Source organism: Carassius carassius, chromosome 31, assembly GCF_963082965.1.
Source record: "Carassius carassius chromosome 31, fCarCar2.1, whole genome shotgun sequence".
Taxonomy (NCBI): domain Eukaryota; kingdom Metazoa; phylum Chordata; class Actinopteri; order Cypriniformes; family Cyprinidae; genus Carassius; species Carassius carassius.
The window spans coordinates 10,341,819-10,590,224 of NC_081785.1; the positions used below are offsets into that span (position 1 = coordinate 10,341,819).

At 37.7% G+C, this 248,406-nt stretch overlaps 2 protein-coding genes, 1 long non-coding RNA gene and 1 pseudogene across 3 annotated transcripts; 2 read left to right on the top strand and 2 right to left on the bottom strand.

Moving 5' to 3' along the window:
- The first annotated feature begins 34,204 nt into the window (after positions 1 to 34,204).
- LOC132111516 (EH domain-binding protein 1-like) lies at positions 34,205 to 160,391 on the top strand. Its single transcript, XM_059518889.1, has 26 exons — positions 34,205 to 34,612; positions 35,926 to 36,390; positions 59,485 to 59,542; positions 60,616 to 60,711; positions 62,728 to 62,781; positions 76,603 to 76,784; positions 78,438 to 78,577; positions 79,757 to 79,855; positions 80,555 to 80,680; positions 81,587 to 81,869; positions 83,791 to 84,037; positions 98,109 to 98,287; positions 99,330 to 99,378; positions 103,973 to 104,851; positions 106,482 to 106,523; positions 106,617 to 106,745; positions 117,278 to 117,440; positions 121,009 to 121,185; positions 124,023 to 124,174; positions 127,812 to 127,950; positions 128,332 to 128,432; positions 130,491 to 130,617; positions 152,168 to 152,267; positions 153,222 to 153,295; positions 158,818 to 158,932; positions 159,280 to 160,391. Exons 2-26 carry the CDS (start codon positions 36,287 to 36,289, stop codon positions 159,368 to 159,370), a joined length of 3,906 nt encoding a protein of 1,301 aa, XP_059374872.1. The 5' UTR covers positions 34,205 to 34,612; positions 35,926 to 36,286; the 3' UTR covers positions 159,371 to 160,391.
- LOC132111518 (uncharacterized) lies at positions 156,251 to 163,262 on the bottom strand. The gene is made up of 2 exons (XR_009424815.1): positions 161,735 to 163,262; positions 156,251 to 157,144 (listed from the first exon to the last, which is right to left on the bottom strand). It is a non-coding gene; the product is annotated as an uncharacterized LOC132111518 (long non-coding RNA).
- A 665-nt stretch (positions 163,263 to 163,927) lies between these two features.
- LOC132111515 (homeobox protein OTX1 B-like) lies at positions 163,928 to 169,615 on the top strand. Its single transcript, XM_059518888.1, has 4 exons — positions 163,928 to 164,274; positions 165,921 to 166,111; positions 166,558 to 166,709; positions 167,798 to 169,615. Exons 2-4 carry the CDS (start codon positions 166,015 to 166,017, stop codon positions 168,518 to 168,520), a joined length of 972 nt encoding a protein of 323 aa, XP_059374871.1. The 5' UTR covers positions 163,928 to 164,274; positions 165,921 to 166,014; the 3' UTR covers positions 168,521 to 169,615.
- A 5,449-nt stretch (positions 169,616 to 175,064) lies between these two features.
- Positions 175,065 to 211,405, bottom strand: LOC132111870 (WD repeat-containing and planar cell polarity effector protein fritz homolog; annotated as a pseudogene).
- Between the last annotated feature and the right edge of the window lie 37,001 nt (positions 211,406 to 248,406).

Here is a 248,406-nt window from a genome sequence, read left to right on the forward strand (position 1 = left end):
GTAGCCAATTTCCAAGATCCAAATTTAGGCTGTCTCTGTCAATATCATGCTGTCCTTGCTTTTTATCTCCTATAAAGAGGCCAGGAAACAGGGCCAGAGCTGGATGACTTAACTAAATTTGACAAAACGGCCCATGTTACATTGTTACAGTGACCCCTTCTGGTCTGCATGTTTTTTTCTTTTTCTTTTTTTAAATAAACACTGGACCTTTATTCATAATCTGCATACAGCTTGATGGAATATTTAAATAATGCCTATGGCCTGCCAGTCAACTAGTAATGCAAATATATTTTTCTGTTTTGGTTTTGGTTATGACCGTTTATCATCAGCTGTGTCTCCCATTTATAAAAAGAAAAAAAAAAAAGCTATATCCGCTCTATCCATTAGTTTTTCCTCCGCCTCATTGGTTGTTTGCTGAAGAGCTAAATCAAGCCTGCATCATGTAGTGTTTATGTAATGTCACAATTTGTAGTGTTTAATATTAAGTTGTCCAAAAGCTATGAGGAATGAGGCGGTTTTATATTGACTCTGCTAATAACAGACAAACAGTTTAACAGCCTAATGTTGCGTTTGGTTAGGGAAACGAAGTGTTTACATGAGTTCATGAACAGTGCAGAATGCTTGTATTTATAAACTACAATTTTATTCATGACAAAGGTGGATTATGCAAGCTTTATTACACTGGTATTTAATGCACTCCTGTGAGTTTCAAACTATTTAGGCCATTGTTGTTCATGCATCTATGCAGAAAATTGCAGAAAATGAACTCCTGTTGTTGCTTTGTTGTCCACAACTGTGATGTTTATGTATCAGAAATTATTTTAAAAAGCAATTTAGTTTAAAACTTTCTGTCATAAGATATTCAAATTTATTTGATGCCTTAATGTGGCTTTAGTTGTGCGTGTATGTGTATTTATGGTGATGCATGTGTGTATATGCTGGTGAGTAGGATCATGAAAATCCAGTTCTACAAATGAAATCAATGCTGTCTTTTTAAATGAATCTATTTGTATTTTTGAATTATTACTCAGTCATGTGTCTATATGGAATTTCTAAAACCATAATAGCTTTCAGGTATTTAACTTTTTTTCTCCACAAAAATAATTTTATAGCAGTCAAATTACTTTTTCACATATTTATATGCCTGCCTATAAATTTCTGGCGACGCCTCTTTCCAAATACAGTCAACTACAAAAACATCATTACCAAAATGTGCCTGTTAATAATTCTGACTGTTAATCATTGTCTGTCTGTCTTTTGTTGTTGAATATGCACATTTATGTTTGTCACGTTTATGCCTTTTTAAAATTCAGTTCTTATAATAAATGGAATAAACTGTTTTTTACCTCTGTCATTCCTGTCTTGAGTGCTATTATTAATTTTCTGTTCAGTTCAGCAATAAAATTTGGTCATATTAAAATTTTATAAATGAGGAATACATTTTACCTCTGCCCTACTTTTGTGATGATGGTTTGGTGTGTGTGTGTGTTGTTGTGTAATTTTGATCTGACTAAGGAAATATACATACAATCTCTAAGTACGTCTTTGTTTCCCACCATCAAAGGCAACATAAACCATTGTTCTTACCTTTGATGTCTTCTCTGTGGCAGTAGAGATTTCTGCACTTCCTCCCACCAGAGTCCAGATCTTTGCCTCTGCAGAGCTTCGTAATAGAGGATCAGGAACAAACTAAAATAATAACTTTACTCATAATAAATTACTCAGAGACTTGTTTAAAAGATTTAAACGCATCACCATTGTACATGGTTTCACTTTATTTTAAACAATAACTCATAAGCAAATAATAACAAAAAGTAAAAGTGTAAGTCTTCACCCCGAGATGCGGCAGGGGATGTGTCCAGACCATAACATTATATAGTCTCAAAAACAATACGTTCTTTCTTCCGGATGCCTTTTTCTGTGAAAAACACTAACACATCCGCATGCAGGCACTCACAATCAGGTTGCTATGGATACAGGAAATCATATCACAATACAACTTTTTAGAAAGAAAGTCCATCTTGCACCGTCGTTGCAAGATGCACTTCCTTGCACAATCATCATTGTATTAGCAAAAAGCCAGTTTACGTGACAGTTTCAGCTGGCATACGTGTCAGTTTCAACTTTTGAGCAAATTTTAACATCATGCATTCCTCAATGCTGCCTTTTAAGGTTTCTATCTAACAAATTGTATATCTCACTGTTACCTTTTAAGGCTTTTCTGGTTTTGTAACAGAGGTTTGCAATTTTCTGTTTTTCTCGACGTTTGTCTTTCTTTACCTGGTTGATTATTACAGTTACCCAGTGAGACACGATTGGGAATATTGTGATTGGGGGACCCCATTCCTAAATTGGGAATCTTCCAAACAGTGTGTGTGTGGCTGGCTTTCTTTAACCAGCAGAGGGCATCTTTGTCCTTTGGGTGTGGTACAGAATCAGTGTGCCTGAGCTCTCCCACAGATCATCTTTGTCACTCCATTTTGTCTGACACAGACATTATCAGTAATTCCTTAAAGCTGGATGTCACTCTCTCTTTGATTTACTAAGGTACTTTGTCGTGATCAGTTCTGTGACACTTGTTCCAACATGCGGTGTAATTGTTCCTCTGACATTTAATTATAACAGTGCTCACAAATCATTTATGGCTCCATAGAGGTCTAGAGCTCAGCTTAACTCAGAATGTTCATACCTAACTATACATAACACGTTCCCCGTACTGCAAAAAGCACTCAATCTTCTTCACAGTGCTTACTTTTCTCTCAGAACTTGATTTGTGTCATTTACTACCAGCTGAGATGATAATGCAGTGCATGCACTTTCTTGTTGGTTGCTTGGAAAGAAAGGTGTCTGCCGAAAAAAAAAAAAAAGACTGGAATCCATCCCAGCTTCAGAAATTAATGCAAAAAGGAAACAAAAATTAAGTGCTGGGCAACAATTAATCATGACAGAACACACATTACGTACATTACGTATATGATGTGAAATGTTATTGCTATTTAAAATACCTGTTTTCAATTTATATATACTTACATTTTTTAAATATTTTTTCCTGTGATGGCAAAACTGAATTTTCAGCAGACATTCCCACAGTCTTCAGTGTTGCATTATCATTCAGAAATTATTCTAATGTTATTCGATGATATAATCAGCATCAATACATTAATTTGGATGAAAGTATATTGTATTAAATAGTCATATAATGTGACATACATTTTAAAACTAGAATCTTGCTGCATTTTAATGATACATTTGAAATTGATAATGAAAGAGACATTTGCATTATCATATTTCCCCATTGTCTTTGAAATATCGGTTTGGGAGGCAGGAAGGAATTGCATATCCTCGTGGTGGGTGGGATGTTCTTAAGCAGACAATCTCAAAGTGTGTTTTGTTAATGAAAAATTGCACTGTCACACCCTTTCCTGACATCTTTTCCCTAAAGACATGGAGCAAGAGGATGGATGAGGAGTTGCTATAGAGACTTCCTCCCTGCGGATGGAGGGCTGATCTTCTGTAAAGTTAGAATCATGAAAGGATGAGTGTGAATTTGTGACTGAGAGATTTTGGACAGTTTCAGGGTGTCTCAGAGACCAGATGACAGTCTAATCAATCAGACATGTGTGTTTGTGTGAAACACTGTCATATTTGAACTTTGCTGTACTGTGGTGATCATGGTAGTGGAGTAACACTATTTAAAATCATATTTCTCATAGCCTCAGGGAATGAGTGAAACTAGTGTATGTGTGCAATAGGATACATGTGTTTGTGTAACTGAAAACAATATCAGATTAAGAATGATCTGAACGTGTAGGGAGTATAACATCATTACCTCTTATTTTCCCTCTCCTCCGCACACACAGAACAAGCATTCGCGGCCATGTATGGATATGAGAAAGCAGAAATCAAACATAAAAGAAACCTAGTTGATAGAGAAGCATGTGCTTATTTCTGTTCAGCTCGGCTGTGGTGAATCCAGCTCTGCTAAGTCACTCTTTTTTTCCTTTTTTTTCTAATTTTCCTTTTGCTCCCTTTTTCCAAATTGTCCTATTTGGAAGGATGTCTCTGGATGGAGATTCACACTGTAGTGGACTGTAAAAGAAGACCCAGGTCTGTATTTAATCTTTGTGACGTGATGCTTTGCAGGAAAAATCCTTTCATTCACATTTGTTTCTATGCTTCAGAGTGTTCTCCAGAAGTGCCCCCACCCCCATCCATTTTTCTTGGCATGCATTGTGACAGCTAATTTCTTTGGCACTCATTGGACAAGTTGGAACTTAGGAGGTGTTTTTTTTTCTTCTGCTCATGTTTGCAATAGATTGCAAATTCATAGAAAGAAATGTATATCTACTGTATTCACTGGATCTAGATCAGGTCTTAAGGACCATTTATACAGAACAAGTTTTTGCATTTGAAAGGCATTTGAGAAAACAGTCTAGAAAAGCATCTTTTTAAAAGTTGAGCTTCTTTTAACTTGAGCATTGTGTTTTTAGAATGCCGTTGTCATGCGTGAGATGCTGCAAAAGATGCAAGTGCAACGTTGCAATACATGCATCCATATATGAGAAAACAATGGAATAGCAGTGCAATGGAATGCAAAAAACATGTTCTGTGTGAATGGCCCCTTAGTATATAGGCCTTATATATAGCCTACTCTCTGACACATGCAAAGACATCTACTTCTGGTACTTATACTAGAAATACAGGGATGCAAATAAGCTACATATTTCACTTTGGTGCATAACTGGTGCATCAGTTTGTGCTACGAGAGGTATAATGTAACATTCTAAGCGATCAGTGAATGGCAACACATGCTAAAATCCCCACAAGATATTTTGAAGAAAGTTGGTAAGAAAACGGTAGCCATTCACTTCCATAGTATTTTTTTCCCCATACTATGGCAGTCAATGGCTACCACCAACTTTTTGGTCATCGACATTTTTAAAAATATTTTATTTTGTATTCAACTGAATAAAGAAACTCGTGTGGAACAACCTGAGGGTGAGTGAATGGTGACAGAATTTAAAATTTTTGTGTGCCTAACACAAAAGCCTAACACCCACACAGAAACATGGTAGGGGTCAGTTCACACAGAACATTTTTTGTGTTCTACTAAGCTGCTTTAATTGGTGTTACATGAATTGGACTGAGGACTCTTGAGTCGCCTCTATCTGATTCTCAGCATTTAGAAAGAGCATCATGTTTTTAAAGTTCAACTTTAAAAAATTTAAAAAATCTTTTATAAGTTTGTTATAAAGTGATCAAGATATCACTTATCTGAAGTAACTGCTGCAGAGGGACATGCAGTATTTCTACATAAAAAAAAAAAAAAAAACATTGGATGACCTATGAATTCTGATTTTCGTCGTAAGCCCTCAAGCCCTCAAGGCCTGCATTTGTTGGAGGGAAGTGGATCTCTGCCAAAAAGAGACCACCACAGGGAGATATTACACCCTGATACTTCATCTTTCTGAGAACACAAATGTAGTTTTTTTTATGATGGAGATTTTTCATTGACTTCTATTGCTAGTATTTGCACACATATATATTTATGCCTTCTTCTGCTGTGCCTCAGATAGTGGTCCTCGTAGGAAGAAGAAAGATATCTGCAGCTAGTAAATGGTCAAACATGCGAAGAATAATGCAATCATGGACAATACTCATATCTGTATGTGACCGATCAAGTGTTTCAACTTCCTTTGAACAGATCTGATGCCTCTCTGCACTTCTCTGTGTTTAGACAGCAGCTGGAGATCTAAAGGAGCAGATACAGCTAGCGAAGGTGGAAAAGAGGACAATGTGTCAGCCTCAGGACCTGGATTAACATGAGTTTGACAGCTGCATTCATCCTTATCTATTTCAGGTTCAAATAGAGTCAATGCACAACAAAAACATGGTAAAATGTCCATCTGAATGTACCTGACATGATGTTTCTCACATGTATAATGAAGCGTGTGACATAATTATCTGACATTTCCAATGGGTTTGTGATCTGATTTCATTTGAGTGATTCAGGTGCCCATATCAAATCAGCTTTACAGATATTATAAATGGATATTATACACGGTATACTCTTTATGTCCACCCCTGCCCCTCTTTATGATCATTTTTTAACATTAAAATGATAAATATATTTCTGTATATTTAGAGTTTCTCCTAGAGCATTATTTCCTAGAGATACAGATGGATTTTCTGTGTGAATGGAGATGGGACACAGAGACTAAAGAGATGACAATAAATGGAAAGAGCTAGAGAGAGGACTTTACATTCATCAAAGTTATGAAATCTTCCAGAGTGACTTTTGTTTGTTCAGTGTAATAAAATAATCAGTCCATACTTCCTCTGACGCAGCAGTCCAGTGGAAAAAGAGGAAGGCTCAAACTTAAGCCAATGCAAAGTCACAAAAGCCTGAGCGACAGACTCAGTCTTGTTTAGGGCCACAAATCCAAAGCATTCATTATTGACTGTATGAATATTTTGTCTAGAAGATTGAGGTTCTATAACAGCTTCTGTAACCTGTATTTGCAAACACACTCTCTCTATATGCGGTAATGGCAGTATTCACTCTAACGGCAGGAGTCACTCAGTATTTCCATGTTGCTATACTGGAAACTCAACAGGACTGGAAAGTCTCTGTCCTTGGCAATCCCCGTGATGAATTGATTTACAGGGTGTTAATGTTCAGCCAATACTCCTTCAATGAAATACAACCACTTTCATAGGGAATGGTTTTATAGCTTGTTTGAGATGTTGACTCTATAGATGGTCCATCTTTCATGGTTTAGCAGGACACAGTAGTAAATATTCAAAAATATATATATATATATATATATATATATATATGTATGCATGTATTACTATCAACTGATTGTGCTTTCTGCAAAAATGAATTAAACAAAAATGCTTTTTTACAGACCTTAACTGACATGAATTAAGACATTTATGTAAGTGTATACATAGTTCAGTTACTTTAAGAGGAGAGCAATCACAAACACACACACACACACACACACACACACACACACACTTCTTCTTGTTGTTCGTCCATCACAGTTGATGATGACCATGGCACGTTTTGTCATTTTTTTGGGTTTTGATGAATGCGCAGATGGCATGAAGAGGCCAATCCGAGCCCGGAATTCCCTCTGGCACACTGGACAGATCAGGGAGGATGTAGAGCTCTGAGGTACAGCCACATGTCCTTCCTTGGTAGATTTGCGCTGCTGCCTCTTCAAGATAGCACAGGAGCTTCTCCTGCTCTCACAGAGGACTGCACCGTCCTGGACTTTTCTTCTCCAGGCAGGTCGGTCCTGTGCTAGGGATTCCCAGCTTTTCAGGTCGAGTCCAAAGCTCTTCAAGGAAGCTTTAAGGGTGTCCTTGTAGTGCTTTTTGGGGCCCCCTTTTGCTCGCTTGCCATTTTTCAGCTCGCCAAAAAAGACTTGATTTGGAAGTCTCACGTAGGGCATTCTGGTCATGTGGCCAGTCCATCTAAGCTGTTCGCAAGCATGGTGTAGATCACCAACTGAGTGACACACACACACACACACACGCACACACACACACACACACACACACACACACACACACACACACACACACACATGTTGGTATATATGATTTACAGGGATTCTTCATACTGTAGGTGTAATAGTTTTAATGGTTTCTAATGGTTTCTAACTCTAACCCTAACCTACTGTATACTATACAAACTGTAGATTAGATTTTCAAAAAGCACAATTTAGTATGTTTTTATAGGACACAGGAAGTGAAATTACATTTAATTACACATTGTAATTTCTATGTTATTATACACATTTGTGTCCTCATAAATCAAGCCTGTATACACACACACACACACACACACACACACTGGTTTCCATCTTTTATGGAGACATTCCATAGGAGAAAGGATCTTTATACTGTACAGACTCTATTTTCTATTCCCTTACTCTAAACCTCAAAGAAATCTTTCTGCATTTTTAGATTTTCAGAAAAAGATGTCAAAAAGTACTGACGTTGCTATCTTTGTGGGGACATTTGGTCTTCATAATGTAGGCAATACCAGTTACACACACAGATATTTGATGCAGTGAATCCCGGTGCTTTTGTTTGAAATCAATATGTGGTTCAGTTTTAATGCGGCCAATACAATAATGAATTGATTTAGCAGTTGGGACTTGAATTTAACATTAAAACCCTAATTGCAAAGTAGGAAGTGTGGAGGAAAAAAAGAGATTGATGAGAAGTTTTTCAGTTTCTGTGGATTTGCTTCAGGTGGTGAACTTTCTTCATGAGATAGAATGAATGTGTGGGTAGACATGTAGCTGTTTCTCCCCATTTACATGTTCTTCATACTTTAGTGTTAGTTCCTCATACACACACATTCTTTGTGTCAGACGCTTGTCCCAGTTCACACATTACTCCGATATGAGTGAATAAGCTGACACTGCATTTGTCCTGCTGTAGGGAGTTCATTTTATCCCCATAAACTAACCATCTCCAAAGTTCTCCCTTCGGCCCTCCAGCAGCTCCACAAACACCTTTATTATTTTACCTGCATGCAATGAGAGCCTAACTACACACAGTATCAGCAGGAAAATAATATTGCCATCGCCCCTTTGTTTTTCCTGTCATATCACATGCTGTCTTAAAGTCAGTTGCCTAGAAATGAATAAAAAAAATCCTTGTTTTCTCTTTTTCTTTGTTGCTTCATTTTTATTTAACACCTTCTTTGTCCTCCTTTTTTACTTATTCAAGTTTTTCAGTACATTGGTACTTAGGTGGGGCAACTGGAACTGGACCATCCAATCACAAATGGAGACCTTCCTTAAGATGTGAAGCTGTGCTCTTGCTAAAGAGAAAGGAAAAACTTTTTTTATTCTCGCTAATAATTTTCATTTTGTCTACTAGCCCATCCCATACTAGAGCCAAATCCTGCATACATCAATGCACTCCAGAGTAAAAACTATCATTATAAACGCTACAGTATGTAACGGGTTATTACTTATAAATTTGGACTTCACTTTATGAACCAATTAGGAGATCAGAAGATTGTTATGTTCGACTACGGAGATGGAGAGTTATTGCTGAGGGATGACAGGACACCACTGTTAAGGTAAGTATATAACTTTTATAAATGTTTGTTTGAACACACAGGCCTTTCCCCTTTTAAAGTAAACACAATAAAATAAAATAAATAAACAATTAGAAGTGAATCACTTAAATTCAATGAAAAGAAATAGAATAAGTCACTGAACAAATCACTGTCAGTTTTACACTAGAAATACATTAATAATGTACCCAACAGCAAATTGACAAAACCTGTTCAGACTCAACCACAATTTTGCAATATCACGCTCACGTCGACGATAGGTTCAATTTCCAAATACTCAATCACTGATATCAGTCTTTTCTATTAGATATCTCAGTTCTCAGTCCCGTATGGAGAAGGAAAAAACAGTCTCTGTGCAGGAAAAGTTTTACCTTGAGCAGGGAAAAACAAAATATGAAATCAAGATACTCTCTTGGTCCTTTAAGATGAATTTTCTTCTTTTTTCCGTCCAGTATCCGATTAGGTTGGCTCGCCATCCATGAGAATCAACTCCACTCAGAAAAAAAACCTGACCTGTTCAAAAGGCCAGAAATGCACCACCGCATTTAGTCAACAATGGCATCACATAAGGTAAGTATCTCATCATCAGAGTAAATTAACATTTAACCATACAAATAAAAGTAATCAGTGTTTTACAATATTGTACCTTTTACAATATTACATTGCTAATAAACATTTCTCTTTTCAGGCACGCGCACGAGACATGCACGTGAAGCAATTTGACTCCAAGTGAAAATGACTGAACTCACTCAGCACAATGAAATTGTACAATAAATAAAAATACTCCAAAAATACAACATAAATCTTATGAACATAACAAATGAAATAAACTTCTGTTTTTCTCACAAAAGTAGTGTTGTGTTTCTTATTTAAACATTAAATTCAGCATACACACATAAATGAACTCACCACATCCAGATATTCACTTTCCAGCAATACGACGATGTAATTAACCCATCGATCGTCACAGGAGTAAAACAACTACAGAATCCACTCAATATCGTCCTCTTTTAACAATCCTGAAGAGATGTAAAGACTATTTTTATAGTTTTACTCAATTATTTCTCAATTTTCTTTATGACTAAACTAGACGAATTTCTCTCAGACTTCTCCACTCTCCGGTCTCGCGCATCTGCTCTGTGGGCGGATCACATCAACAGTATTCTGATTGGCTGAACCAATAACCCTAAATATTACAAATTATTTTTCCCACATAATTTATTCAACGAAAAAGGTTTGTTGACATCACCAATCTTTAATTATTTACGTTTTTGTGAACCCATTCATTTACAAAAATATATTTTATAATACTGAATTAGTCTGGGTTACATCCTCCCCTCCTAACTGTGCACGTCCCGTGACACAATAAAGAGTGACTCACATTTTATACATCCTGTATTGAGGATATCTCAGCTAAACTATTCAGACTTTCAGTGCCGCTCAATGCATTAGCGAAAGCAGTGTTTAACCCTTGAAACAAGGACTGCACTACATGTATCAAGGGGTTTCCAAGCTGTGGATAGGTAAGTATTTTAGGCCTCTCTCTTCGTCGAACCGATCGTCTGGGTAAGTCTCCTGAATGCTCATTTTTCTCCACATCGGAACTCTGGTTGTGTCCACTACATTCATCTTCAGCATTTACTTGGTCATTAACTGGTGTTACATCAGGTAAATGACTTGCCTCTACATATTCCGCAACATCAGGTAAGTATTCCACTGGAACTTCAACAGGTAAGTGTTCCCCTACAGCTCCAGTAGGTGAAGCTTGCTCTTGAACATCTACAGGTGAGTCACTACTCTGAACCTTCATAGCTGCATCATCTGCTGAGGATGAATGGACAACCTCAAGATTAGGAGAATCTTCCTTCAGATTGTTCGGCTTAAGAACTTTATGAACAGTAGTAAACCTTGTTTCATTGACTGGATATATACTTTGTACAGGATCAGGAATTTCATCATCTGTCTCGAGAGCAGAATCCAGACCATCAGGGCCTTGTGAATCAGGATTCAGCCGAGTCCTGCGCCTTGTGGTAGGTTTACTCACAGCTGGTTCTAAGGTTTCAGAAACAGGTAGGAACCCGCAAGGAAGCAAAAGATCTCTATGAAGAGTGCGAAGCGGACCATCCTTTGTCTCTGGACGAACCGTGTAAACTGGTAAGTCAGAAACGCGTTTCACAACGACGTAGACTTCAGATTCCCATCTGTCTGCTAACTTGTGCTTCCCGCGGATACGGACATTCCTGACTAACACACGATCTCCAACTTCCAAAGAAGAATTGGTCACATTTTTGTCAAATCGAATTTTGTTCTTTTCAGCAATTTTCTGTGCATTTCGTGAAGCAACCTCATAACTCTCTTTTAAGTGAGACTTAAGATGTTGAACATACTGTGAATGAGATACTTGTGAACTGTCTTTACCAGGTAATCCCAAAGCAATATCAAGTGGCAACCGAGGTTGACGGCCAAACATCAGTTCATACGGGGAAAATCCTGTGGCTTCATGCTTGGTGCAATTATATGCATGGACCAAAGGTTTAACAAAATCCTTCCAATGGCTTTTATCCTTTTCTTCCAATGTTCCGAGCATGTTTAACAAAGTCCGGTTAAATCGTTCCACAGGATTCCCCCTAGGATGATATGGTGTTGTTCTGATTTTTTGGATCCCAGCAATTGCACAAAGTTCCTTGATGGTATGTGACTCAAAGTCTCGTCCTTGGTCACTATGTAACCTCTCAGGGAAACCGTAATGCACAATGAATTGATCCCATAGGCACTTTGCAACGGTTCTTGCTCTTTGATTTGGTGTTGGTACAGCCACAGCATACTTGGTAAAAAAATCAGTAATCACCAAGATATCACGAGTGTTGCTCTTGTCTGGTTCAAGAGAAAGAAAATCCATACAGACAAGCTGTAAGGGTCTTGTGGCTTGGATGTTTACCAAAGGTGCACTTTTTTGTGGCAAAGTTTTCCTGCGGACACAACGATTGCAGGTCTTAACTTTTTGCTCTACTTCAGCTCCCATCCTTGGCCAATAGAATCTGGAGCGGACCAGATCCAGCGTCCTTTCCATTCCCATATGACCCATTTGATCATGCAAACTGCTCATAGCAAAACTTCTGAGATCTTCTGGCAAAACCAATTGATGACTGACAGAGTCCCCATCTCGTCGCCGCCTATACAGAACTCCGTCCATCAACTCAAGACGGTCCCATTCTCGTAAGTAAAAGGGAAAATCTGGATATTCCTTCCTTAATGCAGGTGGAGGTTTTTCACCTGATTCCAGACACATTATCACCTCATGAATGATTGGATCAGATCTCTGCTTTTCTATTAATTCTCCCTTCGTCAAATCAGGTAAAGCAGGTAACCCACTTAAGTTATTTTCTTGCTCAAAACACTCAGGCACTGCTTCAGGATGAAACGCAAGGGACTCAACCAAGGTAACACCAGAATCATCAGCCTGTTGGATAAAATGTTTATCGCAGATGGCTCTGATTGCATCATTATCAGTACTCTGTAAGGTTTCAGCACCCGTTGTATGGTACTGCACAAACTTCTGGATCCTCTCATACTCTTTTGACGACAATTGATCCTCTGACTGCTCTTTGTGTGGTCGCCTTGACAAGCTGTCTGCATCAATGTTTTGTTTACCAGCCCGGTACTGCAGCTTAAATGAGAATGTGGAAAGTGCAGCGAGCCACCGGTAGCTAGTAGCATCAAGCTTAGCGGTTGTCAGAAGATAAGTCAATGGGTTACTATCTGTTACGGCAGTAAATGTGCTGCCATAAAGATAGTCATGAAACTTCTCCGTTACAGCCCATTTAAGGGCAAGAAACTCAAGTTTATGAGCTGGGTAACGGGACTCGCTTCGCGATAAACCTCTGCTGGCAAATGAAATCACACGTTGTTTCCCATCCTGCTCTTGGTACAGTGCAGCCCCCAGTCCTGTGGTGCTGGCATCTGTATGAACAACATAAGGAAGTTTGGGGTCCGCAAAACCCAAGACAGGAGCGGTGGAAAGCTTTTCAATGAGGGTCTTGAATGCTTCTTGGCAAGCAGTCGTCCAACGACCACCAAAAGGCTCTTTGGGATCGTAATACTGACGTTCTTTATCAGCCTTCTTACAACTTTTCCTCAGTGGTGGATAACCAGAAGTCAGGTCATTCAGGGGTTTTACTATTTGTGAGTAGGCTTTAATAAACCTACGATAGTAGCCTGAAAAACCAAGAAACGACCTTAACTCCTTAAGGTTTCTTGGACATGGCCAGGTTTTTATAGCCTCAATCTTTTCAGGATCCGTTTCCACCCCACGCTCGGATACCACATGCCCTAAGTATCTGACAGAAGTCTGGAAAAAACGGCACTTCTCTGGCGAAAGTTTGAGCCCGTATTCCTTCAGGCGAGCTAAGACTTGCAGCAGCCGCCTCTCTTGTTCCTCTAGGGTTTTGGAGAACACAATCAAGTCATCCAAAAACACAAGCACTTCTTTTAGATTGATGTCTCCCATACACTTTTCCATCAGCCTTTGGAAAGTGCTTGGTGCATTGGTTACCCCCTGTGGCATCCGATTAAATTCCCAAAACCCCAACGGACACACAAAAGCAGTTTTGGGCTTGTCCACTTCTGCAACTTCAATCTGGTAATACCCAGATTTCAAGTCTAAAACAGTAAACCACTTCGAACCATTTAAAGCTGAAAATGTTTCTTCAAGGTTCGGTAAGGCATAAGCGTCCTTGACTGTTTGAAGATTTAACTTCCGATAATCTATACAGAGTCGTACATCGCCATTTTTCTTCCTGACCACCACTATTGGCGATGAGAAAGGGGATTCCGACTCACGTATGACTCCGCTTGACAAAAGCTCCTGAAGGTGTTTTCTTACTGCTCCAAGGTCTCGTGGATGGATTGGTCTAGCGCGATGTTTAAACGGGGTCTCATCATGTAATTTGATGGAATGTTTCACTTTCTGTGTATGTCCAAAGTCCAGATTGTGTTGAGCAAAGACTTCTGGCATCTCACATAGCTTTTTGGTGATTCGGTCCTTCCACTCCTGTGATAGTGGAGAATCACCAAAATTCAAAGTGAACATTTCCTCTTTGACCGCCGTGTGCTCATTACTTTGAGAAGCTAACTTAGACACAGCACTGTCAGAAGAAAGTACCGACTCCAACGCATGGATTTCTGCAATAACACACCTCTGCGGGATAGTGATGTCATGATCGGTTTCATTTGTAAGAACTACAGGAAGATGGCAGGATTTCTTAGAAGGAAGGGTAAGTAAGCAGTTTTTTACAACAACTCCTCCAGGTAGGGAAGATATGGAGGGGTGTTCCACTACAACCCACTTATCAGTTGAAACTCCACTCACATGGGCAATCCCTTCTAAAATGACAGTTTGGCCAGCAGCCATGACTTCAGGCACCCTACCCCTCAACCCAACATGACCGAGAACACCAGTTGTGCCATATTCATGCCGCAATCTGAGGGTATTCAGCACAGACCTGTAGCCAAACAATGAAGGTTGGAATGTGGTAGAACTCACTTTCAAGTGTTCCTCATAAAGGGTGTCCAAAGTATTTGTCCCAATCAGGACTAAAGGCATGGTGTGGGACTTTGGATCTGGAACCACCAAAGCAACGGTGGGTACATCAACACTTGTACCAATGAAGTCTGCCGGGAAGGTCACAATCAATTCTATGTACCCAATGTAGGGTACAGAAAGACCATTCGCACCTTCAACCTCCAACAAATCAGAGAGGGAATTGATAGGATATTCTGAAAGACATTGCTCATAAAAAGACAAAGGAATAGTGGTAACTTGTGAGCCAGTGTCTATCAAACAATTGCATTCCTGCCCTGAAATAGTAACTTGTGCTATACATTTTTCGCCAATCAAACCCTTGGGCAATCTGGAAATGTTCATCTTGGAGCAATGGTTTTGTGTGGAGACTTTGGTTTGAAGGGGACAGTTCAATATTTCAGTCCCTGGTTGTCCCACAACAGGAACTGATTCTAGTTTAAAGTGCCTTTTGTGATGTTGTTTTGAATTTCCCACTGGGATTGTTTCTCCCTCAAAAGTTTCCGCTTTTCAGCCACCAGGGTTGGGTTGGACTCTGACTCACAGGAGGAGGCAATGTGGCCATCCTCCCCACATTTAAAGCAATACCACGGCCTGGGTTTGTCAGTTTGTTTATGATTCACAGGTATTGTGGCTACAGCACTCTGTTTGCTTGATCTTTTCTCTGTGGAAAAAGTTTTCCGATCCACTGCTTGCGATGAAGATTTCTTTGGGGCATCAGCTTTAGAGGTAAGTTTTGCTAGTTGGCTCTGGAGAGTCGCTATCTGTTTTCTTAGCTCTTTAGCTTCTGTAGCCAACGACAGCACATTGGTGGATGAAGTTGGGTCAGTTTCATCAGACACCCAGGTTCTTTGGGTATGCATCAGTGCGCGCTGCTTAGTACCACCTAGATGTTGTTTCATACGCATGGTTTTTGCAGCATGTTTATCTTCCTCAGTCCGTAGCATCAACAACAACTGTGCAAAGGGTGGAGGATCATCACGTTTTTGTGCCAGTCGCAGATCAGTAATCAAGCCATCATCCCAGCAGCCCCGGCAGAACTGCTTCAAGAGATGCCGGTCTGCTTCACTGGGTGAAACACCACCACGCTTAATTGTTACACCCAAGGCTGCCTGAAGCCTAGACAGGTAAGCTGAAGGTCTCTCCCCTGCATCCTGCAAGGTATTCATAAATCTAGCAAAGAGCTCGTCACCGTCTTCTACTGTGCCGAAAGCAGAATCCAGTAACTGCAGGTAAGCTGCTGGAGAAGAATCAGGGCTCAAGTGTTTAATAACATCAGCAGCTGGAGACAAAAGACTGTCCAGGATCTTTCTTGACGTATGAAGATCAGATATTGCAGGATCTTTCAGAACAAGATCAACACTAGAACGCCATGAGTCATAATCCGTTTCATTGGCAGGTCTAGGTTTTCTCCCAGAAAATAATCTGAGTCGCATAGGCGCGTGCACCTGAGTAATAGCTTCTCCATTCCTCACCACGTGTTCAACAACCAACCTCTGGACTTCAGGTGGGTTAAGTATTGTGGGAGAGGTAAGAACTGAGGTGTCAGCCACGTAAGAAGCAGCAGGTTGGGTCTGCTGGGTTCCTCCTTTGTAAGGCTGAGCGGTGAATGGAGTTGCTTTGCCTTCAAGCGGTTCTTGACCAGATAGTCTAATCGGGTCTTTGTCAGCAGCTTCAGATGTAGTGCTTGCTGGGAGAACCACAGAACTCATTTCTGTCAGCATTTCACTTAGCATCACTTCAAAATTTGCCCCACTGAGTTTTGCAATTTCTTTTAACCCTTTGAGGTAAGATCTAGTAGCACTACCCCCCAATTGTCGGGTGTAAACACTAGATAATGATCTGACTATGTAAGTGACATTTGGATCACTGGTTAGCTGGTAAGTAAATGGCAGCGTGGGCTCTAACGACTGTAAAGCACTGCCACTGTCAAACTCAATAATTAAGTCATGATAAAACTCAGATTCAGGGTCCTGAATTTTCACTGACCTATCAATAGAACCATGTTCTTGCAGAAGTTTTATCAGTTCGTCATCCTCTGTTGTTCCAGTTACCCCACTAACTATTACAGCATTTGGGATTTTGATACCTTCTTGATCAATTACATCCATTTTGACAGTGAACTGGTTGATTTGTCTGAGCACTAAAATGGGTTTAAATTTCAGCTGCCTGTCCTCAGCAACACATCGCCATCTCCTGGCTGGCTCGCCAATGTTATGTAACGGGTTATTACTTATAAATTTGGACTTCACTTTATGAACCAATTAGGAGATCAGAAGATTGTTATGTTCGACTACGGAGATGGAGAGTTATTGCTGAGGGATGACAGGACACCACTGTTAAGGTAAGTATATAACTTTTATAAATGTTTGTTTGAACACACAGGCCTTTCCCCTTTTAAAGTAAACACAATAAAATAAAATAAATAAACAATTAGAAGTGAATCACTTAAATTCAATGAAAAGAAATAGAATAAGTCACTGAACAAATCACTGTCAGTTTTACACTAGAAATACATTAATAATGTACCCAACAGCAAATTGACAAAACCTGTTCAGACTCAACCACAATTTTGCAATATCACGCTCACGTCGACGATAGGTTCAATTTCCAAATACTCAATCACTGATATCAGTCTTTTCTATTAGATATCTCAGTTCTCAGTCCCGTATGGAGAAGGAAAAAACAGTCTCTGTGCAGGAAAAGTTTTACCTTGAGCAGGGAAAAACAAAATATGAAATCAAGATACTCTCTTGGTCCTTTAAGATGAATTTTCTTCTTTTTTCCGTCCAGTATCCGATTAGGTTGGCTCGCCATCCATGAGAATCAACTCCACTCAGAAAAAAAACCTGACCTGTTCAAAAGGCCAGAAATGCACCACCGCATTTAGTCAACAATGGCATCACATAAGGTAAGTATCTCATCATCAGAGTAAATTAACATTTAACCATACAAATAAAAGTAATCAGTGTTTTACAATATTGTACCTTTTACAATATTACATTGCTAATAAACATTTCTCTTTTCAGGCACGCGCACGAGACATGCACGTGAAGCAATTTGACTCCAAGTGAAAATGACTGAACTCACTCAGCACAATGAAATTGTACAATAAATAAAAATACTCCAAAAATACAACATAAATCTTATGAACATAACAAATGAAATAAACTTCTGTTTTTCTCACAAAAGTAGTGTTGTGTTTCTTATTTAAACATTAAATTCAGCATACACACATAAATGAACTCACCACATCCAGATATTCACTTTCCAGCAATACGACGATGTAATTAACCCATCGATCGTCACAGGAGTAAAACAACTACAGAATCCACTCAATATCGTCCTCTTTTAACAATCCTGAAGAGATGTAAAGACTATTTTTATAGTTTTACTCAATTATTTCTCAATTTTCTTTATGACTAAACTAGACGAATTTCTCTCAGACTTCTCCACTCTCCGGTCTCGCGCATCTGCTCTGTGGGCGGATCACATCAACAGTATTCTGATTGGCTGAACCAATAACCCTAAATATTACAAATTATTTTTCCCACATAATTTATTCAACGAAAAAGGTTTGTTGACATCACCAATCTTTAATTATTTACGTTTTTGTGAACCCATTCATTTACAAAAATATATTTTATAATACTGAATTAGTCTGGGTTACAAGTACATCACAATCTCTGTACACTCCTCTTCAAATTTTCTCCCCAGAATTCGATTCTCCTGCACTTTTGCATTGTTGGCAGAGAAAATCGCCAAAACTCATTGTGTGGCTGTCAACAATTATTAGAACATACGTGTATGTGCGTGTGTGTGGATTGCTCATGGCAGATAACAGCCTGCTCTCCCATCCTGATATACTGCCCACAGATTGAATGCACCAATGCGGAAGATATCAGACAGGCAGCATAATGATTACAAGGTGACCTTTAGATGAAGGTTGTTTTATATGGGTCATGCATTGACTCCACATATGTTTTATAAGGCATGAATGATGCCATACAACCCATAAAGACGTTTTATTGCCGGCATGTTGCCAGGTCTTTTCAGAAGTTGTTGTTTCTGCACATTTTTTTTTCAGATTAGTGTATGTTGCACATTCCAGAAATTATGCAAACTCAGTTATAATGTGATGTTTATGATTTCACACACAAAGCAGAGTCTGACTCAGCATCAGCTGTATGTGTATACACATTTTTGCTCAGTATCATTTGTTGTTGTTGTTGTTGTCTCTCAAGACACTGGTTATTTTAAGGAGATAGATCACTCAAAAATGAGCATTCTGTCATTTTTAATCACCCTCCTCATTATGCCTCCTATGCTGCAGCTCTCATATCTCATTTGCATTTCTCCATAATCAGAATTCTTGTGTTGTGAATGTGATTTGACATATCACGTTATTGTCAAACTTGACATGTTCCATAAATTCATGACATTTTAATGGATGCGTGCAGTGGAATGAAAGATTTTAAATGATTTAGATTGAGATGATTATGATTTTATGAAATGATAAAGATTTTATACAATAAATTATTTGTACAATTGGTACAAACCCCTTTGGAGCTTGACGGCTCTGATTCTCATTTACTTCTATTTAATGGAAAATGCTGGTCAGTCCATTTTTCAAAATATATCATTTTTTCTGTTCCACAGGAGAAAAATAAAATTATGTAAGGTTGGAACAGAATTTTCATTTTCTGTGAGCCATCATTTGTCTCAGTCTCTCTTGATTCAAAAAACGTAATTTTGCATTTTGGTTTATAAAACTAAATTGATCTATAAGCCAGATCTTGACTTCTTTTTGTCTTTATTGCTAAAATTGGTAGTCACAACCAATTTTAGATTTTGTTAAGCATGCACTCATGCAGCTTAGTATTGTGTGTTGCTTTCTCATCAGAGAGCACAGAAAAGATAAAGCTGCTATGTCTGCTTTGAATTAACAACTCCCATCCGTTCTCCATTAACCAGTGCTGGAGCACAAGGTTGAAAATATACCACTGAATCAGATGATCTACAAGGAATCCCAAGCATATTCGACTGTAATCGGCATGAAGAACTAACTCACATGTTTGTATGTCCTCCTCCAGAGGTGACCCAACAGTGTAAAATCTCAGAGGTGTGGTGATGGATTGACCCTTTCAGGCCTTGCTAACCCCTGGGAAGCGCTGGAAACCCTTTGTCGGTCTCAAGAGGTCACTGTGTGATCTGAAGTGCAGCAGGAGGCGGTGCCATACTTACAGATAGCAAAACATTTCAAATCAAATTAATCTTTAGCCAGTATAGATCCATCTATGGCTAACTTGTGTTTCAGATCAAAGATTTTTTATTACCTAAAAAAAACCCACACGTTTTTAGGTAATATTAATAAAACGATTAATAAAAGGACAAATAAAAACTAAATATTATTTTATGACATTTATTACTACTACTACTACTACTACTACTACTACTAATAGAAAATTCAATATAATAAAAACATGTCAGTAATTTTTTTTAGACGTTTGCTTATGCTGGCAAAGCCTTGCATGCATAATCATTATAGCGATTCTCCGGAGAGTAAAATATCACAATATTTAGCATCAGTTTTATACTTACAAAGTTCACATCTTTGTTAATGTTTATGATTTTTCAAAGATTTGTTTGTATATGGTCTTCTGTAAATATTGTTGAATAAACTATAATTTTTATGTTGAGGTTGCTCTCTGTGCTTCCTTGTGTTTATTTGAAGAGGACATTCATCTGGAGTTATTTACAGAATCTTCTATCCAACAACTCTGTCTTCAACACAGAGATTAGATTTTAGTGTATACACACACACACACACACACACACACACACACACACACACACACACACACACACACACACACACACACACACACATTTATCAAGAACACTTCAAAATATTTCATTAAGGACTCTGAATCTCATTGTTGAACATTGATTTCCTCATACTGATGCATAAAGGGTTCAGAAGAAACTGTATAGAGCATTTAATTAGCCATAATGAGGAGCATTACATTTCTATAGTTTCTTCTGTGATGTCATTGTCTCTCTCTGCAGACTGAGGCTCAAAAGCTTCCATTGTGGGTGACATCACTGTTCTCTCCTTTCTTTGTCTTCACCCACAGCTGTGCCCATGTGTCCGTGCCAGAGCATGAGGGAGTGATTAACTTACAGTATGCTTGCTTATCTCACTGCCAGTGAACACACTCACATTACTGCTGGGACACACACAGGAAGAGAGAGAAAGTAAAGTCAATGCACAGACAAACTGCATGCAGATGGGAGTTTTACTTACTCAAACATGTTCTGAGGGCAGAAAGGAAAGTGATTAGTTTTACAGATTCAACCAATGAGTTTGAAGCGGAGGCGGAGTCAGGAAATTTGAACGTGTGGAAGGAATACTTCAGACAGATATGTTACTGACGCTTAGTTGTCACGCTGTTTAGTCTCTGTTTCCCTGGGTGTCCACTAGTGGGCTCACTTCCCCTTAGGCACTTCACCATATAGGTACTAGTATTCCACTAGTCTTGTCCTGTCATCACAGTAATTGCACTCCTGCTAATTGCACCAGGTGCATTCACTTAATTGTCATTAGCTTCCCTATAAATACCTGTCTTTCCATGTTGTCTGTATGGAGTCCTTACATTTCGTGTGTCCAGTCTTCTCGTCCTCCGAGATTCCTCATTGTCTTCTCGCCCTCCGAGACCCCTCGTTTTCCGAGTTCCCTTTCCTGTCCCTTTCCTTTGTTTATTTGTTTTGTACTGCCTTTTTGGTTTTGACCTTGGCTGTGTTTGACAACGATTTGGATTACCCTACATTAATAAATACCTGCTATTGGATCTCTCTCTCTCCCTGTGTTTCACTGGTCGCGATCGTCACAGAAGGACTCTATCAATGAGATCCAGCGGTATGTCTGTTCATGTTTCCTCCCCAGCCACCGAGCGGGACTAGGGGAGGTCGCAAGGGAGTTAGTGGTAGAGAGGAGGTTCGGCATCGCTCTCCACCATGGCCCCCCGTCGACCCTGGGCTTGTGTCGAATGGATCGGAGCCGCTATCTCACCATGGCGGAAGGAAAGGAGACAAGAAGCGTACGTCCGCCGATCCAACGCCACGGCACGAGATGGCCGCCAGCCCAGCGCCGTTGCACAGGATGACCGCCAGCCCAGCGCTGCGCAGAATGGCCGCCGGCTCAGCACCGCTGCCCAGAATGGCCGCCAGCCCAGCGCCACTTCCCAGGATGGCCGCAAGTCCAGCGCCACGGCACAAGATGGCCGCCAGCCCAGCACCTCAGCACAAGGTGGTCACAAGCCTTGCGCCACAATGCAAGATGGCCGCCAGCCCAGCTCCACAGCACAAGTTGGCCGCCAACTCAGCGTCACGAGGTAAGATGGACGCCACCCCAGCGCCGCAGCAAGGAGTGGTCACCAGGCCCGTGCCACGATGCAAGACGGCCGCCAGTCCAGCGCCAATGCCCAGAATGGCCGCTGAGACATTTTTGGATTATTTCTCCATGCTGTCCAAAATCCTAGAGATTCCCAGGAGTGTTCACGTCACGTCTGCCGATCCAGAGACTGTTCACGTCACGTCTGCTGAGCCAGTGCCACAGTACAAGATGGCCACCAACCCAGCGCCACTGCACAAGGCGGCCGCCAGCCCGAAGTCACTGCAGAGGATGGCAGCAACTGTAGGCTTTCCTGAGTTGAGTCAGGTTCCCGTTGACCCTCCAGAGTCGAGTCATGTTCCCGTTGACCCTCCAGAGTTGAGTCAGGTTCCCGTTGACCCTCCAGAGTGGAGTCAGGTCCCGGTTGACCTTCCAGAGTCGAGTCATGTTCCCGTTGACCCTCCAGAGTTGAGTCAGGTTTCCTTTGACCCTCCAGAGTTAAGTCAGATTCCGGTTGACCCTCCAGATTCGAGTCATGTTCTCGTTGGTCCTCCAGAGTCGAGTCAGGTTCCAGTTGACCTTCCTGAGTCAAGTCAGGTTCCAGTTGACCCTCCAGAGTCGAGTCAAGTTCCAGTTAAACCTCCAGAGTCAAGTCAGGTGCTCATGGACCCTCCAGAGTCAGGGTTAGTCACCGTTGACCTTCCAGAGTCAGGGTTAGTCACCGTCGACCTTCCAGAGTCACGGTCAGTCATCATTGACCTTCCAGAGTCAGGTCTAGTTCCTGTTGACCTTCCAGAGTCGAGTCAGGTGCCAGTTGACTTTCCAGAGTTGAGTCAGGTTCCGGTTGACCCTCCAGAGTCAGGACTAGTTACTGCGCTGCTCTCAGGGCAGGAGTACTCAATATTCATATTACTATTATTTTACTAAACTATGTGCTGCTCTCAGGGCACGAGTAATCAATATTCATATTACTGTTATTTTTAGTGTATTATGTGCTGCTCTCAGGGCAGAAGTACTCAATATTCATATTACTGTTATTTTACTAAACTATGTGCTGCTCTCAGGGCAGAAGTACTCAATATTCATATTACTATTATTTTACTAAAATATGTGCTGCTCTCAAGGCACGAGTACTCAATATTCATATTACTGTTATGTTTAGTGTAACGTATTGCTCTCAGGGTAGGAGTACTCAATATTCATATTACTGTTATTTTTACTGATCTATGTGCTGCTCTCAGGGCAGGAATACTCAGTATTCATATTACTGTTATGTTTAGTGTAACGTATTGCTCTCAGGGTAGGAGTACTCAATATTCATATTACTGTTATTTTTACTGATCTATGTGCTGCTCTCAGGGCAGGAATACTCAGTATTCATATTACTGTTATTTTTACTGATCTCAGGGCAGAAGTAATCAATATTCATATTACTGTTATTTTTACTGAACTATAAGCTGCTCTCAGGGCAGGAGTAATCAATATTCAAATTACTGTTATTTTTAGTGTATTATGCGCTGCTCTCAGGGCAGGAGTACTCAATATTCATATTACTATTATTTTACGAAACTATGTGCTGCTCTCAGGGCAGAAGTACTCAATATTCATATTACTGTTATTTTACTAAACTATGTGCTGCTCTCAGGGCAGAAGTACTCAATATTCATATTACTATTATTTTACTAAACTATGTGCTGCTTTCAGGGCAGGAGTAAGCAATATTCATATTACTGTTATTTTACTAAACTATGTGCTGCTCTCAGGACACGAGTAATCAATATTCATATTACTATTATTTTACTAAAATATGTGCTGCTCTCAGGGCACGAGTACTCAATATCCATATTACTGTTATTTTTAGTGTATTATGTGCTGCTCTCAGGGCAGAAGTACTCAATATTCATATTACTATTATTTTACTAAAATATGTGCTGCTCTCAGGGCACGAGTAATCAATATTCATATTACTCTTATTTTTAGTGTATTATGTGCTGCTCTCAGGGCAGAAGTACTCAATATTCAGGGAAGTCGTGGCCTAATGGTTAGAGAGTCGGACTCCCAATCGAAAGGTTGTGAGTTCGAGTCCCGGGCCGGCAGGAATTGTGGGTGGGGGGAGTGCATGTACAGTTCTCCCTCCACCTTCAATACCATGACTTAGGTGCCCTTGAGCAAGGCATTGAACCCCCAACTGCTCCCCGGGCGCCGCAGCATAAATGGCTGCCCACTGCTCCGGGTGTGTGTGTGTGTGTGTGTGTGTGTTCACTGCTCTGTGTGTGTGCATTTAGGATGGGTTAAATGCAGAGCACAAATTCTGAGTATGGGTCACCATACTTGGCTGAATGTCACTTCACTCACTCAATATTCATATTACTATTATTTTAATAAAATATGTGGTGCTCTCAGGGCACGAGTACTCAGTATTCATATTACTGTTATGTTTAGTGTAACGTGCTGCTCTTAGGGTAGGAGTACTCAATATTCATATTACTGTTATTTTTACTGATCTATGTGCTGCTCTCAGGGCAGGTTTACTCAATATTAATATGCCTGTTATTTTTACTGATCTATGTGCTGCTCTCAGGGTAGGATTACTTAGTATTCATATTACTGTTATTTTACTAAACTATTTGCTGCTCTCAGGGCAGAAGTACTCAATATTCATATTACAAATATTTTACTAAAATATGTGCTGCTCTCAGGGCACAAGTAATCAATATTCATATTACAGTTATGTTTAGTGTAACGTTCTGCTCTCAGGGTAGGAGTACTCAATATTCATATTACTGTTATTTTTACTGATCTATGTGCTGCTCTCAGGGCAGGATTACTCAGTATTCATATTACTGTTATTTTAATAAACGATGCACTGCTCTCAGGGCAGGAATACTCAATATTCATATTACAATTATTTTTACTGATCTCAGGGCAGGAGTACTCAATATTCATATTACAGTTATTTTTACTGTTCTATGAGCTGCTCTCAGCGTAGGAGTACTCTATATTCATACCACTGTATTTTTAGTGTATTATATGCTGCTATGGGGCAGAAGTACGTGATATTCATATTTTTAAGAGTAATCAGTTTTTTTTCATCATTACATTTATAAATCAATAGACAATTTCTTCATTATTGAATGATCTTTTATTTTGTTTTCCAGTTACCTGGAGGAGCTGGCAGAAACAGGACAAATTAAAGGAGCTAACACTGAAGAGGCATCTGATGCTGCTGAGTGCAAAATGGTGCAAAAATGGAGATGAATGAAAAATGGTGTGTGTTATTCTCATGGGGACGTTAGCGATTATCAACATTTACAGGGGTTAGTCTGTGATTTTATTGCCATCTGAATCCAGAATGTCATAATTTTTTCTTCCACAATCCCCAAGAAAATCTCAAGGTCATGTGGTAATTTAATTGCTGTCCAAATACACATCTCTGAGATTAAATCATTTCAAAACTAACCATTTAAACCCATTTTCACCACTGTTTAACACCATATACGAACTGTTGCATGCATATTACAAAGAAAAAAAAAAAAAAAAAATATATATATATATATATATATATATATATATATATATATATATATATATATATATATATATATATATATATATATATATATTAGTATGTTGAAATACTAAAATGTTTACAAGAATACTATTTCAGAAATGCTCCATCACAGTGATTGGATGCTTATTAGGAACAAAAAGACCAGAAAAGCATGTAAACATTTGAAATGGGTCATTATTATGGCAGTAACAGGTATGCAACACAGTTTTTAAACATTTACAGGCCTACAATTACATACTTAAAAATGCAAACCAAGTAGCTTTGTTTGCCTCGTGTAAATAAGAGATTGCATTTACTTATTAATGTTAATCTCCACATTTTTAATAACACCCATCATTTTGAGAGATAAAATGAAAGAAAACCATTTCAGCTATATTGGGTCTATTTTCCTTTTAAACCAGATAATTAAATAAATTATAAATATTATATTATTACATTTAAATCTATTATTCCAAGAGTATGACATTTTATTTAGAGCAGAAAACCATGCAACTGGCCATGTTTGCAGTGCGTTCCTAGGTTCACACATCTATCTTCTCCACTGTGAATAAATCTTCAAATCCATGAGTTATCAATGAGGTGTTATGTAAATAATTCTTTACATATGTTCATATGAATAACAATTGCCATCTGAATTGTGAGAGAAGTCCTAAGTTGACTTGGTGATACATAAATGTGATTTCAAAAGTTCCGGGTGTCAATCTATGTGCAACCACTTAATGTTCTCATAGGCTGTTGCAGAGAAATTAAGCCCTGTAATTCTAAAAATAGCCAAAATTTATATATATATATATATATATATATATATAAACATTTTGGCTATTTTTAGAATATATATATATATATATATATATATATATATATATATATATATATATATATATATTAGGGGTGTAACGGTACGTGTATTCGTACCTGACCGTTTCGGTACAGGGCTTTCGGTACGGTGCACGTGTGTACCGAATGACCGAATGCAATATTTTGTTTGCGGAACATATACATTTTTGTGTTTCCAAACGAACATATTAAGTGGCGGAAGTCTTCGCGTTCAGCGCAAATCCCGCCCTGCAGCTGATTCTAAGGCCGGTGACACACTGGCTGCGTGGCGAGAGCGTGGCGTTTCTGCTGTTTGTCAGTTGCGTGACACCTGCTTCGCGTTCTCTTGGTCTTTACACACCAGAATCGTGCCTGACGCAGTGCTGGCGCGCTGCTGCTACTGTAGGTGACATAGAGGGAGACCGCCGACAGACCAGGATCTTGTCTTCACGACAACAATATCTATACTTCATGTTGAGCATAAATATAAAGCCTACTGATAAAGGACACCGTCAACAGTATTGACGGCAAAATAGACTATGTTTGACAGGTGCAATATGCCAGTGTGTTACCGGCCTAAGGTTTTCAAAAAGGCATCACGAGAGTGTGAACATCACTACAACTAGGAAAAAACGATTGTAATTCAAAGGCAGCTCCCATCGGTATTTAAACTGACCTTTGCTCTTAATTCCGATCGGTCCAACACAATAACGAAATCTGAGCAGGTCTAAAAACTTAAACTGTTGATGCTGCACTTCACACTTTGGAAAAGTTATATATATATTTTTTTTTAAATATGAGCAGGCCTACAAGCTGGAATTGGTAATGCTGCACTGTAATCATAGTTATTTAATTATATTTTTCATTGTATTTTATTATATGATATTGGTTTGAGACTGAGAGTATTTTATTTAGTGGAGAACTTTGCAGCAGTATTTTATTTCTTATTCTTTTTTTATTTATATATATTTTATTAAAAAGTATTTTAAAAAAATACAAATTGTAAACAAATTGTTAAAAAAAAGTTTATAGTAATAACCTGCAGTTTAATGTTTGCATTTCTTTCCCTTACTGTACCGAAAATGAACCGAACCGTGACTTTAAAACCGAGGTACGTACCAAACCGTGATTTTTGCGTATATATATATATATATTGTGCTGTAAATGTTGTTTCATTCAATGTCTGTTGTACAGATTATTTGTGTAAGAACAAAATGAAATGTTGATTGAAAATAATCAGTTTACAGGTCCAATATTACAATAAAATAATCAAGCAAAATTATGACTTCTTTCCTTTTTAAACAATTACAATTACAAACAAACCCAGTGAATTAAATGCATGTACAATACACAGGAAGATTTCGCTGCAAAAGGTAGGTGCAGGGCATAGATTATTCAAATAACAGTAATGTGAATATTGAGTACTCTTGCCCTGAGAGCAGTGCATAGATAATTAAAATAACAGTAATATGAATATTGAGTATTCCTGCCCTGAGAGCAGCACATAGTTTAGTAAAATAAAAGTAATATGAATATTGAGTACTTCTGCCCTGAGAGCAGCGCATAGATTATTAAAATAATAGAAATATAAATACTGAGTATTCCTGCCCTGAGAGCAGCTCATAGTTTAGTAAAATAATAGTAATATGAATATGGAGTACTCCTGCCCTAAAGGGGAGCACATAGTTTAGTAAAGTAACAGTAATATGAATATGGAGTACTCCTGCCCTGAGAGAAACACATAATACAATAATAATAACAGTAATGTGAATATGGAGTACTCCTGCCCTGAGAGCAGCACATAATACAATAATAATAACAGTAATATGAATATTGAGTACTCCTGCCCTGAGAGCAGCTCATAGAACAGTAAACATATCAGTAAATGAATACTGAGTACTCCTGCCCTGAGAGCAGCACATAGTTTATTAAAATAACAGTAATATGAATATCGAGTAGTCCAACCCTGAGAGCAGCGCATGGATTATTAAAGTAATTGTAATATGAATACTGAGTACTCCTGCCCTGAGAGCAGCTCATAGAACAGTAAAAATAACAGTAATATGAATATTGAGTACTCCTGCCCTGAGAGCAGCTCATAGTTTAGTAAAATAATATTAATAAGAATATTGAGTACATCTGCCCTTAGAGCAGCACATAGTTAAGTAAAATAATAGTAATATGAAGATTGAGTACTTCTGCCCTGAGGGCAGCACATAGTTTAGTAAAATAACAGTAATATGAATATAGAGTACTTCTGCCCCGAGAGCAGCACATCGTTTAGTAAAATAACAGTAATATGAATATGGAGTACTTCTGCCCTGAGAGCAGCACACAGTTCATTAAAAATAGCATAAATTAAAATTTTGAGTACTCATGCCCTGTAAGCAGCACACAATTAAATAAAAATAACAGTAATATCAATATTGAGTACTCCTGCCCTGAGAGCAGTGCTTATGCTAATGCTAACGCTAACTGACTGATGTAATGTCAAGGAGAGTTCATTTTTCGCTCATATCCATTTCACAGACAGCATGGAAGCATTGGAAAAGCATGTTTTACTCCAGTTATGTCATAACCAGCTTTTGTGTAATCAACTGATGAAGCAGTCAAGTGAAAATGCATGCTATATAATATTTAGTCCATGATTACTTGTTCTGTGCATTTTTGTTTGCTAATTATCTTATTAAATGTTAGAGATGTTCATTTCTTTTCATGAAAATTCAAGGTAAATGAACTTACCTTGCAATAAATGCCTCCCACGAAGCGTCACGTGACAGCCCCATACGCTTACCCAATGCAGTCTGAGCCGGAAAGAGAATTGATTAGTTCATAGTTCGGGTCTATCGGGTTTTTGACTCATTCCTTAATCACGTGACAGCCACATAAGCTAAAACCAATGCAATATGAGCCGGAAAGAGAATTGATTAGTTCATAGTTCGGGTCTATCGGGTTTTTGACTCGTTCCTTAATCACGTGACAGCCACATACGCTAAAACCAATGCAATATGAGCCGGAAAGAGAATTGATTAGTTCATCTCATGAGTCTTCGGGTCGGGTCGAGTCATTCCTTAATCACGTGACAGCCCCATACGCTAAAACCATAGACAGTAAAAGAATGCAGTATTGAGCCGGAGAGAGAATTGATTAGTTCATCTTTCGGTTCTTCGGGTTGTTCGTTCTTTTGTCCCGTGATGTGACAACATTGGCTAGAGTAATTATTAAATCAGATTGTCTGTATAAACCATACTTTTGTAACATATGACACTTTCTAAACATTAAAAAACACTGTGTACATACTTTTGAATTGTTGTTTATTGTTTATTTTTGTGCCATTAAAGCTTTGTAACAAAGAGGACAACTATTCCGAAATAAATCAAAATAATAAAAAAGTAAATAATTAAAAATTAAATTAAAATTAAAAGATAATAAAGCCACAGGGTCTAATAACCTTAACAAATGAACTTTAAAAGTACAATATAAAAAAAAAAAAAAAAGAAAAACTAAATATTGCACAACAAGCTTTGCTTTTTTTTATATAATAATTTAAAATGAATACATTTTAAAATAAATAACACTTTTGTGCCAAAATAAAAACTTTATATCAAAGAGGATAACTATTCCCCAAATAATTTTAAACCATTTAAATAAAAATAAATGAAAATGAAGAGATACTAAAGCTACGGAGCCTTATAACAATAACAAATTACCTTTAAAATCACAACAACAACAAAAATATTGCACAACAAGCTAGTCTTTTTCTAAATAAATAAAAATAAATAAGCTTTAAAATAAATAAAACACTGTGGCTATATTTTTAGGACTTGCTTTAAGGCATGTTTGCATTAAAAAAAAACAAGCTCCCTGACCTTGGATGGGCTGAGTCTGTTTCTTCTATCTGAGATAATCTGCCCAGTTTTAGAAAAAATTATTTCAGATGGCACAGATGTGGCCACAATGCAAAGTCTTGTCTTTGTGACTTCAGAAAGGCTTTTGTATACTGGTGAACATCTCCTCCACCAGGCCAGAGGGTCTGATGTGCGGGGTAAGAGTGGCTCTGCAAGGTAGGCCCGCATCTTTATAGCATCTGAGGTCTTAGAAGAGGTAGCAGAAGGCCTCAAGCTTGCTACCCTCTCGTCAAAGTCTTCCTAAAACATGGCCCCTGCACTGGCAGTAGCACCAGGATCTGAAGTATCCTCCTCACTCTGAGCTGGGTTAAAACTGTTAAAGCTTAAGTTATCATAACCTTAACGTTTTAAACTAACATTAATAATTCAAATTCAAAATTTTATTTGCTTTTAATGTATATGTCATTATGTCCTTTTTTGAGCAATCTTCTTATACATATATTACACCAATATGTCAAGTCTGCCTAGGAAAAGCAATTATTATACCAGCAAACTCAAAATTGGAGTAAAAATGAACAAACTAGTATAAATACTTTTTATTGTAAGCTTGAATTATTATATTATTATATAGCCTAGTGTTTATTTACCGATAGATAGTCAAAAAGACAAATTAATCAATATTTTATTTATAACAGGGTTTTATTTATTTATAAAATAATAACAAACCACAGATCCTCAACAAACAGTAACAAAAACACAGTGACAGAAAATGTCAGAAATAGCGTATGGGTCTGTCACGTGATTAAGGAACGAGTCAAACTCGACCCGAGACCCGATAGACTCATGAGATGAACTAATCAATTCTCTTTCCGGCTCAAGACTGCGTTAGTTTTGCGTATGGGTCTGTCACTTGATTAAGGAACGAGTCAAACTCGACCTGAGACCCGAAAGACTCATGAGATGAACTAATCAATTCTCTTTCCGGCTCAAGACTGCGTTAGTTTTGCGTATGGGTCTGTCACGTGATTAAGGAATGAGTCAAACTCGACCCGAGACCCGAAAGACTCATGAAATGAACTAATCAATTCTCTTTCCGGCTCAAGATTGCAGGTGTGTTCGACATCGGCTGCGGCTGGATGCAACCGATCGGCGAGAGTAGCCGCGTGCAGGTGGGGAGGAGCTGCAAACGGAGATATGAAGCCGGACACGTTGTGGCTCCCGTAGTTTGCTGCAATTACGTCAGTCATGGCAGATCACATGGCATTTGCTTACGTGATCGCGTTTAAGATGTGTGTATAAGTGGTTTTGGAAGGGTGTCTTCCAAGACAAGATAACATATTGGATATATAGGCTACTTTAGCAGTATGACATGGGTGTTTCTGCTAATACAAAATGATAAAAGTAACCTAAAAAAAAATTAAGATGAAGATATATATAAGATGAAGACGACATAAAAACGTATTGAACTGTTTTAAAAGTCCATATGAGAATTTCTGAAACTAAAGTCAACTCGCAATAAACTTGAAACGCACGTCATCGGTGTCATCAGTGAATCCAGCCAATCGTGGATCAGTTGTGTCGTCATCAGAACCTGTGCAGCCGCTCTTCAGAAGCTGCGCTGGATGAGTTCTCCGGCTACTCTCGAATTACTCTCGCGGTACTTTGATGGCACACGTCACAGTCACGTGGCGTCAGCGCTGTATCAAGTCGGACAAAATTTCTAACCGGCATGCACTGCTTCAAGTCAGCCGACGATCGGTTTGCGCAGAGCTGCATGAAGTCGAACAAGCCTTGCGTTAGTTTTGCGTATGGGGCTGTCACGTGATTAAGGAATGACTTAAACCCGAGGACTTCTTGTCAGATAAGAGGTGAGGCGAGCTAATCACAGACTGAAGACCCAGGTAAAGAAGGATTTTTTTTCTGTATCTTATAGCATTTTAGTTTTGTATTGTTTTTAGTGTGATCAACGTTTGCGTAAGTACTAGATGTGTTGGGGAAGTAACACATAACATTTTCATTACATTTTGCTCAAATGAACGAAATGAACGAAATGACTCGAAAAAAGATTTGTTCATTTTGCTGAACGAGACTCAAAAGTCCGAGTCGGTAAAATGATCCGAACTTCCCATCACTACCACACATTCAAATTTCCAGAATCCGCCTCTACTTCAATTTCATTGGTTGAATCTGTAAACCAATCATTTTCCTTTCTGCCCTCAGAACATGTTTGAGTAAGTAAAACTCCCATCTGCAAACTGCATACTCATGCCATGCCAAGTCTGGCTTTGTGAAGATTTCATTGATTAAAATGTGGGAATATAATTTTTTTTTAGTATTGTTTTTTTTTTTTTGTTAAAGTCATGGGGAATTCGTGGCCTAGTGGTTAGAGAGTTTGACTCCTAACCCTAGGGTTGTAGGTTTGAATCTTGGGCTGGCAATTATACCATGACTGAGGTGTCCTTGAGCAAGGCACTGAACCCCCGACTGCTCCCCAGGTGCCGCAGCATAAATGGCTGCCCTCTGCTCCGGGTGTGTGTGTGTGTGTGTGTGTGTGTTCACTGCTGTGTGTGTGTGCACTTTGGATGGGTTAAATGCAGAGCACGAATTCTGAGTATGTGTCACCATACTTGGCTGAATGTCATGTCAAGTCACTTAAAATGCCTGTTTTATCAAAGGAAAAAATTATAAATTTTCCTACATCACAGAGGAGCTTCTTTAAAATCTAATTTTTTCCAAAATGGTGTTGGCAGCTCCTGAGCTTATAAAGCAGAAGCCTGACAGGTTTAATGTTGCCTAGCACATGTCCTGAAGTGTTGGCAGCCTGTAAAAAGAAGGATCTGATCTATAGACTTCTTGAGTCTCTGTCTGACACATGGCAAAGGTGTTTGATTGGGTGTCTTTCTAAGAGCTTTTGGCACTGTGACACTGCAGACATGATGTTATAACTCTCTGTAGACACTGTGACTGCTTTTGAGTAGAGATCACAACCTCCTCTACCCTGCACGCCCACATCTTCACATCTTCAGATACACATACACACACCCGCTCATCAGGGAGGAAACCCGTCGCAGGCACTCGATAAGGATCTGGAGAACTGGCAGAAAGAATCCGTGTGAGCCCTTCCCTCCACTCACAGACATATGTGTCTTTCCAAGAATGTTGGCTGCTTCAAAGCATTTTTTGACACATGGTGTGTCTCTCTGTAACAATAAGGACTGATGTGCTGGCATCAAAAAGCTTCTGATGAACAAATACATTCAAAGAATATAATGAATGTAAAAACACAGAACGTTACTTTAAAATTTAAAATAAAAAAATAAAAACTTAAAGTTCTAATCTGGTTCCTCTTCAGACAGAAAAATAAGTACTTTAACTTTTTGCCATTTGGCAGTGGAATCAGACTGTCTCTTGCACAAATTTCTCCATGTTTCTCTCACTTAATTTTTCCAGTTTTTTTCTGGAATTTTTTTTTTCTGGATTACTGATCTGATTGTTTTAAAATAACACTAAATATTACATTACATTAAGTAACAAATATATTGTTTAAAAATATCTCTTTCACAAACAGTTTTTTGTTTTGTTCCAGCATTTTTATTTATTCACAGAGTCACAAACCCTACAATGATAATAAATATTCCAGATAACTGAATTGCCTCATATTTTCATTACACTCATATTTAATACACTTTATACCTTTTAACACATAGAAGAGGTTTACATTACTTGTGTTCCTACTCAACTCAGTTTGCTTGCTCACACAGGCGGGTTAAAGAGCTCTGATAGATGTCTCTCTTGACCAATAGGAGCGCTTACTGGCAACAAAAGCGTTAAGAAATGTCATGAATATGTAAATATTTACGGCCCCCAGCCAATGAGAGACGCGTGGGGGCGTTTCTCGGAGACTCGGCACAGATGTTTGACTGAATGTGGGATTGGTGAGGAAAATGATGGAGTCTTGATTCGTTGAGTTTGTGTGTGTATACGAAAACAGCGCTGGAATTTCCTCCTTTCGACTGGGAAAACCACCACTGCTTCTCGGCTTCAAGCTCCTTTGTTTGGCTGTTACCGGTATACGTCCAAGTATCCAAGGGATTTCTGTTTCGCTGCCGCTCTTTTCCCTGAGATAGCCTGCCTGGCTAAGGTTAGCCTAGGCTGCTAGCGGAGCTCTATGGGAATATCCACCCAGAGCGGCTCTTTAGCTCGCTAGAGGGCTGAATGCAGCCACGCGCCTCCCGCCGCAACGGGCGCGTTCAACCGGTACTGCTGCTGCTGCTGCTGCTGCTGCATTATTCACGCGGTGAGTGCGGGAATGCGACCAGGATTTTAATGTAATGTAGTGATGTTTGTGAAATGGTCTCTGCAATTGCAGGGGTTTCATTATCGATTGTTGTAATGGTCTCTAAAGCTACGTATTTATAAAAACACTGTGACTTTAAAGAAGATCTTTTACTAGTAACATGAGAACATCTATCTTGAGTCTCTGTAGTCAGTTTGACAGCACTGACAGTTCATCAGTTTGTTGTGTGTGCATGAGGATATGAGTTGTTTTTACAAGCCTGCATGAATATAAAACTATCATCTCGTGAATGTTTGAACAGCAACAGTTGTGAGCTAAATTAAAAGAAATGGATGAGTTATTTGTAGACAGTCCAGGACAACTTTTGTACTTTTAACGTCAGCTGTGTAAAGTCTGACAGAATGGAAAAAAGAAAGACTGGAAACAAACTGATTGTCAGTCTGCTTGATATTTACTGAATAAGAATAACACGAGAGAAAGTGCTGTTGTACTAAATATTTGCACAACTGTCAAAATAATGAAGGGTAATAGGTGTCTTGCTTAGCCCTGACTGCAATGTAATTCCTGATTGGACTCTCTTTTTAGCGTTTTGTTTTTATTAAACACACACAATGCAATTGACAATTTTTTTTTATAAAAACATTGTTATTAGGCAAAATTATATCATCCTTTCACTAGAATGCCCACTTTCCTTGGTTCTCACAATAATTGTTCCCATAGGGATCAAAAAAGTTTCATTAAAAAGCAGTAACAAATCCAGCTACCTACTAGATGAATGAGAACATAAAAAAGGTACAAAACTGTGTACTTAAAGGCTTTAATAAGGAAATAATTACAATCCAATGAAGCATTGTGAGTGGCATAATCGAATCAAAAATGGGTAAATATAAAACTTTTGATTTAAATAAGTTATGTATATAGAAACTGCATTCTACCATGTGCAAAATAAAATGCACCAATAATTTTTGATATACAGTATCAAAGTTTCCAGGTCTTCAGAATATTTGTAACTGGTCTACAAGATCTAATCTGGCTGACTATGAAATTTGGTTGCACAAATAAACAAAGTCAGCCAAATCTCTGTTTCCTGATACCATCACTTTCCATTGCCTTGCACAGATTACTGATAGGAATTTTTTGATACTGGTATGAATTAGTGCTTTAATTAAGAATGGGGTTTGGTAAAATTAGTTGAAACTGACAGACACTAAATGCAGAAATCTGAAAATTAAAAATAAATGAGTTAATGGAAATCTTTTGGTGCAACAACCTTTATCACCAAGGTCTAACCGCCTCTCTCTTTGTCTCTGTAGGTTTAATGACACATGGAAATGAGGAATATTGGATTACCATGCGCTGCTTATGTGTATTTTAAGGGATTTACTGTACAGAATGAGCTCTGTGAGAGCTGTCAATCACCCCGTTGGATTTAACATTTCATGCCATCATGCAGATCTGCGATCATCCACACTAATGTTTTGATGGCAAGGGATCTACGTGTTTTTTCCGTTCCTCTACCTGATTTTAAACCCCTTAAACATCAATGAATGCACAAAAGCCGATTTTGGAAAGATACCTTTGAGAACTTTTCCAAGGAAAGGATTTGTGAGGGGGTGGCATCAGAACACGACAGTATTTTAAACAAACTGTCAATTCTTTAAAGAGGAAAAAACCATGGCTTCGGTGTGGAAGAGACTGCAGCGTGTTGGGAAACATGCTTCCAAATTCCAGTTCGTCGCCTCCTACCAGGAACTCATGGTGGAATGCACAAAGAAATGGTGAGTTGTCACTGCTTGCATGTCTTGCGCGTGCCGCTACTCATTTCCAGCCCAGCTTGTGTGTCTGTGTGTGTGTTTGTGTGTGTGTGTGTGTGTGTGAGCGAGCGCGAGCACCGGCTTCTGGAATGCTGTGTTGGCCCGTGATGTATCTAACGGCGATGATTTATCCATTCCCCTGGGCGTCCCTGTGTGTAGGGAGAGGCTGGCAATTTGCAACATTACTTTTCCATCTTGTTTATTTTCTCTTCTCTCTGTTTAGGAATCATGCACCATGAGTTGTATGAGATTTGCTGCAATGAATCCTGAAGTCTCCTTCCCATGTTTCAGCAGATAGGAAGTAACTCCAATTTGATGTAGTGCAATGTTAAACATACATATATCTTATTATTTACAATTAACTAGATACAAGGCAGAGTTCTGTTTCTTTGTATTTTACATACACACTTCGTTGTCCATAAATTTAAAGCATAATCATCAACATTTATCATGTTTACGTGTACATTTTTTTTTCTTCTTAAGGTCCATATTTTTTCCAATTACATTTTGTGCAGTAATTTAATAAACCTGTTGTTCTAGAATCTAGACTACAGCACATAATATAATGTGGGTCATGAGGTGCTTTCACCTTTTATGCTCACATCTTTTAATGTTTGGGGTAAAAAATTAATCCTTCTGTGGATACCTTTTATAGTTGCTGTGGATCTGTGGGTGCCTTCTAAAAATCTAAATGTCATAATTCATTCTTCCAGAGAAAGAACAGACTTTTCTCTGGTGATTTGCTCCAATAATGTTGTCCACATAAAACCACACTTTTTGTATAATTGACTGCAAGCTTGCATTTAGGTCTGCCTCCATCCAATCAACAACCGATGGAAAGAACAGCTACTTTCTTTTTTTTTTTTCATTTTTAATAGTCTGTTAAATTGGGATGTACATCACAATTCCAAAGAATATATCTGTGGCTACTTCCTTTTCATCACAAGTTTAACATTTTACATTCGGTCCCAGTCTTGAATATTTGGTTGCATCCTTGCTGCAAAGTATGTTCACAGTGGAATGTTCCTCAGAGGTTAAGGTCAGGTTGTGGATTATGCTGTATTTGGGGTCAAGTACCCAGCAATTTCTCAAGTTTTCTTTGACAATGTTGCCTTAGGAGTGTGGGATTTTTCTGAGTTTCTTGTAGATTTCCGAAAAGAGTGTAGTTCTGCAGTCATGGTGATTGGCAACACATTTAGTTCTCCAAACGGGAAACATAACTCATATTTACCCAGCTCAAGTGTGGATTGTTTCTGGGCCCTGGAGGCATGCGTCTAATTGAGTGTTTTACTCACGGGTTTGACAAACACACTCCTGAGGTGTTTCAGATGTGAATGTTTCAGATAATGGTATGGTAGAAATGCACTAATGTGGGTTGCTAAGGGCACTGCTGTGAACTAAATGCCTTTCTGTGGAAAAACAATATTTCTTAATCAGGTTTTAAGACCAGAAAGCATTCTATCTCTCCCTATCTATGTGTGTTTTGGATGCACAGACTGTTGTCTACATGGTGATGTGTGGACCAATGCAGAGTCAGAGCGGAGCTGGCATTGATGAAAGAGCATTATTCACTTACTGACAAGAAGCTCTAAGGCGTTTGTGCCAGGGAGACATTAGTGCCTCAGCTACTTGCGTGTGTGTGTCGGCTACGTGATCTCTGTGCTTTGTCGTTCGTCTGTCCAGTGTGCCATTGTTCTGATGGAAAGTTTACCACATTTGGTTTCAAGTGGAAACAGCTCCCTAAGCTTGAGTAAAACTCAATTTCTCCACTTTTTATGCAGAAAAACCACAAGCATTTGTTCTGAAATGTAGGGCAGAAGGAAAATGTGTTCATGGGAGGAATGAAAGGAGGCGTGAGTCAGCAAATGAATGAAGAAATTTGAAGATAAAATCATTTTAGAAGATTAAACATAGCATAACGCCTCCACTGGTTCTGATCCTATATGGATACTATGATTATAGTGAGTTGAAAATATAGTGGATGGAGTTGGTTCATGTAGGAGATTTGGCTCTGATTCATCAGGCTGAAAGATGGGTTCTAGTATTTCAATCTTTAACTTCCCCAGAGTTGTGTATGTGTGTGCATATGTTATTAGATTGTTGATATCCTGAGAATGTCCAGTGGTATTATTTATCTGTAGCCAGATAAGCTGAGCACAACAGCTCTGCCAGACACATACTGCAGGGTCAGCGTCCAGTCAGGCCCCAGCCAACACCTTGGGCAGTGTCTTGGAAGCATGCTGCTAGGATACGGGACACACTACGGCCTCCTTAGGTATCCCCGGCTGTTGATTCAGTGCCTTCTAGAATGTTGGCCTTTGCGGTTCTCTTGTCCCTCGGCAACATCAAATGTTTATTAGATGAATCTTTCAGTGTCTCTGGTGTAAAGTGCTGTTGTGTAATCCTGCCGATTCCCACGCATCTATAGACGGTTTCATCGGGCGCACACGCCTGGACCTAAGGTAACTTCCGGTCTGTGTTGTGTATATCGGTCTGCCTAGCGGTGCCGTCTACAAACGCAGTTAAAGTCAAGGTGATGAGTAGACTGAAGTTGGGCTCAGGTGGTTGTGCTGTGGGATGTGTTTCCCATACATTTATTTATTTTTGGAGACTCGCCACAATTTTAAAACTGATCGATTTTCAAAAAGGCTTCGTTGAATAAACATAACGTTACGTACTGCACGTTTAATAATAATAATTCCGTACATTTATATGTTTAGATATATAAACGAGGCACAGGTGTTTATATATCGCTGTATTTCTGAAGGAAGACTTGCATGTTAAATGCTTGATAAAGCAGCGTGTGAGCGTACCAGCTCTGCTTTGTTTACAGCTGTTACTGGGGAAACCTCTATTTCTCGCGATTTATGTCTGTGCTTTAAAACATCTCCTGCTGGCAAATAATGAATTTGCATTTTCATTAAGTCCTCCTGATCCACGCAGCAAACATATTTTGTTTGTTATCAAAAAATATCTACTCCAGAGGGATTTGGCTGTTGTTATTGATTCTATTTGAAAGTCTACTGGAAGTTAAGTTAGGTCCGCAAAAGCGCGCATGCGCAGTAACATTTGTTTATGTTGTTACCGTTGAAACCGTCTATAGCATGGCCACGGTGGTGTTTAATTACAGTGGAGAATTGCTGCAGTAAGATGCAGAATATGTATAGAAGAATAGAATTTTAATTTAACAGTATTGTTTACTTTCTCAGGAGAATTGCTGTAGAAATTCAAAAATTGCAAGGGGAAAAACATTGTACAAAATACACACTACTGTTAAAAAGTTTAGAGTCATAAAAAATACTTTAATAAAATACTTTTATTAAAATGACAGTAAACACATTTATAATGATATCTATATCATCACAATAGATATCTATATCAAACAAATGATATTCTGTGTATTTTAAAGAATATTTATACTATCCACAAAAAAATGTTTTCAGCAATGATGATAATAATAAGAAATGTTTTTTGAGCACCATATCAGCCTCTTACAAATGATTGACTGGAGGAATGGCTCCTGAAAATTCAGCTTTGCTGTCCCAGGCTAGGACTTAATTACATTTAATATAAGAAATGTTAAATTATAATGATATTTTACAGTTTTACTGTACTGTTTTTGCTGTATTTTTATTTATCAAAAATAAGTTGTTGAGCATAAGAGACCTCTTTTATAAATATCTTTTTTTAGTTCACCTCCACTTCCCTGCAGTATACATAGATTTACACCCAATTTTCATTTGTTTTATGTGAGTTTCTCCTTTATGTTTCTTTAGGATTGTAAAGTCAATGTTTCCTATGTAAAGCTTTGAAATAATGATTTGAACCTTTGGTTTGTTTTGTAAATGATTGTGAAAGTATTTATATAAATAAGACTTTAAAAGTGTGTAGACAAGGTACTATTTTATAATTTGCAATAATATTTGAATACTTTTGGAAACACTTTTATATCAAGTATAAATGGGTCTTTATATATGAAAAACATGGGGTTCCTTTGGAAGGGGTCCTTGGTATCAAAAGAAACCCCTGCTGTCTATTATTGCAGCAGTAATGTGTAGCTGCTTTAGGCGATTGGCGGAGGCAATCAGCTGCTTATGCTTTCAGGCCTGGTGCCACGGGTCAGTCCGACTGGAATGAGGAAGGGAAATCCTTCAAAGTGCTACAGCAACCAGAACTAAACTCAGACCTTTAAAATCCCAGCATGCTTCATGTGGTATTTCTCTTAGCATTAAGCCTAGCATTATATATTTCAGTACTGTCAAGAATCTCATCTTTATTGGTGTTATATTTGACCAAGAGACATATTGACACTGAGTCTGGTATGATGACTACAAGAATTACACAGTAACTTACAGCGGACTCCATATTTTCAATTTCAACTTAAAAATATTAATTGAAAGATAGGTAGATAAACATCAAACTCAAGACCTTTAGACATCCACACCTTTTTCATTCCCATCTTTTTTCTGGAGAGGTTGAGAAAGGAGGAAATGATTGAAGAGAGGGAATGCAGTTTAGAGTGTGAAATAGTTTTAAAACCTGTCAGCAGAGGAACGAGACTAGAGGTGCATGTTTAAGTAGATCCGTTGCACCCTTTTGCACTTTCCGACCTGACCTGATGTAGGGATTGGTTGAAAATGAATAAAGGTTGAAATATTATATTAGAAGTTGTACTTATATTTTTTTGTAAAGTTATCCAAAGGATTCATTAGCTAATCAAAAAAATGAACATTAGATTAATTATTTATTGTAATAGAAATAATCGTTAGATTAGTCGACAGAAAAAATAATCGTTAGTTGCAGCTCTATTATACAGTAAATGAAAAGATGTCATTTTATTAGGCTATTGCTGCAAGTTTGTTTGTGAAATTGAAATATAACAAAACTAAGTTACACAAGTAAAAGAAATCTCTTTGTATGAACAAACTAAGGCTTTGTCTGTGCTCATTCCATGTAAAACTAGAGACAGCCACTGGATTTGATCCAAACGAAAATGCAGCATACATGCAGCATGATGAATAGTTTTTAATCTAAATTAGACAATAATTTGTATATGTATATAACAGAGATACATTCAAATAAACTCCTACTCCATTTGTATCGCGATTTGTTTGTCATCTTAACCAATTTGAATTGTCACATATTTGAATCGATGTAACGGTTATTGTTACGTCCCTAGCCTGATGTGATTCTTTTGATTCCTCTTAACAGACCTGTACAGCTCACATGTGATCCAGAGTGCTAAACTGAGCTTAGATTATGTCTTACTTTATTAGAGCGAATACAAAACAATACTGAGCATTAGGGGTGTAACGATACGATGTATCGATGCTACACGTAAAATGATGATATCTGTAGTATAAATAGGCACCTTATTTTAACACTGTCCACATTTTCACTAATGTCCGTCTATGTATTACCGGCAATTAGGGCTGTAGGTATCGAATATTTTAGTAATCGAGTATTCTCCCAAAAATTCCATCGATTAATCGAGTAATCGGATAAAATGTGTTTTTGCTTAATTATATTGACGCGATATTGATGTGCGCATGCGCAGTAAACCCGGGTAGGAAAATCTGACGGGTAGGATAAAATGTCAGGACACCGGACTTTTATTTTGACGGGTTGACGTACCTTTACAGTTCTGTGTATGTGATGTGACGCTAGTTTTACTTAAATCAAATGGTCAAATGCTCATGAAGTGACTGTCAGAGCAGTTCTGGAGATGTTGTTCATGTGTTCACGTCCTTATTTAGTGAGATGACAGATGCTGAATTCACCGCGAGCGTCACGCGCGCTTCAGTGTGTGTGATAAAGGAAGTCGCGCTTCTGCTCCATTCATTAACAGAGACACACAGAACATGCAGGATTTATATTTAAATAGACTGTCCGGCTTAATATTTACAGATATTAGTCCATATCGTGATTTGATGTAAGTGCAATGACCTATTTTTGATTAATTCATTCAAAATTTGGCAAATTCTGGCTTCGAGGCAGAGGAGTTTGCCTCGATCATTTTTTGTAATCGAGTTACTCGAGTTACTCGAGGAATCGTTTCAGCCCTACCAATGCATGCATTCTCATTCAAATTCACGTGTTGGGATAATAAGAAGCTTTGGATAGTTGAGGGAATTGTCGAGAGCTTGTGAGATGTTTTCAGCGCACAGTGGCATGCGCAGACATCAAGAGCGTATGCAGACAGCCACATCGACAGCGTCCTAATACCTTATTGAGCTTTCTTCTGCTTTTTTGTGCATTGATGGACAAATACAGACCATATTACATCAATGTGCGGCTTGGCGAATATCCTAGTAAACACTGTCAATTAGTTCTGTGTCTTAACGTAAACAGTTAAGAAAGAAAATGTGTATTAGTATATTGGATCTGTGCTTGCATTCTTAAAGTAAAAGCAGACTAACAGAAAACTTCTGTCAAAGAAAAATATCTTTCAATGATTTTGACTGAACAACTTTTATAAGAATTAATTTATATTTAATTTATACACTGAAGACTATGCAGTGTTATTTTGATTATTACATGAAAATTATTACTGAAAATGTATTTGAGATCTACCTAAAAAAACTGAAAAGCACAGTTTATTTAATTTGTGTCTTTGTTATATAATATTTATTTTCTACTATTGCTTGTAATTTGGTTATCTGCAGAAAAGGCTTTTAGTGCTGTGCCCATAGGAGCTCAAAAATTCTCAAATAAAGTTTTAACAGCTTTATTTTTGGAATTGTTTTTTTTTTTTTTACATTATATTTTTCCTACAAATGGAGTACCTCGTTTGTGTTGTTTGATAATCTAATAAACTGATTAAGAAATTGTTGCATGTTTAAACGTGAAGCACTGTATAATTTTGTTCCCATTATTTAGGCCTAATTTGCCTGAAACAAGAAACGAATAAAATTAAACTTGCACGATTAAATCTTTGAAACTCTAAAGAATGGACGGATTAATAAAACGTCCTCATGATTGAACTCAAGTTCTCTAATTATAATCAACAAAATTCACACGATGTAAGAGCTTTAGTAATTGACAACTTAAGTGATTTTAAAGTAGGGCAATAGCATATGGCCTAAAATAAAAATCCCAGATTTTTTTTTATTTTAGAAAAAAAATCTGATTTATGATTTAAACTGATTTTTAAATCAATATTCAAATGACGAAGAAATTTTACAAAACAAGTTTTAATATAGTTCTTTATCATTCATTTAGCAGTTAAATTTATAACTGCAAGATGATAAAAAAAAAACAGTAATGTTATTACCTTAATGCTGGAAAAACCTTTATTTTTATTTATTTATTTATTTAATACTAGCCCATTAAAACTGGCAGCTCAGCTGTGAGTCAGTGTCATGGACGGAGGACCTGTTAATATATTTTCTAGTTTATATTCCCATCTCGTTATGCCGCTGGGTTAGTTTTTAGTCTTTTTTTTTTTTTTTTCTTATAGACTGTTTCATCGGGCGCACGCGCCTGGACCTAAGTTAACTTCCGGTCTGTGTTGTGTATATCGGTCTGGGTGCAGTGCCTTCTACAAACGCAGTTAAAGTCAAGGTGATGAGTAGACTGAAGTTGGGCTCAGGTGGTTGTGCTGCGGGATGTGTTTCCCATACATTTATTTATTTTTGGAGACTCGCCACAATTTTAAAACTGATCGATTTTCAAAAAGGCTTCGTTGAATAAATATGAGTAATGTTAAGTACTGCACGTTTAATAATAATAATTCCTTACATTTATATGTTTAAATATCAAAACGAGGCAGAGGTGTTTTTATATCGCTGTATTTCTGAAGGAAGACTTGCATGTTATATGCCTGATAAAACAGCGTGTGAGCGTACCAGCTCTGCTTTGTTTACAGCTGTTACTGGGGAAACCTCTATTTCTCGCGATTTATGTCTGTGCTTTAAAACATCTCCTGCTGGCAAATAATGAATTTACATTTTCATTAAGGCAAACATATTTTGTTTGTTATCAAAAAAATATCTACTCTAGAGGGACTTGGCTGTTGTTATTGATTCTATTTGGAAGTCTACCCGGAAGTTAAGTTAGGTCCACAAAAGCGCGCATGTGCAGTAACGTTTGTTTATGTTGTTGCTGTTGAAACCGTCTGTAGAACTTATTTGTAAATAGAGCAGTCACTGTCTGTGTCTACACCGGACGCGAGAGTTGTCATCTGTGCCCAACAGTGAAAAGTGTTCTAAACTTGATGACATCACACTATAGTGTCAAATCATCTGAACACAGTGTCAGAACATTTTGTCATAAACAGAACGAGCATCAGTTCACTGATGGGGATCATTTTTAGGCCTAAAAAAAAAAAAGTTTGGTTCCGGTTGGTTGTCAGTTGAGGTCATTGGTCGGTAGGGATTTATTTTTTTATTTATTTATTTATTTTTTCTCCAGTGGCAGTTTTACACACACACACACAAACACACACACGCGCTGATTTTAAATGTGTGTACCGGTACTTTTACGACAGTGATTCTGTATTCCCGTTTAAAGTCTGTTGTTGCCATAGACACGCAAAACGCACACACACACACAAAAAGCCTTCGCGGGAGTTTGACAGGCGATCTCATAGTAGATTAACATGGAGGATTTGAACTTGAAAAACGGAGTGTACAGACATCTTTTTGTAGTCAAACATTCTTTGTTATGTTCATTTATGTGGTTTATTTGATTTTGATGCTATAAATTAACTAGAAGCAAGAGACGATCAGTTAGTTTTAACTGATGATCTAACTTACAGCGATCTGTTCGACACATTCAAGAGCCACAAAACGGTATTTATTGTTTACATTTCTTTAAAAAATGACCACATTTGAAAGGTGAAATAACCAAATGAGACTTTGTTTCATATTAAAAGTAAGCTGGTAATGTTAATGTCCTGTCTGTCAGCATGTTGTCAGTGCCCTCTCTGTTCCGCGATATATTGTTTACTCCCCCCTCCCCCCGTGTTTCTCTTAATGTTACGATTTCCAAACCTTAAGTTATAGCTCACTTTAGGAATTGACAGTTAAAGGGTTTTGATGCAATACTTAATGGTTTTTAACGGATTACTTAAGTGTAAAACAGCATTTAAAGGAAACTGTAATTTAATTAACGATGTGTGAAAGACCGTTCTTCCCCAGTCTCATAAAATAAATTTGGGTCGCACATAAATTGACAGGGTCGGTCGGAAACCGGAACCAAACAAATTTTTTTTTTTAGGCCTTAGTGTATCCATCACTGTGTTCTGTTGTCTTCTGTTGGATCGCTCCACTTGTGTCTGATGTAGACCTGGCGTGCGTTTTTTATTGTTTTATTTTACAGCCCTGCTTGTTTTAATGTTTTTATTAAATATCTGTATTGACTGCATGATCATATTATGCCATGCGACCTACAAAAGTAAAGCTTGGCGAGTCGATCAACGAGCATTGCTGCAGGTTGATTTTTGGCGGATGTGCTGTGCTTGTGTTCCTGCGGTCGTCTTCATTTCGTCGGGTGAAACATCTCTCTCACTCGCAGCAGAGTCTGTGAGCAGCAACAACTTCCCCTCCGCGCGCACTGATACCAGAAACACGCTCCGCCTTCACTCCGTGAATAAAGTATTTCAGTATGTTTGAAATGTTATGTTCATAACTTAGCATATAAAATAATAATAATAATAAAACAAAAATTACAGGAGTGTTTCAAAGTGGCTTAAGCTATTTGGTTTAAACTTTTTTCCCTATATCACATGCCAAACTAATAACATTGTAAGCATTACATCTTTAATTGCTGCTTTCTGCTGTGAAAATTTTGTTTGTGATGAAAATAACAGTACATCTTTGTCAGTTATTTTATCTAAACAGATCGATTAACTTCTTCAAGATTTCAAAATCAGATAGCATGCTGATAATGTAGTAGCACTGTAAGATTACATTTGTTTGAACGCATTATTGCGAAAGCGATTGCGTGTGAATCTGTTTAAATCATGCTTTAACCCGAAAATAATCAGTAAAATAAACAGACAAACTCTTAACATCCCGCTCGACTCTTGGAGTCATTGTAACCTTATGATCAAGCTATAACTAAATATGTTTAACATGAATTCTTGCTGAATATGCAGTTATATTATGGGCTGTTGGCATGAATTGTACTCGTGATGGAGCGCTCTTGAAGCGAGTGAAAACCACGACGCTCATATTCAAGTGTTTGTGCAAAATATATTAATGTGCATTAATGACAGGGAGGCGCCGTCTCATCACTTAAATTTTTTCCTGATAATGAATTTATAATTTTTTAATTAACATAATATCGTGGTGTCTCACATACATTAAAAATATATCTACAGAAAGCGTGAAATATTTTTTAAACGAAAACTAATTGTGTAATCTGTGAATGTTGCATTTCTCTCGTCGGAGAGAGCCAGCACTGTGAATGTCATCCTGCATCCGACAAGAAAACATTTGTTTATTAATAAATAATTAAAATGTCTCATTTTCCACAATTATTAGGCTACTTCTGCTTGTGCTTTGTTGCAAACTTAATGCATGTGCTTGAGCGCTGAATATATTAAGGTTTGATTATGTATATTTAATATAAACCTCTGATTAGTTGAATATAACAAACAAACGACTAGAACTAGAAAAATCTTACGTGGGAGCAGACCATTTTTTAGTCTATAACCAAAACAACAGTCCTATATAAACCAGCTCAGCAAGTGAAAGCCTCATAAGACACTGTCCATATGAAAGAGCAATTCACACCTTTATCTCGACCCCCACAAGTCACACATAACTACCCCCCAAAACCCAGCCCCCTCCAGCTGAACTGAATTTTTGGCTCTGAGGAACTGTGTGTTACTGGGCTGAAACATGCCTGCACTCAGCAGCACTACTCTTTGTATTCATAATTTTCTCGCAGCCCATATTATTATTTTCACAATACCATAATGATAATAACAAATCATCAATTAATAATTAATCATTCTTTTACGAAAATCATTGTTATTTGTGATCGTGGGTGTTTGGGGAAGGCTTTAAGACCAAGCGGAATACTCTGTTCCCGCCTCACAGCGTGCGGGACTCGCGCTCAGTGATGCCGCTTCACTGTCTGCGGTTTGACTTTACTAAATCAGATTGAGGCGAATACAACTTATTGATCATGAGCCCAACATTTAGCAAGGCAGGAAAACATTCATTCTAATGGAAGGAAGAAGTATTTCATTGAGCTAATGCTGAGAGAGAGAGAGAGAGAGAGAGAGAGGGGAAGAAAAAATATTGATGGAAGAAAATCATAATTAACAATATGTGGAGTAAGTTGACCGCTGCTAACGCTGAATGTCTGGTAAACGACTGCTGTTTCCAGTGAATATGTGCACGAGGCACCAGCGCGATCAAACAGCTGAAACAAATAATACTTAATTTTTGGTCACACATAAGGTATAATTCAAAAATGCAAAGTGTTGGTAGTTTGAAAAATATTAGTTAATACTAATTATTGCTAAATGCTGGACCGTTCCCATTTCACTCTGCATATGGAACCTGAAGATATTTTTTAAACCAAGAATGAACTGAAATGAAAATGAAATTAAAACATTTAGCTTATATATATTAGAGCCCGACCGATATGGATTTTTGGGGGCCGATGCCGATATTAACTCGAAAAGAGCCGATTTATAAGCCGATATTTTGATTTTAAAAATAATCTGGATATTAGACCCATTTCCTATAAACTGCATTTACACAACATTCAATAGCAAAATATCTGCCTGTTCTATGTATGTGGGCTGTATAAACCATTTTCCAGAATGGACTATGTTAAAAAAAAAGCCTTAGATTACAGTCTCAATGACTAAACAATTGCACATCAAAAGTATATATTTTTTAATGATCAAAAAACAGTCTGGTTTTAAACATTTAACACTTTTACTTTCTTCCAGTTGAAGCTGGTTTTAACAGTCTGTGTGTTTACTGTAAATAAATTATAATACTAAAGTTAAAGTATTTGCAGAAGTAGTCCCACACTTTGCTGCTACAGCATTCACCTTTTTCAGCCATCTGTAGGCAGAAAGAGAGACGGAGAAAGAATAAGCATGTGTATTAATAATATCACCATGTATCATTACTCATGTCATCATTAGAATTATAATAATAATAAACTGGGATCTCCTACATAGGCAAAAATGAAAAATATATATATATTTTTTTATTTGTCAAGCAATAGGTATTACCTACTTATATTTAACAATATTATTTCAACATTTTCCTGTTATGTCTGTAAAGCTGCTTTGAAACAATATGTAAAAAAAAAAAAAAAGCGCTTGTTCAGCTCACATTTATTTACATGTCCCCTCTGGTTTAATCATTTCTGACGCACCTACTGTAGTTACTGTAACTACACTATATTTGCTCTCACAGACACATTCACAACAGACCCGTATATCTTCTCCTCTTCTCTTTGTGCAGTCTGAATCAAAACATCGTCTTGCCTACTATTACCGGAAGATTACGGAATCAATTCGAAGTTGAATGGTTAACGTTAGTGTCATGAACACACCGCTGTCAATTTTGAGAAGAACCACCTTCAAACAAGTTAATAGCAAGCATTTAAGGGGCCTGCTAAAAAGGAAGCTATTAGCGTTAGAGTAACGTAACCAGCCTGAATTCACCAAATTGTTCTCTGGACCTGAGGGTAGCCTCTTCTTCCTTGCTTCTCTCTTAATTCTCATCAGCAGGACTAGCGCTATCGCTCGCTTCTTACAACGGGACAGATACACGTTTGCTGCTGACCGAAAGGAGGAGGAACAGACTATGAAAGAGCTCCCGCTAAACGTTTTTAAAACCCCGCCTACGCCATAGCACAGCGCAAATCGCGTTGTATCTGAAGGGCAACGCTGAACCGGCAAGCGCCGTGCATACCGCGTACTGTGTGAAAGGCCCAATTACGCGGTAATTATGTGGGAAACACACCGCAATAAAATAAGAATAAGTTAAACGCTAACGTTATAGTTTGACCTCCTATTAACGTTCGCGCTCTTCCACTGATAAACATGGTATTAGCTTTGTGGCTAATCTAATATAGCAATGCATTAGCAGCTGTAAGTGATGTTACAGAATATTTAGAGCTGCAGAGCTCCCTCTGGTGGGCACACTATGCAACACTCATAACATGAGTGAAGCATGAGAATCTATGGCATAGGCGGAGTTTTAAAAACGTTTAGCGGGAGCTCTTTCATAGTCTGTTCCTCCTCCTTTCGGTCAGCAGCAAACATGTATCTGTCCCGTTGTAAGAAGCGAGCGATAGCGCTAGTCCTGCTGATGAGAATTAAGAGAGAAGCAAGGAAGAAGAGGCTACCCTCGGGTCCAGAGAACAATTTGGTGAATTCAGGCTGGTTACGTTACTCTAACGCTAATAGCTTCCTTTTTAGCAGGCCCCTTAAATGCTTGCTATTAACTTGTTTGAAGGTGGTTCTTCTCAAAATTGACAGCGGTGTGTTCATGACACTAACTTTAACCATTCAACTTCGAATTGATTCCGTAATCTTCCGGTAATAGTAGGCAAGACGATGTTTTGATTCAGACTGCACAAAGAGAAGAGGAGAAGATATACGGGTCTGTTGTGAATGTGTCTGTGAGAGCAAATATAGTGTAGTTACAGTAACTACAGTAGGTGCGTCAGAAATGATTAAACCAGAGGGGACATGTAAATAAATGTGAGCTGAACAAGCGCTTTTTTTTTTTTTTTTACATATTGTTTCAAAGCAGCTTTACAGACATAACAGGAAAATGTTTAAATAATATTGTTAAATATAAGTAGGTAATACCTATTGCTTGACAAATAAAAAAAAATATATATATTTCTCATTTTTGCCTATGTAGGAGATCCCAGTTTATTATTATTATAATTCTAATGATGACATGAGTAATGATACATGGTGATATTATTAATACACATGCTTATTCTTTCTCCGTCTCTCTTTCTGCCTACAGATGGCTGAAAAAGGTGAATGCTGTAGCAGCAAAGTGTGGGACTACTTCTGCAAATACTTTAACTTTAGTATTATAATTTATTTACAGTAAACACACAGACTGTTAAAACCAGCTTCAACTGGAAGAAAGTAAAAGTGTTAAATGTTTAAAACCAGACTGTTTTTTGATCATTAAAAAATATATACTTTTGATGTGCAATTGTTTAGTCATTGAGACTGTAGTCTAAGGCTTTTTTTTTTTAACATAGTCCATTCTGGAAAATGGTTTATACAGCCCACATACATAGAACAGGCAGATATTTTGCTATTGAATGTTGTGTAAGTGCAGTTTATAAGAAATGGGTCTAATATCCAGATTAATTTTAAAATCAAAATATCGGCTTATAAATCGGCTCTTTTCGAGTTAATATCGGCATCGGCATCGGCCCCCAAAAATCCATATCGGTCGGGCTCTAATTCCAATATTTAATAACACATTGTTAAAATTGAAAGTTGCAACTGTGTTATTTAATTAGCTAACATGAACTAAGACTTTTAAGATTTTTTAACAAAGATTAATAACATCTATATCAAATGTAGCTATTGTTCATTGTTTAGCTGTGCATTTATTGAATGAGCACTATGCGATGTCCGAACTGATTACACTATATTTTATGTATTGCAGTGTATTTTATGTAAAATAATTTTCTATTTTTAAACTGTCTTAAGTTCATTTTAAGTCAATTTTTAAATCATTTTCATTTTCAAGTTCTTAAATTGCTTGTTTTATTTTTGTGATTATTTTTCGTCATGACTTTTTTTTTTTTTTTACTTTTTGAATTACCATTGTGTACGAAATGTGCTATAAATAAACTTGCCTTGCCTTGAATGTTAATGCATTAACTAAGGTTAACTAATGAGGTCTTACTGTAAAGTGATACCTATTGGTTTTTATAGTTCTTTTGAACATTAATGTGTAAAACATTTAACTTTTATATATTTTTCTGTATTGCTTTATTGTTTTAAATGCTTAGTTATTTTTGTTATAAGAAAAAAAAAGTTATTTAACCTGTTATACTGTATTATGACCACTTTTTAAAACAAAATTTCAATACCGTGATAATACCGTATACCGTGATAAAAGCATTATCAATTAACCGCAACAGGAAAATTTGATACCGGCATATCCCTAAGTGTGACTAATAAACACGCGACTATGGTAATATATGGTTTATCTGAGTCCTTATTATTATTATTTTTTATTATCGGTTTTAGGGTCACGGTTCGGTATGTGCTATGTCCAGGGAAAAAAAAGACTATGGTTAAATAAAAAAAAATAAAAAAAAATAACAAATAATCAAACTAAATGCAACAGCACAAATAAATACAATAGAGCAAAGATAAAAAATAAACTGTTTTTTTTACAGGTGTTTCAGGTACAGAAACTTAAAAGTAAACAAATGTAAAATAACTGCATATTTCACTGTATAAATTAAAGACCAATCCTTGTTGAAGTTACAAAAATCTATTCAGTCAAGAGAAGTGAGTGATTTCCTTGTCTTTTGTCGTTTAATATTAAAAACACAGACAGCAGGAATAGACTGCTGCTGAATAGATGTTTGCAAGGATAGTCACAAAGACATGTTGAAATTTTATTTTGTGTTATTTTGTCAGTTCAAACGCAAGTCTAGAAAGAGAAATCAATACTTGTGTGGCACGCAAATTCAACATTATTGAATCATCTTCAGCGGCATTACAAAAATAAAGGCCCAAAAGTAAAGGAACAATCGGGTCACCAGAATTGTTTAGAAATGTACATTTTTAAGGGGGCTTTCGCAATTTTGGTGCGCACATGGATTCGTTTGACATCAGAGTTTGGTTCGTTTCGGTTATATTCATTTTGCTGTTTTCTGCATGCTCCATTAACTTGGATATACAGCTTTCACTCTGATGATGCAAACGTACCCTGGTTCAGAGCAAAAAACATGAACACAAACCAGCAGGGACAGTGCGGGGGGGAGCAATTGAACTCTAGTTCAGAACAGGTAATTTAACCAAGTGTGAAAGCAAACTTAATATAAAAAGCATCTAGTAATGATAATAATCAATCTGTTTATAGAATATTTCTTATACTAGTTTATTGAGTGTAGGCACATTTTAGGTTTATTTCCTTATAAGGGTACCAATCGACCTTCTCTGTTTTTCTCTTTTTCTCTCTGTTTGTGTGTTCATGCTCATTGGATGACTGCATCACTGATTGCCGTTTTTCATAATGACTTCAATAAAACATGTTTTATAACTGACTCGTAAACTTGAAGGAATATTTCCATTACGATATAGTGGTGAAGGAAGTGAGTGAGTGTGTGTGTGTGTGTGTGTGTGTGTCTGTATCTGTGTCAACGATCTGACAAATAGCCTAAATCGGAGGTAAAATGTTTCTGAAATAAAAAAAACTAAAAAAAAACTAGAAGGCAGCAGATGGACCTGCAAAATAATTTGTTGCAAGTTGGGAAAGATATGAATAAATATCTGTTGGGCTGAAACAAAGAATTTTAATAATAGATTATTATTTTATTGTTTTAAAGTCATGATGAAACGGAAGTTGTGATTAGGGCTGTAACTTTTGAGAAAAATCTAATTTGAACAGATATCGAATATCATGCAAGGTATTGATGATTTTTTTAAGGCCCCCCCCCCCCCCCCCCCCCCCGGGACCTTAAAAAAAATAAAAATAAAATGAAAACACCGTATCCTAATGGGGATTCAATCACAAATGTATTAACAGTGAGTCATAAACAGGACTATCTGGATTATAATTTTTATTACTTAGTGTTTGAAACAGCAAGTTATCAACTTAGAATATCTACTTATATGAAGTGGCACTATGCATATCCCACAACATTAGGCTATATGAAAAAAGAAAAAAAAAAACGATTCAGAACAGGCACAAATAATAACGTGACAACTTAAACATAGAACACACGTTCGGAGCGCACAGACGTGTCTGGCTACTAGCTATTATTCGCTTGATTTGGTCATGGGCCTACGCTACAATACGTCTAGAGTGCCCTCTACTGGATAAGATGGTAAAGAATTAAAAAAAAAAAACGGTCTAATCATAGACTGTAAAAAATGGGCTACACATGGCATTTTAAAAACCGGATATTTTATTTATAGTTCGATTATGGATATTTCACGTCATGTTCGAATGCATATTTGAATATCGAATAAAAAGTGACAGCCCTAGTTGTGATGTACATCTGTATTGTGATGTACGTCCAAATGAAAATGTAGGGTGGGAACTCAATCCATTGGTTGTTGAATTGGATTTAGAGGTGTGGGAGGCAGATCTGAATATAAACTTGCAGTCGATTGTAAGAAAACGGCGGAATTACCGTTAAAAAAGTAAAAATAAAAAAAATCTGAATTACATGATGAATAGTTCACAATAAGATAAATATGATGCATTAAGAAAATAGGTTGATTTTTCATTTCATGCCGACTTTAAAGGTACAGGTTGTAGGACCTGCCACTAGAGGGCGCACTACCTAAACAATAACAATCGCGTGGTTTGATGACGCTAAGAAGGAGCATGGAATGATGGGATTTGTTGTCGCCTAGGGATGGCGAAAACTAAAAAATTTCTTGACCGACCACCGAGCCTCATTAGCCGGTTGAAACCGGTTAACCGATTAGTTTAAAATATGGTACGCTATTTGAAATAACAGCCATTTCGAGCCGCGCCTGCAATTTCGCAACTCTGTCGCATCTCTCTGCCGCTCTGCCTCCCGCACACACACACACACACACTGCCACTCACGTCACTTTTTTAAAATCCCCTACAGCGCGAAACATGAGTCCCGCAAACGCGGCGCCGAAGAGCTTGTTGTATGTAATCGTAGGACAAATAGCTCCTTAGTTTTAAATGGTTTGGGTACAAGGTGATCGCTTTGAAAATAAAGGCGTTTGTCTAAGCTCTAGAAAGCCCTCACCGCTTACAAAGTCAAGGGGCAGCATGTCTTTTTCAACCATTCCGCATATCTTTTGGGTAATAGTCTCTGAGCGCTGTTTGTCACATTTCCTACCTGCTAGCATAGATGACTCGGTAGGTTGGCTTTGGCTACCTTTCTCACCCAAAGAGGCTTGCGGGTGTCGTGTTTTCAGGTGATACATCATAGATGATGTGCTGCTACTATATTTAAGCACTGTATCACACAAGTTGCAACTTACATCTGTCTCATTCTTTTTGGTGAAATGGTCCCACACACTACTTTTCTTTGCACGCTTCATCCTGTCGTCTGCCCTGGCTCTAACTTCGAGTGTTTTAGCCTGTTGCCTTTACTTTTCGCAAACCTTGTGAGCGCGCGAACCCAAACGCTGTGACCTCGCGCCAAATGTTTTTATTGGTTTATTAAGTACAAACAGGCGAGTTATGAAAAATTGAGTGTGAGGGATAATTTGTTCACTTAACACAAAAAGATGAGGAATGAGATGGCTAACTGTAGTAGCGTATAGTCCACTGTCTATAATAGCCTAATTTAGATATCACTTTTTTTTTTAAACCGACTACCGACAACTTTGACCGGTTAACGTTGATACAGTCAACCACCGGTTAAACTGTCATCGGTTAACATCCCTACTTCTACCCAACCACTGACAGCCATCAATCAGACGGAAAGATAAATCATGGATTTAACATGAGTTCAACGATTTGCGCGAGCAGATTACATACAAAGTCAATGCAAAGACGTGATCAGACTATGGATCAGATGCATCCTTGTGTGGGTCTAGAGACGCGATCCCCTGCGTTTGCCGTGTTTTCCCCATAATACTTATCTTGTTGATCGTTATAATAGCATACGTTTTCTGTAAAGATCAAAACAACTCACCGGTCGAGTAAAACACAAGCAAGATCGGCATCTCTTTCTAGTTAAAGTTTGTCGTGAAGCTACTTCCGCATTTGTTCACGTCACTGTTGTCATGTGGTTTCTATGTCAGTAAAGGCGGTAACAAAGGCTAACTAACGTCATTGACAGGCGACTGCACTGCCTCATGTCACTGTTTAGAATGTGAATTTTCTCATGATTTACAAGTAGTTGAAAACATTAGAGACATTGTTAGTAATCAGCTGGACAAAATATATAACACTAGCCTAGTGGTTTCTGGATATTTTACTGCAAATATCTTACAAATTGTACCTTTAAGTAAAAAAAAAATTTATCTGAAATTACCTTGAAGAAATGAAGTTGACTTTGAAAATGCTTGGACATCCTGCAATGAAGTCAATAAGCCATAGTTACAATTCTCTGTTTTGAAGGGCATTTCTTGTTTGAACTGTTTCTTATAGGAGTACAGTGAATTTCATGATAATCAGTCAGACATTGCAAAAGCTTTCAATTTAGTATTAGATTTTTTTACTTGTGTACTAAAGACAATTTAAGACATGTTTACTCTCTCTTTATTCTAAAAAATAATCAATACGAATCAATAACCTTCTCATCTGCCATCTCTCTCTCTTAGCCGTATGTGTGTTCCTGATCTCCCGTTACAGGCTTTTTAGTGTGTTCATCTTCATATCACTCTGTTCCATTAGCTGCACTCTCTTTGTCTTGCTCTCTTTGATTCAGATGTCAGAGATCAAATCAGAGGGGGATTTTGTGATTGACAGCATCACTGTGTGCATTCGTCACAAGTCTTCTTTCCTTTGTATTGATGGAGCTGTTCATAGCCTTGAGATGGTTGTGAAAATCTGAATTGTAATAATATTTTTGTCCATCCGTTCTAAGTCAGGATGTGGTTCAGTCTGTCCACTCCACTTCTCCTCTTGTGGCGTATCATCACTTCCTCACCCTCCCTTTCCCTGTGGACAGAGGAACAGAGGCAGTAAGGTCACAGACTGTAGGAGCTGGCCTTAAATGAAAAGATTAAATGTAACCATGTGAAATTAAAGGCAATAACTGCATAGTTCTACAATCCAGTTTTTAAATTTGGTTTTAAATAAAAAAGGTCTTTACCAGTGAGACTAAATAAAAGTATGCTATATAAATAAATTATTCCAAAATTTTAAAATCAAATAATGTTGGTGCGAATAAAACAAAGATGCAAATTGTTTCATTTGTCCAATAAAAAAAAAAAGGGTAATGATTCACATCTATATTTTTTTTCTTGAGCCAATGAAAAATAACTCAAGATAAAAAAAATATAGATGTGATTTATTACCCTTTTTTTTTTTTTTTTTTTACCCAAATTTTTTTTATTGGATGAATGAAACACTTTTTTCCAGTGTGCTACAGCAGGTGATTTTTAAATCAAATTAAGTCGATGTAATTTTAAGGTAAAATAAAAATAATCATCCTATACAGAACTGACGTTTACTTCTGACTTTTCAAACGTGTATGTAGGTTCTACTTTCAGTTTTGTCACAGTTTAGTCTGTTTCGTTTCTCATCCAACACGTGAGAAGTTGAGCCGAACATCCCTTCACTGTCTCCGATTGTGCAGGGCGCAAACAGGTACAGTACGCTTGCGCAGCATCAGTGAGCGCAGGAAAGGGGCTCTTATTTGTGCCTCAGACGTGTAGCCCTGCACTTCCAGTGCTGATCGGTTGCCCGTGTCCTGCGCACAGATTTCGAAATGCGTCCACACAAATGACATGATAGCGAATGATTACAATGTAGTCTGTGCACGCGGGTGCATTTCCGGAAAAACCTACCGAAAAAAGACCAAAAACCGTCCGATCGCGTATTTTAAGCAAAAAACGTCCGGTTCCGATTTATGGCCGGTCAACCGGTGCATCCCTACTTAATTTAGCCAGAAACACAAGGCCTTAGTAAAGATTTGATTGATTTGTTCATCGGGCCGCTTAAATTCACTCAATCATTATAAGTAATAAACATTCTTAGTCAAACATTTAGACCTCTACAGTTGTGCAATCTGTAAATTAGGACTAACGAGTGCTGCTAAACACTTGATACATTCAGTTCACTGTTGACTCATTTCTTTTAAGAGCATTGCATGCTATGTTTGGAAGTCTTATACGGTTCTTGTTGTAATAAAAGTTGTGAACAAATATGAAGACTTAAATTCTCAGAGCAGGGTTTGACAGTCTCGGCCTCATTGCTCACACTTCAGATGTTAACAGGATTATAAAATCAAACACCTGCCATCATGAAAAAATTAATAGTAGGGTCTTTGTAGAGAACGGTAGTTAAGATGGACCTTGAAAGTGCAGTCAAAAGACTCTCTGGCTTTAGCAAGCAAAGTAAATCGTAATGTATCTACAGCTGCATGACCTGTAGCCACACATTCAAGCTAAAACAACTGACCGACTTTAAGGATCTGTGTGGTAATGGGTCTGAAAAATTAACTGTACCCTAGGGAGCCCAGAGTCTACATATGAAATATAAGAAATGAACCACGAAATGAGTTCCTAGGTGTTGTTCTTTCTGTTTCTGGCTGAATGTTGGTGGGAGTGCAGCAGGAAACAGATTGAAACAATAACGATACTCTGATGTAGTTCTGTTGTACATGTACTGCTTGTGTTTAGGTGTTCAGATAGGATTCAGTGATTGTGTGTCTGCGCTGGCATTGGCTTAGAAACAGAGCAAGTCTCTGGTTCTTTGACATATGCTGACTACCTGCATATTTTAGATATTGTTTTGTTCAATAAGTTAAGAGTGTGTATATCTAGGGAGTTCTGTGCTTACAGTTGTTCTTCTCTCTGTTTTTTTTTTTGTCAAGTCAAAAATGTAGCAGCGTCTTCTGATCAATGACAGAAATTAATTTTCTCATTACAAGAATTGATTTCCTGTGGCTTTTAAAAACTTTTTATACCTTATTAGTGTCATGTTTTATGTCAAATTATTATGTTTTTAATTTTTTACTTGTGTATTATTCTAATAAATTCATTTTAATTCATTAATACATAATGATACATTGATACATATTATGTAACCGTACATGTTTTTCATGACTCTTTGGTGTATAGGAAGTATTCAAAAGAACAGCAATTATTTGAAATGGAAATATTTTATTTATGCATCCTTGCCGAATAAGTTCTTTCAAAAATCACTGTGACCCATCCATGAGGAAACATAAAGCCATTTTGTAAAACTTCGATAAGATCATGTGAAAAGAGATTGCAGCAGTGCATGTCAACTAGCCTAGAGGAAACACACACGTCCAAGTAGGAATGGAAATAGAGAGGATAAAGAGAAAGAGTTTTGCTATTTCAGAGTGAGAGATGCCTGAAAACAGATTGTTTTCAATGCTCCATGTCAAACACAGCTTGATGCTGTAGGGCAGGAGGGAATGTGTTCTAGAAATATAGAGACACAATGGAGCATCTGTGCATGGTTTCTGTGATGCTCACTTTTTAAGTCTAGACATGGTTTGAAATGCTTGATGATTCCCCACAGAAAATCCTTTTGGGGGAGCGCTGACGTTTCGCTGTTCCTGGGAAACTGATCCATAGAGTTATCTTTAATCCAGACACTCGGCAGGAGATGCCTTAGATGGCCATAGTTCAGCCTTCTGTCTGCTCTATCAAGTTTGGAATGGTTTAGACGAGGACAGTAATGTTTTTGAAAATGAGAGACCGACAGCACACATGCATAAACGCACACCTGTCAGATTGCGGTCAAGCCTCTTACTGCTGCTAATCCAATTCAAGATTGTGAGTCCTGGTTCCTGTGTGTGTGTGTTCTCTCTCTCAGCCGTGCTCCGATGTGCTGAAACCTTTTTCTTTTTCTATTCTAACAGTTTGTTTATCTTTAAACCTGTTGATTGTCCGTGAGTGTGTATTGTGAATGTTGAACTGTACCTCTGAAAAGCAGTGAGTTTGTTTGCTGCTGGGTTAGGCTGTGAGATGGGTATGAATTGATTGACTTTGAGCTCTTTCTTGAGAAGGCTTGTCAGCATCTTTCTCTCGCCTTTCTCATCTGATCTTGTTCTCTGTTGGGCCACAAGTGATTTAGACTCAAATTTACTGTAGCTTGTTCACAGCAGAACTGAAATCTGAAGCTCTGGTAGTGTTTCTTTTAGATTATGTGCTTGTTAAATACTTAATTAACGCTGATTGTTGGATTTTTTTTTTCTCTTGTGTTCTTTTTTTTTTAGGCAACCGGACAAGCTAGTTGTTGTCTGGACACGCAGGAGCAGAAGGAAATCCTCCAAGGTGTGTAATATTACTTCTTTTTTTAATGCAGTTAAAAAAAACAATGCCTTTAGTATGTTTACATGTTCATTTATTCACTTAGCTGACGCTTTTATCCAAAGCGACTTACAATTGCCACATATGTCAGAGGTCGCACACCTCTGGAGCAACTAGGGGTTAAGTGTCTTGCTCAGGGACACATTGGTGTCTCACAGTGGATTCGAACCCGGGTCTCTCACACCAAAGACATGTGTCTTATCCACTGCGCTAGCACCACCCCATGTTCAGTAACTAGTGGGTTTTTGCATAGTTAAGCTACATTCTTAATATAAAATTTGATGGATTAAATACACATCAGAGATCAGCTTTTGGAGCAGACACACAAAGCGGAAGACAATTGTAGCCCAGTTAGCTTTTATACATGCTGCACAATGTTGAGCTACAATTATATTATCTAGCTCTGTAAGTCTGACTTAACAAAACCAGACTAGTACTTTAAGAGTAGTCTGACTGAACTGTTTATATGACATTTTTAGTTTTAGTCCAACTGAAAGCAAACTTTTAATGTGCATATAAATGCACTTAACGATTGAGCTAATGATGTGAGTTTGGGATGGCACAGTTTCTTCTTGTGCTGATATTGGCTTAAAAATGATGCACATCAACTTTAATGAATCATTAAAGCTTTATGTAACAACGCATCACTCCAAATTCATGCAAAAAAAAAAAGTCATGTTTTTGTCATTTTGCAGTTAACATGTCTAATTTAATTGTAGCGAAATGACTTACTGATAAGTCTTGAAAAATTCCTCCAGTGGGATGGATTTAATTCCTACTGGACAACAAGACCAGTTCTTAAAAAAAAAAAATAAATAAAAAAAAAAAAAAAAAATATATATATATATATATATATATATATATATATATATATTTATTTATTTTTTTATTTTTTCGTTGAAAACAGAAATATATTTTTTGCAGTGTATAGATTGTGCCCTTTTTTGGTTTTTGTATTGTATGAGTAAAGCTGTTTGTTTTCATGTGTCTGTTATAATGATTTTATGTATCATCTAATGTATGTTTTTTGTTTACAGTCTCACAGCTGGCAGCCTGGCATCAAGAACCCCTATAGAGGAGTGGTGGTGTGGCCTGTTCCAGAGAACATAGAGATCACTGTCACACTATTTAAGGTAAGCACATGCACTTTTACACACACACACACACACACCCACACACACACACACACACACACACGTTTGTTTTTGTGAAAAGTGGGGACATCCCATAGGCGTAATGGTTTTTATACTGAACAAACTGTATATCCTATGGCCCTACACCAACCCTAAACCTAACCCTAACCCTCACAGGAAACTTTGTGCATTTTTACTTTCTCAAAAAAACTAATTCTGTATGATTTATAAGCGTTTTGAAAAATGGGGACATGGGTTATGTCATTATACAAAGTTGTGTCCTGATATGTCACAAAAACATGCACACACACACACACACACACACACATTAAAAACACTGTTTCAGCTGGGGCCAAGTAGGCCTAGATGTTATTGAGGCCAGTTGTAGTAGTTGGCTTTTTCCCAGAAGCTGATTGGTTGGGATCTGCAGGTCTGCTGGTGTCTAGCGAAGTGAAGTGAAGTGAAGTGAAGTGAAGTGACATTCGGCCAAGTATGGTGACCCATACTCAGAATTTGTGCTCTGCATTTAACCCATCCGAAGTGCACACACACAGAGCAGTGAACACACACACACACTGTGAACACACACCCGGAGCAGTGGGCAGCCATTTTTTTTTATGCTGCGGCGGGGGTTGGGGGTTCGATACCTTGCTCAAGGGCACCTCAGTCGTGGTATTGAGGGTGGTGAGAGAACTGTACATGCACTCCCCCCACCCACAATTCCTGCCGGCCTGGGACTCGAACCCACAACCCTTCGATTGGGAGTCCGATTCTCTAACCACCAGGCCACGACTTCCCCCTCGTGGACGTCCTGATTCCCTAGATGTCCTGATTCCACTCTAATTTAACTGCCACAGTCCAAATTTTAACCCCCTTCTCAAGTGTGTGTACAGCAAACTGACACGGCAGCAGGAAGTCTGTGCCCGGTATTTTAGTCTTTTTGAGATGCCAGTCAGCAGATTTTTACAACAGGCACGAGAGAAGTGAGACCTTACATCCTCAATTGTCAGACCCAGGTGCAGCCATAGAGGAAGTACATCTATTAGACACAAAGAGAGAGAGAAGTTTGTAGATCGGAGGCTCCACCTTGTGTTCGGAATTTTAAATATATTGTTATATAACTTATATTAAGCATACATATGTATCGTGGTATGTACAATTTATTAATATACTTAAGTATGCATAAACAAATGTATGTGTACACACACACACACACACACACACACACACACTTTATATAAATATTTTCACATACACACACATGACATTATGCAAGTTACGAGCTAGCGCTGACAGACTGACCTGCTGTTGAATATCCGCTAACAGTCTCCACATTGTGTTTACATAGGTCACACACACAAAGTGCTTGTCCAAGCTTTTTCCTTATCAGCCCTGTCCTCTCAAACCACACTAACACACACTGATCAGTGTTATGTACAACTACATCTCCCAGAGTTCATTGCAGTAGGTCAATTTGGCATTCAGGAGTTCATGATTCATGAATGTTTTATTTGTGCACTGCCAACCTTGCGGTCATCTTACCATGATAGATCCAGAACAGCACGTCAGGTGAACTGTATGTATTTGCATCCTCGTATACACATTTACCTGACTAATAAACCTGATTCAACTTTGAAATAGGCTCACAACATAGATCAGTATAACAAGAATGTATGACTTGTATGAGACAGACAGATTGCTTTCTCTGTGACCTATTGCACTGCAATTGGTCATTATATTACTGATGTAGCCAGATGAAGCTTTGGGAAAGTCATTTATGGAAATATCTCTACATCCGTTGTATGTTTTGCATTTTACTTTCCTCAAGAAATGCAGATCTTGCTTTGATCTCTATTGTTGATCAGTAAATGGAGATTGATTTGATCTGTTGAGTTGCTTTCTCCCAGTATCTCTGCTACAAAAGACACTAAAAAAAGGCTTCATTCTGAGACTTCTTTAATGAGCCTCTTCTCAGGTCATATGCTATCTAATTCGTTTACACATTCTGTTTTTCAGGATCCCCACGCAGAGGAGTTTGAAGACAAAGAGTGGACCTTTGTCATTGAAAATGTGAGTGCTTTTCTTACACTCTTGTGGTTCTGGTGAGTTCTGCTATGTACTGTATGTGCAGCCTGACACCTAGTGCTCAAATAGAAAAATCACACTAATGTATAGATTCAGAGAGCCAGGATGAAGAATAACGGTGTGGCACTTCATGTATGTTTTTCACTCATAGTTGTTGTCGTGTCTTAAATTAAAAGCAGGTTATTTGTCTAGCTGTTTTTTTTTTTCAGAACCAGAACTAGCCTATTCTGAGCAAAACAGAATTTTAATACAAATACGAATGCTTCAACGTGCCAACTAGCTTTTGGCTTCTAGAAGATTGCCAGCTGTTTTGCTCTTGTAATGCATTGATTATTGGAAATGTTTTTCATGATGCTGATTTGTGTCTTGGATGCTTTTAGATGTTCCTCTGATGTTTCACAAGATAGCTGTTGTAGATCTTTGAAGTGCGATTGGCTAGCTGGAGGACAGGGCTGTTCATAAACATGGCCGTGCTTGGCATCTGGTTGGTTAATTATCTTGTGCCTTGTTGGAGCAAACTTTCACGACAGGAAAAAACAAAAATTAGACTTTCAGGGGTTCGAAGACTGCTTTTGACTGCTGTTTTCTCTTTTATACTGAAGGAGGAGATACTTTGCAGTGATTAGAATCTCTCTGCAAGTGTTTTATATCCTCAGACACACACACACACACGCACACAGTTTGAGACTTAAAGCTCACAGCTGTAATAAATGCTGAGAGAATCTGGGAACACATGCTGAGCAAAACACATAAATTTGGGATGTTACATTTGTATAATATTGCTACTCTCTCTCTCTTGTAGCAGGCCTCTGATTAGGGATGCGTAAACATCACCGGCACACACAGTTAGTTCAGTAGACTGTGAGCTGTGTTTTGGGGTTTCCTTTGCTGTAGAAGAATGTTGTAATCTAAAAATACACTGGTGACTGATGTTTTTGTTTTTATGTTCATCCATCGTCACTTCCCTCCAGTTTCAATATAGCTTTGTTTAAATTACCCACTGTTACATGTTCAGAATGGCATAATAATTAGTTACACCACCCCTCAAAATTTTGGGATCGGTGACTGTTTTCTTTAATAATTCTTTTATACAAGAATGATTTCTTAAGTATCATGTGACATTGAAGCCTGGAGTAATGATAGCTGAAAATTCAGCTTTGTCATCACAGGAATACATTTCATTTAAAAATATTTTAATATAATATTGCTGTCTCACAATGTTACTGTTTTGCAGTATCTTTGAGACTTTGAAAAACCAAAAATTAGAAGTCTTATACAGACTTTTGAATTTTTGTCTAACAATAATCCACCATACTACTATTTGAAGCATTTTTACATATTGCAGACTGATCATTTTATTATCATTGTTTTTTTTAAATAGTTATGCAGTATATACTTTGCACTACACTAGTTTTGGATCCTGAACATGATATCTGTCTGTGTCTCTGGAAAGAGGCTGTTTGGATCCACAAACATGAGCATCAGCTAAGACAAGGCTGTCCTATCCATCTGTCTGCTCCGCACACATGCACAAAAACATCAACGGACAATAATATACTCCCATCACATGACCATTGTCAATGACATTGTCTGCTGGCAAGCACTAATACTTGTCTTAATGAGAGAATGATCAACTTTTATAATCATTCACATCTAGTTCTGTGTGTGTGATGACTATATTTGTTATGTGAGTTTAATAGGTGAATGGTATTCCTTTGTGTTTGGGTTCCATCTATGCAGATGGAGAGTGGTTGAGGGAAGAATGAGAACACGGACCATAAGATCTGAATTCCTCTTGTCCATACACACCTCACTAATAACAGACTGATCAAAGACACGCCTGTCATCTGACACCAGCAATGAGATGAGAAGAGATCCACACACACCAGGTTCCCACAAACTCACTGAATTCCTCCTTACACAAACACACACTCCCACAGACACACACTAACTTTTTTCACACACTAGTTTTTTTTCCAGTTGATACATTTTCAGCATATTCATTCATTTTAGTCAGGGGTGTAACGGTACGCAAACATGATGCTTCGGTACATACCTCGGTTTTGATGTCACGGTTCAGTATGCTTTTGGTACAGCTGTGTGTGGGGGGGGGGGCGGGACTTTTTTTTAAACTTAAACAGTAATTTACTAAACAAACTGCTCTTTCTTAAAAAAAATTCACTTAAATCTTTAAAATCGATTAAAATCGACCTCAGCTTATGCGCTTAACTAAAGTACTTTTACATTACTATAAGGTTAACTATAGAGGCCAAACTTAAATTTAATTGCTATTTATTTTTAAATATAATAATCAACACTCAACTTAAAAAACTGTAGTGTCATTTGAACTGAGGTGTTTGTACAGCCGCAATCTGTTGCACCAAAACTGCAGTTATTGTGTGAATTTTACTCCTGGACATTATTTGAAAGATGAGACTTTGTTTCGTATCAAAAGTAACACTATATAAAACTGGAAGTTTCCGATAAATTTCCACTCGTGTGTACAGTCCCGAACCGAAACATCTGTAGGCTACCAAAACATTTTGAACATTGACAATCAGAAAAAAAAAAAAAAAATTCTCTACACACTGGATGATTCTGCCCTGTGCTCCTGCCTGCTGGGAGAAACTGTGAGGAAAACTGAAGAAAGAATGAGAGGGGGATAGAAAGAGGAGTATAAAGGCAGGAGAGGAGAAGAAAGCATTCCAAGAGAGACAGACATCAAAGCTCCTTGAGCTGCTCTATTTGGCACCACAATTCTTTGTGTGTATTTGTGTGTGTCTTAGAGAGAACAGGGGCAGTCTTTCCAGCCATTTTCAGGCTTTATTCCTCATATCAGAGTTTTGTGCTCTGTTTCACTCTGGGTTTAAACCTGCAGAGTTGTGTCTGTAGTTTGTTTCTGTAGTTCTGCATTTGTGGAAATTGTTGTTTTCCATTTGTTTTCATGCTACTTACCAAAACTTCAGAGTAGCGAAGAATGTAGTCTTATCCTGATTCCTGGACTAGTCTGTGATGTTTCCTTTAAGGTGCACAAGCTGAAAAATGTCTAATGGAAAAGCAGAGTTGTACAAGGAATGTTCCAAAATTCTGTAATAATTTACTGTGAACTGTTGCTGTATGGAAAATGTTGAAGATTCCTCCAATTTTCATTTTGGAATAGAAAAAATGTAAAAATATCGGAACCATAAATTTAGTTGAACAGTTTTTTTTTTGCTCATTTCCTCCTCCAGCCACTAGAGAGCAGCATGTGACTGACCACAAATAGATTATGTTCACAGGTCCTGGATTAGATACAAGTAAAGGAATAAAAGGAAATATGAAACAATATGAAGAAAACTTACATTCTAAGATAAAAGAGGAAAACGTGTTTGTTGAAGCAGAATTATTCACTTCCTGTTGATTTAACAGTGATAAGCTTCTTTTACCCTTGTCTGCAGTTTCCTTTTAACCTTCAAGTCAGATCCTTCAGGGTTGTGCCACTACAAAACAAGGACACAATTTTGCATGTTTTGTGTTAAGAGTAAGCGAAATTAGCCAAATTCCAGACCAATTTTTGCTTCTGCTCTGTCATTCCATCATTATTTGTTTATTCTTTTCTTTCTCTCTCACTCCTTTTATGTTGAACTGCTGCCTTTTGTGGACTTCGTCCAAAACATTTAAAGTCATTTCCACCTCAGTTCTCTGCTGCCCAGGGGTCCTGCTTCAGGAGCACATTACGTGGGCTACTGGTCCACAAGCTGCCCCCTGGTCCCGCACTTCTCTGGAGACCACACAGAATAATTCAGCCACCCAGCCAGGCATGCTGAGCAAAGCTGGTGTGGAGAATGAAATGGAAAAGTTTATGTGTCTCTCTCTTGGGATTAATCTGAACTGAATATAACTGGCTCTCGACTTTTATTGCTGCTTTGCTATGTGTAATTTTGTCAGATCAGAGCCTCAGACACACATGGATTTCACTTTAAATGGGATATTAACCTGTGCGCTCTTATAAAGGATTTAAAAATATAAATAGTGATGTTAAAGTTTTTGTAATTGTTAAATGGTTCTGTTAATTTTTTTATTTTCTATTTTTATAATTTATGATGGTTTTTGGAAATGTTTTCAGTGTATCTAAGTAAAAACTAATTTAGGTTACTGTGTCTTCAGCTAACAATAACAAGTTTGCTAATCAACTTCACAACTTACAGAAAAGTAAGATTTTAACAGTTTTCCAGGATTAAGTGGCCGTTACTCAATACCAACGTTCTTCTGGAACTTTAAAGAAAGTCTGCTGGTTTCTTGTTGATGCTGAGTAAAACAAAATGTGTTTATGCAACATGAACAACCTACAGTGACACTAAGAGCATTAGGTACAGATATTGATCTACCATTTCATGGTATGTGTGTATATGTACAGAATACTGTGTGTGTGTGTGTATGCTCCGAGTGCTCTAAAAGTTTAAGAGGGGATAAGCAAGTCGTATTTTCAGTGTTTTATATTTTATACTCTGTTCAAAAGTGGGGTTGGTAAGGTTTAATGTTTTTGAAAGGAGTCTCACGAAGATGGCATTTATTTGATCAAAAGTACAGTAAAAGTAATGTTGTTAACTATTATTACAATTCTAATATTTTGAAATGTCTTCAGTGTCACATGATCCTTCAGAAATTATTCAGCTGATTTGGTGCTTAATAAATGTTTTTATATTAAATAAAATCATACTGCCCTGAAACTGAACGATAGTGTATATAATAATGCAAGTGACATGAATGCTATAATTTTTACAAATAATTAAAAAATTAATAAAATTTAAATAATTTTTAAATGTTTATGGCTGGTAAATGTTTTCAGTTCACTGGGCATCGGCAGTTGTGGGAGTTCATTTTGTAGTCTGTGTGTGTGTTTGACAGCCAGATTAACAGGATTCCTGACAGGGTTGGAGATCAGATGTAAGGCAAGGTCACAGTCGACTCTTAAGCCCACCTCACACATATACACAAGCAAAGATATTCAAAACAGAAACACTCTTTGTTTTCCCCTCTACAGTGAGATGGAAGCAGGAATAAACTTGCACATGTGTGTTAATCTGTTTCTCAATTCTGAGGTCACACGGCTGCACACAGATTCTCTCAGGACACTGTGTGTGTGTGTGTGTGTGTGGTCTGCTGCATTTCTGTACTGCTTTATTATTTGGGCTGAGAGGTGTAACATCAGATCAGCGCACACACACACACACACACTTCTCTTCAGCGTTCATGTTATATCACACGTTTATGTTCTTTGTCCATTTTTCCTTTAATTTTTTAAAGATTGTTGTCCATCCTTCCTCACCTGCCTGCCTTCACATTTATTTATTTTATCTCCCTCCATTCTGCATCTGTCCCTCCCTCTCTATCTCTTTCACCGCATCTCGGCCATATTTATTTTTATTTTTCTTCTTAAGATGGTGCCTGCTGATGGAGACAGATCTTTGTGGCTCTGAAAAATATTCCTCAAAGCCAAATATTTATCCACAAGCTTGACCCAGGTGTTCCCCCTCTCTTTTTCTCCAGATTGCGATCTCAGATTGCACTCACAATACCATCCACGAAGTTACATATTAATTGTGTAGTTCATGTCAGATATCAGTCCTATTATTAGATTTAATGATCTGGACACTGTAAACTCGATCTCCCGATCTCTTTTTGCATACTTTCAAAATGTAATCTGCTGTTTTAGGGATAAAGCACTGGAGGGTTCCCAAAATCTGCAACTCATGGCCATTGAATGTTTCCATTGATGCAGTTTGAAAAAAAAGTGTGATTTTTAAAGCTTTTGCTGTTAACGGGACTCATGCACGCACACAGTTCTGACCCCTCTTTTTTTATTAGTGTTTTAGCATTACTTCATCTGTCTGTTTTGTTGTGTTTTGCTTTGCTGGTTTTGGTTTATGGAAAACGAACGACAAGCATGATAGAGCGAATTAGAGCTGTGGAACAATCTCACTGTTGTTCACTTTCAGAAATACCTACCTGAAATACAAACATACAGCGCTCATCCAGAATCTTGTTTGGACATCTGAAAATGGAAAAATAGGATTAGTGAAAGAAAAAACAGAAGAAGAGAAAACCTGTAATCATTCACATGAATCATTCACATGGGGAATTTGTAACGTATTCTGAAATGGTGTAAAATGAAAATACGCATGTCACATTAATAGCTTTTTTTTTGTCTACACACTATGGATTTTGGTATTTGTTGAATACACACCATTTAAAAGTTTTGGAATCTCTAAGATTTTTTTTTTTAAAGAAATGAATGCTTTTATTCAGTAAAGATGAATTAAATTCATCAAAATGGCCAGTAAAGACTTGCATTGTTACAAAAATTATTTCGGTTTCAAAAAATGCTGTTCTGTAGTTCAAGGAATCCTGAAAAAGAAACATCGCAGTTTCCACAAAAAAATTAAAAGTTTACAGCAGTTAATAATAAGAAATATTTCTGGCACCAAATCAGCATCAGAATGATTTCTGAAGGATCATGTAACACTGAAGACTGGAGGAATGGCTGCAGAAAATTCAGCTTTGCTACCAAATTTATAAATTCAAATATAAAACAAATATAAAATAGATATTTCGATAAAAGTACTTGGATAAAAAACTGTGAGAAAATCTTACTGACCACAAAGTTTTGAACAGTAGTGTAATATCTAAGGAAAGAAAGGAGGGATGACGTCTGTTTAATTAACTGTCTGTTTGAGCATAATTTGATCCAGGCAGGTACTCAGTAAAGTGTCTTCTGTTTAACTCTTTTTAAAACCATAGACTCTGCGTGATGGATTAAACCTATTATGTCAGTCTTAAATGGCTTAAAACCCGAGCCAACACACATGCATCCCTCAAAGCCTGTGAGACGACACTGTCATAGAACAGCATGACAGAAGCTCTTACAGCATTATTAAAGAGCCTGAATGTTGTGTGATGAACAAAACCAAAGGCCCTTTATGTCAATTCACTCAGCAGTCCATATTGTGATTTTCTCCCATCCATTTTTCATCTCCTAAATTATCAGTGAGATATCCAAAAAGAACTTAGCTGGTCATGATGAAGCAGTAACAGTCACTGGCTTTAGTGTTGTGGCAGTTGGCTCTCTGGCATTTACACACATCTCTATAATTCCCCTTATCGGCTCTAAAATATTGTTATCCAGTGGCTAGTTCATGGACCAAAGTCTGCAAGTGCTGCACCTAAAATAACCGATTATGATGGGTTTCTTCTGTCAAACAGGGTTACTGTCCGCTGTCTCAGAAGACACACTCACACACACACTCAGCGTTTTTCCACCCAGCACTGATAACTGTCTCCTTTATACCAGTGATGGACTCACTGAGCATTAATTTAGGTTAGTGCTGTCAATATAATTACAGCTGTGTGTGTGTGTGTGTGTGTGTGTGTGTGTGGTGGAAACTGATGAGCTGGCACCTTTAAAAATGGCATGTTGAGTGTTAATCCAATAAATCTGTCTCTCTGGTGTGTGTATGTGTGCTTACCTGTCTCTGATGTACATTGTGTGTGTGTGCTGGAGTGCTGCAGTGTTGAAGGTGTTTATGGAGCAGTATTTTTTTGGCAGACAGTTAATAACTGAGAGGGTGGAAGAGGGATGGACAGGGCAAAAGAAAAAAAAACATATTTTCCTTGGTTTTTGGAACAAGCTGTGTGACTTTATAATGTTATAATGTTTAATGAGTATACATTTATTGTGAAATTACTGCATTTCCGTGTCAATCCATGTTCATTTTTACTGCGAACAATGCGCTGTCATTTTAATTCAGTGCGTGCAGCACTGCAAAAATAGACTCGGTACGTAAACAATCACTGCACTGCTGCAGACGCATTGCTCCTGGAACGCACTGACGGACTGCAACCGCGTGCAGTGTGAACGCTGGAATTCGTTAACATGGGTGCGTAAAAAAATACGCAACGCATACGCACTGCAGACGGAGTATGTGTGAAACAGTGTTAAAGTGCTGCGCATCCTGCCCCTGACAAGCATCAAAAGTCCAGTCATCACCGGATGACAGGTTTTGACCCAGCTAAACTGTGGAAGGGAATTCTCAACCATGAACAGGGTAATACAAATTTTTCACAATAGGATTTGCTGCTTTTAGCTATATGTTAAGCTATCACATTTAACAGTTAATGCATTTGCAGGTCAAGACAAACATCCGCAATAGGCTGCAAGAAGACAATCTTGCAGCATACATGTGGATCTCAATAAATGGGCCAGACGTTTCTGACTTTCCATATCAAGAGGCTCTGGAAATGTTCTTCCAGAAGCCCAGAAAGATACACTGCAGTGACAAAAGTGGCACACTTTGTGGATAAATTACATTTTTAGTTTAATGTACAGTTCAAATAATTGTTCAGTTAATATATTCACTGCTGCCATTAAAAGAAACAAATGAACACCATGACTCCTTGAAGTGTTTGTGTCTGTGTCAATTTTCCCCAACCAACCAAACCCCCCCCCCATACTACATTAGACAATTTATAGCTCACTTTAAGCAACCATCGAGTGTTTGTGTTAACTTCCTAATTGCGATCTAATGTGTGTTTTGGCCATAGAATGTTGCTGAAATGTGCTATTTGTAGACTTTTATATCTAGCTAATCGTTACACCTGCTAAGGATTTCTCATGTAAACACCATACAAATCATATACTGTCATAATTGTATGTTTATTAGCTTTATGTATCATCCGTAGCAATGTTTTCCTGGGTTTCTTCTGTACAGAACCAAACACGAAAGTATAATGGACATTCGTCATTGGAGACAGGGCCAGTTCTGAACAAATAATTGACATGAGAAGCGAATGAGTCCGAGTCTGAACAGTGATCGCGGAAGAGAAAACAGGCAATCAATAAAGTGGAAATTGAATAGAAATAATGATTCTGTCTAAGCTTTGCATTTTAAGATGAAAGCACACTCTATGTAGCCTAAAAGATGTGGAAACTGAAAACTATTTGAATTTGATGAAAACCGTTTGCTCTGATTTATTGTTTGTTATATTTTGTTCCTTTGTGTAGTGGCTCAGGAAAAGAGTCTTTGGGTCTGTAAAGACCTCAACAAGCTGAAAAATATATATTTTTTTGGTGATGTGTAATGTAATCTTGTTAAAACGTATTTAAAAAAATGTATATTGAAAAAAGTGTAATTCAGGAACCGACATCAAAACATTGATTCTGTATTGATGTTGAACATTTTTGAACGATACCCAGCCCTAATCATGACAATAAAGCACAGAGAGAGATAAAGAAATAGGCAGGCAGGTCAAGTCTTTTTTTTTTCTATATATGAAAACTTCATACAATCTTTTTGAACCTCTTAAGATGAATTTACTGATCTTTCACAGGCCTGATGTCTTTGTGATGTCTGTGTTTAAGAGTCATTTTGGTAGCAGATGCTTGTCCTTCATCCGAGAGCCTGAAAGAGACTGTAGGTCACAGGGTTTGGTGGGTTGAAGAGGGAGATTTATTTTCTGTTGTCTATTGTTATTGTTTTGTGTGTTCATAGGCACCAGGCGGTGTCCCAGTGTGGGTATGCTGCGGAAACAACATCTCCAGTATTTGAGCACAGCTTTTTGTGATTTCTCTCTGTCTCTCTCTGAAGGTATTAAGCTGGCATCTTCTCTTCCTCTCTTTTATAATAGGCTGGTATTGTTTTGGGCTCTTTTATTATTTTGGAGGCTGGTATTATTTTTGATTTCCATAAGTCTTGGTCTGTTGGCTTTGCTCGTCTTTTATGTTCAGCTGGAACAATGGCAATCCCCCAGTCACCGGCCCTACCCTCAATAACAATTCCCACAAATAATGACACTACCCCTAATCTGTGTGTGTGTGAGCGCCACTCAATGACAGTTTGGGGAAATCACATTTGAATCACAACAGATGAGTGATGACAGACAGAAATAGGCCCTGGGTGATGCCAACTGAAAATGTGTCATCCGTCCTCTCCCTGTTTTTCTCTCTTTGTCTCTTCCTTTATATATTTATATTCGGCTCCGCGTTCATGCAGAAACTCGCAACTGGCATTTATTGATGGAAAAGCCTATTGTGGCCCATTTCTTTGACAAACACTACATTTCTGATCCCCTCAGGGATCATCTCGGGCTGGGAACCGAGAACCGGTTTTGTGAGCCAGTATTTAGGGATGAAACAGTCAAAAGTTATACTACTAAAAAAATGGAGTTGGAATAAGAAGTCGTCCTTTGTTTTTTTTTTTTTTTTTTTTAACCCTTCATAACTCTTTCTGTTTGTCTTGTTCTTCTGCGCTGTGTGTGTGTGTGTGTGTGTGTGTGTGTTGGGAAGGAAACCTCACAGCCCTGACCATCACCCCCCATACTGGCACCAGCTGTGGATCGATACTGGGACAGCTGGGGCTGCCACCCGCCTAAACACTACGCACATACACACCCTAAAGTGGATGAAGCTCCTGGTCGCACCCCTTTCTTCCCCACGCTTCCTGGAAATGTCAGTCAAAGGAAGTTTGAGGTTCATTTTAGGTGTGAGAGCCTGCAGGGGTTTTGTGGTGTTCTCCTCTAACTGGGACACACAAATACACTACACATACTCATACTCTCAGAAGGGAAATATTGAATATTGTCATCATTTGAAGTATTATTTGGTATTTGGCATTTATTCATTTAGCTGACACTTTTATCCAAAGTGACTTACAATTGCTATATATGTCAGAGGTCGCACGCCTCTGGAGCAACTAGGGGTTAAGTGTCTTGCTCAGGGACACATTGGTGTCTCACAGTGGATTCGAACCCGGGAATTCACACCAATGGCATGTGTCTTATCCACTGCGCCAACACCACCCAATTATGTATGCTGTCTTCTCAGTCTTGGTGTTAGATTATCATTTTGTTAACAAAACAAACATTTAAGCACAGGTCACAGGCAAACGTGTCTTTGATGCACTGTAAAAATTGTAGACAACCCAAACATGGCATGACACCATGGATGTCATACAGAGCAATGTTTCTAATCACTTATTTACTGCAGAATATCTTGTTTTACAGTTAATGGGGTCTCATAAAATGGCAAACACATCAACTGTAGTTGGGCAAAAACATTTTCACTATAAAAAGTTGCATTCTATAGGCTTGCCATTTTTAATTGTATGTGTTTATTAATATTTTGAATTTGCTTTTTTATTTTTATTTTAATGTTTAATTTTTAGTAATATTATACAATTTGTCAATTTTATTAATTTAAAAAAAAATATATATTTTTTTCTGTTTAACTTTATTTTAAAAAAAGTTTATATTAATTGTAGTACTTTTTAATTTTACTTATTTATTTTAGTTACTGCCAAAGCAAATTTCTTATTTTTTAACTAAACTAGTGTTGAATCTTATTTAGATTTCAATTGCCGAGAATGATTAATACTAGTTTAATTTAAGCTTAACAATAACTAATACAGTTACCTAACTTTAATTAACTAATACAGCTTTTTTTCTTTAACTTAATATAATCACACAATGCTATTTAATCAGCTAAATGCTTTCTGACACTTTACTTTGATTGTCTCTGCTTTGGGATTAAATTTTGCAGGATATACACAATACTTTAAAACGTATACAAAGTAAACATCTTCCACAATATGTAGTCAAAATCTGCGTGCTGATATATATATATATATATATATATATATATATATATATATATATATATATATATATATATATATATATATATATATATATATATATATATTTTTTTTTTAGATTGTTTTTAAACACTACAGTTTGACATTCTTCTCTCAGTAGAAGCGTCTATGTATGTATGTGTGTGTGTGTATGTGTGTATGATGATATGCTCAGCAGGGGGCAGCAGTCAGCCAGCCTGGCACCTTCATCTCCCCTCTCCGCCAGGTATTAAGCAAATTTGTGGGTACAATAGCTGCGTATTGATAGTCATATCCCTGTGATAAATTAAAAGTGTCTTATTGTCTCTTTTCATTTTGCACATTGTCATAACCCTGGACGGTAATCTGGGGTTCTGATTGACACCAGCAGCCAGGGAAAAGAACATCCTCATTGTTTGTCCTCATCAAATCTGTTAAACCTAATTCTTCCCCGCATATTTGCATATTCTTAAGTATTTTTTGGGGAGAAGGACTAAATCCTTCTTAAGTGTTTGATGCATTTTGAAATTCATTCATAAAGGACCTACATGCACTATTAGCTCGGTATAATGCCAGTGCATAATCTCAGCGATAAGACACGCTTTGGAGCGCTGGATTCTTCAGGGATGACATGCTGTATTTCCAACCGATTCAACAGGGGCTCAAATGTCAACACAAATGTCAAGTGGTTTCGTCGGCGAGTGGTTTTGAATCTTAGACGCAGGTTTTTTTCCTCCCTTTTATCGTTTTCATTTACTGAAGGAGTCACAGAGGACCTTCTCCCGTCCCAGCTGGAGTGGGGGATTGTGGGTAATTTATCTGGGTGTGAGATTTGCAGGCGGCACTGTTGTTTTGATCAGGTCGGTGCTCCATCGCTTTACGTCTCTGTCTGTGTTTCAGCCACCAGCACGTGGTGTGTTCTTGGATCAGTCAGATTAATCACCTTCAGCAAGCCAGAAGAAGGAAGATGTGTTAGTGTGTACTGCCCTTGTGAGTCGGCAGGTTTTTATGTGTGTATGGAACTGTATCGAGGCATTTCTGAGATGAAAATAGTCACTCTTCAGCTCTCTGCATCTCAATCTTCCTGAGACTGCTCTGATAAGGGCTCGTGTTTACCTGCGGGACCACTGATACATACAAACACACACTCATGTGCATGGGACTGAGATTTCTATCTGGAGATCTATAGGTAGTTGCTCCACATATGCATACAGGCAGGTGTATGAATGCAGGCTCTTTGACAGGTTGTACACAAGGCCTTAATTTCTCTCTCTGCTCATTTTGTTTTGGATTGCTCTACACAACATGCCTGATGAGATAAAAGTGACAAGAGCATAAATGACAGAAAAACTGGCCTGTCTGGCCTATATCTCACCCAAAGAGAAAACATGAACGGAGGTGTTTGTTTAAAAGGCGGCCAGATATTTTCTGTAGTTTTCTCTCTCTAATTTATGTATGTAATAGATGTTAACGTACAGTAAATGTATTAGTATAAAATTCCAGTCCTTTTACCTACAGGGGGCGCCATTGACCATGATGAGCGGGCATGTTTGCTCTGCTGGTGTCAGAGGTGATGAACTAATGCTGAGTTTGGTTATTTAAATTGTTTAGGAAAATGAACACCTTTTAGTTCCAACATGACCTTTTCTTTGTCTGAAAAGTCGTTTGAAGTTTGATATGATGTGTGCCTGTAAATGGCTTCAAAATTAAGCTTTATCTCTCCATAGAAAATTCGTTTTATTATGTTTGCTAGACTTTTTAACATTCTGTTTTGAGTATATACTACAAAAAGACGGTCTACATAAACTTGTATGCACGTGTTCCAGGAGTGCTGGTTTCCCCAGGACTGTGTGTGTGGGCTTTGTACATGTTTAAACAGGTGGTGATTTTACCCGTAAGTGTGAGGATTAGCAACTTTCATTCATTCTTTTTGATTTCTTTTTTCTTAGTAAAGCACCACAGGGTTTTGTTTTTGTCATATGTAATGTTTTAGGATTTGAAACTTTTAAAAACATATCTAATATGTCAGTTTATTTGATATTTTTTGTTGTTCAGTGAAGTGTTGGTAGCAAGTGTAATAAGTGAGTTAAATCTTTAGTTTTTTTTCAGCTTAAGAAGAGTTTTAACTATCTCTCTTTTTTTGTGTGTGTGTTTTTTTTAGGAATCTCCGTCAGGTCGTCGGAAAGCGCTGGCCACCAGCTGCATTAACATGAAGCAGTACGCCAGTGCCATGCCCACACAGACAGACGTCAAGCTCAAGTTCAAGCCGCTGTCCAAGAAAGTGGTTTCAGCAACACTGCAGTTCTCCCTGTCCTGCATCTTTCTGCGAGAGGGCAAAGCCACGTAAGAGCAGCCCACTACACCACACACACCTCCAAAACCAGCTGACTGCACCCACCCTGAAGGAATGCTGCCACTTCAAATTACACTCTTATTCCTTTTCTCTCTGTGCATTTCTTTCTTTTTTTGCCTCAGTGAAAGGGAGTGACGATACCCAACATTCCCAACATTCCTTTTCCTGGATCTCTCCCCTCTCATCCCTCTCTCCAGCCCTTCCTCTTTGAAAGTGACTGTGTGAGCATACATCGCTACACTATTGACAACAGACAGTGGACCTTTTTGACCGTGAAATTTTGGTGAAATTATCTAAACTGTACTTTAATTCTTCACACAATAATTTTTTTTGATGCGGCCCAAAATATAATATGATTCTGCGATTTAACACTGCATGATCTTCTATTAGTTTGTCATTAAAATATAGTTCATCGGTCAGAAGTAATTGTGACAATCAAATTTCTGTTATTATTAATTAATGTTTATTTCTATTATTATAGAAAAATAGAATACAATATATCAACAGAATTATTTCTATTTGAATGTTATTCTATTAATTTTATGCTACTTGCGTGCCAAAATGCTAATTTTGTTCCCTTGTTGCCGTTGTTCAGAAAATATCAGGAAACACAGACTTAAGACTGTACCTCACGTTCCCCTGGCATGCACTAAAAGAAATCAAATCCTGTTGGAGAACTTCGCCCCAGACTTAAGCTGTTGATTTTTTCACATGCGCGTCACAACAAACAGAAGTCAGATGGAATGTTTCCAGCCACTGGCCTTGAGAGCTGAAATATCTTTCCTTTACTCGTCTCGCAATATCCACGTTTTCCTCTTTTTTTCCTTTCTGATCTCTGCCTTCCTCTAAATAAAGGAAGCAAGAAGCGTGCGTGAGTGTATGTGATTTAACCCTTACGTTATATGAGATACTTGTATCTTTGTGTGGCTTTTGTGGCGTATGTGTGACAGAGGTTATGTGACGGAAGTGTAACCACTCTTAACCTATGGGAATGATGTCAACAGCACACAAAAATAAACCCTATTACATAAGTTCAAATGAGCTCCATGCCTGCCAAAGAAAGACTGGACCACATTCATAAAGAAGTGTGAGATAGACAGAGAGAACACGAAGACAGGGACATTGGGAGGGAGAGAGGGAGTTAATCCTGGAGCGTTATCTTGCCGTGCTTGTGAATGCCCTGGCTGGAATGCATGTCCGTATTGCACTGCCTCTTATGAGCAGGACCATGAAGGGCATTCTGTTTACACATTCATCCTTCGCTCACTCTCTCTGTTAACCTGGCTTTCTTCTCTTCTTCTGTCCATCTCTTTCTTTTTACACAAAAGCACAGTGAATTGAAGGCCAAATTCACTCTTTACCAACAGTTGTCAGTGATGTATTCAAGTCCTAGGGAAGGTGTTATCAAAAAAAATAAAACTGTAAAAAATTCTCATTTTTTCTGTATGTATTTACATCCATTTCAAATTCAGTTCGCTTCAAAATAAGTGCAGAAAAATTTTACAAATAAATAATAAAATCCTAAAATTCTGTCTGGGACTGCTGAGTACTGTGTATCTCATCTCTGGTAAATTAATCTCATATATGGATTGATTTCATCAGATTTATATTGTGCTTTTGTCTCTTTCACCTTTTGTGTGTAGTGATGAAGATATGCAGAGTCTGGCCAGTCTGATGAGCATGAAGCAGGCTGATATTGGTAATCTGGATGATTTTGAGGAAGAGAATGAGGAAGATGAGGAGAACAGAGTGAACCAAGAGGAAAAGACTGCCAAGATCACAGGTGAGATCTGCTGAATTTCCTCTGAAGACTCTTTGCAGGTGAATCTGATAATTCTTTCTGTTCAAAGGCAGTGATCTGTTCTGTTGTTTCTCGATCTGTTTTTTTTTTTAAATTATTATTCTATTCTATTCTTTTCTTTTGTATGCAGTATTCTGTTCTATTTCTTGATTGGTTCTATATATTGGTTCTGGATATTTGTTTTGTTTCTTATTTTATTGTTTTTTTACTGTTTCATAATCTATTCTTTTTTTGTTTCTTTCATTTCTATTTTCTTCAGTTTTTTTCTTATTCTGTTCTTTTTGTAGTTCTTTTTTTCTGTTCTGGTCTATTTTATTCTTTTTATTCTAGAATTTACTTTCTGATGGCTGCATGGTGCATTTGTATGTAGTGTATAAGCTAAATATTTATGTCTAGATTTGTTGTAAAAGAACAATAATAAATATGTGCAGAATTTTGGTCCCTTATAAATTTCAGCATGTCATTGTTTGGTGTTCTCTTCAGGATTTCTGTCCAGTCTCACTTCAGTTTCATTTAAGTGACACTTACTTTTTTTTCTTCCCCCTAGTGGTTTAATTTCTGTGTGTTTGTGCACATGTGTGCATTAACTTATGCCTATTGAGGCTTATGGCTCTGCTTGTTTACGTTTGTTATGATTTTGGTCATAGTTTATTAGCTGCTTTTTTAGGCTTTCATACACATCCCACTGCTTGATCTCCCAATGGAAGGTCCACCCAATACATGTCCTGTGAATGTATGCTCATGTTTGCATGTGCATATGTCTATGTATGCGTGATTGTGTGAGTGCGTGCCTGTGGGACTCGGTGATATAATCCAGCCTCCCTTCACCCCCCAGAAGCTGGAGTCTTAACATTAAGCCCATGTGCTTTTATCCCTTTATACAGTACGTGTATGTATGGAGCTCCTATGGAAATGCTTGAGTTGTTTATTCATCGTATGGATTAGGAATCTCTTTGTTACCATAGAGATGACGTCCGATATATTTTTCACAGTTTGTTAGAGCTAAGACGCAGTTCGGTCTCTTTTCAGAGAGACATACCTCAACACACACACACACACAGATATTTTATGAATGTATTACATACCTCTCTTTTCATCATACAGGTTTGTGTGTGTGTGTGTGTGTGTGTGTGTATTGATTGTATGTTGTGCTGTTTGCAGAGATTGTGAGGCAGCTGAATGCTCTCAGCTCCATAGATGGAGATCCAGATGACTGCCTAAAGCAACCAAATAAACCTCCTCCTGCCTCCTCTTCTGAAGGTCTTTCCACTTTCACCTTCTTTCATTCTTTTATTCACACTCTCTCACTGTTCTCACTCTCACTTTTATTCACTATCTCTGTCTTTTTCCTTCTCTCCTCTTTTTTCCCATCCCTGTGGTTGTGAGTTGTTATAAATAATCTGTTTATCAATAATTTTTTTTATGTTATATTTTTTCTTATTTAGCATTCTTCATTTGTGATCTTGTACCCTTGTTCCACCTTCTGCAGTTTGTAGTGAACACAACTACCCTCTGAAAAGCTTTGTTTCCGTATTCATGGAGCTGATGATCCTGAAACGCATGTCCTTAAAAACACAGCTGGTCATGTGATAGAGTGCTCTGATGGCCTAATATGGGTGGCGTGGTGGAGTGAACAGAGACGACACATCTTTATCACCTCAGAGAGCACTTCACTCTGTCACCCTACACACACACTTTTATTTTTTTTGGCCCACTGGCTCATGATGTGAGTAAAAGTTCAGAATGAAACCCTGCATCAGCTCTTCTGGAACATGCGCCTCTTTGGACCTGAAGGATCTTGGTGTGGTTCACTTCAAAATGCAGATGTCAACAATTTATTTATTTTCACCTGATAATTCAGCAGTTGTCCTCGCAGATTGATTTGGACTGATGAGTGATGTTCTCTTTTTTTCTTCCTTCCTGTTCTGTTATCATTGTGGATGGATGTTGATGGTTTAGAGCTGATCAGTAAGTTGAACTTCCTGGATCAGGAGGACCAAGAGCAGAGCAACATGAGCTCTAACCCCTTCGATGAACCTAATGACCCGATTGACCTTAACCCCTTCGGTGACCCGGATGAAGATGGTAAGAAGTGACTCTTTGTATGACCCCTTTGCCCATTTATCAACAGGGCAGGTTGTACTCATTAACAATCTGAGACATGTGATGATGAATTAAAGGCACAATATGTATGATTTTCGTAATAAAATATCCCAAAACCACTTGCAGCTGTGCACTTATCCCAAAAATTCCCAAGGATTTGTTATTCCAGAGAAATTCCAATTAAAAAAAATTCCTGCTCGTCCTGGATCATTGTCACCTATCAATTATATAATATCCACGCTATTGGTTTCTGCTTGTAGAAACTATGGCAACATGTGGACAAAAATGCAGTTGCAGTTCAACTAAATCAATTACGGCAGTCGCGAATAAAATGAAAATGAAATAAAGTGTTGTACCATGAATCTTTTTCCGGCGTTTTTACAGTGTTTCGCGTTTTAACCAATCACAAACGAGTTTATGAACGCAGCGGCCAATCAGAGGTGCTTAGATGAGTCATTGCTGAAACACCAGAGTTTTGTTCAGTGTGCGTGCTCGCTGAGTGTATTTTCCCATCATAAACCACAAAGTGCATATGTACGTATGATGTAAGTAGTAGATTCATTCATCAAACAGTGTATAGACAGCTTTTCTGATTATAAAGGGAGTTTTTTGAGAGTACTTAAACTCACACTAGACTGAAGTCAGGCATACTGTTCTTTGACAATTTAACGTTAAAAGTTTTTTGCTCACTTTCTCTATATAATTTATTCGCTGTTTGAATAGACATCTCCCATCATTCGACTCTCCCTCATAGCATCCTCAAGCTTCGCCTCTGTTATTGTTGTTATTATTGTATTGTGGTTTATTTTCATGATTATAAATTTAATAGTACTGTTATGGTGGGCGTAATTTATATAATGCATGTTGTGCATTTTTGTGTATTTCTAGAACCTCCCCCCAAGCCACATGTGCTGTCTGCTATCAGAGATCAAGAGCCTGTATTTGATCAGAACACCTCTTATCCCTCAAACCCATTTGATGAGGTTGACACAGATATGGATTCTTCTCAACACGGGAACCCGTTTGACGAACCTGAACCCGAACCCGAACCCGAACCCCAACCTGAAGTATCTCCACCCAAAAGCAGCAAGAGAAAGAACATCCATCCGGTGGACATGAGCAAATACCTGTACGCCAACACAACCAGGACAGAGGAGGAGGAACTAGATGCGTGAGTCAAGGAATTCTGGGGTATTCTGTGGGAGGGGTTGTGGGTTACAGCAGAACAATTTAAGTGATTATTTTTGAGTTGTCAACACAGTTCTGTTTGTTCTACTACTGTTCATTTGTAGTGAGTGAGTATGTGTGTGCTTGTTTGAGTGAAGGAGAAAAGCACTTGTCGGAGGAGAAGAAAGTGGTGAGCAAGTTCTTTCAGCAGGAACAAGGCTTCCGTTGTTCCCCACATTCTTTGGCCTTGTCTGTATATCTCTGCATTTCTCTCGTCCCTCACTCACTCTCAGTGCTCCAGCAGGGACACACATTTCCAAACCTTGTCATTATATAAAGAACATGAGAGCAGAGGAGGATACATTTTTAAAGATTAAGTGTTTCTGAAGGGTTTCGTTTTTCCAATGTTAAAGTGCTGTCACTTTTCTACTGCAGTCCAGTAATGCCAAATTTTCACTGGCACCACCACAAAATAACTATTTATTTTTATTTTTAGCAGTGCATAAAGAAAAAAAACGAATATATATACACAAACACACGCACACTATGTTCAAAAGTTTGGTGTCTGTAAGATTTTTTTTATAGTTATAGTTATTATATAGTTTTATAGTTATTCATAGTTTCTTATGCTCACACAGGCTGCTTTTTTTATCAGAATTAAAAACCGTAATATTGTTAAATAATACAATTTGAAATAATTTTTCTATTTTAACATATTTAAAAAAACATTATGATTTGCGATTCGAAAACTGCATGTTCAGTGTCACATGATCCTTCAGAAACTGCTGCTCAAGAAATATTTCTTATTATTATTGATGTTAAAAACTGTTGTGTTGTGACTTAATATTTTTGTGGAAACTGATACATTTTCAGAATTCTTTGATGAATAGAAAGTTCAAAACAGCATTTGTTTAAAATCTTTTGTAACATAAATGTCTTTACTGTTTTGTTCAATTTAACACATCCTTTTCTTTAAAAAGTATGTTTCTTTAAAAACTAAGCTTAGCTTACTGCACTTAAACTTTTGAATTATTTACTGTATATTAAATAATTTAAACCGTATATTTATATTTAACAAAAGTTATTGATCTGTAAAACAATTTTAAGGATCAATATGTTTAATGTATCAGTTTATCTTCACAAAAATAATCTAGAAATTACCCTTTGGAAATTATCGTTATTTTACATGAGACATATAAAAAAAAATTGCCTACTGTTCTCAGATCTCTCTAAAAAAAAAATTTCCTGCTTTCTTTTCACTCTCCTTCTCTCTGTCTCTTGTCCTCTTTTATCTCCATTTGTTTTGACTGCACTTTCCACTTCTTTCTTTTCTTGTTTGCATTGGCATCAGCTCTTTCCTACCTCTTTTCTCACCTTTTTTCTTACCTCTTTTGTCTGTAAGCTTGGGCTACTGTCTCTTTAACCTTGTCTTTCAGCTGAATACCTGCTCAGACTTTTCTCAACTCTGTCTCCTCATTATGCGTGTGTATTTATGTACATGTGTGTGTGTGTGCCTGTGATGAGTGATGAGCCTTTACACAGAAGTGTATTGATGTGAGCAGATGTCTGTGTCCGCTTGTCAGTTAGCTCTCAGACGAGGCTACAGGTTAAAGTTCATGAGGTGTGACCTCTGGAGCACCTGGTCCTTCTCGAAGTCAGCAGAGCATTTTATTGGCTAATAATGTTCGTTAATGCCTTCTCTACCTGAAGACAACAACACACTCACTCACACATTTGTCAGGGTAAAATTACAGAAAGGGAAAGGGGTAGAAAATCTACACGTGTTAAACTAACTAAATATGCTAAACTGACAATTACCTGTAGAGTGAACGAAAACACAGATGTCCCATTTCTACATCTGTGATTCACCAGTTTGCTTGTTTACGCTTTTATTTTTACATGGCAGTTTGTTGTTCTACTCTCAGATCAAACCCGTTCTATGAGCCCAGATCCTCCAGTGCAGCCTCATCTACCGCAGACAGTGGCACCTCGGAGAAGAGCGCCAAACGCCGGGCCCCTCCGCCTCCCAGTGCTGGACCCAACACTGCTGTGGCCCCTGGAGGCCCTGCATCAAAGACTTCAGCTCCTGGAGGAACATCTACTCCGCCTTCTCTGGCACCCTGTGCTGTCACAGCTGTGATAGGAAGAGAGTTAGCCTCGTCCTCACCTAAGGTAAATCATCCTCACCACATCATGACTCTTTCATTTAAAATAGAGTTGTACTGTTGTGCTAAAAACATGCTCTAGTAAGTATGAAAACAGATTGGGGTGAAATCAGTTTTTACATCTGGTATTGGTATTAAATAAAATATAATTATTTTTTTCACCTTATCAGCCATCTTTGTTGAGTTTAACTGAGCTTATCCTAATGCATTCTGGGATTGTGATGCAATGCAGGCTTCGATTGTTGTCAAAAGATGGAAGAAAATCTCTCCCAAACAGTGCAGTCCCAAACCTTCTCATGTGGTGCATTACTATAATATTAGAGGCTATAATTAGACCCTAAACTACTATAATAATCACATTCAAAACTGAAATATTTGTATACAACTGAATTATACATAAAACAAAAAACGCAAAGTAGTTTATTACAAAGAGATTTCTTATTATTGTCGATGTGAAAACATTTGTGCTGTTTAATATTTTTATGGAAACCATGACATTTTTTTGTGATCTTTTGATGAATAGAAAGTTCAAAAGAACATGATTTTGACAGAAACCTTTTATAACATTATAGTCTTTACTGTCTCTTTTGATCAATTTAATGTAATTGTAATTAATAGAATTATCAATTATGGGTATTTACCATTGTAGGATCTTTATTTTGGCTCTCGTTTTTCCAACAGTGACACATTTCTTGGTTTCTCCTTTCACTTCTCTTTTTGACATCTAGGACCTCTCACTCCATCCCTCTCATCTTCTTTCTGTCCTCTTCCTGCACGCTTCACTCCGAGCATTTGAATACAGGAATGTATTAGCTGCTCTGTAGGATCGTTATATATGCATTATGATTCTCTTCACTCAATGCTTTAGTGAGTCTAATTAACTAGCTCTGCGGTCCCTCACTGGCTGAGGGTGTGGGGAATAGGGTGCAGGGGGCGAAGGGAAGCCCACCAAGTGTGAATGAGAGTGAGGTGTCTGCCTGCTGCATAGGGGCTTATACATGGCCAGAATAAATCCCAGCAGGCCGAGTGTTTTTATTTACGGCTGTGAGTGTGTGCGTTATAATGTAGTCCATATTTAATTATAGCGAGGGTTTTATCACAGTGCAGCACTTGTGTGTGTGTCCATGCCTGAGAAGTCCTGCCCAACTTAAACATTTAATTACCTAAATTCAGTGGCCTGTGAGGACACACACACACACACACACACACACACACACACACACACACACAGAGACATCAGGAAAATAAGCAAATTTCCTGAGAAACAGAAAGTGGTATCCAAGCTTCAGCTCATGGATACATGGATTTGTGCTCTGAATTGCCCAGTGAATATGCTGTTGGACTCACACAAGATCAGTCCAAATAAACACAGAGTAATTGGTCCATCAGAAATATTTCAGTTTTCGGTATTTGATCTGAGATGTCATGTTTCTAGCAGAACCCTATTTATTCTGATCATGTGCTCCCTCGATCTCTATCCCTTACGTACCCGGTAGGGATTATGATTCCATTCTTCTGCTGTATGCGGAGGCTTTTTCGTCTGAGTCTGGTGTATAAGATGACCTTAGCATGAATAAAGTCAAATGGGATTAGCTGAAGACACACATGCACTATGGCTTCATATTCAGAGTAAAGATATGGGGAGGCCCAAAGGCCTTGTTTATGACTTTTCTATGTGTATTTATGTTGTTGCTAGAGGAACTCCCTCACATGCTCGCAGACCTGAGGTGAGGCAATAAGGTGCTGGTTGAAAAACAAATGAATAGGACACTGCGATAATCTCCGAACACATAAAAGAAATGGAAAAATGTTGAAATTGCCGTAGTTCATGGATTATAGGAGCCCTGAAGACACACGCATTCACAGAGTCAATCTGGGGGGCGAAGGGTAATGTCATCATGGTCTTGTAAACACAATCTGGGATAGTTTTGTCTAAAGTGCACTCTCTTTGATTTATCATCATTCTGCTAACACAGCCTGATCTTTGAGTAGGTCACTATGATTTCCACAATGTGGAAAATGCGGACGGAATCACAGAATCCAGTCTTAAAAATGGAAGTTAATGTATAACACGTAACAGAATGACAAAATTTTAATGAATAAATCAAAAGTACAGTACACATAAATCGCAATGTGATATGGACTAGTGTCTGTGAGTACTAAACTATTTAAATATGAATCCTGCATGTTGTGTTTCAATAGCCAATGGCATTCAAGCGTGATAATGGGGGAGCTGCAACGCCCCCTATAAAATCTCTTGGTGCCAGTTCCTCAGAATCTTTTGAATGAATATCTTGATGTTGCGTTCCCCCGTTTTAGGCAACAGAGGTAACATCAGTAACCGGATATGCTCCCCGCCAATATTGGTCTATCGATGTTGCGTCAGATGCTGACGCATTGGTGAATGTATTAAATCACACCCGTGTTACTGCAAAGGTGGCTCAGCATAAGGGGAGTGGATAGCCCTAATGCGCATGCACATTACCATGTCATATGTCAGATCCATGGTGGTAAGTTGCATAAGCATATATTTGATGCAATGTGTGAAAACCCATTGGATGTCGAGCTGGGATGTTTTCACGAAATTCAAAAAATCGGTCGTATGTAAATTGTTTGTCAAAATTAGGGTTTCATTCAATTATTTTTCTATAACATCTTATCTATCATCCCTGAAAATATCTTGGCAAAATTCACTTGTTTAGTACAGAAAAATAGCGATTTATTGCAGCAAGCAGAAAAGGCTTTCTCTCATGTTAAGAGCGCTGTGGAGGTGCTTTCTCTTAGCACCACAAAAACAGTTAACCTATCAAAATAAATGAAGTAACATATAATCAATGCACATTTCCCACCAGTCCTGTGTAAATTACGGCACGCAAAGTGGCGGAGCGCAAGAAAAAAACAGTCTGAAGCTGCTCACTCTTCAGAAAACTGTCCTCTTCAGGGTAATGTTAGTCTGTTTGTGTAATTATACAGTATAACGATATTAAATTATAGAAATATAATTTAAGTGGACTGACCTGCCTTAACGGTGATTGCAAAAATGAAGCAGCTAGTCCCGGTTCATTAATACAACATTAGGGATGATAAGCTATACCTGAAGCACTGGGATGGCTCAACATAATACTTTCGATCCACTGCAACAGGATGGGTTGGACGGTGGCAGGGGCTGGGTCTACTAGCCACTGCGGCCATGAATTGTAAGTGAAGCAGCATAATGATTGATTTGTATAGCAATGCCAATGCCTATGATGAAGCGTTTCCCCTTGTAGAGTGGGCCCAGAGACCTATAGGACACTCCACATTCTGTGAACTGTAAGCCAGAGCTATTGTGTCCACAATCCAATGGGAGCCTCTGCTTTGAGACATGCAGGCCTTTAATCTGGCCAAAACAGTTGCTGATAAAGTGTTAGCTGTCTAGTGCGTTAAATATAAAAGCGCAGAGCGCATACGGGACAGAGTGGTTATGGAGAGGGGGGGATCCCTGGTCGCAAGATCACTCGAGGCGAACGGTGTCAGAGAATAACCTGGGCTCTGAAATGTGTTAAGAGCACTTTAGGGACATAACCCTCCCTAGGTTTGAGAACAACCTTGCCGTCACTGGGGCCAAAATCCATGCAGGAGTTGTTGACTGAGAGCATATATGTCACAGATGCGCTTCATAGCGAATGATAGCAAAAGTGCCGTTTTAAAAGAGCTTTATTAATTAAATCAACTACAGCAGCTCAAACGGTGGATACAACAATGCTTTTATTACCAAAGTTAGAACCTAAGTGGGGATAATGGGTGGGTGAGAAGGGTTCATCTGCCTCGCTCCCCATAGAGATTAGACAGCCAACTGACAGACTGTCAATCTCCTTTGGAATGCTGATATAGCGCCGGTGACATATACCTTGAGAGTGGAAGGCGTGTGACCACTGTCTAAGCACTCTTGGAAAAAGGATAGAATAACTACAACTGAATGCCATTTGACTATTGCAGTGCAAAAACATTATTCAATCTGGCTTCAGCATTTCTAGGAGAAGGGTGTTTCCCTAATGCGTCACCATCCTACACGACATCAAGAGACCAATATTGACAGGGAATTATCTTAAAGGTCTTCATAACAACCCGTCAAAATAAAAGTTAAACTTAAAAACATTGTGACAGAGGAATATTGTTAAAGGAATATTTACCAATAAAAATAATTTATTAGAATTTATTTAGCAGGAAAACATATTGTGTTAAATTGCTGTTAAACATTGTACTCTAAAATCAAGCCACATTCTTTTTTTCTTGTTCAGTATTTTATTTTACTCTAAATACATCACAATAATGAAGTACACTCGGTCGCACCATCTGCTTCACACAAACTTCAAGTAACTATATATCGTCATAGTTCAGCGTGATTGTCTTATTTTTATGTAAATTACACTTATATTGGTGAGTTTTAGAGTGCGGACTACAACAATAATTAATTGCCTTACCTTTTCAACAAATAAGAAGCAAATTGCGCATTGCTACTTCATCTTATTTTCTCTGTCGTCACCAGATTCATGTAGCTGACCACCAGGTTTCTTTTATGTACTGTAGCTGCCTGTTTACATGTAAGAGTCAGTTAGTTTTAGTAATTTTTACATCTTATTTTTTAGGATGGAAGAATGAATGTACTTGGCTCTAAAAAAACTTTGACATATTAGCATTTGAGGATGCTGTTATTGAAATGGGTGAAGAATTAATCTGGACGAATCAAGGAAGAGTGGAATAGGATGTCTTGGGCTGCGAAAGGAAAGGGATGTTCTGATTCACTAGTATATCTTTTTCTCCTACTATTTTTTTTATCTCCCTCGTTCCTCTGTCGTCGTTTGTCTTTTCCAGTGAAGCGATTTAACACTTCCCTGCTCAAGCCCTTGCTCCTCTCTGTCGGTTAACAGCAGTCTTCCACACAGGGACGCACTGATCTGAGGATTTTCATCAGTTCACGCTTCATAAATTATGGTCTGTATTTTAATATAAAGAAACGTCAAACGCAGTCACCGCAAAGTTCTTTAGATTTGCATAAAGCCCTACCGGAGTGAGGCGGTGTCATCTTTAGGGCTAGTTCTCTCACAACCCAGGCTAAAAACTCAAAAAAGTTTTGAGAAAGATGTTAGTAACTTTGTGCGATTATGTTCACTTTCACTGTGGCTTTACTTTATCTCTCTTCCCCACACCAAAGAACACGTGACTAAATTTAGTAACCTTCCATTTTTTTCAGTTTTTATAAGTTTATGAAAAGGTTCTGAGTTAGTAGAACTAATCACAAGACCAAATTAAATGATGGTGTTCATGACCTGAGAGCCCACAGTGGGAGGGCCAGGGCCAGGTCACAGTCTTTCATTACACTTCTGTTTTCCACTCTCTCCGTCTGATTCAGACTGCAACATAGATAAATTGAAATTAAAGTAAATTAACATTATTTAATTGAGTTCGCAGATGGCAGTGGCATTTTTTAATTAGTTTGTGTGAACACTGGTGGGTTTTGACTCCACATGGTCATTTCAGCATGAGACGTGTAACAATAAGGAATTAAAGAGCAGTTTAAAAATATATAATCATATTGCCTTGAATTATATATTTTGCTTATTATTATGCCAAATAATTATTAAAATCTATATAAAATATATTTTTACAATATAGTTTCACAAATATATATTTAATTGTATATAAAAATATAATCTATCATATATAAGTATGTGTGTGTGTGTGTGTGTACATTTTAATTGAGCAAAATTCATATTATGATTAATCTTTTTTCCATGTGAATTAACTAATTTTACAATACGTTTTCCTCTGCCTGTATTGTAAATGCAACCGCTTTTCTTACAAAAAAAAACCTTTCAAGCTTGTTTTTTTTTTTTCTGATCCTTATTTCACCCCAGTGAAGTTACCCCTCTGAACCCTGGGCCAAGGCCGGGGGAGCAAAGTTAAGTCCAGCTTGAGCCCCGGTTCTGCTCCTGCGCATAGACTGGCCATCCTCTCGGAGGGCCGAGGAGAGACCACGAAACCCCATGCTGACAGAGGGGCAGTAAGACCCCAATACTACCCTCATAATCTGTGAAACTCTACCAGAATAATCTCCCTCAGCCGGCCCTCTACCGCTGAGTGATGCAGGACAGAACCTGAGATGCTTTAAGACCTTAAGGCTTCAGGACCGAGAGAGAGAATGTCTTAGAGCTTTTATCGGTGAAATCTCTCCATTCAATGAAAATATGAATAAAGTGAGAGCTATTTGGTCAGAGAAGGAGAGAGAAGAGAGTTCATCTTCCTCCTCAAAGCATCTGTGAAGGATGTTTGTGCTCTAAGAATGTCACAAGCATCAGAGTACTGGCTTTAATTCAAGAAAACTTTTTTCCAGGTGTGTGTTTTGGCTCAATGTGCCTATCGTGAGCAGATTCTGGGCAAACGTAGAACTTGTTTCCAATCCAGAAGGTTTTGGACGGACCTCATTTACCTCTTAAACAGCCTTTGCGTCACATTCATTGGATCTGTAGCAGTTCACAGCATGGCAGTTAGCATTTCACTGCTTAGAGAGTCCTCAAGCCATCAGGCCAGGTGTGTGTGAGTGTTTTTAGCCTGTTACTGTAATACCACTATCATTATCCTCCTCTCCTGCGTGTATGTGTATGGGTGTAAGCTCAGTTCATGAGTTAAGCACTTGAAGAGCTCTCCAATACCCACGTTGACTTGCTACACACAGGCTACAAAGCTCTCGGTAATCTTCCTGTTGTAAGTCCTTAGTTTTATCTGCCAGGGATTACACTTCTGGCTTCAGAGAAGTAGAGAGGGAGCACGAGAGGGAGAGAATGAGAAAAAAGGCTGCGGAGAAATGAAAACAAATCTTTAGTATAATCTCTAGAAAGAATACCTATTTGAGTGGAGAAGTTGGCTGGCTACAGATTGGCCAAATCACCTTATTCTGTGTGTTTGATGTGAACGAGGCAGATGTGTGCACGTTTGATAATTGTAAGTGTATGTAAGTGAGTTTGTGTGTGTTCGCTTGTGTACACGAGGGTCAGGAGAGTGTGTGTGTGTGAGCTGATGAGGCCTGTGTTTGTGAGTGAGAGGTTTTAAGGCCGAGGGCAGTTTGAATGACATGGTGGAGATGGAGAGTGTAACTTTAGATTAATCTTCTCCTGGTCTCTCCTCTCCTAAAGGTGTGTGGCATTAAACCCGTTTCAACTGGGAGAACCTTTTACCCACAGTCCTCTGCATACCACCCATCACTGTTCAATAACAGCCACTGATTCCTAGCCCCCACTACCCCTCAACCTCTGCCTTTCAACTCCTAAAACCTCTGCGATCACACACGCACACACACATTATAACCCTTATTTTAATGTAGATGGAATGTAGAACCCTTAAAGGGGCCAGACTTGACATTGAGTCTAATCATAATGTCATGGTTAGTTTAGCATCATTATTTAGTTTTAAATGACTATTTTCCATCTTTTCTCTAAACTGTAGGATTAAACTTTTACTGTACCTTTACTACTTTCACATGTAAAAGACATCTGTTGTATTTGGCTTAACCCCAGGATACTGGAGTGAAGTTCACACTTGCATGTGATATATTTACAAATACTCTATATATATATATATATATATATATATATATATATATATATATATATATATATATATATATACATACACACACACACACACACACACACACACACGTATAAATGGACAGTCATACACTACCGTTCAAAGTGTGGGGTCAGTAAGTTTTTTTTTAAGAAATAAATATTTTTGTATTTTATTCAGCAAAGATGCATTAAATGGATCACAAGTAACCGTAAAAGATGTTGTTAGAAATGGTTTGTATTTCAAATAAATTATGATATTTTTTACTTTCTATTCATCAAAGGAAATGCATCACTATTTCCACAAAAATATCAAGCAGCACAGCTATTTTTGACATTGATAATAATAATAAATGTTTCTTGAGCATATTAGAATAATGTGAACTGAAGACAGCTCTCACATTAATAAATTGAATAAATAAATAAAATTTATTAAAATATAAAAGTTTTTTTTTTTATTGTAATTTTTTAATTGATCACTTAATTGCAGCCTTGAAAAAAAAGGAAATTTACAGAGGTGTGAAACAACATGAACTTGAATAAATCATGACAGAATTGTCTTTTTTTAACAATCTTAGCAATGTTATACACTCCTTTTTCTTTCCTCATGAGCAAGCCAATAAAAAAGTGAAGGCATTAATAATCACTATTTATTATTTTAATTAGTTTTTCTGTTGTATGGGTTCAAAATCTTGCTAAGTACCGCCTAGAGTACCTGTGGTTGTGAATCACTGCATTTAATGTGAAGAAAACCTGCCATTTGTTAGCAAGTTTGGCGTTTTGTTTTTGTGTCTTTCATTAGCTTAAGAGTGTGCCTCGTCTCATCTCTCATGTGTGATGCTGTTTGATGGTGTGAAACATGCCACAGTAAAAGCCTTCCTTCCTGACTCCATTGATCCCTCTTCACACTCCGGCCGACGTATTGACTGGTGTGTTTTGATCAAGGCCTCGTTCAGATAGGGGTGACTTTGTAATTATATACTTTTTAATTGCTTTCACTTATCAGGGCTCTCATCTGCCGACGAGACCGTACCGCCGTGGACAGCAATCTGACGGCGGAGCAGAGCACACCTGATGTTTCCCTCTCTCCCTCCTTCTACTTCCCGCAGTATTACTGCTGCTCTTAATGAGTTTCCGTGTGCATTGCGGATTCATTGATAAACGACAGCTTTATCAGAGCAGATCACTGAACTTTGCCTCCTGTAATTTATTTGTTGAGGAGTGTTGTCTAAAGCAGATTAAAGCTGTATAGATTTAGATTTTGCTGCTTTACACACCCTCTCATGCCTGTTTTAACTGACAACAGCGCTTTAACACAAAAAAAAAATCTTTTGTATGTTTGTTCGCCTTTTTTGCTCATGTCTACATTCGCCTCAGTAAATCGCATGTTTTTTTAGGGTTTGTTTAGCGTGGCGGTAATTTGAAGGTTGTTGTTTAAGTTCGGTGTGTTTTGCCAGAAATGTTCGCATGTTGATGATGTTTAGCGTTAAAGTGATTTGAGTCATTCGGTATGTTTCGTGAATGCATGACTCCCTCCATCAGAGCTAAGAGCGTGCCAGTCGCCTTTTTTTGCTTTTAAATGTTGTTTTTTTGTGTGCGCTCGTGTGCAGGCCTCACTAGATAAAGCTCATTTACACAGTTCAGAGTTTTGGGCTATGCCTCTTAGGCAGTGTTTTTACCGCCTCTAACGTTAGATTACACTACACATGTATAGTACACAAGCACGTGCGGGAGATTTGCTCTTGCTCGTATCCTCCCAAATTTCCTTATGTTTTACCGAGTGCTGTTGTGTTTAAATTTTTAAAGACGTGTAGCTTAGCATGGGAAACAGGCCCCGGAAATGTGATTTAGTCATTCTCGCATTTTTTGTGTTTTTGTTCAAGGCCCAAAAAACTCCCCCTCAGCCTCAAGCTTAGGCAAATGAACTTCGCTCGTTGGTAAGTTTGAAATGTGAAATGATGAAACTCATATGAAAGTGTGGTCGTTCTGAGTAGAGGTGAAAACATATTTTTTGTCTTTAAGGAAGCAAAAGATATAAATACTTTTAAAGTTACAATCTTTTTTTTGCAAATTTCGTACATATGGAATGTGCAATAATTGACAGTTGATTAATAGTTTTTTTTTGCTGGATCACACTCTGGGATCAACCGTTTTAAGCATATGACCTCTCCTAGTTCCTCTGCCAAACTCTCTCTTCATCCTCTCTCTCACCCTTCATTTTTCCTATTCTCATTCAACACAGATTAAGTTTTCCCCCTCCTCATCTCTTTTTACCTTCTCCTCCCTCCTTGCCCCTGTCCTCCACCATGTGTCAGATGTGTGTGTACGTTTGCTGCCATCTTGAATAATGAATATCTTTTCTGTCACCACCTTATTTTTGGCAGATTTTTAAATGTGCTGCATGATTTTTTTTTTAGCTGTTTTGTTTTTTCCTTCATTTTTTGTGTGTGTGTGTTGGATAGTGATGAATGCAGCTTCATTTTAATATGTTCTGTTTGTGTGAAGAAGCGGCACTGTAATCCTGTCCTCCAGCACAGAAACACGCCAATCGTTTTTTTTTCTCCTCCTATCCCTACACCCCCCTCCCCCCCACGACCACTGCTCAGGGCAAGACAGCGCAGTGTTTGATAAGTACACGCGCTCTATATGACACCAGAAATCCCCGTCAGTGTTGTTTCAGTAGATACATGTTCAGTAAGAACGTGCACTCGGTACACAGAACTTTTACACAGTTTCCACAAAACAATTTTTTGTTCAGTTCGAACAATGAAGTACTGCTTCATCATCTAATCCACTGAGCTACAATGTTTCAATATTAATTTTATTTATTGCCTTGGAATTAACCATTAATATTTAAAAAAAAAAAAAAAATGGAATGATCATTTTGTAATTTGAGAGCATTTCTGATGTTTTGATGTGGAAAAGTTCAGTGACTGACAGAAGTGTTCAGTAGTTTACATCTGAACCCTATATTTTACAGTGAAACAGTGCAGCAGTTTATTTGAAGAATATTGTTTACATTGGAACAGTTTACCAGTTTACATTCGAGAGAATTAATCATTTTACACTGGTACTTTTCAGCAGTTTATGTTTAAATGGAACAATTCAGTAGTTTATATTTGAGCAGTAATTTACAACAGAACAGTTAGCAGTTTGTTTTTTTAAAAATCAAGCCATTTTTGAAAGTTTACAATAGTACAGTTCAGCAGTTTTTGTTCTGTTCAGCACCTTTGTGGGGAAGTCGTGGCCTAGTGGTTAGGGAGTTTGATTCCTAACCCTAAGGTCGTGGGTTCGAGTCTCGTGCTGGCAATACCGCGACTGAGGTGCACTTGAGCAAGGCACCGAACCCCCAACTTCTCCCCGGGCGCTGGATCTATAGCTGCTCCGGGTGTGTGTTCATGGTTTGTGTGTGTGTTCAATGCTGTGTGTGTGTACTTTAGATGGGTTAAATGCAGAGCACAAATTCTGAGTATGGGTCACCATACTTGGCTGTATGTCATGTCACTTTGTCAGTTTAATTCAGTAATTAATAAATTAACACTATAGTTTACGATCAAACAGTTTAGCAGTTTACATTTGAACAATTAAGCAGTTTTTGAAACAGTTTACAGTAGTGCAGTTCAGCAGTTGATTTAAAAAAAGAACAGTTCAGTTTAGATATTAAGCAGTTTATATTTGAACAGTATTGTTAAACCGAGAACAGCTTAGAAGTTTATATTTACAACATTTTTTTTAAACATTTCAGGTATCTGAGACATTCAGTTTTCAGTTTAATAAGTGAGTTAGTCATTTATATTTTTATCAGTTTGCAATGCAACAGTTCAGTTAATCTGATAAAAACAGTTCAGCAGTTTATATTTGTACATCACAACAGTTCAGTATTATACAGAGTAACAATTCAGTAATTTACAGGGGAACTGTTCAAAGTGAATACTTTAGCAAGTGTGGCAAGTTTAGCAAATTGAACAATGAGGCTTAAGTGTTTTTTTTTATATGTTATTTCAGTAATTGACGGTAAAACAGATCCTCACAGAGGTGGAGGATGAATTAAATAACAGCCATGGTTCCTGGGAATTTAAACGTGTCTTGGTGTGTTAGTGTTACTGTTTTCCTCCCGCCGTAAATGTGCCACAGGGTACTGTTAGCCTAAAGAGCCGAGTCCTCCTAAACGGCTGTTGTCTTCTAATTGCTTTAATAGCACCTGGCCGGTAATCCCAGGTAATTATCAAACTGAAATTAGACAGCTACTTCAAACATCTCTTAAAAGGAGCAAAGACTGCCTCAGGAACTTACAGCTCTCTTAACATGCATGCCGGAAAAGTGACATGGAAAAGTGGTTGCGGGTTTTGCATTTGTGTGGAGCTTAACATGTTCTTCCCCACCCCCATGTAGCATATGAGTGTATGCTGGGAATCCTTGTTTAGTCCATTCAGTTAATCAGACTTAGTTTCTGCTCTGTATAAATCACTGTTGTTGATCTCTGATTGAATATGAGACCCTTTAATAAGGGAAATATGCTTTTCATAATTAAATGGTTGAAGTGAGACACCTGAATCCTAGTTTGGTGTCACTCAACAGATTGTGCCAGTCACAGAAGGTACAACAGTAATATAAAAGGAAGAATAAAACAAAATGAGCTTTGCTTCTCAGTTATGTTCTACATTAAATGAGGTTCAGACTATGTAAATGTACATGACAGTAAATTATGTAAAAACATTCCTAATGTTCATTGTTGGGAGTTTATTAGTATTGATCTGTGTTTACTGTTGTGGCGGAATCCTGAGCATTGTTGTTAGTCTATTTGTGTGTGTGTGTGTGTGTGTGTGTGTGTGCATGTCTCTCTTAATAGTAGAAAGGCTCTCGGAGCCCCAAGGGCCCCTCACTTGACTTTTCCCTCCTGCTCTTTCAAGACAACCTTAACCTTTCAGATTGTGCAGACAGACTTATAAACGCACAAATAACACACTTGCCCTCAGTGGCATTCGTTCGGATCTTAGCATTTAATTATGATAATGTCAGAAGCAAGCATTCGAAGAATTTAAAGGAAGTTACAGCTTCAGCGTCTAGCCAATCTACTTAAACCACACCTTTAGGATGTCACGGTTCCCTTTTATAATATTATTGTTGTTTTTGTAGTTTTTGAATTTGTGTCTGTGATTTACATAAGTCTGCTTTGGGTCCCTCACAAGCATTTTTTTAAGTTTGTATCCTTGAATCCTCCTGTAGTAGCAGATTCTGTCCAAAAGGGAGCGTTGTTAAACTGCCGTACATGCGTGAAATGTTGACCAGCTGATGTATAGCGCTCTTATCTGGGGAATGGCAGCGTCTCTCTTCCTTTGCACACACAGATCCATACAGATACCTGTCCTATGATAATGTATTTCTGCAGGATGAGCACTCTTTTATAACATGTTAGATTTGTATTTAGATGTGGAATCCATCAGGAATGCATTCATCAGATAGCTGCAAGTTTTGTCTCAGGCTATTTGATTGTCATTATTAAAAAGTTATTGTGAGGAGAAAAATGCGAGCCCTTGCACCACAAAATATGAATTTTGAGCGATAACATATCCGTAACGCGACGGCTCCATTTTTAACAGGATTATGTCCGAAAGTGGCCAGACTCCCGGTGCGAAGGGGTTCTGCTGCTTTGTGTTTCTGGATTTGCGGGATTAGAATTCTCGTTCCTCCGTTTAGTTGGACTCTTAATCCAGACTGATACAGCTTCAAAGGCTGGTCTTTATTAATCATGTGTATTCATTATCCATGGTCATACACTCCTTACAGACCAAAGCTCTCATTAGAATGAGCATGTAAGTCTTTTGTATGCATTTTTCTCTGTGTGTGTGTGTGTGTGTGTGTGTGTGTGTGTGTGTGTGTGTGTGTGTGTGTGTGTGTGTGTGTGTGTGTGTGTGAGTGTGTGTGTTTGTTCAAATTAGACAGAGGGTTCAACAGAAGCGACTTTTTAACAAAGTTTAGTTTACAAAGCTAATTGGCGAGAGATGGCTTGGATCTGATGTTCTTGATTGGAATTTAAGGACTTTTGAAGAAAAGAGGGATAATAAGAGTGTTGTATGTGTGTGGGATAGAGAAAATAAGTCTGTATTTGAAAAATGGTCAAAGCTTGGGCTAAATGAGTTGTGTGTAATTTAGTGTACATTTCATGTTTCCGTATAATTACAAGTTGTGTTTCTCTAATTCGTTTCCTTTGTTCTGCATACGTTATGCAACACATTCCCACTGTGTACAATGAAACTGAAAAGACGTTTTTCTTTTTTTGTCTTGTAATTTAATATATTTTAGAACATTTATATTAGTGTTTTGTTAAGTTAATAGTCTGTGAGATTCTGAGTATGTTCATTTCCATGTCAAAGCTGACGTCATTCATTTTTAAAAATAATTTTAATGTCAATAGCACATATTAATCTCTCTTTTTTTAACTACATCCTTCCCTCTCTTTCTCCTTCTCTACAGCCCAGTCCAATTCCTAGTCCTGTTCTTGGTGGGAGGCCGAATGCAAGTCAGTCCCTGTTGGCCTGGTGCCGTGAGGTCACGAAAAACTATAGAGGCGTCAAAATCACCAACTTCACCACTTCCTGGAGGAACGGACTGGCATTCTGTGCCCTGTTACACCACTTCAGACCAGACTTAATGTAAGCCATGCACATTCATGACAGTACACACTTTTATACAAGTGTCATTACACACAGGAAATGTTTCTTTAGGTGGTTCAGTCAGCAGTACCCAAGTTTAGAGCACGGGGTGCTGACTCAACTTACCCCACGTTAAAGGTATACCTCCCCCGAAAATTGAAATTTGTAATATTGTCTTTTGTGTTTCACATAAGAAAGAAGGTCATAGAGGTTTGGAAGGTGGGTGTATGATTTTCAGTTGTTGCCTTTTGATCAAAATAATCATCAGATTACTCTATAACATCTGTATAATTAATAGCGACAGCCCTAAACTGTATACACACACACCTCTTTTAATTCAACTCTATCTCTCTCACTTTGTGTGGGGGGTCTTATATGGTTTATTTTAGAGAGTTTTTATTCCCCCTTGTCTTATTTCTGAACATTTCTGTGTCTGGTCTCATCAGGAATGACTCAAATCCTCCTTAATTACTACACTTACAGCAGATTCATCACAGTGCTGACAGCCCCACGGCCAACCACCCTCTGCGTTTATCATACGCTAAAGTACCAGGAATCTGTCCTACATCTATTTATGCAGTTTAACTAAAAATATGGCTTGTTACAGAAGTGAAGCGTTTATAAATGCTTTTTCATGTGGAGAAAGTCCTGAGAGGGCTTTTAAAGCACATTGTGCCCCAGGGAACAGTACACAGCCCACATCAAGGTTTGAATGAAATGTAGTGAATGCTGAGGCTTATGATATAAGCAAAATGAAGGATATTGTCCATTTTTAGAGTAACCCACTATTGTTTTCCCTGCTGAAGAGGAAAGACCCCAGGCACACAGTGGGTAGTGTGATGGAGAAGGAGAGATGAAACGTTTAATGTGTTGAGTGGTCGCGTAAAGGTTGTGTGTGTGTGACTAATTTTGCTTGCACTCACACACACTCTATTAGTTGTGTTGATTGCAGAGCTGTGAAATTGCATGTTACAGCCATTACATGAGACGCATTTTTAAAGCTAACTCTCTCTCTCTCTTGCTGTTCTTTCCTCCCTCCTAGTGACTACAAGGCTCTCAATCCTCAAGATATTAAAGAAAACAACAAAAAGGTAAATGCTACACACTCTCTTCCTCTCTTCGTTTGTTTGTGCATCAGTAATCCTCCTCAGTGATTTATTTTGTTATAACTCTGATTCACTCCCACCCAGCGTTCTCTAATTGCCACTTTCAGAATGCTGGCTCCCCTGCCGACACTAAAGGAAAGAGTGTGTGTGTTTGTGTGGATGGAGTGAGTCACCTGGGAGTCATAAGATAGCATCATAATTCATAAACATGCTATAAATGAACTTTACAGGCTTCTCCACAGAGGGAGAAGGAAAGAGAGGGAGGAAAGGAAGAGAAATAAAGGGATGTTAATCACACACTTAGAGGAAAATGCAGGACCAAGGAGCTCCCAACAGCAGACACACACACATATACTTGTAAATATACTTGTGCAGACTTCCTATTAACTTCAGTTTTTTATTTTATTTTTTAAATTAAGCAGTATAATAGAGTATAATTGCTACACCAAACCCAAGCCCTTATAGACTTTAGAAATATTATTATTTATTTTTCTTTTTTAACAATAGTTTTATATGAACACAGTTAATGCACTTTGATCCACACCAAATCTGCATATTAGAATGATTTCTGAACGATCATGTGACACTGGATGGAATCTTTATAAAAATATTTTTAAAAAGACAGAATCTGCTGCATTGCAACCCCCCCTCCCCATTCCTCCTTTTTTCTTTCACTTTCTTTTAGTAACTTTCTTCCTCTTTCTCTCATTATTGTTTTACATTATACCTGGTTCCATCCATTCAGGAATATTCAGTGGGATGTGCATGACGAATGAGCTTTGAATTGAGAGAGAGCAAAGAAGGTGTGAATATTGCGGTCAGCTCTCAAATGCCTGTTTAAATAAACCGCCAAGTGGCTCTGCCAAGAAGGATTACTCCAAGCATCTCTCTTCCTCTCTCTCAAAACACACACACACACAATGCACAGCAGCACACGATACAGAGCAAATGTATATTTGCTGAAGAGTTGCTTCCTGGATTTATTTGGAATCTATTTGGATTTGTGGGTGTATAAAACTTAATTCCTCTGTAATTCCGCTCCATTGAACGATAGCTGTATTCTGGAGCGCTGCAGATTAACTTTTATTTCAGCCCTCAGATCAACTCCATTTAGACTTTATTAGGTGTATTTAATGTGCTCCTCACTCTCTCCTTTCCCTATGTTCCTTTCATCTGTCATCACTTTACCCTACACTCAATACCTGCAGACACTACCTGAGTTCATTTCCTGCTCTCTCTTGTTCTGGGACTATTATATACACAGTTTTCACTCTCCAACACAGCGAAGAGTGCATCCTCTCGCTGTCATTCAACATAAATTACTATCCCAAGATGAGGAGGTTAAGAGCCCTCTCTATACAGCCACAAACACACTCATTTATATAAACTGCATTCATTTCCATGTGATCGAATCAGTGCAACCCTCTCTGGCCCAGCCGTGATTGCAATAATCTCTATTGAAATATGACAGATAAGAGCAATCAATAGCAGAGGGGAGAGGAGAGGATGGTTTGGTCATACAGGCCGTGAAAATAATTATTTTCCCTGTGTGTGTGTCTAGAGCGAGACCAGCAGTAATTTCCCATGATATCTGCTCTGTGTGCACGTGCGTGTATGTGTTTCTCGATAAATGTGCGAACGGGGGGAAAGCCCTTCTCGTTATGTGTGTGTGACTGACAGCGATGGATACCTGTCAATCATTCAGCGATGTCATTCACAAAACAAAACGCTTTTCATTGTCCGTTTAGCGTGGGGGAGGGGCTGACAGTCCGGAGCAGGAAGGGAACGTCTTAAACACACAATTGCACAGTTCACACGGGTTATTAGTGCCGCTGCATCATTTACACACAGATAGAGAGCAAACAGCATTTCTGTCAGTTGAATAAATGGCTTTTGTAGTTATTGCAGTACATCAGAAGCATGTTTTTGGCCTTAATTCTTCTGGATGTGTTTGGTCACACGCACTTGCACACAAACTGCTGTTTACATGGTGCAATTATTTTAATCAAACATGATTTGTTGTTTTGAAGTCTAAAGCAATGAGACAGAGACACCCTTTTTGTTTTCCTTTTTTCCTTCTCCCAGGCAGCTTGATGCTCTCTGTAAATAAATACATACACTCTTTGTAATCTATGTAAAAATGAATCAATGATTTGATTCACTATTTTTCCTTATCCTTTATTTTTAATATATGTTTTATACACTACCGTTAAAAAGTCTGGGGTCACTGTTCTTTTTTTTAAATAAATGAATGCTATTATTAAAAAAAAGACATTTTAAATTGATTAAAGTTGACAGTAAAGACATTTATAATTATTTATAATACCTCGGTTTCAAATAAATGGTGTTCTTTTGAACTTGGTATTCATCAAAATATCCTGGAAAAAAATGTAACTCGAGTTTCAGTTTTCAACATTGGGAGTAAGAAGAAATGTTTCTTCAGCACTAAATTTGTGTTTTCCGATAATCATTTCTGAAGGATCATGTGACACTGATGTAATGTCTGAAGAAAATTCTGCTTTGATGTCACATGAATAAATATATTTTTTAAATGCATTAAAATAGAACACATGTTATTTTAAATTGCAATAATATTTTTACTGTCATTTTAATAAATAAAAAAATGCAGACTTGGTGAGCATAGAATTCTTTCATGTTTTGTTTATACTTCTTTTATTTATACTGTCTGATCACAAACGGTTTTGCTTTTCTTTTTTTATTTCACATATGAACAATACTAATTTGATTTGGCCACATTCAGCTGCAGTGTGAATGTAGCTAAAGTATAGGAATCTGACACTTTAGTTTCATTCACCCCACCAATTATATACTCTTTTTCTAGAGCTAAAACCCAAACAACATAAACCTGCAGACTTTTTTTTGTTTTCCCACCCTTATTCATTCCCCTTTTTTTCTATTCAGCTGTCTGTACCTTACATTTCCCTCGCTCTGCAAAGCTCTGCATAACTATTGCTATTGTTAGCCTCCAGCAAACAGGAAAAAGAGAAGGCACGAGAGAAAGAAAGATGTGATTAATTGTAAATTGAGAATCGGCTTCCCTTTGATTATCCCTCCCCTCCCTTTCTCTTGCTTCCTCTCTCTCTCACTCACACCAATAAAGGGGACAAACCTGATAAAGTCAGTAGATGGGTAAATGGCAGAGGTTGAGACAATAGTCAACACTTGTCAACAGAGTGAAATTCGCTCAACTCTGATATAGCGAATCAGGGGGAGGCCGAGACAGAAGGTCAATTTGTAGGCTTTTCTTTATACTGTTGTATTCGCAAATTCTTAAGAGAGGAGAAAGTAACTTTTCTTTCATTCGTTCGGTGGATTATCGTGATAATGTCAGCCAGTTTACTTTCACTTCTTCCTTCCATTTCTCTCTTTCCTTCCATCTTCTGATCAGGGATTGAGTTTGGCTGTTTGATTATCTGCCTGTTCTCCTCAACCGGACAAATCAGTGCAATTATACTCACAGAGAGAGAGAGAGAGAGAGAGAGAGATGGAAAGGGGAAGAAAGTGAGAGAGATGGAAAGAGGGCGAGTGGGAGATGTATGCGATAAGACTGAGGCAGGATTAGTTTAGTGTTTCTTGGTATCGTGCTCTCTTATCATGGAGAACCATCCTTGACATTAGCTGTCACTGCCTGACGCATTCTACTGATCCCAGCTTGTCTTATCCCAAATCTAATTCCTGCATGCACCCTACACCCTAACATTGGCCTTCCGTCCCACTCTATAGCCTATAGTTTACCCTTTTACTCTACACCCAACCATTCATTTTCACCCCTCAGTCTCCACCGTTTGTCCATTTCACCCGTTCACCTTTATTTCATCCAATGCACCACCCATCCCAACTCATATTTATTTCATCCTTCCCTTTCTTCGAGACACCCAGCCATATTCTCTCTTAACCCTGACTTTACACTTTACATCAAGTAGTCCAAATTAACACCCAGTTTAATCCAAATATAATAATTGACTTTGATAAATAAATCTGTAGAAGACTGAGTCTTTTTTTTTTCTTTTTTCTTTTGGAAAAAACAACGTAATTATTTTTTTTAATTTTTAAACCTTATAGACAGATCCAGATTATTCATTTATTTACTTATTTACTTTTAATTTTATATAATAATTATTATTTAATTTATGTTAAATGTTTTGGTTATGAAGTTTTATTTAATAAAAAAATAATCAATTTACTATATCTATTTATCATACTATCTATTGATCATTCTGTGATATATTCTATTGTTTATGCATTTATTTATCATTTAATAATTATTTATTTATTATCTATTTATCTTTAGTTTAGAAGAATTATTGTCTGACCCATATATATTTTAGTTATTTTGATGAATTATTGGGGTCGACAGATTTATTCTAGGTTAGTTTAGTTTAGTTTTACAAAGGAATGACACAACTGAAATAAAACCTTTCCTTTTTATTCTTCAGTCAGTCCTTCTTTTTTGGTCCACCAGTTCTTGTTTTATTTATTATTTACTCATTTCATTTCATACAGTCCTTTATTTCCTATGTTTTATTTTAAACATCTGTTTTTTTGTGTGTGTATGCAGGCGTATGATGGCTTTGCCAGTCTGGGAATCTCTCGGCTTCTGGAGCCATCTGACATGGTTCTGCTGGCAATCCCGGATAAACTGACGGTGATGACGTACCTGTATCAGATCCGGGCACATTTCAGCGGTGAAGAACTCAATGTTGTGCAGATCGAAGCCAACAGCAGTCGTAGCACATACAAAGTTGGAGACTTTGAAACAGACACAAACAGTTCTATCGACCAAGACAAGTTCTACGCTGAACTTAACGACATTCACCCTGAGCCCACTAATCAGGGTGCTGCAGAAACCAATGGTGGCCATGGTGTTAAAGAAGAGCAGGAAGTGAAGTCAGTCATTACAGGCGGAGGATCTGGTTCTCTATCCACCTCCCCAGGGGAAGTTCTAAAAGATGTAGCTCCTTCTTTACGGGCGTCTACGACAGACCGTGACTTTTCAGCAGCTCCAACTGTCACTGAACCTCAACTACGACCCGCCCAAAGCAACAGAACCATACTGGAGACCACCACCAGCCAACCTCCCACTGCAGAACAGAAAAAACTCCTCAAAGCTGATACACTGGACATGGGTGACCTGTCTCACAGGCTGGAGAGAAAAGAGGAGAGCGGGCAGTCGGGTGGGTTGACCGCCGCTGACACCAGAGACTCCAGGGAGCAGCACGAGACCCCACGCCCTGGCGAAAGACTAACTGAATCTGGGTCACTCAAGTGGCAGACCGGGCCTTCTTTAACAAACACACACAAACTGGGCTTCACATATAACCGAGACACTGATCTTATCAAGAAGAAGAGAGCAAGTTTGCGCCACTCTGAATCTGACAGCACCTCAGACAGCAGTGCCCAGACCAACCACACACACACACCCGTTAAACTCTCACAGGTAAATGTCAACACACAACCGTGCTTACATAATCACATACGTCTGAGCAAAATGTTCTATCTATCTATCTATCGATCTATCTATCTATCTATCTATCTATCTATCTATCTATCTATCTATCTATCTATCTATCTATCTATCCATCTATCTATCTGTCCATCCGTCCATTTTTTTTTCTAGTTAAAAATCCCATACACATTTCTTTGTCATATACATTTCTTTGAATTTCAGTTTAATCTAATTTAACTTTCATTTAAATTGTAGTTCTATATCTTATATGCTACCTCAGTTTAATTTCAGTTAAATTGCCGGAGCTGAATTGGAATACATTTTTTTCAGTGTCACACACAACTCTGGTTCCCAAGATTCTCAATAACCTGAAAATATCAAGGAATTTAAAAAAATGTCCAGGCTAATTATTGATACTTTCTGTTTATACTCGAATCAAAAATATTTAATTGATTAGAAATGATACTTTGTGTGTGTCATGTAAAAACATACTTAAAAACAAATCATGGAAACATTATGAAAATTCATTAGTCAGAAAGTGCGAGAACCCTGTTGTGCAGTAAAAATTACCAAACCACACATGACTAATGCTCCAACACAAGCAAGCAAACAACATCAAACATACAGCAGGTATAGAAAAAAATCACCCCTCTTTAAAATAATCACATTTTGTTGCTTTGCAGCCTGAAATGAAGATGGACACAGTTTTTGTTTTATCCAACTGTGTGCTGTGAGTAAATACAGCTGGATAAAACAAAAACTGTGTCCATCTTCATTTCAGGCTGCAAAGTAACAAAATGCGAATATTTTAGAGGGAGGTACCCACTGTTAATACACATGATTGTAGGTAACAAACACATCCATGTTAAATGAATAATTCCCTGAACACTTCCAAAAGAAAAGCAGTTACAGCTTAAATGGGAAAAGCTGCCATATAAAATCAAAGCACATAAAGCTGTTTGAAGCTTTTTACGTTTGCTATTTTTGCTATTTTGTGAGATGTCTGATCGGCACAGACAGCAGCCGCATGTCACTCGGAGTGGCATGTCATTATGTACGGGCCGTCCCGCCTGCAGCTCTAATACTGACACGGGTTATAGCATGTTCCGCATGAGAGCCTCTCCTCATCTATACAGCATATATATTTATATACACACATACACACACACTTGCAGGTATTGCAGCACAACTTTTATCACACTCTCGCCATGTATCACTGTCATTCCTTCCACTGAATAACTTTCCAGCTGAGATTTGTCCTGATTTTATTTTGACATGTCATCAAGGCCTCAGCTGTGACATGAGAGGTGCGTTACCATGGTGACAGTTTGCAGCACCTTAAGTTTGTTGGTGACTGATTTGGTTGTTTTACTAAATATGTTGCACAGTGTAGATACCTGTAGATACCTTAACAGTGATCAGGAGCAAAAGTCACTCTATCTCCCCTCAGCTGTCAGAATCACTGCCATACCAATCAGCCAATCAGGTGCTTGCTGGAGCCCGTAATGAGAGTGCAAAGCTGATAGCGTTTGGAGAAGATGCTAATCTGATTTACAACATATAGGCTGATGGGGCATCCACAGATTTGTTCTTATGTCATGTTTTCTTTTTCTTTTTTCAGGAAGTTGTACCTACCGCAGTGTCTAACACCAGTGAAGAGAAGGTGAAACAGATCATGGTTATACAAAGTGGTTTTACAAAGTGAAACTTGGTTACATTCAAATTATTTTATAAAATCTCTTTCTCTGGATTGCAGAAGGTTCTATCTCTGAAGGAGAGGGCCAGGCTGCTATTGGAACAGGCCCGTAGAGATGCTGCCATGAAGGCTGGAAACAAAAGCACCACTAATGCACAGTCACCCACACACACTCCACAGATTATTGATGTGAGTTCACACTTTTTATATACATATATATATATATATATATATATATATATATATATATATATATATATATATATATATATATATATATATATATATATATATATATATATATATATATATATATCAAAAAGTCTTTGATCATGTTTACCAAGGGTGTCAATCCCTTGAGAGAGACATACCCTGACGCAGATGCTGCCAGTTTCTTAATACTATGTCTTTCATTAACCATTAATTAACCCATAGGATAGGAGGAAGCTGTTCATATGTGTCATGAATTTCCCCAAAATTCCGAAAAGGGTATTGCCAAGTGCATATACACCTGCGTAGTAAGTCCTTACCACTGTTCCCAGCTCCTCTCAGGATGCTCCTTTGTCCTGTCAGTAATAGAGAGTAATATTATTCTGTAGCCAAGAGCCTGCATGCTAGTGTCTCTCATTTCACACAGGACAAGTCTTTAAGGGTTACTCAAGGACTCAGGTAGTGATGTAGGAAGTGACCAGTCAGGGAACATCAAACACTAAATAAACATGCTCTGCTGAGCTCAGTACTGCAGGACAGCTGACACTTGACGTCGAAAAGCTCAGGCCACATCCAAATAACATTCCAGCTCTCCTGACATCCTGTTTTAGAGGAAGAAACGCAGTGGCATAAATATACAGAACCACAGTGGAGGGGTTTTCAGAACATGATGAAATATCTGGTGTATGGCGGATTTATTCAGACGTTTTGCTGTATGAATTTTTAAAAGGAAATGAGATGCCCTTGAAAGAAATGCATAAGAAAGCAAAGAACAGGAACAAGAAGGCACCTCACTGTGATGCTGCCGTAAATTAAGTTTTTTTTTTTTTTTCAAAGAAAAATATTTTCTTTTCTCCTACAAAAGTCCTCTGTGCTCTGATGAAGGGGAGATTGTCCTTGTCCTGTAAATTAACCACAAATTAGCGTCAGTGTGTGCGTTCACAATGCCTCCTTTCCAAGGACGATGTGCTAATGAGGCTTCAGTGCATTAGCCTGCCGGAATATTGAATTGTTTCACTTTTTAATAGAAAACATTGATCAAAAGGGAGCGTGGCTTGGCGCGCTGGTAATTGTTAGTGATTTAGATTAGATTAGTTGATGTCTTGTTTTGATTAGTAAGCCCTGTTATCTTATCACTGGCCTCTGCATGAAGCTCCTCCACTAAGAAGAGACTTTACGCATGCAGAGGGAATATTTTAATTAAATTAAGATTTGCTTCACTCTTTCAAAGCAGAGATAGAGATGGAGGGGTAAAAGTGAGGATGGATGAGAAAGAGCGAGAGAGGGAAGTCATTGGGGTGTAGTGAGCTTTTCATTCACACACTTTAGCATTGGCCGAAATGCTGTGTGCTTTCTTTTACTGGCAGCTGCTGAATGATCCTGACATTAAGATGAAATGCAATGAAATGATATAAAGGTATTTACTGTATCTTTAATCAAATAAATGTGACCTTGGTAAGCATAAGCGACTTCTTTCAAAAACATTTAAAAATAGTACCAATGCATTTTTTTATCAGTAGTCTATTCATTTTTAAAATATCTTAATTGCTTTTGTACATAGTATAAGCTAGCAAGTTTTGCTGTCGGCTGTTGTCTTTTTTTTCTAAAGCAACTAGCCCTTGTAATATCCTACCTCAACTTTCAACAGGATATAGAAGTTAAACATTTTGTCAAAAAAAATAAAGGGGTCTTTTAAATAAAGCATTTTTCTACATGTTTGCAGTGCTGTTAGCAGTTAGCATACAGACTTGATTGTGCGTGAGAGTGTGTTGGATGGCCAGCGGGCCAGTCATTGTCCTCAGTCAGTGGTGTGTTTCAGTATGCCCATCAGTGAGCCCACCTCTCTCATCAAGAACTGCTCTGTGTGTGTGTGTGTGTTTCTCTTGTTCTTTTACATGCCATGTTAATTGTGCTCCTTTGTGCTGCATTGGCTCTCTTGCTTTGATCTTTGCCACCAAAGATTTTCCCTCTCTCTCTCTCTCTCTGTCTGTTTGTCTCTGTCTTTGCTTTACTTTCTGTCTCCTGCTCATCTACTTTTTGCTAATTTGTATATGTGTGTTTAGAGTCTTTGATAGTAGGATTGTTTAGTAGTTGTCTTTGTACTATGGGTAGGTGGCCTTCACAATCCATTAGGACCAAACCTCTAAATTGCTCTCGCGGTCTTCACCCCTGGTGAGAGCAAATCGCTAATTAATGAAAAATTTGAAAAAGCACAGCAGCACAACACCCCCTTCATGCTAGTGTACACATACATGAATTCTTAAAAGAATGTTCCAAGTTTAAGTTAAGTGCTATTGACAACATTTGTGGCATAGTGTTGACTACAGCAAAATAATTTAATCTCATCCTCAATTTTTCAACAAAGGCAGATTTTGGGGTGTTAACACATGTAGTGATTCCAGACCATATATATAATGTGTGTGTGTGTCTGTATATATATATATATATATATATATATATATATATATGTGTCTGTATATATATATATATATATATATATATCATATAAATTGTCTTTTTTGAAGTGGTCATATTTTTCTAGGTGAATTAACTTATTCCTGTGGGTGCAGATATTATTATAGGATTATTTCTATACTATATTTATCACAGGCTTTAATTTTTACATTTTCAGTTTTTGTTTTTAACTTTAAGTTTAAATAATTTTGTCTTATCTTTTTGTAAATATTTCTGTTTAGCTTTAATTTAAGTATATTAGTAATTTAAGTACTTAAGTTTGAACTTATTTTATTTTGAGCCACTTGGCAAGGCAGTGTTTCAGTGTCATCATGACAACAGTTGAAAGATGTGATGCAATTTTAGATTTTTAAGTTTTTCTGTCACATAGTCTTTTTTTATATCAAAATTTTTATTTTTTTTTACTGCCTGGTCCCATGTTAACACTGTGCATCTTTTTAACGTGATAGATGAATACATTTTGTGGAAGTCACATTATGCCACAGTTTTCACTCTTTCATAGACAAGACCTAAATAAAGTGAAGAGAATCTCCCCTCTTCTTTTTCTTCTTTTTCAGTCCTTGATAAAGAGAAAGTGGGAGAGGGAGCGTTAGTAAGGAAATTTTTTTTTCATTTATATAGTCCTTTAAATCATAAAAAGGGAGGGAGGGTGGCAGAAAAAGGGGACAGTGCGTTTCTTCAGATTTTCTCAAGCATTAGTTGATCAGTGCAGTAATTTCACAGCGCTTTGGCCAGGGTAATTATGGAGGGTACGGCGAGAGAGAGAGAAAGAGAGAGCAGGGAAGGGGGAGGAAAAAGAGAGGGAAAAGATTCCAGGTGAGCTTCCTCGTGTTCACTGGCTCGTTATGATTAGTTTAATTGGACTGTGTTTGATTTTTCCCGACGAGGCCCTGCTTCACCCTCCTGACTCTCTCCTCCATCCTCTGCCCTCCCTCCCACTCTGTGTGACAGTGCGGTGACTTTTCAGAGCCACCCGTGACCCTCCCTCTCAGAGAGAGATGGAGCGAACCTTTGAACTCGTGGTGGCCTCCCTGCACGCTTGTACGTGTGTGTTTAGAGGCCTCTATCATGTTTGTCTTTCAGCCTCATTTAACTGTGACTTCAGACATGAAATCAACACGTAATCAAATATGTTGCTTTTCCTGTGTAAATCTGTTGTCAGTACTAACACTCCACATACAGCAGTGATCTTTCTCTCTCTCTCTGTAGTCCACAGTCGTTAGCGTCGACCCGCCTCTGATGCGTGAGAGTCAGTGGGAAGGCCCGGGGAAGACCAATTGTCCCAGCAAGCACCAGAGACTCGGAGTTAATTGGGCCAATTAGGCCACAGCCGTCCTCCTGTTCTCCGTTCTTTGGGTCTGACGCCCTCAAACGATTCCCTCAGACTTTCAAAGGAACCGTGGCTGCTCCTTCCATATGCATTTTAACATGCTGACGTGACTGCTCTCGTGCTGCATTCCGATTGTCTTTTTAGTTTGGAAACCTTTCTTTTTCTGGCGGATTCCTGTCTAATGAAACAGAATGGATAGAAGGTAGTTGAATGGCTGTGTGTGTGGAGATCAAAACGTTTGGTTGGAACAGAGAAGCTGTTAGAGAGAGAGAGAGATGGGGCGAGAGAGAGAGACGCCCCTTCAATCTCTTCATGAGTTGCGATCCAGCCACTGCTCTCTCCGGCATTACGCACACACAGTCATTTCTCAGTGGGGCTGTCTCCTCTTTTTTTCTTTCTTTTTTTTCTTGTCTCTCTCTTTTTCTCCGTCTCTCTTTTCAACACAACGACCTCTGCTTTCTTCTCTTCCACTACCTCATTCCTTTCTCTCTTTTCTGCCATCCTTCAGTTTTTAACCTCGTTCATAAGTCTCCTATAAATAAAATAGGAATCATAAACGAATAAAGTTTACGTTTATCTCGATATGAAATTGCAATTGATTAATCCAGTTATTTCAGTTGGACTGAAAAGTGCTTGTTTAGAGAGAGAGAGAGAGAGCGGGAGAGAGAGAGTGCTATGAGCTATTGTGTGTCTGTCGGAACACTTTAATTAAAGTAAGTATAAGCATTAGTACGTTTTTCAATAACTTGTTGATTTTCTGTCGCATTAATACATTTTTAATGGTCATGCTCCAAGTCTTGCTAAAGACTAAAAGAGTTTTTAAAGTTTTAAAGTTAACAATAAATAAAAAAATTACCTTATTTACTTTCTTTAATGTGCATAGCTATCCGCAACATATTTTGTATTTCTTGTATTTTCATCCGTAATCTGATGTATTTCTGAGCTGAACTGGATATTCACTGACCTAGTGAAAGCTTTTATTCTTGATTTTGTTTATTTAGAAACTGATTGGATGGTGAAATTTGGGTGTAACATACCAGAATGGAGCCAGGGTGCATAAGAGTTTGCTATAACAATACACAACTAGTTGGTTAACTATTTGTTTAACATTTATATAATGTAGAAATAAAATATTTTAATTCATGAATGATGCATTCAATTCATGAATGATGCATTCAATGCTGAAAAAATTATCACTGTCCACAAAAGTAATAATAAAAATAAAATAATGCAAAAAAATATTTTAGTGTTGTAAATAAAATCAGTACGTATATAAGATATTAAGCTTTATGTGAGAGTGAAGACTAAAGTAATGACAGCTGAAAAATCTATTTTTCTATCACATTTTAAAATATATTAAAACAGTAAATATAAATTTGAAATAGCTTTTACTATTTTCCTGTATCTTTGATTACTACTATCAAGTCTGCAGCAGAAAAAAAATTGTTTTTGGAAAAACAAAAAAAGGAAAGTCAGTGGAGGAGCGATTTGTCGATTTTGATTTCATGTTCACTTTAATGTACATGTTACTGTGAACAGTACATTGGTGAACATAAAAAAAAAAGTATGAAATGTATTAAATTGCTTGTCCTCTTCAACAACTTTCCAGTTGATTTCACCAAGCCCTGTTATTTTTCAACCCCCTCCCTTCATCTCTCAATCCAACCAATTCCTGATCAGCCTGATCTTTTTCTCTTTAAATATCTTGTTTTACTCAGAAATACATGAGATTATGGAAGCAAGCTGGCTTTAATGCTGACTGAAGTAGTTGTGTGTTTTTTGTACTCCATAAAGAACACCTTGCAGTGAATGGTGCTGCTTCTTTTGGGTAATTATGTTGTCATGTAAAGGGGAAAGTTTTCTTCCTAGGTGCACAGAACTAAACCTGCTCAAGCTGTTACTCCACTATTTCACCCACATCAGGGGGTTTGTCTTTCTAACTGCCCACATTCAGCAGTGTGTGTGCCTCTTGCCTCTGGCTCTCTGCAGTCATATATTGAAATAAGCATGTTTTGTTTTTGGTAGTAATCCCATGCTTGACATTGTTATTTTTGTTTATGCCCACCATAAGTGTTTTGGGAATGTCTTCGATGCCTTCATGCTTGTACGTTAAATGCCAGATGTCTTTCTGAGGGACAAACCTGGCCATCAGCCTTTATCCTTCCATCCTCCGAAATGGGTTGGTAACTGTTTGAGGGGTTTTTTTTGTTTGTGAGCCGGTTGCTAAGGGCAGGCTATGTAGCCCGCAAGACATCTACCTCTATCTCTCTATTTATCTGTTCACCCTCGCATCGCACCAGTATCATCTACACACATGCAGAAGCATAATTATGCTATGTACAACGGCCTTTGATAGCATGTACAGTTTCCTTCTTAATTCTTTATCAAATGCATTGATCGTGGTGTATGTGCATTGATCCAGGAACCACATCTGCAGCCCAGCGATAAGGCCACGGTGGCATCTCTCTCTCTCTCTCGCTCTCGTTTGGCTGGGGGCTAAAGCAGGCTGCTGTAGGATTAGCTGGTGCTCAACTACTTGCATTTTAAGTTGACACCTCAACACCAAGCAAAGGCCACATTACAGAAGAAAAGCTGCCCGTCCGTCCACCGAATGCTTCGTCTTCTGTACGCTCACACGCTCTCTCTGTCGACTACATATAATTGGATTTGTGAACAGGAACAGCCGAATGCTTCCTTTAGAATGGCCGGGGACACAAGGTGAAGTTTTCTCATTACAGACCACGAAGCCAGGGGACAGATCATAGATGATCTGTATTTTCCATTTAAAGAAGACAGAAATAGGAGAGAAGGAATAATAAAAGAGAGGAGGTTTTGATAGACAGTGCAGAGAGAGGAAGGTGAAGAGGACAAGGAAGTCTCTTTATTTCACAGGTCACTTTCTGAAGGACGGAGAGAGAGGGTTGATGAGACGTTGAAGTGGTAATGTTTTCATTTTCTTGAACGTGTCTCAAACATTGCATTCGTATTTGATTGCTTTTGTAAATGCACGGAATATTTGGGTTTGGATATTTGTCTACCGTTTGTATGAGTTCATAGGCAAGTGGGGTTGGGAATCAAAAACTGGTTTTTAATTTTTAAACTGGTGACGTTTTCACAGCCTTGTTGATTTTCACACCATCGTCTTATTTTCTGTCAGCAATCAACTTTCAAGTGAATCATTTATGTTTGAAAAGTCTGCAAACACACCTATAAACATATAATTTCCTGTATTACAATATAATTTATGTACACATTGTATTATATTTGAGGGAATATATATATATATATATATAATATTTTTTAATAGCTGATAGATAAATGTATACTCTAAAATAAAAAAAATCTATATTGTTATAAAACACTTTGCAGGTGCAGGTTACTGAGGGAAAGAAAGTATTGTTTTACGATTGTATTACATTCATTTTCCCTCAAAATTATGAAAAGAATCATTAATGAAATCATGCATGGAATCAGAACCAGAATTGATAAATTACTAATGATTGCAATCAGTTCACACATTTGTGTGAGTGGCTTTTGGATTGGCTGTTGTGTGTGTGTGTGTGTGTGTGTGTGTGTGTGTGTGTGTGTGTGTGTGTGTGTGCCCGCCCGTGCCTGGCCCTCCCCTTCTCTGCACACTCAGTGTGTCATGACAAATATATCTGTTTGTGCTTCACTGGCTGGCACCGTCTCTGACTGGCTGGCACGGCTGTGTTAGCGCATGGGCCCTGAGCCTGTGTGTGTGCCCAGCCGAGCGACTCCTTCCATGGCTCGCTGCACCCTTGGAGCCCCCACCCACCATCCAGCCCCCTCCAAAAGAGCAGCCAGACTGGTGCATGCACCCGGACCCCATGCCCACTGTTAGTGCTTCTGTCTGGGCCTCAGCTCTGCTGCCCACCCCCTCTCCCCCGTGGATCTCCTGTCCAGAAGGAGGTCGACAGCCCTCCATTAAATGCTTTTGCGCATCTCTCCCTCCCTTTTTTCTTCCCAAAAGATAGAGTGAAGTCTTTCAACACACCTTGTTTTCTTCTCCATCTTTCACTATGACTTTGTCATTATTTCTAGCACCCCTGATGTTTCACTTTCTTTTACTTCCCTCGTTCTTGTGGATCCCCTCATTATCCTTGGAGATCTGAAGCTGGGAGGTTGGATGGGCCACTGATCTCTCTCCCCTCTCTTTTCCTTTTTCTCCCTCTTTCTCTCACTCCAAACATAGCTCAGTTGGAGAGTCCAGACTGAATGGTCAAGCTTCAGTGTAGCTGAAGAAGAGCCACTTGAAGTCCATTTGAAGAGAGAGTCATTAAAGAAATCTCTTCATAAGAGGACAGACAGTTTTACACCTCATTGCTGCTGTAGAAATGGATCGTTCCACAGTGGTTATTCTGCACAGTGTGTAAGGCTGATTCATTTGGGGAGTCTATTTGTGTCTCTCAGTAATAGTTTTTTTCCATGCATTTTGACTTCACACTTTCATAACTTCCTTTAAGTGTCTCAGATTTTCAATGCTTTGTTGGCATGATTTTTTAAAAGCATGTATACAAATCACAATAAATAATTACAGAAAAAACACATTACATTAAGGTAAAATTCTTTAACAATAGTAAAAAAAATTTATATTGTAATAATCTTTTAAGTGAATATTTTTTACAGCATTTGTCAGTCTATTAGTTTATACATTTAAAATAAAAAAAATAATACATGTAGAAATTAAAAATAATCTAGATTAGTAAATGTTATAAAAGTATTGCTTGCTGTTATTTTGTTGAAACATTAATTAATATATGTCTAGAACCTGTCTTTTTTTATTCTACTTTTTTTTTTTTTTTTTTTTTTAGTCCATTGCAATTGAATGACTTTGAGTTCTTAAATCAAGGTTCCCATGGTTATGATCAATGTGGAAATATAATGAAAGTACAGGCCTGAAAATGTAATACATTGTGAAAAGGCTATTATTATAATTTTTTTTGGATGGTGAAATCCTCGATACTGAAATACTGAACTGCATTCATATGTCTGGGCTTCTTTCACCATCAGTGTTATAATCCATTTAGTGTGAATCAGCATTTATTCCAAGTATACCATGTATTTCCAACTTCATAAAGTGTCTGTCTGCCCCTTTACAAGCTTCTGTGAAATGTTCCAGCACAGTCTGTGTGGAGTGACGCATCTTTCCTTTCCTCTGTCTGCTGCTGTTCTTCATCTCTTGTTAATTTTCCTTGACTACAGTATTACAGAACATTTCCAGAGTTGCCTGAAAGCAGTTTACACTGGGCCTGGTGGTAATCCTGCCCTTCAGGCGCACACACACAAGGAATCTAATTTTCTGTGCTAATGGCAGGCCTAACCCTGAATCACTATATGTAAAACAGTGTGTCGAAGGTTGTGTGTGATGATACCTGCAAGGTTAAGCGGATCATTTGGCGTTTTAGACTTCAACTGCAGAAAGAATGACAATTATATTATGTTAAATTGTATGAGGAGCACAGGGCAAAAGCCTCACAGTTCAAACGATACATACATTATTATACATTAGATGTAGATTTTGTTACACTCACAGAAACACGTGGTTTTGTTTGTTTTTGTTGATTTCGTAATTTATTTGCATCCATATCATTGGCTGTTCCATCCTCCAATTAGAGCAGATGTATTAATTTTGCAAGAACATAGTGCACACACAATTCAGTTTTGGCAGGAGCGCTCCTGTGTTTTCAGGTGTAACCTGGCCTTAGCTTTGTCTTGCATGTTCAAATTACCCCGAGACTCAAGGGCCTCGGGGCTGGACTCCTAAAAAGTGCTCCTGGGATTCCCTGATCTGCATGTCTCTGCTCATTGTCCTTCTCAACAATGGTTTCAGACAAACAGTGTCCACAGAAACAGGTGAAATTGGGTTAATTAACTTAACACTTTTTTAACCGACTGGGATAATTCTCTCTCTGCTTCTTTGCTCTAGAAACCTGTTACCATCTTGAAAATATGTGCATGTCTGTGTGTTTATGTGGCTGTGTGTGGGGCCAGGCTACCCATCATGCTAAGCAGTGTGCTAGTGGTAGTGGTACTACAACGTTGTGAATATTGTTAAAATTGTTAAAAACCATCCAGTATTATCTTCTTTGAAAATGTTGGTAATGTTTGAAGTTATGTAGTTGGAACTATAGTTCTCAATCTGTGGTTAGAAGCATAAATTGTTCTTAGTAAGACATGTGGACTTAACTAGATCATGCTTTTGAACAAAATGAGCAAAAAGTCCAATATGGCAAACTGTTATTAAAAATGGTTTACATATCAGACCCTTGAACCCCTATCTGATGTTCCTAATGAACGTAATGCAAGTTTCAACCCAGTGACATTTCCCAATCATTGTCTGCTACTTTCTTTTCCACATCTGTCAATTCATGTCCAAGTAGTTGATGCATATATTCTGTCTCTACCTCTTGTTGATTCACACATCACACATTCCAGCGAATATCTCAGGTTTATTATGTCTGGACCCATACAGAATCGATGACAAATAAACCGTGCAGTGAATCTCTCTTGCTCTCTCCCTCTGTGCCAGAGACCCTCCATCCTGACTAGTAAAAAAAGCTGCTATCAGTCTGATCTGATGGGAGAGAGAGGAGTGAAAATGGCATTTCTGTCAATTACTTGAGATGCCACTCGTTCAATAACCCCCTTCTCCCTCCACTTCTGTCTGTCTGTGTGTGTGTGTCAGGAGCGCGATGAAGAGCGGCGCAGGCAGCTGCGAGAGAGAGCCAGGCAGCTGATAGCAGAGGCTCGATCTGGAGTAAAGATGGCTGAACTGCCTCTCTATACTGACTCTATTGCCTGTAGTGCAGCTGGGAACAACTTAAAAGGAAGGTCAAAGACAGCTGGAGGTGAGTGCAGGGGGGCTTTTATAGGCCGAAAGCACACATACACTCACCATGCATAAATGCAAGCAAGCATGCATACATGCACATTTTCTCATAAGCATGCAAACGCACACGCAAATCTACATGCATTAATTTTGAAATACCACAGACATAAGCTTTGCATCAAAACCTAGCGAGATGCCTCTGTAGACATGCTACCAAGGGTATACATACCTTGTTTTGGCGGAAGTCTAAAAGCAGCTTCACATCCTTCATAAATAAGGTAACCTCATTATGCATTGTATCATGGTTGTTGGAAAAAAATAACATCCAAGATGGAATGAAGTAAGAGAAATATTGATTCAAATTAATTTAGTGCCTAAAAGCATGGGCTGTTTCACCCAGTATGCACAATTTGCCCATTGTTTGCGTGTGCTGTGTACATTTTGAGGCTTAAAATGATAGTTCACCCAAAAATTAAAACCTATGTGACTTTATTTCTTTTGCATAACACAAAAGAAGATATTTCGAAAAATGTTTCAACTGTTGTCTGTACAAATGAAAGTAAATTGAGTCCAAAACAACAACCCATTTGGACCCCATTTACTTTCATTATACTGATAAAAAACACGGAGATATTCTTGTTCCACAAAAGAAATAAAGTCATACAACTTTGGAACAGCATTTTCAGTATTACATTTTCTGTTTTTATTTGACTTTTAATTTTTATTAGTTTAAATGGTTTTTTTGGGTGTGTGTGTGTGTAATATAAATATATATATAGCTTTGGTTTAGTTTTAGTCATTTTAGTACTTCAACTTATTTCAGTTAAGGTTTTTACGTTTTTTTAATCTAATATTTATATTTAATTGTATTAAATGCTTTAATATATGAACTAAAATTATTTTTAATTGTTTTAGCTTGCAATAACACTGAACAGAATTTTAATTCTTTGATGATTTTAACTTGAACACATATTCTGTCATTGTTATTTCAGGCTCCTAGAGAACATTGTGAAAATTTTCATAACCTTAAGGCTGAATGCAGGAGTTTGGCTTCTAAGATAATTAATTTGGTCATGAACTCCAGTGTGTGTGTCCATTAAGAGCAGGCCGTGTATGTGTGTGTGTGTGTGTCCATTAGTGGCTTTCAGCCCTTAAAAAGCGATTTGTTGCTCATTTCATAATGGCAACCAACACGTCTGCTTTCAAGGCCCAAAGGAGCATTACATTAAGAAACACACCTACATACTCTGAACTCTAATTTGAGGTGTTCACAGAGGGCTTCACTTCCATTTGTTCAGGCTGTCACTTCCCATATAATCCTGCAGAAATACATCAGGAGAACTCTAGTGACTGCAAACATTGCCCTGTGCCCCAACACGCACACCTACACAACAAGCCAACTTGGCCTAAATCATCATCACAGTCATTATAACACACACCCATGCCGGTTAATCAGTGTCTCATTGTCCATGTAGGACTCCTATAGACAGTGTCTCCTTCAGCTCGGCTTTCCCTCCGGGTCCTGTGTTATCATCAGCCACCATTTCTTCTTTTATTTCACATTGCAGGACAATGAGACGACACATTAGTGTAACGTTAACCAATAGGAGACCCATGCGGAAACAGTGGGGCATTAGCATAGCGACCAACTGTGGCGTGTTATTAAACATGTTTACGCCAAAGGGTCTTAGCGTTGTAGCTAGCCACTGCGTATAATTAAAAGTGTGCGTCCACGCCGAGGAAGAGGGGTGTTAGCGGCGCATCAAGGTTTTGTTTAATACTCGAGGTGTTAACATAGCGGGCTAACCGCTGTGCCTAATTCTGTGCCGGCTCATGTCCGTGTGTACCATTTCACAGCTCAAGGGGAGACACAATATTCCTCTCCTTTTATCTCTTTCATCTCGCACTCTTTGACGCCCTCCATTTTCTCTTCATCCTCTCCCTGTCTGCCTAATAGTGTTCCCTCCTCTTCAATCGCACATTTACTGTAGCTCAGAAATACTGCAGAAAACCTTTCGCGGCCCGCAGAGACAGACAAACCTGTGTATGGATGGAGTGAAGGAAAAACGGGTCAGAGGAAGAGAGAGGAAGAAAGACAGTGGCCTTTCGGGCTGTTGAACTCTGCTAATTGTAGAACTCATTAAAAATCAGGTTGGAGGGAACTGCTATAGGCTTGATGCACAAGGCCTATTGTGCAGAACGCATAATCCCACCAACACACACATACACATACTTACACACACAAACACTCGCCTCTATTTCTGAGAGAACTCGAGCCGAGTAGAGCAAAATATTTGCCTGCAAAACTTTCACCAACTCCAGTTGCATGTATTCTGTTAATTTGCTTAGCACTGCCCTGTGTGTGTATGTGTGTCCATATCATGGAGAGTAAATAAAAAAAAGCATCAAGGAGAATGAAAAAGAAACGTACTCTTTCTTTTGCTCTTTTTTTCTGGTTGTTGCGGTATTTTTCTAGGGACATTATGTGGCATTTTCCTATTGGCCTAAGTATTTAAAATAAAATTGAAATGTAATTTTCAAATTGCAAAGGTTATGATTTAATTACATAAGTATGTGCAGTGAGTGTTTCAGAGTGAAGCTGTTTTCAGAGTGAAAATACACAACCAGCTTTTATAACGTGCTAATAGACCTTAATCAGGTTGAACGGCAAATTTAATTTGAACACAGATGAAGACGAGACTGTAAAGGGATAGGCAACATGCACTTTTATGGATTTTATTTTTCAACTGAAAGAAAATAAATATAAAAATTGATTAACATTGTAATTTTACACTCAATCTGTACAATAAAAATTACTTTGTTTTCCTTAAAAACTTTTTGATTTTACAGTGAAATATTACAATAGTAATGATAATACAATTATTTTTATAAATTATACTATGGTAATATTAATAATCATACTATTATTATTATTATTATTAGTTTATAGTCATATTTATATGTAATCACAAAACAGCTGCCCTTGCATTTTAAGTAGCACAATGTTTTTAAAATTGATCAGAAATGAGAAAATCAGTCATTAGAATTTCCTCCTGAATCGTGCAGCCCATTTCCTCCTTGTTTTGTCTCTTATTTAATTTCTCACTGCCACGTGTGTACAGCTCTGCTCTGGTTACCATATAACTGAGTGAGATCGATGTGTTTGGATTGAGTGTGTATTGTCAAGGGCTCTGTGGGATTCAGATCTGTGGATGCGGAAGAGGAACTCTGGAGGAGATTTTGCCGTCAAGGCCAAATCTGCCATGCAACACACACACACACACACACACACACACACCACACATACATACACAAAGCTCAGCTTTCTGCCAGACACTCTCAGCCATCTGCCTGATTTCTCTCAGCTCAAACACACACATACCCCAATGTGACGGCAGCAAACTTTTTGTTAAGGAAGTACTACCTGAACATCTAAATGGGTCTAAACAAATGCTTTTCTGACTCTCTAGTAACGTGCAAAGTTTCCTTTCTCGCTTGAATACCGAAATAATGCTCAATGCTTCACTAACATCCTCTGTCTCTTTCCTCTCCTCTTTTTTTGGGCATCCCTGTTTGTTTGCTCGCAGACAGGATGGATGGGATAAGTGTGGAGGGTGAGGATGAGGAGAGCAGGAGTGATATTGAGGCGGCATCGGCGTCTCACGCTGATGATGTCACTCATACTAACCTTGAGGAGGAACTGTCTTCTTCATGTCTAATGGAAGATGATTTTACTAACTCTGCCAGTGACCTAGCCTCTCTGGGTAACCCAACACTGCATGACCTCAGCGTGTGTGTTTGTGTGTGTGTGAATGTGTGTGCACCGCAACATTCAATGCCCAGGTTTGTGCATTAGTTTGCAGTGATTTATCTGTGTATAACTACTTCTGTCTGTTTTATATTTTTTCTTAACCTTTGACCTTTTATCGTACCATGACAACCCTTAATTTAGTAGGGCTGCATGATTAATCAAAATGAAACCAAAACCACAATTCAGTTTAGTGTGATTATCAAATACATGCGCTCCATGTTTCACAGTGAAACAGTGCACTGTGTTCTTCTACACATGAGATGCTCAAGATCCAGTGTTTTTAAGCAGCTCCGCTCACAGAAAATGATGCTCCATGCAAACTCATCTCTGCATTGGTTTGCTTATAACGTGTTGGGAAGATATCCACCAGACATCTTCCTATACTTGTAATAAGGAATTAGGGCTGCACGATAAATCGCATGCAATATTTCATCACCTGGGCGCTTTCACATGGAGGAGCATTAACTACACAGAGCCGTTGTTCACTGACAAGTGACAAAACCATGATCATATTTTGCGCATGTTTTGCACAGGTTGTCAGTGAACAACGGCTCGGTGTAATTAATGCTGCTGCATGTGAAAGCGCGCAGGTGATGGAGATTTACCACTGATTACAGAACCAGCTTTACTGACAAGATGCGTATTAAACATTGCATGTGATTTATCGTGCAGCCCTGTAAGGAATGATTATAAACCAAAGTGTTTAGGAAGTCTTTAGAAATATTTCTGTTGTAATTTTACAGTGAAATAATGGAATTGCAATGAAATCACAGTAGTAATATTTATTGTTTTGTTTAATATTTTAATAATTATAATATTAATGTCCTATTAATATATTCACAAAGGTTTGGCCAAATTGCGCATCCTTATGAACAAGTACATCAGATGTGTTTTTTTTGTTTTGTTTTTTTTTTACTATAATTTTGTTTTTATTTATTGTGCCCAATGGCATAACTTTCTATTTTAACCACCTTTTAGAATTCATTTATCTTTTAATTCAATATAACATTAAGAAAAAAAAATAAGCTTGTCTTTTTCTTAAGAAAGTTTTATGCCTGTTAATAACATTTTATTTCTGTTTTTGAGAAATTCTTTTTTTTATGTTTTGTGCCTTTGTGTTTAATTAAAGAGTATTTGAACATATTGTCAAGACAAGCACAATTATATCTTCTGAAGAGATGTGAAGTAAATAATTAGTTTTTTGTCTTGCTGAGAAAGTAATATGAGATATATCTTGAGGAAACCTGAATTATTCTTTCTCTTTTGTTTACTTGTGTGCAGTATCTGCGTTGTTTGTTTCATTGTTTGGTTTGTGTTTTTGTCTGTTATTGTGAAAAGAAGGTCTGTGCATTTTCACAGACAAAATCCTTTTCTCTAACTTAATGAAATGAAAATGTGTCATAATGAAGAATAGTTTTTTAGCATATTTCAGCTCTTAAAGAGTCATACTTTTCTCCTTGGCACAGTGGACTTTTGTTAATGTGTCTTAACAACAAAAATGGACTGCAGGGGAGAAAACTTAACTGATCTAAACACAAAAGATCATTATAGACATCCATCATGGTGCACACTTTAATTAGTTGAGGATGTGGTTCTTGTGTTTGGGCAAACTTTTGGTCAATACACACACCTGCACCTTTATCCAGGTTGTGCTGAGACCTGATAAATGAATCCTCTGGTGGTTTTTTTTTTTAGGGAGAGAAAGGGATGCTGGGAGACGAGAACAGGACCCACATGAAAAGCTTCCTCACCTCACTTTCATCTCTAGCCCAGATGAGAGAAAGAGAGTGAGAGAGAGGGCAAGGCTAAACCTGCTAGTCAAAGGTTATTAGAGAAAGACTTAAAAAAGACATAAAAGAAAAAAGACACCAACACATTTGAAAGACAAGTTTGCTTTTGGAGGGAGAAAATTAGAAGTCATTGTTCATTTAAAGAGAAAGATGATATTTTTTTTAAGTATGCAGTTGAAACTGTGAGGAAGCTTGTATGGAAATACACAGGACTGTATAATTTCTGAGAGGATTAATTCACAAACAGTACAGTACAAATTTCATTGTGGTGAATAGAGAGGCTCACAAATGCCATGCATTTTTATTTTTATTTTTTTGTCTTGTTTTTTATCTTAAAGCAAATTGTAGTGTTTCCTCTTTTCATTTCTTTTTTTTTTTCAAGAGAAAAATGTACAAATAATAATAATAATAGAAATACATTTAGTAATAAAAAAAAAATATTACAAAATAATGAAAAAAATTAAAATGAAATAAAAACATTTATTATGAATAAATGAATATTGATTGAAAATTATATACACTACTTTTCAAAAGTTTGGGGTCAGTAAGATTTTTTTTTTTAAAGAGGAGTAAAAATATGTATAACTTTACAACAACATTTACTTTATCAAATAAATGCAGGCTTGGTAAGCATAGGGGACTTTTGAACAGTGGTATATATTATGTATTATATACTTCTATAGAGAGCAGCCAATAGAAAAACAGAAAAATCAAGGGAGCATTGGAAACAACAAACTCATTAAAGTTGAACTCACCTTTCTCTCTTTCTTTTAATTCACATGAGGTGTATGTGAGTGTCAAGGGAGACATTCCAGGTGTGTTGTGCTCTCAGCATCTTGCTATCTCTCCAGTGTGTGTGTATATGTAAGTGTGTATGAGGTTGAGAGGGCCGGTTTGCTTAAGGGCAAACATTGTCATGTCCTCTGCTTATCTGCGTGTTAGAGACGAGTGGTCTGCTGCATATAAGGCTTCCTCTCTTCCTTTCTCTCTCTTTATCTAGGTGTGATGAACAGCAGACATGTGGATCTGAAGCTCAAGAAGCTCACAGAGATTCGCCCACAGGGTGGCAGCTCTCCTTCCTCTTCATCATCTTCCTCATCGCTGACAGCATCCAGTACTTCACCCCTCAGCCCTGAATCGGGCGGCCTGCAGGTAGCCACATTTACAACCACCAGCTCTGACCAGTTGTAATCGTACCTACCATAACTCTACATTGAAGTTGGGACCCAAGCCATTTTTAAAGACCAGAATATCTTAGAGACATGTGGCTTGTCAACAACCACCCAGAACACTTTAGTGTTTTTCTTTTATTCACTGTCTCTTGTTATCATTCTTCTGAGGAACATCCTGTTTTTATATCTATTAAGCTGGAACACATGAACAAGTCAGAACGACATTATAGTCATTACCTCATGTCACACCTGACCTTTTCTGACAGAGAGCTTCGGAAGTATCGACAGCAGTGTGTGACTTACGAGGCTGACATGCATTGGATTGATTTGCTGTGTTTATTAAATACCAGCGTTGTGTGTGTAAGAACATGCATACCTGTGTACTGTTGACTGCTTGGTGTGTGTGTGTGTGTGTGATGACCTCATATCTGGCAGTTGTATTCAGAGCCCCCAGGTGGTGACTGCAGGGCATGTTCAGAGACGGTGGCCACTACCTTCCCCCACCTGTTCAGCCCTTTCTCGCTCTCTCTCTTTCTCTCTGCTGACAGAGGGGGTTTCCTGTGAGCAGATGTTAGCAGGTTCTTTGATGCACAATAACTGCAGTGATGTTTGGGTCGTGACGTTTGGGTCGACAGGTCTCATTCATACTGCAGCAGGTGTGAAATGATCGGCTGAGATTTCCCAAGGACTAGCCACAAATAGGTTAGATTCCAGAAAACGATTAAAAGAGCTGATAAAGGTGATGCTTAATTGTTGCTCAAAAAGCGATTCATTTGGGTCAGAGAAGAATAATATCTACCTAATTATATTATTGGTAATAATTACGTAATAATAGCATAATTTATACACACAATTTAATCACACACAACATACACACAATTTATTATTAACAACTGCCATGAGAAAAAAATACATTTTCTGCATTTTCCTTCATCTGCACTACTGTTCAAAAGTTGGGGTCAGTGAATTTTATTAAAGTCTTTTGAAAAGTCTGTTACATTCACAAAAGCTGCATTTATTTAAAACGGTGACATATTTTTACCATTTATATTACAATTACATTTTTCTTTTAATGTATTTTAAAGTTTAATTTATGACTGTGGTGGATACCATTTAATTTGCCCTTGTTGAAAAAGTATTTTATTTTTTATTTTATTTTTTTATCTTGCTGCCCCTAAACTTTTAAATGGTAATGAACACTAATAAAAAAAAGAACACTATTGTCAAGAGCTGGCAGTTGTATTTGACTAACAATACAACTGCAATCATAGTTACTATAAGTGAGTTGATAATTTAACCGTAATTTATAGGATGTCTTCATTATGAAATGGCTTTTAGTAATGAGGGACTTGTTCTCTCTGTGTATAAACCTGCAGGCCTGCACAACAGGCCAAAGCCCAGGGGAGGATCAGCAGGGTTATGAGCACTGCAGCTCTGAGCCCCAGTGGTTAGTGGGGTTTTAAATAGCGAGCAGTTCTCCATCTCTCTTTTCTTCTCTCACCTTCAACTCTTCTCTATTGGAACTTGTATGACTAAACAAGTTAGTGTATCAAGACAAACACATTAGGATCAAATTCTCTCTCTCTCTCAATGTCTGATGTTGTGGTACCGTTTACTCTTACAAAATCTGAATCAACTGCTCCATCCCTGGAAGATTCTTTCTTGAGGCCATAGTTGAACGGTGTGGGACAGTGTGGTCCCCCTCCCGCCCCAGCACACACATTGCAGTCCCCCAGTGCTCCCGGTTATATCTCATTAGCAATTGTCTCTATGCACTGTGAGCCTGCTGCCATGGTGGCACACGATAACCGCCTGCAATGAGCAGCAGACCGCAACATTAGTCACGCATCCCAGAAACGCACACACACCTCTGCCAAAATAATACCCACCAGCACAATAATGATTGGGACGATAACAGATTAAAAAGCACCGATCGCGATGTGGGGATAGCCCTGATATCTGCCCCAGCCAGGGGTACCGAGGGGCCGTGGGGGCAGGTGTTTCAAGGAAGGGGTTGTTAGCGAAGGTTGGAGGCCTCTGGTCCTCCGGGGAACGAGGATTCTAGCAGGGTTTGGGTTTGAATCCTGTTTGTTTTCTTTGGACTTTAACATGAGAGGAATCAGATGGGGTTAAAGGGCTTTGTTGAGCTGTCTCTAGAGATCCAGGCTGTTGAATGTGTCGTTTTAACACATAACACACTCACGCCTTTTCGTTTCGTTTTTCTGCGGTGCATGCTCTACTTAAAGGGGTGGATTTAAGATGAAATTATATTTTTTCACCCTCATATTGCCAACTTGATGTTTTATAAGTGAGTCAATTATGTATTCCTCATTTATTGTTTTGCCCCCCCCCCCCATTTCTGACTAATAGTTTCTGTTACTAATTTTTTTTCTTTAAATCGATCTATTATATGATAAGCATTTTTGTTTTTTAACTTCAAATTGATTTTGGTTTTATGTGTGGTAGGGGGGTTAAGTTTTAAGGGTAAAAATGTCATGTAGTGTGACTTTTAGTCAAACTAACAATAAGAAATATATTTTTACAGCATTTATTTACCTATTTTTTATTTTATATTTTTTATTTTTATTTATATAAATACAATTTATTTATTTGCTAATGTTTTTATTTTAAATGTTTGTTCATGTTAGTTCACAGTGCTTTAACTGTCAACGGACAACTTTTGACATTAAAAATGTTTTTTTGGTAAGTAAAATGTTGAGATTAACTAATATTAATAAATGCTGTTTAAGTGTTGTTCTTTGTTCACTGAAGAGAAGCTACAAAATAGGGCTTTTTACAGTTCATACTGTTCCTTTAAACATGTTGGATTGGTTGGATAAACAGCTATTACTTAATATTCACACATGCAGATGCTGAATGTCTCTGAGAACAGGCTAAATTTGTAGTTCTCTAGGGACACGCTAATTGCAGCTTTGTTTTCAAAAGTTATAATTTAAGAATAAACAGGCCAGAGGCGGTATGTGTGTCTGTTTGTACGCGCTTGTCTTTATTAGCTGTGCAGTTTCCGTACACACACCAGTGATCTAGCGTCTGCGCTAACAATGTTTCTCCCTCTCAGTCTCAAGCAGTGGAACGTGTTCGCTAATTGCAAACTTTATTAAACGTTTCCTATTATTATTGACGTTGGAAATGTTATTCTGAGCGCTGCCGTTTCGCTTTCCAGTCTGCTTGGCTTATTGGGCCCAGCACATAATAACACATTTCAATATCGAGGTGATTGGAAGCCGCAGTGAGAAGCTGCTAACACGTGTTCGCTTGCAAGACAATAGTGCTTTTAATTTGCATAATCTGAATACATTTTCTGGCTCAGGTTTTGTTGAAAGTAGACTTAATTGCCTTATTCCCTTTGTGCTTGTGAGTTAATGTGGCACTCGGAAATGTACCAAATGCTGCAGAACCTTTTCTCGGACGTTCTTCAGACGCGGTGCTCCATCCTCACACATTTCTTGACCGTGTGTGTCTAATTTGTTCTTTGCTTTAATGTCGACCGGCATCAGAAGCAACTTTTATTCAAATGACTCTGCTCTACTGTACTTTTAAGTTAACTTCTCTTTTACTCTTCTCCCTCATCCTAACTCTTTTTTACTTTTTTATAGAATAATGTCGATGAAATGCACGCAGAGCATCTCCGCAGGGCTTCAGACCGTCTGCGTAGTCCCGTTGTCTTCCACAAGGAGTCTGCTGTCAGGAAAACACAGCTCAAATCATTCAGCCAATACATAGAAACCAGGCCAGGTGAGGTCCTTTACTTTTATTGATGTCACTTCCTCCATTTGACCTCATTCATGTTTTTACATTGTGGAACAGTTCTGTAATCATGTGTAAAGATGGCCGAGCCTGTTGCACACAGGCTTGTTTTTCAAGTCTGCTAATTTAGCTTAATGTGAAGGTGGTACTGAAGTGTCTCAAGAATACCAACAATTTGATAACTGCTGTATAAGGTGTTTCTGTACACTTTGTGATTTGTTTAATGGAGATGTCAGATTTGTCTGATTGGTTGAAAAGTTCATTTGATAAAGAAAAAGTGTCTTCATATTCATCTATAGTCATTTTTTGATCGTGCCCAGGTGAGAATGAACTCTTATCAACTTTTAATATCGCTCTCTCTCGTTTCAGAGGTCAAAAGGCAGAGATCAGTGCCTGATGATCTAAAGCGGGCAGCCGAGGAGAGAGGAGCTCTGACAGAGACCGAAGGACGAAAGCCAACTGAAGATGAAGTACTTAATGAATATTTAAATTCTCTGTCAGAGCTGTCTGTACTGATGTTGTCTGTGACACCAGGTAGAGTTTGGACATCAAACCTGCACACAGTCATTCACATCTGTGTGTGGGTGTGTGTGTATAAAAATAATAATTAAAATAGCTAATAGTTTAGAATGATATAATTATCTTTTCTTGTCCCATCTTCATTCATTCTCTCCATGCAGGCTGATCTAATGACATTTTCATAATTGCAGTACCATATATAGGGCCAGAGCACAGGGGTACATACCTTGGGAAGAGTGAGGTATGTAGAGAGATAGAAAGAGAGAGGGAAGGTCAGAAGAGACCAGCTTTGCCCTTCTCTGTCTAGGGGTTAATGGGTGTTGAACTTGCCCATTACCCAGCTCAAGCTGAATTACCCAGCGAATTATGTTTGCATTAATATAATATATATGGAAATTTCAACACCTAATTATGGCAGAGAGGCGAGAGCAGAGAGGAGGGGGCTGATCATGTGTAAAATTGATTTGTGGGAGAAGTATTTGATAGAGCAGCGAGGAAGAGGAAGGTGGAGTTTGATGGACAGCAGGAGGACTCAGGCAGAAAAAGTGCTGTTTGAAAGGGAAAAAAAAGTATTCCATATTTTCCTAGTTCCTATTATGAAATACGGTGCATCAGCACTAAAAATATATATATATTTTGCAGCAATGTGAATTTAAATTAGCACTCTTTTCCCTCTCCCCCTCTATCTCTGAATAGTAGGAAAGAGGATAGGACAGAGGAGGGCGATAAACGAGTGGAATAAAGAGGGGGTGGGAGTGCTTGTCACTATCACACACTTAGAAACAAGCGTGCAGATTAATTACTCTATTTCTCCCTAATCACTGTCTCATCCCTCACTCCAGTGTTTCCCATGAGCCAGAGGGTACTGCTGCCACCAGGGCCATATGTGAGCGGGAAAAGGAGTGTGTTTTCAAATGTGCACATGAGTGAATCTGAGCACGAGTTGATCTCTTAGGTCCCTGCTGATAGGGCCTTAGGCACTGACCCACCTCTCCCACATATTTCAATTTTGCCTCTCTGTGTGTCAGTCTCCAGACTGCTGTAATACTCGATTCTCTCTGAGGTCATTTAGCTTGTTTATATTGGTGTGTAAACGCACCCTGCGCCCCGAGGCTTTATGTGTGAAGTCAGACCTTAGCATTTAAAGCTTCAGTCCGTAACTGTGGTAAAGAATTATGAATGCCTGGAATTATAAAAGACAATAAATATGAAAATGACAGAAAATAAATCATCAAGAATATACATTAGTTCTCAGTTGTTTCTTATTTTATTTTACATTTTATTCACATGTATGAAAATGTTTAATCTGATAAATTCACGCATGTAGCCAAACCTAAACATTTGAAGCTGTAAACCATAATTCGATATTACAATGCCAGGAATTAAGCAATTAATAAATTAAATAAATAGATTGTCAAACATAGTAGCATTTTATTTGTATGTGTTAAATTTTAGGCATGTAGTCAAACGTCAGCATTTGAATTTACCATCCGTAACTGCAAAACAGATATTATTACGCCAGAAATTAAGGCAGAATAATGAAAATAAATAAATCTTTAAAAATACTCAACAAATATGATACAGTAGCTCTGAGTATTTCTTGTTTTATAATTTTTAAATATTATTTTTACCAGAATTATATTGTATATTAATATAACACATTTATTATATATTTTTTAAATTATTATATTTATTATTTTCAAATAATAAATCTTTTTTATTATTATTATTGTTATTATTATTATTTCATTATCACCTCATCTCAGTAATTAGTCTTTGGGAATGTTTTTTAATAATTTTTACCACTTTTAAAATTGACAGCAATACATCATTTCCATAGAGACCAGGGGAAAAAAAGAGCTTTCATTTGCTTAATTAATTAAAACAATATTCACAAGTCCATTATGACCACTGTTCCCCTGGTATTAAAAAGCTGTATAAACCCTGGATGTAATGCTTCATTTCTAACGTCTCATCATTCCCCCTTCCTCTCGTTTGTACTTTCCCAGCAGAAAGCGTTCAAAGACACGAGTCAGTACGTTGTGGGAGAACTGGCGGCGCTGGAGAGCGAGCAGAGGCAGATCGACACACGGGCCTCGCGCGTGGAGAAGCGTCTGCGCTATCTCATGGACACAGGTACGCCGCCCAATTACACTGTAAACAGTTTTGGCAAATTGAGCGTTCACAAACTCTTATGGAGTTTGGGAAGTGTGAATCTTTGAAGCCGGGATGTTGGGGCGGCAGCGGGGATATGAAAAGGGGCGGTGAGGATGCAGGGAGGCTCTCTGGGCCGCCGTGATAAGAGAGCCTTCATGGGAGCTGATAACTAGTGCTGATAGCGTCCGCCAGCCAGCCACTATTGAACAGCACCATGCAGCCATGCGCAACAGAACCCCATATCTGGCCTTCAATGATATGCTGTAGAAGAGAGAGAGAGAGAGAAGGAGGGAGAGAGGGGGATACGGCAGAGGGGTAAAGGGTGAAGAGGGGAGGAAGAGAAAAGTGGAGGGCTGCTGTTTGGGGGCTGGACCGAAAAGAAAATGTTGAAATAATGTAAGACACATAATAATAGATACATGCTCTCCTCCTCCCTCTCTCTCTCTCTCTTTCTCTCTCTCTCTCCCTCTATCGCTCTCTCTTCTCCTCACATACAGTATACACATATGAAAGATTGTGGGGTGATCTTTCAGGTGTGTATAGCAGGGAAGAAGGGCTGCTGAGCCTTTGTTAAACACAGAGCTCCGTTCTGAGACTCCAGCGCCTCAATAACCAAAATTTAAGAAAAGCTTCCTTCCATCCAGATGCTGATACAAAACAATCGTTTCTCATAAGGGCAGCGTCGGGACGCCGGGGTTGAAAAAAGGTGGGGAAAGTAAACGGTTGAATTTTTATGCTTCTCCATCACATTGAGGACGATATCGTGACTATCACAGTTTTGTGTTTGCCCAACCTTCCATTCATCGCTCTCTCTCTTCACACTCACTTGGACCCTGTTGAAGTCAAAGCTGCTGTGTCCGTTTGAAGGGGTTTTTTCTCACTCTGAATGATAAATGGCTTGAATGCCCTAGAAGGTGGAGAACCAAACCAGGCATTTCTGCAAGATTTTCACACTCACACACGGAAATAAGAGGCACAGTTACACACCAGACCCCATGTACGAGTCTCACCTTAATGTGCTTACCTGTCTGAGCTAGTGCACGCATTTCAGCACTGCAAACAGGTGAATTCACGACTCTGTCAACATAGTCTGCAACAGCTAAATATACACAAAACAAACAATGTCATATATGCTCAGAATACACATATTGAATATAATCATGCTAAACTGTGTTGCACTAAATTAGTTGAAGTATTATAAATAAGTATTATATATAGTAATTTCCCAAGGATTTTTTTTTTCTGCATTTTTCTCTTTTGATTAACTTTTTTTCAGCATGTAATTCTTTTTTATGTCACTAGAAATTATTCAGATAAATATAATGATATATTCATATGTGACCCTGGACCACAAAACCAAATTATACATCATGAATAAATAAGTTTTCCATTGATGTATGGTTTATTAGGATCAGAAAATATTTGGCCGAGATGTAACTATTTGAAAATTTGGAATCTGAGGGTGCAAAAAAATCTACATACTGAGAAAATCACCTTTAAAGTCCAAATGAAGTTCTTAGTAATGCACATTACTAATCAAAAATTTAGTTGTATTGATACAATTTACTAAATATCTTTATGGAACATGATCTTTACTTAATAGCAGTTTGGGGGTTCGGTGCCTTGCTCAAGGGCACCTCAGTCATGGTATTGAGGGTAGAGAGAGCGCTGTACATTCACTCCCCCCACCAACAATTCCTGCCGGCCCAAGACTCAAACTCGCAACCTTTAGATTGCAAATCCGAATCTCTAACCATTAGGCCATTACTTCCCAAGTCTCAAGTCATAAGTAAAAGTTAAATGAACATTTATGAAAATCTGTATGTATGCACACACATAAATTTAGATTTATATACATATAAAAACTGTATTAACTCATATACTCATGATCCCTTATACCTCCCTCCCCCTCTCATTATACGCTCTGCCTTAGTCTGCTGTTTTTATGTGTTTGTTTCCCAGATGAATTCACAGTAATTGGGCTGGTTAATTTATTTACTGTGTGCAGTTCACAGCACATTAAAGAATGAAGATAATTGAACACGAATTGTCAAGTGTCTTCTGATATCAGGCGTATTACAGAAGGGAATGCGTATAAAAGTCTATTTCCATGCAGCCATTGTTTATGGTAATTAAGTACACAGATGTATTCCTTGGTTGCCTTCCAAGCTTATGGCGACTGCCATTGTTGTCTTCTATTAATATGTAATCAGTAAATAGTTTAATTTTCTAATCTGCAGTTGGAGAATTCACTTTCTAACAGCTCTTAATTATGGCAGAGCCCTAATGATGCGGCTGCTGATGGGCTAGGAGGCCGTAAACGGAACGCAGAGGCCTGCGGTGGCTCCTGCCTAATGAACTTGTTATTCCCACACCAGAGAGAGCAATGCCCTTCACACACACATACACTTGCCAGCAGCTCAACCATTACCTCAGTTAGCCACATCCACAGAATTATGTCTAAATATGTTATTGTCACCCATTTTCTAAACATATCAATTTTGAACATTTCATGAAATCAAAAGCGAGAGGAGAGCTATTCGCACGATCGCCATTCTTTCTGAGCACAATACCATCCCGAATTCAATTTTTTCTGCATGCAGCTTTGAAATGTGTGTAAATGTTATCTGCACGGCTTTTGATATTCAGCAACCCTCTGAATGCATCTCCCTGACATCTGCTCAGCATGCATTTATGCACACATATGATTTTCAAATTGCTTTATATCCTGCAACAATGGACGCAATTATGAAAATAATGGCATTTAAAGGCGCTCTAAAACCCACACACCTACAGAGTTCTCGATAAGAGATTTTAAAAAAAAAAGCACAGAGGAAAAGAATGAGTTTTAGGTGAGATTAACGTGTTTAAAAATTGCACTTGAGTCTGATAAGATTGACACAGGTTTTATTGCATGCTAATCTGTTCTCTTTATCTCCACCGCGGTCACAGACATTCATACAAGACGGATATCATCAGCTTAATGCAGTTTACAGAAGAGTGCCGGAAAAACAGACGTACGGCAGTGTCAGAAGAGGCCCGTTATACTTGTTTTATTCTCGAGGACGTGGTCGTACTCTTCTGGGCTTCTTAACATATGTGCATCTTTTTATATTTTAGTGTCAAAACGTCTTTTTTTCGCATTTCCTCCCTCAGTTTTTCCACATTAATTTTCCGTGCCCATTTTTAAGGCAGTGCTGGCCATGCAGAAATAATTGCTTGAGTGTCTGCGTTTATAGATCTCAGCTCCTCCAAGACTGAAATGGAATTGCTTGTGTGGCTAAGGCAACATGCTTGTAACCAGCCCCTTAGTTTGACTAAAGATTTAAGCTTGGCTACGTGAGTCGCATTGGGAAATGGTCTCCGAGCCCAGACAACAGCTAACAGCTAACACAGCTTTAAGTATATTATCAAGCAAGTTCTTTCAGAAACGTATTGCTAAAGAAGCTTAACATTAATTATTGTAACTTTGGGAAGATTACATCCACACTATGCTTGTAAGCGGTGGCATAGTCCTCTTGACCTCCTATGCAAGAGCTTAAAGACACTAGAATGGCATTTCAGCTGCATTAATAGGATAACCAGTATAATCTTTCCACAGTAAGAGAAGAAAAAGTGTTTAGAGCATAATACTTGCTCTGATTCTGGGGACGAGACGGGTTTTGTGATGTCTCTCGCAATCGGCACGCATCGAGTTCTATCGGCGTAATCGCAAACTCTTTTTTTTCTCCCTCTCTGCTGTTCTCTTTCTTCTGTTGTCTCTCTTTCAATTCTCTTTTTTTTCCCCTCTTCTCCCTCTGTCCTATTCTTTCTCCTCCATGGGATTTGCATGCTAGTTCGGTAGCTTGTCCACTCTAATTTTAAAGACCAAAGACCTCATTTAGCCTTCCTGCTAAGCGTGCGCCATGAGTAGTGGAAAAGTAAGCCTGGAGACAAACGCAGGAATTTGGCTCATAAGGATGGCTTTTATCGGCTAGACCAAAGGCCGGCGCTGGATCAGGAGGTGACCGCCTATTCATGTTTAGTGCTGGACTATGTGCTCAACTTCAAGAGCTGGTTAACATCAGAATGGTCAATTTTCAGCTGCTGGCTTTTGCGGCCTTTGTTCTTCCCGCTGGTTTTAATTCTCAAAGGACCGTTACGCACGCACAGTAGATCGCCTTTGTGAAGTCATGTATTCTCACTACCTAATATTAACAGGTTAGATCTTTAGCTTCAATTAATGCATGTTGTGAGACATTGGCACTACTCTTGTATTAAACAAAATGAGTGTTATTTCTCCTTGAGGAAGAAAAAAGCATTAGTCCAGTTTGTTGCAGTGGTCGCTGTAAGCAAGAAGGTAAATGCCTCACATTAGACCTTTTTCATTTCTGAGGCCGTTTGAGTTTTCGAGAGGCAAAAACAATTAAATTAGTTAAGTTGAAATGACTTTGCATCCGAACCCCCAACCAGCAAGCCCACCCTCCGAAAGCTTTTCCCAGATGTGAAGAGGGGTTTTTTTTTTGGTCTGGTGTCAGGCTTTCAAACATTCTTTAACAGTTGGATGAAAGGGGATTTTAGGGAAGATTAGAGAAGGGGATCCTCCAGGCATTGTCTGAGAATCTTAAGATAAAACGCACTGGGTGGATAGTGTCTGTGGAGGGGGGTGTCGGGGGGAAGGGTTTGTTGGTTGCAGGAGATACGGCCTGCATTGAGAGACATGTAATTTAGATTTTTATAACAACACAGAAATTATGGCGAGTCGCCTTTGTAGTGCTCCCTCTCCGTCCCTGTTTGTTTTCCTTTTCCCTCTATTCTTTCATCCCCACCCCCCATGTGTTTTGCAGTGGCCTTGCTGTCCTCTAAATTGTTGGTGTGAAGTTAAGTTAAACGCTGCTACATGTGGCATTGCAGGCAGGCAGTGATATGCCTGATTAACATTTTCAAAAGGGGCACAATGATGGCGCTTATTATAATCTCCCCTTATTGAAGCATCTTGAGGCCTTTTCATCTCTCCCCCTTCTTTGACTGCCATTCCAGTAAGACCCAGCCAAAAGCAGCTAGTGCGGTGCCACTGCGGCTCCATATGCGCGGAAAAACAGTGTCGCTCTCTGTCAGCCAAGACCTCAATGATCTGCTGGGCTTTTTTTGTTGTGTTTTTGTGGCACTGTTGTGCGTGACTGTCTTTTTATATTTTGATGGGATTTTTGTCTTTAATGTAGAGGACAGTAGAGAGGAGACGGGACTGGATTTGATTTGAACTTGCATCCCAACAGCGCAACACCCCACTTTTTCACAAGCATATGCATTATTTTTAGATGAAAATTACTTTGAAACGCATATTTAGGTTTGGGAACAAACTGACAGATTTAATGGTTAAAATATTTCTTCAAGTTGCACTTTTGAAAATCATTCGATATGTGTAGTTGTTAAACTTGTTTTGAATTCAATTCAATTAGATTTTTCCTAGAAGTTGTCTACAAGAAAAAGACTTAGCAAAACCGTTTGGATGCGATGGACTGTTTGCATAATTGATCATTATTTGGTTTACAAATTGTCTCCTGACAACATAATTGAATTTCAGTCATGCACTGAATTAACCCTTTGGAGTCTAAGGGTATTTTTGGGGCCTGGAGAAGTTTTGTCATGCTCTGACATTTGTGTTTTTTTCAGTTTCGTATAAATATCTAAATGGGTAAAGTCTAATATCACTTTAATCAGCACAAACTGGGCTATAATAATATGTGATTCGTGTTTTTTAGAAAAAAAAAGTTATGCGTGGTTAGTGGAAAAACTAAAAATTTTAAATCACTTGAATAAGGCAATAAAACACATACAGAACATTGGTTCCCGGGACCTAAATGATGTGAAAATCATCTTGTTTACTCACTCACAGAAAACAATATATAGATTAAAATTTTCTAAGACACTTTTTGTTGGTAAAAGTCATATGAGAGTAGGCGTCAACTATCATGAATATCATTGTGATTTACACCTGAGAAGACAAAGGCCCACATAATGAGCTGCATAATGAGCCATTCAGTCATCTGTGCCACTGAGAAGAAGGAGTTACAAGAAAGAATCTGAGGACAAAATAAATCTATATATTTTTATGTTTGTAGTTTATTTAGAATATATTTAATTATCCAACAACATAATTTATTCACTTGGGAGTGCAGTTAAATTTATTAGGAAAAATCAAAGCTGACTTTCAAACTGAATTCTTTGCATCATTACTTTACAAATCCTTTTAACAATTTTATTTTCTACAAAAAATGTTTTATTATTATCATTATCATTATTATTATTATTAATGTTGATAATATTTGTTTCAGGTTTTTTAGGGGGAATAAATTGAAAGAACAGCATTGTTTGTTACATTTGTTACAGTTATTTTTATTTGTTACATTTATATTATTTACATCAAGCTTTTGAATGGTATAGTATTGTATATTGTTATTGAAAATTCATAATATTTCACTTGATTATAAATTTAGTCAGGAATTATAGTTTGGAAAAAGTCTATGGAAAAAGTCTAACTAGTAAAACTAGTAAAAAAAACTAGTACAAGTATATAAATAAATAAAAAGAAACTCACTCATGTTTATGATCTCTGCTAAATAAAGTGCTTCATTCTTTTTCTCTGAGGAAATCCAAATCTCAAATCCTCTTTTCACATCACATCTTTTTGGAGTGAATTATGTCTTATTCCTCTCACCGCGAAGCAAATAGTAAAATAAAAAAACTTGAAGAACAGTTTCACTACGTTGTCTTCTGTTGTGTGGGCGTATTCAAACCACGCGCTTCAGTGAAACAGAATCTGAATAGAGCATTCAGCACGGGGGCGTGGTCACATTAGAAGATAATGAAGGGAGACGTGAAAAACGGACATCACGTTGTTTTCATACGGATTACTTTATCACAGAATTTTTGTTTTCGACAGCACTTGTTTAGTTTAAAAGTAGACATGTCAGGCTTTCTATAGATATATCTCTCATGTCTCTTCGTTAATTTACAAGTTCATTTTAATGATGCGTTTTTAAATGAAAATCAGTAGAGACAAAGGCTGCAGACAGCACACCTTGTTTGTTATCTTTATTTTATAAGTGCACAAAGTTTTGTTGTTATTATGTCTGTATATAAAAAAGTAGACCCTTTACAGATTCAATTGATGTATTGCTCTTATCTGTACGATCAAAACTGAAAGTGTAATTTAAGTTCTTTTCGGGGTTATCAGGAGAAAATGACTCATAACGCGTATACGCATTAATCGACTCCAAAGGTTTAATAGACCTTTTCATATGGAAACTGATTGACACACTTTACAATTAAGTGTAATGACGCTGGGTTGGCCTGTTATTAAGGGCATTCACGTGCTAACAGCCCTGCCATGCTAGCTCAGTTGTTGTTCATTTCCCTTTGTATGGGCCTCTCTAGGCTACACATTCCTGTAACGTACTACCTAAACCTTATCAGCACACTGCCTCTCTCCCCAGCCCACCTTTAGCAAGCTAAAACACGCTAACGACACCCAAAACAGCTAATTTGAGCTAATGGAAATGACCATTTAAATGCTATTGTTCTGCTGTTAGCCACACTGAAAGATAGCGAGGGAAGCGACTTTTACAGTCACTGTAGGGAGGAGACTCATTATCAGTTTGTCCTTAAGCAAACCTGAAGAGAGAAAGAGTGGGGAAAAATAAGAGGGTTAGGGGGGGGAGAAAAGAAAACGCCAGAATCCACAATGCAGATGTGTGGAGGGTGGCTAATGGTGTTGATACATCCATTACTCTCCTCAGTTTAATTCATTAAGCAAATTGGGCGGGACCCATATTGGCCTTGTTGAAATACGTGCAATATGACACTGCTCAAATTTGTTCTAACACATGGCCCAGGGAGACGAGCCAACCGCTCTAATAGAGGAGGAGGGGCAAATTATGCAAAGGCACGCTGCAGGAGGGAAATGACTACAACACAGAGGGAGTAGCACCTCCGAACTAAACTAGCCCATTTTCCTTCATTCCAAGCCTTGCCACAATCCTCCTCTCTTGTACCTTCTGGCCTTAAATGAATAACTCACCCAAAAATGAAAATTCCTTCATGTTGTTCCAGACCTTTATGACTTTATTCTGTGGAACATGTCCCAGTGTTTTTCCCCATACAGTGAAAGTATCATTGTATGCACAAAACTGGTTGAGAAATTCTTCAAACTATTTATGATACACTGTAATATTATGGTAACACAATCCAGTTTTTCTGTCAAATAATCCTTATGGTGACTTTTTAATGCTTTTGACAGTCATCTGAAAGCTTGTAAATCTCAGGGGCCAGCAGATGTTTCACCCTCCGCAAGCATTTGCTCATATGTTTACACAGAAAACGGATTAAGCAAATAAAAGCAAATCATATATTAGTAAGAAAAACATTCTGCAGGTGTTGACGGGACCTTGCTGCTTGTGCTAATTTGTCATCTCTACAGGTAGCCATTTCAGCATCTCAGGATTTAGTGTGAATCTAAATGGAATGTTGCTCAAGCTCTGATAGCCCCCCAGAATTTCACACCTGTAGTATGTAAACAGAGAGGTAGAGCCGGTCCTAAGTAGATGAGATAACAGAGATACTCTTAAATGGCCACAGCCTGTCTTTAACACACTCATGTCTTACAAAAACTCTTGTATTTCAAATAGATGTAGCCAGAACTGCCACCTTATGTTAATACTAGTTTAAATATCTACTATATCTCATATTTTATGGTAGTTAGTTATTGTAACTGCAAACGATTGACACCTGCTGGCTTTCAGATGTCTGTTAAAAGCATCTGTATCAAGTTTCCATTAGCATTATTTTTTAGACATGTTTGTACTACATAATATTATGATAAACCATATAAATAAACACTAATTACATTTAAATTCTGAAAAGACCATTCAAAGGGATAATTCACCCTGTCATGAAAATTCTTCTGTGGAATACAAAAAGATATTTTAGAAGAACTATTTTTGTCTATACAATGAAAGTCAATATCCAAAACAACATCGTATAGACAACAACATTTGTTTACGATATCTTTTTGTGTTCGACAGAAGAAAGTCGTACACATTTGGGACAACATAAATGGTAAATTTAATGGTGATAATGTTCATTTTTGGGTGAAATATCCCTTTAAATCATGTCATCTACATGTCTTTTTGCAAAGCATATAATGCCTAGAAATCATAATTTTTGTGAGAAAATATACAAGAAATTGTCAATTTGCGTCAATTTTAGTTGTTTAATTGGATGCAGTTGACTTAACGCCATTAGTTTTGGTTTGAGAGCAAGAGATGGGGGCAGGAATCCAAGTAGCCCTTTTCCATTTGGATGTGTGGAGATTTTGAGAAGCTTCATGCAATCACATATACATATGTATGTGCTCAGTGCTCCCTCCTGGAAGGCACCTTTTTACATGTACATGTCTACTGGGGTCCCCCCACCCCTGCAAACAGGCCTCCCCTCTGTCAGCTAATCAGTACCTCAGCTACATGCATTGTGACACTATGCCAATCTATTTACATTGGAATAGGGGAATCATGGGATCCTAAACTCAGGCATCGAAGTTGAAGAAAGAGAATACCCAAGGCCAACAAATAAATGAAAGTTTGCTCAAATCCGTGAGATAATGGGGTCTGTGTTCAGTCTTACCACAGTGGAGAGATAAACACAGGGATTACTTGGGGGTTTTGCATCAGTTGCTTTCTGCTGGGTGGCCTTACTTGTCAAAAAGGGGGAAAAGGGGAAAAGAGAGAGAGAGGGAGAAAGAGAATAGAAAAAAAAAAGTTTAACGCAAGGACATTCACATGGCACATTGAGAAAAGAAGTGCCGCTAATTCCATCAAAGTGAGAGAAATCAGCCATTAATTTATGCTGCTTTCTCCCTCCCCCTGTAGCTATTGTTGCTTTGGTTGTTGATCATTTCGGTAACATCTGGTCCTGGGCTCTTTTTGGAGGCCAGCTAGTGTCAACCAGACGACCCCCAACAACATGGTCAAAAAAACACTGCTGTCGTCCTGTTGGTAGGAACAGAAAATGCAGGGGGAGTGTGTGTGAATATGTTGGGCATAAATGATTCAAATAATGAACCAATCACAATTAAGCAGTTATAGTAGGTGAAAATTAAAAAAAAAAAATTAAATTTTATCCAAAGTAACTTCTAATTTATATATTTCATCAGCATTCCCTGAAAACTGAACATGCGATATTGGAGTTGCTAGCACCATGCTTTACTTTAAGCTACAGTCAAGAACTTGTATTGAATTGAAAACTGGGGTATTTAGTAGAAACCATTTTCTCTTTATAACTTAAGTGTTATGAGTGTGCAGGAGTGGACGAATCCTGTTCATATATATTTGAAAAGATGGAGAGATTCGGCATTTTAATCAAGGGCTTTGTGGAGGAGCAGATTATGACTTCCATGGTGACTCTTTCCAGCTTTGAGGAAATGAGCTGTTGACATTCTTCAGGGTCATCATCCAAGATAGCAGGCCAACCAGCAGGATTTACCAGATAAACCCATCCAACTAGACCTTTATCCATTTCACTATGACTGGGGAAGGCAGGGGTGAGATGGAGACGGGTTAGCACTGATGTTTTCCTCTTTCCATCAAAGCATGAGGCATTAAGTCAGCCGGTGTGGATGCTGCAATCATGACCATTCCCATGGGCTAAAATGTGTAGGATAATTCACTAATATACAGTCTTTTCAAATTGCATGCTTGTAAATTATAGCTAGAGTCTAACATTTTCTACATAATTATTGCAGGTTTATATTAATGTATGATTTTCAGAGAACATTGTTGGTCTGTAGGGTTTTTTTTCAGACTGTATGAGTAGATTGAACTGACAAGAGTGGATTCAGTAAGAATATGATGGTGACTTTGAAGAAGAATCATTTACACTTTCTCTGCCATCTCGCCAAAAACATCGTCTTTGCACATGAAGCCCACGTCTGACGATGTCTGAGTCCTCTCCACCTTGGTCAAAATATTTTTTTCCCCATAATTCCCTTGAGTAACCTGGGGCTAGTGTTGCTCCCCGCTGTGAGGTAGACCCGGAGGAAAGACAAAAGCACAATGAAACCGGGAGCTTACCACCAACCGCTCTCACTGGAGCTCTGGAGTAGGGCCCACTATACACCGCTGCCTCTCCAGTTCTGTCCCAATGCTAATGAGCCGGCTCTGATCTTTCCTCTGCTTCCCGTGTTTTCAACATCTTCAAGGACCACATGGCGCTAGCAAAATAAAGACAACCAAATGAGAATTTTTTACGCTTTTTGTGTCAGCGACTCGGTGCCTTTCAGCCAGCTCACTCGTTTAATATTCCCCCTGAGAAAGAAAGGACAGAGGAAAGAAGAAAAGAAAAAAGGTAAAATGTGCAACAAGGAGTTGGAGGTTCTGGAGAAAAAGGGGGAGGTGTCACTAGCATTTCTCTTCTGAGTTATCACAGAGAATCGAACAATATCCAAATATCAAAACAGAAATGACTTCCGTGTTCTCATTTCTCATATTTCTGTTAAAACAAGACACCCAAAATGAAACGTTTTTTGAAAAATGTCAGCAACGATTTTTTGAGCTTCATGATATCACTGACAGGCTCCCGAGCAAGAGGGGATAGATAAAGGATGAAAGAGGGTCCGGGTCTGACGGAGTCTCCTGCCGGCTGTTCACACACTCCTTTTTCATAGCTGTGTTCTCTATACAGAGGTAGAGGGCAGTACCTCGCATTAGCGCTGGAGACCACTAGTTAATAGGATGATGTCTTTTAGCTTTTGTTATGAGATTATTAACTGGGATAGGTTTCTGCTCTCATCCGAGCATGTGCTCTGAGGGCCTGTTAAGCCCAAGTGGTAAAATACGGCGTACCCACATTGTGCCATGCTTGTATGGTAAAAGTCTTTTAATGAAATACCTTTTCGGAGGGCTTCACCAGGTGATCTTTTTTTACCGCTCTCGTCTGCCACTCACCCAGCTTTAATTACCTGAAGTACTCCTCTTTTTCCAAAGGCTCTTGATTCTGCCCCTGTGTTCAGCGCTCCCAAAAGCAGGCTTAAAGTGGGTGATAGAGTGAAATGATAGTATTTTTCAAAATAAGAAAGAAAGGAGGAAAGGACCTCTGGCTTCATTGTTTCACCCATTTTTTTATGGTTCACACTTGCATTTTAGGGTTAACTTGGTGGGTGAATCTTTTAAAATTCTATTTTATTATATCATTCTACTAATTTTTTTTCTTACAAATTAATTTGCTATGTGTGTGTGTAGTTATTATTATTTATTGATTTTTAATTGTATTGTTACCCTTACTTGATGAGAAATGTTGATTACATTTAAATTACTGGCACTTTAAAGGGTTAGTTCACCAAAAAACTATGAAAACTATGTCATTAATAACTCACCCTCATGTTGTTCCAAACCCATGAGACCTCTGTTCATCTTCGGGACACAGTTTAAGATATTGTAGATTTAGTCCGAGAGCTCTCAGTCCCTCCAATGAAACTGTGTGTACTGTCTACTGTCCACTGTCCATGTCCAGAAAGGTAAGAAAAACATCATCAAAGTAGTCCATGTGACAACAGAGGGTCAGTTCGAATTTTTTGAAGCATCAAAAATAAATTTTGGTCCAAAAATAGCAAAAATTACAACTTGCATTGTCTTCTCTTCCGTGTCTGTTGTGAGAGAGTTCAAAACAAAACAGTTTGTGATATCCGGTTCCGAAAGGAATCATTCGATGTTACCGGATCTTTTTGAACCAGTTCACCAAATCGAACTGAATCGTTTGAAACGGTTCACATCTCTAATACGCATTAATCCACAAATGACTTAAGCTGTTAACTTTTTTAACGTGGCTGACACTCCCTCTGAGTTAAAACAAACCAATATCCCAGAGTAATTCATGTACTCAAACAGTACACTGACTGAACTGCTGTGAAGAGAGAACTGAAGATGAACACCGAGCTGAGCCAGATAACGAACGAACGATTGACTCATTCTCGAAAAAATCAAAAATATCTTAAACTGTGTTCCGAAGATGGTTTAGAAGGTTTTACGGGTTTGGAACGACATGAGGGTGAGTTATTAATGACATAATTTTAATTTTTCGGTGAACTAACCCTTTAAGTGTCTATCCCTTAGTATTTATATTTACATTGCAATTTTTGGGATATTTTTTGGATAAAAGCATCAAATGCATTGTTAACTCAAACCGTATCAGTTGAACTGTTTTGTCCATCAATTGTCTTTTCATCTGTTTTCCACCCTTCTGTCATTTTGCATCATTGTTTGTTGCAAGTGATGTTGTGAGTTGAAAAAAAATCAAACCGTATCAGTTGAACTGTTTTGTCCATCAAGTGTCTTTTCATCTGTTTTCCACCCTTCTGTCATTTTGCATCATTGTTTTCTTGCAAGTGATGTTGTGAAGAGGACTGTAATTGTTGTTTTGTAATGTAAACTGCCTGTCTTGGCTGTTAACGCTCATCGTGAAGCTGTGATAGTGGACAGGCGGCCCAAGGATTAAGGAGCAAAAACGGCCAACACTAGCTGATAGGCTGTCAGTCTGTGATAATGTTTATTGATTAAAAAAGAAGGGGGGAATACGAACACAGTTTAATAGAGTAGGGGGCTGCGGACAGAGATGGACATATTTGTGATTCCGGTTCTCAACTCAGACAACCAGGCTAAAATATATATAGTCCCCCCTACTGTTACTCACCATGTCAAAAGATTGCTTTAAAAGTAGTAAAACCATATTCGTCTTAGAATTGGCTTAATATTGCTTAAAAAGGGAAAAATTAAAAGGAGAAAAAAATCTTGTTATCTGCCATTTGTTTGTTTTGCCCCTGCCAAACTCCACATAAAGTGAGAGGTGTCTGCCATTAGCTGGGGGACTGCAGTGTTTGCAGAGGAGCTGTTTGTGTTAACAGCGCTGAGGGGCGGTGAGATACGAGTATTAAGGTACAGCCTATCTTCTGTCAGCCCCTCACTGAACGTTCAAACAATTACATGAAGGGATGTATGATAATGGTGTATGTATAGCCAAGACTTTTCTGTCATTAAGGGCTCCGTTTATGAATCCCTCCTCATAAGCCGCAAAGCAAGCAACTGAAGGTCAATAATACCGATGGCAATTGAAAACCTAGAGACGGGACACAAGGAATTCAGTTGTAATGCACTTTGGCTGCTCGTGTAAATATGTTAGTTTGTGATCATAAGTGATGATGTTTCCATGATTTAGAAGTTTTTTTTATTCGGTTTTAGATATTGTGATAATAATTTGAAGTGATTTAATTTTATTTTAATGTCAAATTAATTAACCTTTGCTTCGCTAGATTTATACATTTTATAAATTCTACATTTTATAATTTATATTATAAATTATAACTTTAAGCTTTTAGAGATTAGATTTTTGCTTTTTCAGTGTCTTGGTCACCTAAAGGGGCCGATCTCCAGATAAAAAGCAAACAGGGGAAAGGTTAGTGGTTAACTAGGTTGGCTTAAACAAGAGAAAATGTGTTCGGTCCATTTTGAAACTAGTGATGGCCGTCTTGAAGCACAATGGCTGGAGCTTTATCCTGAGATTAGGTATTGTGGTTAAGGCTAAACTACCTTCCATCAGAGCGGCGCAAGGCAAGCGCAGCCCTTTCAGCCCACGCTAACAAGACTTCTCCACATTACAGACCCACTCAAAGTAATTAAATCAATCCTTTTGTATTCACCACTCTCTCCTTCAGTGACGAGTGAAGATCTGATTATTGCCTTCATGCATATTCAAAAAGACTCCCTGACTGGGCCTTAATGAGCTTCCTCTGAGTCGCACAAAACCGTGTTCACCCTTTTCCTTATTTTATTTTTTTACTTATTTTTGTATGTCTCTCCCTCTCTTTTTCATGCATTTTAACTCGTGACAACAAAAAAAGAGGGAAACGGCAGTCAGACTCACAGAATGAACGAGTGAGGAGAGTCAACCCTCTTAAAAATAAATAGTAAATGTTCAAAAAGTGACTGAGTGGTAGAGGAGTGGAGATCTTCCCCTTCAAACTCCGATAGACAAATTGGATTAGTGGGTATTGGATTAAACAGAAAACGGGTGGATAAGAAATGAGAAGAGCTTGCTGTGATCACAGGGTTTAATACATTTCTTTTTCTTTCCTTTATGGCCTCCTCTCTCCACCCCCATCCTGGTTTTTTTTGTTTCTTTTTCTTCAGTAAAGACACCCAGCTCTTAGCAGGACTCAAGATTAATTTGTAATTGTTCTGGTTTCTTAATGCTTTAGAAAGATTTTTATCTAAATCAAATGAAGGGGGAATTTTGTAATTAAACAAAATGCCAAGCAAAACAATCCCCCTGTTGCGGAGGTTTACTTCAGAGTTGTTTAGTTTTTATCATTCTGTAAATATCTAAATAAGGTTTTTATTTAAAAAAAAAACACTAGAACTTTCAATCTACATAATTAATTTTCTATTCACAGCGTTTGCCTAATTACAGGCCTTGAAAATGAAAATCTTATATATGCATTCTGGAAACTTTTAGAAAAGGTTTTGTACATAAATGTTTCCCCAATATCACCAAGTTGTGGTTTTTAGAACAGTTGCTAAAGCATTTTTTTGGAATCATGTCAGTCATGTCTGGAGCTATATGGGATGTATTTGAAATTTAACAGGTGTGTGTGTGTGTGTGTGTGTGTGTATATATATATATATATATATAGCTGATGTAACCTAAAAATATTCACATGAAACTTCACATTTGGGTGACTTACGCTTTTTGTCTATGTGTGCGTGCTGTAGCAGTAAATAATCAGTAAAGCTTAACAGGAAAGAGGGGAAGATTGTGAAATGTGTGAGGATTTCATTAATGCTATCTGTTTTAAATGCAGCATTGGCTGAGATGACTATCTTAATCTGATTCAGCTACTGAGGTCAGATCACCCTGCCATGGACACAGACCCCCGGGGCCTACCAGATGAGCCTGGCCCCTCGTGCTCGTGTATGTGTGGACTGCAGGGTGTACGACAGTCTCTCTTGAGTTTTGTACTACCTTTCTTCATTCCAAAGTGAATGCTATTGGGAATGATCAGCTAGGCTAGAGAAGCAGGTTCTGTTTAGATTTTATTTAGTGCTCGGGAGAACATAAATCATGTGAAAATAATTGTAAAAAAACGTTCATGAAATGTTTGAAATAATTTATTAGAATCGTTTATATAATTGTTTTTATTTGCTAACTTTATCATAAATTGGCATTTGTAAAATACAAATGTGTAATATAAATGTTTTCTAGATATAGTATATTATATAGAATTGCCCAAAACCATTCAGTCCTTTAAAATAATATTGTTTTAGTGCAGGTATATACACGTCAACAAAAAATATTTATATAATTAATAAATTAAAATGTATTGCATTTATTTAGCAGAAAAAAAGTGTTTAACCACAATGCCATATTTGGGGGTTAAAAAGTCACTACGTACAGTACTATGGAAATATTTTGATTTATTTTAAACTGTAAACTGTATTGTCTGTGTAAACTATGAATTGTGGCTTTTTTAACTGTGATTCAGGGTTGGTTTTGTAAACTAAAGTTGAAACTAAAATTAAAACAAAATTGTTACTTAAAATAAACTTTTTAAAAAACTACTACAAATGACAAAAAACAACAGCAATTACAAAAACATATATATTCAAATAAATAAAATGGATAAAAAATTTTTTTAACTCATTCAAAATAATAATAAAAACTGTAATAGTATTTCAGTGCCGAAGCTCAGGCAATGACCTCCAGGATGCTGCTGCTAATCCGTCATTTCCTTACAATGTCACACAAGCTTAATATTACCATTTATTATTTTCTTGTTTCATTTGACTGTGCGTCGCTACAATGACCTGTCACTGCACACTTTATCCCTTCCGAACTGCACTATTTAAAAGTTGACTACAATAATCCAAGCCTGATTCCTAAATCCCGGTCCCCCTCTTTTTTCCCCTCCCTTCTACTCTGCGTTGTCATCAAATACAAAATTACGGGCACTGGCAGACATAAGAGTGGCTCCCCTGGTGGAGGGCCGGGGAGTTTTGGTAGGGGTGAGTGACAGGGCTGTCGTCAGCTTTGTTGTGGCGAGCGGATTTGTCTCTCTCACATGACCAGCATCACAGTCACATGGTGCCAAGCAATAGCAGGATGGAAAAAAGATCCGAGGCGCAAGTTCCCACATCAGACTCTTATTGAAGATCCGCCCTTTGTCACCCCCACCTCGTCCTCGTAATGGCTCTGTGCACACAGACAGACGCACACACCACTTGTTTTTGAAACAGATCCAGTCCTGGTTTCTGATTGGTCAGTACAGCATTCTGGTTATGCTGAAATTCACACTATAGTAACATATGTCATGAAACACCTGTTCACCATTTCATTACACTGTACCCATATTTTTATTGCATGTTCTAGCCAAGAGATGCCATTTCATAATGTTTTATTATTTATTTATATTTTTTGTAATATATAGTAATAAGCAATAAAACACTTTAAATCATGCTTTAATTGAATATAATCATGGCTGAAAAAGTTGCAAATACTTCACTGCTCTATATTCATAATATATGCTATGGCTTCTCATACCTTTTTTGTTTAATAACCTCATTTGACTAACTATTGAGTATAATTGTCTTAGTGTTTGACTTTTATCTAAAGGCCAACAATTAAATTGCACATTTGCATCTAATGGTGTGGCACTGTAATTCTCATCTTAAGATCTACATAAGTTGATCTTGAAGTCCTCACATTTGTAAAAAGAGTGAGCGTGTTTGTGTACAGATGCTAATTCTGTCGTTGATGCTGTCAGGTACAGACAGGTATCACAGGAGCATAGAATAGGTGCTGTGATTACATAAGCTTAAAGGATCTTTCATCTTTCCTCCTCTTTCATCCCTCTTCAAAGACATAATTAGTGTCACAAAAATGCTCAGAATACTGACATCGGAGTCATTCTTCCTGAACCCACTTAACCGGTTTACCCCACAGCCCAAACTACCAAACCCTATTGTGTCTGCTTTCCTTTGATACCTGCTGAGGTCAAATAAAGTTTTGAATTGAGATGGCTTCGCTTAGTCAGACAAAAACAACAAAACATGAAATCTTTTTGTCTCATGGCATTATTAGCTTTCTGCCATGGATCTACTCTACTTTTCAAATGTTTGGGGTCGGTAAGATTTTTTTTATTTGATCAAATATACAGTACAGACACTTATTATAATTTAAAACAAAATGTATTTGAATATATTTTAAAATGTATTCATTATTTCCTGTAATGGTAAAGCTGAATTTTTAGCAGTCATTACTTCTGTCCTCGGTGTCACATGATCCTTCAGAAATCATACTAATATTCTGGTTAGGTGCTCAAGAACAGTGTTGGGAAGGTTACTTTGGAAATGTAATAGGTTACAGATTACAAGTTACCTTGTTTAAAATGTAATAGTAGTGTAACTTTTTCAATTACTTTATTAAAGTAAAGTAACTAATTACTTTTGAGTACTTTTTGATTACTTTTATAAATTTGTGAAAATTAAAGAATAATAAATAAAAGCATATACATCAACTTAAATACAGTTATCTAATAAGCATGTGACGTATTCTGTGTACTAAACTCCTGAAACATTGGTGTTTTTTTGAAACTGCTGTCTCTGTATATGATGATAGTTTTCTCAAAATAAGTAAAATGCACATGAAGTGACACAGAGCAGTTCTAGAAATGATGTTTATGTGCTCGTGTACTCCTATATTGAGGCGGCAGAGGTTGAAAACACTGCAAGCTTCAGTAGGCCTATATATGTGTAGTAAATGAAACCATGTCTTTGCCATTAATTTACAGGAGGGGCGGACTGGGAAAACAATTCAGACTGGAAAATTCAAACTCATACAAACAAATTCATGGACAAAACTATTTTTTGTATGGACCTGACAAAAAAGGTTTAAATCTTTAATTTGGGGACATGCTAAATAATTAAAAGTTCTCTCCTGAACTGCACCTTCACTTCCATTTTTCTCTTCAGTCTCTTTATTTTGACCTGTTATCCATCTCTCTCGTGACTTTAATACTCAAGATTGAACAAAACTATACTTTACAATACAGTACACGAGTCATGTTTTTCCCTTACAAAAAATAACCATGCTTTTATTAGCCTATATAAAAGTAAAATAACATTTTTTTTTTTGCAAATGGATTTGTATTTATTTTTAAATAAATACACTTGTAAAATAATTTTACATTTTTGGTTACCACAGTTAACCAATTGTAACCATTTTCTCTGGATTTATAGTTAAATATTAAAATGTTAATTTTCGTAAGGGTTGTGTTGTTGTCTGTCGTAGCTCCCCCTAAACCTATTTAAAAAATCGGATTTTTTTTTCAGCTAAATTCCTACTGTAACATTACAACAGATAATAATGATGTCCTTTATATAGTATTTTGAGTGATGACTGATGAGCAACGTGCTGCTGCTTGATTAATTAAATAAAAAAACAAAGACAAAAAAGCATCTTTACAGATGAAACTGACCTGAAACCCTGAACAGGAGTTCTGCTTCTCTGCTCCAGCTGTGCGCTTCTACAGTCCACTCTATTCTCTCTCTCTCGCATTGATTACTCTGATCCAAACCGTTTGGCGGAGGCGCGCGGAGAGCGCGCGAGTCACAACTAACACTTCATGACTTATTAGAGATTTAATTATCAAATGGCGGATTCGCAAATGATCGCTTTAGTACATTCGGCAGGCAATTATACAATAATGATATTAAATAGTGGGGCAAAATCGGCTGCCAGGACTACGGGAATTGTCCCGGTTCTCCCGGTGTCCAGTCCGCGCCTGATTTCCACAGACACGCAGAATGTGCAAGTCATATATTGCATTTTTGGGGCTTTATATTCACAGACACTAGTCCATGTCATGTTTGATTCACGTGTACTGACCTACTTTTGATTTAGTCATCCAAAATGTGGCATATTCCGTCCGCGTTAGGCATTCCGTTTTTATGACTGGATTCTACGAACCAGACTGTATTTCCGCATCCGGGAAATTATTAGGGCGGTATGTCTCAGAATCGTCAGTGCAATTTGGGAAAGAAATCAGTTAAATCTGTATGTGGATGTGTGTAAATATTCAAATGTAATCCCCTTTGTAATCGTTAAAAATTTCATAAGTAACTGTAATTTAATTACTCATTTTTTCTTAGTAACTGTAACTAATTACAGTTACAATAATTTTGTAATTAAATTACGTAACGCCGTTACATGTAACTAGTTACTCCCCAACACTGCTCAAGAAGCATTTATATTATCAATGTTGAAAACAGTTGTGCTGCTTAATATTTTTGTGGAAAACATGATACATACTTTGTATAGAAAGTTCAAAAGAATAGCGCTTTTTTTAAGTATTAATAATAAAACAAATCTTACTGATCCCAAACTTTCAAACATTAGAGTAAATTGCACTCCAGATATACAGATACATATACACTCACTCATGAGTCACTGAATTTGAACAGTTGATTTTTACCATGGAAATTAAATCGAGTAATTTAGTTGAGCTGTCACACATCCGGCCTTTGAGCAATGGGCGGGCCCCTACCTGCCCAGTCTACACACCTAGTCTACACACTCCTACTATGTAGGTTTGGCATCCGCACATGTAGGCCTCGGGCACAAAACATGTGCTTTTGGATGTACATCAGATCTAAAGCTCTGAGGCTTTACGAAGTCCCTGAATTGAGGCTTTAATCCCAGTCATGGAGGAAAGTAACCAGCCTGCATTAATCCTGCTGTAATCCAGAAGCATCTCTGTTTTACTGACGATGGAGGTACCTTGTGAAGTGTCTAGTATGTAGGTAGTGAACACACTTTTGGATGGCTTCCTAAAATGCATGTCAGTCTGCGATGTTGAGAAAAGATTGTCAGATAATCTTGTTTGATGGACTTTATACTCATTGGAGGTGTGAGAAAAGTGCTTAATTTATCTGTGTAAGAGAAAGCAAGTCAAAAGTCTGTGTGTGTGTGTTTATGTGTTTCTCTCTGTTAAGGTGTCTGTTTGAAGAACTGGGTAAGATTTTGGAAATTAAATTGTTTTATCGAGGTTTAACTGGCAGGATCTTGAATGGTTGGCTAATTATTATCTGCAGACAAATAGCATGTCTGGGTAAATAGTGGGAATTTTTGACTATAAACAAAAATATTTTGTGATTTAATGTCATGATTTACATTTTTTAGAATGCAGAAGGAAATGGTCAATTTTTTTAATTCTGTACTTTTATTTTATTTTGTTATTTTATAGCAAGATATGTTTAGATATTTATTTTATTTTAAGGTGTTTTTTTTGTTTGTTTTTTTATATGCAGGCCTAGCACCCACTAATGGCCCACTGTGGGTCCCCAGACCTAATTTTAAAAACCTTAATATCACAGCAATGTTTTTTTAATATGAAAAGAATGTTATAATAAAGTTTTACATGCTAAGGTGTTCTGTTTATGTGTGTCTTCAGGGAATAATAAGGAAGAGGAAGAGTCCATGATGCAGGAATGGTTTACGCTGGTCAACAAGAAGAACGCTCTGATCCGCCGACAGAACCAGCTCTCTCTGCTGTGAGTTCATGTTTACCCTTTCTCTCTTTCTCCAACCCTTACCAATGGAAACGGTGGTCTATGAGCACACGTATCTATAATATGTTGAGACCCACACTTTAAATGATTTTTCCCAGGAGACCTGAGCCCAGTCAAGAGGTCGGCCCCTCATTCACTCGCACCCCTCCTATAGCGGCCCTCCACCGTAAAGCGGACAAAACGGCAAATCAGTACGGACGTGTCTGCAATAATGTGATTTCAAAGACTGTATTATTCCAACCATTATGAGAATTGGATTGACCCAAAAAAAAAAAAAATGACTTCATTCATCTAAAAGAGGAAGCCATTATTATGACAATAACCCACATATTTACCCTTTTTTAACTGCTTTGACAGTTGTTTTTTTGCCTCAAAAGATGATAATGTTCATTTTTTAAACCTTTCATCCTTTTCTTTATAAGAGAGAGTGAGACGTACAGAAATCTGGGCAGCTGTTCATTCTGCATAAAGAGAGAGCGAGAGAGAGGAGAAGAAAGAGACACGAGTTTCAAAGCTCTCACAAATGACAGATTGAAGTATTCTAATCACATTATATCACTGGAAAAGGGCTTTTTAAGTGCTCAATTAAAAGGGCCTTGATAATTTCTCTTTATGTCATTTCTTTTTAGTCACTGAACAGGCTGTGAAGGACAAATTCTATTAGGGATGGAGTTAGCTCATTTCCAATACATTTGAAAGTGGCGAAATTTAATTTGCTGCGTGATACTCCGCCCGCCCGCCCGCTTTCCCTCCCCACCACCGTTTCAGCGCTCTCTGCCCCCATCTGTTCCTGTTTGTGTATCGCTTATTTGCAGTAGATTAATGTGAGGTAGGGAAGGTGTTGGTGAGTTCACGAATCAATGTTTATTAAAGGTTTCTTTAAGTGTTTAATGATTTAGTAATTAACATATTGATGAACTTTTACAACTTGCCCAGGGAGAAGGAACACGATCTGGAGAGACGCTTTGAGCTGCTGAACCGAGAATTAAGGGCAATGCTGGCTATTGAAGGTAAGAGGGACTGAAAGAGGGATTTGGGGGTGAATTTGTGAGGTGCTCTGTGAAAGGCAAAGATCCTCTCCTGCTTAATTAAACCTGCTCTTTGACACCTCAGACGAGGCTTCACCCACCTTGCCATGATTTGATAGCACTGCCCATTGTTATAGCTCCCTTTAGTAATGTAGATCTTACAAATTCACCCTTGGATTGGACACAATATATATGATTTACTTTCAAAACCGCAAGTATTACAGTCAAAAGTGCAGATGTCACTTCCACGTCAATATTAAATCTCTGTGATGTGCCTCGGGGTGTCAAAGAACGCACTAGCCTTTATAAGATTTTTGAGTGTGTGTTATACAGACAGGTAAGGAAAGTAAAAAATAAAGCCTATTGTGCGGTATCAAAGTTGTCTGGTTAAGTTTAATCCCTTTGACTGTGTCCTCTTTCACAAAATGAACCTTTTACAATCAATGCAAATTGATTTTCCAATTCGATGGTGACCCTCTCACCCCTTGGCTAGCCATGGTAAATTCTTTCTGCACCTGATAAGCTAGCTGATCCATCATAAATCAATTCTAATTAGTTCGGAGAGGTTGACAGTGGACATGAATAGCCAAGCAGAGAGCAGATCTCCCCATATTGTGATGCTGCCATTCGCCACACGATTTCTCACCTCCAGGGCTTCACCGTGTCAGATCAACATGGTTCATCTCAATATTTTGACATGCTTCTGTCTTGTTTCTGAAAGATTGCTGTGAGCCCCCATGATACTAAACATCAAATGCTGATCCCGATAACAAGAATTAAAGCTAATAACATTCAGATGTTGAAGTGCCTCAGCCTTGTGTCCACTTATCAGTGAACATGGAGTGAGTTCCAAATATTGGTCTGGATGTACAAGGGTGATGGGGTCCGTCCACGGCAGTGGTAATTCAGGCCCTGCTGCTTGTAACAACCCTATCAGTCCACACACTGCTACCTGTTGAATTATCACTCGCAGTTATTTTCTCTCTCTCTCTCTCTCTCTCTCTCTCTCTCTCTCTCTCTCTCTCTCTCTCCCTCTCCCATGAGGCTCAGCACTTGGCATTCAGAGTCAGGGTGTTTCTGAAGCGAGTCAGAGATAGTTCTGAGCTGCTGGTGAGGAGGTTTGTGCATCAGTTTCTTATTTGGAGCCCCAACGGGCTCTCACGCCCAGCCAATGCAGACAGGTAATTGCTGATTTGCTTGGTCAGCTGATGACATTGGAAGTGTAGCGGCTGAGGCGTTCACACAGCGCGCACACACACTCTTTCTCTCATATCAGTGCACACTCTCTTGCTGATAAAGAAAAATACTCACCCTCCTCGACCCCACGACTGTGCAGAAGAGAATATACAGTCACTGTGACCTGGAGATGAGTAACATTAAAGCCTCGTATAGATGTCATGGAGAGATTTGAGTAACATTTAAAGCATTTTACATATCTTTTTTTATATATATAAAATGTCAACAGCTATTTGATTTCTCCATTCTAAGTGTACTAAATGTTTTGTTTTCATGATGACTGCTAAAATAAGTGTACAGCAACTGAGATGTTTTAAATTTACATTTGAGTATAAAGTACAATTAAAAGGAGTGCATAACACATTTTTTAACTAGAAAGGCAAAGTTTATCTAGACAAACTTAAATTTTTAGTTCAGCAAAGCCTTATTTTATTTATTTTTAAGGTTTGATTGATTGATTGATTATCCCTTCCCTGACTAGCATGACGTATGGAACAACCTTTGTCAGTTGAAATTTTAAATAAATATTAATATTGTAGATATCATTACTCACCGACTTAAATTCAGGTACACTTGTTGCCTGTTGCATTACACACTATTAGATCTGAAGCCCGTGGACACCAGAAAGGGAAAGAAAATATTTTCAAAATTATAAAGGCAGGTTGAAAAGAGAGGAAGGATTCGGTTTAAGTTGTAGAGCAGACAGGGTGAGTGTTAATGTCAGCTAAACGATAACCCCTTCAGTCTGTGCTCCGCTGTGGGGAGGCAAAGAAAAGTGGCGAGGCCTTCCACAATATGCCATGACTCCTATTTCTCTGCTTCTAAATTGATCCTTTTTGCCCTTTTTATCTGCCTGCCATGCACACACGCTTTCTCTCAAATTCATCTTTTTTCCCCCTCCCCTCTCCCTATTTCTTTCTTTCCTCAAATGCGGTGCACTCCGGGGCGTTATATTTGAAAGTGGACGTTCTTTTTTGCCGAGGGATTTCTGCATAGGTCCCCCAGTTTTGTTGTTACGGTTTTATATGATAAGCTTTTTTATATGTTTAAAATCAATATGTAATCCTGTGCAAGGGCTTATCCCCCTACAACCCCATTTGTAAATCTATTTGAGCTTTGTTACATGTCTGGGCTGCCGTATTCCTCAGATTGATTGGGTGCAGTGTGAGAATCCTATCAAATGGCCGGCTTTGATGATGTTGCAAACTCTTTCAAGATTGCTAGTTGACTGGAACTGGAGATAAGGCGAGACGACACTTTCTCATTCTGCACTATTCACTGAAATCTGTATTCATTTCCATTTAGTTGTCGCTTTCTGCATTTGACTTTCAATGTATATTACTGGACCTAATAGATGATTGTATTTGTGTAGTCGGTTGTGTTTGCTGCATTTAGAAATGACATCAGAATCTTTTTATTTATTTTTAGTATTTTTAGATTTATTTATTTTTTCTTAAATCATTTGGATTTAAGTGAGAATTGTCTGTAGTTGGCAGTAGTTGATATCATAAATGATATCCTGTATCATTTTCCTTAAATGGTTTACAGGTTGTTTTTTCTCAGCATTTTAACTTTGCTTAATTGAATTTTTCCCTATTTCTCAAAAACCAAATTAGTTACATCACTTATATGCATGCACAAAAACACAAGATGCAGATTAGTTATTCAAATATTTAAACAAAGACATTGTGTATTTGGTTTGTTTTTGATAGTCACTTTATTTGTATCAGATATAACAGATGGGAGATGTGGTTTGGGAATAGCGTGGTAAGAATCCAGAGACTGTTGTCCCGTCATCCTCCTTGTCATGGTTTTCCATGTTGGTCTTTGTCTCATTCCCAGCTGGCTTCTATCCAGCTTCATCTTATGCCGGAGCTCCCAGCCTGCCCAGTACTCGCCCAAATCTGCTGTAATAAGATCATGCATTATTTCCTGGATTCCTCCAACAACTACTTACTTTCTGTTATTTCCTCAGAAAAAAGTTCTAACAAAAAAAAAAAACTCCATACTGTCCAAAAGTTTGCTTCATGTGTCCGTACACTAAAGCGAGCAGAACATGCATGTAAAGTTTGTGTTTAGTGATATTTCAGCAGAACTCTCAGAAGAAGCTCTGCTGAGCAGGTTGCACTCTTGAATAAATTTTGCTGTGGAGGAGGGTCATGGGGATTGGAACCAGCGCATTCTTCTGTGGGTTGTGAGTGCTCACATGGTTACCATTGGTGTGCATTGTTAGGGTTATCTGAATAAGCACCAACCATGTGAGTTTTAACGTGATTGCCCAGGGCAATGAGAGAGAGAGAAAGAGGGGAGTAATCCAAAAAGGATTGACCCCCCCCCCCCCACCACCACCATCTCTAAACAGGCTTCATCCATCGCTTCTTTGAGGAAAATAGAGAAGAAGAAGGCAGCAGCAACTTCCGTTAGTTTTTTATGGCGTGCTCCAATCGCTCGTTTACTCTGCCGTGTCCCTCTGCGTCCATATTCATTGTTTACCTTCTTAATGAGGGGGGCGGTGCCACTCCTGCTTGATTGACAGCTGCATGCGGCCTCTGCCGGAGGTGAAGGGGAGGATCTGTGGCTTTTTGGCTGAGAATGCTAAAGGGAAACAGGAGGAAAAGAGTTGAGGAGCTTTTTTTCTCTCTCTCTACCTCTTAGGAACATGCAGGAAAAGTTTTTGTTGGTCGTAGCCTACCCTCCAGGCAGGTCTTTGTGAAGTAGGCATTGTTGTTTTTGACAGAGGGGTAGCAGAAACGACAGAGCGAATTAAAAGGAGAGTTGTGAAAGACAGAGAACGTATGGAGAGCGATGCAGGATAAACAGTCTGGCCTGTAGGATGTTAAATGCGGTCAGCACTGTGGGCATGCAGGAAACGACAGGCCTGTGTTGCGTTGCTAGTATAACAGAAAATTTAATTTCATATTTGTTTGTTTTTCACTAAATTGCTTACAAATTCTGCCTTTTTCGTTTCCCTTCCTGCAGCTTTCTGCAAATTTGTTAAAGCTGAGACAAATCCTCTCAAATATTTAGCATTAGCCTATCTGAACACCAAAGACTTTCATTCAGCTGCTGGGGGCCAAATAACTTTCAAATATTGGAACTGTGTTCATTTTGTCAATGTGCTGTACTTCAAAGGCAAAGAGGTTAAACGAGAGCAAGGAGCAGGCCTTTTAGAACCAACGACACTCTCAGCACCACACTGCCACAGAAATATTTAATCTTAGTGAAATACGCTTATTTTAGGGATAGACTTTTCAGAAGGTCGAATGGGCATTTCTGTCCAAAATTAGTCTCCCTAAAACAAGAGAAGCTGATTTTGTGTGTTTTCGTGAGTCTATGTGCATGTGGGAGCGCTAGTAAAGCAGTGTAAAGACACTAGTACAGTCTGTTCTTACATTGGGCTCAAGAATAGGTCCGGTAAGATAACTTCCTCTTGGCTGTGAGCGGGGCCCTAATCTGCACTGGTATCAGTAAGGCCTGATCTCGTCTGCCTGGCTGATATTTCAGACCCTTTGTTGGCAGAAGGACAGGAGCAGGTTACCTCACAGAGACCTTCGCTATAGTCACACACCTTTTAATCTTTGGATTTATGTCATTTGGATTCATGAAACCACATATGGACTTAAACATTTAAGTCATTTTTTCCAGATAATGGAGCTGTGATTAAGTGAAAAAAAATCAGAATTCTGTTGTATTTATATGTGATTCAATCTTAGAAATGGCATCAGCGTGTCTCTTCGGAGGCATCTGAAAGCAGTTAGTGTACTGTCCTCGCATTCACTTGTGTTATTAGATCCTTTCTGTGTGAATTCCACCATGTAGCTGCTCTTCATACATACGCAGATTTCGCACCCGTGGGTGCCCTGGTACAACTTCACAATAAACTCAACAACATTACGGGGCTACATTTTCTTTTTCTGAATATTTGATCCTAGGATTGTGATGTCTTAGTCGCTAAGCCAGTATATGATGTCTGTCTTTAAAGGGATAGTTCTACCAACAATGACAATTCTGTCATCATTTCCTCACCGTCATGCCATTCCAAAGTTGTATGACTTTTTTGTGGAACACAAAATACGATATTTTGAAAGTCAACGGGTTTCATTGGATGGATGCAAAAAAACAACTCATAAAATTTCATATATTTCTGATACTTATGCTGGTTTGGAATGACATGAGGGTGAATAAATGATGAAAGAACTGTCATTTTCGGATCAACTATTCCCTTAAGTCTTGTTTCCTGGATTCCATGTTTCATTTCCATCTTCCAGACTGGCAGAAGACGGAGGCGCAAAAACGCAGAGAGCAGCTGTTGCTGGATGAGCTGGTCATACTGGTCAACAAACGTGATGCACTGGTTCGAGACCTAGATGCCCAGGAGAAAGAGTAAGTCCTCCTGTTGCAAGGCACTGTGGGATTGTCAGAGCCATGATTAGTCCTCCAGGCCTAATGTGGTTCAGAGAGGATTTTAAAGGCCAAAGTTTGCAGTCACCCACGTTCTCTTTGCCACCAAGCATGTTAAGGTGGTATGTGGGGGGGGGGCCTTGTGAATATTTCAAGAGCCAAAATGACTCTGACGCTGTTCAGACACAGTACACGTCATAGGTGGTGGAGGTGCAGGTGGCATTCACCTGTGTCAGTGTCCATGACCTTTGATCCTGTGTGTCCTGTGTGTCGTGTGTCGTGTGTGTGTGTGTGTGTGTGTGTGTGTGTGTGTGTGTGTGTGTCGGCAGGGCTGAGGAGGAAGACGAACACCTGGAGAGAACCCTGGAACAGAACAAAGGCAAGATGGCAAAGAAAGAGGAGAAGTGTGTTCTTCAGTGACGGTCATATCTCAAGTCAAAAAAGGAGCAAGATGACGTGTACACTACAAAGTCTTGAAATGTATTTAGTCAGCATACACTTTATTATTGTTGTTTTAAATCTTCATATGTCGATGTGTTTGTTATCACTAAGGGCTTGAGAACTGCTGAATGCCCTGGGATGCATCCTCTTTTATTAATACCCAAGAGATTTATTATTTCACATATACAAATACAAAAACTTTATTATTATTAGGTTTGGTTTGTTGGATTTCACAAACAAGGTACTTAAGGAACTAATATTTGAGGAGGTAAGTTTCTAACTAAATGGTTAAATCCATTATAATTCTTGATTAATCTGAACACTAACGCATTCAAAGCCTTCCGAATGTGTTTCTCTTTCTTACTGGAAATTATAACTCAAGGTTTCGGTACAGCATTTAAACTGGGCACATTTTCTGTTTGTGAATAGGATTGGGTTTCAAAATCATATCACATTTCAGTTTTAAGAAAATCTTTCAACATTCTCCTCTAACAAGAACTGAAATGTTTTAATTACTCAACTTTATACGTGTAGAATATTTGAGAAGGGGGACTCAAATGTTTAAGAAAATATTATGTGTTTTTTTTTTGTTTAATAAGTTTACCAAACATTTCACAAACACCTGCTTTAGTGAGAAGAGTGAAATATTGAAAGTGCACATAGAAAAATAAACGGTCATGTTGTACATTTCATTTCAATGTTGGAGGCTTAAATCTTGGAGAAGAAAAAAACTTTTTTTTTTCAGAAGCAGTCACGATTAGTGTAATTTATTACTGTTTGCTTTTATTACTGATTAAGACGTTTTTAAAGTAACCATCTTCACAATCCTGTACATTTGCTTAAGGACTTTAATATTTATTGTAGAGTTATATAGGGAGGCTTTTCTTGTCCGCATATTTACGTTTCAGGTTTATTGTATGAGCATCACCGGTTTATTTATTCCACTGTAATATAAATATCACTGTTCAATAAAATCCAAATGTTTCATAATCGAATCAAAGAGCAGTTCGTGTGGTTTTGGGTGTTGCTGAAGGATCTAGCCTTGATTTTCTATAGAAAATTGTCATCTTTATTTAGCTGATAGTGAATAAACTTCGAATATAATTTTTAAAACGCATTTATTTCATTCTGTCGTTTATGCAATTCAGTTTTTATTTAAATAGTTAATCACTTTAATCGATGTTTTTCCTCAACTTCTGACTCTACTGACGTTTCAGACAATCGTTTCGTTTACTAAAACTTTATGAAGTCCCACTTTGACGAAACACAACGAACGTTCTTTTTTTATTCAATTAATACAACCATTTACAGGCACTCAAGTGGGACTGCGAAAATCCCTCTGCGTTTTACGGTTATTTCGAAATGAATGTTTGCGTTTTGTTTTGTTTGAGGTCGTTCCTTAGAGGGAGATTAAGGCAGAATCACTCTGTCCAGAGCATCTGTTTTCCCTCAGACACTTCACTCTCAGCCAAACAGCCTTCACCGCAGCCTCGCATCCTCCGTTTAACGAGCAAAATAAGTTCTGACAGCTGACGTCCTCCCTTAATCCTTCTTTCTTAATGCTATCACATTAATTTGTCCAACTGTACCTCCATTTGTTTTTGTTTTTATTATTTTGCAGTTATAACAGATGACTGTAATCTTCTGAATAGTAGACACTTATTGGCACTCACAAACCATTACACGGCGGCCGTAAGAACGTTTGTTTGTTGTCTTTACTAATCGGAGAGTTTGAGCCTGTGAATCGCTTGAAACGCATGTCATAATTGTATGCATTAGAACTGCGGTGGGCTCCGTGTAATCCCGATGAGACGGCAGCGTGGTCTTCATATCTAAATGACCGCTTTGAACTGTTTTGCTGTCCATTCAGATGCCTAAATTAATACAAGATGTGTTTTTATACATCTGATTTGTCCCAGTAAAACGTGAGATGGAATATTAGCCTATTATTATTTTGAAAACGATAACTTTGTAGGCCTATTGCACGTTTCATGAGTAGCCTATCTGTTCAAAGCGATTAAACTTTTTTTTCTCTAAAAATACAATTAATAAAATATATATATTCGATTTCATGATGAAAATATTGCATGCATTTGGGCTTTCTTACATTATATTAGAACTCATTTTATGTTATGTTTCAGCTACGCAACTATAAGAAAGTTTAGAAAGCCTATACATCTATGCATTTCACTAACACAAACACGTATAAAGATTTTAATATATATATATATATATATATATATATATATATATATTTGTATATATAAACACATGATCTGGGTCGTTCTATTTCACACATTCACATGCAGTAGCATTGTTAAAATGCACAATTAATTCCCTTACCTGATCGTTGATCATTGTTTTCAGGCTCAAACCGACAGTATATGTTTAGAGGGGAACAAAAATATTTTTAAAAGCTTTTAAAATAGATATTCTTATAAAAAAAAGGAGCTCTCCAAAACGGTGTAGCAATAAGTAGAGCATCTCAGCGCGAGGAGAGATGCGCGCGTCCCAGAGCGCGTTCTGTGGATCCGGCTGCTTTGAAGTCCTCGGCCTGACTTCAGGTGTTGTGCTGTAGGACTTCACGAACCCCCTCGACCGCCGAAAATCCTTCTCTCGTCCGAAAATACACCGGTGGAATCGGTACCGAGCCTTCTGTACGAGCTTCAATATCGTTTTTTATGCATCGTCGTTTTAATAAGGACCGACAACATCGCCGACCCACTCCCATCCTGCCGGCTAAAGAAACCAAACTTTTCCCCCTCCTCTTCTCGCCTCCTCTAATCCCGAGATTTACGAGCTCAGCATTTAGAAAATTCGGCTGCAATTTGGGATTAGACAAAATACTCTTATTACAAAAGCTTCTTGCAACCTGATAACTTGATAGCCTACTTGTTCTGGCTTTATCACGGGGTCTCAGCAACATCAGGGCCAAGAGAAAAAATAGCAAACGGACAAAACGCAGGAATTTTATATATTTCTATTGAATGGATTTGAGGATCACATTTTGTTATTATTATTCGTGTAAATAGTTTAAGAACAGGTGGAATCGGCCTTTCTGGGGGGCCTGGGACCAACACTTGTGATTTTAAACAGGCAGTATAAACATTAATAAACATATATATGCGCATTCTGTCACCGTACTTCTAAGCAGTCCTAGACCTATCCAATAACTTTCTCTTTAGTTTTGTCGCGTCTATTGACGGCTAGCAGCGGCATCTCTGTTACTTCCAAGAGCAGGCTACTTTTGTCGATGACTTTGTTGATCTATTGAAGAACGCGTAAAGCCGCCTGGTCTTTGATTGGATGCCCCATATAGTAAAAATGTAATTTCGTTCCTCCGGCGGTCACTTGCTTTGAACATTAGGTCGCTTTCAGCTCAGGCCTCAATTAGAATGAGTTGATTTTGTGAGATTAACAAAAGGACCGAGCCGAGCCTTATTAAGATCTTCTGAGCCTTTCAGAAACAGTTAAGGAAACACCGCGCCCTCCGTGATATTCTGTTACCGTATTTTATTGGCATTTCTTTGGGAAAGTGAGGCTTGAAAGGTGCTTTCTGTAATTCTCAGAGGCTCAGACTCTCTCTGTGTGCTGATTTCGTGTTTTTTTCTGGAAGGGTCGAGTTTTTCTTCACTCCCTTTCACGTTTGCTCTCCGTCTGCCTATTAAACTTTACGCACACTATTCTGAAATGTAGGCCTAATTCTAAATGGGGATTAGCCACTCATTAATATTCATGAGACGGGGTTACAATAAAAATGAAAATAGATAAAGTGGATAAATTCAACTTTTTTGCCTCATTTTTACACCGCTTTAAATCGATGGACAATACGAATCGATCGCTTTAGGGAGTCTTAAATTCTGTATCAAGGAAGTTTTTGCGTGATGTCGGACATTTCAGTAAAGGCATTGAAGTCCTTTACTGCTTAGATTTTGAATAGGCGTAGCTTTAATTATAATACACTGTTTTATCCACGTTGATACATTTTGCATTTAGATGAATTAATAAATTAATACTATTTAAATATGCGATAATGTCACTTTTTTTAAAACGCTTAAATAAAACAGATATCAAGAGACAAAACATTTATAATTGTAATTAAGCTTTATATTGTTTAGATTTTAAACGACTTCCTGTGTCTGTATAACAATCGTTAAGTCTTTCGGTAAAATAAAAGGCTATAATTTAAATGGTTTAGGCTTAATATTTTTAAAGCTCACACTATAGCCTAGGCTACCTTAATTTTAAATAACGACTTTTGTATGTGAAGCCCAGATCCTAATATTTTCCGTCTTCAATTTTAGGAAATGTTTAATGGTATTGTCTACAATTTTCTCTATATTTTAGGTCTTCTCGAAATTCTAAAGATGTATTTGTACGATGCATGTTCTTGATGTCTTTAGTCAGCGCGGGGTGGGGCATTAAAGATGTTCAACCCATGGATTGGCTGGTACAGCTGTCAATCAAGCAGAGACTGCTTGGCGATTGGCTGGAGTGGGCGGATCTGCAGGTGTCCTATGCTCTTAGAGAGGCAGGGTTAGGAGAAGGTGATCAATCTCCATCCGTCTACATTAGCAATCATCTTAAACTAGTGACAGACACGAACGAGAAAGCCAAAGCAAATGAGTTTAATGCATTTGGTTTTAAACCCCGGGAACACACTCTGAATAGACTACAACAAGTGCTGCTACAGGCCAGACACGTTCGTCATATCAATATTGCTGCGTGTCTGCAGCTTTGAGGAGAGTTTTAGACGATATTTATTTGGTGAGGTTTCTCGGTCGGTTTGCCTTTCTGAACTCTTGTATTGGTGGATATTTTTTTATCTTCTGGTCAGACTGCAAAGATTCAGGAGAGGAGAAGGACAGAGGGTTCTGGAAAAGGTAAAAACAAATGAGTCTTTTTATTTAGATTTTTTTTTATTAATATTTATTTTATTTTATATTTAACGTGTAACACTTTCAGAAAACGGAACTAATACAAGTTTCAGTGTAGAAATTTATGTTTATAGGCTATTGGCAACATGTATTCTAGGTGTGCAAAAGTTTGTATTATCCTATTGTTTTTATTAATAATAATTTTATTAGTATTAGTCAGTCATTTTAGTAAACATTCTAATAATTGTCATAATCGCTTAGAAGTAAATTAATTTCAAAATGAATTAAATCTAAATAATAATAATAATAATAAAAAATAAATAAATAAATAGTAACCCGTCTGTTTGAAACGAGTAGTTTTGCCAAGATCAACGCTTCTCCGCAATGTAAACCAGCTCACTTGGAGAGTAATTGGAGAGGCGTGTTTTGATTTTTGTTAATTTATTTTGGTGATGGGGCCAAGAAATGAATGTGTTTCCCCAGAGGTCTAATCTGCATTGTAATTGAGTTAATTTGCACGTAGATGTGTTCTTTCTAACTAGTCTTTGCAGAGTAAAGAATAAGCAAGGAATAGATTGGAATACACAGAACTCTAAGCGGTTCGGTTCTCTCAGCACGGGGCCCATCCACATTCATTTCCCCCTAGGTAACCAGTCGTCTCCTAAATTTGGTTAAAAATTGAATGACCAACAAACTAATAGGCCTACAACGCATTAATGAACCCTTTTTTTATTTGTGTGTATGATAATGATATATATAGGCTAGTTTAACCATTTTCTAGAAGTAGCCTAACTCTTTTTTTTTTACCCTGTTCTGAGAGTTTTATTTAAAAATAGTTTTGTTGTAAATAATAAATTCGATTATTTCCGTTACATTTTTACACAAAGCTATATTCAGTGTAACCCCGGAGACCATGTTTATTAGACCTGCAAGTTTTGTAAAAGAAAAAAAAAAGTTATAAGTAGCTACTTCGAAACAGAACAGAATTGGGCTTAAATGCCCCGCAGAGACGTAACCTGTTTAACATTTTCAATCCGTGCTTTAAAAACAATGTAAATAAAATTTTGCTAAATATTTTATATGCATGTCTTTATTTATATATATCCTATAATATTAAATGTCAATGGAGAATATTCAAACTTTGAAAATTATCTTAAAAAGACAGTTATAGGCATGCACAATTATATAGATATTTAGGAACGCAATTATAATTCGCTTAAGGCATGCTGGTATGCAGTTTTCACCATAATGCCATTATTATTATTATTAGAACATTTACGTTTACATTTATGCACTTAGCACGCTTTTATCTAAAGTGCATTCAGGCTATAGCCTACAGTAGACTATGTATCCGTATAAAGAAAAATAAGATTGGTTGTCTATTATTATTATTAGGCTACATTAGGCTATTATCGAAAAAGGTTATACTAAAGAAATTCTTAAAGTTAATTTAAACCAATCAACTTGGCTGTCTATTGCTTATTTATACTTTCAATATTTCAGGGAACTGCATTATATAAACTTTTTTTTATTATCGACAAATGGTTCCTGTCGACTCATATTTAATTTACTTAGCATTTTCCTACTTTCTTTTCCTGTGGTTACGCATATCAGCTGTTAATATTATGTGTGTTATTGCAATCAAATTTCAGTAACTTAAATTGGGTCCGTCCTTTCGTCAAACTGCAACATCGGGGGAAATCGAACTATTGGCAAGATCTGGGGGGACCCGTGACTGCCTCTAGCATGATGTCATACCTCAAACAGCCCCCCTACGCCATGAACGGCCTGGGGCTGAGCGGTGCAGCCATGGACCTACTGCACCCGTCCGTCGGATACCCAGGTACACGTCTTACGTGCATTATAAACTAGGCCCATTTAACACCGCTTTATGCGTGTATATGTATGTGTGTTGTTGTTTAATTTTTTTTTTTTTTTTTGATAAATGTATTAAACGTTTCAGGTACTTCAGTTAAGGGGTAAAAAAAAATCGTAACTTGCTGAGCCTTACATGCTTTTTGCATCGTCGTTGCAACGTTTTTTTTTTAAGATAATCCACAAAACCTCTGTAAATTAGCCCGCTATAATTTTTAAACCGCTTTGAGGTCAAATAAATAAATGAACTAAATAATAATAGCCTTGTATTAATTTCCGAAAATAGAACCCTACTTTAAAATATTCTGAAGCTATTTCACATCTAAGCAGCCATTTCTACTATTCCTATAGAGCGTTGGATAATATTGCTATTGTGTGTACACTTATAACCTTTTTTCTTGTTGTTATTTGCAGCAACACCCAGAAAGCAGCGGCGGGAAAGAACGACATTTACGCGCTCACAGCTTGACATTCTTGAAGCGCTTTTTGTCAAAACTCGTTACCCGGACATTTTTATGAGAGAAGAGGTAGCGCTGAAGATCAATCTTCCCGAGTCCAGAGTTCAGGTACATGTGACCACTGAATGTTTGAGAGAGAAAAAAAATGACTCTCTCTCTCTAAAAAAACTATTTAGTCTAAGTATGACAACTTTCCAAAAACGTTCGTTATTGTCCGTTATGCTCCGCTGCTCCCCCTACTGATTTTCGCAAACGTTCGTAGTAGTATGTTAAAAACATGCATAAGAATCTATAATCATAATGCAATTATTATAAACTCCTAGGTGTTTTTAACATTTTGTTACCCTAGTTATAGAGTCATTACATAGCATTAACCCTCTCAAGGCAGGCGTTGCTAATTTGCAACAGTTAAAAACAAAAAACCTTATTACTCCAGACACATATTTTATGTATCTGGAGTACTAAAAACTTTACTAAAGTTACTAAATTACTAAAACTTAATTTGAGCCTGAGAGGGTTAACTGCCAGGAAATTTATACTTTTCTTTTTTTCTTGTTCAAATTATGCATCATGACAGAATTTAATAATAATTTGTACTCTACAAACCAAAATGGTGCATTTGTTTGTGCATACTCTGATTTAACTGAAGAAATGTGGCTATTTAATGGTAGCCTACTGTACAGGATTACTGTGATTGATTAAAAGGCTCACTGAAGTTGATGATGCTTTTTCCTTAAGTGATCTAAGGCCTAAAGGAGCAACCCTCTGTCAATTTCCCAAGCAATTTTATTTGCTCTTAATAAGCACATGAAACAAAACGCTTTACACAGTCAGACCCTCCTTCCACTATTGAATTACCATCTCTGCTGAGAAACTCAATAGGCTGCTATCACCCAGCCATCTACAAGCACTGAAATTAGATAGCAGAAAGCCCCTGCATGCAAATTAAAGCCAGGAACTGGTAATAACTAGCTATTTTCCACTCTGATATTGCACAATGGCTCTCCAACATGTCCTTCAGACATGCACGGAAGGTCTCCATAATCATTTAATGGAGCTCTCTGCATGCATGTTTGTGTATCGGGTATAATGGATTGTGCTATCGTATTTTCATGCCTCTGTTTTTTTAAAGGTGTTGTTCAACCAGAATTTCAAAACATGTTTTTAAGTGTTTGTTTCCTATTTCTATCCTGCAGGTGTGGTTTAAGAATCGGCGTGCTAAATGTCGTCAGCAGCAGCAGAGTGGCAGCAGTACTAAAGCTCGGCCCGTGAAGAAGAAATCCTCACCCACCCGGGAGAGCACGGGTTCAGAGAGCAGCGGCCAGTTCACCCCTCCTGCCATCTCCAGCGCTGGCTCTTCCTCCTCCTCTTCTTCCTCAGCCAATAACACAGGCATCACTAGCACCTCTACCTCTATCAGTACTGTCTCTTCAATCTGGAGCCCTGCCATTTCTCCTGGCTCCGCACCCCCGTCTGTCTCTCTGCCAGAGCCCGTCGCACCCTCAAACGCCTCCTGCATGCAGCGCTCTGTCTCGGGCACGCCCAGCTCCTCCTACCCCATGGCCTTCAACCAGACCTCCGGCTACAGCCAGGGCTACCCGACTCCTTCCAGTTCTTACTTCAGCGGAGTGGACTGTGGCTCCTATCTGGCCCCCATGCACTCTCACCACCACCCTCATCAGCTCAGCCCCATGACAGCATCGTCCATGCCCACGCACCCCCACCACCACATCAGTCAGTCCTCAGGACATCACCACCACCATCATCACCAGGCCTACAGTGGCACTAGCCTGGCCTTCAATTCTTCTGACTGCCTGGATTACAAGGAGCAAACGGCCTCCTCCTGGAAGCTCAACTTCAACACTACAGACTGTTTGGACTACAAAGACCAAGCGTCCTGGAGGTTCCAAGTCTTGTGATCTGATTATTTATTTTTTTTAATGCCCTCTATTTTCACCATCTCTCTGTTTTAATAGTGTGCTGAGTTTAAGGGGGAAAAACATATGGACTTCCATATTTGAACAAAATAGTTAATGTTTATTTAGAGAAAAGAAAGGGGCAAAACGGCAAAGTTGTGGAGGGAAATGAAAGCTATTTCCCCTTTTCTTTTTCTTTTTTCGTCCCCGAAGAGACTTAAATAGATCTACTCGACAAGCCAGAGTTCTTGTTCTGAAGTTCTCCTGCCTGATCTGGATTACCGTTTTTCTACACGGGACACTGAGCGCTCAGCGACCGCTTTACCTCCACCTCTCAAACCCTGTACAGCTGTTTCTTTTTCTAAATATGGTTATTTTTTAGGATGACAGATTCTAGTCAGCTTAACGGAGCTGAATTGTGTACATATGTATTTGGGTCAGTTACATTGACCATATTTAGTTGGTGTTACTGGATTTCAAATTGTTTAATAAGACTTTGAAACGACTTTATGTAAATCTTTTTCTCAAATAATCCAAAGATCAAGAATTGGCCGCTGGACTTATTTGATATAACGAAAATCATTTTTTGTTACCCTGAAAAATAAAGATTCAAATAAATAAATAGGATTTTATAATAAGAACACCGTGTGGAGGAAAAAAGTTGTTTTGTTTTTTTTTTTGGAAGGAAAAAAAAAAGGATTATACATTGGACATTTTTAAAGCGGAGGATATTTGGCTGTGATATTCCAAATTAAACTAGCATTTGAAGATGTGTCGCGGTGAAAGAGCACGGGCATGATACAAATTGTTGGATGCATTTAACAGCACTTGATTTAATTGCTCTAACCGAAAAAACAAATAATGTGGATAACGAAATATGGTTTAAGGAAAAATTCCCTAATGCCAGTGAAATGCTGAATGTAGCCTAATGCAGGCGCAGCTCATTACATTCATGTCCGTAATAAAGATCAGTTAACTACCAAAATATCACATGACTTCTGACTGGGGTATGTCCGATTTTAACATCCAACATTTATTTTCGTGTTGTTTTCAACTCTCAACGTTCGAATAAATAAGTAAAAAAATTAAATAAACGCACATCAGTTTTATTTATTTGGTTAGATGCTGGATAACGTTTGGATTTAGAACGATTTTTACATGCCTACATCTTTTCATTTTTTTTTAAACTTGTGCACCATATCGAGAGCTGAATGATTATATGCACTACACTTGAGGCAATTCATTGGGTTATTTTAATAAGACTGAGGATTTTAAAGGATGTTTAGGTTTAGGATGTTTTAAAGGGTGTGTGTGTGTGTGTGTGTGTGTGTGTGTGTGTGTCAAATGCCACTGGTTAAATTTTTCGTTATGTGGAAAGGATTAAGTTTTTTTCTTCTCAATAAACCGGTTATTTGCTATGGATATGGATGCTGTAAGTGTGTGTGTGTGTGTGTAGGGGTGTAAAAACTGATTAAAACTTAAACGGTGGACTTGAACTAGGCCATGCTAATTTGCTCTTCATAAAACATACAATCGTTTGAAGGTCTTTTGTGCAAACTTGTTAAAGACCACGCCACCGCAAAATTTCTTAAATATTTATCAACGCATTTGATCAGGTCGTAATTGAACGCGCTCGCGATAATTGCTTCCCAGCAGAATCTCCGCGCGCTCTGGAGCACAGGAGCGTTTCACCAAAATAACCCAGAGCGGTCTCGCCTCTTCTGATTCGGTAATGACGTGGGTGGGTCTGGGTTAATGGGTCAAAAACTGGAGGGAGGCAGCCGTCAGGCACCGGGCCATTAAAGAAATTTCTGGAGAAAAACAAGGGCTCGGCAAAGCTGTTTAGATGAACGTGTTCGAACAGAAAAAGTTTCCTTTTGGTCGATTAAGCAGCAGACAGAAAGAATCTGCACAGAAAATTGTTTATTGTCAACACACAGGAAGGCCAGCATTCATTTAGGCTACGTCCTTTATTCATTTTTAATGAAAATAAATATTTGTTATAGGCCTATGACAAATACATGCGCACTGGAATAGAGGGCAATTCACGTTCTGCTTGTTTTCAGAACAATAATCGTCGACAGCATATTTCTAATAAGAAAATAACAACCCATTCGACTTGAAGCAGCTTCAGTGTTGTTGTGTGCTAATTACTGATGTGTTGGGCTGGCAGCTGAATCAACACCTGGCTCTGGAGAACATTATACGCGTATTTGTTTTACTGTGCTCGCATTGAGACGCCACCGCAGCTCAGCGACACTAGCCTACATAAACATGAATGGATTTGTATGATTTGCATCGAACAAACATTTGCGTCCTGTCTTTCTGGGGAATAATTAGAGGAGCTCGGACACGCCCTCGCGTGGAGCACCTGCTGAAGCCTGAGGGGTGTGAAGGAGAAAACATTAGGGCCTGTTCGTTCTAACACTTTCAACTGAAGCTGGCATAATTCTAGCGAGGTGAATCAATGTTCATTAACTCCGAGAGTTTGTCATTTATTTTACACTCAATTAGTAACATTTTTTGGACGCAATGCTTCCGGAATAAATCATGCTCCAGTCTTCAGATATCTCGTCCACATATTGTTGGCGGTAACATATAATATTTCACAGGCTTTCTAAAACGTCACACCTTTAATAACAGCCTCTTACGTCATCATTAAAGCACTCATCATCTGCCAACGTTCATCCAATTTTTATTCATATTTTGAAATAGAATGCTTTTCGAAATGTAAAGCCTGCATTTGACACTCGGCCTACAGTAGGCTATTTTAAATTCAAGTCGAGTTGAATGTTAGGGATAAAGGTAAGAGGAACACCCTTCTCATAATAATTTAGCTTAATCTTTTTAACCAATGGAAAAAATAATAATAATAATAAAAAGATAAATATGATTAAACTGTCTCACTTAACCCGTGTGGTCCGATATTTCGCATAGCTATTTTGTCCCAAATAAGCCGTGCTTTCATTTCAAATATCCGTTCTGAGAACTATCTCGGCGATTACATTGTCATTTACTCAACCAGAATATATTGTTTAATCAGTTTTCACCTGGAGGGCATCTGCCTTTGACAGAAGTTTGAGTTATAGGCTAATAGGCTACTACCACAACTCAAATACAATTTATAGGCTGCTGAGAAAGCTTTACTTTAGTTTTAGATTCCCATTTTCAAATATTTTATAAGCCTAGTTAATATTATTATTTGAATTAAAAAGTTAAACTAAAAGAAAGAGAAACTTTAAGAGCAAAAAGCGTGAGATGCCAGCTTCCCTCAGTCAAGTATATGTATATATATATATATATATATATATATATATATATATATATGTATATATATACACACACACACACACACACACACACACAAATTAAGGTTTGTCCTCTAAACTAGAATTTCCTCTGATTTCATGAGGCGGATAGGACGCTTCCATTACTGCTGTCCGAAGCAATCCACTCTTGTCTTGCTGATATGCTCATGTGTCCAAATGTCACCCGAGTGGGACTGCTCGTCCACAACTGGCACCATATTATTACACGTGAAAACTGTAAAAGAGATTACCGACCAAAACCATTAATGGGAAAACGGAAGTGTGATGAGCGAAGGGTTTGCTGAGATGCTGACTCCAGGCCTCTGTGAGTTCCAGAAACGCTGAGGGTGGGAAAAGCACCAGAGGGATTTATTCGTCCAGTATTGACGCTGAGGTCTTAGGAACAGATGACAGACGGCGTTATGGCTGTCAGGATGGACACTTGCTGAGCTCATATCTTTAACTCCGTAGCTGACCATACAATCACAGTTTAGGGAAGGCTACTTAGGTTATGGATGCATTTTATTTAGGTCAAAGTATTAGCAATTTATTGGGTTTGTTGTAGGCTGTTATGGAAGTTACTAATTCATACGGTCACTAGAATACAACTCCTCAATAAAATGTAGGCTATATTTATTTATTTTATTTTTTTTGTGGGGTCTAAAGTCAGAAATGTCCAAGCTGTGTAACTACCCGTAGATAAATTTAAAGATCTAATTAAATGCTGAAATAATTTTAAAAAAGCATTTGTTTTTGTATAAGTGAAGAATTTAAAACATTCATTTATTATTGTTATAGTTGTTTTAAATGAAAGGCTTGTTTTGCTCGGTACAAATAGAGGAATAATAAGAAAAGTTTGATGTAGCTATATTGCAGAAAAGATATGACCTATTTGAACCAAAAAAAAATTAATTAAAAAAGTTTTGAAAACCTTATACGCTCCTGGTGCAAAGGAAACTTTTTTAGTTGACATTTTTAGTCAATAAAAAATAAAAAATAAAAAATAAAAAAAAAGGTAGTAAATTGTGATATGGAATGATTTTCTTTATATGGAAGAAAGAAATATAAACACACAAAAAGCTTTAATGTGATAGAGACTGGAACCGATCTCTCTGTTAATGTATAGGCTACCATGTTTTACCACTCAAGTGTTGGCTGACAAAACAGTACAATCTAATCTGAGTGGTGACATAATTGATCTTAATAGCAGCAGTTAAAACGGGAGGAGTTAATTAACACTTAATTGTGCTGAGAACAGTTTGTCAAATTCATTTTTCTCATATCAAGTGACTGTAACATCACCTCACTGTGTGAAAGATGCTCAGATGAAGCCTGAGGCCTGAGGCTGTTGATCCGACATGCAGCCTGAGTACTGAAAACCAGTTTGCCCTCTGCTTACACAACCCGCCAGGAAATGAGCACTAACTGTTTGCATGTGTAGATTTGATCAGTATATGTGGTGGAGTATAACAGCTGCTTGAATCAGATGTCAGATCGTTGTTGATGAACTGTAAAGACCACCGGGTCCTTGATGCTCACAGAAACTCATGAACACTAAATTTACCACAGCAGTAGTCAAACAACTGCACTTGTACCATTGGTTATAAAGTTAAACATTTCTAATATTACTGTAATACTGCAAAATACACAAACATGATCAGATCATAAGCTTCCTTATCATAACTCATTAAAAGAAACTAACAATTGTACTTGAAATAAGCTCATCTATCAAACCCAATTATGTGCCAATAAAATTTCTGAATCTTTGCCAAAAAGACCGTTTGATCCAAAACATTTTCTTAGTTTGACTCAAGACAGGATTACAAGGTTGTCATTCACAGAAAAACTCTGATCCCTAAAATAATCCTGTGCGATTATAAGTTTTTAAGTCAGAGCTGTTGAAAATGGTTCCTGGCACACAATCAGTGACTGGAGGCCAGACTAATTAAAAAAACAATATGAATATAATTCAAAGAAGACAGATGCCTTTTGAAAACTGCTAGATTATCAGATTAGCACATTAATAATGGTGAGTTGATCATAATTAATGCACAAATAAAGTGACACTATATATACATATAACATGAATACACTCTTAAAAATAAAGGATCCAAAAGGGGTTTTTCCACAGTAAAGAATCTTTTGTGTAATGGAAAGGATCCATAGATGTTCAAGGTTCTTTCACAAACCACAGACGGCAATAAATAAACTTTATTTTAAAGAGTGTAAAACATATAACAATAGACAGTTACATGTAAAGTGATGTTTAAAATATGTTATGATACGGTGACAACAGAATGTAACAGATTTTTCCTGAAAACGTGCAAAGAATAAGCAATAGACGGACATAAAAACAGGTAACAACACAAAAGCTTCCTCTCCTGACCATTCCTCAATTTCCAGCATCAATTCATATTTACATATCTTGTATATATACTTTCTTAAAAGAAAGAAAATCCTCTTAGAATGCAGAGTAAATAGATTATGGATGGTTGGGTGCTGTCAGATTAAGTTGGGAGAGCAGGCCGGCGACGGTTATGACACGGTCGCTGTGTATGTAGACTGCGGGGGAAAACGGCAGCCTCCTCTTTTGAGACATGCACTGCGTACCCCTCTGCATTTCTTCTGCATGTAATCTCATACACCAAACAGGTGGAGAATTAAACCCAGCCCACAAACCACACCACTGATCCTGTGATCAAGAACAGGGATACTAGTGTGGCCATTCTCAAAAGTGAAGTGTTACTAAAATATATGTATATATATATATGTATATATATATATATATATATGTGTGTGTATGTATGTATGTATGTATATATATATATATATATATATATTTATAAACTCTTTGCACAGACTCTCAAACATCCATTTTGATAGTGACTGGCACGAGCCAGAATGCTTAGGCAATATATGTAACAGAAAAAGGAAGAACCGTGGAAAAGAAGGTTAGACATTTTTTTTCACTCAACAAGAATGTGCAGTACTGGCCATAAACAGGATTTTACAACCCCTTTTCCAAGATAGAGTGTGACAAATTATGTGACATGAAATTCTTTAACAAACACTGTGCATCAACCTAAAAAAGTAATCAAGACCAAATCAAAAGAATTGCATATTGTTTTATTTAAAAGTAGTTTTTATAGTTCCAGCATATTTAATGTTACACTAGGTTTTAGTTTTTTTTTTTTTTTTTTGCAAAAAAAAAATCCTTTTTTCTGAAAGAACCATTGTACAAAATGTGTCTATTTACACTAAACCTAAATTAGTAACTTTCAGTTTCCCCTCAGACACCTAAAAGTCACAAAATATGAGTATAATTATTACAACTATCAGCAATAACTGCAGTAATACGTAGATATGAAATATTTCATTTAATACAATCATTACATTTTTTAGAAGGCAAAACATGACAAAGATAAACAAAAAGTACAAATTTTCACAGAAAAATTCTGCTCAGTTTTAGATATCATTTGTGGCAGAACTGATTTGTCCACATGTATCATTATAGAACAGTAAATGTTGCTCATACAAAAACTTAACACCACAGTGTATCTTTTTAAAGTAAGCAATAAACCATACTACTATAGAAATTTAAATCATTACCTGGTTGTTCCTTTCAACAAGGTTGATTTCTAAAGAGAGAAAAACATTAAGAAAAACTTGATTAACATGTGAAAATCACAAAGTGTCTTAAAACATTTTAAGATCTACTTCAACCCGTCTGCTTTGCATGTCACAGCTCCACATTTCTGCATCCACACCTGAATCAGGTGATCAGATGAGCGCCAGTCACTCAGTAATCTTGTGTAAATGTACTGTATGTATGAGTGGGTGGAAGTGTTGAGTTCAAGCATCCTCTGCAGCTCAACTGGAGGAGGGTTTCTCCATGGTAAATTATGAATGTGCCATTAGCATTCAGGATTAGGCATGTATTAAAATTCTGATGTAAATGTCTGTAATAGCCTACAGTCTGTACTGTCCAATAAATATGTATGGGAAAAAGTTTAATTATTCTGTGGACAGAAAAGAATAAAGCATTCATGTTTTAGGATGATTAGCTAAGTACAACACAAGCAGAAAAAAAGGCAGTCAACTCGAACCTATTTTTGAGAGGGCAAAACAGAAGAGAAGATATCACTCTCAGGGCATTAATGAGGGAATTATCTACGGCAGTAGAGCTCTGTGTAAAACACACAGTCAATATAAATTATAACCATAAAGCTCAATGTGAAAAACAAGCTGTGCGCCTTGATCCAAATACGGAGTACAAAGTAGTCATTCAACCCTGTTACTTTTGTATCTACTTTGAGAACTGTATTTACTCTAGCGGACTTGTATTCAAAAGAACACACCTGTGTGCTTCCAGGGCCTGGTGCGATGACTTGTAAGGGTGTTCGAGAAGTCATCTGTAGCCTCAGAGGTTCATGTTTCTCCATCCCTATTGCAGACAAAGAGAGACTAGAATCATGTTTTTCATATGACTTACTAAAGAAATCTCTCTAACCCCATATAGTCAGTCTCAAGAGCAGTTTTACATGTGCACTGCTAGCTGTGAATGCTATATGGAAATATTCTGGTCGTTTGCATTAAGAAAGATGGAGGTATGAATGTTTCACAGGATCCGGCATTACTATCCTGTTCACACTAATATCAATATGTACTAGCATTCACAGCAGACGGACCAGGATCTCTTTCACACATCAGGCCCAACCCTCAACAGGATGAAGCTACGTGTGGGAGTCAGGCCTTTCCTTGGGATTCATGGGTATTCCGAAAAACACGCTGCCACTGTGCGGCTTGCCGTCAAATCCAGAAATCATGTAAGACCGCGTGAATGTTATCAGTCATATTGTGGGCTGTGTGATTTAGGTTTTCTGCAGCGACTGGTGATGGAGAAGGTGTCCAATTTCTGTGCTTTTTTCTGTTTCCTTTAGTGATGCACAGCGCTTACAAGGAATCGAGGGAGGAGGAGAAAACAAGGCCTACGGGGCGCAGCCCACACCATACAAACAAGCGAACAAACACATGCACATCGCTACGCATGCACAGATGCACTCAGATGCAAAAAGTGTCACGAGTCCAAGAGCTGGAACGTGTCTCTGAGTGCGCTGGGTGTGTGTACGAGAATGAAAGGATACGTCAACAGATGTGTGTCGGGATGTTTTCCAGATATCCACATCTTTGCCTCTCTCGCTGCGCAGAGCTGGATTTAGTACAACCGCCAATGATGCCACCAAGTCATTGTACTCCTCCTCTCACTCACTCTCCCGATCTTTTTTTTCTTTGCCAGCACAACGCAGGCATGAAGCTCGAATCAGTGTCTCTAAGCCTTATTGGCTCGGCATAAGAAACAATAAAACTTCATCGGAGACCAGATTAGACTGGTTAAATAGAATTGAAAAAAAAAACACAAAACAAACAAAAAGTGAAAAATGAGAAGAGGATTTCCTCTTTCTCGACTGCTATATATCTGGGTGGAAGCATCACCCTCTGATGTCTTGTATGCGGCCGTGTAGCAGTACAGGCCTGAAAACTACCGATTCAAGCTGCCAAATTACCAGAAACTCCGGTAACTTTAATCCCACCCCAACCTCTTTGGGACATCCGCTTGGAACTGGCTGGATGGGAGAGGGAGGATTTGAAGGAGATTGAGGGAGCTTAAGTGGGACAGAAAGAAAAAGAGTCAGCATAGAGTCAATGGTCCCTCCATCAACAGCATGGAAGCAGAGAGAGGATAAGACAATAAGACAATCCTCATGTAACACACACACTCACTGTACACACTCACTGTAATGGTATGGGTGTTTGCTCAAAATACCCCACTTATGTAATAAATGTTTGACATGGGTTTAAAAGGATAGTTCACCCAAGAATACAAAATTCAGTCACTGTTTCCATCCCTCCGAGCTGTATGCTGTTGATTGTCCAGTCAAGGTGGTTCTCAAGATTATCAACAAATAATGACTTAAAATTTCACCAAGCGATCAGCTTTTACCATATAGCACATGTGATCTATGTGTGAGGTATGGCATACTTTTATGGACACTGAAGTTGCAGTTTTTGGAGTTTGACATTGAAATGAACTGTCATTGTATAATTAAACAATCAGCCTCAAGAAGCCATGGTTTACTAATAATTAATAACAAATACTTATGAATTCTTCAGTAATGTCCAGAAGAATAGTTGCCAAGCACCACTGACACAGCAACACACAAACACAATGGAGCAGTAATACTGATGTAATGAGGTCACAGATGTGTGTTATAGAGTATTTTACAACTGCCTTTAACACATCTCAGCCAATCACAATGAAGGACTGGATCTATACATCTGTGTTCCACAGAAAAAAATAACACCATGTGGTTGCAACGATATGAAGGCTAGTAAGTAATGACAGAATTACATCTTTGGGTGAACTATCCCTTTAAGAAATGCACCCTCATAAATGCTGCAAGACAGAATGGATTGTGGCATTTCTAATGCATCAGCTAACAATTTAATTTAAATATGATTAATGAATAAGAATTAAAAAAACACACACCTTGATGCAGTGCTCCAGTATTTGGAGCCATGAACATGCCTTTCACTGATGGTTGATGGTAGTTTGACTCTACTCTGTCCTTCGTACACTGATTGACACTCATCTGAAAATCACACAAAAATCCCACCATGCCTCGAGGGAAACAGTTTAACATGTTCTGTCTCTTGCACTCTTTCACTGCTTGATACAGAAGAGCTTCTACATTTCAAAGATTTTTACATGACATATTGTGTAATACATGGGTGTCTTGTACATGACTCTCCCAGACAGAAACAGTGAGGGTTATATATAACAAGAGACATTAAGTGAGACTTGATCTTGGGGAACACCCTACAGCACAGCAGTGTGTGTCTGTGTCCCGTGAGCTTTAAGATGATCCCTCTTATGCGCTCTTCTCAGAGTCCTCCTTTACAATTGTCTCTCTCACCAAATCAACACACTCCTCAATGAGACAGTGAACACTGATCCTCTTCTGTGACAACAAAGCAATGGTGGGAGGATGAAAGACAGGCGGAGAGAAAGACACTAAATAAATTCTATGCAGGGAGATTTTAAGTTTTTCAACATTTTTCAACATTGAACATGAATCAGTGTATAATGTAATTAATTTGATTAAATTTATTATATTGGCTTAAGAGACTACATGGACAACATTGCTAAACTGTCAGTTAATGATCGTCCAGAAGCAGCTACACCAGATCAATAACTTTAAAGCTGTTTCACACTTTGAGCTTTGTTTTATTTATGAGAATGGCCCTATAATGTGTGAATATTAAGTCACTTTTAAATTTCTGGTGTGAGCATGTATCCTTTAGAGTCATTGTTGGCTGACAGTGCGAGACATTTGCTTCAGGCTGACCAAATGTAAACAAGACACCTTGTCTTTTTAATGCACAGCACAATGCTGAACCCTACCGCACTCATTCCCCATTTATGATCCCCCACAATGTCCTACAGAATTTCCTCTAAATATTCCTCCATTCCAGAATAATCCCTGCACACAAACACAATATCAGCAGCTGAAAGAAGCTATTGACCCGAAAACATAGGGTTGACGGAAAAGAAAAGGAGAGAAAAGGGGTATCTTGCAATATATATATATAAAAAACTCAGGCAATGACTTATAAATGCAACATTTTAACTATTAAGAGCAGTAAAATGCCCCCAAACACACTATCTTGCCCATCTGCTCCTTTCACATTCGTACTCTTAAGCACTTCCTTCCAAGGCTAAGGTCTGCTCGGGGTGAGAGAGCAGGGAAATCATCAAGGACATAATTAAGAGGCTTATGGGCAGACAGGGTGGGAAACACACACACCCTCAAGTTTTCACCTCCTCATTAGAAGCTAAACACCTCCCTTGTCTCATCCGTACACCTGTTAGCCGAACCACTTCTGTCCGTCCCTTATCCCCCTCTCGCTTTTTTCTTTCTACTGCCTTCTTTCATTTGAATGGATGCCCATCCTGCTGGCCGTGGAAATATATGTTGAACATCACTGATGAACAGCAAGTAGGACAACTTGCTCAACAAGTCAGCAGGAAACAGAATATCAGAGCTGAGGTCGATGCACTTTAAACCAGTCCTATTCAGCCAATTAACAACGTGAATGAATCAAACTCTCTCTATATCTGCACACAGAGCTCCAAAAACCATTAAAATAGTCAAATGTAATCACATAAGGGATTAAAAATTATGAAACCTAATGACATTTTTTTAATTTCCCAGTGGTGCCACCATCAGGGTCACATGCTTATTACGTCATATTATGAAAGACTGAATGAAATTAACAGTGTACTCGGAGCAAGAGTAAATTCTTCTGTGAAATGCCAAATGCAATGACTGTAGATGGAAAAGATGGACAATTTCAAAACTGAAAGAAGTCATTTTTCTCTGTCTAAATAATTGTACCCATCACAGCTTATTATATTTGTCCACAAAATCTAAGACGAAGGGAATGTGGATGGTAAAACCTGTTTGAAGTCAATATAATTTTTCTAAAAGATTACATGAAAACAGTTTATGAGTGATCATTTTGCACTTATAAATGTAATCACATGCCAGTAGATTTGGAGCATTTTTATTGTAACTAACATTATGTGAATGATTCTCTCACCTGGTGCCAATGTTTGTGCCTTTGCGTCTATTTCATTAGCCTTCTTCTTGGCTACAACGGCTAACACCACCTCACCCTTATCTGCTGCCACGTAATGGAGGTCCTTTGAAGGTAAACCAGAACAGCAGAGCAATCTAAAATTAATCTCAGCTCACATGACAATACTTCAGTTTTTTCCCTTTTTTGTTTTTGCACTTTGCTCGAAGAGAGAGAAGGTGCAAAGAGAGGCTGCATGAGAAAGAGAGAGAGAATAGATTAAATAACCTGTCTGAAGTTTCAGAAGGGGAAAAAAACATAAAAGTATAAAAAAAAAACAGTCTTTGTCATTTGTTCAGTCGTCTTTATGATGTCCTCCCTCCTTTTCTCTTTCTCCCTGAACTCTGTCTGGATGCAATCATACTGGTTTCAAACAGCACAAAGATGTGAGAATGTCATCTTTTAAAAAGCAGGAACGATGCTCTTCATGTCAGAATAGAGTTTAAACTATTATCATTACGAGCAGGTGGGTGTGTGTGTGACAAACACATTCACACACTCTTGCTCTTTCTCTCTCTTAAATATGAGCCCTCTCATCCCAGAGAATAAACTATAATATATCTATTATAGGGCCCCGTGCAGTCAGGAGACCTCCATTAACCCACAAACATGTTTTTAAAAGTCTCATTATTAGTCCCACAAAAATGGATGCCGGATTGAGACGTACAACAAAGATAAAGCCCATCCGACTGCTCAGAGAACATCTATGTGCGAATAATGACACTAGATGTGCTTTACTGACAGAAATCTTTGGTGTATTAAACAAAGTATTAAAAAAAATCATAAAATAGATTTAACGTAGTTTATTCCAGAATAAACTAAAGAAAGAGGCCTACCAGCACAGTGGTAAATTCACCATAGAAAGAATTAGAAGAAACTGCTTTCACAAAATGGCACAAAACAGCAAAATATGTTGACAAATAATAATAACCAAAATAACAAACTATTGCTGCATAGTAATAGTTCTTGAATCAGTTCCAGGAGTGTAATAAAAAAATAGATATATATTATCTATGTTTACGGTACTGGTAAAAAAAAGTAGTACAAAACTTTCTCCATCCTTATGTATCAGTAGAGAAGATCCTCAGATGTTCAGACATGGAGGAAGAACTTATTATAATGTAATTGACAGACTACATTTGACCATCACGGAGGGGCCCATTCATGGGTAAATTAAAGTGAAAGTTGCAAGAGGAGCTCAGTGCTGACTCTGAACTAATAAGATCCTCTCTTTCTGTCTGTTTAAAGGGTAAACCCATCCTTCCGCTTCAGGGACATCAGTCAGAGCTGCAGCGAGATGCAGGGAGGGTGAATGCAGCACAGTCAGACCTGCAGAGCACTAATGCCTGTATTGTCAACCAGCCTCTGCAATTCAGATCAAATGAGGGAAAGGGGATAAGATTGACTTACAAACATCAAACAGGACTTGATTTAGCTCTTCACACGCTCAAAGATGAGAGCCAATAACCTCACGATTCAAACAATGATTCTTCTTTTTAAACAAAACAATCACAGGCCATCAGACCTTAAAAAACATCTTAATTAACATTTATCTATCTTTATCTTGACAAAATACAGAATCACTCAATAATAATGGAATATTTTTACCAAAATTAAACCTCAGTTTTATTCCCAAACAAAGTTTATCTTCCAATCAATCAAAAATTACAAACGCTGCTCATTCCATGTTTTTTTAGAATACCACTCTGTTGTGAATATGTCTATTTAATTCCTTCCTGCCCAGTTTGAATTGGACATAACTGAAAATTGATTCCTGATTTACTGAGTCAACTGCAAACTTACATCTCTAAATGATTCAGTGCATCTGACGGTTTCATGAATCTTTTTAAATGATTCATTAAAAAGAACCAGTTCATAAGAGTGGTTGTGGATTTTAAGAATATCTACATTTCTGTAAGAACAGGTTTAAGAGGAAAAATCAGATGCAACAATGGAGATAGAGAGAGCTTTCTAAGGGCATCAAGTTTTTGGTAAAGGCTGAGAATCAAAAGGGAAAACGAAAGGGAGCCAAAAACACTGGATATTTGCATTGCATCTGAACACCTCTGTTTCAGCTTAGCAGAACATAATGCTTTCTGAGCCAGAAAGAGCCAAGAAACAGAGAGACAGTCCAGACGTCTAAGAGGGATGACAATAATTCTGTACATAAATCAGATATTATACCTCTTATTCACCACAGCTTACACAGGACACAGGATCTGGTCTAATCTTATTTGTTTAAGAGCTTTAAGAGCTCAGATGTGGATAAACGGCCTTTTAGTGTTATTTTTGACTGGAGAGGCATATGGATAAACAGCTGGTCCAGTGATGATGCTTGATATTCGCTCGACGTCAGAAAAGAGTTTCAAATTAACATGGACCAGTGGAGCAGAGCAAGAGAGAGAACCGTTACATGCACAATTGCGCATTTACACTCACACACGTGCAAAGACAATTCTGGAGGATCACACATGAGTGTTTGAGGAAGGTGTATCAGATATGTGAGAGGGTTCATTATCCATCTCAACACAGAAAACAGCCAATATCAGCTCAGCCCCCTCTGTTACAAAACAGAGGCCCCTCCGTTTCCAGCAAACAGACGCACATGAACACACCCCATTAACCAACAAAGAAAGCATAGGATCACAATTATGATCTAATTAATTAATCGGAAGATCAAAAAAAAAAAAGCACAGGAAAGAAAAAAGTCAGCAAAATACAGCTAAACGAATTAGCGCAGACACTATCGGGGTTCACATCAGAGGATAATTACAAGTATAGAACGTTACAACTATGCTAAACACTCCAGCGAACAAGTGGAGGGGCAACCCTGACCTTCTCTACCCCTTTGGGTGACTCCAACCCCTCCAATTTCTTCCAACACCAAAGTGCGTCACTTCACAAAAGACTTCTTACAAAAGAAAAGAAAAAAATAGATTCTTTCGGTGCTCTATTGTTGGTTCGGAGACAATGGAGACTAGAGCCTGGCTCATACTGGGGGCTCTTACGTGGGGCTCCATCCGTTTTGATTCAGCTGACCTTTGTGAAATGGAGGGGACCGGATCAGATGGAGCAAGGACCCCCGCTCGTTCTCTGCCTTTCTCTTGCTTTCTTTCGCTCCCTCTCTCCTGTGGGTGGTTTAATTTAACTTCTGTGGCTAATTAGCCAAGAGCCAAAACCGCGGGGTGAAACGCCACTGCCTTAAGCTCCCTCTCTCTGTTTCTCTGCCTTTAGCTCACTCTCTGTCTGCTCTTTGTTGATTCACAAGGACTGATATTCATGGGCCATTCATAATTTGCTACTTTCGTCTCTCTCATCCTTCCTCTTTTTTGTTTTCCCAGTGCATGTCCCAATAATAACAGATCTTTGCTCTTTCCTATACCTCCCTCCCTCCCTCTCTTCTCTGCCCTTTCAGGCTTGTGTGGCTCGAGCTCCACCTTTTCAATTGGGGCCCTCAGCAGCAGCACTTAGTGGGGAATGAATTGGAACGAGAGCGATCGGCATGAAAGAAGGAGGGAGAGAGAGGAACTGCATGAAAAAGAGAGAACGGGAGAGACAGCGGCCAGTGTGAACGTTAATAGGGAAGGTGTCACTCGGGCATGAAGAGAGGAGGCCTAGAAAAGGGGTCACAAACACAAGACCATTTAAAGGAGTGAGAAAAGAGAGAGGGAGAAAAGATAGTGTACCAGCCACGAGAGCTGTGAAAGACAGACACCCTCGCTCTTTCTCTTAGCAACTGTTGCTCTCTGGAGTCTCAGGGATTCTTGTTATGGAAGGAGAGAGGGGACGTGACATGGCCAGGGGCCTCAAACCCCGAGCTGCACCTGCCCAGAACCTCTCAATCCAAAATAGAGCCTCTCTGCATGCACCCATAACCCACCCATAACTAAACTAGAATAATAGACAATGGCAACACATTTTAGAGCTCATTTTAGTCATTTAAAAAAGAAATAATTTATATCTCAGTCACAATATTAAATTAATTAGTTTTTTTAATAATAATAATCAAAGATTAACGTGTTTGCAAATACATCAAGTTGTGACTATGGTAACTTATAAAAACTTCATTAGATTAATTAAATTATTTAAAGCATGCTTTCTGGCTGCAGTTTTGAACATTTTCATGTGTACAAAATGTCATTAACTCCTTGAGTTTCTAAAGGGGAACTGGGGAGGGTGTGTGAGTTGAAAATAATGTAATAACTAAAATAAATCATTTTAAAACAAAACAAATCACTTAAAATAAAACACTCACTAAAAAGATAATTATTGATAAATGTATTCACCTGTATTTCATGTGACCATTAACTGACATCAGAGAACCGTGAAACATGCAAAAGTGTTATGTTATTGAAATATTAACTAGATTGAGAGATTCATTGTATTGTTTTGTTGCCATTGTTTGTGCAAGTTTCAACATGCATGCTCATCATAAATAGATCTCTCGCACCGATATCTACAGCCAGCAAGAAGGCTTTTTCAAACCGCTGGTGTCTGGAAGAGATAAGGCAGAAGTATTGCACAACCATTTCTAAACACCTGACTGACGGCTGATTTTTATTTAACTATTGTTTTCAATTAAACAGGACTCAATCACATGCAGGAGGTGGTGAGTACTGTATGTAGGTGTCAGGAGTGTACCTGAGCAGGTGATGGAAGAATCAGCGGGCGAATCTACTGATGGGGTCTCTGTACTCCAGTATGACAGTGTTTCAGAGGGGTCTGCAGGGGGCATAAAATATCCCTAATGCCGCTTCCAACTGACCTGCAATCAACAAGATCTAATATGTACATGCAGTGGCCCCAAAATGTTTTCATTGTAGATACAAAATATCAAACAACGTTTAATCTCAAAACAAACTATGAATGTTGACAATGTACTACTAATTACCTGTCCTTTACTTTTACCTGTCCTTTACCTGTCCTAAGTACTTTTGACTTGAATTCTGAACCCCATATATGGTTTACTCATTGCAATCTTTTAATATTATTATTATTAGTGAAAAATGTAATTTTTAAAGTGTGTATGCTGCTCAAAGTTCACTCAAAATTGTATTTAAGACAATGTCACTTGGATTTGATAATTTGTTGATATTTTTTAAGTGGTTTAAATTCTTATTGGAGTCACTGTGTGTACATTTTCAATGAATAAAAACATTGTTTTATTGTGCTCCATGGTCCTATTAATTATTGCTCTTAGCACTAGAACACTTAACGGGATTTAAATACTGATATTTTAAATGTTAAAGACCTTGCACTTTGCCCGACACTAATTAAGTTTAGATTTAGTCTCCGTTCAGAAATCAAAGCCTGCAGGTCTGGAGTCTTTGCCTTCAGTTTGCTGCTCCAGTGGTTTTCTCAGCAGGTGATCTGTGATGGAGACGAGTCACCTGTAACATTCTGCTCCTATCATGGCCCAGTCCATATTACCCAGAATTCCCAGTGCTGCATCCACCTCGTCACAGTGCAAACGGTGCTGTACCATATCAGCTGGGGCTAGCTGAGCGCCACTGAACACACCTGCACACAGAATAAATACAGTACATATGTTATTAAGTGGCTGCATGATTATGAAGTGACACATATGACAAATATGACGACTGACGCAAACTTGGAAGAAACTAATACTGCTAGAAAGTCCAAAGGTTGCAGTATTTCCATCAAATACTAGCCCTCAAGCTCTGACACATAACATTTCTCAGTCCCTATCCTTTGTCTAATACATTTCACGTCCTCTTTTTGTCATATTATAAACAAAAAGGGCAACAGTAATAATTAAAATATATAAAATTTTCACAATTACATAGAACGCAGAAAAAGAGAAAGAGGCTGTGGAAGCTTTGGATCGTATGAGGTGGGAGATCTCTAGAAGCGACGCTCTGTAAGATTGCCATTGACATTTGGATCGATCTTCAGTCTGTGCTCTTTCCCTGTAGCACTGTTGAGAGGTGTGTGTGTGTGTACTGAACTGTGACACACAGCAAATGCAGTCGATTCAGGTTTAACTCACTTGGTGTGGATACTGTTGACAGTTAGTTTAGAGAATTACCTTTAAGAGAAATGGCGGATGCTATATACAGCAGAGAATCAATCAGAGAGGGAGGAGCAGCTGAATGGACATTGAGCTAATGGATGTACCTTCTGCTGTTTACAAAGCTTCTCAAACATGCATTTACCTAAAGAAAACCACACACTATTTTAACCACAAAAGGTTCATACAGACAAGTTTTCTTCAAACTGATCTGAATGTATAAATTAGTGGCCGACTGATATAGATTTTTTTTTACAGTCGATACTAATACAGCTGTCTAGGGAGCAAGGTGTTAGATGGCAGATATCATGCCACTATATGATAAAATACAATTTTAAAGGTAAATGAAAAGGACAATAAACAAATTTTACAAAATGATGATATACTTTGACATCAATTATCGGTAAAGAGTTTGTCTTTTTTGAAAAATCTCTTATTCTCACCAAGGCTGCATTCATTTGATAAAAAATACAGTATTATTGTGGAAGTTTTTTTTATTATCATTATTGTAATTTTTTTCAAATGTAATTTATTCCTGTGATGGCACTTTTAAATATTGGGTCTTAAAAACTTTCCTTTAGGCATCTTCATTTTAAGGTCCTTTATGATTCAGAAATAAAATCTATATTGTTATAGGCCCTGCATGGTAGATTTTGTTACTGTTATTATTTTATCAGCTTTAAGGTTAAGCTTCAGGTTAGAGCTGATTTTACAGTAAGTTTCAGATTTCATAGTATGTCAAGAGCATTTAATATATTTAACCCATAAAACGTCCTTTTGCATTTCACAAACACACTCATTCTTCTGTATCCACTGCATTCTATTTCTAACTCTTATCTGTCTGTTCTCTTGCTAACTTCCTGTGAACGTTAGCGTCTGTGATCACAATGAGCAGTAATCACCTGAGGCGGTTGACACCCGTAAAGGCGCCTTTAATAATGTAACAGAGCTTAATCCAGCAATACTGGATCTGCTTCTGAACGGCACACTCAAATGCAGCTATGCTCACTTCTCAACAGGAGATCATTAGCACAGCCACAAAAACCACACGCACCATAATGTTATTGATAAACATTACACAAACAGAGAAATATGTTGCCTATCAATAAAACAAGCCCTCGGGAGCCTCTATATTCATGATTCCTGATGTCTTACACATGAAGGAACATGCATATAACACAGCAAAATAAAGCAAATGATCTATGTTTGTTATCTCTTTTTGTTGCTAAACTAATTTGAAATCCCCTCTTGGACAGAAATCAGCTCCTGCGGATGTTGGGAGCAGAAGGAGGCACCATTTTGCGGCAAATGAAATGACAGCCACCATTTTTTTTGTAAGTGAATTTGGAAAGGAGGTTAGGTAGGGTCCAATTAAAACTGCATGTGGGAAATGAGCAGGCCGCCTTCCACAAACCCCTGAAAAGCAACTAATGTGACAAATAACAGTGTAGAGAGAAATGACAGACATCAGCACAGACACAGAAGAGCTGCAGCACTGCAGAGAGATGCAATAAAACAATGATGTTGTTTATGGCACACATATACACCAAACTGAAAAGAAACGGTTTCATTTTCTCCCTGGACCTGTTAAAAAACTAAACACATGACAATGAGGATGAGAAGTTGCAGGTTAACAGTTTTTTGTAGTCAGTTTTTTTTTTTACACAATTTTTTTTTTAATAAATACATACAAAATTGAATTGTTACCATTTTTTAAATAAACAAATAAATAAGCAACGCCAAAAATTCATACATTTAACTGTTTGGTCCACTAAAAAAGCTTTAAAGAACAGTTAGGTGACCTTAATTTATAAAAAGTCATAATATATATGAATTGTTGATTGTGATAAAAATAAAAGAAAAATAATTTTGACACCAATGGTGTAAAAAATAACTGGAGAATAAAATTGAATTGGATTACAAAATTTCACTGTTACTTAAAATATAAAATAAAATACAAAAATGAATTGTGACCATTTTGTAAAAAAAATTAACTTTTTAAAATGTAACTATTTTGTCCAGTTAGGTGTAGTGTTGAGGTTGTGATAAAACACTTTTTGACTCTAATTTAAGTTGTCTTTCTTGTTCTTAATTGTGGTAAGTGGTATAAAAAGACCCAACTAATTTATTTATTTGAAATATTATATAGGCATAATTCGGCACAGCCAAAGCAAACGGTGTGATGCAACCAAAGGGCTCCAAACTGCAATGCTGTGCAATTTCCTCTCCTTTAAATTAATCTTGTTTCCCCCTCACTCTCTTTTATTTTTTACTTTCTCAGAGTGTGCCGGCCAGCTGTACCCCGTATCCACTCCGTACAGCAGCTCTCCTGTGCCGAGCGCGTGCCCAGATGAGATAACTCAGGGAGGAGAGGAAAAAAAGAAGGGAGGGTAAGCGAAAGAAAAAGAAAGAGCTGCTTCCTTGGAAAGACTGGAGGTCTGCCAACTCTTTCATCCTCTGCGTGTCCGATTCACTCACTTCATCATGTATCAGTTCTAGAGATATAAGTCAATAAATATGGGCGCGTGAGCAAGACAAGCCCAACGAACACGTTCACAAACAAATAAATAGGCAAACGGGCAAACATGCGCTGCTCAATAGCTGCTCTGAATTATCAGTCGGAAAGGATGTGCGTTTGCTTTCTTCATCAAAACCTTGGCACACGATCAGAGCAGAGGGAACTGCTGTCGCTCTCTCTCTCCCTCCCTCGCATTCTACCTCTCTCTCTCTCATAGAAAACTCTTTCTCTTGCAGACACTCTCCATTTAAAACTTCGCTGGGAGTCACATTCACTTCCAAAGTCAAAATTGAACTCTAGGCATGGGCAGGTTTTGATTGGCAAACTTTATCTGGTGACCTGAGGGACTGTAAGCCACTGTAAATGATTTATCGGAGAAATGCATCCCAGAATGCACCTGGAGGTGGCAGCCCAAGGGTGGGTATTGAATGACCTCAGAAAACTTGGCCACTGCCTCTGCCATACCCTCAAATGTCTGTGTTATATATATTGTAGAACTGTAGAAGCACAATGTATATAACACCACGCACTCTTGCAGTTAAACAAGCTCTAATCTGATTGGCTGGTCTTATGCATGCGTGTCCTTTACAGGTTAGTGGGTTGCTACAATGATTGTTTTTGGAAAGACTAATCAATAGATTTCCAAAAGTGTGCAACGATTCTGACATTAAATCTTATTAAATCTCGAATCGACATTCACATCATAATGTGAATTTTTTTTTTTCTGGGCACTTAGTTTCCTTGCAACTGGAAAGTAGAGGGGAATCAGGTCATTGGCCAGATTCAAACATGTCACTAATCTGAGCACCACAGCTCAATGTGTTAAAGAACGTGCACAGACCACTACACCATGGCTATGACTTTTTATAAAAAAAAGTTCTTAAGAAAATTAATGTATTTTCTTAGTAGCAAATAAACTACAGTACATATCCAATATCAGACCTGTGTAATATGTTATCTTATGTCTGTGAAGTAATCGGTTTTTGATTTAGAACAAATTCAGATTATAAATAGACACAAATATTATTTAATAACATTTAAATCAAATATTTATTTCATATACATTACGATTCAAAAGTTTGGGGTTGGTTAGAATTTTTAATGTTTTTGAAAGAAGTCTCTCTTATGTTCAAGTTTGCATTTATTTGATCAAAAATCTAATCAGAAAAAATGATATTGTGAAATACTATTTCAACTTAAAAAACCATTTTTTTAATGTTTTAAAATGTAATTTATTCCTGTGATGGCAAAGTAAAACTTTTAGTATCCATTACTTTAGGGTCACATGATCCTTCAGAAATCATTCTAATATGCTGATTTAGTGCTCAAGAAACATTTCTAATTATTACCAGTTGAAAATATTTGTGCTGCTAAATATTTTTGTGGAATCATTTTCTTCAGGATTCTTTGATAGATAGAAAGTTCAAAAGAATGTTATTTATTTGAAATAGAAAAATGTGGAAACATATATTTCTTTGTTCTATTTACTGCATCCTTGCAATATAAACAAAAGTCTTTAAAAAAAAACTGGCCCCAAACGTTTGAACGATGTATGTATGTGTGTAAATTCTCTGTGCAAGAGAGTTTTGCATTTGTGTTTTATGTCCCCAGGCTATATAAATACAATCATAAATACAATCATAAATACAATCAAGAAACTTTAGCTCTATACTTCAAATGCTCTGCTCTGATTTCAGTCAAGTAGATTACACAAAAGTTCCACTGACCTAGTCTTAGCCTCAGTGCCGCAAGCGGCCCTCCATGAAACCAAAGCAGCAGTACGTCATTTGCCTCCAGACCCTCATTTCCATGGGATATTGGACAGTAGGCCCACTGGATCTCCTCTAGCCCCTCAGAGGTTTTTATGTGATGAGAGAGCTGAGCACATTCATACACACAGTTTTGGATTTCAGGCATCTTTGCCTCCTTGCACAGCTCAGATGTGGAGTATTTGGCCTCTTGGTCCAGTTCCAGGGTCAGGACATGGTAGGGTTGGGTCAGACTGAATCTGCAGTCTATAGGGTTCCCGTCAGTTCGGATAGAGCTCAAAACCTACACAGAGAGAAACAGGGAAGCAAAATTGTATTTATTTTATTATTTTATTTTTTTCAGAAAAAGTATGTGAACCCTTGCATCTACCAGTTCAATCTAATCCTAAATTGGTTGTGCATGCCCAATTCACAATTACAGGAACTATTTGGTGAAAGTTATTTCAGCTGAAACGAAGGGTTCACATAGGTTTTCCCTCGTAAACAAAATGTTCATATGTTTTGTTTAGTTCATATACTTGCTTCAGTTAAAATTTTAGTTAATATACTTGTTCCTGAAACCGTAAAATATTTATTTTAATATAAACGTTGTGTGTTGAAGCATGTGCACTGACATTTTTAAACTATTATTGAAAAACATTATAAAGATTATTATTTATAATCAATCAAAAAAAAACTTTGTCCACCACAGCTCAATGCATTAAAGCATGCGCTCTGCTATGCCACAACTCTTAGAAAAATGTGTAGCTAAATTAAATTCTCAAATTATATATACAAGTATACAAAATATATATTAGAGATAATAACCCACTGCGAGGTAAAACAGAACCAGAGAAAGACACAGGCGATCTTGAAGAACCACAGGTAAACCAAAAGTTTCAAACATTTTGCACAAGTAAATATTCAGCATAGGCTCTGGCATTCCTGAGACAGTAGAAATAACAGGCTCAACACACATGTTGATCAAATTTGTTTGGAGATTTAACCTCAAAATGTGCACACAAACCGCTTAAGAAGTGTCCTATCAGATGGCAGCACGCAGGAAGTTTGGGTTTACCTGTAGTATGTGTGTTTCTGGTGCAGATGGTGCGGTGAGAGAGAGACTGAGAGCGATGGGCTGGCACAGAACCGTGGCGTGTGCGCCAGCGTAGGAGACTGAGTTAAGCGGGTTGCTGATGGTTTCTGTGAAAGCAGGGATGAGGTTTTTTTTTTGTCTTTTTTTTTTTTAGCTGTAATCCCCCCTGGGCCGACTCCCGCTGCACCCCAGGGGGTGAGAGGGGTTTAGTGAGAGGGCGGGAGAGAAGTTGCTGACAGCACAGAGGGGAGATCCGGAACAGTGCCAGATCTCCACAGAGCCAGGACCCGCTGAGACACACCTGCCCCAGCCACAGAGGCCCCCATTCTTGGCCTGTCCACAGCTGGGCCCAGGCTCAGAACCAACACCCCACTGACCACGCTAGCAAAAGACCAACGCCCCAACTGCTTTGGCTAATACTACAATAATGTTGACCCCGCTAGCACTAAGCTAGTAAAAAACTAGCAAGGTTGAACACCATTTCAGGCCATTTTAAGTTGGTCAGCTTGTAGCTCAGGACAAAATTTGTGACCTCACAAGGCTAATGCTTTGCTAATTCCATGCTAGGTAGTGCTACAGACACTATTCTGGCTAATAATACACACATTTAAATGTCTTGAATAACATTGTGCTTTGTTGTGCGTGTAAAATCACGGATCAGAAGTGCGATCAGGAACTACAGAGAAATTCCACAATCCTTTCACTTCTTTATTTGTTTTAGTAGTAACGGATAGCCATAGAGAGGAAGCGCTAAGCTCTTTGCCACGGTAACACTAAACAAAAACAAAAAGGTGAAGAAATAAAGGAGAGCCGGTTTATGGCAGTTTGTTGACCTCAGCACTGGGGGACATTTTGAGGGTCTTTCTCCCACCCGCCACAAAGATTTTAACATCTTCACAAAGTGATCCTTCCTAAGATTAACAATCACACACACGCGCACACAAACGTCGCAAATCCCACAGCTGCCACTGAAACAATGACAGATTCAATTTCACAAAGACAAACTGCATCTCGGTAAGTTAGGGAGGTTTTTTGTTGGGGGGGGGGGGGTAAGGGAGAGCTAGAGAGAGAGAGAGAGAGAGAGAGAGAGAACAGTGGTAAGTGAGTCTCTGTTAGTTATTGGTTTCAGTCACTGGTCAAAACTATTCTTTTCTTTTCTTCTCTTCTCCGGACTTTCTTTTGCAGCTTGAAAGATAAACCCAAAGAGGTCCAGCTGAGCAGCAGGCCTTGTTCACAGCAGTAGAGCTCTTTGAGCCAATTTTCCAGCTCAGAGAGCAAACAGTGAGAGAGAGTAAGAGAGAGGGAGAGAGGGGGACAGTGAGAGAGGGAGATGATGATGAAGGCAATCTATGAAAGTTCTTGCTGCTGAGTCTCCGCTCTTCTGGTGTGTGTAAATGTGTGTGTGTCTGCACTACTCAGATGCTTGTCAGTGTCAGGCCTCTGTGGCATGAAATCAACACAGAAGCATTCGCTCTACTGCACATGCCCAAGAATTAAACCAGAGAAATCACATTCCACTCGGACCTTTTCTCTTCAAATATAACATGGTCAGGAATCATAACAGCAGCCGTGCGCAGAAAAATGACAGAGATTGAAACCATTCCACATGAGCCTTCTAAAATCGAATCAACACTGACAGAGACACTGAATATGGAATACATTGGGGAAAAAAAAAGAGGAGAATAAATACAGTAGAAGCATAAATAATGCAGTCAAAAAAGGTGGCTGTGTCAATTTTTTTTTTTTTTTTTGATTTTTCATCAGCTTGGATCATAAGTGAAGACACATATAACGTAACAAAAGATTTATCTTTTTTACTTTCTATTCATCAAAGAATCCTGACAAAAATGTATCACCGTTTCCTCAAAAATTAAGCAGCACAACATTTAGTTTGTCCAAGACCATTTGTGGCTATAACATTTACTCAAGGAATTCTTTAAAAAAAAAAGTGGACGTCCCTGAAAGTCACTCACTCCACGGTCAGTGTGTGATGTCTGGAGTACTTTTCACACAGGCCTTAAAACTCTGAAACTATTTCTGCTCTCGCTCCACATTGTGTGAAAAGGACAATATGTGTTAGGTTCAAGACACAAGAAATGTGAGAAAATTGGTGTATAAAGTACAGATGCCTGGTAAATATGCAGATCAAACGAATGAAAAGAGAAGTGTTTTGAGAGAGATAACAGGATATTCAACAAAATCTAATGAGTACAAAAAACATAACCACCCCAATATGCAAAACAACTATCAAAAAAAAGGAAAGAAAAAAAAAAGAGATATCAAAATATCTTGCTGAAAACATAACACCTCAACATGTAAAATAAGTGTATACATAAAAATTATTTTCATTAAAAATCATTAAATTCCAGGAACAGGGGAATTGATTAAAAATGTAAAACGTTTGCATAAATAAGAGTGTGTACGAGTGTTTTTCCCCGTGTGTCTCTTGGCAGTGCTTATCTGCGAGGGGTAAGAATTAAGACCACATAGGGAAAGAAAGCGTACTTTTTAAATGCTGAAGACTGAGCAGAAAATGGGTTTAGCATGCAGATAGCAAACTTAACAAAGGGAACATATATATGAGGCAGAATTGATTGAAGTGTGTGTCTGTGCGCCGAGCGAACCGTTTGATTCACCGCTCGGGTCTTACATAAACTGCTAGCTTGATTTCACACTATGGATCTGAAAATGACAACAAACACTTTAATTAGAAACGATGAAGGCAAGAGACACTTTGTTTTTTTAACCGTAGAAATGAGAGAGAGAGAAAGAGAGAGAGAATAAATAGGTGAAGGCCCAGGATAAATCCAGGGTTAATTTCTAACCAGAGCAATCCAGTGTTGTTCCATGCTGCCCCCTTTAATTTTTTTACTTAGCAATTTTCTTCCCCTTGTTTGTTTTCATTTGGTGCATTTATGATTGGAAAGGCAGCTCTGTTTACCCGTCTCTCTCATCCACTGCTCTGTGAGTGAAGATTTTGCATATGCTTAAAACCAAAGTGTAACGTTGGGAGCTTAAGCATTGCTTGATGATTTTTGAATCGCAGCCATCCAACATTAAACAGTGCTGAGAGCAGTGTTGGGGAAAGTTACTTTTAAAAGTAATGCCTTACAATATTGCGTTACTCCCTAAAAAAGTAACTAAATACGTTACTTAGTTACTTTTTATGGAAAGTAATGTGTTACATTACTTTTGCGTTACTTTCACGTTACTTTTTAAATATGAGCAGGGCTTGATTGTTTTTAATATAAGAAGTTCTATTTATAGCAAATGTAAAAGCCCTTTCACACCAAAAAGTGTAATGAATAAACCTCAGGCTGAAGGAAAAGTAAATTCACGTCTGTACAGTAGAACACAGGAGAAGAAGGTTCAACACTCTTCAGCAATAAAAACAAAACAAAACAATGAAGCACAATTTTTAGTTTATCTAAAGTCATTTTTTAATTATTAGTATGGTTGAACTGGATCATTAAAGGTCAGTAGCAAAGACACTGTTAATAAAATGGGAATAGATACATTTGTGTTATTTAATATATTTAGTTATTGCAGGTTTGCGTCATATTCTGAGTTTGCATTTCACTGTTTTGATTAATTTTGATGAATACTAAATCTGTTTTGTTTTTTTGTGAGTGGGATGAATTAATGCACATTCACATTTAGTCTAGAACTACAGTAACATGTTCACACAGCGCACACAACGCCTCCATACTTCCGATTTCTCCCAATATGGGAACAGGAGGCTTGTCAGTCAAAAAATGTGAATACAAAGTAACTGGCGTTACTTTTTTGAAAAAGTAACTCAGATATTTTCTTGTAAATTAAAAAGTAATGCGTTACTTTACTAGTTACTTGAAAAAAGTAATCTAATTACGTAACTCGCGTTACTTGTAATGCATTACCCCCAACACTGGCTGAGAGGCATTGGAATGTACAGTAGAGATGGAGAAATGGACAGACAGGGTTATTAGCAGTTCCTGAGAGCTTGAAAAAAATATATAATATGGATACATCCAGAAACTTTAGGCAGGTGCTCGAACAAATAAAGCATTTCACTATAAGTAAATAAAAATCGTCACACTAGCACTGTTGCTCCCAAAGATCAGTCATATCAGTAGTCAAAATTTTTTTACTGTACTTTTACTGTACTGTACAGTACATGTTTTATTTTGTTTCACTGCATGGGGCCGCGATGTTCAGATCACACAACCAATTGAATACTAGTTAAAAATAATGAAAATTGATTACTGAGTAAACAAACAAAATAATATTAATAATAATTAAATATATATGTATATGTGAATATATGTGATCCTGAACCACAAAACCAGTCTTAAGTCGCTGGGCTATATTTTTAGCAATAGCCAAAAAAATCATTGTATGGGTCAAAATTATCGATTTTTCTTTTATGCCAAAAATCATTAGGATCTTAAGTACAGATCATGCTCCATGAAGTTATTTTGTAAATTGCCTACCGTAAATATATCAAAACTTAATTTTTGATTAGAAATATGCATTGCTAAGAATTCATTTGGGCAAATTCAAAGGCGATTTTCTCAGTATTTGGATTTTTTTGCACCCTCAGATTCCAGGTTTTCAAACAGTTGTATCTGGGCCAAATATTCTCCAATCCTAATAAATCATAAATCACTGAAAAGCTTAGATGTATAAATTTCAATTTTGAAAAATTTACACTTTTTAAACTTTTAAAACTTACAGACTGGTTTTGTGTTCCAGGATCACATATACAGTATGCTTGATACTACATCTGCTACTGCTAGAGTATAAAGTGTGACGTATAAAATGAGTGATACCATAGAAAAAAAAATGCAGTTCTATTCTATATGCAAAAATAGCTAAACTCAAGAAAACTTTGTTTTTTTTATTGTTTTTTTGCACCTCTGCATAACTGTCAGAGCAGAACACATACTACAATGAAAGAGTGTCAGCTACACAGGAAGGGGGCTGAAAGGTCAATGGCTGGCTGTTCACTTAAGGAAAAAGTTCAAGTGGACAGTCTGCAAGTTACAGCAGCTCACTGAGAAACACAATGGTGATTGGTAAAGCATGACAAATGATGAAAACCATAAGCAGCAGTATTTATATTATTTAGGAGGTCACACCCTGGTTCTTATCTGACCTTCACATTTGTCCAGAATCCTGCTCTCACCTCATTCAATTTCATCACCCAAAAAATATTATTTCGGACAGAGATGAAAGACCAACCCTGATGGAATGTCAGTGTCTGCTTACCGTAAGCCCTGGTTTATCTGAGCAGGCGAGCAGCACCAGATTGGCCCTGTCCACTGCACTAGGGACGGGTGACCAAGGCCTAACCTACTCGTTACAGAGGGGCCACCAGCACATGACCACATCCTGCGTCCGGTTCAGCCCCAGGCGGCGCTCCACGCAACATCCTCCACCAGGTAAATCCACCAATAAAACCTGTGGAAGAACAGCAACCGTAAAGGAATCAGACCACAAAACATCTATAAAGCATGACCCCAACTCTTGCATGCTGCTTTATTAATGTGCCCTGAATGACTCTGGGTAACAGGGCATTGTTATTTTTTGTTGGGTTTTTATTAAATTCATTTGAAACAGCCACATTTGTTCTGCACTTGGTGAGGTGAGGTGCTTCCAGTGTGGCAGGACTGAACCAGAATTTGAATCAGCAGGAAAATACTATTGAATAAAAATAAAAATGTAATTGCTCTATAATTGCTCAATCAATACCTCAGAATCTAAGATACATCAGCAATTTGCAGCACAGATAATTCCCAAAACCACCCAAAAATACAGGTTTCTAATAAAGCGCAGGCCAGTGTTTTGCTGCCGACTATGTCTGACTACCAAATTTCATTAAAATGAGCCACACCTGATTGAGACACACCTGCCGTTTGGCTGATGTACAAACATCTTTAATCACTCAGGACTGTCTAGCCTAAACACAGACATAATAGTTGAGGTATTCAAAACTAGTTCCTTTAAAGGGGCGTTAAATCCACTATCTCTTTATGGGACTGCAATAATAGTTCAGTAAGGAGCGGCATTTTCTCTTACACCATACCACTGTCTCATACCTCCGCATTAAACTCTATCTCATATCTGCAGAGACTCATCATGTGCAATTCCAGCAGTTCCAGCTGAGGTTTTAAAGCAGATTTTTTTTTCCAGACCCTTAATGCAGCCCATAGTATGAATAAATGGCATGAAAATACGATGGCTCTTATAGAGCCACTGCCTATTCATGCAACATAATAGCAGTCATTTCCATATACTTCATTCTGAAAGGCCTTATCGAGAAAGCAAACACGAAGTCTCTCTTTATGTCAACAACTCTATCTGTGCACAATAGGGAGGAATAGAAATGTACCACAGTCTGTCCATGACAACAAAAACTGTTCATCATTTAACATTGACCTTCACAGACTGCACCTGTACAGACTAATCATGTATGTTAAGTATAATCAAGCATGAAAATGATTTCTATAAGATTAATAAATAAACAAGAAACAAAGTAAACCAGTACAGACTGTGAGAAAATTAATCTCTCTCTCTCTCTTTCTGCCCTCCCCCAAAACTTGATTCCCCATCTCGCCTGTGCTTGCTGGTCAGCAATAATCAGCCCCTCTTTCTGGAGGATTAGGCTCAAAGCTTAGTCCAGTGGAGCAGTCAGTGGATGGGGCCGGCCCGGCTGGGATGGGGGGGGGGGGGTGTGGTGGGCTGGGGTGGTGTCGGGAGGGAGGGCAGGGTTTGGGCGAGGGTGGGGGGGGGTCTATGGTCCCCCTTATCATAGCCATGCTGCTGGAGCCAGTCACACCGCAGGAGAGATTGCTTTCATACTCAGGCTGCCATCGCAACAAAGCGCTCCAGTAATGCGATAATGTCCGGGTGCGGAGGGTGTTAAGAGCCTGATGTATTTATGTATTGTGTTTAGTCCATAATCAGACCCATCCAAATTGTGATCTCCGCACACGTGGTCTCCGGCCCATTAAAACGAGGTTAATGCTTTCAAAAAGAAAACGAATAAAGATTTTCTTTCCTCTTAAATTCCGTTATGAATGTTTTGGAAGTTGATTTGGAAAGCCAGAGAATGAATGGGATGAAGAATAGAGAATGGAGTGATCACCTTCGTTTCCTCTGAAGAGAAGGAGATGGACTTAACCTCACCCTAAAACCCCTACACCACTGCTCTGCTAGCGACAAACTGCATAGCTGGGACCAATTTTACAGAGCAGTAATAATGGTCACATCTTACAATATAGATAGTACATCTTCTGTTCCTCAATCTCAAACAGTAGAGCATGGTGCTAGCAATGCCAAGGTCATGGGTATGATTGCCAGGAAATCCAAGAACTAATTAAATGTACAGTATACTCTACCTTCTAAAAGTTAAAAATAAAATAAAAACAGTAACACAGAGATATATTACTACAGATTAAAATAACGGTTTTCTATTTTAAAATATTTTATTGAAAATTTAGCTAAATTTTCAAGAAATCATTCAGATCTGCTGATTTGGTGCTCAAGAAACATTTAATTTTATGTTAAAACTGTTATGCATTTTAGAATTCTTTGATAAACAAAGTTTAACATTGTAGCAATGTCTTGTAACAATGTTGATTTAATGCATCCTTGCTGAATAAAAGCATTAATTTATTTTTAAAAAATAATATATAACATTATCATTAAAATTTTTAAATATAATACAATATAAAATAACATAATATAATATAAAATATAATATATACAGAGCAATGTAATGTCAAAATGAAATGTGTATATACAGTACAGACCAAAAGTTTGGAAACATTACTATTTTTATTGTTTTTGAAAGAAGTTTCTTCTGCTCATCAAGCCTGCATTTATTTGATCAAAAATACAGAAAGAAAATGTCATATTGTGATATATTATTACAATTTAAAATAATTGTTTTTAAATTTATTATACTTTAAATTATAATTTATTTCTGTGATGCAAAGCTGAATTTTTAGGACACCTGTCCCAAGTGGTAAAAGAAAGCAAGTAAAGCCAGGTAATTATTAGAGCTAAAAGCCCTGTGGAAAGAGCCAGACCAGCCTCATTAAAGCTTTTTAATTGAAAGCAGTAGAGGCTGTGCTGCCTTTCCTCCTAAAATGTGCTAATGCGTGTGCATTGAAGAGCTTGCGCATGTATATCTTTGGGCAAGTGTTCAATAGATGTGTGTGTAAAAGGTATGGGCATGTGTGTGTGTGTGTGTGTGTGTGTGTGTGTGTGTGTGTGTGTGTGTGTGTGCATTACCTTAATCTCCGCAGCTGTGAGTTTCTCCATGTGTCGTACTAGCTCAGGTGAGCTTTGGTTCTTCCTGTTCAGGTAAACCTGACACAACTGACTCCTCTCCATCAGTGTGAATAGCAGGAAGCGATCGCCGATCACCGCTGAAAACCACAGGTTAAAGGTTAAAGGCCAAAACTCGTATGACCTTGTGAGACTACAGCTTGACTCAAATGCTAACTTACCCTGGGTAGATAAGCTTTTTGTTCAATTTATGCATTATTCTTTCAAACAATTATGTCCCCAAATGTCCCCCACAATTTACTGGAACAAATTTGTAGCAAAAGTCAAAGTAACATCCCTCAAAACATGTTTGTATTTCATGGTGGGTACTTTCCTTTGACTTGTACTGTTTTTACACATACCTAATGACATATTTATTGTCCAAAGCTCTTTTATCTAACCTTCATGGTTACCTACCTACTAAATCAACTGTTGGATAGTTCAAGTAATGCTGTGATTTCAGGATTTTCTATCCTTGTGAGGACCCACACAGAAATACACAAAACAAATAATTTCCATTAGTGTTTGAGTCAGGGCAGGAGTTTAAGAGACTAATAAGGAGTCACAGAAGAGAAAGAGAGACTGTGTAAAACCTGTAGGGAATGCAGCTTTCATGTTAAACAGACATTTGCAGTGAAACTGTTGACAAGCTCTCCACACTGTGATTAGCAATTAACCTTCCCTTCCTAAAAAATTAATCTGTTTATGAAACCAATTAAATGGCAGAAAAATTAACACAAGCCATTCAGAGAAGCAGGTTTCGTTGAGGATGATTTTCAGGGCTGGAATTTCCAACCTCAACAGCAATTAGAGACGGAATATCAGTTCTTCTGCAGTAATTATGAATCATCTCACATTCAAGCATAAAAGGGAGCTCGTTTAAAAGGAAAAGCGTGTTAAATGCAGTAATTTTACCATAATTTTTAAGTTTTACTTCAGCAAGTCTACAATAACAAAGAAAACATGCACATTTGCATAAGATTTTGAAAAAAGTCAAACTTAAAATGCTGATCTACTGTGCATTTTTAAATGTATTTTAAAATTGAAAGAATAATTTTTGCCTAAATCAAAGTTTATTGTTTGTTGCCATTTTAAGAGGCTCAAAAGTGATCTGGAAAAGCTAAGTGTAAACGATACACTCTACCAAATTAAAACTGATGATGTACATGACATTTTTCCTTTGGGAAAACAAAAACATAAAAAAAAAAACATGGAATATTCAGAAGGCTTTTAAAAGATTACAAACATTCCAGAAAACATACTGATGTATTAGTGTTCAGTAATCATGGCCAAATAAGGGGAAGATTCAATGATAATCCTTCCAAAAATATTCAAAATTTGTGTCCAGGGGCTAGTAAACAGGTTTTGGAACATGTGAGCAGTGGGTTAAACCAGAATAAATCTGCTTAGTTAGTTAATGCTCCATTCCTTTAAAACATGTTTACAGCGTTGCCTATAACACAAGCAGTGATATTAATTTCTAGAAAAAAATAATAGAATATTCAATGATGGCGGATATTTTGGTTCTTAAATTATAGATCATTATGTTTAGGGTCTCTAATGGACTTAATCCCAAAATGTTTTTTTTTACCAAACAAATATTCCCCAACACCTCTCTTATCATTGTCTGGCTGTCCATATACATCTTAAAACATCTTAACTTGTACTAATTAAACAGCTATAGATACAGTACAGATCATTTGTGGGTCAGAAATGTGTGTCCATCACAATCATAGGCCAATCAAAGTTTTCGATTTCTCTCTTTGTACTACAGCACTCACAAAGTAACTTCATCAAGGCCAGAACAGGTCCTGCGTGTGTGAAACTAGCTGAATAAGGGACAGATGTAGAAGCCCTCCTGGCACCCCCACCCTTACACTCTCTCTCTCACACACACACATAATTACTTTGGTAATTAGGGGCTCTGGAGGCCTGAATGGCACTCCATGGGGGGCTACTAGGAAAAGGGAACGGGTGGGCTGGCAGAGTGAGAGAGAAAAAGAGAGCGAGAGAGGTTTGTCAGGTATCTAGAGACCTGGCACAGAGAGCATTAGCCATATAAGCTCTAAACAATACATGATATGAGAAAATAATTAGCAGATTTGGGATAGTGTCCAGTTTCACAAACTAGAAAAAAGGCAAGAAGCCATGCCAGATTCCCCCGAGATTCAGGAGGAACCTTGACGTGCGTTTGTGTGTGTGCATTTGTCTGTGCCTTTCGAACTTCTATTGGGAGTAATGGAGGAGGGAGAAACAGAATGGACTGGCGTTCATGACCTGTAGGTGTGCATGCTGCCCAGGCCCATGATGGGAAAATGAGCAGTGAGCAAAACTGCAAGGAGAGGGGGGAGAGACAAGAAGAGGAGAGACAGAAAAGAAAAGATAGAGTGAGGATAGTGTGGAAGTGTGCATTTACTCACCATCGCTAATGGTGTCAGCAGGTAGTCGCCCCACCAGTGTTCTGTCAGTGGCCACCCGTTCAGCCTGAGCTCCGCCCAGAATAAGGGTCACCAACACACCTGACATCAAGAGCAGCTACACACACAGTAACGAACATTCAAAGAGTCATAATGTTTCAAAAATTACGACTCTAAAACAAGAGTACCAGGAAATTGCATTCAAAGAAACCGTTCAAATAAGTATTGCATCATATTCTGCAAAAAATGAAAAGAACATGAAAGATATTTTAAAGGAAGTTTCATCTTTTGGTCAATATTATCAAAGTAAAACCTTTCAAGCTCCAGATCAAAACACTTATCAACGCATGCACCCAAAAACTAGATCAATGAGGAGCCAATAAGGTTTGACATTAGTTCTGCATTAGAAGTTTAATTTAATGTAGAAGTTTAAATTACTCATTTTATCTCCAGAAATAAATATCTGAAATGACAAATATTTTACAATTACAAAATAATTTTTCCACATCAATTTTAAAATATATATATGATTACAATTTTAAACCATGATTAATAATAGAAACACGCTATTAAGTCACCGTAATGTCTTCATTTTTAGAGCTTGTTATTGGTCTCATTAACTTTCCATAAATTGGACAAAAATAGCAAAATATCTTCCTTTGTGTTCTACAAAAGGAATAAAGTTAAATAGGTTTGGAATGACATGAAAGTAAATGATGGCACAATTTAATTTTTTAGTGAAATATCCCTTTAAAAATAGCTGTCTGACAACATTTTGACTGAAATAAGGGAGAATGTCATCTCTGTACAATGTCAAAAGGTGATAAAGGTCACATTGTCCAATCAGACTACTGTGCAGGAAAAACCATCTCTGACCACCAAAACATTTTTAGTTTGGTCTCCCTGTCCTTTTAAAACATCTGAAATCAAGCACTATATGTGCTGAAAATGTGTGCGCATTTGGCTGAAGAATTCATCCACACTGAGAGGAACACCGTTGGGCTACAGTGATGTGCTTGGGAAGGGGAATCCTTTTTGATCCCAGAGATAAATTCCCTAAGAGTATCAGACACAAACAGTCTACATATACTTATTGTCTGACCTCTGCTACATGAGCCAACTCAGGCCAAGAAGGCCTGATGCCTGCTGGGTACTGGTGCATGCTGGGTAAGGTACCTGACAGCACTGTTTGCTTCTCCATCTGACACTCATGACCGGGCATGACTGCAGCAGCTCCTGAGAGAAAGAGAGACAGAGAATGTGTAGTAGGAATGAGTAGATGCCGTCTGAGAGTTTTCAGGGTCAGGTTTAGAAGGATGTTTCCAGTTTCAGATATTGAGAGGCAGCAAAAATGAGCCCGAGTTGGACTGAACAAAGCTAGGTTTGTGTGAGAGAGCCAGAGGCAGAGAGGGAGAGCCAGCTCACAGTCCCAATCATCCCCCTCAAATATCCCCCACGATGACAGAGAGGCACCCACACAGGTGCTGAGAGAGCACGAGCGAGAGAGGTCGGGGGGATTTTCTCTTTCCTTATGAAGAGAGAGAGAGAGAATGCTCCTATTTGTTAATCAGATGGAAGGAAATGTAAACAAATACCTCTAGTTCCTTTAGGGCATCACGCAGCTTCTCCGGATGAGGGTTACTAAGGAACCAAGGGTAACCTCGACCTGAGTGACAGAAAGAGAGGGAGAGGACATCGGAATGAAACGCAACGTCATCTGAGGTCAGAAAGAAGCAATAAAAGACAGCCAAAAGAATGTGTTTTTGTGTTTGTGGGTTTTAAGGGTGAAGAGAATTGACCCTGAAATACAGCTCCACCTGAGATCACCCTACAAATGAATCTGAGCTGACAGCTCAAGAATTAAATCCACTCATTTCAATCCTGATGGTGATTTGGGTACTAACACATGGGACACATATAAACTGGAATGAATAGGAAAATAATTGATTGTTTAAAAAAATTAAGAAAGTCTCATCCCATTTGGCTTCAAGTCGAAGCACAGTCCTAACTAATAATTTTTAAATGTCTTTTAAGGTTTATCTTCACTTTACCATGTATAAATTATTATATTTATTTTATAATACAAGTTTATGGTGGCTTTTTATATTTTAAGATGAATTCAAAGTTTATTAGCATTGTAAACATTTATATTTATTTTAACATTTCGTATATATTTATATACATTTATAAATATTTTATTAAATAAGTTAATTTAAAGCGAGTTTTAAAAAGTAAATAAAAAAAAAACTATTTGGTAACTAAAAATCTTTTTTTTTGTTAAACTAACTCTGTATTTCTTCCAAATACAACTCGAAAATGTACATTTTAAGGCAAAGCAAAGATAATAAACTTCCTCTTTCTTTTAATGTTTAAAACATTTCTCTATTTTCATTAGCTAAAATATTTACTTTCTTGATTTTTTTTCCATGTTGCAGACAGAAGGGATTTAAAAGCAAAATATTAACTAATAGCGCAACAGAGACTAAATTCAGTGTAAGGCCTCATTCAATCAGCGCTCCATGAGTTAGCACAGTCACCCGAGGGAAGAACTCAAAGTTACCATAACATATTAAACACATTAAATACGCCACTCCAAAATGCCTCGTTCCGCTCACAAAGCCTCCCAAATTTCCGCTTAGATCTCCGTCCCTGTTTCCCTCTGGAGCAAACCAGCGAAGGGGGAAAAAAAAGAGAAAGAAACGTTAATAGAATTCTCGGCTGAGTTCAATCTGTGAGTATGCGTTTGCATTTATGCATTAATACATTCATCTGGGACAGGGACCCAAGGAAATGGAGGAGGCCTGTTATTTATTTTCTTAAAGATTCCGCAATCAGGTTTTTTTTATTATTATTTCTACACCATTAAGAAACATCTCCTGCCTTTTAGGAGTAAGAGGATGCAGAAATAAATGAATGCAAATTAAGGAGAGGGGGCGAGAGGGGGACGGGTCTGTGTCTTCTGATAAGGGTGTTTGTGTTTCTCTCGAGGGCAACGGGAGTTACCCCACCAGCAGGGTGAGCGGGTAGGGGGTAACTGGTCATTGCATTGGGAAGACACTGGCCATACTGGCAGTGAACGTCTGACAACAACATAAGAGAGTCAGTAAATTAAAAAGGGGCAGAATAAAGCTATACTTGTCTTAAAACAAATACAAAACTGAAAAGCAAAGAAAAAACGCTGTTATTTTGTAGTGGTTAAATGTGAAGCTGAAGGAAATGGTCTGGTCAAAACCTTCAATATACCAAAATAATACTAAAATATACCAAAATAATACTAAAATAATTTTTTTTTTTTTTTCGGACATAGTACAATGGTAACATCACTGGATTCTTCATAGTACTTTGGAGATCTATGGTATGTTGATATACAGTAGCTAACATTCAGTACCATGATATTAAGATCTAAAAGCATCACTGTACCATGGTATCAACAGAACACTTTTTGTAAAAGACGACTGTCTGCGATCTTAATGAAGTCTGCAGTATTACTATAAATGCACATTACCTGTCGAAAAAACTTGTTAAATTGCCATCAAATTGTCCATCATTATTACTTGCAGCCTTATATGTAGTGTTCTTTCATTTATTTCTTCTTCATTAAGGTTTCATCAGGCCCATGAGTGTTAAAGAAAAAAGAAAAATAATATTATAATATTTGCAAGAAAATATTATAATATAAAAATAATATTTAATATTTGCAAGATTTTTACTAATGGGGCACTTAATTTCCCAGGCAACTGGAGCCCAATTTAAATTAGGAACCAGATGAGTTTTGCTTCAGTAACATGCAAACCAATGTTCTTAAATTATGAGCTAATATGAACATTGACACAAAGGTTAATTGTTTGATGATGGATTACTTACTGTCTGCAAACTGCTGTTTCTCATAGTAGTAATGCTGATCTGTAGGAGAGGCTACACAAAGAAGAAGACGTAAGAGAAAAGAAAAACATTTTTTTTTATGATTTTTCAATCTTTAGAAAGGATGCAAAAGATGAATGTGCATCTGCAGATGTTGTCTCTGGGAAGAACACAAACATACTTTTCACATGCTAACCAGTTTAATTTGTCAATTCATACAATATCCAACAATCACAGAAAAACAGAAACTCATGAACTCACTTCCCATAGTGTAATATGTCCACCCCATTTCAAATCATGTGATGGAAATGACACTTTAAAATATTTTTGTAATAAAATGCAGACTTATTTGTCCTGCTAATCCTTTTTTTTATAGATGAGATACCAGTGTTGGGGAGTAACTAGTTACATGTAACGGCGTTACGTAATTTAATTACAAAATAAATGTAACAGTAATCAGTTACAGTTACTAAGAAAAAATGAGTAATTAAATTACAGTTACTTATGAAAATTGTAATGATTACAAAGAGGATTACATTTGAATATTTACACACATCCACATACAGCTTATTTCTTTCCCAAATTGCACTAAGACATATGGCCCATAATCTCCGAGACGCGGAAAACACATTCGTAGAATCCAGTCATAAAAATGGAATTCAGCCTATAATGACGCAATATGCCACATTTTGGACGAATAAATCAAAAGTAGGTCAGTACACTTGAATCAAAACCCGATATGGACTGATGTCTGTGAATATTAAGCCGCAAAAAGACTGAATATGAATCCTGCACATTCTGCGTGTCTGTGGAAATCAGGCGCTGACTGGACATCGGGAGAACCGGGACTATTCCCGGTGGCCTGGCAGACGATTTGGCCTTCTACTTTAATATTGTTATTGTATAATTGCAGGCCGAATATACTAAAGCGATTATTTCCAAATCCGCCATTCGATAATTAAATCTCTAATAAATCATGGATCGGTTAGTCGTGACTGGCAATGGTTGGGCTCGCGCGCTCTCCGCGCCTCCGCCGAACGGTTTGGATCAGACTCCGAGTAATCAATGCTAAAGAGAGAGAGACCGGAGTGAACTGTGTAAGAGCACAGCTGGAGCAGAGAAGAATAAATACAAGTGGTAATTAATTTGCCAAAAAAACAAAATTGCACTTACAAAACATGGTAAAAGTCAAATAAAAATCTTCAGTATTAAAGTCATGAGAGAGATGGATGGATAATGGAAGTGAAGGGGCAGTTCAGGAGAGAACTCTTACTTACGTTGCAAAGTCCCCAACCTAAGGATTCAAATCTTTTTCATGTCAGGTCCAAAAAAATAATAATAGGGTTGTCCATGTAACAGAATGGGTTGTGGGTGTATGAGTGGGAGATTTCCCAGCCTATTTTTTCCCAGTCCGCCCCTCATGGAAATGAATCTCTAGAACAGTCACTTCATGAGCATTTTTTACTTATTTTGAGAAACTATCATCATATCATATACAAAGAGACAGCAGTGTTTCAAAAAGACACCAATGTTTCAGGAGTTTAGTACACAAAATAGGACACATGCTTATTAGATAACCGTATTTGAGTTGATGTATATGCTTTTATTTTTTTATTAACTATTTTTCCCCAAACCATTGTTAGATGCAGTTAAATGCTTGTAGTTATGCAAAGATTTGGTTTCAAAAACAGTATCTATAAACTATTTCTTTTGATTTTAAATCTGCATTGAACTTCAGATCAATCTCTAAGTAAAGTCTGATTGTGTGGTGGATGTGTTCAAATGTGATCATCTTAATTTAAGTGATGAAGGATGGTGAAAGTCTGACAGTATTGAGCTCTACTGTAAGGTTAAACCTGCATGGTGTAAAATGGTTGAAGATGATTAACAGTTGCAAATTAATATTCATTAGAAATTTATAAAAGTAATCAAAATGTACTCAAAAGTAATTAGTTACATTACTTTATTAAAGTAATTAAAAAAGTTACACTACTATTACATTTTAAACAAGGTAACTTGTAATCTGTAACCTATTACATTTCCAAAGTAACCTTCCCAACACTGTGAGATACTAAATTACATAAATTAAATAACATTTTCAATGTTTCTTGCATAATTTGAAAAATAACACCTTTACTGGAAACAACACACAATTAAAATACTATTATTTAACAAACTACATTTTTCTTGATGGCTCTCGGTTGTTCTCAGCTGAAACTTTTGTCTACTTAGTAACCAATTACATTCATTTTAAATAAAACTTTAGTGGCAGAACTGTTGGTTATGATGAAAATTACATTATGATTGCAGGATAGTTGTAAAATTAGTAATAAATTCAATCCATGGCATATAATAGTTGCCATAGTTTAAGCAACACCCTCAATTGTCTTTCTCAGCATATTGTCATTCAGTTGTCGTCTCCCCACAAGGTGTGTGTTTGTCAGAAAAAGAAAAACACTGACGCATACAGTGAGAGGGACAGGTATGCCGACAGACGGAAATGACTGAGGACAAGACCAAACTCCTGCTTTGTCAGCACGCTCTCTCTCCACTGTGCTATAGTTCCATACCTTAAGCCCCACCTCACTGAGAGTCCCAGATCTCCAGCCCACAGTGGCCCAGCCAGACTCCCCCCTTCCCTGCCTTGCTCTACAGGAGCATTGCCTCTCTCTGCCGGAGGCCTGGACCTGCTGGACAACTCCAGGATTACTGCTGCTAATCAGATAAGGGTCATTCTGCCCCTTCCTGCCCCAGACACACACATCTGCCATGGGATAGAGGGGTGGAAAGAGCCCCCTTCCTCACATGAGCATGGGTCTCCTTCGCCCTCTGCTGGAGGCCATGAGAAACAGCAGGTACCACATTCAAACAGAAACTCGATTTCCAGAAATAATCCATTTTAAAGTCATTTTATATATCCATTTTATATAGTATAAATTACGCACTACAGGTTAAAGTCAAATGATAACTCATGAACACAATATAAAAATGAGTTCAGACTTTGATTTTTATTATTAATAAATGGTAGGTATGAGAAATAAACTAAGACTGCATCATTACGTTCCCCCCTCAATTCCTGGCTCTTTGAATCAAATTAGACTAAACATCTGAAAGTCTTGAAAACATCAAAGTCTTTGTGTTTCCTCAGATGATAAGACTTTATCATAAATAAAACAATGGAACAAACAAAACCTTTCAAGTCTCAAGTCTGAAGTATTCAAAATGAATAACATAATTTTGTTATTGTTTAAATTAATAAGCTTTTCATGTTTCAGAGCCTGTCCTCTAATGTGGGGTCTGGATTATTTAATGTTTAATCTGCCACGTGTTAAAACACTTCATCAAGAAACCTGGTGGCACTTCATCTGCCCAGAAGCATTTAGAGAACATCTGTAACAGTGATGAGGCAGTCCACACGTGATCTGTAAACTTTGCTAAGCTTATTTTAGCGACAAACCTTAAAATATTAAATATATTAAAATAAAAAAATTAGATATGGCACTACCCTGACTAAGCTCTACATGTATATCTGGCACATTAAAAAAAGATATGTTCAAACTTTATAGAAATAAATGTAAATGAAAAATTATATATTTAATAAAGACACAAGAAGATGCATACCTGGTTCTCCCTTTTCATAGAGTTGGTATGTGCCAATATCTGTATCTAGCAAATAAAAGAGGGAAGATGTTTGAGTTTCATCCAAATACAATATGAAACACTGAGTTTGTTAGCAAAAATCAGCTAGAATAAGCACTGTCTAATATAAAAATTAAGCTGAGAGTTATTGCATTACTGGCTGTGATAGAATCAATTTGATGTTCTTTAACCAATGTCAAAGGAAACTGGATTTCTAAGGGAGCTGTGAGCACCTGGAAGTTTGACTTTGTATTAAATTTACTGTTGGACTCTTCATGGACTGTGTACCTCTGACATTATGTAACAAATAAAGATGCACTAAACTATTTTCATCCTCCCATCCATCCATGTTGATGGATCTTTTTTTTTTTATTACATTTTTATTAATTTCATTCCCTCCTTCTCTCACACACTTACAGTACACCAGAAGAGCCAAGAAGAAAGATCAAAGAGTGAAGAAAGAACAAACATGCAAAAAAGGTTACAATGTGAGGATTTGAACTATTAAAGCACCATTAAAGAACAGAAAGAACGGGACGACAAATTCAAATGTTGTGCGCTTTATCACAGTTAATTAAATTATTTTATCATTATTTATCACAAACTGCCTCTTAAAAGCTATAATTAAGGGTGCCATAAACTTAATTATTAGGCAACAGAACGTCTCTGGCTTCTGCTGGTGGTATAATGACCAACATAAATGTGACACACAGCAATTTAACCGGCACTGAAAGAACTAATATTCGTTATTACACAAGACAAAGTCAGAGGCATATGGGTGCATTTAATGAGAAGAAAAACAAAATGAATATAGCAGGAATACACCTATAAGAGGCAGCCAAATGTGTGAAAGAGAGAAGTTCTGTATGTTGTAATTACCTGGGACTTGCAGGCTGTACTTGAAGGACCACAAATACAACTCCAACAGGCAGAATGAAATCTGATCGAACTCAAACAGGAGCCTGTCCAAACAGGGAGAGAGCCAGTGAGAAAGAGGAAAGGCAGTCAGAACAATAGCAGAGATATGCAACAAGAGCCCTGTGTTTCATATCACCACAGAGATCTCAAAGAGCTGCAGAGATAGGGAGGACTGTTTTCAGACTATAACTAGATTTTGGCACTTTCGGTCCACACACAACAAAAAAAGAGTGGTTCATACACATTCAAAAAAACACATCAACTTAAAGGAAATGAAAAAGGATGAATCCTCTACACAGATAAACATATGCTTCTCAAGGGTGCTTACTGACACAACATGCTGGCACACACACCAGACTATGACACCACTCACACACTCTCTGTTTTCTTCAAACACACACACTCGCTCCTGCTGTGTTTCTGGGTTTGAGCCAGAGCTCTGTGCCAGGTGTCAGCCCAGTGTGGAACACCTCTGCACGTCTCAACAAGGTGAACACACCTCGGTCTCCTCGACACACACACACAGACTGACAACTCCCTGGACTAGTAAGCCACAACACACTTATTCTTTCTCAGACAGATGGCATTCAGAAATAACTGTATATTCATTCTTACACAAATATTAGAATCCAGTCAACTACAGACAAAAATCGACATCACAGGAAAGCAAGATGCAGGTTTTTTTATTCTTATTTTTCTCTTCATTAGGTAGTGGCTGCATCTTACGTCGCATACAATTTACTTTTAATACTTAATTAGAGTAACATTTATGCATTTTGCTAATTTAAGGACGCACAATATATTAATACCACATTATCAGCTGATGTTAAGATTTTTTTCATGTACTGTATTGCACTGGTCGATATTGATTATTTAATATTGTTCATGCTCATTTCCTATTCATTTATATTACCTTTGCTATCATCTAACACTCACCTAAAGTTACTCTCTAAAAACACTAATAATTTAATAACACTCAAATGTAATCTTTAGAAAATCTCATAATAATTTTTCACACTGCACAATATAAACGTCGTAACACCTACAGTAAATTCAATTAACATTTAATACAATTATTTTCATTTTGAATTTATTTAGACAAGCAGTATAGAAATAGGTCATTTACCAGTGAAATGAATATAATTATGGCTTATAGGTTCCAATTTCTATCCAAAGTAAATAGAATAAAATAAAAAAAGTAACCTAAATTAGCTTTTAGGCTAATATTGAACATTTTTAGTTGTTGAAAAATGCTGAGAAATATGAGGACGGGGCTTCCACAGCAGTGCTTAAATCCTAAAAGTTAACTGTAAGTATTGAATTAAAGGCAATAATTTAGCTACAGTACAAACAAATGACAAATGAGATACGAAATATCACAAATATTAATTAAATAATTTCTTAATGTATCAAAAAGTAAAAAATTTCAGCAGTAAGTGATAGAGAATCACAATGAGATTGGACAATGTCGCAGGCTGGACACAAACGTGCAACAACCGTATGAACACCATAATGCATGTGAACTGATAGCTATGGCGAAGCTTCAGCAGAAACATGGAGTTTGACTGAGATCGAAAAACTTTCAAATATCCTTGGTCCAGATGTCTATCCATGCATGTGACCTGTTTGGATGGCTAAAGGTTGCAGAAAAAATTAAATCTAATGTCATATTGAAGGAAGAGCAGCCTCTCTGCTTTCTGTCTGTGTCACAGGGTTAGCGCTGAGCATGCCAAGTCTTATCTCGAGGCCTGGGCTAACAGAGGGGGAGAGGGAGAGGCAAAAAATTCTACCACTTTCCTAGATAAATAAATAAATAAATAAAATTTACCACAAACATAAAATAACGCTAAACCAAAAAAAAGTGTTGGGAAAACGCTGTCCCCAGCACAGCCTCTTAACAAGTTTACTGACATAAGAGGATTCTTTCATCTTCTCACTAGCTTTTAGAGCTAGTCAGCTCTTTCTCTCTCCCCTGACAGAAACCCAATTTCTCCACAGAGTGAAGAAGCTTCAATTCACACTGGAGATAGACAGTCAGGCGGAAGAATCATTTTTGATGACCCAGTCTCAAAATGGCCATGATAAGCTAGAAAATGAGACAGAACTGCATCTTTATTTTTGACATCAGGGTGACGCAAGGCTGCACAACAGAGTCCGGAGAAGCACTTAGAATGAAACAAAAGAGACAATTGGTCTCATTGTTCCACCCAAATTAAGACATGCGAATGACCTGAATGGCAAATTAGTGAAACTGCTTATCAGAACACAGTGCACACTCCCTTCCTGGCACTCACCGGAGGCACAGTGCTCCCCGCGCGCTTGTTCACGGTGTCATCGGGCACGTCCCAGTGTGCTACGCTGCAGATGCCACAGTATCATGAACATAGTAGCGCCGGCCGGCTGTGGCAAGCTGCTGAAGTGGCCGCACATTTGCATGCGTTAATGGGCTTTCATTGTGCTGTGCGCTAGCAAATTAAGAAGCAGTATTTACTGATCTGGGTAAGAACAAAAGAGAGGTCAGCCAGTGGGACAAACACAATCCCGCTACTCCACACATTGAAGCACAGCATCAAGTTGTACAGCATTGAGTGTTTTTGAAATGGCTTTTTCCAGATATTGTGATTGATTGTTTAATTGGCTGTCTGAGAATTCCTAGTAATTGTTTCACTGCTTTGTTTCAGGTGTGTGTATGTTAGCAGTTTGTGGAGAAAGAGACCGTTTTTGTGCAGCGCATGCAATTAAATCTGTATTTGCAATTCTGGTTCTCCTTTTTTTCTGCACCAAGGTCATATCATTGAGACCAGCCAGCTTAGTGGAAAGAGAGAAACGTGTGTATGTGTGTGTGTGTGTTTTAATGGGTGAAAAACACTTAAGTATTCCTTAAGAAATCTGACAAGTGCATCATCTGCCTGTGACAGCCCTCTTCTGTGTCTATGTAAGGCAGTGTACCCCAGCCCCCCCCCCCCCCCCCCCCCCGAAAAAAAATTTAAAAGTCTATTTTCCTTTCTTTGGGAAGCATCACAAGACCTCCAAAAATTGTTAGCAAGTCACCTTCAGTGTTTGAACTTAGACCTAAATTGTAGCTTGTCCAAAAGCTAGTGTGCCCATGATAGGCCTCTGAAGATAGAGGTCATAGTCACATAGTATCAAAATATCATCATAATATATATATATATATATAATTTTTCATTTTATATATATATATTTTTTTTAAATATTCACCCTAAGTTTTAATTAAGTCAGATATTTTATATTAGTAGTAGTAGTATTTGAACTAAGATTGCAAATTCACACAAATCTCAGCTTGGAACTCCAACAAGGATGTTCTGTTCAGGATGTTCTCGAGAACAAGTCAGTCTGTTGTTCGTTATCTGGCTCAGCTCGGTGTTCATCTTCAGTTCTCTCTTCACAGCAGTTCAGTCAGTGTTTTAACTCAGAGGGAGTGTCAGCCACATTAAAAAAGTTAACAGCTGAAGTCATTTGTGGATTAATGCGTATTGCAGACGCGAACCGTTTCAAACGATTCAGTTCAATTTGGTGAACTGGTTCAAGAAGATCCGGATGATTCGTTCGCTAACCGGATATCACTAAACTGCTTTGTTTTGAACTCTCTCACACAACAGACACAGAAGAGAAGACAATGCTGAATAAAGTCGTAGTTTTTGCTATTTTTTGACCAAAATGTATTTTCGATGCTTCAAAAAATTCTAACTGACGCTCTGATGTCACATGGACTACTTTGATGATGTTTTTATTACCTTTCTGGACATGGACAGTATACCGTTCACACAGTTTCAATGGAGGGACAAAAAGCTCTCGGACTAAATCTAAAATATCTTAAACTGTGTTCCAAAGATAAACAGAGGTCTCACAGGTTTGGAACAACATGAGGGTAAGTTATTAATGACATAATTAACCCTTTAAAGGGATAGTTCACCCAAAAATTAAAATTTGATGTTTATCTGCTTACCCCCAGGGCATCCAAGATGTAGGTGGCTTTGTTTCTTCAGTAGAATATAAACAGAGATTTTAAAAACAAACCATTGCAGAGGAGGCGCTTATACAGTTCAGACAGATAAGGCATTGGAATGAATCAGAGGTAAAAACATTCAGTTTCTTGCACAGACCGAACGTTTTGTGTCTTTACACATCAATGTATCATCACGAGCCGTAGGATTTAATTTGGTTTTGTTTGTGTATGTTTTTTTTGTTTTGTTTATGTTTTAAACTAAATGTGTTAAATGTATGTTTTTTTTTAGCCGTGATTCCCATTCACACCAGACTGACAGACTGCAACAGTTTGTTTTAAACATCACCATTTATGTTCTACTGAAAAATCAAAGTCACCTACATCTAGGATGCCCTGGGGGTAAGCAGATAAACATAACATTTTCATTTTTTGGGTGAACTATCCCTTTAACTGAACTATCAACAGCAAAATCCATTATCAACATACTACAGCATATTGTAACTTAAATGAACACAAACAAATGTTTAGGATCATTTTATATTTAGTAAATTCCTATAAGAGCAATGCAAGTCTGTAGCTGTTCCTACACATGGAAACATACAGGAACCACACTGAGCAGCTGTCAAACTACCTCTTATCCTGAGCAGAGGAACACAGTCAGCCTACCTGAGATCTTTTCAAAGGAAACAGAAAGACAGCAGTTGAGACTTTGACCTTAGTCAATCAGCCAAACCAACCAAACGTGCACATCACAATAAAAAAAGTTATTACAATGTATAAAGGGCTATTTCTATCTGCCATGTTACTTCTTTTTGTTGTTCTGTACTTGACAGTGACAGTTAAGACATTTATATTAAAGGAATAGTTCACAGTTTGATCGCATAGAGAACTGGATCATATGTGGACAGCATTTACAAACTTTGGGTAAAATCCATCCTTGACAAACTTTTCATTCATCAGAATCCACAATGTGTCTCACAATGTGCTCAAGTGCATTTCAATCACTGAAAATGCATGTTAATGCCAGTTGTTTAGGAAGCCTATGAAAAGCATGCTGCACTGTATGTTTGCCTTAAGTCTCTAAATTACACATTAGATTTGTCAAAGCAGGTGAACATTAAAGTCAAAGAATGTTTTACAACAAGGACAGGGAGCATCTAGCCCTCAGGTCCTACTCGGATTTAAAAGGCAACATAATTAAATCCCTGGGAAAACGAATCTTTATCAAAGTCTTATCAGTACTCTCTCCCTCTCTTTCTCTCTCTAAAACACACATTTTCACATTAATATTCAACCTGAGCAAAGGATGAATCCATCAGGCAATCTTTCGGTTTGCTCAGTGGTCGACCCCAAAGAGACGTTGTTCCTCTTTTCGCTTATTTAATCAGGCCCAGATTAAATTTATCATTCCTCATTTATGGCACTCTCGCTTTAACTGTACCTTTAGTTCTGCCCTTCATAGTCAATTATCATCCTCACCGCCAGCGCTCGATTTATTTAATGCAATCAAGCAACTCTAAATTTTTTTATTCTATTTCATTTGAATTTTTTCAAAGCAACAGGACCTTAGCGATGTACCAGAACACAGGGCAAATTGAATAATAAAAAATGTCAGACAAAATTAAAAAGGTCATGCCAGTGAATTCACGTGCAGAGCACAGATAACCACCGCAGAGTTTAGCTGACTGCAGTGGAACGACAGAAAGAAAATCATCAGCAAGTGATTGACCTCTGGTGACCCCGTGCCCCTATCCAGGGTCATAACGGAGAGTGGAGAGAGATGCACCTGCTGATTTCAGGAGATGAGTGAGGGAAAAGCAGACATGTCCTCTCTTGACTTTCCTCTCTCCCTCTCTCTTCAGAACTCTCTTCAGTCACAGACACAAGTAAAAGTGTCCCATCTATCCTGGACTGACAGCTGAAATTACAGACAGTGGAAACTGCCACAGGTGAAGAACTGCAGCCCCTCAAACACCCCTCAAAAATCATTTTAATTGCATCTTAACCCATCAACCTTTCACTCTCCCTCTTTCAGAAAATCATAGCAACCTTTTCCTGACACTTGCTTTAGTACATATTATTAGGTTTCACACACCACACGCAAAGATAGCAGGCTTGTGTTGAGCTTTAGCACTGACAATGTTTCTTTCTGTCTATAGAGAAAATTGTGATTTTTAGGGTTATAATGTTATAATGTTCAATATATAAGTATATAAACATAACATCATTTTGTTATTTCTTTTTGTGTGTTGACTCCGTTTCAGCATTACCACCTCCGTTTTTCCTTTCTCTCCTCTGTATCTCAACTTGAAGTTACTGAAGTGAAAATATAAAACAGTACAACCAAACGAAAACAGAAAAGGCAGCAGCTCTTATCAGAGTCCTCTAGGGCACAGCCTGGCCACAGCCATCATCATTAACATTAAAGAGACACAAAACAATGGAAAACACTTTGGGAGAGAGAAATGAAAAGGGAAACGAGGAAGTCAAACATACAAGTAGACATACATACGTGCTGACAAATAGGTGTCACAGATTACAGAAGGGCATGATGGGATACTGGAGGATGCCCAGGAGTGCTGTAGGGAGGGTGATAAGACAAGAGGAGAATAAAGATGATGTGGAGAGAGAGAGAGGAAGTGATCTCCATAAGAGTGATAAGTGGCCCAATAAACAGAGAGGAGGAAAAAACAGCTTTATGTTTAAAACAACAGCTTTAACACCTTACGGTGGGTCATTTCATTATTATTTTTTAGATTTCAAAATGCACTTTTTTCTGGCAAGTTTTATAAAAAAAAAAAAAAACTAAAGTCTGATGATTTATCCTTCACAAAGTGATACTTTTGGTAAAAAAAATTACAATATTACAAATGTTAGTAAGTATTAGCAAATGTTTTTTTATGATGTTTTGTGGTATTAGTTTTTCTCACTCAAAAACTTTCTATCCTGTCCAATAAAATCCATACATTAATCAGCATTTTGAAAGATGGTAAAATCCTGGCATCTGGCTCATTTTCTTGTCAAATGACAAAATGAGCCAGATGCCATGATTTTACCATATTTCAAAATGTTGATTACTGTATGGATTTTATTTTGTAAATAGCCAAGCTAAAATTAATAAAGTTGAATTGCCTGATCTTGACAAGATCATAGTTTAAAAATCTGCTACAGCCTTTTATATAAATGCTTAAATATACTTTTTCATGACAGGAAAGACCCAGCTGGCTTTCCAAGTAGGGATATTTCAGACATTTCCATAAAAAGACCTCAGCTCAAAAGACAACACACCAGAAAAACCATATGCAAGTAGAGAAAAGAACTGAATTAATCTATATATTCCCATCTGTCTGCTTTCAGCGGTTGAAATACCATAGCGTCATACAATTTATACTGTATCATATCAGTCCACTTTCCTCCACTTTCTCAGGTCCTCATAACATGAGAGACAAGTCAAGTGTGAAAGACAACATGTGGCTACACTATGTAACATGAAGGTGCCATTGAAGAGACACAAGGACAGAGTGGCGCCATGGCGCACACACACACACAGCCTGAGTGTTTCTGAGAGAGGGCTCTATTCACATTCAGCAGGCAAATAATAGCGACTGACAGACAAGCAGCTCAAAATGAGGTAAAGCTAATACTATTCATGTAAGAAGACATCTACAGTATATCTGTGTGTGCAAGCCCATGTGTAAGAGGTGTCAATCAGGGCCGTAAATGAAGTTGGGCAGTGTGAGTGACATGGCCAGGGGGGCTCTGTCTGTCTGTCAAATGAGAGGAGAAAGAATGAACAACTGTGAAAAACGAGATCCCGAAGGGATGCAGAGGAAAAATCTACTCTAATTGTTGTCAGAGAGCAGGAGTGTGAGTTCAAGGGTTGAAAAGTTCAGACAGAGGGGAAAAAAGGGTTTGAGACAGAGAAGATCGACATAAAACATGTACAGGAATTGCCAGCACTCTCAGTCTCAAACAAGAGTTAGCGGCATTAACTGATACTATTTACCAGCTTCTCTTCAAGAAGAGGTGGGTTAAAAAGAGGAGGAGAACTGTAAAGAGGGAGGGAGAGAAAGAAAGAGAGAGAGAGCACGTGTCAGCAGGTTTGGATAGATGGTTTCTGATTCTGTGCCATGCTCTTGTAGAGCTAAATTAGCAGCACACACACACACACACACACACACACACTTGCATAACCACAATGCCATCGCCACTAGTCATCTTATCAGTGCTGCAGTAATTTTTCTACTTCATTCCTCTCTCACTCTCCTAACCCCCCTTCACATCACAGTCCTTAGTGGTTAAATCACTGTAAATAGAAAAAAAGCAGCACAACAACATTGATAATAATAATAGGAAATCAGCATATTAGTATGATTTCTGAAGGATCATGTGACATTTGAGACTGAAGTAATGGCAGCTGAAAAACCATCTTTGGCATCAAATAAATCAATTACAATTTAAAATATATTAATAGAGAAAACAGTTATCTTTTAATATTTTTTTATTTTATTAGTATTGCTTTTACTGTAAATGTTATCAAATAAATGCTGCTTTGTTTGACGTTAGCAAATACTATGTGTGTGTCTGTGTGCGTGTGTGTGTGTGTGTGTGTCTGTGTGCGTGCGTGTGTGTGTGTGTGTGTGTGTGTGTGTGTGTGCGTGCGTGCGTGCTGCATGCAATAGTGGTAGGGATTTTTTTGTGACTTTTTGAGCAGGTTATACTGTTATGTCAGTAGGTGGTAACAAGTAAATCTCTTTATGAATGAGTAATTGACTCATTGATTCAACCCATTCATTATATATATATATATATATATATATATATATATATACATATATATAATATAAAAACTCCCTGGAATAAAACTCCCTGCATCCCAATTTGCATATATGCCCAACAGTATTTGCAAGTAGTAATCTTGAATACTATTTAGGGTGGATAATATGCAAACTGGGATGCAGGGACTGTCTTAGTCTCGCGTAGCCGGTAAGTGGGCGTGACATCCCAGGCTGAGACTGGGACTGTCTTGATTCATTGAATCATTTATTCAACAGATTCATTCGAAAACTCTGACTCTTAATTGTTATATATTACATTCACAATTGTGCTTCATTAACATTGAACATTTTAATATAGCACTACAATACAGTGTTGTTTCAAAGTTTGATGACTTTTAATACTTTAGAATAGAATTTTAAATAGATTTTAATACTGCTAATTTAATACAAACTGAGTTGATTGTTTCCATCACACTATTTTCTCTAAATCTGAGCAAAGTTGATCCAAGCCCAGTCAAATTGTCAAAATTTGTGGTTACTTCATTTAGCAAGCCAATGTGTGTCCGTGGGTGTGTGTTTGTGTCAATTCAATACCCACAACCTATAACCTAGTTCTATGATTGTACATATGAGGGTTTTAAAATTGAATGTGCAGGCCGGCTAGCTGTCTTAAGTTACTAAACACATAGATAAAGACAGCTTTACGCGAGCTTTGATTTGAATTCTTCTATCCTGACATGCCAAGCGTAATGGGACTCTTTTTAGCGTAGCCGTAAACATGGGTGGTAATAACCTGAGAATAAAACACACACAAGGAGGTCTAAGTACATCTGTAAACGTCATTAGAGCAAAATGATCAGGAGAAAGAGGGCTACGAAAAGAACAGAGGAGAGAAAAAGGAGCGATACCTTTTAAGCAGTTGTTTACCCAGAGACTTGGAGCAGAAAGCTAAACAGTGGGGGCACAAGGCTGGGTCACACTACTCAGAGCCGAGGGATTTTTTGTCATTTAAGAAATGGCAGGGATCTTTTTTTTGTCTGAATACTGTGGGGGCTTTTTCTGTGACTTTCAGACACAGGCTAGAGTTTGTTTGCAAAATAAATTCTGGTGACCAAAGGTGAGTAAGCATCAACAAATAACCGCAAGGAGCCGCTAAACGACGGGAGAACAGTTCTAGAAGTCTGTCTATTAGTGTCCAGTATGGTTATTGGTAAGACAGGAGCGAGAGAGACAGGTGTCAGTGTGTCCGTGTCTTTGTTTTTGTTGTTGGATTTACTTTCTTTAATGTCCCTGCCAGCGTTCATCCCCTGACGTTTTGCGGTTTGGCCCCTTGACAAGGATGCGTGGAAGGAGAAGACCTCGGAATGTTGCGAGCATCCGAAAGGTCAGGAGAATGTTGCAGACTTCACAGCACCTCATTACGGATAGTCTGCAGGACGCTGTCACAAAAAAATGACAACCTGTCAATCCAGAAAGGCAAACGTTGACATGGTGGTCAGTGCACGGCACACACCTGCCCTTCCTCTCGCTCTTTTCCCTCACTCTCTCCTTTTCTTCAGGGTGACATCCAAAATGATCGACCTCATTTAGACCTCTCAAAGTTATTTCTCCATCAGACCACACAGAGGACAGAAATCAAAGAGATATTTTTATGAAACTAAAAAATAATAATATAATAATCAAGTTAATGATAATAATAATAATAATAAAAAACATAATTAATAATAATGTTCAAATATATATAAAATAATTAGATTAAATTCAAAATGTACTATTTAATTTAGTCTGCTGCTTGCCATTTCTTTCTAAATTATTAGCAAAATTTACTAGCAAATTTCAGAGAGAACATTTTGTCAAAGTAAATCTTTCCAAAAAAAAACACACAGAAGACAAAACTACATTCTATTATTGACTATTATCAACATCCAACAAATTAGCCTGTAATATATGAATATTTATATATATATTTTCCAAATATATGTATAAATATACTTTTGTCATGCAAAAATATAATACAATAGACTTTTTTATTTAATTAAAAGACTATATATAATTTCTGTCACTGAAAAGAATTGAACATTTTTTTTTTAAGCAGGCTTTCTAAACGTTTTCAACATATGCCATTTCGCCAAATAAAAAGATAGTCCCACCCCAAACCCAGGCCATTGGTGGAGCAAATGTTGCTGTGTCAGGCTAGTTGGGATGTATAAAAAAAAGAAAACCTTTAAGTACAGCTTGTTTGATTAGTACCAATGCACAATTCACACAGACTGCGCTGACAATCGAATAATTACTTGCAATGAAATGTTATCTTTTTCTCCAGGTGTTTTTGGCATTCTGGATAAGAGTCTTGCCCTCTTTCTGACCCCTAAAGCCATCACTGCTGACAGAGACGATACACAAAGTTATTTTCAATTTAAAACAAATGTCGGCTTTTCCAGGGTAACCTCTGACCTTTGAGGTTGAGCATCATCATGTGAGTGTGTGACTGGGTGAGGAGGAACAGAGAGAGCAGGCGGAACAGAAATTCTGGGTTGGACTCAGAAAGCCGAATTCTCCAGCACCTGGAGCAGCTCCACCTGACAAGCAGCCAGAGTGATCAGCCATGCATGCACAAAACACATGCGCCCAAGCACCCCTCTACAAACAAACACAATGACTTTGATTCTAATGGGATGCCCATTCCATGTTAAACCCAGTTCACACACTCCCTGCTATTCTATCCACGGCTCCTGCATGTTGTATTTGAATGATGATAGTAAACACATACACATCTCCCCTTTTCCTCTTTATATAGGGAAATCCTCAAACGCAGGCGGCTGGCCGCAGGGAAGTGGACACAATAGCAGGGAAGTGCACTGTTGTGTCAAGCCCTGTCTTGTCAGATCCAATATCAGCTTTCCCAAGCAGGGGCCTTCAGGGTCGGAATCAGACCTCAGAGAGTTTTCAGCAGCAGTTAAAGTATTAAAATGTTCCTGAGAGATCTCGTATTTCAGACATCATCTTCTCCTGACAAACTAAAGGGGGTCCTCACCAGTCATTTGTGTGACTAAGAGCCAGTGCTCGTGGACTAAATATTTCATGAAAATGTGTCAAGCCTCTGCTGCAAATTTCAGCACTCTAATGACGTGAGATCTGTGTATTTAAAGAACAGCATTACTGCTAATGTTTGTATGTTTCTTAGTGACACAACATCACTATTTATTCCCAAAAGACACATGTAGAGTCTAACAACTAAATTCTTAATTCTGTATTTTTCATAGGAAAAAATTCTAAACATCCTTAAAACAAGGTTAATTTGACTTTTTTTTACAGACATATACAATTTAAACATTTTCTAACTATTTACTCTTATGCTCACAAAGACAGCATTTATTTGATCTTAACACTGTGAAAAATTGCTAAAAATGTACAGCAGCCATTACTCCAGGTCACATGATCCTTCAGAAATAGTTCTAATATGTTGATTTGGTTCTCATTTATTTATATATTTGCAGCTTAATATTTTTGAAACCATGATTTAGAAACATTTCAGGTTGTTGATGAATAGAAAACATTTATTTGAAATATAATCATTTTAATGCATCTTTGCAGAATAAAAACATTAGTTGATTTCAAAAGTTTTTTTGAACAGTGCAAGTATATTGTCATGAAAACACTTAAAATATAGGATAAAAATCTTTTTTATACATTTTATACACACATGAAAGTGCTGCCAAAAATAGATATTCACCATATTGGTAACTTTGTGATTGATGAAAATTTTGTCATGGCAAGTAAAAATCCCTGAAGCATTGTTACATTTCAATTTCTGGTTTAAGAGTTTCAAAGGCAAACAGACCATTGTATTGTAGGTTTAACTTGTCAACTCCTATACAGCCAGGCACTGTCTATACAAACAGAAAAGAGACATTTGAGCTTAACACTTCAACACTGCTAAATAAGCAAAAACTTTGATGGTTATATTTTTTAGCACTAAAAGAAGGTCAAGATTACATTAAGCAAACACTGAAAATGTCTAAACTGTTTGCACTTAACTATCATGTAGATAGATTTTTTTGTCTGACAAATGACACCGGACTCACCCCAAACCATACAAACACACACACAAACAAACAAAAACACACCTGCATACATGTAAGAAAGCTTTTTTTGAAGGATCCAACCAGCCCGTCAATACAGACCAGAGGCTGTGGTTGGTGTGACAACGCTATTTCAGCTAACATCTGTATCTTAGGTCTCGAAAACTACAGGCCTAATCCCTACACTGACTGAGAGAGACACGAACAGAAAAACAAACCTCAAACTCAGGAGCCGGTCCAGTATGCCCACTGTCTCTTTGTTTCTCCATTTCTCAGCATTGTGCAAGAGAGTGTGAAGGCCAGAACTGCCTGTCCAGTTTAAGGGATTTGAATTAATACAAAATGTTTTGATGCTGGACAGCTACAAAACAACACAAAGGCCGACTTGAACAGCACTCTGATCCCCAAAGCAATGATTCACTCTTTAGATGAGTTCAGTGGATGTGTAGGACTCTAAGAAGAGCATTGTTCAAGCAAGCAACCAAACACCAAAAAAAGACATGAACCAGAGACCAATGCACAATGAAACACTGATGTCGGTCTTGTGTGGCCCATCAGCACCCTCCACTGCAATGAAGAGGGAACTACAATATATGAGAGTCATTTCGTCAAGTGCCACTTCACCACTCTTATCAGTTAATCACAATGTGGTCTAGATGAAACTGTTTTAAGAACTGTTATTTAACATGCATCAATTTGCATATACTATGATACTATGTATATATATATATATATATATATATATATATATATATATATATATATATATATAAATATACTATAAATTGTCACATTAAGAGACTAAAATACAAGATGACAATTACCTTTTTATTATTCAAAAACAACATTTTAGTTTAAAATTAACATGTGTTAATTAACACTTTTGTAATATTTAATTAATAATGTTTGTTAATATTTGTTAACAAGAGTTCTTGCTTAATTATAATGCAGAACACAACAAAACCTGTTCGACACTTAAGTTTAACTAGCCATATAAATAAAATTATTTTAATAATATATTAAGTTAATAATAAGTTATATTAAGTTTATAAAATATTTTCATAAAAATAGATTTTTATTTTTAGTTAATTGTTTTGTTAATAGCAAAGGCTGTCATATACATACGTGTATGGGTGTGTGTGTATAAACCGTGAGGCCAATAAGGAAGTGACTAAAACTGCAATTCATCGACTGGCCGCTTGAGGCTGGCTGCAAAAGGGAGTCAGTCCCATAGACTCCCCATGTTAAAATGCCCAACTTTACAGCAGGAAAAAACATGTTTACAGCCTGGTTCAAAAAATGATTTTGGTCTAAATAGCTAATTTTGCCCTTCATGACAACTGTGAGTGGGGTGAATTTTTTTTATAACTCATCCGTTTAAATTATATTAAGACTTTTTCTGGCCGCTTGAGGCTGGCTGCAAAAGGGAGTCAGTCCCATAGACTCCCCATGTTAAAATGCCCAACTTTACAGCAGGAAAAAACATGTTTACAGCCTGGTTCAAAAAATGATTTTGGTCTAAATAGCTAATTTTGCCCTTCATGACAACTGTGAGTGGGGTGAATTTTTTTATAACTCATCCGTTTAAATTATATTAAGACTTAAAGTTCTGCATAATTAAGGGCGTGGCCACTTGAGTGACAGGGAGATTGCGCTGCTGACACTGCCGTCGCGCTAGGTGGGCGTGGCTACAGCAACTAGCTCCCGCCTTTTTGCCCATTTTTGATTATCCGGGAGAGTCGCGCGGTGACGCGCTGCAAAGATGGCGACAGCCCGCTCTACACCCTGTCCCAAATGGCACACTCCGGACTTGTGGACTTCCTCAGAGTCCACACTTCGGTGACGTCATGTAGTGCCGACCTATAGGGCCCTTAGCGCGAGTCCGCGAGGGTGCATTGAGAGGTATTTTGGGACAGACTCGATCGTCACGCCGGAAACAGGAAGAAGGTCTGGTTGACTTATCCCTCTCCATACGGAGCTGAATAAACTTAAAGGTCATCTCATCAGTCCCTTTATTAGAAAAATATCACAAATATCATTAAACAAATTACAGTCTTTAGCATAGAGAACAGGATTAATTTTAATTTCCCAAATAATATGTCCATGTGAAATACACAGCCTGCTTTTACAGTTCTATAATTGTAAATGCCACCTGGGCATTAGAATAGATGTCATGGTTATTTAAATGATAAATACATTTGTACATAATAATACATAATGTTAAATCTTAACACAAAATTAAAATGAGTTTAAGAAAAATGTATAGGTTTCAATATTTATACTACGTTTATATGACTCATAAAGCCATGACATTCGGTTCTATTTATGTAATGAATCATAATGCGATCGTATTATTTAACGCGCTATTATTATGTTTGAGATATCAACTGGTCGATAATGTTTGTATAACTGTAAGTAACAACTGGTAAAATGTACGCCTATGTCATAAAAAACATTGATACTTTTACACTTAAATATTCTCTTCTCAGCCATGTTTACAGTCCGTGAGCGAAATATCCTCCCATCTGTTGTCTGATTGGTCTTTCGCAAGGATTCCTGGGTAGTTGAAGTGCGCGGAGCCTGCTTCTATGCGGGCTTCGCGGAAGACCGCTTCAAGGGTACAAAGGGGGCGCTGCTGAGCACACTTCGGAGCGTTAAAATGTTGAATGGGACGGCCTACGGACTCGTAGACTCGGCGAGCACGCGCATTTCAAGTCCACGAGACCGAAAGTCCACATGAAGTGCGCGATTTGGGACAGGTCAAAAAACTCTCTTCAGGAGTCTACGGGTGACGTCACGGACACTACGTCCATGTTTTTATACAGTCTATGGTATAAACACATAAATAAACAAAACATAATTAACAATTTTACAAAACTTCATATATAGCTAACGTTAAATATTTTGGGAAAAAAATTATATTTCATCTCATTTTATTTTACATTACGTGTTGCGTAAACAATAAATGTACTCTTATGCTAAGGAAAAGGCACAATTTCTGGGTTGTCAAATTAAGTGCAAAATGGAAATTTCATGGAAAGACAGGTGATTGACAGGTGGAGGGAGGGGCTGCTTTATAAGCAGGTGAAGTGTGTGTGTGGCTGCCAGGCATGGGAAAGTTTGCGGCTGATAGAGTGTGCAGTTGACAGGCATGGGGAAGTCTGAGGTTGAAAAAGCATTCAAGAGTGAATATTCCTGAGGGCTTTGTTGTTGAAGCTAAATCATAAAGCACTTAGAATGATCACGAGCCAGGAGAACCCAGCTGTACATTTGTGAAACAATCTGACGACTTGAAATGTGTCTGTCTTTAAAACCCCTAAAGGAGGAGAAACTAAATAACACTCGCTTAATTGCTTCCAATCAGGTTTCAACTGCCTTGAACTAAATGTAGTGCCTTCAAAAGTCCAAACAAGCATTGGTTAAATGAGAGAAATCAACATGAAACCATTCATTGATTTGTAGAATATAAAGATTCAAACTCTTTCAGGTGCTTCTTGTTTATTATTTGCTTGCATATTTATTATAGAAATTACGCAAAACTAGTGCTGCACTGACACCTAACGTTCATAAGAAATATCATAAGACAGACAAATGATCTTAAATCATGGCAAGAAATAAGCTCATGAGAATGCAAGTAAACATCTAAAAGATGGACATCAGAGTTCTCACGTAACTCCATTGAGAGATGGCATATTATCAAGATGGATTTTGCTAACAGACAATGGAAAAGAGATCATAGTCATCTGGTAAAGGGTTTTAGTGAGTCACTGACAGACAGTACCAGATCACTAACAGATACAACCACCTTTGAATAAAGCAGATCATTGTGATATAGAGGTTCTAAAAAATTTAGAAACAAAAATAAGGGTATGTGAATCTTAATCCAATCAACAAAGATTAAAAAAATGTCCACGTATTGTACACAATACTTGGCACTTTCATGGTGATATAATGCCAGTTCTGTTATTACTACTGTGGGTAAACATCAACATGTATGGAGCAATGATACCATTCAGTGAATTTAGGTGCCATGACCTTGCTGAAACCAACTGTACATGGGTAAAAAATGCCACTGCACAAAAAATTTAAAAAATGCCACAGATATTGAAAATGGGGGCAAAATGCTCCATACTTTTCTTACGTTTTATGCACACTACGTTCAAAAGTTTTAGATCAATGACATTTTACTGTTATTTTTTTATGTCTCCTATGCTCACCAAGGCTGCATACATTTGATTAAAAATACAGAAAAAAACCTCACATTATTTTATTTAAAAAATATTTATTTTGTGTGTGGAAATTCTTGTAATTGAATCAATCTAATGCATCCTTGCTAAATAAATGTTGTTAATTGACTTTTAAATATATTTAATAATATTCAGATAATTGGCACAGGTATGGACAGAATATATAAACATACATTAAATAAATAAAAAGTCAAATATATCTCACTTCACAGTCCAAAAAGTTATGTAGCTCGTCTGATATATTATGAAAGAGTTTACACCCTCTCACCCAAACAATATGTATATATATATATTCCATTGCAGGGGGGGGGGGGGGGGTTCACTCTTTTCTTTGCTCACTCAGGCACTGAAAAGATAACACATCTCACAGTGCATCTCTCTATTCAGAGACATAGTTTGATGAGGTCAGAGAGTGCAGATGTTCTCAAATCCCTCACAGGTATTGTTCTGATGTCACCAGGTACAGCATGTATATAAGACACAATAACAAACATTTCCAGATGAACAAAAGAGGTTCACAAAATCTGTGAAAAACAGCACAGAAAGCAGCTAAAGTCACTAGAGCATGAATTGATAGAGGTGAAGTGAATCAGGGACACCATCTGTAACATGACAGCTGAGATATGACTTTTTAAAACACAAAGAGATGTCTGAAATCTGTTAACTCATTATTTATCTGAACTTAGAGTACTGAATAACCTTTGGCTCAAATATCAATAAAATTAATAATAATAAAAAAATCTCACAAATGCTTGATAATAATTAGTGCTTCTAAAAATCCCCTGCTTTTTATAGGGTGCAAAACTAAAATATAGGTGGTTGATCAGACTTAATGCTGCTTCATCTGTTATTTATAATTTAATTCGACTGATTATATTTTCATTTTAAATAGCTTGACATAGAAAGAGTTAACTAATGTCTAGCACAGATTAAGGTCTGTAACGGGGGCCTGTTGAAGCAGGTCTGGATTATTCTAGAATTTCAGTCTTCACAGTGTGCAATGTGATACTGTGCTTATTTCAGAATAAAAAAAATGTTTTAAATAGTAGTGTGTAGGTGTATCACACTCAACTTTTCTTCACAGAAAACTAAAGGTGTTATTAAAAACCAGTCTCACAATACACAATGTGAATGAAAGAGCCTGAGGGAAAGTGAAAGAAAGAGAAAATGTTTAACAATCTTATAATATATTTTGTATATGATATTCTATTACAAAAATAATTGAGTGGAGAAAACTATATCCAGCAATCTGACTGCAATTGTTAAACAATTAAAGCACTAATAAACTGAAAGCTTGCCATCTCCTCTGTTTTTTTTTTTGTGTTTGGAGTTGTTCTATGAAATTCTCATGAGGAAGCAACATTATCCTCATTATCCAGGATTTGTAATGAGCCTGTGATGAGTTAATGTAAAATGCAGCAGGAAGATAATCTGTCTCATCCAGAGCAAGGGTCCTTACAGCACTAAACTGATACAGAGGCCCTATATCACCCTCTCAAATTATGAGTCACTGTGAAATACTGTACATCCATAATAAGATATACTGTGTGTCAATGGATAGGGTCAGGCTGCTTTTGACTGTATTTTCTGAAAGAGTTAAGCTTGCATATCAATTTCATAAATGACTTTGTTAGTACTAGACTTTGAATAAATTGACAATTCTCCTTACTAACTGAAAATACTTTTTAGAAAGGGGAAATATGGTATCATAAATTTTTATATAAAGAGTTTAAGTGGGTATATAAGATATAACAGTTCTGATAACCTTAGTTTCTGATTCATATGTCATATTTATATCACTGTCCTTCTTAAAGTCTCAAACTAACAGATACTGGTGTTACCTAGAATACGACTAATAATAATGAGTATGTATTGATGACACAGACCACATGTCCAGTAATACTATTCTATTCCAAACCCTCATGAAATCATCTTTACTCCTAAAACCACAAGCCAGTATATAATTCGGTACAAGCTGACAACAGTGAACCCTATCCGGGCAGCTGAACCAGTCCAAGAGGGTGAAAAGGGAATTGCATGTCCAAATTTAACTTTTTTTTTGTAATAACCTTCTACAGCAGGGAGACAGAGACATGAAACCACTGTCAATCAATAGAAGGAGAGAGTAGACATTTTTCACAACCTTTCTTTTGACCCCTACTGGTAGATAAGGGAATTGCATGTCCAAATTTAACCTTCTTTTTGTAATAGCTTTCTACAGCAGGGAGACAGAGACATGAAACCACTGTCAATCAATAGAGGGAGAGAGTGGACATTTTTCATAACCTTTCTTTTTACCCCCACTGGTAGGAAAGGGAATTGCATGTACAAAAATTAACCTTCTTTTTGTAATAACTTTTTTTAAGCAGGGAGACAGAGACATGAAACCAGTGTCAATCTATAGAGGGGGACAGTGGACATTTTTCACAACCTTTCTTTTTAACCCTACTGGTATAAAAGGGAATTGTATGTCCAAAATTAACATTCTCTTTGTAATAACTTTCTACAGCAGGGACACAGAGACATGAAACCACTGTCAATCTATATAGAGAGAGAATGGATATTTTTTCATATGACTCGTGCGTTATATTCTGAGGCTTCACAATGGAGTTCAGATGTCCTGAAGAATTATTTTTGTAGTAACTTTCTACAGCAGGAAGATAGAGACATGAAACCAGTGTCAATCAATAGAGGGAGAGAGTGGACATTTTTCACAACCTTTCATTTTAACCTTTCAGTGGCTGATTAGAGAATTGCATGTTCAAAATAAAAATAAAAATTATTTGCTTGTGTTCATGTGAAGAAAGAAAGTCATAAATATCTGGGATGACAGAGGTCAGTAAATGGTGATAGAATTTTCATTTATGGGTGAACTATCCCTTTGAAGATGTCAGGGCGTGGTAGAAACGGAGCAGTGGAAAGAACAGGGTCTGGGTCCAAGTGCAGGGAAGAAATTACTTTTTAATAAATGAGAACTAAAAGGCCAACAAGGCAAAACAAAACAGAAACAAATCATGAAGACAAGAGCAGACGCAGCCAAGATGCAAAAACACGAGTATCCAGGAACACTTACAAATCACAATTTACATTACACAATTAATACTGCCTGACAGAGTGGTGTGAGAGTGGAGAATATATACTCATTGACAATGGGCACCAGGTGTGTGTGTAAGTGTGTGAGTGGATGAAACAGCTGTGCAGAGTGAAGGTAATGAGTCCGGGAGCAATTGAGAAACACAGGTGGAGCAACTAAACAATAATGAGGTAACAAGATGGGTGGGGTCAAAAAAAGACAGGAGAGAGCACATGGCACCAAACAAACACAACACTCACAGAAAACAGTGACAGAAAGACACAAGACTGTGACAGAAGAGCAAGATGTGATAGAGAGGCTAGAAATATATTCCAAACAGAAAACAAGAATGTGTTCAATTAATGAGGAGAGTCATAGAATTAATACATACAAAATGTTTAAAGTCCACTTTATTTGTGTTGTCTATTCAGCGTCACTGTCTAAAAGGACAATTAATCTTTACAATTTTTATTTTGGGCATTTATACAGTAGTTTTTCCTAGCAAATATTGATAAATTGTTATTTGTGACTAGATTAATGAGAAAAAAATCCCACAAAAATATTTAATATTTAGTATTTAAATTCTCATCACAGATTTTATTTGCACTATTTTGTGCATTCAGTTTATCATAGCTAATGGCTCTATCAAAACAGAACAAATAAGGAATAAACTTTTTTTGTGGGGGAAACGCAACTTTGCTACCTCAATATGCTCCCTCAGATTTGATGGTGAACTTTTGAATCCAGACATTTACCTGACAAAAGTAATAATTAATGTAGAAATGTGTGTGTTTGATGCATGAAAACAATGATTATTAGTTCCCACGTCAGGCACACACGTTTGACTTTCTGTTTACCATATTTAATGTGCATAAGATAAAATAAAAATATAATGTACTTTTCAAGATTAAATAAAATTGTAAGGAGTAAAAAGCACTGTTTTTTTTCACAGAAATGTAAACAAGTAAAAGTACAAGTAGTCAGTTTAAAATGTATTTGAGTAAAGTACAAATCCCCCAAAATAATCCTTAAGTACAGTAATCAAGTAAAATGACTCAAGTATTTTACACCTCTGTTAATATGTGCTTACTACTAATAAATGGCTAATATTCTATAAATATGCATACTTATAAGCAACTGGTTAATAGACCCTGAAATATAGTGTTACTAATTATTTTAATTAATTTTAATGTATTTAATTTGCATGACTGAATAGTTATTTTATTTTATTGTGGTTTGGTTACTACATATTACTAATAAAGTGTTTTCACTTGAAACATGGTGATGGTAGTTCTTAAGATCTTAAACTTTTAAAGAACCTTATATTTTGTAGTCTCACACTGAAGCTAGGTTGTAGAAAAAGGTGCACATAGGAGAAGATTCAGAAGGTATTTATTCCACATGACATAGGAAAAGGGTATCCACAGATAGCAGTCATGAGGTCAAAAACATTACCCGACAAAGTCAAACTAAAAGGACAAGAACGTAACTAGACAGAACAAATGAAATAATTAGCAACACCACAGGTGAACTTATGTAATCAAAATGTGAGACAAAATATAGGTCAAATGAAAAAGTATGAAAGACAGACTAAGTCCAAACTAACAAATTGTGATAAGTAGAGTTAAGAGTTCATTATGCTTACGAAAACATAAAGGATAGACATAAACCATACACTGTTGACACAATGACAGGAGTTTTGTGTAAATATACAAAGTATATGCCAGGTGCATGTGGATGGGATAAACTCCACAAATTCCAAGTATTTGTTATTATTATACTTCACCATCATGTTGCTTTACTTCACTTCACTACATATAGCACAATCCTTGTCAACAATGTATGGTTTTATGTCTATTCAATTACAAATAAAGGTACCTGAAAAAAAATGTTATGAGACAACATTAAAATACATCTTTCTGATTCAGTGGATAGAACATGCTATCCACTTATAAAGAACACTGTTATATGTACCTATTTTATATTTATGATGGTTTTTAGATGGTAGAGTCAGAATTTGGCATAAACAGAATGAGAACATGGATCCATCATGCCTTGTTACCACTGTGCAGGCTGGTGGTGTTGGTGTAATGGTGTGGGGGATGTTTTCTTGGCACACTTTAGGCCCCTTAGTGCCAATTGGGCATCGTTTAAATGCCACGACCTACCTGAGCATTGTTTCTGACCATGTCCATCCCTTTATGACCACCATGTACCCATCCTCTGCTGGTTACTTCCAGCAGGATAATGCACCATGTCACAAAGCTCGAATCATTTCAAATTGGTTTCTTGAACATGACAATGAGTTCACTGTACTAAAATGGCCCCAAAGTCACCAGATCTCAACCCAATAGAGCATCTTTGGGATGTGGTGGAACGGGAGCTTCGTGCCCTGTATGTGCATCCCACAAATCTCTAAGATGCTATCCTATCAATATGGGCCAACATTTCTAAAGAATGCTTTCAGCACCTTATTGAATCAATGCAACATAGAATTAAGGCATTTCTGAAGGCGAAAGGGGGTCAAACACAGTATTAGTATGGTGTTCCTAATAATCCTTCAGGTTAGTGTATGTCTGTCTGTCTATCTGTTTGTCGATACACTGGTCGGTCTGTCTGTCTGTCTGACCAAATGGTTAAAATAAAACTTTGATTTGTGATATTGTATTTTCAGTATTTAACCCCAAACAGCATTGCTCCCTGTGTGGAAAAGAGTGTCCAGTTGGAAGCATGGCTCCTTCATTGAGAAATTAGTAATTAGTGAAGTGACATGACATTCAGCCCATACTCAGAATTTGTGCTCTGCATTTAACCCATCCAAAGTGCACACTCACACACCATGAACACACACCGGAGCAGTGGGCAGCCATTTATGCTGCAGCGCCCGGGGAGCAGTTGGGACTAGGCCACAACTTCCCCATGAAGATGAGGTATTATACAATCTGTAGAGCTGAAATGTTAAATTATTTCAACTAAATAGATAATTATTATGCCGATAATTGGTATGCAGTTAATACAGAAATGACTTTACATCAAATATTAAGTAGTATTTTGTATTAGGTCAATACAGATCAAAAGGTTTTATTATTTTTACTGTTTGTTCAATTGTCTATATTTCAATTTGATGATTTTAAGCTGAAATTACAATTAATATCTTAATAATGGAGTAATAAAAGAATGAATTACAGTTTATATTTAACTTAATATGTTGTCACGCTGTCTGGTCTCTGTTTCCCTGAGTCTCCGCTAGTGGTCTCACTTCCCCATAGGCACCTCACCGCAGGCACTACAATTCCCACAAAGCCTTGTCCCTTCATCACAGTAATTGCACTCCTGTTAATTGCACTCAGGTGTCTTTACTTGATGGTCATTACCCTGCCTATATTAACCGGTCTGTTTCTGTTTGTTTTCATGGAGTCCTTTCTTTCCGTCACCCAGTTTCCTCGCCTTCCGAGTTTCAAGTTCTATTCCTGTTCCTATTCCTATTCCTGTTTGTTTGTTTGGATGGATTTTTGGTTTTGACCCCTGCTTTTTGGATTCTGAATTTGGATTACCCATTAAACTCACAGTGCGTTTGGATCTCTCGTCTCCTGTGTTTCCCCGGGTTCCCGAACGTAACATATGTTCAATATAATTAAAAATTAAGTTTACTTGTGACAATTTTTATTTCCACTAGATTCAGTGCAGCAACTGTAAAAAATGGTACCACTCTGTCTGTCTCGGAATGAATTAAAAAGAGGTACAAAAATGGAAGACGAGAAAGTGATTGTGTGTTTTCTATAAGTAAAAAGTACTTTACAAGTGTAGGTGTTAAAATATATTGTTTACTCTTGAATGTTTTTTTGTTGTTGTTTTTGTTTTGATCAGCTCCATATAAATGTTAAAATCAGCAAATTTTAAAATCAGTATAAATTTTTGATCAGTGTATAAATACCAGTTCAGTCAAAAAGGCTATTGTACTGTTGGCTGTTGTCGTTTCAAATTAGTTTACAGTATTAACAGGATCATTCTGCATTACATAAATTTCGTAATTGTCAGGATGTAAATAAGGTACAATTTGTAAATGCAACTACCTTGTGCAACAGTAAGGATTAAATGTGAGGTTGTGTAAGTTGATCACTGTCCGCCTCTATTAACTGACACTGCTTTTACATCTCCCTGGTGGAAAATGCCATTACTAAATTAAAGTACAAAATGTTTCAAGCTGCAATGACGAGCCCAAGTCACTAGTGCAACCACCATCCTCTAGTGTCATTGGGAAAGAGGTGTGCATGCATTGATATTAACCGTTTGGCAGTCTGGTTTACAGCAGGTTACAGGGTTACAGCAATGAAATGGTTAAACACCATGTACACAGACAACAAAATATAAACCTTTAATAATGGTTTACAATAAGGTTTAAAGGAACACTCCCCTTTTTTGGAAATATGCTCATTCTCCAACTCCCCCAGAGTTAATAAGTTGAGTTTAACTGCAGTGATATCACTGCGACTGCTGCGCTCATGTTATGGCTGCACCGTTCCCTGATTATTACACCGGAATGAGAATAGTTTTTAATCATATCGGCCTAGAAAATCACAACTTGACATTTTCCACCGGTCTTAGTACACAATATAACTACAAAAGAGGAAAGTTTTAAATAGGAAAAATATCCATACTCTTTGGTCATTTCTGAATGCCATGCTGCTGGTCTCAAAAACCTGAGATCGGCTGAATGGATTCAAAAATGGTATAAACTGGGAGTTTGAGAATGAGCCCATTTCCAAAAAAGTGGAATGTTCCTTTAATATGTTAACAGTACTTAACTGTGCATGTTAACTTGAACAATATGTTTTATAGTATTAATTCTATAATTACATACTAAAAATACATTATTAACTTTCAGTTGTGTATCTGTTAACATCAGTTAATGTACCGTGGATCAACATGAAGAAAAATAAATCAAGTAACATTAAAACATTAAAAGATTGATAAATGCTCCAAAAATATATATTGTTCATATTCAGTTAATGTATAGTAATGCATTAAATAGTGTTAACAAATTAGACCTATTTTTAAAATACTACCAAAACTTAGAAATTTAGTAAAAACATTATTTAAATTATTTTAATGATCTAGTAGTGCAGTAATAATACTATACTTACAGTACATACTAACATAATTTATGTATTTGTTGGTCATTGTATCTTCTAGAATCCATCTAGTGAACAACTACAGTATCACAGCCTTCATCTGTCAACTTAAATGTCTGATATGAATATGAGCAGCACAGAATTGGTGCCAAGTAATGTCCCAAAACCAAAAAACAATTGAAAAATGCATTTAAGTATTCAAACATTAGATATTTACCAAGATCCTTGTGTTATTTATTTAAACCCCCCATAAAATGTAAAATATCAGTAAACTTAAAACTGTATCATAATTATAATTTTTTGGGTACTTTCCAATGGCTGGTGGCTGCCCCGAACCGTAACCTCTAAATTTCATGTTATAAAATAATTTTTAAATGTTAAATAATTTTTTTATTTAAAAACAAATTTTGGATTTTTTTTTAAATAGTGATGTTCGAATATATATATATATATATGTGTGTGTGTGTGTGTGTGTGTGTGTGTTTATCTTTTATATTTTATTTCTAAATTTGCAAATGTTTTGCTGTATTGGCCGAGATTGATTTTAACTACACCCCTACATTTATGAACAGGAAATATTAATGTGTCCCTCTCTCTTACATAGCTACATTTTGATTAGATATGTCCCATAAGTTTGAGGCACATGATTTCAAAATCTTAAAATCTGTGTGTAACTTTAATGTTACTGCCAAACACCTGTTTTTCTCCAATTAAGCTCTTTTTTGGTATTTATTCAATAGTTTTTAGCTTTTATATGTGTTAGACTTTAAATATTGTAAAATGTTAATAGTTATTGATTTACTTCTAAAAACCTTTTAATAAAATAGAAAAAAGAGTAATGTATATATATATATATATATATATATATATATATATATATATATATATATATATATATATATATATATAATAAATAAATAATAGTAAATTATCTAATTAATAAAATAAATTTATTATAGATAATAAATAAATAAATACAAATAATGTTGTGTTGCAAAAAAAAAAAACTACTAAAAGTAAATGAATAAAACTAAATAAAAATTTCTGTCGTAATGTTAAAGTATGTTTTGATCAACCGGTATGTTGAAACAAAACAGTTGAAGAAAAGTCATTTTTATTTCCTACCAGTAGGGGTAAAAAGAAAGGTTGTGAAAAATGTCCACTGTCCCCCTCTATTGATTGGCACTGGTTCCATGTCTCTGTCTCCCTGCTGTAGAAAGTTATTACAGAAAGAAGGTTAATTTTGGACATGCAGTTCCCTAATCAGCCACTTGGGGTAAAATGAAAGGTTGTGAAAAATGTCCACTGTCTAGACCTATTGTCCACTGTCCACTGTCCCCCTCTATTGATTCACACTGGTTTCATGTCTCTGTTGTAGAAAGTTATTACAAAAAGAAGGTTAATTTTGGACATCCAATTCCCTTTTCTACCAGTAGGTGTAAAAAGAAAGGTTTTGAAAAATGTCCACTCTCTCCTTCTATTGATTGACAGTGGTTTCATGTCTCTGTCTCCCTGCTGTAGAAAGTTATTACAAAAAGAAAGCTAATTTTGGACATCCGATTCCCTTTTCTACCAGTAGGGGTAAAAATAAAGGTTGTGAAAAATGTCCACTGTCCCCGTCTATTGATTGACACTGGTTTCATGTCTCTGTCTCCCTGCTGTAGAAGGTTATTACAAAAAGAAAGCTAATTTTGGACATCTAATTCCCTTTTCTACCAGTAGGGGTAAAAAGAAAGGTTGTGAAAAATGTCCACTCTCTCGTTCTATTGATTGACAGTGGTTTCATGTCTCTGTCTCCCTGCTATAGAAAGTTATTACAAAAAGTGTTTTTATATGTGTTAGACTTTAAATATTGTAAAATGTTAATAGTTATTGATTTACTTCTAAAAACCTTTTAATAAAATAGAAAAAAGAGTAATGTATATATATATATATATATATATATATATATATATATATATATATATAATAAATAAATAATAATAAATTATCTAATTAATAAAATAAATTTATTATAGATAATAAATAAATAAATACAAATAATGTTGTGTTGCAAAAAAAAAAAACTACTAAAAGTAAATGAATAAAACTAAATAAAAATTTCTGTCGTAATGTTAAAGTATGTTTTGATCAACCGGTATGTTGAAACAAAACTGTTGAAGAAAAGTCATTTTTATTTCCTACCAGTAGGGGTAAAAAGAAAGGTTGTGAAAAATGTCCACTGTCCCCCTCTATTGATTGGCACTGGTTCCATGTCTCTGTCTCCCTGCTGTAGAAAGTTATTACAGAAAGAAGGTTAATTTTGGACATGCAGTTCCCTAATCAGCCACTTGGGGTAAAATGAAAGGTTGTGAAAAATGTCCACTGTCTAGACCTATTGTCCACTGTCCACTGTCCCCCTCTATTGATTCACACTGGTTTCATGTCTCTGTTGTAGAAAGTTATTACAAAAAGAAGGTTAATTTTGGACATCCAATTCCCTTTTCTACCAGTAGGTGTAAAAAGAAAGGTTTTGAAAAATGTCCACTCTCTCCTTCTATTGATTGACAGTGGTTTCATGTCTCTGTCTCCCTGCTGTAGAAAGTTATTACAAAAAGAAAGCTAATTTTGGACATCCGATTCCCTTTTCTACCAGTAGGGGTAAAAATAAAGGTTGTGAAAAATGTCCACTGTCCCCGTCTATTGATTGACACTGGTTTCATGTATCTGTCTCCCTGCTGTAGAAAGTTATTACAAAAAGAAGGTTAAATTTGGACATGTAATTCCCTTTTCTACCAGTAGGGGTAAAAAGAAAGGTTGTGAAAAATGTCCACTCTCTCGTTCTATTGATTGACAGTGGTTTCATGTCTCTGTCTCCCTGCTGTAAAAAGTTATTACAAAAAGAAGGTTAATTTTGGACATGCAGTTCCCTTTTGTACCAGCAGGGGTAAAAAGAAAGGTTGTGAAAAATGCCCACTGTCCCCGTCTATTGATTGACACTGGTTTCATGTATCTGTCTTACTGCTGTAGAAAGTTATTACAAAAAGAAGATTAATTTTGGACATGCAGTTCCCTAATCAGCCACTTGGGGTAAAATGAAAGGTTATGAAAAATGTCCACTGTCTCCCTCTATTGATAGACACTGGTTTCATGTCTCTGTCTCACTGTTGTAGAAAGTTATTACAAAAAGAAGGTTAATTTTGGACATCCAATTCCCTTTTCTACCAGTAGGTGTAAAAAGAAAGGTTTTGAAAAATGTCCACTCTCTCGTTCTATTGATTGACAGTGGTTTCATGTCTCTGTCTCCCTGCTGTAGAAAGTTATTACAAAAAGAAAGCTAATTTTGGACATCCGATTCCCTTTTCTACCAGTAGGGGTAAAAAGAAAGGTTGTGAAAAATGTCCACTCTCTCGTTCTATTGATTGACAGTGGTTTCATGTCTCTGTCTCCCCGCTATAGAAAGTTATTACAAAAAGAAGGTTAATTTTGGACATGCAGTTCCCTTTTCTACCAGCAGGGGTAAAAATAAAGGTTGTGAAAAATGTCCACTGTCCCCGTCTATTGATTGACAGTGGTTTCATGTCTCTGTCTCCCTGCTGTAGAAGGTTATTACAAAAAGAAAGCTAATTTTGGACATCTAATTCCCTTTTCTACCAGTAGGGGTAAAAAGAAAGGTTGTGAAAAATGTCCACTCTCTCGTTCTATTGATTGACAGTGGTTTCATGTCTCTGTCTCCCTGCTATAGAAAGTTATTACAAAAAGAAGGTTAATTTTGGACATGCAGTTCCCTTTTCTACCAGCAGGGGTAAAAATAAAGGTTGTGAAAAATGTCCACTGTCCCCGTCTATTGATTGACACTGGTTTCATGTATCTGTCTCCCTGCTGTAGAAAGTTATTACAAAAAGAAGGTTAAATTTGGACATGTAATTCCCTTTTCTACCAGTAGGGGTAAAAAGAAAGGTTGTGAAAAATGTCCACTCTCTCGTTCTATTGATTGACAGTGGTTTCATGTCTCTGTCTCCCTGCTGTAAAAAGTTATTACAAAAAGAAGGTTAATTTTGGACATGCAGTTCCCTTTTGTACCAGCAGGGGTAAAAAGAAAGGTTGTGAAAAATGCCCACTGTCCCCGTCTATTGATTGACACTGGTTTCATGTATCTGTCTTACTGCTGTAGAAAGTTATTACAAAAAGAAGATTAATTTTGGACATGCAGTTCCCTAATCAGCCACTTGGGGTAAAATGAAAGGTTATGAAAAATGTCCACTGTCTCCCTCTATTGATAGACACTGGTTTCATGTCTCTGTCTCACTGTTGTAGAAAGTTATTACAAAAAGAAGGTTAATTTTGGACATCCAATTCCCTTTTCTACCAGTAGGTGTAAAAAGAAAGGTTTTGAAAAATGTCCACTCTCTCCTTCTATTGATTGACAGTGGTTTCATGTCTCTGTCTCCCTGCTGTAGAAAGTTATTACAAAAAGAAAGCTAATTTTGGACATCCGATTCCCTTTTCTACCAGTAGGGGTAAAAATAAAGGTTGTGAAAAATGTCCACTGTCCCCGTCTATTGATTGACACTGGTTTCATGTATCTGTCTCCCTGCTGTAGAAAGTTATTACAAAAAGAAGGTTAAATTTGGACATGTAATTCCCTTTTCTACCAGTAGGGGTAAAAAGAAAGGTTGTGAAAAATGTCCACTCTCTCGTTCTATTGATTGACAGTGGTTTCATGTCTCTGTCTCCCTGCTGTAAAAAGTTATTACAAAAAGAAGGTTAATTTTGGACATGCAGTTCCCTTTTGTACCAGCAGGGGTAAAAAGAAAGGTTGTGAAAAATGCCCACTGTCCCCGTCTATTGATTGACACTGGTTTCATGTATCTGTCTTACTGCTGTAGAAAGTTATTACAAAAAGAAGATTAATTTTGGACATGCAGTTCCCTAATCAGCCACTTGGGGTAAAATGAAAGGTTATGAAAAATGTCCACTGTCTCCCTCTATTGATAGACACTGGTTTCATGTCTCTGTCTCACTGTTGTAGAAAGTTATTACAAAAAGAAGGTTAATTTTGGACATCCAATTCCCTTTTCTACCAGTAGGTGTAAAAAGAAAGGTTTTGAAAAATGTCCACTCTCTCCTTCTATTGATTGACAGTGGTTTCATGTCTCTCTCTCCCTGCTGTAGAAAGTTATTACAAAAAGAAAGCTAATTTTGGACATCCGATTCCCTTTTCTACCAGTAGGTGTAAAAAGAAAGGTTTTGAAAAATGTCCACTCTCTCGTTCTATTGATTGACAGTGGTTTCATGTCTCTGTCTCCCTGCTGTAGAAAGTTATTACAAAAAGAAAGCTAATTTTGGACATCCGATTCCCTTTTCTACCAGTAGGGGTAAAAATAAAGGTTGTGAAAAATGTCCACTGTCCCCGTCTATTGATTGACACTGGTTTCATGTATCTGTCTCCCTGCTGTAGAAAGTTATTACAAAAAGAAGGTTAAATTTGGACATGTAATTCCCTTTTCTACCAGTAGGGGTAAAAAGAAAGGTTGTGAAAAATGTCCACTCTCTCGTTCTATTGATTGACAGTGGTTTCATGTCTCTGTCTCCCTGCTGTAAAAAGTTATTACAAAAAGAAGGTTAATTTTGGACATGCAGTTCCCTTTTGTACCAGCAGGGGTAAAAAGAAAGGTTGTGAAAAATGCCCACTGTCCCCGTCTATTGATTGACACTGGTTTCATGTATCTGTCTTACTGCTGTAGAAAGTTATTACAAAAAGAAGATTAATTTTGGACATGCAGTTCCCTAATCAGCCACTTGGGGTAAAATGAAAGGTTATGAAAAATGTCCACTGTCTCCCTCTATTGATAGACACTGGTTTCATGTCTCTGTCTCACTGTTGTAGAAAGTTATTACAAAAAGAAGGTTAATTTTGGACATCCAATTCCCTTTTCTACCAGTAGGTGTAAAAAGAAAGGTTTTGAAAAATGTCCACTCTCTCCTTCTATTGATTGACAGTGGTTTCATGTCTCTCTCTCCCTGCTGTAGAAAGTTATTACAAAAAGAAAGCTAATTTTGGACATCCGATTCCCTTTTCTACCAGTAGGTGTAAAAAGAAAGGTTTTGAAAAATGTCCACTCTCTCGTTCTATTGATTGACAGTGGTTTCATGTCTCTCTCTCCCTGCTGTAGAAAGTTATTACAAAAAGAAAGCTAATTTTGGACATCCGATTCCCTTTTCTACCAGTAGGGGTAAAAAGAAAGGTTTTGAAAAATGTCCACTCTCTCGTTCTATTGATTGACAGTGGTTTCATGTCTCTGTCTCCCTGCTGTAGAAAGTTATTACAAAAAGAAAGCTAATTTTGGACATCCGATTCCCTTTTCTACCAGTAGGGGTAAAAATAAAGGTTGTGAAAAATGTCCACTGTCCCCGTCTATTGATTGACACTGGTTTCATGTATCTGTCTCCCTGCTGTAGAAAGTTATTACAAAAAGAAGGTTAAATTTGGACATGTAATTCCCTTTTCTACCAGTAGGGGTAAAAAGAAAGGTTGTGAAAAATGTCCACTCTCTCGTTCTATTGATTGACAGTGGTTTCATGTCTCTGTCTCCCTGCTGTAAAAAGTTATTACAAAAAGAAGGTTAATTTTGGACATGCAGTTCCCTTTTGTACCAGCAGGGGTAAAAAGAAAGGTTGTGAAAAATGCCCACTGTCCCCGTCTATTGATTGACACTGGTTTCATGTATCTGTCTTACTGCTGTAGAAAGTTATTACAAAAAGAAGATTAATTTTGGACATGCAGTTCCCTAATCAGCCACTTGGGGTAAAATGAAAGGTTATGAAAAATGTCCACTGTCTCCCTCTATTGATAGACACTGGTTTCATGTCTCTGTCTCACTGTTGTAGAAAGTTATTACAAAAAGAAGGTTAATTTTGGACATCCAATTCCCTTTTCTACCAGTAGGTGTAAAAAGAAAGGTTTTAAAAAAATGTCCACTCTCTCCTTCTATTGATTGACAGTGGTTTCATGTCTCTGTCTCCCTGCTGTAGAAAGTTATTACAAAAAGAAAGCTAATTTTGGACATCCGATTCCCTTTTCTACCAGTAGGGGTAAAAATAAAGGTTGTGAAAAATGTCCACTGTCCCCGTCTATTGATTGACACTGGTTTCATGTATCTGTCTCCCTGCTGTAGAAAGTTATTACAAAAAGAAGGTTAAATTTGGACATGTAATTCCCTTTTCTACCAGTAGGGGTAAAAAGAAAGGTTGTGAAAAATGTCCACTCTCTCGTTCTATTGATTGACAGTGGTTTCATGTCTCTGTCTCCCTGCTGTAAAAAGTTATTACAAAAAGAAGGTTAATTTTGGACATGCAGTTCCCTTTTGTACCAGCAGGGGTAAAAAAAAAGGTTGTGAAAAATGCCCACTGTCCCCGTCTATTGATTGACACTGGTTTCATGTATCTGTCTTACTGCTGTAGAAAGTTATTACAAAAAGAAGATTAATTTTGGACATGCAGTTCCCTAATCAGCCACTTGGGGTAAAATGAAAGGTTATGAAAAATGTCCACTGTCTCCCTCTATTGATAGACACTGGTTTCATGTCTCTGTCTCACTGTTGTAGAAAGTTATTACAAAAAGAAGGTTAATTTTGGACATCCAATTCCCTTTTCTACCAGTAGGTGTAAAAAGAAAGGTTTTGAAAAATGTCCACTCTCTCCTTCTATTGATTGACAGTGGTTTCATGTCTCTCTCTCCCTGCTGTAGAAAGTTATTACAAAAAGAAAGCTAATTTTGGACATCCGATTCCCTTTTCTACCAGTAGGGGTAAAAAGAAAGGTTTTGAAAAATGTCCACTCTCTCGTTCTATTGATTGACAGTGGTTTCATGTCTCTGTCTCCCTGCTGTAGAAAGTTATTACAAAAAGAAAGCTAATTTTGGACATCCGATTCCCTTTTCTACCAGTAGGGGTAAAAATAAAGGTTGTGAAAAATGTCCACTGTCCCCGTCTATTGATTGACACTGGTTTCATGTATCTGTCTCCCTGCTGTAGAAAGTTATTACAAAAAGAAGGTTAAATTTGGACATGTAATTCCCTTTTCTACCAGTAGGGGTAAAAAGAAAGGTTGTGAAAAATGTCCACTCTCTCGTTCTATTGATTGACAGTGGTTTCATGTCTCTGTCTCCCTGCTGTAAAAAGTTATTACAAAAAGAAGGTTAATTTTGGACATGCAGTTCCCTTTTGTACCAGCAGGGGTAAAAAGAAAGGTTGTGAAAAATGCCCACTGTCCCCGTCTATTGATTGACACTGGTTTCATGTCTCTGTCTCCCTGCTGTAAAAAGTTATTACAAAAAGAAGGTTAATTTTGGACATGCAGTTCCCTTTTGTACCAGCAGGGGTAAAAAGAAAGGTTGTGAAAAATGCCCACTGTCCCCGTCTATTGATTGACACTGGTTTCATGTATCTGTCTTACTGCTGTAGAAAGTTATTACAAAAAGAAGATTAATTTTGGACATGCAGTTCCCTAATCAGCCACTTGGGGTAAAATGAAAGGTTATGAAAAATGTCCACTGTCTCCCTCTATTGATAGACACTGGTTTCATGTCTCTGTCTCACTGTTGTAGAAAGTTATTACAAAAAGAAGGTTAATTTTGGACATCCAATTCCCTTTTCTACCAGTAGGTGTAAAAAGAAAGGTTTTGAAAAATGTCCACTCTCTCCTTCTATTGATTGACAGTGGTTTCATGTCTCTGTCTCCCTGCTGTAGAAAGTTATTACAAAAAGAAAGCTAATTTTGGACATCCGATTCCCTTTTCTACCAGTAGGGGTAAAAAGAAAGGTTGTGAAAAATGTCCACTCTCTCCTTCTATTGATTGACAGTGGTTTCATGTCTCTGTCTCCCCGCTATAGAAAGTTATTACAAAAAGAAGGTTAATTTTGGACATGCAGTTCCCTTTTCTACCAGCAGGGGTAAAAATAAAGGTTGTGAAAAATGTCCACTGTCCCCGTCTATTGATTGACACTGGTTTCATGTATCTGTCTCCCTGCTGTAGAAAGTTATTACAAAAAGAAGGTTAAATTTGGACATGTAATTCCCTTTTCTACCAGTAGGGGTAAAAAGAAAGGTTGTGAAAAATGTCCACTGTCGCCCTCTATTGATTGACACTGGTTTCATGTCTCTGACTCACTGCTGTAGAAAGTTATTACAAAAAGAAGGTTAATTTTGGACATGCAGTTCCCTAATCAGCCACTTGGGGAAAAATGAAAGGTTTTGAAAAATGTCCACTGTCTCCCTCTATTGATAGACACTGGTTTCATGTCTCTGTCTCCCTGCTGTAGAACGTTATTACAAAAAGAAGGTTAATTTTGGACATCCAATTCCCTTTTCTACCAGTAGGGGTAAAAAGAAAGGTTATGAAAAATGTCCACTCTCTCCTTCTATTGATTGACAGTGGTTTCATGTCTCTGTCACCCTGCTGTAGAAAGTTATTACAAAAAGAAGGTTAAATTTGGACATGCAATTCTATTTTCTACCAGTAAGGGTAAAAAAAAGGTTGTGAAAAATGTCCACTCTCTCCCTCTATTGATTGACACAGGTTTCATGTCTCTGTCTCCCTGCTGTAGAAAGTTATTACAAAAAGAAGGTTAATTTTGGACATCCAATTCCCTTTTCTACCAGTAGGGGTAAAAAGAAAGGTTGTGAAAAATGTCCACTCTCTTCTTTTATTGATTGACAGTGGTTTCATGTCTCTGTCTCCCTGCTGTAGAAAGTTATTACAAAAAGAAAGTTACAGTTGGACGTGCAATTCCCTTTTCTACCGGTAGGGGTAAAAAAAAGGTTGTGAAAAATGTCCACTGTCCCCCTCTATTGATTCACACTGGTTTCATGTCTCTGTCTCACTGCTATAGAAATTTATTACAAAAAGGAAGTTAATTTTGGACATGCAATTCCCTTTTCTACCAGTAGGGGCAAAAAGCAAGCTTGTGAAAAATGTCCACTGTCCCCCTTTATTGATTGACACAGATTTCATGTCTCTGTCTCACTGCTGTAGAAAGTTATTACAAAAAGAAGGTTAAATTTGAACATGCAATTCCCTTTTCTACCAGTAGGGGTAAAAAGAAAGGTTGTGAAAAATGTCCACTGTCCCCTTCTATTGATTGACACTGGTTTCATGTCTCTGTCTCCCTGCTGTAGAAAGTTATTACAAAAAGAAGGTTAATTTTGGACATGCAATTCCCTCTTCTAACAGTAGGGGTAAAAAGAAAGGTTGTGAAAAATGTCCTCTCTCTCCCTCTATTGATTTGAACTGGTTTCGTGTCTCTGTGTCCTTGCTGTAGAACGTTATTACAAAAAGAAGGTTAATTTTGGACATGCAATTCCCTTTTCTACCAGTAGGGGTAAAAAGAAAGGTTGTGAAAAGGGTCCACTCTCTCCCTCTATTGATTTGAACTGGTTTCATGTCTCTGTGTCCCTGCTGGAGAACGTTATTACAAAAATAAGGTTAATTTTGGACACTCAATTCCCTTTTCTACCAGTAGGGGTAAAAAGGTTGTGAAAAATGTCCACTCTCTTTCTCCACTGATTTGACTCTGGATTCATGTCTCTGCCTCCCTGCTGTAGAAAGTTATTACAAAAAGGATATTTTGGACATGCAATTCCCTAATCAGCCACTTGGGGTAAAATGAAATGAAGTGAAAAATTTCCACTCTCTCTCTCTACTGATTCGCACTGGTTTCATGTCTCTGTCTCCCTGCTTAAGAAAGTTATTACAAAAAGGCAGTTAATTTTGGACATGCAATTCCCTAATCAGCCACTAGGGGTAAAATTAAAGGTTGTTAAAAAAAATTTCCACTCTCTCCCTTTATTGATTTGAACTGGTTTCATGTCTCTGTGTCCCTGCTGTAGAACGTTATTACAAAAATAAGGTTAATTTTGGACATGGAATTCCCTATTCTACCAGTAGGGGTAAAAGGAAAGGTTGTGAAAAATGTCCACTGTCCCTCACTATTGATTGACACTGGTTTCATGTCTCTGTCTCGCTGCTGTAGAAAGTTATTACAAAAAGAAGGTTAATTTTGGACATGCAGTTCCCTAATCAGCCACTTGGTGTAAAATGAAAGGTTGTGAAAAATGTCCACTCTCTCCCTGTATTGATTGACAGTGGTTTCATGTCTCTGTCTCCCTGCTGTGGAAAGTTATTACAAAAAGAAGGTTAAATTTGGACATGCAATTCCCTTTTCTACCAGTAGGGGTAAAAAGAAAGGTTGTGAAAAATGTCCACGGTTCCCCATTATTGATTGACACTGTTATCATGTCTATATGCCCTTTAACTAAAAAAACTATTACAAAAACACCGCCTACTGAGCTATAGCAAAAAACGAAGAAAGTTTGCACTTTCCCCACGGTCCCTAACTGAGGGCTCTGCTGAGAGCGTTCTCTCCCGGCTTTCTGCACATTGCGACGGCTTGCACGGGGCCGTGCTTATTATATCGAGGGAAAATATAGAAAAAGAAGGCTGTGAAACATGATCAGCTTTGCCCTTTTGGCGGTCACACTGTTTAGATTTTTTTAGGGCAATTCGTTTTGGAGTTATTGGCGTTTACCGCTGAATGTGTCACGAATATCGAAAACAAAACCAACTTAACCGCTTAGGGGTAGTTAGCTGTTGCTAACCACTGACATGTTCATGATTTCAAGAGTATCTAAGCAACTGATGCAACTCTCCATCACTGTTTGCTTTTCTCCAGCGTTATTTTCAAAACATTACTGTATTATAATATCTTCTTCTGAGATGATTGAGATGATGGTTATTTGAAACTAAATATTTGAAAGAACCGATTCACTGACATAAATCGGACGATCTTTTAAAACGAGATCTTTTAGGTTGTGATTTGTTATAGTGACTGTACTTTTTATTACAACGACATGAGCGCCTGAAGAGCAACAAAGAACTACATTTCCCAGAAGGCACTTGAAAAGGAGGTGTCCTCCTGAGAAAAACAGGATTGACCTCCGCAATCACCCGAGTAGTGGGAGAGCTGCTGTCATTATAAACTGACTGAAAATGGTAAGAAAAATTTGTATGACATGTACA

Excerpts from the sequence above, each read along its gene's own strand:
- LOC132111516 (XM_059518889.1), top strand. The coding sequence starts at position 36,287 with ATGGCTTCGGTGTGGAAGAGACTGCAGCGTGTTGGGAAACATGCTTCC. Across the intron at positions 121,186-124,022 it reads CAGTGACCTAGCCTCTCTGG|GTGTGATGAACAGCAGACAT; the intron begins GTAACCCAACAC and ends CTCTTTATCTAG. Across the intron at positions 127,951-128,331 it reads ATACATAGAAACCAGGCCAG|AGGTCAAAAGGCAGAGATCA; the intron begins GTGAGGTCCTTT and ends CTCTCGTTTCAG.
- LOC132111515 (XM_059518888.1), top strand. The coding sequence starts at position 166,015 with ATGATGTCATACCTCAAACAGCCCCCCTACGCCATGAACGGCCTGGGG. Across the intron at positions 166,112-166,557 it reads CCCGTCCGTCGGATACCCAG|CAACACCCAGAAAGCAGCGG; the intron begins GTACACGTCTTA and ends TGTTATTTGCAG. Across the intron at positions 166,710-167,797 it reads TTCCCGAGTCCAGAGTTCAG|GTGTGGTTTAAGAATCGGCG; the intron begins GTACATGTGACC and ends TCTATCCTGCAG.